Here is a 288,358-nt window from a genome sequence, read left to right on the forward strand (position 1 = left end):
GAAATCTCTACGTTTGTCCCTTTCCCAACTAGAGAATTAACTCTTGCAGGGCACAAAACAGCCTCTATTTCTTTGCGTCCCCGGCGCCTGTTTGTTGAAGACTGAGTTGAAGGAGTAGCAGGTGGTGTTAACTCGTCAAAAAGATGGTGGCCAGGGGGAACACCCCCACAGCTCTCCCCCGACAGCAGGGCAGGTGTGCCTGGGGGCCTCGGCGGGTGCCGGGGCGCGGGGCGGATGGTGCCCCCCGTGCGCAGGCCAGGGAGGCCCAAGCGCCTTCCCCACGCCCCGCTCGCCCGCGCGTGTGAGGGGAGGGCTGCCCGGCCGTTCCGCGCCGGGAGGTAGGTGGTGCTGTTGCCGTGACTGTCTTCCTCATTGGCGCCGGGCAGAGAGGCGGAATGTTCAACTCCTGACTCCGGCGGAAGCGTGGGAGCCGCGCGGGCCGCTGTCGTCCCAACCCCCGCCGCCCTCGTCGCGCGCGGGGCCTCCGCGCCCCCGGCTGCTGCTCGCGCCCGGCCTGGGAGCCAGGTAGGGTCCAGGCTGGAGCCCGCGGAGGGCGGGGAGGGAGGGGGCGAGGCCCGCCGCGCTCGCGAGTCGTCCTCGCGTCTTGGGGCCGAGGTTCCGCCGGGGCCCGGGAGTCCAGGCGGCCTCGGGATGCTACTTGGGGCTCCTCTCCCTGACCCAGGACCCGCGCGGCGGCGGCGGCGGCCGGAGCGAGCATTCGCCGCGCCGGAGGAGTCCTCGCGGGACCTTGGCCGCGGCGCCGCCAAGTGCGGTTCGGGAAAGTTCGGGCCAGTCCCACGGAGAAGTTGGTGCCTGGAGGCGCGGGGCGCAGGCCGGAGCGGCTCGGGATTCCGCGGCCCTGGGCGTGCGGCACGGGCAGGGGCTCTGCAAACAGGAGAGCCGGCCAAGCAGCGGGTGGTTGGGGCACTGTCGGGAGGGGAACCGCGAGGCCCCCAAATCAGGGCAGGATGCAGGCCACTTCCCAGCACTCGCTGTGCGTGCGAGGAGGGACGACGAACTTCTGCTTTTCTAAGAACTCGGCCGCTAGCGGTGTTGCTTTCCATCCATTTTCTTTCATTCTGTTTTCCTCACGTAATTAGGCCATGCGAATAACCAGCAGGAACAATGAACACTAAAGATTAGTTTTACAAACATGCGTAAATGTATCCAGAGCCACCCAGAGCCGCCGCTCCCCGCCCTTCCTTCCCCGGGCTTGGGCAGCGTGGAGCGCCCGCCCTCTCGGGCTTCCCCCTTTCCTCCCACCGGAGCCCGGGTTGTCCCCTTTGGCGACCCTCAGGCAGCCGTCTTTTTGTGGGCTCCCAGACCTGCACCAGGCCCAGAAGTACTTACCCAGGCCGCCGCCTCGCCTGGCCTCGCTTGCCCATGACAGCTTTCAGAAAACTTTAATTCAGGACTGGCTAGATGACATCCGATTGCCTAAAAAAAATTTTTAAAAAGGTTATCTCTGTTAGATCACCGAAAATGTTATGTTTCTGATGCGCTTTGAGATCGCGCATAAGCACTGTTTATGGGGAACTTAATTACTATTTTTGTTAGTTTCTGTAATAATGAAAGCAACACAATTTAGGGGCCCATTCCAAGTATAGTACAGTAAGCAGCTCTCATTAATAATGGTGTGTGAGAATCGTCTTACAGAGTGAATTTGAGGATATTTGAATTAAGATTGTTGAAAACAGTACTTACTTTAACCCCAAAGCTGTTTTAGGAGAGACTTCTTGTTTCCCTGACCTTCCTTGAAATTAACAGCTAGGATTTAGTGGATCCAAACCTCCAAACACGTTTAAAGACAAAAATAAACAAGTGATTCAAGGCTAGTTAATGTCCTCCTTGTAGTAGGCCTATCTCCACAGTGAAATTTCACTTGTTTTTCAATTTTCAAAAAAAAAAAAAAAAAAGTGATGGCTGCATTTTAATTATGTTTATGGTCATTTGTAGAGTATTTGTTTTAAATTCCTGCTACTATAGTGAGAGATTTAGGAGACTGTAAATGAATACGAATTTAGTTTGGGAATAGAGAATTAAGATAAAAATAGTCTTTTGGACCCCTGCAATGTTTATTTTAATCTTTCACAATTTAATTCCTATAACTTTTTGAGATTATTTGGGGAGTTTTTTAACTGCAAAATATTGTTGTTTAAATAAAAAAATTTAGTGATAATAATTCCAGAGTAAATGACCATGATGCAATTGCAAGGACTTTCTTGTCTAAAAAGGCAAATAAATGATCTGTTTTTCTTATTCTTTTAGGGAATATATAAGGACACAGTAAAGAGAGGGAAAGAGAGAAAAATATCCAAATATTAAACACGCGGACTTGGATCTAAAAATGGATGGTCAAAGATCTTGGGAACTAAGGGGCCTTCTTGCCAAATAAGGAAACTTGGCAAGTTGCACTGTGTATTTTAACTTAGCACAAGAGTGAGTGTTATTGGCAATATATTGGCTCAGAGCCTATCAGGAATGAGCAGTGAAACTGACTTCGATAGGGCTACAAAATTATAAATAGGAGGTATGAGGGGTGTGGAGTGAATAATCCAGTCATCAGAGAAAACACTGAAGAAATTACAATGATGTTTCATGAAAAGAAGTCAGATGTAAGGTGAAGCTATTGGTGTGGAGTGAAAGAGCAAAATGGACAGTTTATTTTAGAAATTGGTAGATTCAGAAGAGATGAATCAATGTTTTTTGTTTGTTTGTTTTTTGTTTTTGTTTTTTTTTTTCCTTAAACTGGAAAAAGGTGTTGTAGGGATATAGTGCTTCTTGGAATAAGATAGCCCTATGTCTGTATCCTGAGACGTTGGAAATAAAAATGAATTTAGATCACTTGTTTTCCATTTTATTCTACCCAGGACAGATTGACAGGGTGAGTGTCTTGTCTATCTAAATGTAATATGAACAGTTAAGGCCCCTTTTGGTCTTACTGCAAGGAAGATTTAGGCTAGTCTTTTGGCAGCTATTAACTTTGCCTCAGTAGACACAAATAAGCAGAGTTCCAGCTGTGACCAGAAAATTGTACCTGGTAAGGTAAGAGGACTATGAATGCTAGAGCTTAGCTTTATTTGATGGATACATGGGTGCTCTTATGTCAGACCCTCCTACGGAAAGCTGAAGCATCGATTACACCCTAATAGCTGTTAGGTAATCCCAGCACAGTAGAATCTGTGAGAACAAAGCAGCCACACATTTGACACCTTAACCCCAGTGTCTTCAATTGTAATAGGAAATTAAAGCCTCAAATTGAACTTTAGGTGGATGGTAAGCAATCCAGTAATTACTGTAATAAGAAAAGAGTTAGTTTAAATAGGGAAAACAAAAGGCAAATTAGGAGGAGGAGGCAGAATGTTATTAACAAAAAGTCACGATATGGTAGAAAACAATGATAGGACTTTGGAGTTAGGCCTGAATTTGACACAAGTTGTGTCACCTGTAAGGTAGTTGGCTTGAGCTACTTTCATACCCTTGATCCTCAGTTTTCTCACTCAATATAAGTTAGAGACAGTAGTACCTGCTTCTAAGGATAAGTACAGTCATGTGTCCATTAATGATGAGTATACGTTCTGAGAGAACTGCATTGTTAGGTGATGTAGTTGTGTAAACACTGCAGAGTGCACTTACTGTTGCTGCTAGGCTACAGACCTATGCAGCATGCTACTGTACTGAATAGGCAATTGTAACACAATAATAAGTATTTCTATCGAAAAATAGAAAAGGCACAGTAAAAATACAGTATAAAATATACGGTATCAAAGATAAAAAGTGGTACACCTGTATAGGGCACTTACCATGATTGGAGCTTGCAGGACTGGAAGTTGTTCTGGGCAAGTCAGTGAGTGAGTGGTGAGGGAATGTGAAGGCCCAGGACATCACTGTACACTACTGTAGACTTTATAAACACTATACACTTAGGCTCTACTAGATTTATTTAAACATTTTTCTTCAATAATAAATTAACCTTAGCTTGCTGTAACTTTTTTGCTTTATAAACTTTAAACTTTTTTTTTTTAACTTTTTGAATCTTTTGAAATAACACTTAGCTTAAAACACAAACACATTGTACAGCTATACAAAAATTCTTTATATCCTTAGTCTGTCAGATTTTTTTTCTATTTTTAAATTTAAAAAATTGTTTTGCTCCTTAACCTTTGTTAAAAACTAAGAGACACACACATCAGCCTAGCCCCACACAGGGTTAGGATCGTCAATATCACTGCTTTCTACCTCCACATCTTGTCTCACTGGAAGGTCTTCAGGGGCAGTAATGTGTATGGAACTGCCATCTCCTATGATAACAATGCCTTCTTCTGGACACCTCCTGAAGGACCTACCTCAGTTAACTTTTTTTTTTTTTTAAGTGGAAAGAGTATAATCTAAAATGAGGATTTAAAAGTATAGTAAATACATAAATGAGTAACACTCATTTATTGTCCTTATCAAGCATTGTGCACTGTACATAATTGTATGTACCATACCTTTATACGGCTGGCAGCGTAATAAGTTTGTTTACACCAGTGTCACCACAAACACATGAGTAATGCATTGTGCTATGATGTTAGGAAACTGTGCCATCACTCAGCAATAGGAATTTTTCAGCTTTATTATAATCGTATGGGATTGCTGTTATATATGCAGTCCATTGTTGACTAAAACATAGTTATGTGGTGCATGACTTTATGAGAAAGCACATAGAAATGCTCGTGACAGTGCATGAAAATTCAGCCACTGTATCAGTGTGGTAAAGAAGGATGTTTTACCACATTTTTCAAGTTATACACAGAGCTGCTTGCCCACTGCCCTAGTCTGTTTTCTGCTGCCAGACCAGTCTATCACAGCCTGGGTAATTTACAAGGAACAAGGGTAATTTATTTGGTTTATGGTTCTGGAGCCTGGAAAGTCCAGGAACATGGCCGTGGCATCTGGCGAGAATCACCCATTGTGGAAGGGTGGAAGGCGAAAGCAAGCCATGAAAGACAAAGAGAAAAAGTGAACTCCTGAGGTATTTAACCTACTCCCAGGCTAACAGCGAGAATCCATTTTTGACCTAATCACCTCTTAAAGGTTCTGCTTCCCAGTACTGTTACATTAGCAACGAAGTAATTAAATTTCAACATGAATTTTGGTGGGTGCATTCCTACCATAACACTCAGCTCTTCCAGCTAAGGCTTGCCTTTGGTACCCTGTCCCGTTCCCAAGTCATACTTATGTAGTGGGTAGGTAGGTTTTCATAACTCCTCTCCTGCTTAGGGTTTCTAAAGTATGCTTTAGAACCACTTGGAACCATTCTTATAGCTGATTTTGAGCAAGGCCCAACACCGTTCTTTCTGGATTCATCTCCGGGCTTCCATTTAAGAAAACCAAAAAGAAAAGGAAAGAACTTCTGTCCGCACATCATGTAGTAAATCTTTACTTATTAAACTTTTCTACCAAAGTACTCTGTTGTGGGGAAAAATGAATGTTTTCCTTCAAGAATTTGTCCATATAGCCACAGATAACCCAATGCAAGCAAGTACTTGCTTTAAAATTTTGTATTTTAATCTTAAAAATTTATGTGGATTTTGCATTCTCTTCTGTCCTTCTCTGTTTTACTTAAATTGAACAAATTGATACAAACAGATACATATTTATTCCCCCAGATCTTTTTTTCTTTAGAAACAGAGTCTTGCTATGTTGTCCAGGCTGGCCTTGAACTCCTGTGCTCTAGCAATCCTCCCACCTGAACTTTCCCAGTAGCTGGGGTTGAGGGTATGTGCCACCTTGCCTGGCTTATTCCCCATAGTGTTAAAGTGAAATTGATGCTGTAGGACAGCTGTTTATTCATACCACCACCTGCACAATACTGTGTAATACCACATATGGGAATAAGCACACGAGGAACATGGGATTGGTCCTAATAAAGAGTCCTGCACCATTAAACTGTGCAGCCCAATACTGCATGGGGTGGTGCAATTCCATTTTGCTGATAAAAGAATAGGGTAGATCATCATCCAAAGAGTTTTGATGTTAGGTGATTATACACTGGCTTTCAAGACAAAGAAACCTCTTTGCTCTGGGAATGCGGGGGAAGGAAGAGGAAAGTTTTAGGATAGAAACCTGGAATGTGGCTCTTAGCTTCCCACCCAGTTTGGGAGGAGAAATTGAAGAAGATGGCCAAATCATTTCCATTATTTCCATCACTGATGTGGTTCACTGTGCTTCTCCATGATGTTTGGTGTCGGGTTCATAACTGCCTCCCTCGGAAAAGGAAGGAGACCGTCTATACTTTATAGTAGATTAGTCATCAACTCACAGGGTTGGAGTGGGTCTTAAAGTGGATTCATTCTGCTTTCCTAGCTGATGCGAGTCTCCCACTCCCACTCCACACCCCACGTCTCATTGAACTCTCTTGGTGGTGGGTCACTCGCTACTAAAGAGGGTGGCAGATTTTCTTGTTGGCCAACTCTAAACCAGGAATCCTCTTTTTTTTTTTTTTTGAGACAGGGTCTCACTTTGTGCAGTGGCACAATCATAGCTTATGGCAACCTTGAACTCCTGGGCCCAAACTATCCTCCCACCTCAGACTCTCAAGTAGCAGGGACTACAGGCATGAACCACCACACCTGGCTAAGTTTTATTTATTTATTTTTTGTAGAGATGGAATCTCACTATGCTGCCCAAGTTGGTCTTAAATGCCTGACCTCAAGCGATACTCCCACTTTGGCCTCCCAAAGAACAAGGAATTCTTTCTGTAACTTTCATCCACAGATAGCCTTGCCTCTTGATCATCAAAACATAATATAAGGTCTTAGTCTTCCCTAGTTTTACCATCCCCTTTCCTTTCACCCTCCATCTTACGTTGGGGTTACCATGTTTTAACCCTTGCATTCACCCTTCTCAGGGAGTGTTCATTCCAGGTACTCAGTCCAAAGCTGTACCTGTCTGTCAGCAGCCAGGATGGTCTGATATACTTTCTATTTGACAGAAAACAGTTTGGGGTACAAACGAGCTGAGTAGCAGCAAGACCTAGGGTGGGAGCAGGATAGGTGGTAGGTGGCGAATTTAAGTGAGCCTTGTGTACTCATGGGCTATGACTTTCTCCCCATCCTCAGTCCTGACACCTGTGAATTCCTCTTCTAGCCAAGCCCTAGAAATCCCTGCTCTCCGTGCACCCTCACTTTATTCAACTCTGGCCCCATTCTCCTCATGCCACAAGAAGCTCCCAGTTACTCAACACAGCAAGCCCACGCAGCGGCCCATGCTGTGGCCGTAGGTTGTATCCAATTCGTTTCCTAGTTGGGCTTCTATTTGAGCACAGACATGTTTCCACGCAGCATTTCTGTGGCATAAGTGCTCCAACCAACTACATTCCTGTGCCTCCCATCTTTTACTTCTGGTAACAATGTTTTTGGTAAGGAAGTGTGTTGTGGAAGTTGATTTTTATTAATTGAAATATTAAATTACTTTATTTCAATAAGAATGTTTAGCTTATTTTTATTCTTACCATTGCTCTAACTAGAGAGTTACATTACTCTTATGGTAAAGATAGAGGAGGGGGAAAACATGAAACAATGGCTATTCTATTTTTTAGATTCTTATTTAAAGTTGAGTTCTCTCAGATATCCATACCTAAAGTCTTATTTACTGAACCCAACCTACTCTGTATAAGATACACTATATTTTGAACTAGAAATTCCATTTGACCCAGCCATCCCATTACTGGATATATACCCAAAGGATTATAAATCATGCTGCTATAAAGACACATGCACACATATGTTTATTGCTGCACTATTCACAATAGCAAAGACTTGAAATCAACCCAAATGTCCATCAATGATAGACTGGATTAAGAAAATGTGGCACATATACACCATGGAATACTATGCAGCCATAAAAAAAGATGAGTTCATGTCCTTTGTAGGGACATGGATGCAGCTGGAAACCATCATTCTCAGCAAACTATCACAAGAACAGAAAACCAAACACTGCATGTTCTCACTCATAGGTGGGAATTGAGCAATGAGAAGACTTGGACACAGGATGGGGAACATCACACACTGGGGTCTGTCGTGGGGTGGTGGGAGGGGGAAGGAATAGCATTAGGAGATATACCTAATGTAAATGACAAGTTAATGGGTGCAGCACACCAGCATGGCACATGTATACATATGTAACAAACCTGCACGTTATGCATATGTAACCCTAGAACTTAAAGTATATATATATATTTTTTTAAAAAGATAAACTATTTTTCTAGGAGCAGTCTTGGAGGAAGAAGGGAAATATCTATGGTAGACACAGTACTGGTTGATTCTATTCATATACCTAGTCTTCAACTTTTATTTTTTTATTTTTATTTTTTTTGAGACAGAGTCTCACTGTCACCCAGGCTGGAGTCATAGCTCACTGCAGCCTCGACCTCCTGGGCTCAAGCGATCCTCCTGCCTCAGCCTTCCAGAGTGCTGGGATTACAAGTGTGAGCCACTGTACCCAGTCAGCTTTTATCTTTTTTAGTTATTAAAAAAAAAAAATAGTAGAACAGCAGTCCTGTTGAGGAATAGAATCTTTGACTCTTTGACCTTGGTGTTACGGATAAATACACTAAACCAGAGCTTTCCTCAGTTTTTTGAAGATAAGACTCAGGGGAACAAAAATTGCAGAACAGTGATTCCAAGTGGTGTTCTTTTAATACACATGATGACAAAGCACATTTTATTAATTTATTCACTGATCTATGTTAAAGAGGCTGAAATAATATTAGCATAAATATCAAGGCAGCAAGTTTGGCAAAATAATTTGCTGAATATTGAAAGCTCTTTTCAAAGAGTATCTTTTTTGTCATATCCAGGTCATGATAAAACAAGTTAAGTTTTTCTTCCTATATTGTATAAAAAGTAAACTGGCAACCTTACTTTTTGAAGAAGGGGGAAAGGGAAGTATGAATTAGGGACAGGAAAAAGAGGAAGGATCTAAATTAAGAAATACAGGCCCATATAAAACCACAAGATAGAAACATCCAGAGAAAGTTCAAAGACCTTTTTTCTAGTAAAGTTAATCCTTTCATAAAGCAGATTTTTATTTTTATTTTTACTTTTAGAAATGAGATCTCCCTGTGTTGCCCGGCTGGGCTCAAGTGATCCTCCAGCCTCGGCCTCCCAAAATGCTGGGATTGCAGGTGTGAGCCACTGTGCCCAGCCAAAGTAGATTTAATTTCTTAAAAAAATCGTCACTTGCAGGTATTGGATAAGCAGGTTATATAGCTTTCCTGGGTTAGATGGCCATTGACTATGCAGCCGATAAGGTCTGAAAGAAGCTAGTGGTCACCAGGGAAGGAGAGGACGCTCCAGCACCCTACCAAAGTGAGTGCTATCATTGAATAAATAGATCTTAGCAATGCTGATATCCAAAAAGTGCAAAAAAGAAAATATTGTGTTTTAGCAATTTAAATATTCACATTGTGAAAAAAGTTTAAAATAAATTTTAATTACTTAACTAATAAGATCTTTCAGAAATCACCAAAAGCAAAAATGGCAGTTAAACAGAGGAGTGAGAAAGAATTAGAACATATGCAGAGAGGAAAAGGATTTAGGGATCAATAGCACATTTATTTATTAATAATTGCTTTGCAAAACTAAGAGCTATAATATAAAACAATTCTGAAGATGGGGAGAGGAAAGCTATTGAGGAGAGCATACCTGACCATAAAAGCTGAAAGAATAGATGGCTAAATATGACATCAAGGGTTATTAAAATAATGAGAAAACCATAATTTCCATTAATTGCATGTATACCGTATGCTGGGCACTGTGCTCATGTGTGCACTTTCACAGCACTGGTATTATTGCCAGTGAGAAGAGTGAGGTCAGAGGGGCATGGTGCCTTGCCCAAGTAGCTACTAACAGATCTGCTGGTAGATCTCTCTAGTAGGGGACTTTCGCCTGAATCATGCTACTTCCCTGTTGAAATATCTCTTATTTGGAAGTGAGATGTATCAATGAAGTCAAATACTGTGCAAACTTGCTAACTTTGGGGCTGTCAGTTTTGTGACATTGAATGGAAAAGATCTGAAATGTTTTATTTATGCATCTGGAAAAGCCACAGTCTGAGAGAAAGTGATTTGTTAAAGTTACCTTACTGAGAGGTGGAGGGAGAGTTCAAACTCATGTCAATCTAATTCTAAAACCTTGCTTTTTAACGTTAGAACTATAATAGGGTCATTTTTGCTTTTAACTGGGCAAAAGTAACAGTGAAAAGATAAATGACTTATTTGAGGTCAACATGGATCTAAAAAATCAAGCAAAATAGGTCTGTGAATAGAGAAACTTAAGTCTACTTTTTTGGACTAGAAGATTGAAAACTTTAAAAAGTAAAATAATTCTTTAAGATTTCCTATTTTCATATAGTTCCACTTTTGATAATTAGCTGATGCTGCTATATATGCTTTCAGCCATTTAATAGTTAAATTTTTTTGAAATTTAAGCAAAATTTTAAATTAAAATTTTTTTGACATTCTACTCAAATAGTGAAATGATTGGATTCAACCACCAAATGATTGATTTTCAACGTTTACAGAGTTATGATGCCTTATTTTACTTTGATTTTTGTGACATGTCTGCTCTAACCCTTCAGTGTTGTGTGGTAGATACTTAACATTTAAAACAGCTTTGAAAGTTTATAAAACAACAGTTAGAATGCTACAAAATTGCCTTTTTTGTAAAAGCAATTCTGTTTTTTTTTTTTTTTTTTGGAGACAGAGCCTTGCTCTGTTGTCCAGGCTGGAGTGCAGTGGCGCGATCTTAGCTCACTGTAACCTCTGCCTCCTGGGTTCAAGTGATTCTCCTGCCTCAGTCTCCTGAGTAGCTGGGATTACAGGCACATACCACCATGCCTGGCTAATTTTTGCATTTTTAATAGAGACAGGGTTTCGCCATGTTGGCCAGGCTGGTCTTGAACTCCTGACCTCAAGTGATCCACCTGTCTCGGCCTCCCAAAGTGCTGGGATTACAGGCGTGAGCCACTGTGCCCGGCAAAAACAATTATTTTAATACAGTGAGATGAAAATGTTGGATTTGACTTGATATACCTTGTAAATAAATTTATATAGATGACTTTTTATTAAATTCTGGTATATTCATTCAGTGCAGAATACATTTGAAAAATTAGAACATAATTTTATCAAGTAGCAGTCTTCCCCAACATGCTCTACGTATAAATAACTAGCCACTCAGATTTTTCATTCTTCTGGTCATAAATTGATCCCTTTGGAAAAATGATTCTTAAAGGAGAGAAAACTCAAGGGGAAAAATATGTATATATGGTCTAACTTTCACGTATATGGGAGTGGAAATCTCAACCAAGTTTTTCAGCTACATCCATGATGCTTTGCCAAGCTCACTGGAGTTAAACCTGTACTTATACACCCTAGATTACTAGTTTCTTTGGTATTCAGTTGGAACTTAATTTTTTATGGTTTCAATAAAACATTCAAGTAATTGGATAGTTCCATTCACAAATAGCCAGTTCCCACATGGCACGGTGTATCACAGAGTAGCAGTGATTCTGTGAAGAATGTGGCTAGTTGCCTCCTGTCAAGTGGTGACATCCTGGAGAAGTGTGCTTCTCAGAGGTCAGCCTTTTTCTGTGACCCTTAGGTCAGTGTCAGTTGTGACTGATCCTACCTCAGTTCATCTGTATTCCCTGGGTTTGTTCCGCAGCATAAGGCTTAGATGGATTCATATTGATCTTATCCTGCTTCAGACCTCTACCTTTGTTTTGGAAAGAATTTCTCTCCTCCTCCTTCTTCCCTGACCCTGGGATTCAGAGGGACCCAGTACTGGAGGTCCCAAATACACTCTCCTCAGTCTTCCAAGAAGCCTAGGCAGCATTTCCAAATCAGGATTTGCTTCAGAACCCGCTGGGGTACTTGTAAAAATTACACACCTTACGTCTTACATGACTTGGTTGAAATCTTTCCAGCTACAAAAGGTATAATGGAAGAATAACCAGAAACTATTTACTCACTTATTCAACAAATGCGTTTTTAATGGAGAAGCTGCATAACTGTGTACCTGGCTGTGTAGTAGGTGCTAGGGTCCAGATGTAAACAGAACTGAGTTTTGACTTTAGGGAATTTATAGTCTGGTGGGAATTAAGTGGGAAAGATCAATGGGTGAAGAAAGGTGCTGTGGCATAGAAGAGGGAGCATTTAACTGTGCTCGGGAGACTCAAAGAGGTGGTCAGGGATAGAAGTTCACTGGGCAGAGAAGAGTGTTTGAAGCAGAGACACTAGTCTGTGTAGAAGTGTGGAGATGTGAGAGGTCAGTGTATATTGGGAAATGCAGGCAGTTCTTCGTGTGTATGGGAAATGAGATGACATCAAGTCAAAGTGGCTATAAGTGGTAAATGAATAACACAAGAAACTTTCCTGGAATTAGAACACTTGAATTACAGATTGAAAGAGTTCACTGAGTGTCCTACCAATGAATGAAAAAGACTCATTCCTAAACATATCCTATTAAAATTCAGGATTCCTGGGATCAATAGAGGATCCTAAAAGCTTTCAGAGAGGAAAAAATAATGTAAAAATGGTTAATAATCAGTAACATCCGACTGCTCAGTAGCCACATTAGAAACTAGGAGAAAATGAAGTAATACTTTCAAAATTATATGGAAAATTGTTTCCTACCTAGAATTGTATGCCCAACCAGGCTGCCAATCAAGACATTTTAAGATACACAGATTCTCACAAAATTCTATTCTGTGTGCTCTATTCAGGTAGCTAATGGGAGATATGTGTTGTCAAAACAAGGGAACAAAACAAGAAAGGGAAGACAGGAAATCCAAAGACAAGGTTCTCACAGACGAAAAAGGTGAAGGAAATTCTTAGGATGGTAGCCAACAGGAGTCCCAGTCCAAGTCAGGCCTAGAGAGCAACCATTCCAGCCAGACTGAATCAGGATGAAGGGTCAAGAAGGAGTGTCTCTAAAAAATATATAGAACCAAAGAGTAAAAAAAAAAGAGAGAAATTACTTGTCTTAATTTTACTGAGAGAAGTTTTGCAGCTTCTGGGAGAGATTAATGAGGTGGATGTGTTAGGAGTGTAAAAAGCTAAGCAAACAACAGTAAAAAAGCAAAAACAGGGCAACTAATAATTCTAAGAGAATCAAAAAGTTATACAAGAAAGGCAATGTAATTATTGAATCCTCCATGGCACTGCTGGGAATAATGTTTACTTTGTTGGGTTACTGTAAACACTATTAACCAAATGTTACAGTGTGGTTGGAAGCTGGGAGGTTTGGGCAAGTGTGCCATGTTTGTATGCATGGAGGTAGAGGGTGATATATGAGAACTAAATTCTTGTCTTCCACAGGAGAGGTTAATAGATAATATCTAAAATGGAAAATCAAGAAATAGTAATGTAAGCACATTCTTTAGAAATACAGAGTTCAGTGCCAGAAGAAAATGCTAAAGGAGTTGAAATTAGTTGTGTCTAGAGAGTGGGAATTGGGTATGGGGAATGGGGAAGCAAGAAGCTTCTATTTCTTATGATAAGTTTTGTAGTTCAATTTCATTGTAATGCTTTTATAAAAATAATTAACAAAAATGTAAACCTAGTGTCTGTAATGCTTGCAAATGGTGTTTGACATTTGGTTGAACAAACTTTTTAGCTTGCATACTCTATATACCTACCTTGGCAACATCCCCAAATTTTATCCAAATTTTGTTCTTTTCCATGTTTAAATAGGAATTACAAAATGTTGGTAATGTAAACTATTGATTCATATATGTTTATAGACTATATTTGGATACTGTGATCTTTCCTTCACTCATATTTTTATGTGGGGTGTATCTTCTAAACTTAGAGGATGAACAAATAACCTTTCCTCTTTCTCGCCTTCTCCCCAAAGTAGAGTAGCGTTTGACTTCGTGTGAGAAATGAGCATTCTTCAGTGACCTGATTTTCCTGAAATGGGATGGCTAGCCAGCTGCGTGCTAAGATCTTTGAGCTGCCTGTGCACTTTACTCAGCAGAGTCCCAGGCTTTTTATGGAGAAATGTTGCCAGTTTATATGGATACAAACCAACCCCTTCTACCTTTTTATTTTGAAAAAAAAAAAAAAAAAAAACCCTCAACAGAAGAATGGAAAGAGTAGTAAAATGCCCAGATACTTGTCACCTAGATGGGCTAGTTCTTAATATTTTGGCACACTTGCTTTCTCTCTCCCTCTCTCTATTCCCATGTACTTTTTTGGGTGTGTGTGTCGGAGAACAGGGATGAGGACTGAACCATTTTAAAGTAAATTATAGACATCATACTTTAAAATGTCTACATGCATTTCCCAAGCAATACATCCAAGGACATCCATCTATAAAACAAAAATACCATTATTTGCCATGGATGAATTAATATCATCTAATGTATAGTTAATATTTAGATTTCCCTAATATCCTAATAATATTTTCTATAGTTTTTTAAATCCAGAATCCAGTGATCATAAATTATATTTAGTCATTGTGTTTCTTTCTTTCTTTTTTTTTTTTTTTTTGGAAATGGAGTTTTGCTCTTTGCCTAGGCTGGAGTGCAGTGGCACCATCTCAGCTCACTGCAACCTCCGCCTCCTGGGTTCAGGCAATTCTTGTGTCTCAGCCTCCCAAGTAGCTGGAATTACAGGTGCCTGCCACCACACCCGGCTAAGAGACAGGGATTTGCCATGTTGGCCAGGCTGGTCTCGAACTCCTGACCTCAACTGATCCACCTGCCTTGGCCTCCCAAAGTACTGGGATTACAGATATGAGCCACCACACCCAGCCTAGTCATTGTGTTTCTTTAAGTTTTCCTTATGCTAGAAGTTTCTCTGCAAAACAAAACAAAACAGAAAACAAAAAAACCTTTCATGACATTCACAATTATGAGGAGCCTAGACCAGATGTTTTGTAGAATGTCCTAGAAATATAGATTTGTCTTTTTGCTCCCTCATAAGGTTCTGGTGTATGCTTTTTGCAAGAATACGTGCACCAACTTTTTTATCCACCATTTTTAAAGTTTTTATGTAGGTTCAAAATTTTAGCCCAATTTTAGTTCAGTTTTTGTGTTTGTAAGTCTCATTAATCTATGGTTTGGCATAGGGTGTTAAGAATGGCCACTTACCTGGAGAATAGTAAAACTCTGTAGACCGTAGGAAAGATCTCTAGAATAATCTCTGGGAGGGGTAATACGTTTCTCTGGAAACAAGCATAATATTTTTTAACGTCCTTGGCAGTATTCTTTGGATGACTTAATATATTGTAATCAAGGGCAAATTTTTCTACTCTTTAAGTTTTGTTACAATATACAGTCCAGGGAGCCACTTCTGGCAAACACTTGACCAGCTTTTCTGTTATCCCTAAGTTGAAAGTTTGTTTTTGGAGTCTAAACATTGATTGTGTGTTCGGTTTGCAACCCTTTGGCTGTCCGTGTACCAGGATGCTCAGCGGCTTAGGCTGTGTATATTTTGTGTGAAGTGAGCGCAGCGTGGAGAGGTGGCATGCCTTAGATGCCAGGGGAGCTATGCAAGCTTGCTGTGGAAAGCATGCTTCCCGCCTGTCAGGGCTTCCTGATAGGAGACCTGGTGACACAGTAGCCTTTCGGCAGAGCTCCTCGGGATGGGTAGGAAGTGCTGCTGCAGGTTTTGTCAGGGGGAAATCTGAGCCATTTCTCTGTGGACAGCTGTGTTTCAAAGTCTGGGCAGGTTGTTGTTGAATTTTGCGTGGGCTGCCAGGGTGAGTGTTTTCATTTCGATTTGTTTATAATCTTGCTTTTCTTCTTCCTAAGTCACCATGACTTTCTGGAAGTTTCACAGGACTCGTTCGTGATATATTATCTAAAGTAGGATTCAGAGGATTTAGCCTAATATATTTGTAATTCAGCTTTTCTTTTTCTCTCTTTCTGCAGATTTTGTGGAAGTATAATACTTTGTCATTATGAGATGTCGTCTCTCGGTGCCTCCTTTGTGCAAATTAAATTTGATGACTTGCAGTTTTTTGAAAACTGCGGTGGAGGAAGTTTCGGGAGTGTTTATCGAGCCAAATGGATATCACAGGACAAGGAGGTGGCTGTAAAGAAGCTCCTCAAAATAGAGAAAGAGGTAAGGTCTTTTCCAGCTGACAGAAACAGTCACGATACCACTTATGTAAACTTTTTCAACCTCGAGTTAGAGGGTCACAGGGTTGCAACAGATCTTGCAAGGCCTTTGGGGCTGATCCATGAGGCCGTTCCCAATTTCCATTCTGGGAGCCCCATAAATAGAAATTATTGCAGCGTGTGCTTTAGGGTTGAGTTCTACTAGGGGTCAGCTGAAGTAAGAGGATTTCTTTCCAGGGCGTGAAAGACCGAATGTTCTGTGAGCTCTCCTGGAGGCAGAGGTGAGATTTCAGACCTTCCCAGGGTTCAAACGTTTCTCTTCCCTAGGGCAGCCAAGAGGGGTCGGTAAAGAGTAATGTGTAAAGTTTTTATACCCTTTCCATTTTCTCTGCTTGAACTTCTGGTCATCAGCAATTGTCTTTTAAAAGATAAAAGGCATATTTTTTTTTTAACTGAAATATGCAGTACCTGTTTCTTGGATTTCACCTCTACTTAAGGCTAACAGTGATGGGCTTTGTATTATATAGAAGTAATGGGTGCCAGACAGAGAGCTGCCCTGCTAGTAAAATCAGAAAAGGGTCTTGGCTTTCGGAGCCTGGGATTTATGCTGGTCCTAGATGAGCTCAGAGCTCTTAGAACTTTCATCCTTATCAGGAATGAGATACAACATGGTTATCACATTCAGTTTGGTACCATGAGAATAAAACTAATTGCAGAGCTGACCTGCAGGGACTCAGCAGCATTGATAACTTCAGTAGCGACCCTCTGGAGCTGGTTTTGGTCATTTCTATTTATGTCCTGTTTTGGCTAATTATTGTTCAATATCTTTTTAAAGTGAACTTTCCCATAAATATCCTTTAATCTCCCTGAATGATTTCATTTTTTTCGTTAACTGCTGCCAGTGAACCATAGCAATTGATTAGAGAAGGAAACCCAAATGGTAGCACTTTGTGGGTTTCCTCCCAGCAGTGCTATGTAATTGTGTGATCACCAGCTGTGTTTCCAATTGTTGAAGTCAGGTTAGAAGGACTGAGATATCTCTACCTTGGTGTATCTATAGGTTTTTGGAAGGTATTAAGAAATGAGAGCTTTTAAAGCCCATCCGTACACAAAACAGAAGGGTACTGGATATAAGAAAGTCACTTTCCCTTGCCCCCATTTCTCAATCAGCAAAAATTTTTTATAGTAGCCAAGTACGAAATCCATGTCTTACCTTTCACTGAATCTAGCCCTTTTAGCTGATCAATTCATTAAGTCCTTTATAGGAAGCATTATTGTCCCCGTTTTATAGATTGGGAAATAGAGCTTTATAGATTGCGTTTTATAGATTGTGAAATGTATTAAGCTGCCCCAGGAGGGGCAAATGAAATCCAGGAGGCTAAAACCCTGTTCTTTAGTTTCTAACTTTGAAACCTCTAATTGACCAGGTACGAAGAGAAAACTAAACCTGCTCCATCCATTTATAGTCAGTTATTTATATATATGCTAATATTTTAAGCTTTAGATTATACAACTTTAGTAAAAGGAACATGTTCTTATATGATTGTTCGGTGTGAGAAAGATTTTATGAGACATGAAACAGATTTTGATAGGAAAATATTAATTGTAACCCATTTACTCCACTCCCCCCTACCCAAGTATACCTACATAATACCTTTTCTTCTATTCTTGGAAGAGCCAGGAAAATGACATAGGAAAGTACAGGAGTGAAAGCAGGAATTGGAAACTGGCAAATCCTGCTTTTGTGCAGGTATTTAACATGAATGTAGATAATTCAGAAATTCAGTTGATTCCAGTAAACTGTAAGAGCATAACTCATAAACCTTTAAGTAGGAAAAACAAAACCTCCACTTTTGCTTTGGGGCTTAGTCAGTGATTATGAGTGATAAAGAGACACAGTAAATTATGGCAAAGGATCCCCATTTGTACTAAAACAACATGAGTTTAAGACGTAAAAAGTTATGGCGAGGAGTTGACAGTTACTAACAAGGAAATATACATTTCTTATGTAAATAATTGTTATACTTTATGAAATGTGTGTTGGCTTCTGGCTAGGTGTTTTCTAAGTGATAAGATAAAGGTAATAAGCCCTGGATTTTTTCCAAATTTATAGATCCAGTTCCACGTCACTTGGTTGTTTTTTGCCAATGAGTTTTAGAGACAATGGAACACTTAATAAAATGTTTGCTGCTCATTTCATGTGACTCTTTAAGAATTACTTAATATTAGACTAAATATATGTTCTATAAACTTAGCAAAATGTGGAGAAAATATATACCAAACTCTAACTTTGTTTATGTGAGTGGAGAAAGGAAGACTATTTACTTTCACTTTATTTGCAGACCTCTAGTGTGATGAGTATGTACTACTTTTCTCTGTTTTAGTGGTTATAATATTACTTTATTTAAAAACAAAAAAGAAAGACTGTATTTACTTAAAATCTCTGTCACTCTTTAAAACTTTTTTAAAAAAAATTTTTAAACCTAGAGAACAATTAAAAGAATACTACCATGAACTCTAGTACATTATATTCTTCCCCTAGACTCACCATTTAGTAACGTTTTACATTTGCTTTTTCTCTATTTATTATTGATTTACATGTATTCATATATAGTATGATTTTTGCTGAACCATGAGAGTACATTATAGATGCCATGTACCTTTATCCCTAAATACTTCAGCATCTCCCAAAACACAACCACAGTACAATTAACAAATTCAAAAAATTTAACAATGATAACAGTAATGTTATTTGTTATACAGTCTATATTCACATTTTGCCAACTTTTGCAATGCGAGCTTTTGATGGCAATTTTTCCAACCCAGGATCCAATCCAGGATCATATATTGCATGTCATCAACATGTCTGTTTAGCCTGGCTTAATCCAGAACCGTTTCTCTGCCTTTCTCTGTCTTTTAAGATGTAGACATTTTGGAAGAGTATAGGACAATTGTTTTGTAGAATGTCTCTCATTTGGGGGGGTGATTTCCTCCTCCAGCCCCCAGCCTAGTCAGAGTTTATGTAGTTTTGGGAGGAAAACTACATAGGTCATGTGTCCTTGGTGTGTCTTAATGGGTGTCTTGTGATGTTGGTTAGTCTCATTATTGGTGATGTTAGTTTTGAATCCTTAGTTAAGAGGGGTTTACGCAATTTCTCTACAGTAAAAGAAAATACCTATTTTTCCTTTGTAATTAATAATTAAGCTATTGGTAGATACTTTGAAGCTAAGTAAACATCTTTCCTCAGCAAACATTTACTAATGATTTTAGCAGCCATTGATGATTCTTGTTTGGATCAAATAGTATTATGATGGTTTACTGTGCAGAAAGTAAAAAGTTCTAGTATAAGTGAGTTTGCCCTTCTTTTTTCCTTTCATCCTTTATTCATCCATCCATTTGTGTAGTTATTGTTTGATTGTATACTTAAAGACTTTTTGGAATTCAGAATGTTATAATCCATTAGTGTTATTCATTTTCATGCTTAACTTATCCCAAATTTCGCAAATAAGAGCTCTTTCCAGCTGACTCTTGTGTCCTTTTGACATGTCACCAACATTTTTTGATGATTTTCTTACTTCAGGCACAAAAAGATGTACTAGGCTCATTTACTTCCTGTCTCATTCCTGGAGTCAGCCATGTTTTCAAGAAGCCCTGAGTCAATAGACCTGATTTTGGAGTATATTATTTAGGAGCCAAGATTTGGGTACTAGGATTGTTTACTTTAGACTTTTTTAAAAAGAACATTGTCTTTTTGGCAGAAATTATAGAGAAATTTTATTTATGAAAGCATTTAATTTGAAATGTAAACTCATGGGTCTGGTTAGCTAGCATCTGTGATACACTGCTATTAGGAATGTAAATTGGTAAACCTTTCTGGAGAAGAGTTTAGCAAAATGTATCAAGAATCTTAAAATGTTTACTTCTTTGGGCCAGGAATCTTACTCTGGGACTTTATCCTAAGGAAATAATCAGAGATGTGCAGAAAGATGGATATAATTATAGGATTCTTCTCAGATGTATAACAAGGAAGAATTGGAAGTTACAAACTATGTTGCAGCATGTAATTGATTTCTCTTCCATTTGGAAGAACATTTAGAAAGCAAGGAAAATGCTCATTGTATAGTGCTAAGTGGTGAAAGGAAGTTACAAAACATTATATACAATATGATCCCAGGTGTAGGTTTTATGTCTGTATAGTGCTTTTATTTTTCCTATACTGTACTTTGTTTTTCATATTTTCCTATGATGATTTTACATTTCTTTTCCCCGCAGCATTTTATCGTGAAAAATTTCAAACATAAAGGTGAAAAAGTTTTGTAAATATTTGCATACCTACCATCTAGTGCCTATCATTAATATAAATACTTGCTTTATAAGATGTGTATGCAGCTGTCTAACCTTCCATTTATTAATTCATTTTTGATATATTTCAAATAAGTTGCAGGCATCAATGTGCTCCTTCTTAAACACTTCATTGTGTATATTTTTACTAGAGTTCAGTATGTGTTTGCAGTTTTGTTTTCTTCTGGGGTAAAATTTACCTCAAGTTTTGAGAAATGTAAATACCACATGACCCACTTATTTACTTTTATAATCAGAAAAATTCAATTTAAAGACGTATAACTGTGACAATCTATATCACTTTCTTTCTTTTTTTTTTATTTTTTTTGACATGGGGTCTTGCTCTGTTGCCCAGGCTGGAGTACAGTGGTACGATCTCTGCTCACTGCAGCCTTTGCCTCCCGGGTTCAAGCGATTCTCCTGCCTCAGCCTCCCGAGTAGCTGGGACTACAGGCACTTGCTACCATGCCTCGGTAATTTTTTGTAGTTTTAGTAGAAACGGGATTTCATCGTATTAGCCAGGATGGTCTCGATCTCCTGACCTCGTGATCCGCCCACCTCGGCCTCCCAAAGTGCTGGGATTACAGGCGTGAGCCACCACGCCTGGCCAATCTAGTGAACTGAGTTTTGTAAACCTCTTTAGCATATCACACAACACTAATTTTCCACTCTCAATATGCAGCTGTAAAGTGTTTAATGTTTACTTTCATATTGCTTTTCCATAGCAGTGCAAGACCTCAGTTTAGCTTGTTTACATTATTTGCAGATTTACTTACAGTGTACTATTTATTTCTGTTTTTAAAAGTGTTTGCAATAGGAGAAAATCATATGATCTTAAGCATATATACCAAAGGTAAGAAAGGAAGCCACTGTTGTATCTTTTTGATGAATTCCAGATGAGCTGGGATCAAATTGAACTGCTTAGGCAGAAATTTGAGGGACGAGTAGAAGTGGCACTGAAAGACATTGTGACCGCAATGTCCTATTTACATCTACTGCCCAGAGGAGAACACTCCCAACATGACAGAGTTCATCAGCTTGAATGTTAACTTTTGAAAACAATTAATTGGCCTGGCGCAGTGGCTCATGCCTGTAATCCCAACAGTTTGGGAGGCCGAGGCGGGCGGATCACGAGGTCAAGAGATTGAAACCCTGTCTCTACTGAAAATACAAAAATTAGCCAGGCCTGGTGGTGGGCGCCTGTAGTCCCAGCTACTCAGGAGGCTAGGCAGGAGAATTTCTTAAACCCAGGAAGCGGAGGTTGTAGTGAGCTGAGATGGCGCCGGTGCACTCCAGCCTGGGTGACAGAGCGAGACTCCGTTTCAAAAACAAAACAAAAACAAAAACAAAACATAATTTATCACAGCAACTTAATTGTGCTCTTGTGGTATATTTGATAATACATTGAACAAGATATGTCTGTACATAGTATTTTTTTTTCTGTCTGGAAAAGATGGGAACCTGACAGCCTTTATGTTAACTTGCAATCTGTTGATTGTCAATTGATATTAGGAAACCACATTTAAGTATGAGATACGAAAGAAACACAATTCCTTTTTATTTTCTCAAAAGAATCAAAGGGAAATAGAATCCTTAAGAGGTAATATACAAGGCCTTTTCTTCATCTGTCTTGGCTTTTGTAAGACACCATTACCCTTATTTTAAAAGTAAAAGCATCCTACCAAATTTCACTGCTTTAGAAATGTTGGAAGCCAGATAAATTCAAGTTTCAAATGTATTCCACATTATAAATATTTATAGATAAGGAGAGAAGATCAGTGTGTCAAACTGGTTATAATAACAGGAACTATCAATAATTTTTATATAAAGGGGAAAATATCTGTTTGAAATAGGAAATGTAATGTTGAAATTGACAGAGAACCAAGAGCAAAAAATAAAAAGCTTTTATTATACTCAGTTAATATGGTATTGTTTAGTGATTTATGGAAGGCTAAATGTTATCACTTTATTAGCTCATGGGAAGGAGATGCTTCTTTTCTATGCAGTTCTATTGCTTTTTATTAATAAATTCTTTACATTTGTTTTAATTGTAAGTGCTATTTTAAATATTTCCCCCTGCCCCAAACACAATAACAAGAATAATGCCACATTTACTTTCCTTGTAAATCCTCTCAATATTTAAGTGTATTGATGGGACCAATACAAATAAAAATTAAGTATCTTAGATATTTGACAACTGCTATTGAGTTCTAGCATAGTTTCTGTAATAACTTGTCCAAAGTGGTGCTCAAGAGTGGCCACTGGTATTTTTAAGCATGGAGAGAGCTTTCTTAACTATACCAGAGCTAACGTTTTAAGTTGGTACAAGTTGAGCATCCCTAATCTGAAAATCTGAAATTCAAAAGGCTCCAAAATCTCAAACTTTTTGAGAGTAGATGTGACACCACAAGTGGAAAATTTCACACCTGACCTCACGTGACAGGTCGCAGTCAAAACTTTGTTTCATGCCCAGCATTATTTAAAGTATTGTATAAAATTACCTCCAGGTATAAGACATAGATGAAACATAAATGATTTCATGTTTAGCCTTGGGTCCCATCCCCAAGATATCTCATTGTATATATGCAAATATTCCAAAATCTGATAAAATCCAAATACTTCTGGTCCCAGGCATTTTGGGAAAGAGATACTCAACCTGTACTTTCAAATGTACCCATTTATGGCTGAAGAATATTTGTTATAGCATCTCCACATGCCTAGTCTCTTCCCCTTCACTCAGGAGTCCCTTTGTGAGTTATTAAAATAAATAATCTCATATAAAATTTTTCTCTCCACAGTTAGAATTTACTCATTCTGGATTTTATCCTTTTAGGTCAGTGGTTCTCCAAGTGTGGTCCCTGGACCAGCAGCATTAAGCATCACCTGGGAATTTGTTAGAAATACAAATTCTTGGGCCTCACCCCATGCCAAATGAGTCAGAAACTGGGAGGTAGCGCCCAGCAATCTGTGTTTTAACCAGCTTTCTAGTTGTTTCTGATGTCCACTAGAGTTTGAGAACCACTACTTATATTGTACCTAGTCAATCATATTCTAAATATAGACAGCATAACTTTAGTTTGGAATTTTGGGTACCTTGTCAAAAGGTGGCGGAGAGGTTTTCGCTCTTAGAGGCCTTTAGGCTCTTAACTTCACCCATGTAGATGACCACCTATGCACATAATGAACCAAAGGCTGACTTAGGAATGGCAAATGTACATGAAACCTCAGGCAAATACTGTCAAATTCCAGCCCCTTCTCACACTGGTACTAATCTGACTTTCCAGCCTTTTTTTCCTTCCCTCCCTCCCTCCCTCCTTCCTTCTGTTGTTTTTTGTTTGTTTGTTTGTTTTCGTTTTTTGTTTTTTGTTTTTTTTTGAGACAGGGTCTCCCTCTGTCCCCCAGGCTGGAGTATAGTGAGCTCACTCTAGCCTCAAACTCCTGGGCTCAAGCCATCCTCCCAGCTCAGTCTCCCAAGTGGCTGAGATTACAGGTGCAAGCCCTCTCACTCAGCTGTTTTATTTTGTCTTTTTAAATTTTCTGACACAATCTCTCCACTCCTGTCCAACTGTTCTTCTGTATTACTTTTTAAATTTCTGTAACCTTGTTCACATTCTTTCCTTCACTTGTAATACCTTTGTCTTCCCTGTCTGGGCAGATCCTACCCATTCTTCAGCTATAATTATTTCCTTCTCTGTGAAGCATTCTCAGTCATACAAGCATATTTTCTTTTTCTCTTCTGAATTTATACCATGTAATACCCATAGTACTAATTTGACCGATGGTTAAAACTGCCTGTGACTCTGCATTCCAGTGAGAAATTGTCACTGAATTTTTCATGTGAACATGCTATGTCTTCTCATCTGAAAAGCAGGGCTAATAATAGTACCCACATCATAGACTTATTGAGAGGACTGAGTGAGATCGTGCATGTGAAATGTATGTAGAAGAGTGCTTGACTCATAGGAAGACTTGGATAACTGTTAACTATCACTCGCATCTTCACAACTGTACCCCACAGTCAGAAGAGCAGCTAGATGTCATCTTTTGTGAAAATGTTAATTAGTTGATATCTAGGCCTCATGCTGAGAAGGGATCAGATGCCACAAATACAGTTAGCAGCAAAGACAACCTGGCAAGGCTCGGTGTGAATACCACGGGCAAGTACATGTGTGGTGTGTTTGATGTCCTGTCGTGAGCTCTCTGAGGGCAGGACTGTCTTTGTAGCTGACGCTGTCACCAAACAGGTCATGATCACTCTACCACGTACGGCTACCGCTGTGAGCCTGAATTTGGTGAAGGGCTTTATACCATTGCCCTCTTCTTCTTCACAGTCACTTTATACGATTATAATCTGCATTCGATGGAAACTAAGGCTCAGGGAAATTAAGCAGCCTGCCTAATATAAACAGCATCGTTCACGTGGGTCTTCCTTGCCAGCCACACAACACCTGCCATTGTGCTTTGCTCCTAGTGAACATTGAAGTATTTGTTCCTTGTTACCTGGTATTGTGTCGCAGTGGACATCCCTCTCATTCTTGTTCATCTAGGAAAGGTATCTCATATTGACATACCTACATTTTCATTTACTCTGCTTTGAGCTGTGAAGAGGGTAGAACTGGTGTGTCTTTACCGTGTCACTGTAAGTACAGTAACATACTTGCATTCACCTACATAGTAACAAACTCTTAGGTATTGCCCTTGCTCTAGGGTTCCTGATGTCTGGTTTTTATAAATGCCCTTGCTTTTGTGCCTTTTAGACAGGCATGCTATTTCTGCTTAAGGAATTTTAAACATGTCACTGTGCAGTGCTTTAACATTGTGCTATGTATATAAATCATCATTTTGAATTAGAGAGTAAGCAATTTAAAATAATGGATCGTTTTATTTGATAATTAACATAGTCATCATCCAGAAGTGTATATTGAACAGCCATCCATCACTCTGCTCTTTTCTACCAGACATTTCTGTTACTGGGAGCTTGTAATCTAAGACACTCCAAGGTGAACTGCTATAAAGGCAGCAGAGGAAATTGCACACATGTTGAACAAATAAATGTATTAAATGAGTAACATGTTTTACTGATATGTCTGAAGATAACTCAAACCTTAGGAGAGAGGTCAGTGAGGAAGAGCCACCAGAAAGGCTTCTCCTGGGACCAAGAGGAGTTTAGAAAATTACCTGAATTATAACTAATGTTCTTACTATGTTATGTGAAATGTAGTTACACTAAGAAAACACAACTGATTTTTTTTAGATGATTAGTATGACCATAAAAATGTTTTATTTGCAAGCCAAAGCCCCTAATCTTTCTCATTTTTGCTTCTTAGTCTTTTAAAATTTAAAAAATCCTTTCAAAGCTTTGTTAGATTACATATTTAACTGTATGTGGAGGTTATTTTCGGTTTGCCTTATGAGAAACATTGCAACTGTTATTTCACCTTTTCATTAAAGTCTTATTGATCTCAGCATATTGAGCAATAAACATTTCAGTTAGTTAATATTTGTTCTATAGCCATGCTCAAAATGTTATGCTGAAGTAAAACCAATTAATGTATTTCAGTAAAAATGTTATAGCCTGAGTAGCTGATGTTATACAAAGCTCGGCTCTTGCTGTTAGAAGAAAAATAGTATACAGCATGAATTCAGTTCCTGAGAAACTCAAAGCCTAATATAGAGAATTGAGAAATGGAAAAATTGGAGGCGGGAAAAAGCAGCCCATAAGTATTTCAGATAGTTTCAAAATTGGTATGACTGTCTCTTAGTCTTCAAAAATAGAATTATCTCACTTGAATATTTTAAAAGTACCTAGAATTTTCTTCTCTGTTCTGTAGTGGAGACAGGAAGTCACTGACATGAAATTACCCAAAAATAGAGGCCATGTTATCAATTTTTTTTCACCGATGCTTGACTCGTACTCCCGATTAGGACGTCCAGTTTCTGTTTGAACACTGCCACTGATGACATATGAGATGCAGGCTGCTCTAGTTTGGAACAGTTTCTTAGAAAGTCCTTTATAATGTAACTTCCAGCCATTGATCCTGGTCCCTGCCTCCGGGGCTGTATACAACAAATCTTACCTTCTTCCATGTATCAGCTTCTAGAGGATGGCATCTGTACCTTACTGATCTTTGCACTTTCTGGACTCTACACAGTACCTGGTCCACAATAAGCAATCAATAATGGATAGGATATAAGTGAACAGAATAATAAACATAATGATCACATCTCAACTTTCTCTTCTTTGTAAGATTTACAGAAAGGTTTCACTACTGCTGAATCTTCAGAAAAGAATAAAGCTTGCCATTCCTAGCCTACTTTATAGCCTTTTCTTCTCCGTGTTTGGCTGATTTTTTGAGTTCTTAGTAAATTACTTTGTCTTTGAATGAAGGGTTCTGTTCTATAGCAGCTAGAAAGGATATTTTCCTGGCCATGGTTCTTATCTGGTTTGTTTTTGAACATATTTCCCAAAAGGAATCTAAGATGCTTTTTCTTAGCCCTGCTAATATCAGATGTTCACTGATTCATGACCTGAGAAAAATTAAGGTGTCCTAAATGAAATGAGACTGCCAGAATTTTAATGACTTGAAAATATTACTCTTATCCCTGATACTGTTCTTCAGGAAAATAATGCTTGGCAGAATTCGTTGCATTAGAGAAGCAGCACTGGTAAGTATGAAAATGTTTGTTAAAGAGGGAGGAGACTGTATGGCAGCCCTGCTTTCCAGAGATCGTATTCAGCAAGTAATGTACAAAATCAGCTGATCTCACGGCATTTTAAAAACATGCCGAGCAGTGCTTCCTTTAGTGGGAAACTGAATTGCTTCCATTATTGGAACATAGAATCTACCTTAAGAAACATATACTCATAGGCGGGCAGATCACCTGAGGTCAGGAGTTTGAGACCAGCCTGGCCAACATGTTGAAATCCCATCTCTACTAAAAATACAAAAATTAGCTGGTGCCTGTAATCCCAGATACTCGGGAGGCTGAGGGAGGAGAATCGCTTGAAACCAGGAATTAGAGGTTGCAGTGAGCCGAGATCGCACCGTTGCAATCTAGCCTGGACAGCAAGAGCAAAACTCCATCTCATTAAAAGAAAAAAAAAAGGAAAGAAAAAGAAATATATACTCATTTTTATTTCAATCACTTGGTGGGTATTTTAAAATATAATGCAAAGTTTAGTGAGCATCCGCTGCTGAACAAATCTTTAAAGTTGTGAAAGTGAGGGACTTTTTCTCCCTAAAACCTCAGGATGTCTTTTTAACTACACAGTAAAGCCTAGGCCTCTAAGTGTGGCTTGCATTCTTCCATGGGAAAAACCTTCTGTGCAAAGAAGCCTGGGGATTGTAGTAAGGCCAGGACACCTCTCTCAGACCAGTGAGGCTCTGTGGGAAATCCTGATTCTGGATATACTGACCTCAAGTGTTGACCAGACCAAGAGCAGATTTTAAGAAGAGATCAAATTAATTAATATTAAATGGACTTGGGAGTATAGAGTGTTAAAAAGTTATACTCTGGACTTGTTTCAGAAAGGATTTAAGATTATTAGCAGATAAAATAAGCATGTTTTGAAGTTCCAGGAAGGCCCTCTGTATCTCCGAAATTGCTCTCACCTAAATGTAAGGTGAGGAAATAGAAGAAAATTAATGTTTCTTTAGTTGCTGTTATTTACAGCTACTATTCTAAGCACTTTTCATAAATTCAAGCCTACTGCTAACACCTCAAATCTTATCTTGTAACTTTATTCTTTAAGGCTGTTTCCCAATAAAACTGCAGATACCACTGAAAGAGGTATCTGTACATGTGGATGATACCTTGAAGTACAAAACATACCTGATTTGCTTCCTGAACACATATTTTTCTAGGTGGGGAGGTGCATACTTGACCCTAGGAAACTGTGACCTGAACAGATTCTGAAGTAACTTTCTTTTCTGTAATTCAGCCATCCAACAAATATTGAGTATTTATTACATGCTAGGTACTACTCTAGATACTGGAACTACATTGGTAAATAAAAGATACAAGGATTCATGTTTTTTAGAGTTTACCTTGAAATGTGGGGAATAAGAAAATAAATGGTATGTCAACACATAAGAAAATATAAGACCTATACCTGCCAGGGCTAATTTAGTGATTCATTTCCAAAGATTCAAGTATAGAACAGGAATACTTAGTAACTTTACAGTAGGCTAACCTGACAGACGCCTCCTTAACCAAGTGATGAGGGCTAACACCACTAGTGATTAGTCAGGTTGATAACGTGTATCCCACATATGATATGGTGAGAAAAGCATTTTACCCCGGAGGTTTTCTTCCCCTAAACTCATAACCCCAGTCTAGTCATGAGGAAAATATCAGGCAAACCAAAGCTGATAGACAGTCTACAAAATACCTGGCCCCAGTGCTCCTCAAGTCTTTGAGGTTTTGGGAAACAAGGAAAGGCTGAGAAACTGTCACAGACCATGAGAGATAAGGAGATGTGATGATTGTACACAATGTGGTATCCCGAATTGGATTCTAGAACAGAAAAAAAAAGATGTTGGTGGAAAAAATAGTGAAATGTCAATAAAGCCTGGAGTTGAGTTCATAGTCACGTAGCAGTGTTGGCTTCTTAGCTTTGACAAGTATACCCTGGTGATGCAGCATGTTAACATGAGGGGAAACAAGGCGAGAGGAACTGTCTGTACCATCTTTGCAACCTTTCTGTGAACCTAGAATTATTCCAGAATTAAAAGTTTATTTTAATTAATATAAGGGGAAAATAGGGCAGAGTAAGGGAGATCTGGAGTGCCAGAGGGGCTAGGGTTCAAATTTCAATGAGTTGGTCAGGGTAGGCCTCACTGAGAAGGTGACATTGAGTAAAAACTTGAATTAAGGGAGGGAACCATGCATGTGGGATAAAACATTCCAGAGACAGGCCCATGGCAGGTGGGAGCATGCGTGATGTGTTGGAGAAATAGTAAGGCGGCCATGGTAGCTGCAGTGGAGTGCGTGAGGGAGGAGAAACAGGAGGTTAGGCCAGAGAGGCAATGAGGCCAAATGGTCTTGGACCATGCAGGCAATTATAAGAGCTTCCGACCTAAATTGGAAGGAAATGGTGAGCAGTTGAATGCTTTTGAGTAATGATACGAAATGATTTGATTTACATTTTCACATGGCCACTCTGGAAACTCTGTTGAAAAGAGACTACATAGGACAGAGACAGGGGACCAGTTATAGCTGTATTGCAGTAATCTCAGTGAGAGATGCTTGTGTCTCGGGCCAGGAAGGTTGCAGTGGAGGCAGTGAGAAGTGGTTGAATTTGGGGTCGAGTTAACCAGATTTGCTCACTGATTGGACATAGGCTGTGAAAATAATCAAGGACGTCTCAGAGGTTTTGCACTGAGGAGATAGAAGGGTGTGCGTAGGGTAAGGGAAATCAAGAGAGGAACAGGTTTGTGAGCAGGTCGAGTTCTTTTTTGATACAAACAGCGAACAATTAGAATCTGCCATCTAAATACCATTTACAGTGCAATAAAAATATGAAATACTTGGAAGCAACCTAAATGTCCATCAACAGATGAACAGATAAACAATATTTATTATTCAACCTTAAGAAGGAATACAGTTCTGATCTATGTTACAACATTGATGAATCTTGAAAATGTATGCTAAGTAAAAATAGGCCTAACACAAAAGGACCAATATTGTACAATACCACTTATATGAGGTACCTAGAATAGGCAATATTCAGAGACAAAAAGTAGAATAGAGATTACCAGGGGCTGGGAGAGGGAGAGTGGGGAATTATTGTTTGATAGGTATAGAATTTTTATTTGAGATGATGGAAACATTCTGGTAATAAATAATGATGAGAGTTGCACAACATTGTGAATGTGATTAACGCCCCTGAATTATGTGCTTAAAATGGTTTAATTGGTAAGTTTTATGTTATGTACTATAATTTTTAAAACAGAGTTCTATTTATAGAAAAATGAAATGCTGAAGGATAAATTTAACAAAAGTCTGTGTAAGATCTTTACACTGAAAACTATAAGACATTGACATTGCTGTGAGAAATTAGTGAATACATTTAAAAAGGAAATATATCCTACATTTATGGGTTGGAATATTTTTATTCAGATATCAGTTCCCCCAAAATTGATTTGAAGATTCAATATAATCCCAAATCATAACACAGCCAGTTTTTAAAATTTTTTTGTAGAAATTGATAAGCAGATTGTAAACATATGGCAGTGAAGAGGACCTGGAGTAATGAAAAATGAAAACGGAGAGTAATGATGGAGAACTTGTACTACAAACTTATTTAATTCCTTACCATAAAGCTACAGTAGTCAAGATAGTGTGGTATTTGTGTATAGACAGACTAGTGGAACAGAACAGAGAGTCCAGAATTAGAAATAGGGGAGTGAACTAGGGATTTGTACATGATGGCAACAATGAAGGTTCATGAATGATGCAATCTCATGACAGAAGATTGAACTCTTGGGAGGTGGTAGGAAAGAGTACTGTCTGGAGGTGCTAATGAGGGGCTCCTCACCAGGCTCTGCAGAGAAAGGGCCAAGAGACAGAACAGCAGCTATTGCAAGGGCTGCCGGGGAGGGCCAGGCTCCAGACAGAGGAGGCAAGGGAAGGTTTAGAGAAGAGGTTCAGGATAGAGGGGCTTTGTGCAAGCGTTTCAGGAGTTGAGGAGAGATGGGAGGAGGGTCCAGCTAGAATACATGCAGTCCTGTAGGAACTGGCATGAGAGGTGAGGGGGCAGCAGGAGCCGGTTGTCCTGTGCTGACCTGTACAGGGATAAGGGCACTCAGAGCCTAGTCCTGGAGTATTCAGGGCGGGTGGTCATGACCTGGCTGCCAGGGGAGGAAGGGTAGCCTTAGGCCTCCTCTGGCCTCAGGAGTTGGACCTGGAGAGGAGCATATTTCCTGTGAAAATCTGTTTAATGACAGAAGGGATTTTCCACAGACTCACCTTAACTTCTGGTAGGGCGATTTGTGTAATCTGGAATTAGTCAGTGACTCTGTGCAGATAAATGTCTGAGGACAAGATAATTATTGAGAAACTGGGAAACCTAAAACCAGTAAAAACTTCTTGCCAGCATGTCCTTAATGGGAAATCAATCTATTGACAAAGATGGCAGTGAAAATATTCATGAAAACTGTAGAATGGGTTTTCATGTATATGTTTTTTGTTTGGTTGGTTGGTTTTTTTGTTTGTTTGTGTTTGCTTTTGTTTTTGTTTTTGTTTGAGACAGGGTCTGGCTCTGTCACCCAGGCTGGAGTACAGATCTTGGTACACTGCAGCCTCTGCCTCCCAGGCTCAAACCATCCTTGTTCCTCAGCCTCCTGAGTAGCTGCAACTACAGGCAAGGACCACCAAGCCTGGCTAATTTTTGTATTTTTGTAGAGACAGGGTTTCCCTATGTTGACCAGGTTGTTCTCGAACTGACCTCAGGTGAAATGCCCGCCTTGGGCTCCCAATGTGCTGGTATTACAGGTGTGAGCCACCATGCCTGGCCTGTTTACATGTTTTAAAATAAAATGTGTGTTTTAAATAACGTCTTCTGCCTTGGGCTGCAAATGGAGGCATAAATTCCTAGGAAGCAATATGGCTTCGTGTTTAAGAGCCTGGGCTTTAGCGTGAGACAGGTGTAGATTTGGATGCTGTCTCCACTGCTTATTAGATTTATGGGAAAGTGACTGCACCAAGCCTTCGTCTCCTCTTTTATAAAACACAGATAATAATAGAGTTCACTTCATAAGGCTATTGTGAGGACCACATGAGGTAATCTGGGTAAGTACACCCAGCACCGTGCCTGGCTGCTACTCAGCTCTCAGTGCGTGTACCTGTGGCAGTTAGTGCTGTGATTTCAGCAGCAGACAGTCAGAACATATTTGAGATTTCTCCACTCCCCTGTGGCTTGTTCGTACTATTTCAGCATAACTTGCTTTTTAAGACTTATAGATAACTAGCTATTTACATCATCCTAGAGTGTAATGTTTCCCAAACTTTTAAAATGTTTGTTCTCTATGGTGGTTTCTCATCCTTTTTAAAAAATTTTTCTCACCAGACAACAATGTTTTGTCATTTACTTACTTTATTTTGTGTTATAAACTGGGATTTTTAAAAATATCTTTTTAACTACACACATTCTTGTCCTCTGGAAATTGAAATCTCTCACTTAGGAATCATTGTTATATTAGATCATTGTGATTGCATCATAGAACAATTTGGAGGTCTTTTTCCATGTATAAGATTGGTAGAAATGAGAAGGACTGAAACACTTATAGCTGGTGAGGGAATGGGATGATGGGCATAACACTTTCTTGGTGGAAGTCTAAAATGGTAAGCCTTCCAGAAGACAGTTTGAAAGATTGACAAGTTTTGAAATGAAATGCCTTTGACCTATCATCCTCACTTTTAGGAATTTGTTGTAAGCAAATAATTGGAAAAGTGTATGTGCATATGTATTAAGAGTTGTGTATGGCAATGCAAATCAGCAACAGTGAGCACATTCTATTCTTATAATCAGAACAAAACAACAAAACTAACCAAAGGCATGGAATCTTACTTGTGGGACAGAGACAGTAAAAACATCTTTATAATTGGTCTGTTTTGTACAGATTGGCAATTCACCCCTCTGTTGAGTTTTCAATCATGCAAAGTACCTTGAAAGTACACTCATATGCTTTTGATATTTTCTGCTTCAACTCTCCTAGAATGTCATTGATGGCCCAGAATTTTAATCTCCTTACTTACGTTTTTCTTTCTCCCAATTTATTTGCTATCATGAAGCTCAGCAGATATGTGGTATAAGTAAACATGAATTCTACTTCAGAGTTTCTCCAGGTCATAATTGGTGGCTGAAGAATTACTGCAGACATTTTAAGTTAAATGTAACTTGAATTTATCTGGGCACTAGGCACCTTCCTTTAGTATTCTTTAAGAATACAAATAAAACTTTTGGTTACTAAGCAATAATGCTTTAGGGTTTTGCCTTTGTTTATAGCTCTCTCCACATCTGGTAATTATAAAGGGGAGAAAACTGTATTTGCTCTGTAGGTGAAAACCAGTACTTGTCACCAGTACATGAAACCAATACTTGGGTGGTATTTGAAATATGTCTTTCCTTTTATTTTTATTATGGTAGGGTTTTTTTTCTGTTTGTTTTAGTAAACCCATAAAGGCTCTGGAATGTCTACCCACAGACATTTGTCAAGTTGAGTAAGAAGAAATTTTCCTTTTTAAGAACTGTGTATAAAGAGAGAAGTATTTCACACCTGTTTATCTTAGCAGGGTCTGCAGAGAGAGGGAGATAGATTCCCCATTAACTCTTTCATTCAGAGAGTTTAGAAAAGAGAGTGTATGGTGACCTTCTCTGCTCTGTGGAAGGGCACTGGAGCCAAGTAGAAGGGCGCGCTATTTTTGTCTACAAACAAAAACTTTTCCTAAATTTCTCCTTTTCTTGTTGAGCCCATTTGTACAATTCTTTCAGTTCACATAGCTGAATTGTCTACAGTCATAAAATGCTAATATGATATGTTTCCAGAAACGTACTTTAGGGCTTGTAATTTTTTTAAAAATGAAAACCTTCTTTCAGTGTGGGTTCCCATTTACTGCAGTAAATGTCTTTCTCATCCTTCCTAGTAGATTAGGCAACCTAGTTGGGGGATGGGACGTGATGTATTTGTCTCCCCCAAAGGAATGTTTAATGATCTTCTTCCTTTTAAGATATTATTAAGTCAAGTTAGTAATAAGTAGGAAATAAGTAAAATTATATTTTTAACTTTAAAAAGAAACAGTTGTTTTAATACAACTTTTAATATATACATAATAGATAAAATATATATAATACATGTTATACATATAAATATACATATATATATATATATTTTTTTTTTTTTTTTTTTTTGAGGCAGGGTCTCGCTTTGTCACCCAGGCTGGAGTGCAGTGGTGCGATCATGGCTCACTGCAGCCCCAACCTCCTGGGCTCAGATGTTCCTTCCACCTTAGCTTCCTGAGCAGCTGGGACTACAGGCACATGCCACCACACCCAGCTAAATTTTTTTAAAAATTTTATTTTTTATATTTTTATTTTTATTTTTTCCATAAGTTATTGGGGTACAGGTGGTATTTGGTTATAAGAGCAAGTTCTTTAGTGGTGATTTGTGAGATTTTGGTGCAGCTGTCACCAGAGCAGTATAGACTGCATCGTATTTGTAGTCTTCTATCCCTTGCCCCCTCCCACTCTTTCCCCCAAGTCCCCAAAGTCCATTGTATCATTCTTATGCCTTTGCATCCTCATAACTTAGCTCCCACATATCAGTGAGAATATATGATGTTTGGTTTTCCATTCCTGAGTTACTTCACTTAGAATAATAGTCTCTATTCTCATCGAGGTCACTGCAAATGCTGTTAATTCATTCCTTTTTATGGCTGTGTAGTATTCCATCATATATATACACCACAGTTTCTTTATCCACTCATTGATTGATGGGCATTTGGGTTAGTTCCATGATTTTGCAATTGTTTTTGACCCAATGCTGCTATAAACATGCATGCGTAGGTATCTTTTTCAAATAATGACTTATTTTCCTTTGGGTAGATACCCAGTAATGGGATTGATGGATCAAATGGTAGTTCTACTTTTAGTTCTTTAAGGAGTTTCCACACTGGTTTCCACAGTGGCTGTACTAGTTTACATTCCTATCAGCAGTGTAGAAGTGTTCCCTGATCACTGCATCCACGCCAACATCTACTGTTTTTTTATTTTTTGATTATGGCCATTCTTGCAGGAGTGAGGCGGTATCACACGGTGGTTTTGATTTGCATTTCCCTGGTCATTAGTGATGTTGAGCATTTTTTCATATGTTTGTTGGCCATTTGTATATCTTCTTTTGATAATTGTCTATTCATGTCCTTAGCCCACTTTTTGATAGGGTTATTTTTTCTTATTGATTTGAGTTTGTTGTAGACTCTGGATATTAGTCCTTTGTCAGATGTATAGATTGTGAAGATTTTCTCCCATTCTGTGGGTTGTCTGTTTACTCTGCTGACTGTTCCTTTTGCCTTACAAAAGTTCTTTAGTTTAATTAAGTCCCAACTATTTATCTTTGTTTTTATTGCATTTGCTTTTGGATTCTTGGTCATGAAATCCTTGCCTAAGCCAATGTCTAGAAGCGTTTTTCCAGTGTTACTGTCTAGAATTTTTATAGTTTCAGGTCTTAGGTTTAAGTCCTTAATCCATCTTGAGTTGATTTTTGTATAAGGTGAGAGATGAGGATCCAGTTTCATTCTCCTACATGTGGCTAGCCAATTATCCCATCTCCATTTGTTGAAAAAGGTGTCCTTTCCCCACTTTATGTTTTTGTTTGCTTTGTCGAAGATCAGTTGGCTGTAAGTATTTAGATTTATTTCTGGGTCCTCTATTCTGTTCCATTGGTCTATGTGCCTATTTTTGGACCAGTATCATGCTGTTTTGGTGACTATAGCTTTATAGTATAGTTTGAAATCAGGTAGTGTGATGCCTCCAGATTTATTCTTTCTGCTTAGTCTTGCTTTGGCTATGCATGCTCTTTTTTGGTTTCATGTGAATTTTAGAATTGTTTTTTCTAATTCTGTGAAGAATAATGGTTGTATTTTGATGGAGATTGCATTGAATTTGTAGATTGCTTTTGGCATTATGGTCATTTTCACAATACTGATTCTACCCATCCGTGAGCATGAGATGCGTTTCCATTTGTTTGTGTCATCGATGATTTCTTTTGGCAGTGTTTTGTAGTTTTCCTTGTAGAGGTCTTTTGACTTCTTCGTTAGGTATATTCCTAAGTATTTTATTCTATTTGCAGCTATTGTAAAAGAGGTTGAGTTCTTGATTTGATTCTCTGCTTGGTCGCTGTTGGTGTATAGAAGAGCTACTGATTTGTGTATATTAATCTTGTATCCGGAAACTTTGCTGAATCTTTTGTCAGTTCTAGGAGCTTTCTGGAGGAGTCCTTAGGGTTTTCAAGGTAGTAAACAGTCATATAGTCAGCAGTGACAGTTTGACTTCCTCTTCACCGATTTGGATGCCCTTTATTTCTTTCTCTTGTCTGATTGATCTGGCTAGGACTTCCAGTACTATTTTGAAGAGGAGTGGCAAGAGTGGATATTCTTGTCTTGTTCCAGTTCTCAGAGGGAATGCTTTCAGCTTTTCCCCATTCAGTATTATGTTGGCTGTGGTTTTGTCATAGATGGCTTTTATTACATTAAGATATGTCCCTTGTGTGCTGATTTTGCTGAGAGTTTTAATCATAAAGGGATGCTGAATTTTGTTGAATGCTTTTTCTGCATCTATTGAAATGATCATGTGACTTTTTTCTTTAATTTTGTTTATATGGTGTATCACATTTATTGACTTGTGTATGTTAAACCATTCCTACATCCCTGTTGTGAAACTCACTTGATCATGGTGGATTATCTTTTTGATACGTTGTTGGATTTGGTTAGCAATTATTTCGTTAAGGAGTTTAGCATCTGTGTTCATCAAGGATATCAGTCTGTAGTTTTCTTATTTGGTTATATTTTTTCCTGGTTTTGGTATTAGGGTGATGCTGGCTTCATAGAATGAATTAAGGAGGGTTCCTTCTTTCTCTGTCTTGTGGAATAGTGGTCAAAAGGATTGGTACCAGTTCTTCTTTGAATGTCTGGTACAATTCTGCTGTGAATCCATCTGGTCCTGGATGTTTTTTTGTTGGTAATTTTTAAATTACCATTTCAGTCTCTCTGCTAGTTATTGGTCTGTTCAGGGTATCTAATTATTCCTGATTTAAGCTAGGAGGGTTGTATTTTTCCAGGAATTTATCCATCTCTTTCTAGTTTATGTGCATAAAGTTGTTCATAGTAGCCTTGAATGATCTTTTGTATTTCAGTGGTGTCAGTTGTAGTATCTCCTGTTTTGTTTCTTAGTGGGGTTATTTGGATTTTTTTCTCTTCTTTGCTTGGTTAATCTTGCCAATGGTCTATCAATTTTATTTACCTTTTCAAAGGACCAGCTTTTTGTTTCATTTATCTTTTGTATTTTTTTGTTTGTTTGTTTCAATTTCATGTAGTTCTGCTCTGATCTTGGTTATTTCCTTTCTTCTGCTAGGTTTGGGTTTGGTTTGTTCTTGCTTCTCTAGTTCCTTAAGGTGTGACCTTAGAATGTCAGTTTGTGCTCTTTCAGTCTTTTTGATGTAGGCATTTAGGGCTATGAACTTTCCTCTTAGCACTGCCTTTGCTGTATTCCAAAGGTTTTGGTAGGTTATGTCATTATTGTCATTCAGTTTGAAAAACTTTTAAATTTCCATCTTGATTTCATTTTTGACCCAGTGCTCATTCAGGAGCAGCTTATTTAATTTCCATGTATTTGCATGGTTTTGAAAGTCCTTTTTGGAATTGATTTCTAGTTTTATTCTGCTGTGGTCTGAGAGAGTGCTTGATATAATTTCAGTTTTCTTAAATTTATTGAGGTTGGTTTTATGACCTATCATATGGTCTATTTTGGAGAAAGTTCCATGCACTGTTGAATAGAATGTGTATTTTGGAGGGCTGTTGGATGAAATATTCTGTATATATCTGTTAATTCCATTTTTTCTGAGTTATAGTGTAAATCCATTGTTTCTTTGTTGACTTTCTGTCTTGATGACCTCTCTAGTGCTGTCAGTGGAGTATTGAAGTCCCCCATTATTATTGTGTTTCTGTCTGTCTCATTTCTTTGGTCTATTAGTATTTGCTTTATAAATTTGGGTGCTCCAGTGTTAGGTGCATATATGTTTAGAATTGTGATATTTTCCTGTTGGACAAGGCCTTTTACCATTATCTAATGTCCCTCTTTGTCTGTTTTAACTGCTGTTGCTTTAAAGTTTGTTCTGTCTGATACAAGAATAGCTACCCCTGCTTGCTTTTGGTGTCCATTTACATGAAATGCCTTTTTCCACACCTTTACTTTCTGTGAGTCCTTATGGGCTAGGTGAGTCTTCTGAAGACAGCAGATGGTTGGCTGGTGAGTTCTTAGCCATTCTGTGTTCTTTATCTTTTAAGTGGAGCATTTAGGCCATTTACATTCATTCAATGTTAGTATTGAAGTGTGAGGTACTATTGCATTCATCATGCCCTTTGTTGCCTGTGTACTTTGGTTTTTTTGTTTTTGCTTTTTAATTTGTATTTTTGTTTTATAGGTCCTGTGTGATTTATGCTTTAAAGAGGTTCTGTCTTGATGTGTTTCTAGGATTTGTTTCAAGATTTAGAGCTCCTTTTAGCAGTTCTTGTAGTGGTGGCTTGGTAATGGCGAATTCTCTTAGAATTTGTTTGTCTGAAAAAGATTGTATCTTTCCTTCATATATGATGCTTAGCTTCACTGGAGACAAAATTCTTGGCTGGTAATTGTTTTGTTTGAGAAGGCTGAAGATAGGGGGCTCCAGTCTCTTCTTCTAGGTTGTAGGGTTTCTCCTGAGAAATCTTCTGTTAATCTGATAGGTATTCCTTTATAGGTTACGTAGTGCTTCTGTCTCACAGTTCTTAAGATTCTTTCCTTCGTCTTAACTTTGGATAACCTGATGACAGTGCGCCTAGGCAAAGATCTTCTTGCAGTGAGTTTCCCATATGTTCTTTGTGCTTCCTGTATTTGGATGTCTAGGTCTCTAGCAAGGTGAAGGAAGTTTTCCTCGATTATTCTCCCAAATATGTTTTCCAAGCTTTTAGAATTCTCTTCTTCCTCAGGAACACCGATTATTCTAAGGTTTGGTCATTCAACATAATCCCAGACTTCTTGGAGGGTTTGTTCATATTTTCTTATTCTTTTGTCTTTGCCTTTGTTGGATTGGGTTAATTGGAAGACCTTGTCTTCGAGCTCTGAATTTCTGTCTTCTACTTGTTTGATTCTATCGCTGAGACTTTCTAGAGCATTTGACATTTCTAAAAGTGTGTCCAAAATTTCCTGAATTTTTAATTATTTTTTTTCTTTAAGTTATCGATTTCCTTAAATATTTATCCCTTCACTTCTTGTATCATATTTTGGATTTCCTTGCATTGGGCATCGCCTTTCTCTGGTTCCTCCCTGATTAGCTTAATAACTAACGTCCTTAATTCTTTTTCAGGTAAATAACGGATTTCTTTTTTGGTTTGGGTGTATTGCTGGTGAACTAGTGTGATTTTTTGAGGGGGTATTGAAGAGCCTTGTTTTGTCATATTACCAGAGTTGGGTTTCTGGTTCCTTGTCACTTGGGTAGGCTCTGTCAGAGGGAAGGTCTTGGGCTGAAGGCTGTTGTTCAGATTATTTTGTCCCATGGGGTGTTCTCTTGATCTAGTACTCTCCCCCTTTTCCTATGGATGTGGCTTCCTGGGAGCCGAACTGCAGTGATTGTTGTGTCTCTTCTGGGTCTAGCCACCCAGCATGTCTACCAGGCTCCAGGACACACAGAGTCCTGTGATGTGAACTGCCTGTAGGTCTCTCAGCTGTGGATACCAGCACCTGCTCTGGTGGAGGTGGTGGGGGGTGCAGTGGACTCTGTGAGGATTCTTAGCTTTGGTCTGTGCTTTGCCTTTTATTAGTATTAATTTTGGCCCAGTTCCACAGGCTTAACCGGAAGCATGGCTGGGAGGCTTCAGGAAACTTGCAGTCATGGCACAAGGTGAAGGCGAAGCAAGCATGTCTTACCAGGGCAGAGCAGGAGAGAGAGTCTAATTAAAAAAAAAAAAAATTTGTAGGGAAAGGGTTTTGCCATGTTTCCCAGGCCAGTCTCAAACTCCTGAGCTCAAGCAATCCTCCCATCTCAGCATCCCAAAGAGCTGGAATTACAGGTGTGAGCCACTGTGCCTGGCCTATTATATATTTTGAATTGACAAGTAAAATGGTATACATTCATGCCGTACAACATGATGTTTGGAATGACTAAATCAAGCAATTTAACATATGCATTATCTGACATACTTATGATAGATCTGTTGGTGAGAACACTTACAATGTACTCTCTTAGCAATTTTCAAGTATACAATATATTGTTACAAACTGTATCACCATGACATACAATAGATCTCTTGAACTTACTCCTCCTAACCAAAATCTTGTGTCCTTTGGCCAGCATTTCCCTGTGCTCCCTAAAGCTGAGTTTATACAACTTCAACATCGAAATGAGTATGTCATCTTTGACTGAATCAGTTCATTAGCCACAGAAACGTTAGTTTCATTTTTTCATTTGCTGCCGCCCCTCATCACTGTCTTTGTTTTTCCACAGGACTACTTAAATTGCTTTGGCTGCAGGCTCATTTCTTCATCTGGCAAACAATCCCACCTTGCCTGTCTTTATCACCTGCCTTGGTTACCGTCTGCATCCTGTCTCTGACCATCATCAAATGAATTTGCTATCCACCCTAATAACCTCTAAGCCAACTGCAGACTTCTTTCAACCGTTACCTCCTTGATGACCTTCAGCTGCACTTCCCTTCAGCTACTTATTGCTAGAAGCTTAGAACCTTCAAAATGGCATGCCTGCACTTCCCTTCTTTGCCTATAATCTATCTTACCCAGTAAATATTGTGAATTCATTTGAGCATTTAAAAATCATATGATTTTACATAAAAAATCCAGATTCCTAGCTCCCTTGAAAAAGAAGCAAACTGGATCATTGTTCTTGAATAGTGGCAGCAGTAGGGATTTCATTGATGGGGACTTCAATGGTGAAGGCAAGGCTTATCTGGAGGTATCAGTTCTAAAATAGTAAAGATCAGTTCTATTATTTTATGATTTTATGTCATGTAGTATATAATTTTAATTAGCATTTAACAATGCAATCAATAAAATAAATACAAGAATTGGTATTCTTAAATTTTATCCGTGAAGCAAATCTGAAAGAATGAGGAGTGTTTAAGGTGAGTCTCTTAAGAATGCCAGAAGTTTCTTTTTTGAAGTGGGGATATGTAGTTTTAAACTTCCTCATTTATTTATTATTATTTTTGAGACACCATCTCACTCCGTTGCCTAGGCTGGAGTGCAGTGGCACAGTCACGGCTCAATGCAGCCTCAACCTTCTGGGTTCATGAGCTCTTGCTACCTTAGCATCCTGAATAGCTGGGACCACAAATGTGCACCATCACACCTGGCTAATTTTACTTATTTTTTATTTGTAGAGATGGAGTCTCCTTATGTTGCCCAGGCTGGTCTCGAACTCCTGGGCCCAAGTGATCTTCCTGCCTTGACCTCCCAAATTGTTGGAATTACAGGCATGAGCCACCACGCCTGGCCTACATTTTTCTAATAAAATTATACTGCATTTTATTGTTAATTGCACAAAAAGAATTGATTAGAAATTTTCAAGATTACACAGTATAGAATAGAACAAATGTGAGGATACTCTAAAGGAGCACTAATCTAGAAAATACATCTGAATAAGGCAAGCATAAAAATCATTTTTGGCTACAGAAAGTTTTGTTAATCACTTCTGGCACTTAGCACAGAGACACTCTCCTTTTTCCTCCTAAGTTATATATAGGCCTTCCCTGTGTCAGATGATGTGATTCACTCGTGATGAATTCATGATGTCATTCTTTCCTGCCTATCATTCATCAAAGTTAGGAAGATGGGAAGGGGTGATAGATGCTTGAGGGGGATGGCAAATGGAAAGATGTGAGTACGGTGTCTAAATCTCTGATATGGCAGGAGATTTACCCCCAAGGGGTTTTCTGGTCTTTATACAGTTGTATTAGAAAATTCTGGACCTGAAAGCATACTACCTGAGCCAGCTGCTATTGCTCCCATCATTTTACAAAAAGAGAAATTCAGTCATTTGGTAGACCTTAAGGTTAATTACGTTTCATCTCTTTTCTCTTTGTAATTCCATTTTCTTCCAGTCAAGTCAGGTTATTTTCTTAGTTTGTTGTATTGTTTATATTTAAGAAGATAAAAGTCCTACTGTAAATAGATGTGTCAGAAAGAATGAGATGTGAATTTAGTCACTAACATTAATGGATCTAGTTCAGGGAGCAAGACCTAACCTACGGAGTTTATGGACCTGTTAATTTTTTGAAATTGTTTCTAGATTTTTGTCTGTGTGTTGTAAGTTTGTGGTAGAGGAACAATTTAGAAAGGCAGCAGGTAAAAACTGTAACATATAAATATTTTACGTTTTGGTTTCTTAGGGTGACTGTGCATCTAATTTTGATGCCTGAGAACATGAGCACTTGGAGTCACAAGCCTGTGTGTAGATACACAAGCACACCCATACATTCTCCTTTGGTGTTCACCACAAGGCCATGTTCTGAGTACCATGATCTTACAGCATAAAGTAAAGCATGGATTAGAGAATGTATTTGGGAAGGAGATTTCCTGAATTCTTTGAAGGTGAGAGATTCCTTAATGGCCAGGTTTAACTTGGAAGTTAGTAATAGTCATGATAGTTAACCATCATTTTTTGTATTTACATCATCTTGTATGTTGAACTTGATTTATGACTGTCTTCTTTCATTCAAGGAATTACAACTTTATCTTGTCATTTTCTTAAAATGTTATCAAATTAATGGGTCTAGGAGTAGCTGTAATTAAGTTTAGAAGTGTACAGTTTGTCAATTGTATATTCTGTCAAATGGATAATACCATGATATAGTAGATGCTTCAGTATGAAAACAGTAGATTGTATCAATCAGAGTCAGAAACCACACCAGTAATTTGAATAGGGAAACTTCAATATTAAAATTATTAACTAGTAAAAGATAGTTAATGTTTAAAAGACTGTAAAGAATATAGGACTAGCAAACGTAGGGAACAGCTGCTACCTCTAGCACTGAGGGAGATCACTTAAGGGAGGAACAGACTTGGAGGAGGGCCCCACTCAGGCTGGAAGTTAGCCCTTATTGGAGAAGGTGTATTTGCAGCTGACTGGGTGGTATCACAGGCTGGAACTGGTTTACAAGAAGCCATCTGCTGGGGGTCCAGTGACAATCTCGGGTGTGCCATGGGGCAGAGCTGGTGTGCAGGAAGCCACTTGCTGGGGTGCTGGGAGGCTGAAGCTGGCCCACAAGAGTCTTCTGGCTGGTGACCAGTGAAACCCACTTGAGTGTCAGTACCACTGCGCTTTCGCATGCTGCTGGCCACCATGGCCACTGGAGGAAGGAAAAGCACATAGGAAACAGGTCTCTTCCTCCATTGTGCCTTGCAGCGGTCCCTCCAGTGCCCTGTATTGACACAGGTTAACACTGTGCCAGCTGGCAGAGGAAAAGTATTTACAGGGCATAGCCCCAGAATCACGAGGCAGCGCAAAACACGATGGATTTGGTGCTGAGAGGCAATAAATTGTTAACTGGCACAGTTCATCTGTTTGGTTACTCAGCTTCTATATACACCATCTACACACACTTGAACTTCCATGTAATAATGAAACAGTTCTCTTTTTTCACCTATGATGAAGGTCAGCTGCCCTTTATACAAATGAACAAGTTCTCACCCTTTGCCCAAAATGAGATGCAGTCCCTACAGTCACTGTGTCCATTGCCTGCTTTATTAATTTTTCCTCAGATTTCATTACAGTACACTGAATGTTCTGTTACCTAAAGACTAAATCATAAAGTTAGCCTCTAACAATTTGTATATAAAATAACAAGGGGAATAAGGAGAGAACAGAGAGAAATGATTAATATACACAAGTGTCAGTTCTGGATATTAGCCCTTTGTCAGATGAGTAGATTGCAAAAATTTTCTCCCATTCTGTAGGTTGCCTGTTCACTCTGATGGTAGTTTCTTTTGCTGTGCAGAAGCTCTTTAGTTTAATTAGATCCCATTTGTCAATTTTGGCTTTTGTTGCCATTGCTTTTGGTGTTTTAGACATGAAGTCCTTGCCCATGCCTATGTCCTGAATGGTATTGCCTAGGTTTTCTTCTAGGGTTTTTATGGTTTTAGGTCTAACATTTAAGTCTCTAATCCGTCTTGAATTAATTTTTGTATAAGGAGTAAGGAAGGGATCCAGTTTCAGCTTTCTACTTATGGCTAGCCAGTTTTCCCAGCACCATTTATTAAATAGGGAATTCTTTCCCCATTTCTTGTTTTTGTCAGGTTTGTCAAAGATCAGATAGTTGTAGATGTGTGGTATTATTTCTGAGGGCTCTGTTCTGTTCCATTGGTCTATATCTCTGTTTTGGTACCAGTACCATGCTGTTTTGGTTACTGTAGCCTTGTAGTATAGTTTGAAGTCAGGTAGTGTGATACCTCCAGCTTTGTTCTTTTGACTTACAAGAAAAAAACAACCCCATCAAAAAGTGGGCAAAGGAAATGAACAGACACTTCTCAAAAGAAGACATGCATACAGCCAACAGACACATGAAAAAATGCTCATCATCACTAGCCATCAGAGAAATGCAAATCAAAACCACAATGAGATACCATCTCACACCAGTTAGAATGGCAATCATTAAAAAGTCAGGAAACAACAGGTGCTGGAGAGGATGTGGAGAAATAGGAACACTTTTACACTGTTGGTGGGACTGTAAACGAGTTCAACCATTGTGGAAGACAGTGTGGCGATTCCTCAAGGATCTAGAACTAGAAATACCATTTGACCCAGCCATCCCATTACTGGGTATATACCTAAAGGATTATAAATCATGCTGCTATAAAGACACATGCACACGTATGTTTATTGCGGCACTATTCACAAGAGCAAAGACTTGGAACCCACCCAGATGTCCATCAGTGACAGACTGGATTAAGAAAATGTGGCACATATACACCATGGAATACTATGCAGCCATAAAAAAGGATGAGTTCATGTCCTTTGTAGGGACATGGATGCAGCTGGAAACCATGATTCTCAGCAAACTATCTCAAGAACAGAAAACCAAACACCGCGTGTTCTCACTCATAGGTGGGAACTGAACAATGAGATCACCTGGACACAGGAAAGGGAACATCACACACCAGGGCCTGTTGTGGGGTGGGGGAGGGGGGAGGGATAGCATTAGGAGATATACCTAATGTAAATGACTAGTTAAATGGGTGCAGCACACCAACATGGCACATGTATACATATGTAACCTGCACGTTGTGCACATGTACCCTAGAACATAAAGTATAATAAAAGTAAATAAAAAAGAGAGAAAGACAATCAAGAGGGAGGAAAACTTAACTCTCTGAATATTTGATGGTATGAAGAAAACATATTTTAAAATACATTATATAGTTTCAAATAGCTAGAAAGGGATACTGAATGTTCCCAACACAAGAAAACAATAAATGTTTGAGATGATGGATATGCTAATACCTGGTCTGATTACTATACACTACGTGTATTGAAATGTCAATAGGTACCCCATAAATAAGTACAATTATTATTTGTCAATTTTTTAAAATAAAACTTAAAAGTACAAAAAAGGAAAATATATTTTAAATATCAAAAATATATATATATACACACACACGTGTCTACACATATACCCAAAGAACAAGCAAAGCCCCCTCACTCCCTGCCTTCCTGCCTTCTCTCCTCTTCCTTTCTTTTTTGAAAGAAAATGGTTTCAATGTAATATAATTATCTTTTAAAAAAAGAACAAAGGGAAAATCCCCAAAGCTGCTGTAGTCCGCATTTCTGTAACTAGTGATGATCTCTGACATCCTTCTCCACGTGTCATTCTGTATTTTTTTCACTTAGCCAAAACCTTAGCTGGCTGGGCAGCTTTACCTGATGGGGTGACCTGAACTTTCATTCCTGAAGGTTCTGAGTCCTCAGCAGTCCTGCCTTTAATTGATTGTCATATTGTTTCATGAAACTCTATTCTTGGGCATAGAAGTACTAGGAGTCACCCCATGAACCCCCTGGGTTTCAGACATAGACTTCCTTGCCCCCATTATTTAACAACAACCCAGTATTCCCTTGGTAATTGGGATTAATCACTCCAGTCAGTAGAGTATCCTCTTTTTCTGCTGGTTGGTTCAGAACCTAAAATAGCCAGTGGCAGTCTCGTATCCCAATTAAATGGAATAATTATTATGTCCCCACATGCAATAAGGTGAAAGCATTCCATCCTTGGGGACTAAGATATCCAAACTAGCAGAGCTCGGGGGTACTGGGATGGGGATCATTAATTCTGTGAGTTATTAGGTATAACAGTGATAGGAGTCACTCTCACTGTTTTTTTTTTTTTTTTTTTTTTTGAGACGGACTCTTGCTCTGTTGCCTAGGCTGGAGTGCAGTGGCATGATCTCGGCTCATGCCTCCCGGGTTCAAGCAATTCCCCTGCCTCAGCCTCCTGAGTAGCTGGGATTACAGGTGCGTGCCACCATGGCCGACTAATTATTTTTATATTTTAGTAGAGACAGGTTTCACCGTGTTGGCCAGGATGGTCTCGATCTCCTGACCTCGTAATCCGCCCGCCTCAGCCTCCCAAAGTGCTGGGATTACAGGCATGAGCCACTGCACCCAGCCAGGAGTCACTCTCACTTCTCTTCCTTGATTACCAAATCCGTGTATTCTGTTACAGGGTTGCCAGTGGTCCCTGATTCAAAGCATATACTTACTTCATCCTGTAAATCAGAAATGCTTTCAGGGTGTTATCTCTCGTTTGATGCCATAACTGAATCTTCCAGTGAGTCATTACACATTTCTTTTAGGTGAGCTGATTCTGATTGGAGGAATATGGAGTGAGACTACTTAATTCCATGAGTATGAGTCCATTGCTTTATTCCCTTGCTGTGAAGTGGTTTCCTTTGTCAGAAGCAATGCAGTATGGAAAACTATAATGGTGAATAAGGCATTCCGTGAGGCAACTAATGAAGATATTGTCAGAAACATTACAGGCAGGGAAAGCAAAATCTTTTTTTTTTTTTTTTTTTTGAGACGGAGTCTTGCTCTGTCACCTGGGCTGGAGTGCAGCAGGCAATCTCGGCTCACTGCAAGCTCCACCTCCCGGGTTCACGCCATTCTCCTGCCTCAGCCTCCCAAGTAGCTGCGACTACAGGTGCCCACCACCACGCCTGGCTAATTTTTTTGTATTTTTCGGTAGAGACGGGGTTTCACCGTGTTAGCCAGGATGGTCTCCATCTCCTGACCTCATGACCCGTCCGCCCTGGCCTCCCAAAGTGCTGGGATTACAGGTGTGAGCCAGCACGCCCGGCCAGAGAGCAAATTCTTATCTAGGATACATGTCTATTCCAGTGAGGATGGATGCTCCCCACCCATCATCTCCTGGGAATGGGGGACTGTCAGGGGCTCAGTGTCTATCTCCGTGTTGGCAGATTCGATACTCAGCAGTGGCAACAGACAGTTCAGCCTTGATAAGGGGAAGTCCATGTTACTAAGCCCACATTTAGTCTCCATCCTTGCCCTCATGGCCACTTTGTTCATGGCCCCATTGGGCAAGCCTTGGGGTGGTTGGGAAGGAGGCTGAATGACATCCACAGAGCATATAATTGTATTCATTTGATTATTGAGGTCTGTGCCCAATGTGAGAGGTCCATCACATCCTCTTCCTTCAAGTTCTTCGTCACCAATCTTATAATCTTCTATTCAAGTCCCTGATCATTCAGATAAACTATAAGCAATCACCCATCTAGACTCATGTAATAGTGTAGACTCTTATTTCTGGCCATTTCTGATTACAGACAAAGTAAATCACCAAATGTACTGCCAAAGTTCTTCCCTCTGAGAGGATTTTCCTTAAAAGCTGTTCTTTGGGGGTCACCCCTAACTGCGAATGTAAGCTGTGGACATAGACTTTCATTCAGCTGGTACCAATGTATCATGCAGAACCATTTATAAATTGAGCTCGTGTTTTTTCTTTCTTAGTCAACTTGTGGGGAAACTTGGTGTTGGTTCAGAGCTAGTGTTTAGTAATCCCTGAAATATCTGAGTATGTCCTTTCCCCCTGTGCACTGCCCATCTAGTAATGGTAGCAGGCCTCTTTGGTGAAGGCTTGGAGGAGGGTTTACGGCATATGCCTGTGGCAGCACTGCAGGGTTATTTTTTAAGGAAATCGGGCCTTCCCTTCAATCAAAGAGTTATGGGTCAATAAACTGTTTTAGGCCTAGAACTGGGTGTGATTCTGTGACTCTCCATTGTGGTGATGTAACGGCCACCGGACCTACAGTTTTGTTGTTGTTGTTGTTGTTATATAGATTATACAGTATTGTAGTAAGCTGCACACTGATTTCATTCCTAGGGACTGCAGGATAAATTAGCTACTACCAGAGATTCCTTTGGGCCAAAGCACTTTAATTAATATGCCCCTGATCCTTTTAATAGTAAATGCACCGATCTTGTCTTTGGCACTCAATGCTGCTACTTTTTCTGCTCCTCCTGTATCCCACCATCTCCAAAGAAACCAGGAAGCTCATCTCAGTCATGACATCTCCTGTGGTCTCACTGGTCTGCAAAGGAAAATAACCACAAAGTTTTATCAGAGATGCAGCGCTCCCCTCACTTATGTAGTTTTCAATGTCTTAGTGCAAGGAGTGTCTCTGGTTCTTTTCAGATGTAGTTGAGGGGGTTGGGTATGTAGTTCACACATGATAAATCCACTACATTCCTATCCCCTTAAGCCTTTGGATTCCATCCTCCATATCATGCCAGGGAAGTTCTGGCATTTCAACCTCATTACAGGTTTCAGTCAACCAACCAAGTAAGCTGTCAGAGACTTCTAGCTTCATGAGCTAACCCATTGACATTCAGTCCAGAAACTCTAGTAGGTGCATCTCTATCCATGAAAGCAGCCAGATGTGCTGTATATTTCCCAGCGTTCTTTAGCTCACACCATGGGTACCTACCCGCACACATATTCCCAGGGTTCTGCCACTAGATATTAACAAGGGTCTTGCAGGTTTCCGAGTCTATAAGCCCTTTCCTTCTGGGTGATGCTGTGTACTGTGAAGCATATTGAGATTTAGGAACTGAGTGGTTATGAGAGATCTTGAGGAGAATGAGCATCCCCTTATAAAGACATCTACTCCAGGGGAGGCTACTCAGCAAAAGTTTTCCAGGAAAAGAAAGCTAGACTCTTTATTTTTTTTTTTTTTTTGAGATGGAGTCTCGCTCTGCCGCCCAGGCTGGAGTGCAGTGGCCGGATCTCAGCTCACTACAAGCTCCGCCTCCCGGGTTTACGCCATTCTCCCACCTCAGCCTCCCGAGTAGCTGGGACTACAGGCGCCCGCCACCTCGCCCGGCTAGTTTTTTTGTATTTTTTAGTAGAGACGGGGTTTCACCGTGTTAGCCAGGATGGTCTCGATCTCCTGACCTCGTGATCCGCCCGTCTTGGCCTCCCAAAGTGCTGGGATTACAGGCTTGAGCCACCGCGCCCGGCCGAAAGCTAGACTCTTGAGACATAAGAGGGCAAGCAAATTCCATGGTCAAGGGAACCTCAGAGTTTCTTTGGGGTTTGAAATTGTTTGTTTCATCTTGAATTCAACCAGATGTTCCTGTTTCCAGGTTTCAGGTCCCATTCTTTCTTAATCAGTACACTAACTTTCATGTGAGAAACTGTGGTTGTAAATTCAACTGATGTTGTAATTCAGCAACACACCCAATGCATTTTTTTTTTTTTTAATTTCTGGAAATAGTAGCTCTGTGGCTACAGGAAATAAAGGATTTTTTTAGAGCTAGTGTGGAAGCTGTCTGGTTCTTAAACTTGGGCTGGGGGTTAAAAACACCTAAACTTACTTTCTTTTGGTAGATGCTTCATTGCACTCAAAAGAATTCATTGTACCCTGCAATCTTTATATTCATCATTACTGCCATAGCAGTCAAGGACAGCAGCCTCTTTGACTCCCAGACCTTGTTTCCGTTGGCACTTCATTGCAGTTGATCACAGGTGTTAGCTTAATTTTGATGTGACTTTATCCCATGGATTACCAGCATCCCATATCCCATTGACAAGGATTGGTATTGTCTTCCAGTCAGAGGACATGACCATACTAATCCCAAAGTTCTATTAATATTTTTGAGGGTCTGTAACCAGGAACCACACTTGGTGCCAACTCTGTATTAGAGTTCAGTTAGGAAAATTAGTATAGAGAACTGTTGCCTAGTAAAAGGTGGTTGACTACTGAACGGGGTAAAAGAGACTCTAAAGAATATGGGGATAGCAAAGGCAGAGAACAGCTACAAGCTCCAGGCCCGATGAAGTGCATCCAAGGAAGGAGCAGGTTGGAAGAGGGCCCACTCCCCAGGCTGTGACTGAGACCTCATTGAAAAGGCTGCAGCTGCGAATGGATGATGGGGCAGTGGGGGTTGGTTGGGGTTCCATGGGTGGGAGCTGGTTCACAAGAAGCCACCTGCTAGGGTGCTGGTGAGGTTTGACGTAGTGCCTCAGGTTGGAATTGTTCCATGAGAAGTTCTGGGTTGCCTGTGGCCAGAGCTGGTGAGCAGGAAACTGCCCATTAGGGTGTGACATGCCGGAACTTGTTCATGGGAATCCAGCTGCTGGAGTGTCCGGGAAACTTGCTGAAGGGTGAGCTCAACTGAATCTCCTGCACACTGCTGGCAGCCAGACTGTCAAGAGGAAGAGAAAGCAGCAACACACAAGAAAGATGCTCCTTCCTCTGCTGCAACCCTCCCGTGCCTCTATTAAAAAAGCTTAAAGTTGCAACAACTGGTTGGGCATGGTGGCTCAAACTTGTAATTCCAGCACTTTGGGAGTCTGAGGCAGGAGGATCACTTGAGCCCAGCAGTTCCAGGCTATAGTGAGCTATGATTGCACCACTGCACTCCAGCCTGGGGGACAGTGAGACCCTGTCTCTAAAGAAAATAAAGAAAAGGAAAAGAAAAATTTTACCAACTGACAAAAGAGAGATGTTTTTATAGGGTCCAGCTGAAGTACCACATAGGAGGGTAAGGTGTGGATGTGGAACTGAGAGGCAGTTAATCCACAACTTGCAGATTTTATAAAGTACTAGTCATTCTGAGAAGGAATGGGTGTACCATTTTGTCTCCCGTATTTTAAAGAAGACAGGTATGTTGAATCCACCATTAAATATATCCCTTATAGAATCTCTTATCTTCTAAAAGAAAGCACTTTATCTATGTAATATGTTCTTGTGTACGTGTTTCAGTCTTCAGAGCATTACTGTATATCAATGAATCCTGGACTACACCTAAAGAATGTCTATTATTTTACAGCTTTTTAGCTTGGTGAGCACTCTCATCACAGCAAAATAAGGATCTCAGATTATCCTTAGAGCAACCTCACTTACTTGTGTTTTTCTGCTTAGCAGTCTCCACCTCACAGTTTGAAAATTGGAAGTGAAGTTAAATTTTAGATGTGTTTTTTTAAAATAAATCTTTATTGAATGTACTAGCATTTCTTGTCAAACACTAAAAATGTCAGTACCCTGGGGATTGAAAGAGAAGATAAATTTTATTCCTGAGAGGAGTTTTCTCAGTAGGCTTTCTTTTCTTTATTTCCTTTTAAATTTTTTTTTTTTTTTTTTTTTTTTTTGAGATGGAGTCTTGCTCTGTCACCCAGGCTGGAGTGCAGTGGCACGACTCGGCTCACTGCAAGCTCTGCCTCCCAGGTTCACACCATTCTCCTGTCTCAGCCTCCCGAGTAGCTGGGACTGCAGGCGCCCACCACCACGCCCGGCTAATTTTTTATATTTTTAGTAAAGGTGGGATTTCACTGTGTTAGCCAGGATGGTCTCAATCTCCTGACCTCATGATTTGCCTGCCTTGGCCTCCCAAAGTGCTGGGATTATGGCGTGAGCCACCGTGCCTGGCATCCTTTTAATTTTTTAATTGAAGGATATATACTCTTGAATTCTGTTTTGCAGTAATCTGTACATTATAAGTGAGCAGAAAAATTATACCACTAGAATGATTAAAAACAAATGCTTTCGAGCAATATAATTAAATTTCTTTATGGGACTATAACATGTTTAATCCAAAAGATAAGGCATTGTCTCTAAATGTATATATTTTAAAAATACTTTGTGTAATGTTTTTGCCTGTGGCACTTACATAGGATTTATATAAAGTAGAGAGAGTAGAGAATTTTAGAGTTTCATATTATATAGTTGCGGCGGAAAAAAGAATGACATTGGGCAAGAAAGAGATGATTCTATGGTATTCTAGTGGTGATATTGGGGTAAGGGTGGTGTCAAGGTAACAAAGTAATGATGAATGTTTCTTTTTTTTCTTTTCTTTTCTTTTTTTTTTTTTTTGAGGCAGAGTCTCACTCTGTCACCCAGGCTGGAATGCAGTGGCGTGATCTCGGCTCACTGCGACCTCCGCCTCCCAGGTTCAAGCGATTCTCGTGCCTCAGCCTTCCAAGTAGCTGGGACTACAGGGGTGCACCATCACACCTGACTAATTTTTGTATTTTTAGTAGAGATGGGGTTTCACCATGTTGGCCAGGCTGGTCTCAAACTCCTGACCTCAGGTAATCCACCCACCTCGGCCTCCCAAAGTGCTGGGATTACAGGCGTGAGCCACCATGCCTGACCAATGAATGTTTCTTTACAAAGAGAATATGCATTTCTTATTTTTATTATCAGTCTAGAGGGAAGGGGAGTGAGAACTGCTTGGATTGCAGCATGCTCTTACAGACTATTCTAGGCAATAAAGCTTGCTTCGAAAAGCAAGCCAAACATTCTGTAGGCAGCATCCACACGTTTCACTCTGACACTGGTTTCTGCAACATCAAGAAGGTGTGTGTTCCCTGGATTTTAGAAACTGAAATAGAGCCTGTGAATGTTGTTAACTTCTGTGCTGGCCATGTGGTTTTAGAATGGACATTTAAGTTCCCCACCAAACCACAATCCTATCTGAGTTGGTATTGTGGTTTTCTTCAAACATATAACAGGAAGTAGGGACTAGCATTATGACCACTCAATAAACATTAGGATTCTGATCACAAAATAAATAAAACAAGGAACAAGAAAGCAAATTTCCATTGAAGGAGACCACCCAGTGACCATTTCTAATTACGGCGAATCTAAGAAAGAATAAAAAGATGGATGTGTAGATACTGACTGCAAAGTCTGAGGAGGTTGGGTTCCCATTGGCCCGCTCCATTTCCTCTTTATTTAAGAATTCTGTGAATATTTAAATAATGTAATTAAGGATTTACCACTCTCTCCTTCTCTTAAGATTTGCTCTGCTATTCATAATGAGGGAAAGATTGAAAATAACTTGATAAATAATTTATTCAGAAACAGAAATTTTGTTTTTTGAGGATTCTGTTAAAAAGGTGATCTTTAGAATCAGCAGCATCTTTCAAATATAGGATCCCAGCTTACAACAAGCACGTTTTCATTTTGAAGAGTTTCTGGCAGAAAATAAAGATATGGGAAACAACTGGTGTAAGATATGAGAAAAAGTTAAAATGTATTACATTTACAGTAAACAAACCCAACCTTTCTTCTTTCTTGGAGAAGCCTTTTTAAAAATTGCCTAATTCTCAAGTGAGATGGGTGTGGGAATTAGAAAGAAGGTACTCCAAAAATGCGTATATTGGTTGGGAATACATCAGTAAAATTTATCCTACGTTAGGACAAAAAAAAAAAAAGGTAAGATATAAAGTCTGAAGCCCCGTAATTCACGCATTCCAATATTAAGAATACCTGCAATCCCTTATTGAACTTTTCCCATTTGTCAGGCATTGGGCTGAGTGCCCTGTGTGCATAGGTAACACCCCGGTGGGTTAGGAATTATTGCCAGGACGCAGGTGAAGAGATGGAGAAAAGTGAACATATATGTCCAAAGTCATATAGTTAGTAAGTGGTAGAATCTAGACCTTCGTAACTCCCATGCACACACACATTCTTTGAACTGTCCCTCTGTCAAATGAAGCATACCTATTTTTTTCTTATATCTCATACCAGTTGAAGCCTTCCCTCACTGAGTACAATTTCATGTTGATGCAAAAGATTATGAAAATTCTTGAAATGATTTCAATAATTTATTTACCTCTGACACAAGGTTCATCTCACACTCCTCCTTCATGCCTTCTCCAGTATTTCCAGTGATAGTTTTCTAATTGCAGTTTCCAAGAAATGACATTGATTTGAGTTTATGCATCTGTAAAAGATCCAATCACAGCAGCATATGGGAAAATATTATGGTTAAGTTGACTTATTTATTTATTTATTTATTTATGTATTTGAGATAGAGTCCACTCTGTTGCTCAGGCTGGAATTCAGTGGCATGATCTCGGCTCACTACAACCTCTGCCTGCTGGGTTCAAGTGATTCTAATGCCTCAGCCTCCTGAATAGCTGGGACTACAGGTGTGCACCACCACCCCCAGCTAATTTTTGTATTTTTAGTAGAGAGGAGGGTTCATCATGTTGGCCAGGTGGTCTCAAACTCCTGACCTCAAGTAATCCACTTATCTCAGCCTCCCAAAGTGCTGGGATTACAGGTTTGAGCCACTGAGTCCAGCCTAAATTGACTTGAATGAAAAGTTTCCATGCTGTTCTTTGCATTAATTCTCCATTAGCTGTTTGGAGACTTTGCTTAATCTCATGGTTTTAGTACATTGTTGAGCTGATTCTTTCCTGAAAGTACAAAATAATAGATCACTTCCTGTTCAAACTAGATTCCCTTTAAATTACATTAAATAAGAACCTATTTTTGCTGTGGTAATTTTAAAATTAAAATATTTCAACTATTTTGTATGAAATATGCTCCTTCAAGGAACCAAAAACATTTTTCAGATCAATTTTAGAAATCTTTTTTTTTTTTAAGGCAGAGTTTTACTCTTGTTGCCCAGGCTGGAGTGCAATGGCGCAATCTAGGCTCACTGCAGCCACCGCCTCCTGGGTTCAAGCAATTCTCCTGCCTCAGCCTCCCGAATAGCTGAGATTACAGGCACCTGCCACCATGCCTAGCTAATTTATTTTTGTATTTTTAGTAGAGACAGGGTTTCATCATGTTGGCCAGGATGGTCTCGATCTCCTGACTTCATGATCCGCCCTCCTCGGCCTCCCAAAGTGCTGGGATTACAGGCATGAGCCACCGCGCCTAGCCAATTTTAGAAATCTTAAACATTTAAATCAAAGTTGTAGAAATATGTAACACTGTATGAATGCTTACTAACAGTTTTTTTGGAATATTTACTATGCTAAGCTCTTGCATGCATTATTTCATTTCATTTTTACCACAATGCTGTGAGGTAAGTACTGTCATATCTCATCAAATCTAAGATGCCTTTGGTTTAAAATATTATGCACCACTAAGAAAAAATGCTGCCAATGGAAACTGTAAGATGCCACCAATTGTAATACAACCTCAGTGTCAATGATACCAAAAGAAACATGCATCTTACATGCAGCATTTTTTCTTAGTGGTGCATAGTATTTTAAACCAAAGGCATCTTAGATTTGATGAGATACGATAGTGCTTACCTCACAGGATTGTGGTAAGAATGAAATGAAATAATGCATGCAAGAGCTTAGCATAGTAAATAATACAACAGCATTATCACTATTTTACATCTGAAGAAACTGAGACAGAGAGAATTCAATAACTTGCCAAAGATCATGCAGCAAATAGGAGCAGAGCTGGGATCTGAGTCCTGGTCTGACTAGGTAAGTCTTGTGTTTGTAACTGTTGCATTTGTGCTTTCATAAGTGCTTTCATTAAGGGATGTGGTATTTAGAAATGAAACTCTACTGGATGTTTTATCTATACTTGACCTATTAAAATCAAGTTGGAATTGCCTTTTCTAAAATTACACATAATCAGAAATTATAATTGAAGCTCACTTAACTAAAGTGGAGTCAAGAACTTAGGGCCAAACATACTATTATAAAAATAGAAAAAGGACATGAAGAGATATTTCACAAAAGGGTAGACTATTTACTGTTGATAAAGATAAAAATGAATGCAGATACTCACTATTAGTGAGGGCTTGGAAAACTGACACTCTCTAAATTTGTTTAAGGAACCTCTAAAATTGAGGCAGCATAAGTTGATATACTTCCAAAGTGCGGAATTGCACTATGCGTCAAAATGTGCTTACTTTTGACCTCAGCATTTCACAACTCAGAATATATCCTAAGGTTATGATCAAACAAGTGCGTCTGATGAATGTGCAGAGATGTTCACTTAAATGTTTTTATTGTCATGAAACATTTGAAACAACCTAAATTTTCAACAATAAAAAAGTGGGTAAATAAATGTTGGTATTCTCATTCAATGAAAATTAAGCTAGTATGGAAAACAATTGTCTAGACCCATATTTACAGACATGGAAAAATGTCCATTTTTTAAATAAAGCAGCTTTATAGACAATACAGATTTGCTTAATGAAGAACCGCCCTGAGATAATATCCATTAATGTTTGTTATTCTCAAAAACCAGAAACAAAAAGGGTAATAAGAATGTGTCAGTATTTTTATGCTGTCAAGGAGACAGGGATACTCACATTTTTATCCTAGACTCTGGAATTGGTTGCTTCCCTCTCTGATGTCTTCATCTGTAAAATGAGAGAGTTAAAAAATAGAAAGATTAAAATCTTTCCAGCTTTAGATTTTAAATGCACATTCACTAAAGTACAGAATTAAATATGATACGAGAATGTGTTGGATCCCGTCCGAAGTGTGCTGGTTAACAGAGAACCAACATGTTAGGGTGTGATCAGTCTGGGACAGTGCTGAGCACTAAGCTCTGAAAGTGTTCTGTATGGAACAGACTTTGCGATTCTGTTCTCAGGACATTGTCTGGTAGATAAAATGAGACCAGCAGTGAGACAGTGGGAAATTCTTGCTGATGATTGATCTATACCATGTAAGTGCAAAACAAAAACTTCAACTGCACCAGGATTCATAATGTAACAAGGTTTTAGGATCTACCAAAATTCTACTGAAACATGTGACTATGACTAAAACAAATAAGATGCTTCTAAAAACAGACTGTGACTTGTTTATCAGCCCCTATGAAAACAATGTGCATGCGATTTCTTAGGGATTGTAAGTACCTCATGGAGTAATGGCATTTGCACAGTTTTTGTCTGCCTGGATAAAAACCCTTGGCTGTGTCTTCTAACATGGTGAAAAATCACTGCAACAGAGGCAGTCCAAGGATCTTAAATCATCCTGTGCATACTCTCATTTTGTTTTTCTGCTGTGGCTTTTACCCACTAGAGGGGATAATGCATTGTCTCCAGGGAATTAGAGACTGTCATATATGCCTTATAGAATACAAAGGAGATTAAGTAATATAGACACATATAAAGTTGTATTTACAGTAATTGACATTAAGTGCTCCATTAAACAATGAAATGCCACAGTATACCAGTTCCTCAGGACATGTTGCCATGGATACCCAGTGTGATGGAGATGGGGAAAGAGTTGCTTAGGAATTCAACGATTTCATTTTTGAGGTGGAGTGAAAAATCAACTGCCCGGAGATAGGAACCATGAAACCAGTCATATATACAAGTAGTTGTTTTCAAAATTGTCAAATAAAAGGAAAACGTTTGAAAATGAGTACCAATTAATAACAGTTATTTTATGTTGTCTGTTTCATAAGCCAAAGGGCTGGGCAGGGTTCTTTATTTCAGCTAGGAAATTATGTGGTAAATTAGATATTTGTAGAAGAAAGTATTTTAATCAAAGCTGAATAAAATTCAGAAAATCATGTGTAGAAATATAGAAATATGGCAGTGGAATGGTAGGAGGCAAGTTCTCTGAGGGTCTACTCAGGTACACTCAGTATTCTGAACTTTAGGTTGCCTTGGGGTTGATGACAAAGCAGAGATTTCGGAAGGGAGCACGTTTTAAGAACAAATGTGATGTGATAGAAGCAGAGGCAAGGTTGGCAGCTAACTGGTTTGATGTGATTTCGTGGTTTGCAACCAGGACTGAATGTCTGATTCTTTGATTTTCTAGAGACATTCCTGATTTCATCCCTAACTCTCCCCAGAGAAATTCTCATCTCTTACCAAAAACAAGGTCCCTGGAATGGAAGGTCAGGGAACTCCCTGAGGAAATGAGTGTTTATCTAGCTGTATTCTCAGCCTTGAAGGTTTTGTTGATCATAGATGTTTTTGAATTGATGCTTTCTTGTCCCCATCTCTCCTTCCCTTAATTCAAGTCGTACTTATCACTCCTTTCAGCCTCTGGTTATTCCCCCTTTCTGATTCATCTGTCATATGGACCTCAAATTAAAAAAGAAGAAAAAACATATCAGATCATGTCATTTCTGCACTGGAAACTTTTCCTGCTTCTCCATTACCTATAGAAAAATTCTAATCCTTAATATGGCATTAAGGCCCTTTACAAAAGTCACCCCCAACAAAGCTTTCGTCTTCTCCTCCAGCTGCCTCCCCACCCCTTGCACCCCATGCAGGCTGCATATCAGCTTCAAGAGAGGGCAGAATCCTCTCCGAATGAGCAGTGTGCTTTTTGGACTCCAGCTGAAATGCATTTCTACCCTTTCCCTGCCCCTGAGACACTTACTGTCATTAAAATACCCCTCCTTCAAAGCCATAGCCCCTCCTTGCCTCCACCCAGGAGAGTTCAAGTTTTTCTCTGTTTTCTACCTCTGCCAAGCATTTGTCTTTGGTTGCTTTTTGTAAGCGTTTCCCCTCCCCTGTCAGATATGTAGTGTGGTGTTAAAGGGACAGGTTCAGTATTGTGTAGTAACTAGGAGTGCATGCTCAGAAGTGGTTGTTGAATTTGAATCCATCTCAGCTGTACCACTTGTTAGCTTTGTGACCCAGGGCCCGTTACATAACCACTTTCTTTCTTCATCTGCAAAATGAAGTTAACCTTGGTAGCTTGTTAAGGGAATTAAAAGGGAACACACAAGAAGTTTTAGCACAGTGCCTAGCACATAGTATTAACTAAATGTTAGAAATATATACTGAGCGTTTCTTTGTCTCTCTTCCACTTCCATGCCCTCAACAGTACTTTACATACAGTAGGTACTCAAAAATATTTATTGATTTTAAAATGTGGCTCACTCCTTCACAGTCCTTCAATGATGCTCTACTTAAGTTGGTGATAGATGTAAAATTTAGGGAGTAATCTTTCTAAATAGTTTCCTAAATTTTACATATTTTAAAATGGGAAGTATGGTGAAGAATGTGTATTTTTATTTAATTCCAAAATTTTAGAAGATAGTTTAGTAGCAAAGCAATGTAAACATCTGAGTCCTTTACCTAAAGAAGCTTGTATCAGTGTTTTTATCCATGGTGATAAAAAGTGTATAAGATCTGAAAGCAGATTGGGTGACATGTAGAGATGATGCACAGTTTGGAAACTACAGTTTCCAAATTAACACTAAGTTCTTGGAAGAAGCTTTCTCACAATAACTGTAACTGAAAGGAGACAGTGAAATGAGAGTAGATGCCAGAGTTTGATTTAGAGAGTGAGAGTCATTCGGGGACTGTGGCATCTGTCATACATTAGAACTTTAAATACAATGATAAATTAAGAGATAGTTGAGAGCATACCTTCAGAGAGTTACAGAGCATACCTTCAGAGAGGTATGAAGGTATGCTGTATAACACTATAGTATGTTTAAGTTGAACAGGAACTCACAAGACCAACATTTCTAATTTTGGCTATGCTTCAAAATGACCTGGTGGGCTTGTTAAAACACGCATAGCCCACTACAGGCACTCTGATTCAGTAGTTCCAGGGTAGAGCCTAGGCTCCTGTGTGTGTGTGTGCATTTAAAATTTTTTTCTTTTAAACATTCATGCGGGTGGATCATGAGGTCAGGAGATCGAGACCATCCTGGCTAACACGGTGAAACCCCATCTCTACTAAAAAAAATACAAAAAATTAGCGGGGTGAGCTGGCGGGCGCCTGTAGTCCCAGCTACTCGGGAGGCTGAGGCAGGAGAATGGCGTGAACCCGGGAGGCGGAGCTTGCAGTGAGCCGAGATCACGCCACAGCACTCCAGCCTGGGCAGAGTGAGACTCCATCTCAAAAAAACAAATAAACAAAAAAAAAATTCATGCCTGATGTAGCAGATCAGTGGACTGGGATTTGAGAACCACTGATTTACCCTAACCAGAGATTCTCAGTATGGGATTATTTTCTACATCATCTGGTAATCTGCATATTTTAAATACCGCTGGTGGTAGGAATCTTATATTAAGACATCCTTCTTGTTTTCAATAGCTGTCTTTTGTTTTGTTTGGTTTTTTTTTTTGAGACAGAATCTCTCTCTGTCCTCCATACTGGAATGCAGTAGCGTGATCTTGGCTCACCGCAACCTCCACCTCCCAGGTTCAAGCAGTTCTCCAGCTTAGCCTCTCTAGTAGCTAGAACCACAGGCGCATGCCACCACTCCTGGCTAAACTGTGTGTGTGTGCGTGTGCATAGATATGTATGTATGTATATGTGTGTGTGTGTGTGTGTGTGTGTATATATATATATATTTTTTTTTTTTTTTTTTGCAGAGACGGGGTTTCGCTATGTTGGCCAGGCTGGTCTTGAACTCCTGACCTCAAGTGATCCACCCGTCTCATCCTCCTCCCAAAGCGCTGGGATTACAGGCGTGAGCCACTGCCCCCAGCCCATTACTGCTGACTTAGTTGGTCTTAGTTAGAAGTTGCTTTACTTTAATGCTGCCCGTTGGTTTTAGTACTATCCTCTGCAGCTGCATACATTGGAACTGATACTTCCCTCTATGTGGCAGCCTTCAGATATTTGCAGGCAGCTATGATGCTCTTTTTACTTTTATTTAGGCTACAGAGCCCTTTCCATCCTTATTGTGCTGTAGTTTCAACTTAATGCTAATATATTAAGTACTTACTGTATGCCAGAACTGTGCTGGAAGCTGGAGACCCACAGGGATCTTACAGTCAAACTGGGAGAAAGAAACCTGTAAATATCTTCAGAACAGAGGCAGTGGTTTAAAGTGTGGGTTCTGGCGTCAGACCCATGTTGAAATCCCTAGCTCAGCCACGTGACTAGCTTAGTCCTCAGGCAAGTTCTTTAACATCTTTGTGCCTTGGTCTCCTCATTTCTAAAGTGAGGATAACAGGACCTGCCTCAGGACAATGCTTGGCATATAGTAAGTGTTCAATACATTTTGGCTAAAAAATATACTAGGGGTTATAATTCTGATAGAAGCAAAGAGGATGTATTACTATTTGGATGGCAAAGTTTATCTGGTCCTGAAATAAAAATATTAAGTAAAATTTCCATATACAAATTAGGTGATTTGTAAACACTTTTACAGGTACATAAAGAGCATTTAATTCTTGTAGCGTTAAATTAAATAATTTTATTCAATGTCCTATTCAACACTTCCATTAATAATTTAGGTAGCATGTGATTGACTCTGAGTTCCTATGACAGTCGGAAGAGTAATTGACATGTTAAAAGGTGCAATAAGAATAAGAACCTGAAAAGATTTCAACAGATTAGAGCAGTGCATTAACAGATGGAAATGAAAGTCCTGCATGGAGACCCTGGAAAGCTGAGGATTGATAGAGGATGAGGAAGATGTGGCTTAACAGAAGGACATTTTATATTTGGGGCTTATTATGAGTTAAAATGTGATATATTTGCCAGAAAAGTTAATGTGATTTTCATACTGTGATGGGAAGATTTTAGAATCCTGAATGAAGGCGATCATACCCTATTCGTCTCTGTTTAAAGTTTTAGATCTTTTCCTCCTTTGCTGTTTGGGAAATCAGCCAGCCTCTCTGGGACTGGGTTTCTCAAAATGGGGATAATTTCTGCCCAGTTATGTTTCTCTGAATTGTAAATGCCAAATATAATGAATGCAGGAGATATCATTATCACTCTAGACAATTTTATCACATCTTTTCATATGCTTCAAAACCCTTTTCCTTGATATGAGTGACAACTTAGTATCGCCAGTTTTTATTAACCATCTATAATTTTAATTAACTGAATTTAAATTAACTAAAATCTTAGAGATTGTAGCATATAGATTATTATTAGACTTGCTTTAAACCCTCAGTAGAAATGTGAACATCAAAGTGGTTGGGCAATAGTGAATTATTTTTCACTGCTTTTTAGTTTAGATATTCATTGACAAACTTGTGTGCTACCTTGACCAAGGTGTTGTAGAATAAGTTGTACTGAATACCTTAACAACATCAGTGCTAAAATTAGCTGTAACAAAAGCAGCATGGGCCACCTTGTTGAATAGCCTGTATTCCACTTTAGGGAAAAAGGATACCCCAGGAATATAGGGAAAGAACAGGGTGATTTTTGGGGTGTGGGGCTCCTTTTTCCTGTTCATTCATGTTTCTTTCTGTCTTTCTGACTTATTCACTGTCATAACAACAGAAAATGCATAATATGGAGATCAAGAGCCTACAGATTACAGCTCTAATTATGTTTTAAACCCAAACATGAAAATTAGAATTCTTTTACACACAATCTGACAGTTTTCCATCAGCTTTAAATTGGCATTTTGGATTGTGTTCTCTGTAGTGCCTGAAGAGCCTCGATAGAGAAGGAAAGAAGCAGAGGGTGAGAACGAAAGGAAGATTCTAAATGACAGTCTTTTGAATAGTGCAAGTTCAATCCCTAAAACAAAAAGCAAGATCTTTTTTTCCCTAAATAATGTGCTCTCCGGCTTCACCTCTCATCCTGAGGAACATGAAAGAGAAAGTAAAAGAGGTGACCCAAATCACAGAGTGCCTTTGATAGGAGAAATTCAGCTGTTTTGAACACTTACAATCAAAGGAAGTGGTTTCCCTAATTACATGAACTATGTGAAATCTCTCAGAATAGCTCTTCCACCCCAGGATTCCTTGCACTTTAGAAGTTTGCATAAAAGCTCACATAGAGAATCAGATGCAAAGTGTTTGATTCAGATTTTATTAGGCAGAAGAGTGCCCACATCCGTCCTGCAGTTTGCCAGCTGCTTAGGTTAGGACCACTATACCTGGTTTTGATGTGGTTGTCTTTCAAACCTGCAACATTAAGATCTTTGTTCTATCCTTTTCTTGCAAGAAGCACCACTTTTTAGGGAGAGTAGCAATGAAAATTTCTGGAACATTGGTGTTCTCAATTTCTCTCCCGACCTGAAAAGGATCGATGGCTGTGTTTGTGAACTTTACGTGGGAAAACATGCTTTCCTGTGTTTGTAGCTGGCGAGTGTTAAACCATTAGATTCGATTAAGCTCTTTAATCTGTTTAAAAATTGTTAAATGTCACAATGACTTACCTTAAAATTTATATATGTAAAATTCCCCATTTACTGTCAGGATCTAGACTAGGAATCTGCCAAAACACCTTGACTAAAGAATAATAGTGATTATGGCTTATTAGATCTTTTTTACCTTGGTAGTCACCTTGTTATTGAGAGATACGGTGTAGTGTAGATGTGTACAGAAGAGAATTATAAATACCCTATGCTCTCTGTTTGGGAAGGCAAGCATAAATATGAATGCAGAAGACAAAAGCATCTCAAGCTGACATCTGTAATGTCAGCTTGAGAAGATTGTTTTTTTTCTGGTCGAGTAATTTTATGAGTAAGAGAAATTGTCTAGTATGTAATCATATATGAGTAAAAAGTGTGCATGTTTTATTTTGTCTCTTTTCTCCCTCTCTCTCTTTTTCCTTTTTTCTGTGAATAGATATGTTGCTCTTAATGTATTTTATAAAATATTCTTTTGAGAATCTGTGCGTCCGAAAAAAGAAATGGGAATCTATGAGCAGAAATGGAAGGAAATTTTATTTTACAGTTTTTAAAGTACTGGCTCTAATTGTAACTCACATAAAATTTCTTGATGCTAGTGCTGTTGACACATGGGCAGCAAGATTTTAAGTAACAGAAAGTAAAAGTGTTCTTCAACCAACCAAGCTACAAAAATCTGTTTGAACAATTACCTAGTAATTTCTTTCTATTTTAACCATCCTCATTTATTCCAGGTAAGTAGCTTATTTGAAAAGATACATAGATTAATAAATGTTTGTGATTTTTTTTTTTTCCTTTTTTGAGACAGAATCTCGCTGTGTCACCCAGGCTGGAGTATGCAGTGGCGTGATCTCGGCTCACTGCAACCTCCGCCTCCCAGGTTTAAGCAATTCTCCTGCCTCAGCCTCCCAAGTAGCTGGGACTACAGGCGCCTGCCACCACGCCCAGCTATTTTTTTTTTTTTTTTGTATTTTTAGTAGAGACGGGGTTTCATTATGTTAGCCAAGGTGATCTTGAATTCCTGACCTCATGTTTCGCCTGCCTTGGCCTCCTAAAGTGCTGGGATTACAGGCGTGAGCTACCGTGCCTGGCAAATATTTGTGATTTTAAAGGGATATTTAAAATCTGAAAGCGTCCATGATTATGAAATATGCACTTTTTCTATTTTGTGTGTTTTGAACTCCTAATTATGGATGTGTCAAGGTTTGGATGTTTTATACACAGTCATGCATTATAATATGGGGAAGATTTGAAAGATGGTGAAGGATCAACAGTGTGGTACAGGTTTTTTGCTTAACAGGTAGGTTTTCACATAAAACTACTGTTCTCTTAGAAATTGAATACAATACACAAACTGAAATTTTAATAGCTATTTTAGTCCAACAGCTCCAAGCCCTCATTTTAACAATCAGTAATTTGAAGTTCAGAAAGGTGACGTTGGGTAGCAATAGATTCAGTTCAAGGGCCCAGGTCTTTGGTTTGCTGGTTTGGAGCTCTTACACCCTGTTAGGTTCCCTCTGTGTCTGTTGCTTTTTAAATGATACTCAACTGCCTACTGGATGCTTGTGACGAGAGAGGTCTGATATTCCTGAATGAGAGCCATTTATTTGATAACACTTTAACATTAGCACCAAAAGGTAATTTTGTTTGCCTTCTTCATCTAGTGCTTCTATCAACTAGGGCCATAGTACCACATGAATCACTGTTCTAGATCAAGATTGTAGCTAAGTCATTTCAGACACTGCAAATTCTATATCTGTTGTTAAAAGTCCACAGGCTGTCTGGAAGTGGGCTGAATTATCCTCACCATTCAGAAGTTCTGCTTAATGGCTGGCTTAAGAAACTTTTGTTAAGGTTTGAACTCGGTATCCTCAAATGACAGTAAATAATGTTACTCGGTGCTTTGCCATTTATAAAGCCTGTTACTTACATTATTGCCTTGCAAATGATGAAGCAAGTGCATATGATTCCCAGAAGCACACTGGAGAAGTACAGCACTTAATCTTAGGTTTTTCTGGCTTTGGACCCAGTGTGTGTTCTATCCACAATAGAATCTCAGCTTTGGAAAGGACCTTAATTGACCATATTTCTGATGCCTTAATGTCCTCTGAAACATTACTGCCACAAATGGGCATTTACCTCCTGTTTGAATTCTGATTGCTTATAAAGGAGAACTCAATAGCCTCCTGGGCCAGTCCCTTTTACCTTTGGGAGACTGACTATTAGAAAGTTCTTCTCTGAGTTATTCTGAATCTATACCATATGCTATCTAACAGTGCTTGTTTGGACCAAGGATAAAAGGATCAATGTAATGCTGTAATATGATTTAAAAACAACATTAAAATTATACTCTTCAGAAAACTCTTACAAAATGACATTTATTAAGTGCCTACTTTCCCCCTAATTATTAACTTACTTATAAGTAAAATAACTTCGTTTATTTTAGCTTTTTAGTTTTCTATGAATTTTTAAGTTCTTTTTCTTGCTTGGTGGAATCTCTTCCAAAAATAAAAACTGACCAGTGCTTATGTAAGTAAAGGAACCAATGTGGATATAGTTAGTAAACTAATAAAAGAAAAGTAGATTCCTAAATATTTTATTTTACACACTCAGTATCACGTTTCTTTTTAAAGTTTCTATTCTTAGCCATTTGTTTACTGTGGCCCTACTATACTTATACCCACATATTTCCATGTTATATTTACTTCCCAGATTTTAAATTTTTATGTTAAAAAGGTAATACATGTTCAGTGTAAAACAAGAAATTTCAGCAGTATAGAAAGTAAAAAAGCAGTTTTCCTTCCCTGCAATCCTATACTTTATTTATTTATTTATTTATTAGATGGAGTTTCACTCTTGTTGCCCAGGCAGGAGTGCAGTGGCGCAAACTCAGCTCACTGCAACCTCCATCTCCTGAGTTCAAGCGATTTCCCTGCTTCAGCCTCCCGAGTAGCTGAGATTACAGGCTCATGCCACCACGCTCAGCGAATTTTTGTATTTTTAGTAGAGATGGGATTTTGCCATGTTGGCCGGGCTGGTCTCGAACTCCTGACCTTGTGATCCACCCACCTCAGCCTCCCAAAGTGCTGGGATTGCAGGTATGAGCCACCACACCCAGCCACAATCCTATAATTTAAAATCATTAGTTTAGTTTGTGAGTAACTTTCCAGATTTTTTTTTTTTTTTGAGACGGAATTTCACTCTTTTTGCCCAGGCTGGTATGCAGGGGCACAATCTCAGCTCACCACAGCCTCTCTGCTTCCTGGGTTCAAGCGATTCTCCTGCCTCAGCCTCCCAAGTAGCTGGGATTACAGGCATGTGCCACCACACCCGGCTCATTTTGTATTTTTAGTAGAGACGGGATTTCTTCATTTTGGTCTGGCTGTTCTCGAACTCCTGACCTCAGGTGATCCACCCACCTCAGCCTCCCAAAGTGCTGGGATTACAGGTGTGAGCCACTGCATCCAGCCCAGATGTATTTTTTTTCTCTGTATTTATAACTATTGCTAATACTATTCCCCCCATAAAAATGGATCATATGAAGAGGGTGGCATGAGGGAACCTTGTGACGGAATTGTCCTGTATCTTGACTATGGTAGGAATCACTTGAATGTACGTGTATGATAAAATTATGTAGAGCTAACACACACACTCACACACACAAGTGCATATAAAACTGGTGAAATCTGAATAAAGTTGGTGGGTTCTGTAAATGTCTGTTTCTACTGGGGGAAACTGGTTGAAAAATATATAGGTTCTCTCTGTATTAATTCTTATAATTGCATGTGTATAATTATCTCAAAGTAAAAACTTTAAAAAACTAGATTATGATATTTTATACATATGTATCATAAAAAGGTGTCTCAATGTATAAGTTGTAAATCACGTCGCAACTTAGTTTTTTAACTTAGTATACTGAGGCACTTTTTTATGTGAATACATGTAGAGCTACCACTTTCCTTTTAATAACATTTGTATTTTGTGTTTAAGTAATGTTTGTTTACTTCACGTTTACTTTTATACTAAATTATATTCTTGTGTAGTATTATTAGAAAAACTAGACATGTGAAGTAAAAACTTATTAGACATGTGAAGTTGTAATTAGCAGACAAAAGACTACAAAGCAGCTTTTATAAACATGTTCAAGAACTTAAAGGAAACCATGGTTAGAATGAGAGAGCAGAATCAGTAATTCAGCAGGAAGATGGAAACTGAAAATTCTAGAACTGTAAAGCTACAGTCTCTTTAAATGTAAATTGTACTGGATGGGGCTTAACAGCAGATTGAGCAAAAGGAAGGTCTGTATATGTGAAGACAGATTAATATAACTTACCAAATCTGAAGACCACACAAAAAAATTTTTTAATTGAACACTCAGTTACACATGAGGCAATATCAATCTAATGTACATTAAATGAATCACAGAAAGAAAGGAGAGAGTAGGGGGATGGATAGAAAAATATGTGAAGAAATGATGACTTCAAGTTCCCCAACTTTGATGAAAACCATACACTTATAGTTCCAACAAGCTCAGAAAATCCCAAGCAGGATAAATTAAAAATGAAAACCAAAAACACCACACTCAGTCACATCATAGTTAAACTGCTAAAAATCAATGATGAAAAGAGAAATGTCAAAAAGAGCCAGAAAAAAAAAAAAAAAAAAAAAAAGGCACATTACATAAAGGAAGCAATACCGGTTACTTCTCACCAGAAACAAGGGAGGCCAAATGGCAGTGGAATGACACCTGTAAAATGCCAAAAGAAAAAAGATAACTGCCAATTTAGAGATCAATACCCGCTTAAAATACTCTTCAAAACTGAAGATGAAATAGAGACATTTTTAGGTAAATGAAGGCTGAGATAATTTATTGCCAGCAGATATTCACTACAAGAAATGATAAAGTTACGTTAATATGAGGGTAAATACAAATGATCATTTAAAACATTCTGTTCATTTCTTCAAACGACAACCAACAGCTAAAATGAAAGTTGCAATGTTATATTATGGGTTGTATAATGTATGTACATTAAAATATATAACACAATGACACAAAGGATGGGGAAGTAAGCAAACATCTTACTTTTTATGTGTAGCACAACATTAAATCTAAGTAGACTGTGACAAAGATATATGTTGAATTCTTAGAGCAACCACTAACTACCTCCACAAAAAAACAAAACAAAACAAAAGAGGTATAGCTACAAAGCCAATGAATGAATGAAAATGATATACTAAGAAAAAAATTGTTAAAACAAAGACAGGAAAGGAGAAACAGAGGAACAAAAAACAGAGGGAATGAATTTTTAAAAATCAAGATAGTAAACTTAAGCCCAATAATATACATAACTACATTAAATATAAATGAATTAAGCACTCCAATTAAATGGCAGAGATTGCTAGGCTGGATGAAAAAGCAAGATCCAGCCAGGCACATTGGCTCACATCTATAATCCCAGCAATTTGGGAGCAGGGCAGGAGGATCACTTGAGCCCAGGAGTTCGAGGTGGCAGTGAGCTGTGATCACACCATTGCACTCCAGCCTGGACAACAGAGCCAGAACCTGTCTCAAAAGCAAACAAACAAAAAACAAAAAAATAAAACAAGACCCAACTATATGCTATCTACAAGAGGTATATTTTAAATATAAGACACAGATCTGTTGAAAGTAAAAACATGAAATGGAAAAAGAGGTATGCAAATAGCATAATAAAGGTGTAATGGCTCTATTAATATCAGACAAAGTATGTACTTCAGGAACCGAAAGTATTACCAAAGATAAAGAAAATTATTTAATAATGATGATTTTTAAAAAGTCAATTTCTTAAAAGATATAACAATCATAAATAAATATTTATCCTAATAACAGAGCTTCAAAATACATGAAGCAAAACTGATAGAACTAGAAAAAGAAATAGACAAATTCACAATTACATTTGTAAATTTTAAATATCCCCCCCTAAGCAACTGAGACATTATACTTAATAACTACAAAATATACGTTATCTTCAGGTGCACATGGAGTGTTCTCCAAGATAGATCATAAAATAGGTTTTTATAATTGTCAGTCTTTTAAAGGGATCTGCCAAAAAACCTACACCTAACATTTTAACTCAATGGTGAAATATTGAATGCTTTTCTCCCTAAGATTAGGAGTAAGACAAGGATATCTGCTCTCATGATTTCTGTTCACTGTTTTGTAGAGATCCTGGTCAGTGCAGCAAGACAAGAGAAAGAAACAAAAGGCATTGAGATTGGAGAGGAAGAAGTAAAACTGTCTTTATTTGCAGAGTAAATGATTGTTTACATTAAAAATCTTTAAAAATCTACAAAACAAATACTAGGACTGATCAATTTATTTAACAAAGTTACAGGAAACAAGTTTATTATATTTCTATATACTAGCAGCAAAAATTTTAAAGACAAAATGTAAAAAAAAATTTTATTTACATTAGCATTAAGCACAAAAAATACATTGAAATAAATTCAACAAAAGACATACAAAACCTCTATGCTGAAAACTACAAGACATTTCTGAGAGAAACCCTGAAAGACCTAAACGATAGGCGTGTATAATCAAATGATAGGCATGTATAATCAAAATGGATTCCACCATTTTGGGAGGCCAAGGCAGGCAGATCACATGAGCCCAGGTATTCAAGACCAGCCTGTGCAACATGCTGAAACCCTGTCTCTACAAAAAAAAAAAAAAAAAAAAAAAGGAAAAAAGAAAAGAAAGAAAAGAAATACAAAAATTAGCTGGGGGTGGGTACATGTACCTGTAATCACAGCTACTGGGGAGGCTGAGGTGGGAGGAGTCATTGAACCTGGGAGTTCAAAGCTACAGTGAGCCCTGATCTTGCCACTGCACTCTGGCCTGGGTGACAGAGCAAGACCCTATCTCAAGCAAAAAAGATCTAAATAAATGGAGAGACATGCGTTTTCCATAAGTCCAATTGTAAGACTCAGTGTTAAAATGTTACTCTCCTCCAAAAATTGATTTGTAGAAAAACCAGGTTGGAGGATTCACATTACCTGATTTCAAGACTTAATCCAAAGCTCTAGCAATCAAAACAGTATAGTATTGATATAAAGACACAAATATAGATGCAACAGAATTTCAGGTTTAGACCCAGACATATTATAATCCATTGAGTTTTAACAAACATGCCAATGTAATTAAATGCAGAAAAGAAAAATCTTATTAATAAATAGTTCTGGAGCAGTAGGATATGCATATGAAAAAAAGTGAACCTTGACTTCTTTATATGAGGTGCAAAAATTAATTCAAGATCCAGGGTAAACCTAAATGTAAAAGCTAAAACTATAGTGCTTCTATAAGAAAGCAAAGGTAATCTCTTATGACCTTTGATTGCCAGATATTCCTTAGACAAACCATAACAGGTGCTAAAAATAAAACTCCAGCCTGGGTAACAGAGCAAGACTCTGTCTCAAAAAAAAGAAACCAAAAAATGGTGACCAGAGCTTCATCAAATCCAAATTTTGTGCTTATGCAAAGAAATTGTTGGAAAAATAAAGATGCAATCCACTGACTGTGAGAATATATTTATAATCAGATTTATCTGTCAAAGCACTTGCTTCCAGAATATTTAAAGAACTCCTGCAAGTCAATATTACAAATATGACAATTTTCAAAAATAGATAGAGGATTAGAATAGTCATCTCACAAAATGTTATGTGAATAATCAATAAGCATGTGTGAAAGTGTTCAATGACAGTGGTTAAGGATGTCAAGTGAAAACCACAGTGAGACCCATTACACCCAGACTAGAATGGCTAAAATTTTTAAAATCCAAAACACCCAGTGTTGCTGAGAATGTGAGTCAGCACATTCTCATATGTCTTTGGGAGGAGTGTGAAATGGTATCACCTCTTTGGGATGCTCTTTGCTGTTTCTTCAAAAATTAAACACCTACCCTATGAGTCAGCAATTCAACTTATAGGTGTTTACCCAAGTGGAATGAAAACATATATCCAAAAAAGACTAGTGTAAGAATATTTGTAGCAACTGTTTATAATAGCCAACAATTGAGAACAACTCAAATATTAACAGGAAAATAGATAAAGACTATTGATAAAATGGAATACTAATTAGCAATAAAAAGAGTGAACTACTGATATATATAACCCCAGAGATGAATCTCAGAAACAAAATGTTGAGCACAAAAGGCAAAAAAGACTACATCATGATTCCACTTATGTGAAGTTCAATAAAAGGCAGAATTATCTATGATGGTGAAAGCAGAACAGAGCCCATGAGGATTGGGTACTGAAGGGTAGATACATGGAAAGATGGAAATATTCTGTACCTTGATCAAGGTCGTACATAGGTGCATATGTTTTCAAGACTCTACTTTATTCAGTTAAGGTCTGTGTATTTTATTATACATAAATTTTACCTCAGAAGAAACAAAGTTTCAGAGTTTTTTGTTGTTGTTGTTGTTGTTGTTGTTTTATTTATTTTTTTTGAGACGGAGTCTCACTCTGTCGCCCAGGCTGGAGTGCAGTGGCCAGATCTCAGCTCACTGCAAGCTCCGCCTCCTGGGTTTATGCCATTCTCCTGCCTCAGCCTCCCAAGTAGTTGGGACTACAGGCGCCCGCCACCTCGCCCGGCTAGTTTTTTGTATTTTTTTAGTAGAGACAGGGTTTCACCGCGTTAGCCAGGATGGTCTCAATCTTCTGACCTTGTGATCTGCCCGTCTTGACCTCCCAAAGTGCTGGGATTACAGGCTTGAGCCACCGCACCCGGCCTTTGTTGTTGTTTTTTAAGGCAAAGGAACAAGCCAGTCAAGTCTGTTGCCTTTTAGAGGGATTCTCCAGAAGCACCAATCATGCATACATGCATACATGCACATATATAGTGTATATGCAAGCTATTTTATTCATATATGTAATACTGAATGTGAATTGAAGTATAATTCACTTACCATATAATTCATCCATGTAACATACACAGTTAAGTGTTTTATAATATATTCACGGTTATGAAATCATCACCACAATCAATTTTAGAATATTTTTATCACCTCCAAAAGAAAAATTCATTAAGCATCATTTCCCAGTTCCCCTCAAGTCCCCAACCCAAGACACCCACTAGTCTACTTTCCGTCTCCAGAGATTTGCCTATTCTGGGCATTTCATATAAATAGAATTTAAAACCATGTGGCCTTTGTATACAAGTTTTTTGCAGATGTGTATTCTCAATTCGCTTGAGTATATATACCTAAGAGTAGAATTGATGAGTCACATGGTAACTCTTTAATTCTTTGAGTAACTGTCAGAGGGTTTTCCAAGCTGTTTCATTTTGCATTCACCCCAGAAGGGTAAGTGGGTTCTAACTTCTCTACACCCTTGCCAACACTTGTTATTCTCTATCTTTTTAATTATGACCATCCTAGTGGGTGTGAAATGGTTTCTAGTTCTAGTTTTGATTTGCATTTCCCTAATGAATAGTGATGGTCAGCATCTTTTCTTATACTTATTAGCCATTTGTATATATCTTCTTTGGATACCTATTTGGATTCTTGGCCTGTTTCTAATTCAGTTATTTATCTTTTTATTATTAAGTTGTAAGAATTTGTGTATATTCCACATACCAGTCCCTTATCAGGTATACGATTTATGAATATTTATTGCCCTATTCTGTGGGTTGTTTTTTCACTTTCTTGATGGTATCTATTGAAGTACAAATGTTCGTCATTTTGGTGACATTCAGTTTAACTTTTGTTGCTTGTGCTTTTGTTGTCATATCTAAGAAGGCTTTGCCTAAGGTCATGAAGATTTACTTCTAAATTTCTTTGAAGAGTTTTATAGTTTTAGCTCATACATTCATGTGTGTGATTCATTTTAATTTTTGTCTGTTTCGAAGAAGGGATCTAACTTTATTTTTTTTTTATGTAGATAATAACTTCTTACATCTTATTAGCCAGAATATGTCATATGGCCACATTTAGCTTCAAGTGGGGTTGGGAAATGAAATTTTGGGGGGGGCATATTGCTATTCTAAACAAAATGGAATGCAACCAGCAGCATCTGCCACAGTGTATACTGTTTTTAATTTTGACTCAAAATAGTATACCAACAAACTCCAGCCTTTTTTTTTTTTTTTTGAGACGGAGTCTCACTCTTTTGCCAGGCTGGAGTGCAGCAGCACGATCTCAGCTCACTGCAACCTCTGACTCCCAGGTTCAAGTGATTCTCCTGCCTTAGCCTCCCGAGTATCTGGGACTACAGGCATGTGCCACCACACCCAGCTAATTTTTCTATTTTTAGTAGAGACGGCGTTTCACCATGTTGGCCAAGATGGTCTCGATCTCCTGACCTCGTGATCTACCCACCTCAGCCTCCCAAAGTGCTGGGATTACAGGTGTGAGCCACTGCGCCTAGCCACTCCAGCCTTTTTAAAATATGAATTTGGCCAAGAAGCATTGTCAAAAAGTTATCTGATTTTATTTGTTAATATGCTTGTATCCTGACCTCTCTGAAAATCTGACTTTGACCAAGAAGCATTATCCATAAATGGCCTCACAAAAAGACTCAAAAATAAATTTTCTTGATTTTTGTTAGTATGGTTTTTGTGAAGCTAATCCTGCAAGCTGGAAGGGATTCACTGTTTCTTATGCCTCTACCCAGCTCTCTGCCCCCTTATCCTCCCCTATTCCCCCTCACACAGGTTCTTGTCTGTCTTTGTTAGCTAACATTACATAATTTTAACGGGTTTAACAAACATACCCTTAAGTGGACATGTTTTTGGCCTCTCTACTGAAATCTCTTAGCATTCTCCCTTGCTCTTGGGCTAGAAAACCTTCTTCTTACCACTTTCTGGTAAAATTTTGTGCTATGAGAGGTAGGCTGTTTCATGGCTTTCAGTCTAGGTTAAGTGCCAGAACATGTTCTTTATTTTACTATTCTAAAGGGACTTGGAATTTATTCCACTATCTCCTGATATCCTTAGGATGAGTGGTGTGAGTAGAATGGGTCCTGGTCACGCTTTGTAGAATTGGCCCTTGAGCAGACCTTCATAAACACCTTGCTCAGTCTAGGACAGCAGGAAAGACCAGAAGGGGCAGAATTAACCAGCCAGTCCACTGCAGGATAAAGAAAAGCATCCCTTCCCTGCCTCCTTCCACCCCAGGTCGCTCCAGCCTCCTGACAGTGCCTGGAAGTGGTGTGCAGATTGTTTAACAGGAAACGTGTGGGTATTTGTTACTTTGCTGATCTCTGTGGAATGTCCCTTCTTGAATTTCGCGGTTTGCCAAATTTGGCAGAGTTCTTCTCTTCTTTGACTGTGTGAGATTGATGTTCGATGATGAAGGGAAACCTAAGTGGGTCCTGAGGTTCCGTTAATACCTCTGCCTTCACTCTGCCTCTTCTTCTGTTTCCTGCTCTCCCAGACTAAGCCAGGTGTTTACGAAAATCTGGTCAAAGGCTAATTCTATAAAGCTGACTTCTTACACTGAAAATAAAATCTGTGGTCATAGAAGGAATTTTGAACCCCAGACATCTGTTGTAGACATATAGGATTGATCACAGTGTAGGATAGGTAGAAATATTTATAATGATAGTGCTGAAATCAATATTTGGAGCTTAATATGTGACAGGATGTTTTCCTGGTGCTTTACATGCATGTACTCATTTAATGCATAAGAATAGTAAAGTGTATTCTCGTGGTACTTTTCACTGTACAAAGTGTTCTTATATTTATTTGATTCTTGTAAAAACTCTGTGAATATGAGACCAGAGGAGACTAAAGAAACATGACAACTAAATGCAGTGTGGCACCTTGGATTGGATCCTGAAATGCAGAGAGGACATTAGTAGAGAAACTGGTGAAGTCCAAAGTCTGGAGCTTAGTTAATAGTAATGTACTATATATGGTAACATAAGATGTTAACAATGGGTGAGAGGTATACAGGAACACTACTATATTTTTCTCTGAATCTAAAATTGCTCCAAAATAAAAAAGTTTATTTAAAAAAAAAACTCTTATGATCTAGCCAATGCAAGTCTCATTATCGTCATTCCCCAATTGGTACTGTTTAGAAAGGCTAAGAACCTTGCTCAGTAGCACACGTGGAAGGTGGTAAAAGACCAGGACCTAAACTCGAGTCCTTGCATTCCTACCTGAGTGCTGAGAACTGAGGAGTACTGCCTTAGGAAGAACCCACTGCTTTCTGCCTCCATCATCTCCGCGCATCCTCCCAACAGCCTTTTGAGGGTTGAGAGATGATACTTTCATTTTACAGTTCAGAGATCACTGTCATCCATGTTCACTACTGGAAAAATAACTCAAAAATATGCTTCCTGTTGACTTCAAGTGACTATTGACTTCCATATTTGAATGGAGAATACAGTACATATTTTGGGGCCCATTTGATTAAACCAGTACAACAGAAATATCATTTAGGGAGTATATAGAGAAGATATGATGAATGATGGCTAATGCCCACAGGCAGTAGTTTTGAAAAAGAAGAGTAGTGTAGTGGTGTCTTCTGTGATCTCTGACACAGAAATCTGTGAATGGACAGAAAATAGAAACACAAGAATTGCCCCCATCAAATTCAGATTTGTTCTGCAAATGCGGTAATTGTGAATCTAAAGATGGTATGCCAGATTCCATATCCTGTAAGTGGAAAAGAGAAGAGATGTTCAATTTCTGTCAACATGGCAATTTATTTTTAAAAATAGCAGGGTGACTTAAGAGATTTATTTGGAAGCTTGCAGAACAAGGCTTACTAACAGCTTGTGGTCATCTCAGTATATTTTGGTCTTTGAATTTAGATTCTTTCACCAGTTGTGGCCTGACGTGACTATGCAGGATGACATGTGTTCTAACACTTTTCCAATGCTCTATTCTCTAGATTCTCTTTGGTTTGTGGTCAGTATCCTACACAGAGTCGTTTCGGCCTCTCATAAAATAGAGAGTGCTATTGCTGTCAGTCTGTGGATCTGTTTTCCAGCAATTGATTGTTCTGACTGATGTTCTGTGTATCCGAGTTCAGTTCTGCATACCCTTAAGAAAAATTTTTTTTTCTTTGAGACAAAATCTTGCTCTGTCACCCAGGCTGGAGTGCAATGGGTGATCTTGGCTCACTGCAACCTCTGCCTCCCAGGTTCAAGTAATTCTCCTGCTTCAGCCTCCTGGGTAGCTGGGATTACAGGCACATACCACCACACCTGGCTAATTTTCATATTTTTAGCAGAGACGGGATTTCACCGTGTTGGTCAGGCTGGTCTTGAACTCCTGACCTTGTGATCCGCCCGCCTTGGCCTCCCAAAGTGCTGGGATTACAGGCGTGAGCCACCACACCTAGCCAAAAATATTGTTTTAATGTAGGTACAATTTCTAGCAGCTAACATTTATTGAGGAAAACCATGTGCCTAGCATGTAGTTTACATGGGAGTTTGGTCCTTGTAACTGTGTTAAGTGGATACTGGTTTTGTTTTACACATAAAGAACACACTTAGTTGAGAGACTTGGGGGACCACACAACTCATACATGATAGAGCTGAAATTTAGCTCCAGGGTTTTCAGACTCCAAGGCAACTAGACTACAGTTTCGCTTGCCACAGAACTACTCTCTAGGCTGTAGGCCTAAATCCTGGCTACATATTAGACTCACCTTGGAAGCTGGAAAGCTTCTAAAAAGCACCCATACCTGAACCCCACCCTATACCAGTTAAATTAGATTTAAGTCAGAATGTTAGACTTGAAGAGACTAGATCATTCCATCTGTCCCTTTTACTTCCACATTTTGACATTTTATCAGTAGATAAGCTGACGCCTCAAGTCACACAGCCGTTCAGTATCAGAAGCAAGCCTAGGATGTAGGTGTCTTTTTTTTTTTTTTTTTTTTTTTGATGGAGTCTTGCTCTGTCGCCCAGGCTGGAGTGCAGTGGCCGGATCTCAGCTCACTGCAAGCTCCGCCTGCCAGGTTTACGCCATTCTCCTGCCTCAGCCTTCCGAAGAGCTGGGACTACAGGCATCCGCCACCTCGCCCGGCTAGATTTTTGTATTTTTTAGTAGAGACGGGGTTTCACCGTGTTAGCCAGGATGGTCTTGATCTCCTGACCTCGTGATCCGCCCGTCTCGGCCTCCCAAAGTGCTGGGATTACAGGCTTGAGCCACTGCGCCTGGCCATGGATGTAGGTGTCTTGATTATGATCTTAGAGTTGCTTCCATACTCAGATCAACTATTACTAAATATGTTAGAACATTTACTGTATACAAAGGCCTAGAAATATGTCTAGTAATAGGAGAATTTGTCTATTTATATGTAATATTATAGAAATGTGCAGGCATGTACATCTATGTGATTCTGAGAATTTATATTCATATGTCATGATTCAATTCATAGGCTTTGCAGCCAGACTGCCTAGTCTGAATTTTGGCTTCACTGCTTCTCAGCTATCTGACCAAGTTACTTAACTTCTCTATTCCTTACTTTCTTAGTGACGAACTGGAATAATAGTGGTATACCTCCTATGGACTAAATGAGTTAATGTATGTAAAGTGATGAGCCAGTGTTGATACACAGGAAGTGCTCCATAGGTGTTAGCTATTGTAATGTATGAGTCAGAGTGTACTCACAACTTCTGAAACTCCATAGTTATTGCATTCATTCATTGCAAAAGGATTATAATAAACTATGTGGTCTGCCTCATCTGTCTCAAATTTTATATACCTTTCTATAGGCTCTTAACAGGGTCTATACTCTCATGCTTCATAGCCCATGATTTTTTATCTCCTGGAAAACATGTTGATGTTCTAATTTATTTTCTTCATCTCTGGGCTCACTTTTGGACCATGACATCTCAGCTCAATTCAGCAGTGGCCTTCTGTGTATTTTGTTAATAAATGTCTCAGGCTGCCAGAATGTTGCTCTGATGTAGATTGGTATATTGCATCAGTCATCACCAGGTTTATATTTGTTTACATGCAGAACGATTCTTGTCTCTTGAAGGTCATGTGTAGTTGGTAAGCAGTATTATGCAGAAAATCTTGAATTATTTTGTCTGGGACTTTTAGTGATGATTACAGGCTGTTACATGGGAAGAGTTCTACCCAGAGAACTCAAAATACAGATTGAAGCCTGTTGTCTCTGATCTCCCTTAGGTCCTAAGCTTTGTTGTATGAAATAAATGGTATCTGTTACACAAACACTGCTTCATTCAACAGGCATGGAAGAATGGACCAGTTACAGCGTTGTTAAGTACCACTTATCAAATGCTCTTAAAGGGGTTCTTTGAAAGAAATCTTTCTGCTCAAAGATAGTAAGGTGTTAAGTAGAGTGACAGATTAAGGACACCCCGCTGAATCTTCAAGCAAAGAGAAAAATAAGAATTTGGGGTGAGATGCTATTTAGAAATAAGGAGATAAAAATTGGAGCTGAAATAGATATAGCAAGCAAGATCAAGACTCGCACCACAAGTTCCATAGGTCATCTCTAGTAATTTGACATAGTAGAAGTAGAATAGGCCATCTTGAAAAATAGTTTTCTACTGTAGGAGACCTGAGGCTCCCAAGAATATAGTGAAGGCACACTCTAGGGAATGCTGGTAGCTGCCCAAGTAGGTCCCTGTTGAAGTGGCTTCTGATTTATGCATTTGGAAATTTAATCTTAAGAGTTCAGAGTTGAATGGACTCTCAAGGATGCTAAATCACACATAATTTGATTGAGACTAATTAAACCATCTTGCTAATCTCTAAATTTTCTATTTTTAGATAAGGTGTATGGGAAACAAACTTATAAAAGATTGCTTTATGAATGTGAATTCAGAGCAAGAGCATTGGTAATAGGATTTGAATATGTTCTGATACCACACTCAGCTGATAATCAATTTACCTACCCTTCAACAGGAGGCCCGCCTTACTGGAGAAGTTGTTACGCCTCCCATTTTCACCCCTCCCCCGTTAGGGCTTATTATCTCTTTAACTTTTCTCTAAGTCTTTGTAACTGACCGTCTGTGACTACCTCTGAATACTCACACAATTTTGTTAAATACGTGTGTATCAAGTTATTCTCCATCCTCCTGGCCTGGAAGGGTCTTTCAGTTTAGGATGACTTGACATATCTCTGCTGACACTGCTTTAGGTTGATCATTTCCAAATTTCCAACAATGCATCACTGTTTCCCTGGTGTTCATCTGTTACTGGAAATGTTCAGTCAGTAGGATGCCTGTTTCTTAGAATATTACTAAGAAGGTTACTTCATTAGACAATTGGAGCAGATGACCTTTAGGTTCTAACTTATGGGAAAGTAGTGATTCTTTTAGCTCTGTAGGCCTTGCTGATCCTGGAAGATTTCTTTGAAGTAAACCTGAGAATTAGTCGTTTCATGGTATCTGCAGAAGATTTGTCCTAGGACTTCATATAGATACCAAAATCTGTGGATGCCTAAGTCCTTTGTATAAAATGATGTAGTATTTGCACATAACCTACATTTATCCTCCTGTATAAATCATCTCTAGATTACTCATAATACCTATTACAATGTAAATGCTCTGTAAATAATTCTTATCACGTATTTTTACTTGTGTTATTTTTTATTGTTGTATTGTTATTTTTAATTTTTTTCTAATATTTTAGATCTGTGGTCGGTTGAATCCACAGATATGGAACCCACAGATACAGAGAGTCGACTGTTGGTTTTCTGGCTTTTTAGGAGTCACTCTCACTAAAATTTGACATAAAAATCAGCTTGGCATAAGTTAGCAGTCACACTGCTGTGTATTAACAATTCCATTACCTGCCTGTTACCCTATCGCTACACCACATTCCAGCCAAACTAAAGTGCTGCTGCTTCTCAGGCATGCAGCCTGTCCCAGCTATGAACCCAAATGGAATCCATTCTCTTTTTTTTTTGAAACGGAGTCTTTTTCTCTTGCCCAGGCTGAAGTGCAGTGGTGTGATCTCCGCTCACTGCAACCTCCACCTCCCAGATTCAAGCAATTCTCCTGCCTCAGCCTCCCGAGTAGCTTGGACTATAGGCGTGCGCCACCATGTCTGGCTAATTTTTGTATTTTTATTAGAGAGAGGGTTTCACCATGTTGGCCAGGCTGGTCTCTAACTCCTGACCTCAGGTGATCCGTCTGCCTCAGCCTCCCAAAGTGCTGGGATTACAGGTGTGAGCCACAGCACCCAGCCTAATCCATTCTTCATGGTCTAGTTCATACTGTCCATTATCTCCCAACTTCCCTAATTTTTATACCGATCCTTCACGTGTTTTGTATTTCTTTTTTTTTTTTTTTTTTGAAACGGAGTCTCGCTCTGTCGCCCAGGCTGGAGTGCAGTGGCCGGATCTCAGCTCACTGCAAGCCCCGCCTCCCGGGTTCACGCCATTCTCCTGCCTCAGCCTCCCGAGTAGCTGGGACTACAGGCGCCCGCCACCTCGCCCGGCTAGTTTTTTTGTAGTTTTTAGTAGAGACGGGGTTTCACCGGGTTAGCCAGGATGGTCTCGATCTCCTGACCTTGTGATCCGCCCGTCTCGGCCTCCCAAAGTGCTGGGATTACAGGCTTGAGCCACCGCGCCCGGCCGTGTTTTGTATTTCTGATGGTTATGTGGCATCTTGTTAATATGTACTTTTATTTTTCCCATGATGGTGGGTAAGCCCTTGAGAGTAGGAGTTTATTTCTTTTTATTTGACTTCCAGCACTCTGGATGTACTCTGCCATCCTTGTTTTAATTCGTATCAGTATATAAAATAATGTAGATACTAATGACAATATCAGAATGTTAAAGAGAGGCATGGTTACGTTTAATTTTAAAACTCAAACTATAACCTATATAGGATATTTGAAAGAAAAGATCAGAATTCCAAGTTACGTAGGGAAACTTTAGCAATAGTGTAAAAATCCAACCAAATATAACAGGATTAGGGTGCCAATAGAAAGTAAAGAAATGGAACTTGGTGTAAAGTATTATTTCAAGAAGTTTTGGTGTTTAGGAAAGTAGTTTGAGAAGCAGGGGTCAATAAAAGTTGGTTTTTTGGGGAGATGAAAAACATTTTCTTAGTCCTAGAGGATGGAACTAGAAAGAGATGGGAGATTTCAGAAAGAACGTTGATGGAGAGCGATGTCCTGAGAGAAGACGGGGAGGTATGAAGAAGACCTGTCAGAGTAAAATCTAGGGAAGAGAAGGGGTATGTTTTTCTCTGAGACAGAGAGAAAGGCGTAGGTGTAAGGTAGGAGTGCTGAGGGAAGTTCTACCTGTTTCCCTAATGTGAGAGTATTCATAGTAATCTGTTGAGGATGCAAACAAGAGGACTAGAAGACATGAGAAGAGGTAAGGTGTGATGTAGCTTACTCATGAAAATTATCTTGTGTATTTCTTGACATCATTATTGTCCGTCTTCTCCAACTAGATAGTAGGCTCCATGAGGACAAAGGTTTTGCTATCTTGTTCACCACTGTCCTTAGTGCCAGAAAATAGTGCCTGGCACATCATATATACTTCATAAATATTTGTTGGGTGAATGTTGAATGGAGAATCAAAGAGGAAACTAACTGGAGAAACTCAAAATTGCTTTCATCCTTTAGCTTTCAATACATGTACAGATTATAACTATACCATGTTAATTATCTCAGTACAGATCTGTCAGAAAAGCTTACCTGAAAGTACTGAGGGGCATAGAAAGGTAATTATTGGATTTTTTTCCATACTTAGAGATTGGTAGGATGGGGACTGGAACTTTAGAATTTTGGCAAGAATGTTTTGGGAATATTTGACCAAGGAGTGCAAAATGTTTTGTGTTACCCTAATGACTCTTCCATTAAACGGAACCTTGATCTCTGATAGCTTGATAGATATGGCATTAATTATTAGCTGCCTACCCAATAATATTCTCCTGGTCTTCCTTAGGATTCCTGTATTGTTAGATGTGCCACTATACCCAGCTTAAAACTACATTTCCCAGCCCTTCCTGAAAATATAACTCATTTATGAGATATAGGCAGAACTTTCTGAATGAGATTGCTGAGAAAGCTCTCTAAAAGAAGCCGACCTAAGAGGACACCCTGTTGTACTTTCCTCGTTGCTGCCTGGGATGTAAATTTAACGGTTTGGAACTTCAGGGGTTACACTGGGCCCACCACACAACCTCGAGGATGTAAGCCAGTGCTAAGGATGGTAGAATAATAAATTGTTGAGCTGCCATATTGGGATTCTTGCAGCCTTTGTATTTTGAGACATTTTGTTATTTCAAGACTGATTTGTTGTAAAACTGTCTTGTTTAAAGTACTGTTATTTTGGATCTCTGTTTCTTTTAGTAGAACCCCATTTATTAGAAAGGAATTGAGGGACTAGAAGCCTCAACCTGGTCAGCCGAAGAGCTGGTTTCATGGGCGTAAGCATAAGAGATCGAGGTCAGAGAAGGGTTTCTAAGTGAGGTGGCTGGGTAATGAAAGGGTCTAAGACAGCAGTCCTCAACCTTTTTGGCATCAGGGACTGGTTTTGTGGAAGACAATTTTTCCACAGATGGGGCAGGTGGTGGGGGATGGTTTCAGGATAAAACTGTTTCACCTCAGATCATCAGGCATTAGTTTCTCATAAAGACCGTGCAACCTAGATCACTTGCATGTGCAGTTTACAATAGGGTTTGTGCTCCTCTGAGAATCTCATGCTGCCTCTGATCTGACAGGAGGCGGAGCTCAGGCGGCAGTGCTCGCTTGCCAGCTGCTCACCTCCTGCTGTGCGACCTGGTTCCTAACAGGCCACTGTTGGTACCAATACCTAAGAGATGGTCATAAGGAGCTAAAGTAGAATGCTGGTGAAAGTTCCTGGAGTAGACAAAGTCAAGGAAATAGTATTTGTATGTACAGATGGGAAACCAAGAGGTAACCCTTCGATTAGGCCAGTGTTTCTTTGAGTTTTTATTTCATGGGCCATCAAGGATCTATGAATCTGTGGACCCCTGGAATCTTCTGTTAAAAAATGCAATTTGAGATATACTATAAAAATACACTCAACCGTTGAACAATGCAGGGGTTAGGGGCACCAACCCCTGTGCAGTTGAAAATTTGGGTGTCCCTTTTGACTCCTTTGTTAGTGAAAGGAAAGATGATGGCTGGAGTGATGGTTATTAAGTATGAGATAGTTCATTCAAATGGAGGCGATCTGTTCATCAAGCCATTAGGGGAGAAGTGATCTTTTGCCTTTAAGAGTGGAGCTGCCTTAAAGTAGGATTGTAGTTAGGACTAGAAAGGAAAAGACTGGAAGACTTCAAATCTCTTCCATTCTTAATATTCTATCATTCCAGATTATCTTTACTATGTATTAGTTGGTGTTTGGTTGGTACCTTTTTCTTTTTCTTTTTTTTTTTTTTTTGCAATTAATAAAACTAAAAATGTCTGCCAGCTATCACACATATGCCTTTAGTTATTGTTTATGCTGACAGAACCCCAAAATAGTAAAACATTAATGTAGCTGAAGAATCCAAGTGTTCAAGACACGGTCTAATTGGAGTCTAAAAGATGTTAAAGGACTTTCAGACTATTTTAAAATTAAATTTGCTAAATTCTTTTAAATGATTTTGTAGATTTCCATAATAAATGTGGCAAACATTTCTCTTATGGGATGTAAATAATCAAACTCTGTTTCACTGGAGAGTATAAAGCACTTATCTAATCAGATTGTGAGAGTCGCTCAAAATTTCTAACCGTGTAATTTTTGCATAGAGAGAGAGAGTGCCTCCTGCTGTGCAATTAACTGGTTTTATTAGCTATAAATTTGGTTGATGTTGGTTCTTGACCTGATCCTGCACAGTTGAGTGTCAGGAAGGCTTGGAAATCTTAGAGTGGGGACAGCAGCTGAGGCCCTAAGAGAAGCTGATGAGTTGTTTCTCACGCTTCTGTAAGTAAAGAGAGCTTTGGAATTTTCTAGACCTGTTAATTTTTCCTTGTTCATTTTATTCTGTATTCAAATTAGGTTTGTGAAGTGGAGTGGTATGGTTTACTGATTATAAGCAGGGCTTTGAGATCATACTACCTGTATTGAAAACCTGGCTTTGCCATTTCTTGTACCCTTGGGCAAGTTTTAAAGTTTCTCCTTACCTAGGTTTCTTCCCCCGTGAAAGGGTGATTAATAGTAAGCCCTAACTCATGATTTCCTGTGAGAATTTAAGGGTTCAATCTACATGAAGTTTTTGTCCTAGCTCATAGTAGATACTCAATACACGTTAGCTAGTATTATAGAGGGGTCTTCAAGTTGAAGTCTCTTTCAGCAGGGGAAAGTGTTAATAAAAAATGTTTAGAAGGACCTATGATTTTACTGGACTTTTTTTGAAGGGAGAAAGGGGGAAGAAAACATACAAAAAGAGGCAGAGTTAGGCGACCTGGCATCAGACTTTATTACTGACATTTACTAGACAAGTAAGCTTGAGAAAATCAAATCAAAGACCCAATTTTCTCAACACTTAAATACAACATAATATCTCATTTGTGAGAGTCAGGTAAGATAAATACTTTGGAAATGTCAAAGTGCTATATATTTTACCTAAAATATATGTTTTTAGGTAAAAACGTAAGTAAACAAGGACAGTCATATAATAAATACATGAGGCTAATTAAAACAAGCAAAATATGTAAATGAAATCCATTGACGGAAGACATAGGAATTTACGTATAAGCTTGACTTGCCTCTGAATGATCATTGATTATAAAGGAAGGGGAAAGATGTCAGAGAAAGGACTTAGCATTGGTGGAGCAACCTGGTATTTGCTGGGCACTGGAGTAGGATTACTGTCTGCCTTTCACAGATGAGAAAACTGAGGCTCAGGTTAAATTACTTCCTCAAAGTCACCTCACTGATAAGTGGCAGAGCCAACATTATAACGAAGCCTGCGTGACTCCAGAGGATGTCCTAATACAACATGGTTAATTACCTCCAATCTATTTGTCACATATTTATTGAGCACCTACTCTGTGTAGTGTTAATAATACATTAATTTTTTCACAAAAATGGATAGAAATGTAAAGCATGAAGGGATCTGAATGATAATTTTGTGCAACCAAGTCATTTTGTAGGAAGGAAAAAAGGCCCAGAGTGACCAGGTCGCTTTAGGGTCATCCATTTTGGAACAGAATTAAATTTTTACTCACCTAGTCCAATATTTGATTAAGTTATATTGCTGTTCAATTCCTTAGATGCCTAATCCTTCATTAGTTCCAATTTGAAGCCTCATTTGGGGATTTTCTTTCTGGATAATTTCTGTGTAATTGCTTTGACCAAGTTACATAAGTTGTTTGATGGAAAGCCAACTGAATTCTTGTTTGTGCTTTTGTCACCCAAACTGAGTACAAGTTGTTTCAATATATTTTACTTTTTCTTTCTTCCTTTCTTTCTTTGTTTTAATTGAGACTGGACCTTTGTTGCCCAGGCTGGAGTGCAGTGGCACGGTCTCAGCTCACTGTAGCCTTGACCTCCTAGGTGCAAGTGATCCTCCCACCTCAGTCTCCTGAGTAGCTGGGACTACAGGCGCATGCCACTACGCCTGGCTAATTTCTGCATTTTTTGTAGAGATAGGGTCTCACTATGTTGCCCAGACTAGTCTCGAACTCTTGAGCTCAAGTTATCTGCCTGCCTTGGCCTCCCAAAGTGCTGGAACTACAGGGGTGAGCCACCACACCTGGCCTTACTTTTTCACGTTATCAGTGACATTCTGGTGTGAGCACAAAGAATGTGAAATCTCTTTGCCTTTTTGTGATTTGGAAATAGCTCTTGAATCCCTGGTCTTAAATCTTCACTCTGTTTCATTCAGTTTTTGCCACCCTCCTATCCTGCCAGGTGAGTCTGCCCTTAGTTGGGTATGTACTTAACTAGAGAGCAGCTCTAGATCCCTGGAGGGAAGCCCAGGCTCCTCCCAAGTGACTGCACGCGTGAGTTGGCTGCATCACACCAGGAAAACCATTGAGCAATAGGAGACTTCCCAGCACTGGTGATGTTTGTAATAAATATCTCCCATGACTCCATCTCAGTTGTTTAAGAAGAGTGGGGAAATGACTGGTGTATTTTTTTTTCATAGCATTTTTAACTGTTTCTCTTCCAAAGAAAAGTCTTCATGATGTCAAACATCATTCAGAATATAGGTATTCTATTATGGATCTGAATTCAGTCCATTTATCCTTCTTTGTTGCCCTGAATACCTGAAGAGCATCATTTGAAAAAGAACCTATGGAATTGTGAAGTTTGCTGCTTTTTATGTGACTGTGACTGAATGGGTCTTGTTAAGCCCAAACTGACTCGAAGGGCATGACCTGTGTATGACTCTCTGGTGATTATATACAGGATTGAAAATCCTCCAAGCCTGCTTTTAAAGTTGTTCTTGTAGCACAGCAGTTTTGGATGTAGAAAGGCTGGTTTTCCATCTTGTCATACATGTAAGAATGAAGTTTTTTCTTTTTATTAAAAAAAAGCCCCTGGTTATGATACTCTTGGGGTAAACATGCACTGAATTAAGCAGCATTTTGTTTTGTTTTGTTTTTGACTCAGTCAAGATCCTGGGATCCTGAAACTGTTATACTTTTGATAACTGAGATTGAAAACTTTCCTTTGTTTTCTTTATAATCAGAACCTGAAACAATTAGCAGGCAAGAGAAGTTCTCCCTACATCTTTCCTGAAATAGCTAGCTGTTTTGACCTTATAGATTTGTAAATACTGTTTTAGGAGTTTCTAAATCAGTAATTTCTCCTTGCGTTCACCTTCTGCTGCATAGTTCTGGACTCTGTAGTGATAAAGATAAGAGGTATGCTTCACGGAGGGGACCCTGGTTCATCTGTTGTGGATATTTATGATACTGGCCCTGGCCTAGGAATGGAGCTTGTGTGCAATGTGGCCCCACTACTGAGAACCAGGGGTCCATCTATCAGCACACAGCAAAGGAGCACCTACCATAGCTTTCAGGCTGAATAATGGGTATGGAATGTGGACTTGGCAAAAGGCTGGCTCATCTCTAGAGGTGATTTTGGAAATACATGGCAAAATGTATTGGGTAGAAAATTGGAAATAGAGGGTTTAATGTTAAGCAAGCTTTTCATCCTTGCTTAATCTTAAATCCTACATTTAAGTACAAGGCAAAGAAAAAGTACAATGCAAAAGCAAGGGCATGCTTGAAGAATGCAAAGCAGCAAAGGATTCTCAAGAAATCGTGCTCATGTAATTGTCTTGGACAACAGAGCCTACAAAGAGGCAAAGTGCAGCTGTCTAAATCCTCATTCTTGAAGTTTAAATCCACAATGAACTAGTGAACATAAGTCTCAACTGTGCCTCCTACTGCAATTATATAATTGATTGACTGTTGTTCTTATGAAATGTACCCTAAGTAAACCCTTAAACATGTAAAAGAATAGAATGAATACTGAAGCAAATTCATACCTTCCGGCATTTTACTCTTCTCACTGTATGGTTCAGGGTTAACATTTGCTGACATAGGCTCTCCATAATTATTTAAACACACTGAATATCAGTATCATCAAATACTGCTCATTCATCCTTTAAATGTTACTGAGTGCTTCCTGTATATAAGGTATCTGACTTTTCTCATTCATGTGGTATTATACTAGCATTTTACAAGAGGAGCAAAGTAGAAAAGACTCTTCTAAAGGGTAGCAGACCATAGGCGCAGACACGAGAAGGGAGAGGAGCATTATGTAATAAAATGCTGAACCACATGCATACTGAGTAGATTGAAGTTCATCTGTAGCCCATGCGATTTCCAGTATCCACGTCTTTGGTCTCATGGCCTCTCAGAACCTGTGGCCTTCTGTAAGAGTAACCCGAGTGAACCCTAGTTTGTTCCAGAGCCGTATCAGGAGAAAATCACAGGTCAGTGGTTAACTAAACAAGTTTTTATATGCCTACCATAGTCCTGGGAAGGTAAGGAAAGAGCTTCACTTCTTCCTGACCCGATCCTAGGGAGAATCTTTCCATGCAAATAAATATTTTAAATTTCATATTCATATGGTCTTATATATATTACATATAACATGCCTGTACTGCTTTTTCTGATTATAAAAATTACATAGACTTATTGTAAAGAATTTGGGAAATAGACAAAAAAGTATGATCCCTCTTCTTTCTGCCACTTACAAATAGATGACCACAGTAATGTTTTCTTTCTTCCTTGCCTTTTTTCTATACACATAATTTTTATTTTTAAAAAATGTAGGATCATCTCCTATATTCTTGAACTTTGGGGACATATAGTGACCCTGGATCATATTGGTATTTTGGAGATACAGTTTTTGGAGAGAGCCTTGGACCTTGGATGTAGAGTGCAGTGAAGAGATGGCTTCAGCTGAGTGATTAGATGAACTACTTTTCTTTCTGTTACTACCACACTCTGATAAAATGATAGACTCTTACAATTGGTGAGGACCGGCCAGGCATGGTGGCTCACACCTGTAATCCCAGCGCTTTGAGAGGCCGAGGCAGGCAGCTCACCTGAGGTCAGGAGTTTGAGACTAGCCTGACCAACATGGCAAAACACCGTCTCTACTAAAAATACAAAACTTAGCCAGGCATGGTGGTGGGCGCCTGTAATCCCAGCTACTCAGGAGGCTGAGGTAGGAGAATCACTTGAACCCAGGAGGCGGAGGTTGCAGTGAGCCGAGATTGTGCCATTGCACTCCAGCCTGGGCAACAAGAATGAAACTCCATCTCCAGACAAAAAAAAAAAAAAAGATGAGGACCTAGAGATCAAGGTCTGTGGAGTTATGTGCTTAAATACCACACACCCACTAGAGGACTTGAAGGAGTAGTTAACATTCGTGGGCAAAAGAAGTGTATACCTTGTGTCAGTGCCACATCACATGCAGAGGCATGGACCCCACTGATACACAATCCTGCTGCTAGGTGGAGGGAAGTAGCTGTTGACAATCAGAGAGAAAAGCCTGTTCTGAGTATAAGATGTAAATGGAGCCTGCCGGCCTTATGATGTGGGGCTTCATAAACGATTGCTTTCATTCTATACCCATCAACAGGTTGTTGTTGGTATCTTTGCTTTCTTTCACAAAAAGTGAACTGAGTTTTATTTTTACAATATTTATCAAATAAATACATATAGAGTATATTAATGAAATACAAAAGGTATAAAACAAGTTTTTTAACTTTTAGGTTTAGGGGTACACGTGCAGGTGTGTTACATGGGTACATTGTCTGTCATGGGCGGACTGGTGTACAGATTATTTTATCACCCAGGTAATAAACATAGTACCCTATAGGTAGTTTTTCAGTCCTCACCCTCCTCCCACCCTCCACCTTCAAGTAGACCCCTGTGTCTATTGTTTCCTACTTTGTGTCCATGTGTACTCAGTGTTTAGCTCCTACTCTTAAGTGAGAACATGTTGTATTTATTTGGTTTTCTATTTCCTGCCTTTGCTCACTTAGGATAATGGCCTCCAGCTCCATCCATGTTTCTGCAAAGGACATGATCTTGTTCTTTTTTATGACTGCATAGTATTCCTAGCTCCATCCATGTCACTGCAAAGGACACAATCTTGTTCTTTTTTATGGCTGCATAGTATTCCTAGCTGTATCCATGTTTCTGCAAAGGACATGATATTGTTCTTTTTTATGGCTGCATAGTATTCCATGGTATATATGTACCGCATTTTGTTTATCCGGTCTTCCTTTGATGGGCATTTAGGTTGATTCCATGTCTTTGCTATTGTGAATAGTGCTGTGACGAACATGTGTCCTTATGGTAAAATGATTTATATTCCCTTGGGTTCCCCCATTGTATTCCATTACCCAGTAATGGAATGTAAGTAATGGAATTGCTAGATTGAATGGTAGTTCTGTTTTAAGTTCTTTGAGAAGTCACCAAACTGCCTTTCATAATGGCTAAACTAATTTGCATTCCCACCAGCAGTGTATGAGCATTCCTTTTTCTGTACAGCTTTACCAGCATCTGTTATTTCTTGACTTTTTTTTTTTTTCTGAGGCGGAGTCTAGCTCTGTCGCAAGGCTGGAGTGCAGTGGCGCAATCTCGGCTCACTGCAACCTCCGCCTCCCGGGTTTAAACGGTTCTCCTGCCTCAGCCTCTGGAGTAGCTGGGATTACAGGTGCCCACCACCATGTCCAGCTAATTTTTGTATTTTTAGTAGAGACAGGCTTTCACCATGTTGTCCAGGCTGGTCTCGAACTCCTGCCCTCATAATCTGCCCACCTCGGCCTCCCAAAGTGCTGGGATTTTTTAGTAATAGCCATTCTAACTGGTGTGAGATGGTATCTCATTGTGGTTTTGATTTGCATTTCTCTAATGATTAGAGATGTTGGGCATTTTTCCATATGCTTGTTGGCTGCATGTATGTCTTCTTTTGAAAAGTGTGCATGTCCTTTGCCTACTTTTTAACGGGGTGGTTTTTTGCTTGTAAACTTTTTAAAGTTCCTTATAGATTCTGGACATTAGACCTGTGTGATTGTGAGATGCATAGTTTGCAAATATTTTCTCCCATTCGGTAGACTGTCTGTTTACTCTGTTGATAGTTTCTTTTGCTGTGCACAAGCTCTTCAGTTTAATTAGTCCCATTTGTCGATGTTTGCAAAACAAGCTTTAAAGACACAGAATCTTTAAGGAGTCTATGGCAGCTCTCCAAAATTAAATAAACAAAATAAAAATTGGGATTAGGTTGAAAAAAAGTTTTGAATCGGAGGAAAAGAGTCCTTCTGAAGATGGAGATATTTTTAAACTGTTGGAAATACTTTAAAGAAGATAATTAAAACTATGATATTTAACTTCTTTTAATATCTCTGAATCAGTCGTTTGGAACCTGTGTGTTAGTCGATGTCTGGAAACATGGCAAACTGACCTAATAGCTCGTTTTCCCCTGTAAACTTATAGAAATGCTGATAAAACTAACAACAAAATACTCACGACCTCCCAGGTTAATTAACAAACTAAAACTTCTGTAATTTTTCCAATAAAGGAAAGAGGAAGGGAGAAAGGAACTGGCCCCAGCTGGAAACAGTAAGAGCAGGCAAACAATAATCTGTAGAGACATTTTGGTACCCTAATAAGGACATGACTATTAGACATTTTTATGAATAGACCTTGATTCCTCCGTTTATGTGTCAGATTGGGGCCCTTTATTTTATGGAGAATCTTAGAGCCTGAGTTAAAATTGGCACTTTGGGAGGCCGAGGCAGGCGGATCATTTGAGGTCAGGAGTTTGAGACCAGCCTGGCCAACGTGGTGAAACCCTGTATTTACTAAAAAAAAAAAAAAGTACAAAAATTAGCTGGGCATGGTGGTACGTGCCTGTAATTCCAGGTACTCAGGAGGCTGAGGCAGGAGAATCACTTGAACCTGGGATGCAGATGTTGCAGTGAACGGAGATTGTGCCACTACACTCCAGCTTGGGCGACAGAGTGAGACTCTGTCTAAATATAAATATATATTGTTGCAGTCTGTCCCAGTCTTTTCTTAGATCCTCCAAGTCCTAGTTTGGAAAATTATATATTTATCTTAAGAATATTTAGACCATAGTTTGTATAACTTTAAGGTGATTATTGAATATGTAGACTCTGATCATTCATTTCTGCAAAAGTTTAGAATACCATTTTTAAAACTTTTTTATTGTGGTAAAATATACATAGCATAAAATTTGCCATTTCAACCTATTTAAGTGTATAATTCACTGGCATTTATTTGTTTATTTAGACAGGGTCTTGCTCTGTTGCCCAGGCTGGATTGCAGTGGCACAGTCACAGCTCACTGCAGCTTTGACCTCCTGGGCTCAAGCCATCCTACTGCCTCAGCTTCCTGAGTAGCTGGGACCACAGGCATGTGCCACCACACCTGGCTAATTTTTTATTTTTAGTAGAGACAAGGGCTCACTATGTTGCCCAAACTGATCTCAAACCCCTGAGTTCAAGTGCTTCTGTTCTCCTGCCTCAGCCTCCCAAAATGCTGGGATTATAGGCATGAGCCCCTGTGCCTGGCCAGTGGCATTTATTGTAGTCACAGTGTTGTGCACCATCACCACTATTTACAAAAATTTTCATCACCCCAAACAGAAACGCTGTACCCGTTAAGCAATAACCCCTCATTTTCTCCTCCCATCAGCCCCTGGTTACAACCTCTAATCTGCTTTCTTTATTGCTGAATGTGTTCATTCAAGATAGTTCATATAAGTAGAATCATACAGTATCTGCCCTTTTGTGCCTGGTGTATTTTACTTAGCATGATATTTTCAAGGCCCATTCATGTTGCAGCGCATATCCAAACTTAATTCGTGTTTACAACTGAAATAGTGTTTCATTGTGTTTATATACAACCTCACATTTTATTTATCAGTTGATAAACACTTTGGTTGTTTTTACCTTTTGTTTATTTTGAATAATGCTGCTTTGGACATTGGGTCCGAATATCTGTTTGACTCCTTAGAATAGCATTTTGCACACTGAGAAATGTGTAGATCTTTTATATAGAAAATTTTAGTCTTCCAGATTTCGCATGTTGACTGAAATTATTTCTGTGTAACTTAAATAAACACAAACATAAAACTAAGAATTAATAACTCCTTATAACTCTCATATACAGGTAAATTCAAAGTCAATTTTTCAATTAAACAAAAATAAAATCAGTACAGCTTTAACAATTGTTATCCAATTATATTTACTGAAAATAAATGGCTTATGTTGGTTTTAATAGTGTAAAAAGATATACTTTTGTATGATGGGCCATTATTTTAGCTTTCATCATTATCATGTTTTCTTTTTAACAGTGAATGCATTTTTAAACCAATAATCCATTATTTTGATGTGCAGCTCATTTGCTAGATTATCCTAGAATATAAATCTGGAAAACAAAGGAAAAACAGCAATTCAGTGAGAAATTATTTACTGCCCATTTATTGCAACAGTTTTTTTTCCATGAACTCTTGCGAGCAGGTGCCTATAAAGGCAAAATCCAGAGAGTATATCTGCTTGCTGTCAGAGGGTGATTGCAACAAACAGGTTTTAATAATTTGGTTAACCTCACACTTGTTTTTATTGGAGCTTATTTGAACTGCTAACATCATGATGTCATTTGACCTTCATTTATTACAAACATATCACTTACTTATTCAGTCTGCCTCTGTTTACTGTTGGCCCATTTCCATTAAATCAGTACAGCACTCTAAAGGAACATGTTGTTTTTATGATGTTAAATCAGATTCTTAGTTTATTATATAAGAACCTAAAATCTTATTTCATGAAAATATGATTTACTTGGAAATTATACTGCAAATTTTTTTTGCAAAAAATATGAGCACAACAAGGGGATATAGGATAATGATTGTTATTTTGACATTAGCATTTGCCAGCCTAACAGCTGTTAGACATGCTTACTGGAACCTGAAATGATCAATCCTATTTCTTCAAGATATCACTTGGCAATATCTTAAATATAAACATGGAAACCAGCTGGAACACTGAAAATCCCATCATGCTGCATTGTGAAGTAGTCATCCAAGGATTCAGAATATTCTTGTATTTATTCTTTATTGATACAAAAATTTTTAATGATGACACAATTCAGGTGCCCCAAAGAATATTCCAAAGGATAACACTGCCTCAGTTTGACAAATACTGGTTCAAACATTAACTCTATTGCTTTACTCACATTGAACTCTAATGCTTTATTCACAAACAGTTGGTCTACCACTTAAAGATGGGGCTTTGTGATTTCCAAACTGCACATACATTCTATTTTTACAATAAACCTTATTTATTATTTCTTCATAAGAAGTAGAGTTGCCATGTGGATGAATAGTTGTGTTGCACAAATAATATATCTTCTTCCTACTTGAGAAACCAAACTATGAGAAGAAGGTTGCTTGATGAACACAGACCCCTCTATACACACTAGGCGCTCAATAAGTGTTAAGGAATTGTTTGATTAAGCAGTAATAGCCCCCTTCCACACACGTATTACTAAAACACTGTCAAATCAAGCCTGATAAGTGTCTCTCACAATCAGTGATATTCTTTATCTCAATTTCATATTGACTCTATGCCAACCCTCAAACTTCTGTTTTCCACCTAGTTACACCATCTTCAAAACCAGTTTCACGGCTGTTTTTAATGAAACCCCAACTCTTATCCTATGAAAAAAATTCATAGCAAATAACACTACTCATAGTTTATACATTCCCAGAGGGGAGTCCCTTTCTGACCAAAGTGTCTCCATTTTCATTAACTGCTGACATTCTTCTTGATGATCCTCTTTCTGGGGTGGGGACTTATAAATCTCCTGTCTACTTATTGCCAATAATATACCTTTCATTGAAAAATACTAAATATTTTCTATATTTAACTTATGTAATTTTATACCTCATTATATTTCTAATTCTTGATTAGCCATATTTTATCTCCACAAAAGTCATAAAATGTTGATGAATATATGATTTATGTAGTGATCATCTTTCTATTGACATTAGCGGATATACACTATAGTATCTGGTTTTTTTGTTTTAAAAATTAAGTTTAATAAATACAACTTATTTTTACCATGTCATTCTTCAGTACCGCTTTGTAGTATTTAACATGTTTCAAAATGTATAAATATGGCCTCCTATCAAATCACCACTGAAAGTCAAGAATCTACCTATAAGTTTGTAGTGCCTTGCATACAGAAGGAGAACAATAATATATTTTGAATAAATGATTAGATAAATAAGTGGGTATTACCTAAATCGATTCCATTAACATTTTAAAATCCCTACCTTAATTTTGACTCATCTAACCAACAGAAGGTCAGTCTGGCTGTAGCCTCTCAGAACAGACATTTTGCAAAATATATATAGTTGACTATTAGGAAGAGGACCTTCACTGTAAATAAATGGGGTATCTCTTCAGTCATTCTCCTCCATTATCAGTCAGGTGGGCTTGGAGTAAACACCTCTCTTATCGCTTCTTCAACCCCATTTTCTTTCTAAATTTTCAGAAAGCTTCAGTAGAAATGTTTAAACTTCCAAGAAAGACAACTTTAGCAGAATTACATACTGGTTGGGCACATATACATCTTTGTAAATGTACGTAAAAGAAAACTAAGACCAGGCGTGGTAGCTCACACCTGTAATCCCAGCACTTTGGCAGGCCAAGGTGGGAGGATTGCTTGAGCCCAAGAGTTCGAGATCAGCCTGGACAACATAGACCCCATCTCTAAAAAAAAATAAATAATAAATTTAATTAGCTGAGTGTAGTGGTATGTGCCTGTAGTCCCAGCTACTTGGGAGACTGAGGCAGGAGAATTACTTGAGCCCAGGAGGCCAAGGCTGCAGTGAGCCAAGATCACACCACTGCACTCTAGCCTGGGCAACAGAGCAAGATCCTAGCTCAAAAAAAAAAAAAAAAAAAAAATGAGTAGGAAGCCTGTTTTATTCTACTATTATAAATGTGAAATTTTATGCAACTTTGCATTTTATTTTTCGTACAGGCAGAAATACTCAGTGTCCTCAGTCACAGAAACATCATCCAGTTTTATGGAGTAATTCTTGAACCTCCCAACTATGGCATTGTCACAGGTAAGAACTCAGTATTTGACTTCTTTCTTTTTCCAATTACCTAGCTTTAGATTCCTTAATATGCTAAAATGCTTAATATTAGGTTCAATCATGAATTGTGTGTTACTGTCAGATGTCACTTTTGTTGCTATAAAGCATTAATAAAACTGATTATATCAATATAATTAAGAATAGTGTTTCCACTTCTACCCATGTTTAATTGTGCTAATTATATCTGCGTAAATGCTATTTAAATGCACTTGCAGCTGCAATACCAATATTTCAAGGTGCCGTTTAACTAAAATTTCATTTAATTAGCTGAAATGAGAGATGTTTTTTGTAACTCTGTGACCTTTTATAAATTAAGATTTCTTGAGCTATTCATGTTGTAATTCTTTGCAAGGCATTTTAATCCCATTAGAGCATTCTTTCTTCAAGGTCTCTGACATGAGAACAATATTTTTCAGGTTTGGTCAACTAAGTTGGTAATGACCTTGATCTAAATTATCATATAATTTGGAGCAGCAGTTTATAACTGACAGACATACCCTTTCTAAAAAGGAGCACATAGAAAGTTTTGCCACATGAAAATACAGAGAGACACATATCTTTAATACTTTATGCTCATATTTGTATAATCCACTGAATAGCTTGTAGGTCTACAATAACTCGGTTTTACAACAAATAACTTTGATCTCTATCTTGGCAATTCTTTGATTAAAACAAAGTCAAACAAGAAAACCTTAAAATATTAGCCATATCTTCTCCCACGATAGAGGTGAGAACCTGGATTGTCTTTACAGAAAATAACAACAAAACACCCCTAAACAAAAAGGATTGTATTAAGTACTTTCTATAAATTATCTCATCTAATACTTACAGTAATCCTATGACATAGATAAAATAATTTCTGTTTTACTAGTAAGAAACTACATCTCTAACTTAAGCAGCTTTCCCATGGTCACCTAGCTAGTGGTAGAACCAAAGCGCTATAAATTCCTCAAGCTGATTCTCCACAGAAGCTCCTCTTCTGTGCAAGCTAGGTTCTGGAAAGCTGTGAGCTGACTGGTTCTTAAACTCAGAGAAACATGGTTGCTGTTATTCCATCTTCTAGCAGCAGGTAGTTTAACATGCTTTTACTCTTAGTAGCATTTTAACCTAAGTTCTTAAGTGGAGGGACTTTTTTCCCCAATTCACTGCCTTTAGATCTGTGACTGAAATGGGGCATGTAGCAATTTTTATCTTGAGTCTATATTTCCTATAAACGTAAATACCCAAGAATGGAGTATATTGTTGGTTAGGGGGGAGGTAACCATACCTCACGTTTTAAGTCAGATTTCTGATTTAAAGTTAAACCTTTCTTTGTCAACCCATATACCATGTGGCTCCTTTTTTCTGTGTCTATTGTATCTACTATTTTTTAACTAGTTATATTTACTTTTTAAATCTGAATCCAGTGTTCTGATCCTCGTTTGTGGCTGATATTATTCCTCCCTAAGAAAGTGTGATACTCCCAAGAGATTAGAAATTCTGTTTCTTGTTATATACTCTTGATGTTTAATGCTTTTTGAAAATATTTTTGGCCAACTAATGAGCTATTCATGAAGTGTTCTAGTTTCTTGAGGTGAGGGTGAATGCAAAAAAGGGGACTTGAGTGGTGATATGAAATTATTTTTCCAAATGTTTACTCTGAGTAGGAAGATATGAAACATTCTTAGCCAGCATATTTCCCCTAGGTCACCTCATCTAAAAGAGGGAGAAATAATCCAAGAAGTTCGCTTTCATTCAGTATTTGTATCACACTAACCAGTCCTTTATTTTATTCATCCCTTTAGCATTCTCTACTCATACTTGCAACTACCAAATTATTTAGTTAAATTGATTGTTTTTTTGTGGATCCATATCTCTTTCTCTGTAGAGCCAGTAAGAAAGCAACTGTTAACATTAAACATAAGAATTAAAACAACACAATTTCAGATTATGAGGTAGTAGTAGATTGTGAATTTATAGCTCTTATGAGACTGATTATTAAAGAGACCTGTTAGATGAGTTTTAGTGTTTTGAATGTATTGATTTGATATGTTTATCTTTGTTCCTAGAGATATTAGTTTTAATTAACTAAGTGCTATTTATGTGAGCCTTTCAACCTACCATCTACAGCTATGCTCTGTGCGTGGGTAGTAGAAAATATGACAACTGAGCCCAGTTTGGGAGTGAAGAGATCACATGGATTAGTGATGATGACACTTACTGTGCCACTGGAAATGAGCACAAATAAGTCTTAGTATGAGGCGGTTAACAGAGAAGCAAAGATAGGCAGGAAAACTGACCTTGATCACCCAGCCCCAGCCAGATACCCCTCTGTGAACCTCATCGTATTTATCAAATGGTGGAGGCTCTGAAGGAGGAAGCTTGGATGGCTTGAATCCATTCAATTTGAGGTCGTTTTTTTTGTTTTTTGTTTTTTGTTTTTTAATAGAAAAGGTTGTTGCAGCAGGCAGCTGTTGTCATTCATGCTGAGGGCTTGAAAGAATTATTTATCAGAGTGGTGGAATGGAATGAGCAATGGAATGGGAATTGTGAGATGTGAGATCTTGTCTTGATTCTGCCAGAGCTTCATAGATGGGTCACTGATGATCTCTCTCTGTCTGTTTTCTCATGTGAATGAAGGGACTAGAATACATGATCTCTGGGTGAGAGTATGTATGTATGTGTATAGTTGTGCATGTGTGTTTGCTGAAACTTTTTATCACAGACATATAAAACCTGCTAATCAGGGGACCTGGGGAAGAGACTAAGAGGCAGCTGCCAATTTATTTCCCATCGAAGGGAAATGAACATCTTTCTCCCAGATCTACAAAGAAATGGGGTGACAAGAAACTCAGACTCCAAAGCCAAAAGAAACAATAATGGATCATCTTTTCTTTTTTTCTTTTTCTTTTCTTTTTTTTTTTTTTTTTGAGACGGAGTCTTGCTCTGTTGCCAGGCAGCAGTGGTACGAGCTGGGCTCACTGCAACCTCCACCTCCTGGGTTCAAGCAATTCTCCTGCCTCAGCCTCCTGAGTAGTTGGGACTACAGGTGTGCGCCACCACGCCCAGCTAATTTTTGTGTTTTTAGTAGAGACGGGGCTTCACCATGTTGGCCAGGATGGTCTCGATCTCTTGACCTCATGATCTGCCTACCTCAGCCTCCCAAAGTGCTGGGATTACAGGTGTGAGCCACCACGCCCGGCCTGGATCATCTTTTCTTTGATCTTTGGAAACCTCTTCATTCTGTACTACTCCCATTATTTTATTTCTCTGTGTGTGTGTGTGTGTGTAAAACATAAATACATGAGGGCAGGGGGAGTTCCTGGGAGATGAAGGAAGGAGTTGTTAGGTACCAGACCATGTAGCTCTTTTGCAGCAAGCCAGATTGGAGAGGAACCCACACCCAAAGTATCTGGTAATCTAAGAATAAAAAAAGGGTGGCAGACTGGGTCCCAGGGTTCCAGAGAGAAGTGATTTAGGATCCCAGATGCCTGGAAATTGCTCTTTGTTGTCAGGGGCTGATCTCACCTCTTAAGTTACCTGTTCTGCGTTAGCCTCTATTACTTCTCTAAGAGAGGAGACTAGTTCTGCATCATTTCTCAGCAGGCCCAAATTCTCATTCAACCCAGCCAAGGAAAACATACTAATTTTTAAGTGCCCAATCTCATTTCCCTTAACTTGATCTTGATTTATTTTAAGCACAAATACATCTAATTTGCATGTTTTGATATTGTGCTGGTCTTTTTTTATTAGTCAATTAGAGACAAGTGTCACATTTTGTTGTAACACATTTCAGACATTTGCGTAAATTTATTTATTCTATTAGTTATAATCTAAATTAAGCTTGGTCTTGGTGACATTACAAAGAGATTTCATGGTAATGGTTTTGTTCCAACAAAACTGGTATTATGTTTACATTTTTCGAAGCCAGCTATTGTCACCGTAAAACTCAAAGGGAAGAATCATCTTATAAATGAAAAGGAAATGTTTGCTTAATGTGGTTCTTAATGACTTAAAAAAAAAAAAAGAAACAAATGCTTTATACTAAAATCCAGTAAACTACTTTCTTCAGAGAAGTGGTTTGAAAAGCATGTGACCATATGTGTATATAGTGAGTCCACAATTTCCAATGGGAAAACCAAAAGGATGAAAGAATTGAATGCTTATTTAAAATAGTTAATATGTTAGTTTAGCTATCCACATACCTAAAGATGATATTTTATATGAAATAAAGGTAATAATATTGCCTTTCTTGCAACTTCAGTCATGAAACCATTTTATTTAATGATGTATCTTTTTTATTATACTTTAAATTCTGGGATACGTGTGCAGAACGTGCAGGTTTGTTACATAGGTGTACACGTGCCATGGTGGTTTGCTGCACCCATCAACCCATTATCTACATTAGGTATTTTTCCTAATGCTATCCCTTCCCTAGCATTAAATAAAACCCCCCCACAAGCCCCGGTGTGTGATATTCCCCTCTCTGTGTCCATGTATTCTCATTGTTCAACTCCCACTTATGAGTGAGAACATGTGGTGTTTGATTTTCTGTTCCTGTGTTAGTTTGCTGAGAATGATGGTTTCCAATCTCATCCATGTCCCTGCAAAGGACATTAACTCATCCTTTTTGTGACTGCATAGTATTCCATGGTGTGTATGTGCCACATTTTCTTTATCCAGTCTGTCATTGATGGGCATTGACAGATCAATGGGTTGATTCCAAGTCATTGTTATTGTGAATAGTGCTGCAATAAACATACGTGTGTGTATGTCTTTATAGTAGAATGATTTATACTCCTTTGGGTATATACCCAGTAATGGGATTGCTGGGTCAAATGGTATTCCATGTCTTCATCATCATTAGAATGACTTTTTAAAGTTAACGTGGTTTTTGGAGTAGTGTCTTAACTATAGTATAAGATGTTTGAAGTATCATGGTTTGGGGAATCTCTGTATAATACTATCTCTGGATATTTATCTCAAGCTACAAGTACCCAATGGCATAACATTAGGATTGTTGAATATTTTAGTCCCATATGGTATATTTATAATCATAACTGACTGCTTTTCAAAGTGATCTTTAGAAGGCTCGTTTTCAGTGACATCCCGCAGTTGGAATTGAGAGCTTACAGTTCCAGGAATAATTGGCTCTGTGTTAAATTTTGTTACCCTTCCCTTATTTCCTCCCTCCCTTTTGTCTTATTCTTATAGGTGACCTTTATAAGCTTTGAAAAACTGGCTTTGATTGAGATCATCTCAGACTTATATATTTTTCCCTAAACAGTGTTTTGTTGTTCAAATAAAGTAATGGAGAGAGCATCTTAAAATATGAGGGATTTTAGAAGTTCCTGAATATAAGTTGACTCGTTCTTTTCTTAGGTATAATTTTACAGGACTACAGTTGCCATCTTTGTAATATGCACATGACTGTTTCAAGTGTAAACATATTTATCTTAAGAACTGTGTCGTGCCTAAGAGCCATTCATAGGGTGCCGCTTGTCTGTAAACTGGCCTACTTGTCCTTATGAATAATGAGGGCTGACTAAACTTGATTGAAACGTGAGGAACTTTGTGTTTGTAAAAGTTAGCAGTGTTTCTTATTTCAAGGGTTTTATGGCATTCTCTTGCTTATTCTATTAAACCTTTTATTCTTTAAACCTTACAGTGGGCCATATGTATGAAGTTTATAAAGTATTAATGATCTTAACCAAAACAAGAAAAAAAATTCCAAATGGTTCCCACTTCTGTACTGTTTTATCATCTCAAAAGTTTAAATAAGATGTTCTGCTGCCATTGTTTTTTTACTGTTCACTGTATTAGCACTTTCTCTGATGTGCTTTGGAGGCTGATCGATGAATTTCTTAGACATTTTGCTGGAATCAGTTTAAGGGTGTCTGACTAGATGGTGAACAGTAGACTGAGAGAATCTTCAAGTGACCACGTCATTGTTTTCTTGCTGTCTTTACTTGGTGATTAAGATACAATTCTTTTTAAAACCAAATGGCACTGGTTATCATATTTCCCAAATCAGAAATCTATTTTAGTTAATATTTTAAAGAAATACAAAGCCATAGCAAAAACCAAGGTTATTTTTACTACAGAGTGTTAATGGATATAAAGAGGTTAGCGAGACATAGCGTTTAATTAATGATGTTTATTTTCACTATATTTAATGAGTAGTACTTTTATCTCCTTTAAAGAAAAATAATGTTTATTGGTTAAAGGTAAGAAATGATAGACACCAATTTAATTTCAACATCTTTGACTATATTATAGACATTTACATATTTATGGTTTGGAAGATTTGATGTTGTCAAGAGGGCACTTCTCCCCATAATGATCTATAAATTCCACGCAATTCCTATCCAAATCCCAGCAGACTTTTTTTTAGAAATTAATAAGCCAATCCTAAAATGTATGTGGTAATGCAAAATAGTCAAACCAATTTTGAGAAAGAACTAACTTTGAGGACTTAGATTGCCTCATTTCAAAACTTACAAATCTGTAGTAATCAACCTAATACAATATTGGCATAATATCTACAGGGATGTAGACCAAAGGAACACAGTTAAAAGTCTAGGGAAAAAGCCTTACATTGATTGGCAATTGATTTTCATCAAAGATGCCAAGACAGTTAAGTAGGTAAAAGACAGTCTTTGATCGTTGAGACAATTAGAAATTCTTATGCCAGGGCCAGGTGCAGTGGCTCACGCCTGTAATTCCAGCACTGGGGAAGGCTGAGGCGAGAGGATCACTAGAGCCCAGGAGTTCAAGACCAGCCTGAGCAACATGGCAAAATCCCGTCTGTACAAAAAAAATTAGCTAGCGTGGTGATGTGCACCTGTAGTCCCAGCTACTAGAGAAGCTGAGGTGGGAGGATTGCTTGAGCCCAGAAGGTTGAGGCTTGCGGTGAGCCAAGAGTGTGCCACTGCACTCAAGCCTAGGCAACAGAGTGAGACCTTGTCTCAAAAATAAATTCATATGCCAAAGAAAAATTAGAGCCACACCTCAGACCATACATAAAAATGAACTCAAAATGGATAATAAGCCTAAGTATAAGGGTTAAACTATAAACTCTTAAAAGAAAAATAGGAGAAAATCTTCATGCTTTGGGGTTAGGCAGAGAGTTCTTACAAATGATACCAAAAGCACAGCCATAAAAGAAAGTTGATAAATTGGAATTTATAAAAATTAACAATTTCTGCTCTTTGAAAGATGATCTTAAGTGAATGAAAAGACAAATGACAAACTGGGAAAAAATATTTGCAAATCATATATATGACAGAGGACTTGTATCTAAAACTAAAAAAAAATTATTAGAACTCAATAAAACAACCCAACGTAAAAATGGACAAAAGATTTTAATAGTCATTTTGCTTAAAAATATATAAAAGGGGCTAATAGGCACATAAAAAGATGCCCAACTTCGTCAGTCACTAGGGAAATGCAAATTAAAAGCTCTGTGAGATACCACTAGTGTTATACCCACTACAATGGCCATAATCAAAACAACAGACAGTACTTCTGGGCACAGTCACATGCACCTGTAATCCCAGCTACTTGTGAGGCAGAGGGTGGCAGGGAAGGACCGCTTGACAACAGGAGTTTGAAGTTTGAGGTTAGCCTGGGCACCATAGCAAGACCCTTTTCTCAAAAAAAAAAAAAAAAAGACAATATCAAATGTTGGTGAGGATGTGGAGAAACTGAAACCCTCATACATTGCTGGCAGGAATATAAAAATAGTACAGCCTCTTTGGAAAACAGATTGATAGTTTCTTTAAAAGTTAGACATAAACTTACCATATGGCCCTGCAATATCAGTCCTGAAATCTACCCAAGAAAAATTAACATATTTACATACATAGACATGTACACAAATGTTCATAGGAGTATTATTCGTAATAGCCAAAAACTGGGAACAATCCAAATATCTATCAACTGGGGACTGAATAAATCAAATGTAGTATATCTGTACAACAGAATAGTATTCAGCAATAAAACTGAATGAAGTCTTCTTGTACACTTACCATTTGAGTGAACTTAGAAAACATTATGCGGCCAGGCGCAGTGGCTTAAGCCTATGATCCCAGCACTTTGGGAGGCTGAGACAGGTAGGATTGCTTGAGCTCAGGAGTTTGAGATTAGCCTAGACTCCATAGCAAGACCTCATCTCTACTGAAAAAAAAAAAAAAAAATCAGCCTCAGCATGGTGGTGTGTGCCTGTAGTCCCAGCTACTTGGGAGGCTGAGGTGGGAGGATTGCTTGAGCCTGGGAGGTGGAGGCCACAGTGAGCCAAGGTCAAGGCTGCAATAAGCTGTGATCACACCACTGCAGTCCAACCTGGGCAACAGAACGAGACCCTGACTCCAAAAAAATAGAAAGAAAAAAGACATTATGCTGAGGGAATGATGTCAGACACCAGGAACAATTTGTATGATTCTGTTTATATGAACTATCCAGAAAAGACACATTGCTAGAGAGAAGAAGCAGATTGTAGGGCTGGGGTGAGAGTGATGATTAACTGCAAACCGGCACAAGAGAACTGTTTGTAATGATGGAAAGGTTCTAAGACTGGATTGTGGTGGTGGTTGCCCAACTTTATGAATTTGCTAAAAATCATCCAATAATATACTTATTGCGGGTGAGTTTATGGTATGTAATTTATACTTCATTTTTAAAGGATTTTTCTCACTTTTTTGACCTTTTGTGCTTAAATTTTGAGAACTCTTCCAAGTCCTTATGTGGCAATGATTGATTTGTTTGCATTGTCATATAAGCTCTCTGATTTATGCATTTAATATCTATCTCAGAAGAATAACAATTTTTAAAGAAATATCTATTTACATACATACCTTTGTTTCAAATTTATTCTTCCAACACCTCTTCGTGTTTCTCAGTTCCAGCTAAATGGCTTTTGATTCTCAACTGAAGTTTACTATTCATTGTATGTTACTGGTCTTGTGTTTGACAGATATTTTTCAGGATGACATTAACTTTTAGAAACCATAGCATGGAATAATTTTGTATATACTTTTGATATCTTTTGGTAAATTCTTTAATGTATTTTCTCAATGAAAATATAAAGTCTTATTTCTGAAATGTACCTTGATTTTAATTATATGCTTATCTTTCCTTTTAAAATAGAATATGCTTCTCTGGGATCACTCTATGATTACATTAACAGTAATAGAAGTGAGGAGATGGATATGGATCACATTATGACCTGGGCCACTGATGTAGCCAAAGGTAATAATATTTGGTATATTCTTACAGAATTGGTGGGGTGCATTTTCCCCTCCTGAAATGGGGACTTACCATCAGAAAATGTTTTATTCTGTCTTTAGATGTTCTTTTTTCAGACCAAAAGTAGTAAGAATTCCAAAGCTGATTGTACGGATAACATTTTGGGTCATTGCCTTTCCACTCCTGAATTCCTTTTCTCTTTCTCTTTTCTCTACTTTATTTCTATCCATGAAATCTAGTTGTAGCTTCAGGGCAGACATGTTTGTCATGTTTTGTGATATTATAATTGACTAGCGTGCTTGACACATTAAATGGAAAAATCATAATTCTGTTGTTCTGAAAGTCTCTACTTAGACTCAGTATCCAGAAAACATTTATTGTAGAATTAGTTCTACTCATTTTGTGTATATAATATGCTAAAAATAGAAACCACTTGCAAAAAATAATTTTTATTTGTCCTGCCATCTAAAAGCAATTCAGATTTTATTTTACATTTAATGTAAACTTACTTAGGCATCGCTGTTGGAAATTAAATATTTTTAATACACCAAACCCCTAAACAAGGTCTTTTTTCTCATACATTCCTGCATAGATGAATGCTTTCTAAAGCAATTCAAACTTCATTTATTTTTATCTTTTTTTTTTCCATTTTCCTGACTGAACATTTCTGGGCTTTATTTATAACTGTCAGAGTTGCTTTGGAAACAACTTCATCTAAATAATGAACACTGATAGTTATATTTGTATTCTAGCAACCCCTTCAAAGTATGTCTGAATTTTCCTGGGGCAATTAACTCCTTTACATTTTACTACTCCATTCTCTACAAGCATCTCTTTACAAAGCAAATAGAACGTGATTTAGCACTCAGTAAGGGAAGCAACTCATGCGTTGATTTCACTGTGTGACTTCCAAAAGTAGTAGTGTTTCCTTTGGGGAATTGTCTATTTTAAGTTTCATCAACACCTACCAAATTCTTCAAATAGGGAAAGTGAAAAAAAATTTGAGTTTCATGCTGGATGCTGCTGCTGAATGATGCCTCATTACATTATAAAAATAATAAGCTCTGTGTTTAGGGTAGTGTACCTGAGACTTTAGCTATGTTAATTTGCTTAATTGTGTATTGATGCATCGGGCATCTCAAATCATGCGGAAACCTTCATATTCTTAAAGATATTTTCATGTAACATCGTAGAGACTTCTCTTCTTGTCAGTAGAACACAAGGACCAGCTCTCTGTAAGCAAGGTGATGTGCCTTGATTAGGAACTGCCTGCAACATTCTGGAAATACCCTTCAATAATGTAAATGCATATGTAGGTAGTCCTTAACTTACAGCATATCACCTTACATACATTTGCATTTAGGGTGCTCAGCCAGTTACAACCATGCCACTACTTATTGGCACTTAGAATAGATAGACAGCAAACAAATCAGCTAACATCAGTCACTCTGCTTCCTGCTGTGCTCTACTTAAGCATCCCTGGTTCCCAGTCTGGGAACCTCTTCTCCCTGCACCCCCTTAAGCACATGCCACATCATCCCGAGTGAGGGGTAAGTCTCTTGGCTCCACATCAGCTGAGTCATTCTTGGTGTTTTCTCGAGAGTGCTAGTGCTCTGCATCAGAAGGCAAGGAAGAGAAGGAATAGAATTAGGTAGCAAACTGGACCTGGTGCAGTGGCTCACGCCTATAATCCCAGCACTTTGGGAGGCCAAGGTGGGTGGGTCTCTTGAGGCCAGGAGTTTGAGGTCAGCCTGGCCAACAAGGCGAAACTCTGTCTCTACTAAAAATACAAAAAATTAGCTGGGCGTGGTGATGCACTACTCCCCTGTAGTCAACAACTTGGGAGGCTGAGGCACGAGAATCGCTCAAGCCCCAGAGGTTTGCAGTGAGCCAACATCAAGCCACTGCACTCCAGCCAGAGTGAGATTCAGTCTAGGAAAAAAAAAAAAAAGAATTAGATAGCAAACTGGCACCAGAGTTAAAAATAAGGAAGGAGAGGCCAGGCGCGGTGGCTCACGCCTGTAATCTCAGCACTTTGGGAAGCCAGGGAAGGCAGATCACCTAAGGTCAGGAGTTTGAGACCAGCCTGACTATCATGGAGAAACCCCATTTCTACTAAAAATACAAAATTAGCTGGGCATGGTGGTGGCACATGCCTGTAATCCCAGCTACTCGGGAGGCTAAGACAGAACAATCACTTGAACCCGGGAGGCAGAGGTTGTGGTGAGCCAAGATTGGGCCATTGCACTCCAGCCTGGGTGGCAGAGCGAGACTCCTCAAAAAAAAAAAAAAAAATAGGGAAGGAGAGAATGGGATTGGGTCCCCGATGGTGTCCAAAACTGCAGATTAATAAAATCCCTTTTGCCTGTCTGGCTAATGTGTTTCACCTCAGGTGAGAAGAGTGAGGCAGAGAAGAGGCTTGTATGTTTATGGACACAAGTAATACTTAACATTTTAAAAATCCTTTAAAGATGGCCCAAAAAAAAAACAAATCAGGGCTTTAGGAATGACTTCAGCTTTCTCTGATAAAGCTGTGTGTAGAACTTAAGAATTTAAGAGATTAAGTAGGAAGGCTTGATTTTTGTAGATTCTGTTTCAAATTCAGCTATGTACCTTTTGGGTTGACCTATGGTTGAATCCACTGGAGCAATGATATGTTGAGAAATCAAAAAATGAATAGTTTATTTTAAGTAAAGGTTGATTCATGTATTTTGAAATAGGCATTGCTCAGCATCATTGCTGTTGAGACAATATCTCCTCAAAGCAAAAAAGATTCTCTTCTTTCTGGATGTGAGGATAAATGGAGGGTGGACCAGCAAGTATATCTGAAATCGCTGCAAGTCAATCAGCAATGCTTAAAAGGAACAAAAGCAGATAAACTCCAATCCAGTCTCAAAATGGTCACTACTCATTCCAGTTCTCCCCAAAAGTCTCCTCAGTTATACCTGCCAACTCTTTTTCTTTTTCTTTTTCTTTTTTTTTTTTTGAGACGGAGTCTCGCTCTGTCACCCAGGCTGGAGTGCAGCGTCCGGATATCAGCTCACCGCAAGCTCCGCCTCCCGGGTTTACACCATTCTCCTGCCTCAGCCTCCAGAGTAGCTGGGACTACAGGCGCCCGCAACCTCGCCCGGCTAGTTTTTTGTATTTTTAGTAGAGACGGAGTTTCACCGTGTTAGCCAGGATGGTCTCGATCTCCTGACCTCGTGATCCGCCCATCTCGGCCTCCCAAAGTGCTGGGATTACAGGCTTGAGCCACCGCGCCCGGCCATATACCTGCCAACTCTTTTTCTAGGAAACCCTGAATGTACACCTGATGAAAGTATTTTTCAGCCTTCTTAATTGTTTGCAATAAAAATAAGGCAGAATTATAGATGGATCTACAAAAACATTAAATATAATTTTATGTGAGTGTGATGACTATTGTTTATATGAAATATTATTTAAATGTGTACTATGCACTGTACACAAAAACTTTATGGTACTTTTTGCTTATGATAATCTGCCATGAGGAAGAAAAGTGCCTATATTTAAAGCTTTTGTATTTGAGTCTTGTTTTTTGAAATCCTTACTTGTCAGCAAGTGTAGAAACTATCTCTACCAGTAATAGTAATTATACAGTTCCTACCTGAAAAATTATTAAGGAATTTGATTCTAAAGCAAGACAGAGGTAACTGTGAAATCCAGTCATATAGATTATTAAATGCTACCCAAGTTGTAGCTATTGAATTTTTGCGGTTTGAGGGATGTAGAACTTCGTATCAGAAGAGAAATTTCCTTTATCCCAGTTACATCTTATCTAAGATCACATAATTACTAATACTTGTGTTAACTTGACTCTTTTCAGTAATATCATTCGGTGATATCATTAAAAGGCAAGAGTTTAAATTTTTTTATTTTCTTTGTCCTTTCACGATTCTTCAATATACAATAATTAAAATAGTAGAAGAAGAAGAGATTTTAAAATTAACCTCTATAAAATTAAAATGTTCTATACACTTTAAAAAGCCAAAGCCTCTTATTAAATTAATTTCAATGTATTGTTCATTTTAAAAAGAAACCTGTTTGATTTGGAGGTGAGGGGGAGGCTGTTTCTGCCATTATTTAGAAAAGACAACTTGAGAAATAAAGAAGATATATTTTAGTAGAAAATCATCCTTTTTTTATTCTAAAGGGGTAGACAGTACATAAATACAGAAAGGGTCAAAAACTGCTAAGGTGGTAACCATAAAATATGTCTTTAAAGTATAATTTTTGACTCAAAATAATAAAACTCTGAAAAGCTTATATATACCCAATATACTGAAGTAATTGGATTTACATCCTAAATATGATGGAAAGAATTTTGGAGTATGTTGAAATACAGATTATCTCAAAGATTTATCCTTGTGAAAGGAATGAAATATTTTGTAACTACTATATACTTTTTTATCTGAAGATCATAAAATTATTTACTAACCATAACTAATCCTCCCAGTTCTCCCCACTGCTACTCCACATCCACTCCCAGGTCTTGTTGGAATGGGTACTGAGAAAATAAGCCAAGCTGCAGCTGGGTAACCATAGACATCCGGAACTTTGGTAACTGGACATCAGAATCTGCAGCTGGGTAACCGCAGACAACCAGATGAAAACCGCAAATTTTACTCAGAACTCTGGCAGATTTAGAAGGTAGTTGGTAGTGGAATACCTTAGTCATGGAGCACTCCTTTCAGTGGTTACTGTACTATTTTCACGCAGACTGCAGAAAATTAAGGTGTCCTTGTTAGGTATTTTAAGAAGTTAGCTTTACCCGCAGTCAAATTCCTAATCTCTAAGAGATTAAAGTTTATAAATTTGACTTCACATATACATGTTACTAATGTAGATATATTCTCTTCTCATTTTATCAGTCATGGAAGAATAAGACATGTGAATTAGTTTCTGCTCTTGAGTTCTTTGAAAAACTATGAAAGGTAATACTGATGTAATGTTGAAAAATATTAATAGGCCTTTCTTTCTTCTTGTGTGAAAAGGAATGCACTATTTACATATGGAGGCTCCTGTCAAGGTGATTCACAGAGACCTCAAGTCAAGAAACGGTAATGTAGTTATGTTTTTATTTTACCTATTTTATTACAAATTATATACACTTGCATGTAGAAATGAGCATCATGCTTTTACATATCTTTTGTAACCTACTATTGGACTCACTGCTGATACCATGGAAGCCTTTCTACTGTCAATAAATAACAAAATCCTTGATATTATTTGAGGAAGCTGCACAGCATTTCACTGTATAAATATAGCCCAGAATGTGGACATTTGAATTGTTTACATTTTTTCTCTGATAAGAAATGTTGGGCTTACTATTTCAGCCAAATTTTTCAAGACATCCCTAATTATTTCCCTAGAATCATTTTCTAAAAGAGATACTGCTGTGTCAAAGTGTGCAGTCATATATTTTTAGTCTTCTATTTTTAGGTGGCTTTGTGCACTATCAATTTTGAATTTTGTTCTTGTTGTGTCTGAATTGCATGGTGTAAATTGTTTGTCCCAGTCCTGCCTGTATTACCTGGAGTAGGGTGCAAAATGAGCCACATGTTTGGAAGTTTGGAAAGTAAAGGCTCTCTTTTTCTTCTTTCTCTTCTTCTCTACTTTCTAAAGTTTATTTATGGCCCTGTATTTTATAATTTGGAGGGTGAGCATTTTAAAATAACTTGCAGGATTAGACATTACCTTCAAGTAGGAGTGGTAACAGAATGCTTCTTCCGTTATGTCACTTCAGAGTTATCTGAGAAAGGCAGTAGGGTTATAGAACTAGCTAAAGTAAACACCAGAGTTTGCTACTATTTTGAATACCCTCGTATCAATTAATTATTTACATGCTTTCTAAATGCTCCCTCTCAGCAAGGAGGAAGAGAACTCTCTATTTTTAGGAGATCTTTAATTAAAATGAGTATATGCTAATAGTGTGATCCTTAGAACAGGTAGTGGTGATGACAAGTAGTGGAAGAGGACCAGGGAATGAATCGATCAGGTACCCTTGCACATGCCCCAGGACTGTGACGTTTGTGTGTGTGAGTGTGTGTGTGTTTAGCAGGGGGTGAAGAGATAGGGGCGGGGAGGGAAGTTATCGGGACCTGCCACTCATCAGTAGTCCAGGTTGGCCCACCAATTTAACCCTGTCTGATTGTCCTTTCCTCTTCTAGGCTATCACACATTCTTTGGTTCTTCTTAGACATAAGCTTCCTGGAACTAAGCACTTTTGATATATGGTCAGCTAACAGGAAGTCATTAGGAAATAATCTAGACTGTAGTAGAAAATACCAGTTTTATGAATTTGTAAATTTTCAGTTCATGATCAGAATTTCAATTTAACTATATTGTTGGACTTCAGTATATCTTAAATCTTCTACAAAAGAGGAATGACTAACTAAATTATGGATTTATCCATGCTATCATTATGAAGACTATATAACAATGGAGAATGTCCCCATTTTAAAAAGTTACAGTTATATGTGTTATAGTTACTAAATAGAAAAACACATACACTCATATTGAAAGAATACAGAACTAACTTATGGCAATTCTTTTTCCCTTGGAAAGGTAACCAGAGTTTCGCTTTCTGTGTTATGTTTTTTTTTTTTTTTTTTTGAGACGGAGTCTCGCTCTGTCGCCCAGGCTGGAGTGCAGTGGCCGGATCTTGGCTCACTGCAAGCTCCGCCTCCCAGGTTTACGCCATTCTCCTGCCTCAGCCTCCCGAGTAGCTGGGACTACAGGCGCCCGCCACCTCACCCGGCTAATTTTTTGTATTTTTTAGTAGAGACGGGGTTTCACCATGTTAGCCAGGATGGTCTCGATCTCCTGACCTCGTGATCCACCCGTCTTGGCCTCCCAAAGTGGTGTTATATATTTTTATAGTGGCAGTTTTTCTAATGAGCACTTGTTAATCTTATAATGAGAAAGCTGAATATAAAATTAATAATATTTACATTTCTATTTATAAAAGTTTATAGCTTAATACTTATAGTATCAGGTTTACCCTGAGGCAATTTTCAAATGTTATATCATACAAAGCTCATTTTCCCTCCTTGGTAAAATCATCAGTAACTCGTAAGTATTGATCATCTATCATGTTCAAGGCACTGCACGGTTTACAAAAGAAACATCTGAAACAGTTCTTCAGAACTTTATCCTTGGACTCATCTCCTCTTATGCTCTGATCTCTGCACTCCCATAAAAGCCCTATTTACATGTTAACACTCGAAAACAGATCTCAACTTCAAAACTATATATCTATCTGCTGATTAGACACATCCACATAGATATTTGTTAAGACCCTAAAATATATTATGTCCAAATTAATCTTTTCATTTTCTCACTACCCCCAAAAAATCATCCCTGCATTTCCTTTACCAAGTGGCAGTACTGTTTGCCCAAGCCAGAAATGAGATAAATAGTAGTTACTGTTTAAATCCAGAGCTCCTATTCTAACCATTAATCTGTATTGGTTCTTTATCTGATTTTATCCTTGAGTTCTCTTCCTTCTCCCCCAATAACCAGCCATTCATCAAGCCTAGGTGATCCTACATCGTAAATATTTTTTGACTCGGTCAACTTTTCTCCTGTCCTTTGCCACTGCCTTAGTACAGGCGTCCTCATCTGTCTCCTGGACCACAAAACCTTGAGTGCAAAGTGATCCCCTTGCCTCCAGGTCTATTCTTCTCTGACATAGTCTCCCCTCTGCAACTTTGCTCATTTCATTCCTCCACATAAAATTGTTCATTGGCTTTCTCTTTCTCACAAGGGCTTTTCTTGACCTGGCCCCTACCTTCCAAAATTGCCATGCCTTTTTTGTCTGCTCCTGAGTTTTTGCATAGACTCTCTCTTCGGCCTAGGAAACTGCTTTCCTCCCTCAGCTCTCCTCTTTCTGGTTAGCTCCTGTGTTTTTCAGGTTTTAGCATAAGCATCATTTCTTACAGGAAACTTCATCTGACCTCCCTTGACATAGATATCATTGTTCTTTGGCTCTATAGTTTGTTTGTTTCTCTCATCATGGAATCTATCCCACTTTGTTGTAGATGTTTATTTAATTGTCTCTCTAATAAGAATATAAACCCCCTGAGAGCAAAGACAGTGCCAGACTTGCTCACAGTCCTGTTCCACAGCATAGTACGTGGCCTTACCCACAGTAGCCTCAGCAAATATTTATTAAATGAATGAATGTATGAGCAAGTGAATGAATGAATATTCTCTCCACCTTTAACAAAAATCACTCAGTTGGGAGGAAACCCTACATATAATACGAAGTAGTAAAGCTAATGACTACCTCAGTGTCACATTGGCGGTATACGGGCAGAACCCAGGTAAAAATTTGGTTCTCCTAACTACTACTAATTTGTGCCTTTCTTATTGGACAGTACTGCATTTAGATAAAATAAATGTCTCAGAAGCCTTTTTAATCAGTACCTGATGGAATGAAGTTTTTGTTTTAATGTCAGCCCCCTTTTGCAGAATCCTCAATGCTGTAAATACATTGATTTCACCTTTCGTAATCCCATATTGAAGACAGAAATAGAAGTTTATGGTTTTTCCAGTAGAAAACAGCTCAAACCAATTAGATGATTGTCATAATTTATCCTTTTTTCTTTTTCTTTTTTAGTTGTTATAGCTGCTGATGGAGTATTGAAGGTAAGACTACTTCTTTCACTTTAAAAATTGTTAATTTCAGATGTAGATTTTTGTAACTAATAATTCCTTAATTAGCCAATAAGTAGAAAGTTGATACTGATTCCTGTCTCCTCAGATTTGTGACTTTGGTGCCTCTCGGTTCCATAACCATACAACACACATGTCCTTGGTTGGAACTTTCCCATGGATGGCTCCAGAAGTTATCCAAAGTCTCCCTGTGTCAGAAACTTGTGACACATATTCCTACGGTGTGGTGAGTTCATTTCTCATTTCTTGTTTACTAAAGGAAATACAAAAAGCAAACACTCTAGAGAAGAGGAGAGATACAGTTTAACATGGTTTTATTTTTATTTGAGACTGTACTGCTGGTGGAATGCCTGAAGCAGCACCACTGGAGAACGCTTCCTAGTTGCCAAAATGTTTAATCATTTTTAATCATCGGAGTTATTTTGTCCTGTGTTGAGAAGAAACCAACACCACTTACAAGCAACAAATTAAATGGAACCCGAGATAGTGTTGGGCTCCACTTTGCCTGAGAATTATTTTTTGCAGGGTGGTAATGTGACTGTAGACTATCTCTGTAATTTCAATGGAAATGTGGATCATTTGGAACAGGACTTCGTTGTAATGGATTACTTAAACAGTATAAAATCACCAATAGATCTGCCAAGCGAGTTAATTACCAGGAAACTTTTGAGTCTCAACTATTAAACTGATTCATCAATTTCTGAAAGTCCAGAAGAAAATGCACTTAGCACTTACCAGATGACTTTGTCCATGTCTGCTGCCAGTCTTAGAGTAGCAGTGACTATCTGAAGCATGACTCTAAGACATTACATAAGAATCACAGCAGAACCACATAGAGAATTGACTAATGTGGGGGTGGAGTGCTCAAGGAATGGAGACCACAGGAATGAATCAGTTAAGGAGCAGAAGCTCCTGGAGGAGGAATTTGGAGATGGGCCATTTCCTGAGGAACAGGTTATACCTGCATTATCAGAGAGAAGGAAGTGAGGAGTGGGAGAGTTCTTTGCTGGAGGAAGGAATTCATTTGTTGCCTTTTGTTGAGGATAAACTTTTCCCTAAAATGTTATGTATTCTTTAAAAAGTCCAGAATAGTTTTGGAATTCCCTATCTTTACATCTCATACTGCCCTGCTATTTATACTATTATACTGCCCTGCTATTTATACTATTACTTCCTAAAAGGGCATTTTCATAGTACTGGGTAAAGAAGCAGTCTGTTTTGGGTCCAAATCAGCATGCCTCTTCGTCCTGAACTTTGTGTTTTCTTACCGCAGGTGGTAGCCAATGACACAAGAAGAGATTCACGTTGTCAGACCTGGTTTTTTTTCTTTATTCAGTCTCTAGGTATTTAATGCTGGCTTCACAGGTTTTGAACTTGTTTCAGTGACTAGCTCTTTCTAAATCATAACACATCCTACGTATACCAAGTTAATAAAGATTAATTTTGTTAGCTATTGACAAAAATCACTTCAAGAATGAAATATATGTTTTTGGCTGAAGGCTAGAATTTTAAAGGTCAGAAGGCAACAATAATATCAGGCTTAATACCTGATACCCAAAAAAAGAAAAAACATCAATACCTGATATCCTTTGATTCTGGATATTTCTTAAGAATGAAGACTATAAGCTATTACAGACAGTGATCAAATATTTCTCATTGAAAAAAAGAAAAAACAAAATATAAGTTTCAGGGGAGACTAGCTTCTAAAACTAGTCTCCTATGTCAAATGTTACTACATTCTAACCACCATACATTCATCTGTGGGATATTCTGAAAATGGGGTATTTGTAGCAATTGAAGACTCTGTAAGATTGTTTTCTCTTGTGAAAGTACCTTCCTTCATTTATAACCAAACATTTATTTGAGTCACACACCATCTGAGGGTAATTTAAATTTTTCTTATCCTGCTTGTTGGGAATGGCGTCTCATTTTGTCCTGTAGAAATAGGAAAAAGCAAAGTTTTTCTAGAAAGGACTGGATAATATATTTTTTTGGCTTTGCGGGCCACTTACAGTCTCTGTTGCATAGTCTTCATAGATGCCATAGTTGGTTTTTTGTTTCTTACAACCCATCAAACATGAAAAAGCCACTCTGTATTCTGCAGCAGGCCATCGTTGCAGGCACCTCTACGGAGCAAGACGGCTTGGGAAGATGAGCAGCATGGCTTAGGAACATGGCTTGTTTAGTTACTGTTCCAGCTGACGGTACAGAGTGGCTCAGTAGGAGCCTAGCACTCCCACTCCTTTCATGTGCATGTGTGTATAAATGTATATAAACATGTATGTTGGTGTTCTATATATAGGTATGTTATATATATTTGTTATAGTTACTGTAGATGGTTATAGCTTTTAAATTGTTTGGCACATTTATATGAACTAGAAGACTTTTGAGGTTCATTTTTGCACTTATGAGTCCACACACATACAGTGCTTTTACTTTTAAAATTCTCCCCTAAGTCTTTGAATTTCCTTATCTCAAAAATTTTTGACCTTAAGACACAACTATACATAGAGTGAACTTTTGGTCTCAATATTATTTCATGTATGAAAACAAACTTTATGCTGCCTTCTTTCAGAGCCTTACAGTTGCCAGGGCTTTGGTGTGAAATGCACCCCTCTGCTTTTCCTGAGATGAAGTACAATCTTAGTACCAGTAGCCAAGCACAAATTCCTTTTCACACACAAACTGTAAAAGATGTTAAGAGGTGACTTCTGTTTGCAGAGCTTAGGATTTTTTTCCTGTATCATTTTAAAATCTCTTCATACATTCCACATTGACCCCATTTCTTAAACATAGTTTGAGTCAACCTTTCTGGAGCTACACATTTTCAGTGTTTTTTATTAAAAATCTCTTCACTTAAGAAACTATGCACCACATTTCAGTAGAAGGGCTTGAACACGTCTCTTTGTGGATTAGCTTTTCTCTCTGCTTGTGTGCTGACCCTACCTTTGCTTGGTTTGGTTTGGTTTGGTTTTGGAGGGATTTAACAAACGCTTAACAAACCATCCTATCGAGTAATTTCACTTACTGAAATAAACTCAACCACCAGCCACTGAGCATTTCCAGTGTTGCTCTGTATTTACACACTGGATGTTGCTCTGCAGAACCTGTCCGCCCCATCATGTGACGTGGAATATCAATTCTGCATTCAGACTACAGCCTTCCCTTACCTGGTGGAAACAGAAATGCTACTTCAGCAAGTCTGTTTTAAAACAGCTTCTGCTGTGTGACTATCTTGAAGAGAAAGGTTTGCTTGGAATGCTGGTTTGCCTCTCAGATAGTTGTGTCAGTAAATCCATTCAGAAAAGTATACAGATGCTAATTTAATTATAAACAAGAACTCAGGACTGTATATGTTGGTGCAAAAGCAATTGAAGTTTTGCCATTTAAAAGTAATGGCAAAAACTGCAATTACTTTTGCACCAACCTAGTATTTAATTCTGACCTCTTCTCATTCTGTTTGTTCTAAATAAACACCGTTAGTGAAAGAAAAAATACAAGGTATACTTTCCAGCGACTTTTTATTTAAACAATCACAGATTTTTTTTTTTTTTTTAATGAAGAAAGCATTATGTGTTCAAAGTAAATGTTATAGAAAAGAGCAGGTGAGGATAGTTGTTAAGGTTGGGACCATTTTAGTTTTAGAAGTTTGTGGTCCATAAACTTGGAAAATGATACCTATTTTAATTCAAAATGTGGTTATTTTGAATTTTTTATGTCTTTTCAAAAATAGGTGAGTAGCCAAGACTCCTTTGTCAGTAGGAGCATTTGTTTGCATTAAATATCCTATTGTTCACTGGGAGTCTTTTCTGTTCATTGAAACCCCCTCTGCACACGGCAGTCACACACAGATGAATAAGACCATTTTAAAAAAAGTTGTTTTTTTGAAATCCACCCAAAAAACTGCAATACATTTTTGGTTTTTGTTTTTCTAATTTTTTAGACTGCTGTAAGAATTTAGCCCCTACTACTTCTAAAACTACCAGCCCTCCCCAGGTTGATAAACCTTTGTTGCTTCTTAACAAATGGCAAGACTCACTAACCTTGTACTGCCTTAAAATAAATGTGCTGTGAATGCCAGAAGTGGATTTTATGATCCTTGCTCTTACGCTGGTAAACTTTGCTAGGCAGGCAATGGTTTCCCTCCATTTTATAAGAAATGAGATTTTTCTACCCTCTTATGAGAACTTCTCTTGGAGGACTGAACCAGGAAGAGTGTTTAGTACGTTATCCACAAAAAAGGAAAAGCAAAAATCACTGAAAGAATAAGCCTTCTGAGAACACAAGGCCTAGATATTCTTAAAAAAAAAAAAAAAAAAAAAAAGCTATTCTAATGACAATGCAGAAAGGATTACCTTCTCAGAAGCCTCTCAGCCAAAACCAGCCTTGAAAACAGAGTGGCTGAAGAGACAGCATGGCCGCCTGGCTTGTCTGTGAGCACTGTTCCAGAACAAGCTGGGCTCAGGTAATGGCTTTCTATTGTTTGGAAAAGAAAGGGCAGAAAAAGTACGCAGTCTTTTCCAAGTTTCTATTCTGTAAACTGAAAATAGAAATTTTCCTTGTGAGCATAGTTTAAATGTGAGGACGTCTCAATATAAAATGAGTCGGAAAATATTTTTAAGGTGAAAGATCACAATAATATTTGGCCTGAATCCCCATAACTGGTATTTTTAGGCATCATTTAATATATTTTTAAACCTTCAAGTGACTTCCTCAATAAAGTTACCTTTGTATGCCAAATGTCATTTTGTTTAGTGTAAAAAAAAAAAAGCTGGTGTCTTATACCACCTACTTTTTGATACATTCCCGAATCCAGGGAATTAATAAAAGGAAATCATGAGATGTGCTGATACTGGAATAAAACTAAAGACCTCATTTGGGCTTCAGGACATAGCGGCTAATGACGCCACCTCAGACACTTTTACTAACTCCCTCAGCTGTCGTAGCTCTTCAGAGACACAGAGGGAGTCAAATGAAACTGGCTTATTTTTTTCTTTATTTTTCACAGTTAGAACTCTCAGAGAAATATAACTTAAATTTTATTAGATTTTGGACATTTTCCAGCAGAATATTTTGGAATCAAGAATGACGTAAATGTTTTTCTGGTGTTATCCCCCAAAACTCTTGGTTTTGCAATTTACTTCACAAAATTCAGTGTGTGCATGTGTGCACACGTGCATCATACCTGCAGGCCAAACTCAGAAGGAAAGAGGCACCGCTCATCTGCGTGTTTCGGGGTCTGGAGCATTTGATTTATTGGAGGCTAACTCCCTGTTCCCATTCTCCTCAGGAATGCCACATCCATTAATTTACTTGCCCTTCATATCCTTTCCCCTCCCCAGCCCTAGCCCCCTGTGGAGTGGTAATTGCAGCCAATTGAGGGGCTCCATTTCCTGCTCAGCCCTCTTGCTGCCCGGCCTCCCTCCCTGTGTAGGTCAGGGTGATTGCATACCTGTTCTGGCTCTCACCCTTCCTTTACGTGTGGTGTTCACTAGAATTGTCCCCTTAAGGGATGCCCCTTACCTTTTCCTAATCACTTATGTGACTCAAATAGAATTATTCAGTAGCTCCTCTAAAGGAGTACCTTACACACTTGATTAAAAGCCCAAAGAGGCTTCAGTGAATTTTTTTCTCCTGCTTGAGCAGCATCTGCCAATTTCCCTGATTTTCCTGCTAATTATCTTCGTATTAGCCAGAATTCATTTACTATGTTATGGTTCGAATGAGACTGAGCCCTGGCTGAGGAAACAGTGGATATGGAGTGAAAGGTTTCTATGATTTGCTTGACTAGAGTATGTGTGCTCCATCTACATTCCTATTAGAAATGAGCTTTTGTTTTTAGAACAAGGGAAATCTGAGTCGAAGCCACTGGTTCTCTTCCTGCTTCTGCCAGGGCGCCATACCTAAGACAGGGCCTGTCGCATTCTCTCTAGTACTGCCACTTGCCCTTCACTCAAATTAAAAGGGGTCAAGAGCCTGACCTTCAGGGCGAGCCAGCAGGTTCATATTCTGGCTCTGTCACTGGATAACTGAGTGTCTTTGGGTAAGGTTTTTTTTTAACTTTTTAAATAGTTTCCTCACCTATAAAATGAAGGTAATATGTATCCAATAGGATTGCTATTAATCATGGTAATATGTGAAAAGGGTATCTGGAATATAATAAGTACTCAATAACTTGTAGTGGTTTTTATTATTAGGACTATTACTGATAAAATTAGAATTGTTTTTGCACTTTACAGAGTATTGGTAGACTCACATTTTTGAACTCCATTTGTATAAATAGGGAAAAGTAATGTAGTATACAAATCTCCATTACTCAGTGTTTCAAGAGAACCCAGTTCAGCAGTATTCCTAGCATCGTTTGCTTTCTTTGGGCATTCCACTCAGATTTAATAATCATACTGATCTCAAGAACTGCACAAAGATGAACACACACATCAGCTCACATTCACAGTCAGCTTATGTGTATAGAAAGTGTTTATTACATCTTAGAGTACGGTATAATAGATTATATTGTAGGTAGATGAAAATAGATCCCTTAGACCGATTCATTTTGAGGGAGATTTCTCCAAAAGCTAAAAGGTAACATGTAAAATCTAAATATGACAATTTTGCAAGTGTCTACCAATGTGGGGTGGGTAGGTTAGCCAGTGATTTGGATTTGGGGCTCAGTTATTTTTGATGAGACCATTATTGATCCTTTTAAAATACTGTTGAATTCCCAGTTATTATTTCCTAGACAAATATATCAGAAATTGAAGGTAGAAAGAGTTTTAACTAACAAAATACAAAATCTAATTTGTGAGAACATAAAAATTCTAATAATTTATGAGATGACATTAAATCAGTCAGGCCCATTGGTTTCATAAAATTTTAAGGCTGGCTCTAGATGTCCTAATTTCTAAACCAGGTTTTTTCTTTATAAAAAAGAACTTAAAAAGTATTTAATATATGGAAGAAGTTGTGTGCATGAGCATAATTGTTTTGCCCAAGTTTCTACAGATGGGGTTGGTTGTGTCTGGTAATTAGATACAATTACATGTTAGATAAAGTTTCAGTAATATGTACCAAAAAATATAAAGTACAAGAATAAAAATTCCATTTTCTTTTTGTTCCAGGTTCTCTGGGAGATGCTAACAAGGGAGGTCCCCTTTAAAGGTTTGGAAGGATTACAAGTAGCTTGGCTTGTAGTGGAAAAAAACGAGGTAAGACTACGTTTCTCCATTCAGGTACATAGATCAGAAAACAGTATTGGGGTTTTGCAAAAGACTTTTTCATCTTCTTCAAATTGAAAGTAAGTTCACGCTTATGGAAAGATTAGCAGTAGGAGCTAACACAAAGGGTCAAAGTGATGTTATTCCTCATGAATGGACCCTTTACATCTAATTGTTGCAGCTTCACGTCGTGATGCTGTAGATCAAAAATTGTACAAGTACTGTACTAGTTTCTCAGTCTCAATTGTAAAACCTAGGGGTTTGTTCTTAGTGATGAAAGAAGCCATTGCGTCCAAGGTAGGGGAACAGTTTAACTCCATCTCCTGCGTTTAGGACATCTTTTTTACTGGCCGGGAGTTGATATATCTGTAAGAGACCTTCAGCTACTTCAACTTACCTCTCCCAGCAGGAGTCACTATAGTACAAGAAACTGTCGCTTAGATGAGAATTTCAAAAATAAAAGAAGAAAAAATAGTTTCAAAAAAGGGAAAAATTACAGTTTTGCCACCTACGTTGAACACTACATTGAAGATGAGCTCCTCACTGGAATTGGCGAGGCAGTGGCATAACTGCTCGCTTCTTCATGCAGAGCCTTTCCATTTCAAAAGAACTTCAGTGGCGTAAACACCGTTTGTGCTGTGTCCCCAGCCTCGCTTCTCTTCTTCCCACAAATTGAGGCTTTCAGTTAGTTGGACCTATGAGCCTACATCAGAGAACATGGTACATTCATATCAAAGAGAGCAACTACATTTTGAAAGGTTTAAAATTGTGACTGAAACGCACAGCCATGGAAATTCTCAGCATAAGGATGAAGCCTCCAATATCAAGGTATTATGAGAACTTAGATCATGTAATGGAAGCAAGCAGTTGTCTTTGCAATGCAAAACTACTTTATTTCACAAAACTTCTTCATTTCCAAATCTTATCTGTGCTCTCCACAAAGGGTAAGACTGCAACCTTAAAATAAAATAATTTGCAAAAAGGTGAATATATAAAAATATTCCCTTTTTAATGCTCTAAAAGAGTTAGATTGATCTGCTTCCCAGGTGAGTGCAGGAATAAACTAGATTAATCAAAAAGCTGCTATTGACTAGGAGAAACCAAGTTTCCATCTTTTAGATCACATAATCCAAAGTTACCATATAATTTTTCCTCCTGATTCATTGGGAGTGGATGAGATGTTGATGATAGCTGAAACTGATGGGAAAGAGCTGCCAATTTAAGAAATGAAAAGGAGTTATATGCAAGAATATGCCTTACTCATTGTTTCACAGGAGCTGTTCTGTTTTAATTAAAAGTGATAGTAATTACTCATGTGCTATTAAATAAGATCTTACACACAGGATAACTTATATTGTCATAATATGAGGACACACATGTTTCTGTTCTATTTCTTTTGCCAGTGAGATGATTAGAGATCTGGTTCTGGGTTTACAAATGAAAGCAAAGAAAATTACTGACCTTGTGTAGACTCTGGAACCAAAACATCCAGTGTAATCTTTTCCCTCTGCACTATTCCAAGATAAACTAGGAGAAAGGTGTTTTTTTTTTGTTTTTTTTTTTTTAAGCTAACTGGACCCTCCAAATATGTATAAGACAGAATAATTAATATTTTTAAATAATAATATATCTAAAGGGTGGCAGAATAGATAAAAATTTTAAAGTACTCTTTAAAACATTGGAGTATCTGTGAAGGATTTTTAAAGCTGAAGAAAAAAATGAATTTAGAAGCTGCCTGGAGAGTTGACTTGAGGATTGGAATCACCCATGAATAACCTTCAGAACCTCTTCAACACTGTACATGCAGAAGCAATCTTTTTTCTCCCCGGAGATCCCAGAAAGTAGACTTTACTATTTTATTCATGGTGTGTTCTGATGATCAGCTAATAACTGATGAAGACTACTCAAATACTTCCCACACTGTATTCATTAACTATTATGGTAAGTTGAAAAAAGCCTACATGGTGAAATACATTTTCTCAACTTTCTAATGAATTTCAGTAAAATTGGGTATTACAAGGATATTTATCTGCTATTCTCATTCTGTACAATATTTATTTGTCAAAAATACGGAAATTAAGTTTCAATGTAATTTTCAATATCATCATTCAAGAAGGTATCTTCATTTCACCTCACAAATGGAGGTAACCATTTCCAAAATAAATTCTGTTGACATAGCATTAAGATAATTCACAAGGGTTTATTTCATTTCATTACAAAATTGAGGCTTTGACTTAAAGAAATATAATGTACCAAATCCCTTCAACTTCTAATTATTTTACTTTATTTTTACTATTGAATATTTTGGGTTATGGGTTGAAAAGAGAAAGTCGTATTTTTAACAGGCCTCATTTAAATAAAGAATGACATGTTCAAGTGTTCAGGAAGACATTTTAAGTGTTATCTAGTCATCTATAATACCTATATCCAAGTATTAGAGTTGTCTTCTTTTAACTTTTTATTTTGAAATAATTATAGATTCACACGAGTTTTCAAAAATATTACAAAGAATCAAAAAATTACCTGGGTGTGGTTGTGCATACCTGTAGTCCCACCTACTGGGGAGACTGAGGTAGGAGGATCCCTTGAGTCCAGGAGGTCAAGGCTGCCACCATTATCACACCACTGCACTCCAGCCTGAGTGACAGAGTGACACCTTGACTCAAAAAAGTTTTTTTTATTTTTAGTAGAAACGGGGTTTCACCATATTGGCCAGGCTGGTCTTGAACTCCTGACCTCAAGTGATCCACCTGCCTCAGCCTCCCAAAGTGCTGGGATTTATAGGCATGAGCCACCATGTCCAGCCAAAAAAGTTTTTTAAATTAACAAAAACTAAAGAAATTTGTGTACTCTTCACCCAGCTTCTCTCACTGGTGAAATCTTACATGTCTGTAGTATACTGTCAAGACCAGGGAATTGAGATTGGTGCATTGCTCTTACTCAGACAATAGACCTTACTCATTTTCACCATTTAAGATTACTTTTTGCATCTATAGAAAAATCAATACTTTCTAAAAATTATATCTGAAGATCTTTGCTTCTAATCCCTTAATAATAAAATGAGATGTTTAAGCAATCATTTTTCTAATATTAAATCCTATTAAAACTAGATTCATAAAGCACTGCTAAACTTTACAAAGTAAACAATGAACCTTTATAGATGGCATGAAATTAAGAGGGCATTACTCATACATTTTTTAAATGAAACAGATAGGTATATTTGCTTTTGTCATTTCCATGGAACTCAATCAGTGATCATTCAGAATGTTCTGGTAGCATAATTTCTATTTTTATAAATACTTAAATTCTTACATATAAGGTGTTCTAACTAACAAAACTATTTGACTAACATAGAAATGTTCATAAAAATCCACTGTTTTTGATTATACTTTAGAAAAAAATAAAAACTTGAGTTAAAAAAAATTTTACGTCTTATGTAGAAAATGGTGCAAAAATGAATATGGTCCTTAAAAAATGTCATGCCTAGTTTAGTGATTGGGAAATATTTTAATTTGAAACTTTTATTTAAAAATATTGAAGTTTTAAGTAGTATTGCAAACCTGGTGCTAAGATCTGGTTATTTCAGAATGTTTTCATGTTTTAGGAATGCCCCCAGTTAGGTAATCAGGACCTAAATACTTTGAATTCTATTTTGAAGTACTTTTTAATGCACCAAAATAATCCATTGCATGAAGTGTCTGAGTCTAGATTTAACTGATATTTGACCACGTCAGATTATTTAAAATAATTGTGTCTCCTTGTGTAATGACTTCGATGTGGTATCTAAACAGTTTTTCAGTAAGAAAAGATCACAGAAATGATCATCCTCCGTATTCAGCCAGCTCACATTCAGTTCTCAGGAAAATGCTGAGACAAAGTTGTATTGAAAAATGTTACCATTGACGAAAACTCATTATTTTTAGTTACAGAGTACATTCAAGTGCATAATTGGAATTATAGTCTATTTTTGTTAGTTCCCACCTCCCAACCATTTTATATTTAAAAAAGTAAACACCTGAATTTTTTTTTTTACCTTCATCAAAAGGTCTGCAGTTTACATTACAGTAAAATAATAGTACAGTTTAATACATCTTGTTCTATTCTGTGAAATCACAAGACTAGAAGTTTCAAAGTGCTTAGCACGGCCTTTAGTTCCGAGAGAGTTGTTTTGTTTTTCAACTTTGCTTTGCTTTGATGTTAGGATTATCTGTAATTCAAAATACAGTTTGTCAGTTTTCTTGTCAGGGCAACTATGTTTCTAGTTTCTCATAGCCTCCCCCAAATCCAGCTAAATTCAGTTTCAAGTTTTTATTTGCAAAACTTCTTTGGCAAACAAAACTGTGGAATAAGTCTTAACACTTCTTAGTACAGCAGTTCTCAACTCCATCACACCCAATGCTCATTTTGTACTAACTATGTTAACAACCCCTTACACTCCCTTGCGGTGAAATTCAAAGGTAATACAACTACCTACAGACATCATATTGTAAGTTAACATAATGCTTTAACTGTAATATAAAAGAGAAATAAATGAAAGATGTTTTCCAGTGTACAAATGCTCAAGCATGACCACACCAGAGGAGATGATGGAACAGTTTTAGGGGATAAATAGAACTCAGCAGCTACAAATGCATCCAGATGGAGTTGGGTTGTATTAACGACTCCAGTGCTGGGAATAGCACTGTTGTTGTTGATATTTGTCAGAAATCTTGATAAAGTTATGAATCATGCAAGAATTAATAAGCCTTTGATTTATTTCATTTGGTAGATGCATTCTGCAAAGTTCAGTGTATCTTAAAACTGTTCAAAAAAATACTTTGTGTTTATTTGTAAGTTAGAGTTAGATTCCAGGCCCAGAAAATTATAAACCTCATTGTTTGCTTGTTTTACTTACATGAATGTAAATGGGGCATTTGAAATTTTGTGGGATACAAGGGAGTTCTTGGTTATGCAGGATTTTATGGTATATTGAATTGTCTAGCATTCCTGACCTGTTATACTTAGAAGTCGGTTGCAACCTACCAGTCTCTAAAACAAACACAAATGCTTCTGTGGAATAGAGGCACCACGAGTTCTGTGAGAAGCACCACTGTAGGATGTTAGAACAGGACCATCCTCACGTTATAAGTTTTGTTATATCGGGTCCTTAAAGTATATGGGTTTGACCAAAACAAAGCCATAATCAGTCACACATTCAGAATGTCTTGTTTACCACTGAGAAATGAACAGTTTTTAAAATTATCTCTGTGATCTGTGCTCAGATATTTTCAGAGTTGTATACCTGCTGCCAAAGCTAAACTAGTTTCTAGTTACCTGGCCTATTTACATATATCGTAAGTTGTCTATAAAAGCACAGTGATGTGTGGTTTTATATTTAGTATTTAAGTTCCGACTTGCCCCCTCCTACTAGAGTTCTGTTTAGATATTTTATGTTTTGTTGCATTAGTTGTACTGAACCTGACTTCTCCGTTCACTACAGTTCCCTTTCAAGAATAAGTATGAGTCTTTAGAGATTACAAATCTAAACATAAATTGTCACCTGTCACATATTAATCAATGGAAGCTTTAAACTTCATGCCTTGATTATGTTCTTAAATTAACTGTATTATGACCCTTCAAATAGTGTTTGCTGACATGAATGAATAAATCCCTGTGCTTTATTTTGTTTTCTTTCCCTGTCTCTATTGTAGAGATTAACCATTCCAAGCAGTTGCCCCAGAAGTTTTGCTGAACTGTTACATCAGTGTTGGGAAGCTGATGCCAAGGTATACATATGTATTTTTGTTATTGTTTAGAATTCTGAAATTTCTCTTGCTTGGCTTTCAGTTTTTAAAACTTAAGGTAATAAAATTCATTACAAAGCAAAGCTGGATTGATGCCTCTGTGAGCCCCAGATTAACTGTTAAGGTTTTCTGTTGACATCTGCTTAATCTTGATCTCTAGAGACTTATTATTAACTCATTCTTATAGCACACTTTGACATTCTGGATTCAGTAAAAATAATTTTATTATTTTGTTTTTAATTTTTAGTAATAACTATTGCACCTGTATGCTATTGAGATGGCTGAGACACAGTACTTATAATATGCCAGGCACTGTTTCAAACACTTTATGTATGTTAACTCATTTGTTCCTCAGAATGTCTCTATGAAATACATGCCTCAATTATCCTCATTTAACAGATGAAGAACCAAGACATACAGAGGTTACATCATGAGCTCAAGGCCACACAGCTAGTAGGCAGTAGAGCTGGACATGAACCCAGGTAGTAGGGCTGGACATGAACTAGGTCTGGCACAGTCCCTGCTCTTAACCAGTGCACTGTTTTGCTTTTCTAGCCAAAGAGCAGACAAAAGTAGCACTTCTAGAGCATCTTGATATGTACTCCCTGTCCAGCTTCAGTGATGTGTTTGAGCTCCACATTAGAGTTGGAGAAATTCCAAGGCTTAGGCTTTCATGCGCTTATCACATTTGAGCATGAAGGGCTCATATCCTTTCCCTGCAAAGATGATTTTAAAAGACTCTCACATACATATGGAAATATTTACAGATGAAATGATAGGCTAGTCTTGGATTTGCTTCAAAATAAAGTGAAGGGAAATGGATGATGGTGTAGATTAAACAGGATTGGCCATGATAATTTTTGAAGCTGGGTGATAATATATAGAGGTTCATGATATTGTTATCTCTACTTTTGTGTATTTTGGAATTTTCCATAATGAGTTAAAAATAAAAAAATATTCTCACAGATTAAACATTAGAATAAGAAAGCAGTTACACTCAAAGGAACAAAAATTTTATGGTTTAAATTTGTCCAGTTTTTTGTGGAAACAGAAGTATTACAACTGATCTTTTAAACAGAGACTAAAAAGAAAGACTAAAGAATCAAATTTCTTACTGAATTTAAACCCTGTTCCAATCTGACCCCCAAGAAGAATGGCCATAAAATATTGTCTGTTCTTCTACAATATGTTTCTTTAGTGGGAATAACTCAGAAGCAGTTGGTGACAGTGAAGACTGGGGACTATGTTAGTATAACACAGAATTCATGTTGATTGTTCATAATGTTTCCCAACACATTGTTCCGCACTGAGCACAAAGTGTAATAATGCAGCCAACAAGGCAGCAAAGTGACCAGTGCTATGAAACCTATTCACTCCACATGCTCCTTCTTGACTTGGCTTAGCTTAACTTGGAAGAATTTGTTGCTGGTTCTCCCAGCAACAAACTGTGCTGTGTACATGTTGCAAAATCTTTGCTTTCACTCCTATTCTTTAGACTTCCCTTACCCTTTTTTTAAGTAGAGTCCTAGATATTCCTAGTATTATTTTTACTAAAGAATCGTGTTTTTAAACTGTGTTAGTATTTTATTTAGGATTGTTGTTCTTTTTATTAGTATTTGATGACACAGTTGCATGGTTTTTAAATGGTCTGCCCTACTCCGATTTAGGCCCTATAATTTTTAGTACATGATTTTGCAGAATACGGATTTTTAAGCATTAAGAGAAATGCCTATACTTTGCAACTAACTCAGTAGAAACTATAAGCAGGTATTTTCAAGCTTGCTTTAAAACATTTATTTTATACTGTTAAAATGGTATCATACTACCCCTTCCCTGTCCTTCTTACTAGTTATATGTCCATTGTGATGTGTAAGTCATTTTGGACATATGTTTCTCTGTGATGCATAAATAGAAATTTTGCCTGAAATTATTTGCATTGAATTTGATTATTGCTACTAGATCTCTATAATTGTGATTATATTTCAGTATGCAAAGCAAGTTTTGAATTTCTTAATTGGGTGCTCAATACCACATTAATTAAAATTCTAAGAATGTACATTTATGGTACATTGATTAAGTTATACTATAAGCGCCTTACACAACAAGAACATTAGGCCCAGTGTTGAAACCATGCAGGTATGTCTTTTATATGTGGTAAGCTAACCCTTCTTTAGGACCAAAGAAATCTTGCGTTCCAGCCACATGAAGTATAAAGGAAGTTTAAGATTGATTTTTAGTTTCTAAATCCGTGACATTTTATTCTGATTAAACAATGACATGTCCCCTGTATTTGATTTGGTTAAATACCTGGCCACAGCCCACATTTCCAACTCTCTCATTGCTGATCTCCTCTAGACACACTTACATACTTTCATTCCCAAACCTGTTGTCTTCGTTCTTTTCTTTCTCCTCTGAATATTTCATCATCAAGTCTTCCTTGATTATTCTATTTATGCCACCTCAGGCTTAGCACTTCTTTTCCTAAACCACAGTCTGGGCCTTACCTGGTACAGCTGTATTTTTAAAGACATATTTTCTTCCTAGATGTACTGAAGCTTTATAAGGGTGTAGAGGTAATTGTTACATGTGTTTCCCTATTGCACATTACATCAGTTTGGAAAGTGGATGCCCAATTTGTTGTTGCCTGAAGTAGCCAGACCACAGTACATTTCCTGAGAGGTACATCATTTTCTGGCTAGAAATATGTAGCAGTTCAACCAGAAGTTAGTGCCAGTCCTATGCACATATGTACAGCAATAGTTAATTAAAATACTTTCTTTTTTTTTAAGTCCTTAGATTTTTAGAGTATTGACATCTAGATTAAAATATTCAGCCCACCTGTAGAACTGGTGTTCTTTTGCAATGAGGGTCGGGGCGGAGGTGGTGATGTATGCAAGAGGAAGCTGATATTACGTAAATGTCAAGTCCTTCTAGTGGGTTACAACAGGTGCTCAAAATATTTTATTGAAGAGAAGGAGAAAGAAAGGAAAGGTGGGTATTGGTTCAGGTCCTAAAATGACATTTCTAAATAGGGAGAAAAATAAGTTGGCCTGGTGCGGTGGCTCACGTCTGTAATTCTAGCACTTTGGGAGGTCGAGGCAGGTGGATTGCCTGAGCTCAGGGGTTCGACACTAGCCAGGCAACACAGTGAAACCCCGTCTCTACTAAAATACAAAAAATTACCTGGGCGTGGTAGCACGCACCTGTAATCCCAGCTACTTGGGAGGCTGAGGCAGGAGAATCACTTGAATCCAGGAGCCGGAGGTTGCACTGAACCGAGATCGCACCACTGCACTCCTGCCTGGGTGCCAGAGCAAGACTCCTTCTCCAAAAATAATAATAATAATAAGTTGAAGTCATAAATTCAATAGGAAGTAGTGTCTTACCCTTACGTGATAAATGATGTTGAAGAGTTTAGGAACAGAGCCCTTGGTTCTGTAACTTCCTGTGTGATGCTGGGCACTTCCTGCTCTTCTGAGACCTGTCCTTACCTATAAAATGAAGATAACAAATAGAGAAATAATGTATGTAGATGCTTCATAAATGGTCCCAGTTTTTATTTTAATTTTTTTGAATAAGCAAAATAATGACTAAAAGGAACGTAATCCCCTTCAGAGGAATTTATATGAGATCCTAGACCAAATATGTATTCTGTAACCAAAATATTCATAGAATAGTATTACCACAAAAAATCTATATTGTTATCACCTCTTAAATGTTCACTTTGATAACCTCTATCCAAGAGTAGGTTCTCACTATAAAATTAAATTTTTTCTAGGGATGCTGGTCGTCCAATTACAGAAGAGTTTCTACCTTATTTTAAGAATGATTAAATGTAGGGAAATTATTCTTTAAAAATTCATTAGCTCCTCCTACTGCTTTTCCTTGCAAAATGAAAATCCTTTATTATATAATTAGCTCTTATGCAAATGATTTAAAACATTTTTCTGGCCAGGCACAATGGCTCATGCCTATAATCCCATCACTTTGGAGGCTGAGGCAGGAAGATCACTTGGGACAAGGACTTTGAGACCAGCTTGGGCAAGAATGCGGGACCCCTCTGAACAAAAAACTAAAAAATTAGCCAGCCATGGTGGCAAACACCTTTAGTCCCCGCTACTTGGGAGGCTGAGACAGGAGGATTGGTTGGTTGAGCCCTGGTGGTTGAGGCTGCAGTGACCTATGATCACACCACTGCATTCCAGCCTGGGCAACAGAGCAAGACTCTGTCTTAAAAAAAAAAAAAAAAAAAAAAAGGCCGGGTGTGGTGGCTCATGCCGTAATCCCAGCACTTTGGGAGGCCGAGGCGGGCAGATCACGAGGTCAGGAGATCAAGACCATCCTGGCTAACACAGTGAAACCCCGTCTCTACTAAAAATACAAAAAAAAAAAAAAAAAATTAGCCGGGCATGGTGGTGGTTGCCTGTAGTCCCAGCTACTCGGGAGGCTGAGGCAGGAGAATGGCTTGAACCCGGGAGGCAGAGCTTGCAGTGAGCCAAGATCATGCCACTGCACTCCAGCCTGGGCCACAGAGTGAGACTCCGTCTCAAAAAAACAAACAAACAAACAAAAAAATCATTTTAAAACCCGATACGTGCTGGGAGAAATTAAGAGGAGGACAAAGTTAAAGAAGATAAATAGAACACTTTTCAAGCTTCCTACTTAAGGCATTTTCCTCTTTGCTTATTAGAAGCCTTAATATATATCAGTAACATTTATCTATGTATGCCCTTTTCAAGGAAAGACACAGACACACACATGCACACAAGTGCCCTTGAAAGAGAATAATAATGGCAGAACTCAATATATATCCTAGGTTTTTATATTTCTGAGAAATGGAAAAATTGCTTTTCTTAGTAATGTAGGAAGCACTTAAATCCTGAGAGCAAGCCACGACAACATTGTTTCTTCTTGTTTTTGTGCTCTTAAATTAAAATGCATGTTTTAATTGCTGCAACTATAATTTGTTCAGTAATGGTGTAATTATGAGGCATGATGAAGAGAGAATGTGCATCATCCTTTTTATTATCTTTCTCTATTTTTGTTTTAACCTTTTGTCTCAACCTTGGCTAGAGTCTAAAGAGACAGACTAGAATAGTTCTAGTTACTGCTAGCTGAAGAAACACACTTAATGCTCATTTCTAGTGAGCAATACCTTACAGTGTCTTAGCACTAAAGCCAATTATAACAGAAAATAAATATTGAGAACAGTGAAGTTATGACAGCTTTAAAATTGGGGGATTTTTTTTTTTAACTTTACTTTTAGGGTCAGGGGCACATGGCCAGGTTTGTTATGTAGGTAAATTGTGTGTCATGGAGGTTTGGTGTACAGATTATTTCCTCACCCAGGTGATCAGCATAGTACCTGAATTTTTTTTTCTGACAAACCAATTTGGAAAATTCTATTAGTTCCAATAGATTGATAGGTAGAGTTCCCCCCAACACTTTATCATAAAAATTTTCAAACAAAGAAAAGTGGAAAGAATTTTACAGTGAACACTAACATACCCACCACACACAGTCTACCGTTAACTTTTTACCAGCTTTATCACGTAGGTTTTTAAAGGACTTCACTGTTTCCTTTTAGGAGTTCTTAATCATAACTAAAAGAGAGAATTAGTGTTCTCCCTTTCTGGAGAAAAACATGAATTATCCCAACCTTAGGCCACATGATAGAAAAACAGCATCTGAATCTCTCCATGTGAATAGTTCACTGAGAATAAAGAATACAGTTCCCTAAACCTGAGTGACCTGATGAGTGTAAAATAACTACATCAGGACATTGCATCATGTTTTATTTTGTTATGATGGGTTGAGTTTATTACTATGCTTGTAGTATCTACGTTTTCTCTTAAATATCTCCTTTCTTAAGTCCCAACGAATGATTACTGATTTTCTCTTCTTCAGAAACGGCCATCATTCAAGCAAATCATTTCAATCCTGGAGTCCATGTCAAATGACACAAGCCTTCCTGACAAGTGTAACTCATTCCTGCACAACAAGGCAGAGTGGAGGTGGGTAGCCCCGACACCAGGCCACAGCGTCTGGCTTTGAAAGACCATCACTCGTCTCAATGAAGAAGAGAACCAGAGATCTGAATGACAGTCCTGATTTCTGAGCATAGTTTAGAGGAGAAATAAAAAAGGTTTTTTTATGATTTTGGAAATCTTATAAGTCCTGAATTTCATAAGTAAGCAAGAAATAGTGTTTCTCCAAGCTTGTTGCCTTATTGAGGCCGGGCACAGTGGCTCACGCCTGTAATCCCAGCTCTTTGGGAGGCCGAGGTGGGTGGATCTCCTGAGGTCAGGAGTTCGAGACCACCCTGATCAACATGGAGAAACCCCCGTCTCTACTAAAAATACAAAAAATTAGCCGGGTGTGGTAGCACATGCCTGTAATCCCAGCTACTCAGGAGGCTGAGGCAGGAGAATCACTTGAACCTGGAGGCAGAGGTTGCAGTGAGCCGAGATCTCGCCATTGCGCTCCAGCCTGAGCAACAAGAGTGAAACTCTGTCTCAAAAAAAAAAAAAAACAAAAAAACATTGAAATCATATCTTCTGAGACAAAAGATGGTTACCAGACATTTCTCTGTGTTTATGCTTTGTTAGGAAGCTTTGTTCTCTGTTCCGTAAGAAACAGGAACACTGTTTACCTTGAAATTTGCAGAGCACTGTATCTACTAGTGGAGGGGGACAGGGAGACTATAAAAAATACTCTTAAAAGAAAACTTTGGATGTCATAAATACTTTCAAAGCTTGTTGAATAAACTTAATAATGAGAAAATTGTATTGTGTGAGTGGAAGAGTAAACCCAGGATGAAACATTTGAGCCAGGTCACATGATGCATGAATATAAATAGCATGTTTGGAAGCTAACATTATTCCCCGCCTGACTCAGCAGAGATTTAGGTAACTTCATCTCTGCTCCTGATAGCTGTGGGCAGTAACATGACGCCTTACGCCATCTGCTGATGCCAAATGAATACTGCATGCACTTTGAAAATTACTGCGTTGTTTACTCCTGTTGCTAGATACTTCTTTGGGCTGTTTGTTGTTTTACAATAACCTTATTTGTTTTTATTCCTTTGAAATATCTATCTAGGGCCAGTGAGGTAAATGAATTTTTATTTAGGGATACAAAAATTATACAGTGAGCTCAAGTCTAGGTATAACAGACTTTTTTCCTGGGCTGAGATAATCAACAAAACAAAACATGTAAGTAATATTTGTTTTTTGCAGTTAGAGATGAGTATACATGTCATCAGATCACTCTCCTCTCCTTTAAAATCCATATATGAGTTCCCATTGCTCTTAAGACAAAGACCAGAATACTTGGCACAGTGGCTCACGCCTGTAATCCCAGCATTTTGGGAGGCCAAGGCGGGTGGATCACTTGAGCCCAAAAGACCAGCCTGGGTGACAGAGCAAGACCCGGTCTCAAAAAAAAAAAAAAAAAAAAAAAAGGACCAGAATACTTACCAAGACTCACAAGACCCTCAGTACTCTGGCCTCACCAGCGTCAGCTTAGGATCATTCTTCCCTTAATTTCTGGCTTTCAGTCCCTCAACCAATGCATATTTCTCCCCATTCAGGGTCTTTACAAGCACAGTTTCCTCTCTTCAAAACTTATCCCATTTCAGCTGTGAACCACGCCTGCCGTCACACCCCACCTTAACTCCTGTTCATCATTCACATAGCAGTTGAATAATACATCTGCAGGGAAAGGCTTCCTGACCCCAGGCCAGATCAGGTTCCACTTTATGTGCTCTGACAGCATCTCCTTCATAGGCTTTACCGCTATTGGAATTAAGAAGTAATTTGGCAGTTAGTTGTTTAATGTGTGTCTCACGGGCTGAAATGTGAGAGAGGCAGACAATCACGTTTGCTCATCACTCACAGCATCAAAATGTGCCTTGAACACAGCATTTGCTTAGTAAATATTTGGGGAAGCAAGAGAGAAAATTACCATGGTGGTAATAATATAAAAAGAGATTGTGATATTATACAAGAGAATATAAATATGTAAGTTAATTTGTTTGCCATGACAAAAGTACTACTTATATTCATTCATTCATTCATTCATTCATTCATTATCCATTCATTGAACTTCTGCTGGTGTGAGAACAACTGGTGCCATTCTGGTACTGGGCTGTAGCAATGAGCACAAGAGTCCCAGGGCACATGGAGCTCTCCAGCCCAAGTGTCCAATGTTAAACTATTAAATATATTCAAAACGATCTCATTTCTATTTTGACAAGTATCATAACAGAGAAGTATACTAGAGAGCAGATAACCATGAAATCTGATCTAGTCCAAGGACATGGTAAAAGGATTCTGGAGAAAATGCTATTTGATCTATTATCGAAGGGATTAGTAAGATTTTAATACCAAGATAGGGAGTCTTTTAAAGTATGTCAACAAGGCCAGGCGTGGTGGCTCACACGTGTAATCCCAACACTTTGAGAGGCGGAGGTGACAGATTGCTTGAGCCCAGAAATTTGAGACTAGCCTGGGCAACATAGAGAGACCTCATCTCTACTCACAATAAAAAAAATTAGCTGGGCATTGTTACTCTAACCTGTGGTCCCAGCTACTCGGAAGGCTGAGGTGGCAGGATCACTTGAGCTGGGGAGGTCGAGGCTGCATTGAGCTGAGATCAGGCTGCTACACTCCAGCCTGGGCTACAGAGTGAGATCCTATTCAAAAAAAAAAAAAAGAAAAGAAAAGAAAAGAAATGAGAAAGCTGTGCAAAAATGTAGGGACACTTCTTCAGCAAAGCATCATTGAGAAGGGTAAACCAGAAATGGTATAAAGTACAATAGAGAATAAAAATAAATTAAAAATGATTATATCTCCATACACAGAGTAATAAGGTCATTCCTAAAATCACAGGTCTGATAAATGATTTCAAAGTAGAGCCTACAGTCTAGTTTGTTTAGAATGATTCTGTTTTTTATAAAATATATTATTGTGTATATGTACACAGAGAAAAGTATCAAAAAGTCAGTGTTATCAGTGGGTAATGGAATTATAGAGAGTGTTTTTTATTTGTATATCTTTATTTCCTACTTCTTCCACATTAAACATGGACTAGTTGCATGATAAATTCAATTTTTAAAATGCTTGAAGGTGAAAGTGAGGGAAATGAAACTGATGATTGACAATGGGGGAAAAAGGAGGTAAAATACAGTGACGTATTTTAGTAAAAGGAATACAGTTGCCTAGGGGGCCTCCTCATCTTTCAGGAACTGTTAATCCTGTTCTGAGAGCTGGAGAGAGAATATATATCCTGACCCGAACCAGTAAACCACAGTTTGAGAAGCAGCAGAGCTGTTTTCACTGAAGTAGGCAATTGGTTAAAAACAGAGAGGACTGTAATAGTAATTTTAATAATAATAAACACAGTTGTCACTTATTAGGTTTTTACCAGATGCTTGTACTTCATTTAGATTTTCTTTTTTAATCCCCATAGCAACCCTAAATTGTATCACAGATGCAAAGGTAAATTGAGTAACTTGCTCAAAATCATACAGTACTGAGAACAGAACCCAGTACAGAATACAGTAACAGAACCTGGGTGGTCTGGTAACACAGCCTGCCCTTGCACCCATGCTGTACAGTGCAGTTACTAGACTTGTGGCCATTGTCATGCTGTCTTCTCATTAGTATGCAATATTCACTTGACTGAATTCCTTTTTAGCTAAGAGAAATATTACAGGGCATGATCATTTTAGGTTATTAAGGTGTCTAACTCAATATGTAAACTCCTGAAAAGAATTATGTTTTTATCAGATAATCTCAACATTTCAAAAGACAACACATTCGAACTACTTCCTCTTTCCCCCCAACTTTTATCTAGTGTCTGAAACCACATGACTAGTGTCCAAAGAGTGTTTTAGTAAATTAGAGTCACAGTGATCACAGTGAAGCCTGATTCCAATCCTGCTGTGGTGTTTCTGGCAAATGATTATTTTCTGGTAGAGCTTCCTCCACACATAGACCAGATGCAACTTGTATTTTTAGAAAACTGAATGGTTATTCTGAAAACTCTTTTTAAAACTACATTATTAAAAACCACATAAACTGTGTTCTTTCCTTTGACCTAATAAATGATAGGAACAAAATCTAGTGTCAGACTTTTCCTTATTCATCAGACCTTCAGCTTGTTTCTCCTCCCATTGACTTACTAGCAATAATGGCAATAAGCATTAAGAACAGAAAATGTGTCATCCTGTGGGTCCTGTTTTGGATTTTCATTAACCATGTAATTGTCTGTAGATCTGTGGCAACCTGCACTGAACGAGGCATGCAGTGTTGTGATGAGCGTTCAGATCTGTGTCTCTTGGCAAAACACTTGGTTGGTTGTGTTTCCCGTGGTGACCAAAGTACTCTCACCATGACATGCCTTCTTAAAAACAAAAACCCAGAGATCAAAACATGTAACCTTTGCAATTTGTGCAATGTTAGCACAAATCATGTAATATATAACACTACATTTAATAAACAGATTATACATTTATCATGTAATATATACGCTATAGCACTCTTTTTACAAATTGACCTTTTATTTCAAAGTAAGTTTCTGTCTGATGAAAGAAGATAATTACAGTTCATTGCCTGTTTTTGGCATATGGAAAATTGATACTAGTTGACATTGACCTTGATTGGATTTGGCTTACGAGAAGACCATAATTTTCATCAACTAAGACATTTAAACTATATTTTTAGAACAAGAAGGTTATATAAATATATCAACACATGCATTTGATACAAAACAATGCACAAAAAAAACCAAGGGAGCAGCTGTTTTTATGTCGTCCCCGGGTTGGGGTCACGTCTCTAATGGCATATAACCTCCCACACGATTTCAGACTCGGCAGTGTCGGGAGTGCGGTTGGAAAGCTGGGCCTGAGGAGACAGATTGAAGACGGAGATTTTACTCGGTGTTAGTTTCTGTGTCACAGCTTCCCGTCCATTTAACTCTTGATCCGTTTTCCAGAAGTGCTGACAATCGCAGTAGGCTCCCAGAGCTGGAACTTGAGATGCATCTTTGGCTTAAATTACAAGTGAAATAGAATGTAGTGACCATTTACCCTGGTCTAAAAGAATATCAGTGAGATTAGTCTCACTGGCAGGGGCGCGGGGACGGGGTTGGCAGAAGCGCCGTGTAGACGCCGGCCCAGGCCTCTGCCATCGCACACTGAGCCCGACCAGCTCCCACCACCCCCTTGCCGCCTACTGACCGCTTCACCAACTGAAGATGGCTCACTCTTCTTTTTTTATGACAAAAATTTACCCTAAGGTTTTTCACGCTGATTTTTTCCCCTCAGTCTTCCATTGAAAAATAAAAACTTCGTTTATGTGCATAGTCATAATATTTTTATCCAAAATATCAGGGATAAAATTTGGATTTTATGGTACAGTCATAATTCTGAAAGATGGCTGATTCACTGCCTTCTTTAGGGACTGTAATATGACTTACAGCCTTTTATGATTTTTCAAATGGCACCAGTAAAAGGGATGGGTGTTGATATTTGTGGGCGTTGCAGCAGAGGCTTCTTACACCTGATTGCTGCCTCCCTTGCTCTGAGGTGCATTTCGGACAAGTAGGGAAGTAAAGTGTTGAGCCAAATCCAGAGCCACCTCCATACCTGTGCAGAGTTGGATTTTGCCAGTGAATGTCCAGAACTTTTTGTTTTCATTCATTTGGTTAGTATCTGTAAGAGCATTGGAATGTTCCAATAAGAGTAAGCTGTTTACTTACTGTTATTCTCCCTAGAAAGAAAAAGGCAGACTTTGGTTACATATATTCATTAACTTAGATGTGGGGGCTTCTACCTTCCATAGTCAACATCTCAATCATGATTATGCCGTCGCAACACAGGACTGCCTCAGCGGCACCTGGAAGCAGCAGCTGGCAGCACCCAGCAGCTATTCTGCAATAGTCACCCAGTTCCCATCTTCTGCATCCTCCTCTCCAGTGTCTTCTCTAGCCTTGACTTCCCTCTCCCTCTCCCTCATTCTCTCAGTATTGTTGCTTACTTACAGGCTTTTCAGAAACTCAAGGGAAAGAACTTCCAGTTCTGAAAACATAAATTGAGACTTAAACATTGCGACAGCCCTAAAGGAGAAAACCGTTTGTGCTGAGCCATGGTACCAGTTCCACTTTCTGTGAAGGACAAATTTCTGTAACATAGCATGTGGTTCCAAGTGGTGAGGTTGGTTGGCCTATAGACACTAAGGGAGATAACTTCCTTTAAAAATTATGAGAATTAAAGGGAACCTTAGAGTTCATCTGGCCCAGGGTTTTCTACATTTGCCTGATTGTAAAAATTATTCGGGTCTTTTATAAAATAATGAAAATTCCAGGGTCCCACCCAGGCCTACTGACTCATGAGCTCTAAGGAAAGGTCCTAGAAATCCATGTTTTGTTGGGTTCTGGTGTGTGGTTTTTTAAAAAACAAGTTGCCTATGTAAGTCTAAGGATCAGGCAGGTAGGGGAACCCTAATGTTCTATAACCACCACCCCTTACAACCAAGGAAACTGAGTCAGGTTAGTCAATTGATTGCTTGGGTTACTCAGCCAATGAGTAGCCTAAAGTGTCATCTCAACCACTTACTGATGGTGTGTTAACACCTAACTTGAATATCATTTTCCCACCTATACTATGAGATTAATACCTGTTTCTTGGGACTGTTATGGGAATAAGATGAGATCATGGATAACAGCACTTACAAACTGTAAAGAGCTAGATAAATGTAAGCATTTACTAAATGGTTGTACCAGGACACCCGCTCCATAGCTTATGCTGCACCCCAGTGGCTCTTCAACGCTTTGTTGAAATATTTTGAGCTTATATTTTCAAGCTAGAAACTACCTCTTGATATTTAAGGACATGAAAGATTCCTTCTCCTCCGGCAGCTTCCTGGTTGATTTTAAAGCACCGGCATTTGTCTTTTACTTTGATTAGCATTCTGATGGACCCACTAAGCGCTTCATGTCTCTTAAGTAAAGTTGAGACTTACACCAGCTATCCCTGTGCAGGTGCGAAATTGAGGCAACTCTTGAAAGGCTAAAGAAACTAGAGCGTGATCTCAGCTTTAAGGAGCAGGAGCTTAAAGAACGAGAAAGACGTTTAAAGATGTGGGAGCAAAAGCTGACAGAGCAGTCCAACACCCCGGTGAGTACCCTCCCCCTTCGCCGTCTTTCCACATGCTGCTTGTAGGCTGCGCGGCTGAGCATGGCAGCATGGCACCTCTTCCCCTGCCTCCCGCTGCCCCTCCTCATTTCCTGCCTCGCGCCTGTGTATCAAAGGGCCGGCATGTGGACTCAAGCGGCGTTCATACCTAATTTCAATTAATAAAATGCCAGAGATTTAAAAGAAAAGCTTATCCTATTTCTGGCTCCTTCCTTAAGAACTGTTATTCTGTCAGTGTGTTTGTATATTAGAATTACAATAATAAAATCCGATGTATTTTCACACCATCTGCTCAATCTCAGAACATGCACCTCGGTGCTGATTAACTCCTTCTAGTCGCTCAGTCATTAATAACTGTAACTCCAGCAGCTCACTGACTAACAGAGTCTTTGATGTGTCAGAACTTAACCATGTTTTCCTTCTAAAATGGAGCTAACCATGATGACATGCAAATGAGAAGCATTAATATTTCGTACTCAATTTAGTGTTATGATCAGGGGCAGCAAAATATTGGAAAAAGATTCTCTCTGGACAAGCTTTCAGTATTTATTACACCTAGGCAGTATCTTGTTTTCTCCCAAGTCTTGTATTTAGAGGAATATAAAAATTCTTTTTAAGCATTTCACTGGTTATACAGTAACCTTGAGCTTACATGCTGATATGATATTATTAAAGTCTAATCAAATTTCAGCATTCTTTTCTATTTTAAATGGCATAACATTTTCAGGAATTAAGTATACATTTATAATTGTTTTTTCCCAGGGTTTTTAATGGGCAATATTTGTTCACTTAAAATTACCCAAGTAATAGTAGATTAAAAGTAAACATATATTTTAAATTCATTTTTGATAGTTGCTATGGTGATTATGCCAAAAAATACTGGAATGCCGTTCATTTTGTGGTCTTCAAAAAGCTTTCCTATCTTTAAAAGTCTTAATCTTCATTAAGCAGCCAGTGCCCAATTGGAAAGTATTTTCCAATGTCTAAGGAATAAAATAGTTTGTCTCCTTCCCAACTTGTGTGGAGAAGCAACGTGATATCCAAACAAGGAAAATACAATGAAGCTAAATGTTTACTATCAGATTCAATTTGGAAAAAAAGGACTTTGGTTCTCCAGGGAATTCCAAAATGAACCAAATTGCTATCCATAACACTACCATGGAATATTTTTAAAGTGCCACTTTTATCTGTGAATTTGACTTGGCTGGTGAGAAAACGATGAGGGAAGTTTCCTGTTCTGGCTGACGTGGTGTCAGCAGGCAGCCTCTGAGAGCCTCACTCTAGGGATCTGCACCGGAGCAGTGCTTCTCCCAGAGCTCATGAGGGACAGGAGCAAAAATGTGACCTTGTCCCTAGAGCACAGCTTCTGAAGTCTGCAAGGTTTTGTTTTGTTTTAAAATGTATTGAAATCTAAAGCTGTAAAAGCGTTGCATGGCTTGACTCTTTCTAAATGTAGTATTGTAAGAAAAACTTTAGCCATTCACATATGCTTCAGAACCTTTCTTTAGTTTATTGGCATCAGTTTTGCTAAGAAACAGGCTGCCTTGCACATAATTATTGCTCTTAGTAACACAGTTTCATAATAAATAATAAAACGCTCTGCAGTAAAGCTCTGTGTGCTCGGTAGGTTGCCTGCTTGAGTTTTTAACCCCACGAAACTTTCTGTGAAGGAACTGCTCTGAGGACCACCATCTAACAATGGACAGCCTGTAGCACAATCTCAATGAGATTTTCTTCTTTTTTTCCTTATGGGAGATAAGTTTTCTTTCTTTACAGTACTTGCTTTTAATGTCTCTTCTGCTTAGAGCTGGTATTTCTGAAGGAAAGAAAGTTTATGTTCAGATATTTTGTAAGTAGGTATTTTCTTTTGTCCTCACATCAGTTTCTGTTTAGCTTTAACTGAGATTTCTTAGAGAAAGATGAAATAAACCTTTTAAAAAGGAAGTGGCTGGAGGTTTAGACTTCCTGTATGTGGCCTTATCTTAATTATGTAAGTTTAACATTTATATAACTTCATAAAAAATTGTATCATTCGATTAATTTCAAGGGCACTATTTTCTTTCCTAAAACTAAAACATTAGTTAAGGATATTTGGGGAGATTAATCCTTTATGCATAAATATGGATAATGTTTATTTTCTAATTATAGTTGAAGCTTGATGTAAACATTTTATTTATTTTAAGAATACAGGCTTATCTGAGGAACATTCATAGAGATCTTTAGAGTCAAACCTAATATGAGGAATGACCCTCAAAATAATACAATGAGCCACAAAGAGTTCCTGAGAATATCTTACAATTGAAAACAAATTTCAGAAGCTGAGAAGTTTGACTGCCAGGGAAATAACATCCTGTTTCCAGTGTTTAAGGATCTAAATCAATTATTTTCTTCCATATAATGGATACTTTTCAGTTGAATGATATGAAATTAAAGTTATTGAACTAACGACTCCAGGAGGGTTTTTCCCAAAAGAGCGAGCTACTTTTTAAAAACTCAGCTCCAACTTCAGTTTAAAAATTAGGAAATTGAGGCCAGGCACGGAGGCTCATGCCTGTAATCCCAGCACTTTGGGAGGCTGAGGCGGGTGGATCACAAGGTCACACGTTCGAGACCAACCTGGACAACATAGTGAAACCCTGTCTCCACTAAAAATACAAAAAATTAGCTGGGTGTGGTGGCGGGCGCCTGTAATCCCAGCAACTCGGAGGCTGAGGCAGGAGAATTGCTTGAACCTGGAAGGCGGAGCTTGCAGTGAGCCAGGATAGTGCCACTGCACTCCAGCCCGGGAAACAGTGCGAGACTCTGTCTCAAAAAAAAAAAAAAAAAATTAGGAAATTGATCCTGAATATTAGGTACCAGAATATAGAGGTCATCCCAGTATATTATTTGTACATTATTTATCATAAATGTATCCATATTGAAGCTATGCCAAAAACATAAGCCTTGATTTGCTTGTTTCTCAAAAGAAGAGGCAGTAACATTTTTCATATCCTAACAGTTTTACCCCTGAAATGGGTATGCCCAAACATTTATGGGAATAAGATGGCTGTTCAAAATAATTACATAAAGTAGAAGATAAATGTCTGTGACCACTGTGAGCGGTGACATCTTAAGAAAAAAGTTCTGTCGAAAGAGGAAAACTTGAATATTACAGCATATTAGAACAATCTAAATTAACACTGTTTTCCTCCTTTCTTCCCAGTTTTCATGTGTTTACATACTTACGTCTAACTTAAATGTGAGAGACAGCATCTAGAATTTGTTCACAAGTGAATTATTTGATAATTTGAATCAATAGTATTACAGCAGTTCTGGCTACAATAAATAAATAAGTGGAAGCAAGTGAATTCTAGACTAAATTTTAGTGTATATTCAGAGCACTAATCCAGATAAAAAGGTAGTCAACAACCCACATTTCCCTAGAACTGTATTGACTGCTGAACTGTTTTTTGTGCTTCCTCTGAGCTTATCTTTTGGGTATAAAGTTTCTTAATTTTTCATTTGAGAATGAATCTCTGCTTAATTTCTTTTGTAAAAAATATAATGGTTAACTAAATGTTTTCTTGTGAAAGTGAAATTGGGAAAAGTTAAGATAAATCCTAAAAACTATTTGGTTTTAAGCAAAATGAGGGCTTAAAACTTGCAACTTCTTTTCCATTTGAAATTTGGCTTGCTGTGGTGCTTTGCAAACTTTTGGTTGTGATTTATCCTGTCAGTCATTATGGCAAATATGCTGGAGCCAAATCTGCCATTAAATACATTCTCACATAATTCCCTACATTCATTTATTTCACTAATCATTTACCTCCTGTGTAGTGCCAACTAATTTTGTGGTATCTATTTTCCTGATTTAAATTGGTCCTAATTTCTCTTTTTACTTCTGTCCTTTCTTCCCTTTTGATAGCTTCTCTTGCCTCTTGCTGCAAGAATGTCTGAGGAGTCTTACTTTGAATCTAAAACAGAGGAGTCAAACAGTGCAGAGATGTCATGTCAGATCACAGCAACAAGTAACGGGGAGGGCCATGGCATGAACCCAAGTCTGCAGGCCATGATGCTGATGGGCTTTGGGGATATCTTCTCAATGAACAAAGCAGGAGCTGTGATGCATTCTGGGATGCAGATAAACATGCAAGCCAAGCAGAATTCTTCCAAAACCACATCTAAGAGAAGGGGGAAGAAAGTCAACATGGCTCTGGGGTTCAGTGATTTTGACTTGTCAGAAGGTGACGATGATGATGATGATGACGGTGAGGAGGAGGATAATGACATGGATAATAGTGAATGAAAGCAGAAAGCAAAGTAATAAAATTAAAAACGTTTGGAAAACACAAAAGTAATTTGTTTATCTCAGTCTGTACAAAAACAAGTAAGGAGGCAGAAAACCAAGCACTGCATTTTAGGCCAATCACATTTACATGACCGTAATTTCTTATCAATTCTACTTTTGATTTATTTTTGCTTACAGAAAAATGGGGGGAGAATTAAGCCAAAGGAGTATATTTATGAATCAGCAAATGTGGTGCCTGATTATAGAAATTTGTGATTCTATATACAATATAGGACTTTTAAAGTAATGACATTCTGGCTTTTTCTTTTTTAATGAGTACCTTTTAGTTTGTATTTTACTTTATTTCCTTTATTCAAATCGTTTTTAAAAACGTACATTTTGAACAAGCACTCTTAACTCCTAATTGTTCTTTGACACATAGTATTCTGTGACTTACTTTTTTTTTCTTATAGCAGTACACTATAATATCAGAAATGGTTGGCCTGAGCAACATAGTAAGACCTCGTCTCTACTAATAATTAAAAAATTAGCTGGCATGGTAACACACACCTGTAGTCCCAGATACTTGGGAGGACAAGGCAGGAAGATTGCTTGAGACCTAGCCATCAGTCAGGGCTGCAGTGAGTCCTAGCCATCAGTCAGGGCTGCAGTGAGTCATGATGGCACCTAGCCTGGGCAAGAGAACAAGACCCTGTCTCAAAAACCAAAAGAAAGAAAGAAGGAATTGATAGTACAAAATCCAACAACAAAAATAGTGAGATGAAAGAAGGTTATAACAAAATGCTCTTCAGAAATACCTAAATGCTGAGAATTTTTAGTACTAAATAGCACAGCTGCTCAAAGTAAAGCCTGAGCAGTGTTCTCAGTAGTGTATTTGAAGGAAAAATACTCTGATTTGAAACCAACAGCAGATGTTGCAAACTTTCATACCACTGCTGGCCATGGAAGTTTCTTAACAACACACTGTCATTTAAGGCTGTGCTTGTGCTTTATACAAAGAGAAAGACGTGGTCTTAAGGGGATGCTTCCAGGGGGTTCATTCATGCCTCTCCTGGATTTTCCAGCAAGTGGTGTATGCGTGGTCGTTTGTTTTTTAGAGGGGCATAATAATCCTGGATTCTAAACATATGCTCAGCTATTTTAAAGAAGAAATTAAATATTACGAAAGAAATAGTAAAGATAAGTTATCCTCACTTAGGCAAAAGCACAAGTCCTTTTCATATCAAGTTTAGCCTACCAGAGTTGTTTTTTGTTTTAACCCTGCTTAATAATGTTGGTGTTTTAGAAGCAGATACGGGCAGTGCTCTGAAAACCTGGCTAGCCAGGGATATTCTCAGAATTTTATCACCTATTTGTCAAAGCTGGTTTAAATTATAAAACACTTTTAATTATATATATTAAGAGGCAAAAGAACTAAGATTTGTTTCAATCTAAATTAGAAAGGAGTGTCATTATTTGACTATTAAACCAAAACATTTTTGGTTGTTCTTTTTATGGAAGTTTTAAGAAACGACATCATCATAGATATGATCTAATAGTATTTCTAACTACATTTGATCATTAAAAGCCTCAGAATTTGAAGCGTGACATGTTTCTAATACCCCTTGAGAGCTGAAAAATACCGCATAATGATCAGTATGCTGTGCCAGCTTCATTTGGGGAGAAATAACTAATAGAATGTTCTGGGTGTGAGGTGTACAGCAGCCTAGGTGGCATAGTGATGAAGAAAGGGATCAGAGTCAGACTGTCACTCAGAATCCTGGGCCCAGTTGCTTGACAACCTTGGGCAAATTATTTAATCTCTGTGTGTCTGTTTGCTGATCTTCCACATGGGAATAGTAATAGTACCTACTTGAAAGGATCATTGTGCGGATGAAAAGAAATAATATATGTAAAGCACTTAACACAGCACCAGGCTCATGGAAAGTGGCTAGTTAATGTTAGCTACTATGAATGGTGCCAGTGAAGACACTGAAAAATAAGTGATTTCAGTAACCTTCCGGAAAACTATCAGTTTCAAATAATATTTTCTCTGTAGTATGAGATGAAATTAAAAGTGGATAGCTTTCAGGAAAGATAAAGAGAACATTCTTAGAATGTAAGCTAAATAGATTTCTTCTGTTGCTCTTTGAAAACTATGAGCCCTGGCCAGGTTAACCTGGTCTGAGGTGAGACTAAACGCAGAAAGAGCAGACAAAGCTTTCCCTAAAAGATGGATTCCCCCACATACCCATGCTACTAGTTTCTCTGTCTATTCACACACGTATACAAATACAGGAACACAGCCTGTCTGTGCTCAGACATAGAGAAGTACTACCTGACTTGAGTCAATGCACCCAAGCAGAAAAGCTTGGAGTAGAGTAGAAGGGAGGGCTTGGGACTCCTGTCTTTCCGGCATGCCCTGGGCTGCAGTGGTCAGCCACCTGAGGAGAGAGCCAATAGCATGGGGTTTACAAGGCAAAGATATAGTCATTCATTCAACACATATTCATTGAGCTCCTTCTCTGTGCCAGACACTGTTCTGGATGATAGCTAGGTGAAAATCTTTGCACTCACAGAGCTTACATGCCAGTGAGTAAAGATTGATGATAAATAAAGCAAATGCATCATATGTTCACATTTGATAAGTATACGCCAAAAAATGAAGCCGGGAAGGAGGATAAGGCCCATGGGTGAATGTTGAGGTTTTTAAAGTATGATCAGGAAAGGTGCCACTGATAATGTAACATTTGAGCAAGGCTGAAAAAGGCAAGGGGATCTCTGGGGCTAACTTCGGGATCTCTGCACTTTATGTAAGAATGTAAACCTCGCTTCTCATTTAAAAATGAGCAGCAATACATTTAGAACATATGAACTGAATGAAATGGATTTTTTTCTTAATAAATCCATATGATTATACATAAAGTTCTGTTGCATTAATAAAAGCAGCCAAATAGGGCCAAAGAGAAAAATAACAGGACTCCATACTGGACCTAACTTTATCATTAATTAGGTAATACTTTCCTCATTTCCTTACTGCTGCTATTTTCCTCACCAGTATTCCAGAGATGGTTACAGGTCAATACTCTACCACCAAGAACCTGCAAGGATTTCGAATACAGCAGAATTGGCCTCGGTGAAGAGCTTAAAATTGTTCTCCTCGTAGAACCGGACTATTGATCATTACCACGTGACATTGGCTCTATTACTTTCTGTTCCAAATCAATGTCCTTCTAGTGGTTTGAACATGTTAAAACATCCCTGAAATCTCAATCATATAATCAGAATTTTATAGTGTTCTCACTCTATCTGTAAAGATCATTTGGAAGACTTTAGACTCTATTAATTTTAAAAAGGAATGTTTATTAGCCATATGCAGAATTTCTAATGATGATATTAATTATACAGCTTCTAATTCACTTTTCAGACCAGTTTTTGAAATGGCCATTATCAGTATTGGATTTAGTTCTAATTACTTGATTTACAAAAATGTACATTTAGAAAGAAAAGGGTTAAAAGAAACAGAAACGTAAAAATTCAAAATGAGAATTAAATCTCTCAATTGTTGTAGTAATTATCAGGGACATGCAACTGAAAATGTCTCACCTTTCATCTTTTTTTCTTAATTCATAAAGTTATCTTGTAGAATTTGATGAGACCCTCCTAGTCATTCTCAACTGGGGTACTGCTGTCACCTAATGGTGTTTGAGAGTGTTGGGGCTAGGGCACATTTTTGGTTGTCACAGCAACTGGGATGGCATTTGGTGCCCAGTGCCAGGAATAGTAACATTGTGAATGCCAGGGACAGTTTGCTTCGTAAAGTCTTCCATCCAAAAGGGGCTGGGCGCCGTGGCTCACACTTATAATCCCAGCACTTTGGGAGGCCGAGGTGGGCAGATCACCTGAGGTCAGGGGTTCAAGACAAGCCTGGCCAACATGGTAAAACCCTGTTGCGACTAAAAATACAAAAATTAGCTGGGTGTGGTGGCACATGCCTGTAACCCCAGCTACTAGGGAGGCTGAGGCAGGAGAATCACTTGAACCGGGAGGCAGAGGTTGCAGTGAGCTGAGATCGCACCACTGTACTCCAGCCTGGATGACAGAGTGAGACTTCATCTCAAAATAAATAAATAAATAAATAAAACCCAGTAGCATTGTCCCTTCCCCACTGACAAACTTATCAAATCCAGAAGCTTTAGAGTTTCGTGTCTAATTATTTTTCTCCTAAACGAAATCACCCAAGTAAAAAAAAAAAATGTATTTTTAGAATTACAGCAACATACAACCTGAATTTTGTGAGTTTCGTGGCTTTACCTTAAAGCAGCATTTCCCTACGGGGAAATGGTTTCTTTCTCCTTAGGAATGCTGTGGCAACTTGATGAAACAGCCAAATCCACCGGGGCAGGTCACTCTCCCATTACACTGATTCCACAATAAATAGAAAAAAAAAAAAAAAAATCTCATTGAGGTAGCTGCAATTCTGCAGGCTAACTTAAAGCCTCCTTTTTCTACCCATCATTTTTGAAAGCAAAATTACATTTTACTATTTTACATAACCAGTGAAAAGGAGTTGAAAGCATATAGCTCACTGTTTTTGATGCTCTGGAAATGTTGAGGGTGGGTTTTTAACCAGTGATTTTTAACATACAGTGAATTTGTTAGACTTTTAAACGCTAGCTAAGGTAGTCAAACTTGATCCCCATTAAAAATCAAGGAATTGGGGGTGGGGGAGTGTTTAGGAGTGATCCAGAATGACTTCTCCCAGAATTACTGTGCATATAACTTTATTTTTCAGTTTTCATTTGAATGGTAAGAGTTTTATGAAAGACGGTTTTAAAACTTATTCTGAGTTAAATATTAATACTTAAAAAATTTTATTGTACTAGACTTATTGCAGCCTTTTGAAAGTAGCAGAGTTTCATCATACCACATATCTAATAGAGCATACATTTTCTATAATCAGGCACCTTTTGCTGCTTTTGAGTAAGACTGTTTTCCTGTTTAGGTGTTAAGCATTGCCAGACATACAAATCTATTCTCTTCTCTCGATTGTAGCGTAGCCTGACAGCTCTAGATACAGCATTTCTCTGATGAAAAATGAGTGTCTATCAGGACATCTAGAAGACTAGCCATGTTTTCTCAGACTCCACCTTTGTTTGCACTCTGTTGCCTGTGAGGAGCTTCCTGGCATGTGATTATTTACTCCAAACTAGAGTTCCAAGCACCTACATTAACTATTTTATATTGTGTGCAGAATAGTATATCTATTAATGTCAGAAATGATACACTGCACATACTGCTTTTGCACTCTTAAAATTTTTGTACTAAATAATAGAAAATATTTATATTCTTTGAGTGTGAGCTTTGAATAGATGGCATTATCACTTTATTGTTTTTTTAACAAAAACTTTTTCTCAATTATTCTATTGCAATGTTATTCTGAGCAAGTCCTATGCCAAATATCTTGTATAATGTTTGTATGGAAGATTAAATTTTACTCTTGTGTGGTAAGACTATTCAGTTACTGATTTTATAGTTGGAATTTGATATTCCAGCACAAAGTCCACAGTGTATTCAGAAATCCAAGTTGGTGTCATACATTTCATTTTGATGTGAACTTTTCTTTGCTTTCCTTTGTTCTAAGACTCCATTTTGCAATAAACGTTTTGACAGTAAATCCCTTTGTTATGTGTTGCTGTGTATATAAGATCCCCGTTAGATTGGATTCCCAACGTCCTTTGAAGGAATTGTTGTCACACGCATGGACTCAAGTGTTAGCTTTTCTCTCCTAAAGTCAGTGGGAGTGTAAATAATAAATTTGTAAAGTGATGAGACAGTCATGGGGTGGATTTTTTTTATTCCCCAAAAAAAGAAAGGCTTAGAACTCATCTTACAGCAGATACACTGATATGTTAACAAGGTACAGAAAACATAAAGGAAATGGTAAGCCACTCTGTGGCTGGAGATCATTAACTCTTATCCCCTGTCTTGCCAAATTCAAACCGTCATGAAGCTATGCCTGGCTCCAGCCTTCCTCTCACTGATCTTTGCAAGCATTGTGCAAAGAATCCTGCTGGAGTGAGCATCCAGCTGAATGAAGCCAGCGCCTTTCCCTAGGCATCGTATTGGAGAACCATCCTCAGTGTGCAACCAACCCCCTCTCCTTTTGACATTAAAACCAAAGATTCTGGTTGTGATTAGTTATTTCATTTACAACTTCTATTCTATTCAAAAAATACTTATTTCTCAATTTTGTTTAGCACAACATTTGGGAATTTTATAAAAATAACACTACACATCCCCTCCCCCCATCCCAGTTTCTATAAAAGTGAGCCATGATGCAGGAAAATATTTCTGTAACTCAGACTGTTGTTTCTTGAACGAACCAAAAAAGTTCCATATTTCATGTTTGCTTCTGTGATGGGAGAAGGGAATGGCATGATTCTGCAGCTGTGTCCAGCTGCCCTGTGAAGAGGCAAAATTGTCATATATTTTCTTTGATCCAGTTCAGCTTTAGATTCTGTTCCTCAAGTCTTTCTCCTTTCCCCATTATGAAAGCAGGTGACTGTGTGTGATGATTCCTACCCACCTCAAGTGTTTCCGAGGGGGCAGAGGCAACCCTGGAGGGAAGGGAAGCACATGCAGGTAGCAGAGTATACTCAGAACAGGATTGATTTCAGTGTATACTTTATGTCCTGGCAACTTGTCTATAAATACTGAAACCCTGCACATTCATGTCCATTTCAGTAGTGGGTTTTTCCGCTTGCCTCCCCACTCTGTCTGCCTCATTTCCCTTTTTTCCTCCAACATGAACTCATTGCCTTCCATTCCCATCCTTCCCTCCTGTACCTCCCTCTCCCGCCATGCCAGGTTTTGCCTTGTTGCTTCTCTTTACCCGGAATCACCTCTCTTCTTGCGTTGCAGGACCCAGCTCAAGCCGTGCTGCCCTCCATTCTCCCATCTTCTTTTACGAACCCCTTTGTGAATACATCTGTCTATGGTATACCCATAGACATTGAAGTCTATACTAGAGAACTTAGCATTGCAGTAAATGCACCCTTTAATTTTATTCATTCTTTAAAATGACTCAACAAAAATTCACCAGATATTGTATGCCAGGCCCTATGTTAGGCATTAAGTAAACCAAGATTCACATGGCCTTGGAGTCCCCCAGGTATAATTTATACCTGTATTAGCCCCAGTTAAATTAAAAGCTCCTTGAAAGCAGGGGCTGTGCCTTTTCTAGCAGAATTTTGAGCATGTGGGTACAAAATACCTATAAGTTAGAAAGGTTAACTCACTTACCCTCTGATTTTTATACTAACAGTAAAAGCAACCAAACTCAACTTCTTTTTTTGAAACTCACAAGAAAATATTATTTGTAACAGAAGATGAGTGATGCTTTGCCATATTATCTCATGAGCAATTCATTTTGGGGGGTCAAGTTAGGCTAGTTAAAGCTAATAGCTGTACCAAACTCTAATTCGACCTATAGGACACACAGACTTCTAAAAATTATATAAGCATTTATTATTTAGATGGCCATGGGGCATATATTGAAGACAGTAAGTAGCTCTTTGGCTCTGAAAATGGTGCAGGCTGAAGTCCTCTGGAGATATCTTCGTTTGCACTTGTGAACCTCACAGGGCGGTATTTTAATCTGTTTTAGTTAGAGCAACTCTACAGCCTGGGTTTCTTAGGACCGTACCAATTTCCCATGTCCTTCTTCATCCGTGGGTGCTAACATCTGGTTTTTAAAATATTGTGCAAATGAGATCTTTAAACACTTAGAAATTCCTCTTGAGAATAGGCATAATACATCATCTGGTTACTAAGTGGTTGCTTTGGAATTTTCATTGTTAATCCAATAGTCCTCATGTTGGCTGAGAACTCTGAGGAAGACTCTGGGTCTCTGAGAAAATGTCAGAAATGTCTTGACTGCTGAGGCCTTATTGTGGGATGTAAAAACCATGTACCAACAGAGGAATATGAAACAGCTACCAAAGTACATGAATTGTTACTGAGAGATTGGTGAACATTACTGGAGCACTGAGAACTGCCTCTTAAGGTCAGGAAAACTGTTTTCCATTCAACCCAACCTGCAGGAGGAACCAAGCCAGAGCAGCAGCTAAGAGCTAAAACAGTGAGACAAGAGGATGAACCAAAAAGACAATGATAATATTACCTTTTTTTCGTTTCATGCATATTTCCCATGCAGCTGCTGCCTTCCTTTGAGATTGGTGCATGGACAGAAGACGATGTGGTAAGCTCTTTGTATTCATGCCTTATTTGACTTGGGCAGGTATTTCATAAATTTATCCCTAAGTTTTTAGGTACAGAGATTGGGCCTTAGGAAAGTCTAACTAGGAGAAGTTGACAAATTCTTTTTTTTTTTTGAGACAGAGTCTTGCTCTGTCGCCCGGGCTGGAGTGCAGTGGTACAGTCTCAGCTCACTGCAACCTCCACCTCCTGAGGTTCAAGCGATTCTCCTGCCTCAGCCTCCTGAGTAGCTAAGACTATAGGTGCCCACTAGCACGCCTGGCTAATTTTTGTATTTTTAGTAGAGATGGGGTTTCACCATGTTGGTCAGGCTGGTCTCAAACTCCTGACCTCAAGTGATCTGCCCGCCTCGCCACCCAAAGTGCTGGGATTACAGGTGTGAGTCACTGCACCTGGCCTTTTTTCTGTTTTTAATGCAATAATGATTGAAAATAAGGCCTCAAGAGTAAAGCAAGTATCTGCAACTCTTCTAAGTGGGTTCTACCTTCCTATTTGCTCTGAAAGTATTCCAGAATACAATAACAAATACCAATGAGGAAATTAAAGTGGCAGCTCGGGAAAACAAATGAACATACTTGAGAAAAAAGTGATCTTAAATCTTTTTAAAAGAACAGGGATGGCCTTGAGCCGTGGTAGAGGAGGATCGGTCAAGGCAGTGCTGGACTGAACTGAACTGGGACACCACTGAACTGGCTTTCCTTCTACCTCAGGCCTGTTTGAAAATGAGGCATCATATTTGCCAGCCTCACTCTGGCCTCCCAAGCGGGAATAGACACAAGCACGCCCAGACATTCCCGATAGCTTTAGCCAGATAAGCTCTATGTTTTTGAGAGGCTGCACTCAGGCTATTGAAATCCAAAGGAAGTCCTGCACTCTGCATTCTTGATAGAAACCCTGAGAAACAATCCAACTTAGTCTGTTACATCACCATATCTATTTTCTTAGGGACAAAACAGGTAAGAAAATTCCTGATAAGAAAACTCGGGGACTAGGCTGGGCGAGGTAGCCTGTAATCCCAGCACTTTGGGAGGCTGAGGCAGAAGGATCACTTGAGGTCAGGAGTTCAAGACCAGCCTGGCCAACATGGTGAAACCCCATCTCTTCTAAAAATACAAAAATGAGCCAGGTGTGGTGGCGCATGCCTATAATCCCAGCTACTTGGGAAGCCGAGGCAAGACAATCGCTTGAACACGGAAGGTGGAGGTTGCAGTGAGCCAAGATCGCACCACTACACTCCAGCCTGGGCAACAGAGCAAGGCTCCATCTCAAAAAAAAAAAAAATTTGTTTTAAGTTCTATAAAACTCAGGGACTTATGCCTATCCAGGTCTATTTAACAAGCTCAGGGTATTGCTAAATTAAAATGAAAAAAACAAAAGATGTAATGTGAGCCTTAGTGGGTTTGGGCTCCAGCCCAGGGAACAGACCAGGTGCCACGAAGTGCAGACTAGCTACTGGAAACTCCTCAAAAGATCTGTTTACCTAGCTCAACCTGGTTTTGGGCCCAGGCATTTCCCTCTCTGCCCTTTGTATTCTTTTGAAGTGCACCTGCTTTCAACATTAGCTAACCTCTTTGGCTTCCATAGGGTAAGGAAACTTGGCACCAGTTGCCACTATTTCTTCCCATTCACTGAGCCCCAGTGAGCCTCACTTTCCTGCCAGCCTTGCTTAACAAGGAAAGAGGACTCAGGGTCTCCTTTATTCACAAGCCTGGATGTAATCTCTTTATCCCTTGCTGCAAAGTTTCCCTCTCATTTGAAAAGAAATTTTTTAAAAAGCACTGAGTTCTAACAGCTATTTTTAGTCTTTGCTCAGGTTGAGTGGTTTCCAGGCCACTTAAATAAAATTCCAGAGTTGAGGACTCCCCCAGAGAATCAGAGGGACTGAGTCTGCCCTCCCATCCTTCTCCCCTCACCAAGGTACTGTGAGAGGCCACCAATAAACCCAGGCCGTGTGATATACAGGGACTAAGGGTCACTGGGTCCAGTCTCCTCATTCTACATAGGAAGCTCCATACTTTGACTTGGCCGGGGCCACGTGGCTACTTCACAACCTGGCCTAGAACAGAAGATTCTTTCCGTCCACTGCTGTGTGGTCCCTAGAACTCATAGAATTCCTGAGTAAACCGGTGCCCCTCAGCAATCCAGGGGGCCACTGGCACATAAATGGAAAAATCACTATAAGTAAGAACCCTCTTGAAAGGATTTAAAAATATCTCCCAAAGAAGGAGGAAAACTAATGGTCTTTTAACTGTCCAAGACCCCCGAAGAGAGGGATATCTCCCATTTGAAAGCTCGAGGTTTTAAAACTACAAAGAGAAAGTCTTCTATTTTACCTCTGTGGTTGAGCCAGGAATTAAAGCTATTTTGATCTATTGAAAACTCTATGTTTACTGTGAAGACCGGCCACTGACCATGTGTGAATCTTCAAAACCATATGTGTCCTCTCTTTCACAGTATTGTTGGGTTCAGCAGCTCGTCAGAAAAGGCAAGTGGAATAAGTTACCTTCTTAATTCATGGAGTTAACTTTGTTTTGGATGTGATTTCGTCTAATTTTATACTGCTTTCTAATCACTTCCTTCAGGTGACTCTTCAGCAGAGATGAGCATATATGCAAGCTTGTTCAAAGAAAACAACATTACAGGGAAGCGGCTACTGCTGCTGGAGGAAGAAGACCTGAAAGACATGGGCATTGTCTCCAAGGGGCATATCATTCACTTCAAGGTACCTCAGAAAGGGAGAACATTCCATCAGCAAATCATTTTTTTTTTTTTTTTTTTTTTTTGAGACAGAGTCTTGCTCTGTTGTCCAGGCTGGAGTGCAAAGGCGTGATCTCGGCTCACTGCACCCTCCACCTCCTGGGTTCAAGTGATTCTCCTGCCTCAGCCTCCCAAGTGGCTGGGATTATGGAAGCGTGCCACCACACCCAGCTAATTTTTGTATTTTTAGTAGAGACGGGGTTTCACCATGTTTTCCAGGCTAGTCTCGAGCTCCTGACTTCAAATGATCCATCCACCTCAGCCTCCCAAAGTGCTGGGATTACAGGCGTGAGCCACCATGCCTGACCTCCATCAACAGATCTTTACTGAGCACCTACTATGCAGCAGATCAAACATTAGGGGCTGCAGATGGAAACGGTGCTATGCTGGTCATTACTGTGCTGAAATGCTTACATCAGTTGATAATCAGTGGCCGCCCCCAAGCACCCCTATTCCTTCCTCATAATCCAACAGCATAAAGATGCATACGTGGTATAGTAGGAGTCACAGGGAGATACCTGAATATCACCTCCCGTCCTCAGGAAGTCTCTAATCTGGTGGAGAAAACAGATACTGCTTATGAGATAATGGTAAATGACAGCTGTAAAAAATACCACAAAGGCATTGTGGTGCCTGGAAAACAGCCATCCACCCAGAACAGCAGGAGGTGACTCAGTTTAATTCTAGAGACAAAAGTCCATCAGGAATCCCTAAGGACCCCGGAATTTCTGCATGGCCAGAGGGAAACGTAAGCCAATGCAGTAACCTAAAGGCATTTGTAATTTTTGTCATTATGACCTGGAACAGACGCCACCTCGTATGTGTTTTAATCCCCACTTACTCAGGAAATTCTACCATTTCCCCCAAAACTTAAGTGTTGAGTAGTTTCAAAGCTAAACCTCTGTGTTCGCTGTGGTGGTCGTGGTCATGGTTTTTTGTTTTTTTGTTTTTGTTTTTTCAACTTAGCAACTTAAACTGAATAACAATTGCTGGCATTGTGTGGTCATTGTGATTAATCTTATTTCAAGAGACATCTTAGAATAAAATCAAGTTTGCTCCTCAAACCCGCACCCCCATTCCAGTGTGGGTAGATGGACGAGTATGTATAGGTTAGAAAGAAGAGACACAGAATAAAGGAGAAAATTTAGAAAAAGCAGCCTCCTGTCCAAATCCACACCTTCACAAAGGCTCTACCAGCATGCCAACTAATCCCTCTCAGAGCTACTCACACTGACCTTTCTAGAGAAATCCCCATTAAGACCCAAAGAGAGCCCATTCATTTCATTCTGTGGACCCTAGGTCCAGGAAGAAACATCCTTACAGACTCTCAGCACCCTTTGCATAACAGCTTAGCACTCACCCACCAGAGAACATCTCCACAACAGAAAGAGGACCTTGCTGTCTTCTCCCTCCTAGAGGAAGGGCAGGAAAACCCATGCATAGCGTATTTCTCAAAGACTGGCAAAGAATGTAATCCCAGCCTTGGGGTGTGGGCAAGTCCATCCTAAAAGCTATGCTGGCTTAGGTGGGCCACAGTAGGAAAAAGTATTTTCTGCAGTACAGAGATGTTTCAGAGCGTCAAAAAAGAAATTTTGTAAATCTTGTCCTATTTGGCAGATACCAAATAAGATGCTCCCACCTCCCCTTCCCACCTGCCATCTTTGAAAAGGACCAGTATTTCTTTTTTGTTTGTTTGTTTGTTTGTTTGTTTGTTTGTTTGTTTTGAGATGGAGTCTCGCTCTGTCCCCCAGGCTGGAGTGCAGTGGCACGATCTCCGCTCACTGCAAGCTCCGCCTCCCGGGTTCACGCCATTCTCCTGCCTCAGCCTCCTGAGTAGCTGGGACTACAGGCGCCCGCCACCGCGCCCGGCTAATTTTTTGTATTTTTTAATAGAGACGGGGTTTCACCGTGGTCTCGATCCCCTGACCTTGTGATCCGCCCGCCTCGGCCTCCCAAAGTGCTGGGATTACAGGCGTGAGCCACCGCACCCAGCTAAGGACCAGTATTTCTTAAGGATCAGTTCAGAAGATGGGGTGGTGAGCTGGGATACCTCACCAGATGCCCTCAGTGATATACATCTTTCCAAGGGTGGCCCTGGATAACCTAAGTACCCCTTTCATGCTGAGAGGTATCATTTAGGCAAGCAAAGTCCAGACTTACTGTTTATTGTTCAGCAAATTCAGTGAATGGCTACTAATTGTGAGACTGGGCCTATGAAGAGTCAAAGAAACCTGTGGTTAAGGAATGCATACAGCATCTCCTTGGCAATTGGGAGGAAAGGACCGATTCATTACCGAGACTTGGGAGAGGCCATGGTGGGAGATGGAAAGGGAAAACTTCACAGAGTGGGTAGCCCTTGAGCCGGATCTTGGAGGAATGACAGATTTTGGAATGTAGACCAGGAAAGGAAAGAACATTAATCTAGACAGAGAGAACAAAGAGTTAAGAGAAATGGAAGAGAATGTGGAGGAACAGAAAAGATGAGTCCCGATCTGAGTAGCTTAAACAGCTGTCTACAGAACACGAGTGATGAGTAGAATGCATGGAACCTGAAGTGGAAAGAAGGTGGGGCCATATCCTGGACAGCTTACAACTTCAGGCTGGGGGGAAAAGCTGGAATATGACCAGCTGTCAGGAGTATTGAGAATGGACATGTTTGCACTTTGCTTCTGGAAGTTTTAAAATGGATTAAAAAGGCAAGGCTGGGTTTTGAAAAATCAGGAGGGTATAAATGTAGACAATAATAAGCACTGCAGTGTAACAAAAATGCGCATGGAGAGAAGAGGAAGATGCCACAGGTAAGAGGGCTGTTCTCAGGCTCAAGAAGGAAAGTACAATGAAGTACTGATTGATGTGGGCAGACTGGCTGGGGCCGCTGTCGCAGGCAGTAATATAATTTACCAAGACAGTCATAGGTAAAGAAAGGCAGATTTATTACACAAAGTATGAAGATGTGTTGCAAGGGTGCAATGGGCATCTCAGCAGAGAAGGGGCTGTCTGCCAAGAGGCAGGGGCTTGAGGGAAGTTTTATGAGATCATACTGGAGGGGCTACATGCAGATAGGGTGTGCAGACAAGGTCATGCTGCTGGGGTTACTTGCAGAATGAGGTATTTGGGAACAGGTGTTGTGATTGTCTGTGATTAGCCGTCTCTCAGAACAATTGTTATCCCCCACCTGGGACCCCCTCCTTGTTGTAGCTTACTTAACTTATTAGGACTCCACACTGATATGTGCCACAGCATAGATGAGCCTTGAACATGATGCTAAATGAAAGAAGCCAGACACAAAAGTCACATATTGTATGAGACATCTTGAATAGGTGAATCCATAGACAGAAAGCGATCAGTGATTGCCAGCTGCTGGGGGGAGGAGGCAATGGTTATTGACTGCCTAATGGGAGTAGAGTCCCCTTTGGGGATGATGAAAATGTTTTGGAACTAGATAGAGGTACTGGTTAATTTTATGGCATGTGAATTTCACCTCATTAAAAAGTAATAATAAAACAAAGGACAGCATAGCCACCTCTACACCCTGCTCAAGAGTAGTCTTCTTCCAGCTAGGAAGCTTTCTGTCTTTGGCAGAAAGGATGTATTTGGCCAGGGAGGTGAAGAGGAAGGCAGGAATGTGTGTCCACAAAGTAGGAATGAGGAGATAATGCTGTTACAAAAGCCAAAGGTTGGAAAAGCTTTAAGATAGAATCAGTGGTCAAAAGGGTCTAAGGGCCAGGCACTGTGGCTCATGCCTGTAATCCCAGCACTTTGGGGGATCAAGGTGGGCAACTCACTTGAGCCCAGAAGTTCAAGACCAGACTGGGCAACATGGCAAAACCTTGCCTCTGCAAAAAATGCAAAAATTAGCCAGGCATGTGGTGCACGCCTGTGGTGGTCCCAGTTACTTGGGAGGTTGAGGTGGGAGGATTGCTTGAGTCCAAGAGGTTGAGGCTGCCATGAACCGTGATTACACCACTACACTACAGCCTGGGCAATAGAGTGAGACCCTATCTCAAAAAAAAAGGTAGGGACAGGGGTCAGAGCCTGCAGAGAAGCCAAGGAACATGCAGAGAGAAAAAGCCCTATTGGAAGCAGCCACTTAAAAGTAAAAACAAAAACTATTTGACCCACTAAGAGTGGGGTCAGTGTGATGTCCTCTTTTTATGACATCTGCAGAGGGTCTGCCCAGAGCTCCAAATGAAGGAGTAGCCTGCATCTGTTGGGGGACCTAACACTGCCCTCAAACTCCTGAGTGCGTCTGCATGAGCTTCCAAAGACAATCATTCACAGAAGGGCAGTCTCCAAAGTGTGGAATGCGGACCCTCCCGCTTACTGCCAAGGCTGGAGCTGTATGTAAGAATGGCTACCCAGTAGGGGCTCAGCCAACAGCACTAAACTCAGCCAGAGCGTGAGGATTTCCGACAAGTTTATATGAGAGGGAAAGATAAAGGGAAAGGGTTGTGTGCACTTACTCTAGGAGGGCCCTGCATAGACCCTCGGGGCAATCAAGATAAGTAATGCTCCAAGCTGGGCCTTTGGGGATGAGTATATCCACACTGGAGGAGTCCTCCGGGTCCCTGTCTCAAGTGTTTCTCACACACAGCCTGATGGTAAGAATGTATCCTTTATTCTTTGCGCTTTCACTGAGGAAGGCACAATTGTTGTGTACTTTCTCCAAGAGTCTCTCAGTCCTTAAATGGAATGGTAGGTGATCAAACTGGACAGTGGAGCAGTATATCCATCCATTCTTTTTTTTTTTTTTTTTTTTTTGAGCTGGAGTCTTACTCTGCTGTGCAGGCTGAAGTGCAATGGTGCAATCTTGGCTCACTGCAACCTCCACCTCCCGGTTTCAAGCGATTCTCCTGCCTCAGCCTCCTGAGTAGCTGGAATTATAGGCGCGGACTACCACACCTGGCTAATTTTTGTATTTTTAGTAGAGATGGGGCTTCATCATGTTGGTCAGGCTGGTCTCGAACCTCTGACCTCATGATCCGCCCACCTCAGCGTCCCAAAGTGCTGGGATTACAGATGTGAGCCACCGCACCCAGCCCCGACCCATTCTTTTGCTGTGTGTTTGTCCCTCCCTTTAAGCCTAACCATGGCTCCCTTCTTCTCTGAGCCTGCAAGCCCTCGTGTGAAGGAGCTGAGTGTAAGAAGTAGGACTGAACACCCAATAAGTGTTCATTACATTGTCAGCTGTCAACAGTTTTTATTTTGCTTTAAAATAAAATGCATCTAATTTTCTCAGGTTGGTACTTTTTTACTCTCTCCGCAATCAGTTCTTAGAAAATCTAAACTGTGCCTGCTGAGTATCCAAAACATCATCATAAATTGTCTTCCTTTCCTTTCAGATTTCTTTGTGTTTCATTGGCAGAGGTGATGTTGGACACATATCCATAGAAATGTTCTTATAATGCAATCAACCTTTTAGTGAGATTCTAGCCTTCCTGAAAGTCTGGTGTTATACTCATGTGCTATGTTGCTTTTCTCACCGTTACTCAGAGTGGCACCTGCATTCTGTACCCTAGAACATCCACTTCTCAGTACTATACTCTGCCGGTGTTTGAAAAATGGTTTTATTTATTGCTTAGTCTGAGGTTCAACATCTTTAAAATGTCTTCCTTTTCTTGGCCTCATCCCTGTAATCCCAGTACTTTGAGAGGTCAAGGCAGGAGGCCGGGATTTCAAGACCAGCCTGGGCAACAGAGCAAGACCCCATCTCTACAAAAAATAAAATAAAATAAATTAGCTGGTGTGGTGCTGTATGCCTGAGTCCCAGCCACTTGGGAGGCCGAGATGGAAGAATCTCTTGAGCTCAGGGGTTCAAGGCTGCAGTGAGTTATGATAGTGTTACTGCACTCCAGCCTGCATGGTAGAATGAGACCCGGTCTCCAAAAGAAAAAATAATTTTTAAAAATTTCTGGTCCTTTAAATAATTACAAACCACCTACACTGCTTTGGACAATGAGATTTATTCTCAATAGACGTTGGATATTAATGCCCCCAAGATATTTTATGAACTAGGTAAATAAGGAATGTTTTTGTTTGTACCCAATGATTTTAATCTTCTCTTGGTATTGTTGGATCATTAATAAAGTCATATGATTTTTTTTTAACAGTCAGCCATTGAGAAATTAACCCATGATTACATAAACTTGTTTCACTTCCCCCCGCTAATTAAGGTAAGTAAGGTTTTTCTTACGGACACTAATGCTACCTTTATTGACACATGCACCTGCTGCATCCACACCTAAATTTGCCAATGTCGGAAATGGTTGTTTGAAGTGAAATTTCATCACATCTGTCTAACAAAAGGCCCTTTGAAGCAAGGGATGTGTATAAATTGAACACCCTTGTTCCCCACAAGTTGAAATATTAACAATTCGTTCATGATAAGAACAACACACCTCACTTTAGTGGCTAGGAGTTCTAAGTGCCAACATTGTAGGGGAGGTCCTGTGGCCTCCCACCTGGGCCTGGATACTTTTCAACATGTGAGTCACCGAGAGAATTCATACCCTGGAGCGCTCAAGCATCACTTTCATAGGGGATGGGAGGTTTACTGTTTGAATAACATATTAGTATACTTAACATTTTGAATCTACTCTAAAGGAATATGGCATAATTTGTTTAAAATCAGCAAATACTTGCAATTCATATACAGAACTTTACTTATTCACTAACAGCTATAGTTTTTCATCTCTAAGCCCTCAAAGATTCGTTTTGTTCCTCTGCTTCATCCTCCATCCACATTTGCATCCTCCATCCACTGCGTAATTCCTCTTCAGGAATAGCTTGTAAATGCCCTATGTGTTGTGAACCTCTCAAGCTGAAATCTCACAATGCATCTCGAGGTGCTAAGTGCATTTCTAAGGTAAAATTGCACAATGCAAGATGCATTGTGATAAATGTGAGACAGTGACATTCAATTTGAACTGCATGAAATAAATCATTTGGCAAAGTTCTAAAAGGCATAATACGTCATTTCTCTTGCTTGATGTAATTATCATTTGTAGCTTAATCCAAAATAACCAAAAGTTAATGGATTAGAAAAAAAAAAAAAAAAACTAGTGCTAAGCTATCATCTTCTTTACATGAGAAGTAAAGACAACATCTAGGATAACTGGTGCTTGGTTTCCTGTTTTAGGACTCAGGAGGTGAACCGGAAGAAAATGAGGAAAAAATAGTGAACCTGGAACTGGTTTTTGGTTTTCACTTGAAACCAGGAACTGGCCCACAGGTAAATCACATTTTAAATCCTTTGGATAAATCTCAATCGAATTACTCTTTTTTCTCTTCTGTAACTCCATGGTTTTATACACCCCCTACCAGCTGGTAACTGGATTCTGAGTAAATTTATAGACTTTATAAAATAGAATTTAGCTGAAAGGCTGCCAGCTGCCTCTGTAATCCAGTCTAGGAATCTTACTTTCTCAGTCAGCTGAAGACGCCCATGTGAGGCCACCCAAACATCAGGATAATTCACAGTAAAGCATGGACAGGGAAGGGGGGCCGTGGATACCAGACTGTGTATACCGCTCATGCCGCAGCTTCCTGATTCCTGTTTCGTAAGAGAAAGCAGCCTTATAATACCGAGAATAAAAACTAAGAATGAAACTGTAGGCCATGTGGAGACACAAATTATCTGCTCTAAATAGGGTGGCAGGGCATTTGACACTTCTTCAATCAGCCTTTCAGTTTATGTCATTTTGAAAGTCTGGAAAAATTATTTGGCCTAGGTAGCCTACGAATTAGAATTACAGTAGGTTTCTGTTACTTTCAATGATCATAAATAGCTAATGATAATAATGATAACTTCTGTTAGCTGACCACTTATTGTGTACCAGGCATACAGTACTGAAGTGTGAAAACTACTTTCCCTTATTTTGTGAATGAGGAAACTGAGGCTCGGACAGGTTAAATAATTTACATGGCTAGCAAATAGCAGAATAAAGATTTGAATGCAGGTTGCTCTGGTCCCAGAACCCAAGCTCTTAACTACTGCATAATATGGAAGCCTTCCCTTCAGGGAAGCCAAGGGACCTTATAAATGCACCTCACAAGCTGTGTGAGCCTACCGATTGCTATGGTAGGCTCAGCTGGCCCTGGCGTTTCCTCAGTGAAACCGTGCTTGCTCCAGGCCATTCCTGGGAACCAGTGCCTGGGAATGATTGGAAATTGTTGTGAGGGGTTGAGTTTTTCCTGGGCCTTCAAAAGATGCTGTTTCTAATAATCCAGTTAAAAATGGGCAAAAGATCTTCATAGGGATTTCTCAAAAGAAGACATACAAATGGCCAACAGGTATATGGAAAATGGCTCAATGTCAGTAATTATCAGGGAAATGCAAATCAAAACCACAGTGAGATGTCATCTCACCCCACTTAGAATGGCTTATATCCAAAAGACAGGCAATAATGAATGCTGGTGAGGATGTGGAGAAAGGAGAACCTTCGTACAAGGTGGGAATGTAAATGATCCAGCAATCCCACTGCTAGGTATATAACCAAAAGAGCGGAAATCAATATATTGAAGAGATATCTGTACTCCTGTTTACTGCAGCACTGTGCACAATATCCAACATTTGGAAGCAAACCTAAGCACTTATCAACAGATGAATAAAGAAAATAGGGTACATATACACAATGGCATACTGTTCAGCCATAAAATAGAATGAAATCTTATCATTTGCAACAACATGGGTGGAACCGGAGGATATTATGTTAAGTGAAATAAGCCAGTCACAGAAAGACGGGAGCTAAAAATTAAAACACTTGAACTCATGGAGATAGTAGAATGATGATTACTAGAGGCTTGGAAGCATCGCAGGGGAGGGCAGGAGGATGCTGGGATGGTTAATGGGTGAAAACATAGACAGAATGAATAAGATCTGTTATTTGATAGAACAACAGGGTTACTACAGTAAGCAATAATTTAATATGTATTTTAAAATAACTGAAAGAGTATAATTGGGATGTCCCTAACACAAAGAAATGAGGTCAAGGATGCCCTCAGTTATCCTGATGTGATTGTTACCTATCGTATGCTTGTATCAAAGCATCATATGAACTGGGCGCAGTGGATCACACCTGTAGTCCCAGCACTTTGGGAGGCTGAGGCTGGTGGATCGCTTGAGCCTAGGAGTTCGAGACCAGCCTGGGCAAGATGGTGGAACCCCATCTCTATAAAAAATATGAAAAGTAGCTGGGTGTAGTAGTGTATGCCTGTAGTCCTAGCTATTTGGAAGGGCTAAAGTGGGAAGGATCACTTGAGCTCAGGAGGTCAAGGCTGCAGAAAGCCAAAATTGTGCCACTGCACTCTAGCCTGGGCAGCAGAGTGAGACATCATCTCAAGAAAGAAAAAAAAAATCACATATACACCAAAAATATATACACCTAGTATATACACATAAACATTAATTGTTTTTTAAAGATGCCCTTTCTAGACACCTAGGCAAGAGTGTGTCTTGCCTGCATCACTGCAGGTGTTTCTTTACCTGCTGAATGAAAATCTTTACCTCGCTTGTTTTGGCCACAGAATTTGGTTGAGTGAGAGCTGCTCTGGACCCAGGTTTCTTACATATGAATACTTTTCCCTCTGTGAATGGATCACTGTCAATTCATTCCTGTTGTTAGAAGGAGCCTAGAAAGGGGACAGGAAAGTAAGTCCTTCTGTCTCCAACAACATCAGAAGTCCTTCTAACCCTGAGATTCTGCAGCTGTGGGCACCCCTAAGTTCATCTGATGGTAAACAAATTGCACATCTCAATTTGCCTATTCTGGTTTTCTTGATTCCGTGACAATGAATTTATGAGTTATCTTTAAGCTTTGTTATAGCTTGTAGGTGGTAAGAGAGAAAAATTTTCCTTGGAAAAGACTTGTGAAGAGACATCTCAACCAAGAAAAAAAAAATTTTTTTTTTTTTTGGAGACGGAGTTTTGCTCTTGTTGCCCAGGCTGGAGTGCAATGGTGCAATCTTGGCTCACCACAACTTCTGACTCCCTTGTTCAAATGATTCTCCTGCCTCACCCTCCTGAGTAGCTTGGATTACAGGCATGCACCACCACACCCAGCTAATTTTGTATTTTTTTTTTTAATCTTTTTTTTTTTGAGATAGAGTCTCGCTCTGCCGCCCAGGCTGGAGTGCAGTGGCGCGATCTCAGCTCACTGCAAGCTCCACCTCCCAGGTTCACGCCATTCTCCTGCCTCAGCCTCCCGAGTAGCTGGGACTACAGGCACCCGCCACTACGCCCGGCTAATTTTTTTGTATTTTTAGTAGAGACGGGGTTTCACTGTGTTAGCCAGGATGGTCTCAATCTCCTGACCTCGTGATCTGCCCACCTCGGCCTCCCAAAGTGCTGGGATTACAGGCGTGAGCCACCGCGCCCGGCCTAATTTTGTATTTTTAGTAGAGAAGGGGTTTCTCTTGTTGGCCAGGCTGGTCACAAACTCCCGACCTCAGGTGATCCACCACCTCGGCCTCCTGAAGTGCTGGAATTACAGGTGTAAGCAACTGTGCATGGCCCAGAAAATATTTTCAATTAAAAAAGAAATAATTTATTAATATGGAAAACTGAAAAATCTATGTTTTAGTAAAAATAAGGAGCTTTGGATAATATTTGAGACTGAATACAATGGTCTGTTTTTGGCCATAATGATGTAGACTTCTTGAGTCATAGATTATCTATAAGCCCTAAAGTTGCTGTAGCTTTTGATCCTCTGCTGTTCCTTGGTCACCCATCCAGAGTAATCCTTTTTTTTAGACAGAGCCTCACTCTGTTGCCTAGACTGGAGTGCAGTGGTACAATCTTGGCTCACTGCAACCTCTGCCTTCCAGGTTCAAGCAATTCTCCTGCCTCAGCCTCCTGAGTAGCTGGGATTATAGGGGCATGCCACCACACCTGGCTAATTTTTGTATTTTCAGTAGAGACAGGGTTTCACCATGTTGGTCAGGCTGGTCTTGAGCTCCTGACCTCGTGATCTGCCCGACTCGGCCTGCCAAAGTGCTAGGATTACAGTTGGGAGCCACTGCATCCAGCCCAGAGTAATAATTTTATCTATTCATTTGGCAGGCATTTACTGAGGACCTGCTTTGTGCCTGGCTCTAAGGTAGATGCTAGATTTTGATATAAAATAAAAAGTACAATCCCAGCCTTTATGGAATCTACAGCTTATCATGAGCAGTAGACAAAATTCATGAATGGCTATGGTACAGAATGATGAGTTTTTACAAAGCCATTTACATAGTTCTGTGGGAGTTCACTGGATGAGGATCTACAACAGATGGGAAAGGGGTGAGGGAGGGTCCTTGAAGTCTTCTTGGTAGACGTGTTGCTTAAGCTAAATGTTAAAGCCACTAAGAATGACTAGGTAAGGAGAGGACATTGAAGGCAGAAGAAACCATGTGTGCAAAAGCTCAAAAGCACGAAGCCAGGAAAACACAGGGAGCTCTTCTTGGAATAATTTTGAGGGGACTTCATGACTCAACTCAAGCATCCTCCCTCTGGAAAGACTTACCATGGAACAGGGGGATGCCAAAGGGAGTGCCCAGAAAGGGAGCTAGCAACCAGAAAAAGCACTGTCTTATGTGCTAAGCCAAGGAGTTTTAAGGATTTTAAGAAAAGAGCAGATAGGATCAGATGTATGTTTTTAACAGATCTTTCAGAAGCACAGAGAAGGATGAATTGGAAAGGGGCCAGGCTACAGTGACAAAGATCTGTGAGTGGGCAGTGGAGACAACCAGGTGAAAAATGTCAAAGCGCTGAGCCTGTGCCAGTGCCATGGGTCCCAGGACACACTGAAACGGATTAGATTCTGTCACTAGCTAGAGACATAGCAAGTGGGAGGGAGGGGCCAGGAGGGTGCCGAGGTTTCTAGTGTGGGCAACTAGAGAGATGATGTTATAAAGTGGTGGATCAAAAGTGAAATGTACAATGTGAATATGATGCTAAGGTGCTAAAAGTATAAAGAAGTGACTGGAATGGGTGAGGTTCAACAGGAAAAGCTTTTTTTTTTTTTGGGACGGAGTCTCACTTTGTCGCCCAGGCTAGAGTGCAGTGGCCGGATCTCAGCTCACTGCAAGCTCCGCCTCCCGGGTTTACACCATTCTCCTGCCTCAGCCTCCCGAGTAGCTGGGACTACAGGCACCCGCCACCTCGCCCGGCTAGTTTTTTTGTATTTTTTAGTAGAGACGGGGTTTCACCATGTTAGCCAGGATGGTCTCGATCTCCTGACCTCGTGATCCGCCTGTCTCGGCCTCCCAAAGTGCTGGGATTACAGGCTTGAGCCACCGCGCCCAGCCAGGAAAAGCTATTTTGGAAGGATGAGTATTTTATTGGGGCTTGAAGAGGTTGGTGGGCAGTTGCAGAATAATTTCCAGAATATAATGCTTAAGGCTTTTGCTTAGAGAATACATTCTAAAGAGCTCAGGTATTCTATAAATGTCATCTCCTTTATCCTGTTGGCATTTGGGTGGGATGCATAACTCATAGTATCATCACTGCTGATTCAGAAAGAGATAACAAGAGGAAGTGTATGACTTGCCTGGGGTGAGGCAAAGACAGAGCTAAGACCAGAAATTACATCTTTATTATTGTCTTGTAGTAAATATGTGCTAGATCTCACACCTGAGCCACAACATTTAAGCCATCTGTAAACCTATATAAAGCAATCCTAGAATAAATTACTGTCCTGTTCTAAAGTATACCAGCTATGCCAGCCTATGTCTTAGCATTATGAAATATTTTCTGATTAATGTGCTTTGAATTGAAATTTCAGTTCCCCACACAAAAACCTTGTTGCCTTGGGCCTTAAAGATAGAACCCAGAAAAAAAGGCTTCCTTCAAGTCCCAATTAATCAAGTTCTCATAAAGCCATCTTCACGGGAAAGGTGAAAACTTTAAGTCCATCCCCACCTCCATGACCAGAATAAGCTTTCCAAGAGAAAACTGGAGCTTTGCAAATTCTCTCCAAACCTAAGAGTTTGCATAGCAGAGGCATTTGCTGGATTTCACCTTTTCTTTTACAAGCAAAATGAAAAATGTGTTGTAATGGCAGCCACTGAGAATAAGGTATGACAGTGACTTTATCATGAAAATAGTGGCTACATTTTCCCTTTGCATTTGAGAAGGACCACCCACTGACTACCCCTTAAAATTATGTCATTTCCACAACTTTAAGCCTACTAAGAGCAAGCCAGGAAAATATTACCTTATACACAAATAGGTAAAGGAAAAACCCCGTCCACCTTTGTCCTAAGAATTCAGATTAAGTTATTTTTCTTAGCTTCATTTTACAACCAGATGGATGATGGCACAAAATGAGGTTGATTTGCAGAACCCTGAAAGGTGATCCGCGTTTGGGTGCCTGTGCCTGCTATCGTAGTCAGGAGTGGCTGCAGGGCCATCTTGCCCATGCGCTTAGTCTTCACAACCACATCCCTCCAAAGAGCCAGGACCTGACCAGGCTCCAGCCCCACTGACGCTTACAAGAATTCTCCCACAAGTGAAATGTGCTTTTTCTGAAACAACCTAGCAGGGAAAACATCATGATGAGACCAAAGGCTTCACTGGCAATTTAAATTAATAAGCGAAACAAGTTTTACCCCCATTTACTTGACCTGCTCCTAAAGAGTAAAGTTAATTATTAATTTAAATGACATAGACCAGGCACAGTGGCTCATGCCTGTAATCCCAACACTTTGGGAGGCCAAGGCGAGCAGATCACTTGAGGTTAGGAGATCGAGACCAGCCTGGCCAACATGGTGAAACCCCATCTCTACTAAAAGTATAAAAATTAGCTGGGCGTGGTGGCCTGCGCCTGTAGTCCCAGCTACTAGGGAGGCTGGGGCAGCAGAATCGCTTAAACCCAGGAGGCAGAGGTTGCAGTGAGCCAGGATCACACCACTGCACTCCAGCCTGGCTGGGCAACAGAGAAAGACTCATCTCAAATAATAATAATAATAATAACAATTTAGATGACGTCGTATGTGGAGACAACCTGGAAGTTACGACAATCAAACTGGCAGAAATGGTGTCTTTCTCTGCTTGAATGTTTCCCATGCTAGGGATAATTATTATCACTTCATACTTCTGGTGAGCACTTTGCAAAGGGCATTTTTGTGTAATTGTTACAACTCAACATGACAGGGAACATTATCTCCGTATCATCCTCTTCATGAGGAAACTGAGGCACGTAGGTGAAGCTCCTCACCAGAGGCTCCAACTTAGTAAGGCGCAGATTCAGTCTGAGGGTCTAACTACTGCACTGCCTCATTTTGGAAGATACCATTGTCCCCCAAAATAAGTATACTGGTAATGAAAAGGCATTTGGGGGTCAGTTAATTCTACATTACCACTATTTCTGTTTTTGCAATCAAAGTGCCCCGTGTTTTACAATCTAAGGCCTTTGACTTGGCACAAAAGGAAAGTGGCTTCCAGAATCTCGGGCGACTTCATGCACTCCCCAGGGTGGCAACCACCCCTTTTTATTAAAATATTCAGCTGCCTAGATTTTATCATTATATCTCTTACCAGCTCACCACGCAGGAATATTGATTCTCAAATTGCCAAGAGATAAACTATCAAATCACCCAGCAGTTTTCTCACCAAGATCTTTTTGAGACTTCGTGTGTCATAAGCAGAGTTAGGAAGCAGCTCTTTGGGGAGTCGTCCATTCCTTACGAATGCTCAACCGCTCAACCGTCATAGACTTTGTTCCTTGCGTCCTTATTTCCTCCTCTCCCCAATGAGGCAAAGGAAACCTGATTGAAGCTCGGTTCCCGTGGGTCTAAATTGATTACCTGACATAGATAGGAGACTGAGGTTAGGGGAAAAGTAACGGAAACAACACGCTGCCCCTCCCAAGTCTCCGAACACACCAGCACCTACTCCTTAAAGAAAGACCGGGCTTCCGGACTAGAGCCACTCCTTCCCAGATGACCATCGCTTTCAATTTCCTATTTCAAAGAGGCAAGAAAAGTAGGAAGAGAAATGAGAGGAATCTTTGGAAGAGGTAGAAGCAGAATTACTGATACCCACAAAGTGGTAGCTTATCAATAGAGCACTTTCCTGCCCAGCTGACTCCCTCAGCCGCCTTCCACCCTTGTCATTGTTAACACCTGGCCTCTTCCGCCACTCCCCAGCGGAAGAAATTCGATGAATAGTTCTGCTTTTCCAGCCATGTCATCTGTAGGTTAAAAATTCTGCCTTTTACAAATGCTTCCCACTTGTATTGTGCTTTTAAGTCCTTATTACATTGCTTATAAAATGTTGCATTTAATAAACTTATTGAATCTCCAGGCCCTTTCTCAGAGCACCATAGATATCAAAAACTGTCAAATAGGGCTTTTTTTCCCTATTGTGCAATTTTTATAAATGGACAGATAAACATGAATAAAATAACAGGGCACAAAGAAAAGGATTTTCTAAGTACAGCCAACACTTTTTGGAAATTTCAGGACAGCTAAAAGCAGCGCTTTACTTTGATATATCTTACGTTTATTAAAAATTAAGTATAGGGAAGTTTATTTCCATGATCATCTATTTGTTGAGAGAAAAAAATACATGTATGCACACATGTATTTGTGTGCCTAAGTATCTAAGATGAATAAGTTCTAGAGATCTACTGTACAGCATAGTATCTATAAGTAACAGCAGGTTGTTACATACTTAAAATTTGCAAATTTGATCTCATGTTAAGCATTCTTGTAAAAATAATAAGTAATAAATAAGAGGGCAGGAGGAAACTTTTGGAGGTGATAGATAACTGTTTATGGCATAGGTTGTGGTGATGGTCTCATAGGTGCATACATTACCTACCTGTTCTTGAGTTCTCATGCAACAGAAATTAACATGAGAGTGAGAAAGTTTCCCAGACAGGGCTTTATTGGGGCCTATGCTGGAGCCCAAGGAGATAGCATGGGAGCAAGGGTTCTCCGACTGGCTCTCTGAGGGCAGGTCTTGCAGTGTTTTAGGAAGGGTGACATGAATAAGCATGAGGTATACGAACGTCATTACATGTGCAGGACAGAGCATGGGGTGTGCAGGCAAAGTGAGAAATCATGTTAATACATGCATCGCATGGTCAAAAAATGGCAGATAAGCTCCTGGGGCGGGGATTTGAGTAATATAATGAGGCAAGGGGTCAGGATGGGTCATTTTCTTGGTTCTGTGTGCATGCGGGTGATAGGGTTAACTCCCTTGAGTGAGATTGACGTGGAATGCTGCTTCTCAGTTTCCTCACAGTTTACAAGGTCTCACGGTCAGTGAGGATGTATGGGAAAAAATACACTGGTGGAGGTGGGGTGGGGCTGAGCCCCGTCCCTACTCTGTCTTGTAGATGTATCTCCAAACTCATCAAGTTATATACATTAAATAGGTAGAGCTTTTCATATGTCAATCATATCTCAATAAAGTGTTTTTTTTTAAATGAGAAAGAAACACAAGTTTTAATTGAGCGAAGAAGCAAATGCAGCTCAGAATTTTACAACTGCATAACTCGCTGCTGATTTCTAATTCCAGAGAGTGGCAATGTACTCTGTCAAACGGGTTGGCCAGCCACCTAGAGAGCTCGAGAGCTAGAGCAGAGCTGGGCGAAGTGCTCAGTGCATACCTGCTGAATGGACTGACAGTCCTGCATACACGCTAGCATGCCAGGAAGTGTCTCACAATGGGAGGAAGCCCTGGTTTGGAGCATGTGTAGATCTCCATGGTGTGAAGATGGCCGATTTCAAGTTACCAATCTGGCATCGCTGGCTTTGAAACTGGGAATGGCTGTAAGCAATCAGCTCATGAGAGCTGGCTCCAGCACACTGTAGGGTCCCTCTTAGTCTTCTTAATCAAGACTACAAATTCCTTTTAAAATAGCGATGCACATGATAAAACACAGGTTTGAGTAAATTACAAGCACATTATTGCTAGTTACCAACCATCATAAGAAGTGTCTTTAACTCAGAGAGAGCTCCAGTCTCCTAATGAATCCGTTGTTAGTTGGCTTAGGTCTCTGGGTCACCGTTGTCTCATTTTGTCATATTGTCTCATACTGACTATCATGCATGAATCAAAAATTGGGATTCAGTTTTGTAAAAAGTAAGAATATAGTCTGGAAACAGAAAAACAAAATGTAAATTTGTGACTGTCTTTAAAAAACATGGAAACAGTCATAGTTGTGACTCCATGATGACAGGCACAGTTGTCTGTAGGAGAGAGATCTTTGCTTTTAGAAGCAAGTTTTCAAAAGCTTCTGAGGATCACTGTAAGTTCTGCAGCAAGAGATCTCAGTACTCACAGTGGCTTCTGTTTTCTAAACCAAAAATTAGGTGCTGAGAATAATCAACTATAAAAGGGACAGACTATTTGAAGTAAAATGAAGAAGCACTATGTTGGAAAATCAAGGATGTAGGACAACCATATCAATCCTGGACATTAGGATTTGAATTGGTAATAGCTTAACTGGTAAACAATGCCTATTGACTAGGTTACTGTTGGTTTGAAAATCATATTTCTTCCAGTCACCCCTAAAGTCATGGGGTGGCAGGAGAAGAACTTATCAGGTAGAACAGATGTTTTTATATTTTGAGTATCCTGGATAAAAGTTTATTTGCATAGATTTCCCAGCATTTAAAAATGTTAAAGCAGTGCTTAGATGAGTGAGATCAACTTCTATATTCCTTAAGAAACCCAGTCTGACATGGAATAGATTCTTAATTATTCAAAAATCAATAGCAAGACTTACTATTCTTTTTTTCCATCATGAAGACCTAGTACTTTCCAATTTCAAATACAGTTAAGGAAAAAAAGCCCTTTCCAAACATGTCAACTAACATCTGAACCATTTTAGATCGTCAAGTGTGTAATGCATCATATGAAAGTATGTCTCACTTGATTTGTTTCACTTTATTTTAACATCATCCTTAAAGCCCCTTTTTCATACATAACTCAGATAACAACTCCCAAAAAGGCAATATAACAACCTTATCTCCACTGGTGTCTACTTGGCACCAATCTGCCCTGACCTTAGACACAAGCCATTGTTAAGGGTATAACGCATTTACATATTTTGCAATAAAACATCAGTTATTTGCATTACTGTGTCAAGTTTTATTTGATTCTTTCACCTAAAAATGACTCATTTTCCTTTCTTGTATTTTAAAAACCAACTACTCTAAGCTTGTTTGAGAATAATCAAAAATTGCCCATTTAGCTAGAAGTCATTTTCTTTTCAAAAGGCAAATGTTATTTAATCTTTCAGCTGTTCATTGTGCCATCATAAATACTTTCTTTTCAGCACAGTTGTGGGGACTGAAATGAGCCCACTAATTGCCTCCCATTTCGACTGACATGTGGTGGTTTAGTGGAAAGAGAACACAGCAGGGAGAAGGAAATAGGAGGCTGAGAAAATGAGAGCTAATTATTTTCACTGCCTCATGTCAGGCTCTGTGTCAGCCTTGTTTTTACAAACTGGAAGGTTTAGCACTAAATAAAACAAACTGGCGTCATGTTTTTATATACTGGCAGTGTCATGGAAGCAGCTGCACATCTCAAAGACAATATAATGCCTGCGTTCGCATGGACACCATCTGACAGACACTGTGAGCCACGGCTAATGAGGATATCACAGTGGTGCCAAGTGAAAGGTGCTGAATTATGTATGATTCTTCATCAGTACAGCAATAGTCCTGTACATCATTATGAGACATTGTTTTGCTGAAGAGATTAAAACATTCTTAGTTCCAGACCCTGCAACCTATACGCGCTGAAAGAGGTTATTAATGGAATTTTTAGGGAGAGTTTCTTGTGGATTTCTTTTTGGTTAAAAAAACAAATCTCATGGGACAAAGCCATGGTGGGTCATGACACTGTACAGATAAAGAAGAGAAGCAAATTAACCATACTTGTATTATCTTTTTTAAAGTCAGCATAATAAAATATAGTGTAGCAGGGTTATACTTAATGATAAATAACCCAGGTGCTATCACAGGATGTTCCACTCTCCTGCCTTTAAAACTGCAGGTTTCAGCAGCTGAGCTAGATAATAGCAACTCCTATAAAGGAGCCTTCAGAGACCTAAATCGTCAACATCTTACTACTTTTAATACCAGCATGAACAAAATTTTTATCGTATTCTTATTTCATCTTGCATTACTTCTTAGATTTCACAACAGTCAGTTGCCTGCTATGAGACTGGCTCTTCCAGTCTTCCCTTGAATCTTAAAAAGTTTATTCCGACCTCTGTATTTTATATTTTAAATTGCTTCCTCGAGACAGGCCTTTTTGGCTGAAACCCTGAGCATTCTTGGTTGATTTTACTTTTTCTCCATTCATGGTTTTAGGGGGTGGGGGTGAATTTTGAAAATTAACCTCTCAGCTTAGACTTGGCATGTCTGGACTGGAATTCCCATCCTACGAAGCCAAATGACCTGGCTACAAATCTCTCCATTTTCTGAGCCTCAGTCTCCTTATCTGTAAAATGGGGGCAGTGCTCTCTATAACAGGGTAAGGCTGTGAGGATTAATTAACATAGACAAATCTCAAAAACATTATGCCAGACATATACAAGTACCTGCTGTAAAATTCTAATTTTGTGATATTCCAGAACAGTCAACTTTAATCTATGGTGATAGAAGCAGGAACAGTGTCCCAGTTATGTAGGCAGCTTATCTGGGAATAGGCATGAGGGAAGGTTCTGGGGTACCAGAAATAACTTGCTTATTCTGGTGGTTACACAGATATATACATTTGTCAAAATGTATTGAACCGTACACTTAAAAATCTGTGCATTTTATTATATGCAAATTATACCTCAATAAGAAAATATATTTAAAATTTTTTAAATGTCTGTAACATCAGGTAAAGGTGATCTATAAAAGCCTGAAAGGCAAATTTTGGGAGTCTGTTTCTTTCTGAAATATCCTGAATGATCTTGGTCTTTAACAGTTTATCTATAATGTTGATGAATGCAATTACATTTTGATAGGGAAAAATAGAGAGAGAGAGATTGAGATTATTGTCTCTGAATTGCCCAGAACTTTAAACTCTAGTTTTTTGTGCTACCTTTTAATCTCTTTTCCTATTTGGAAAATTTACCTCTATCTTATTTCTTTTTATTCCCTCACCTCTTCCCCCCTTTTCTTCATTCCTTCATTCCCTTTTTTCTTCCTTGTGGGAGATGACTTGTCTGTGATGTTTGGCATGACTTGTACTAGCTTGGAACTCTAAAAAATTTTAAACAGCTTGCAGAGAGTGGAATAGTGATTTCTCACAAAGAGATACTTAATTTAGCATTAACCAAGTGTTTAGGATTTTATCTTCACAGTGTAAGAGTTTCTGTTTTAGTTGGCCAGTAGTCTTAATTCAGAAAATTTTTTCACATAATTGGCGATCCTGAAGCAGTTCAGATGGAATGCTTTCTCATCCTCCATTAGCCACACACTTGCTCCTAAAATTACCCAGGTATTTCAGCAGATAAACATGCGTATTCTGGGCACCCACTAGACTTGTTGTATTTTTCATTCATGTCAAATGCAAACATTCCCCTCTCCCCAACAAAATTCCATTTGTTTCTTGTAGATTTGCATTTAGAGGCAGATTTTCTAGCTAGTGCAAAGTTCCGGGTAACTACTTTTTGCTACTGGAAGCCCTAGCAAAAGCACTTCCCAGTGCCCAGCTCTGCTCCTGGGCTAGTCCCCTTTTCCTGCTGAAGAGTAATTAGCACTCCCTGCAAATGCACATCAAGCACTTGTGCCTCACCACTTGCTACCTGTGTGACCTCAGTCAAATTACCTCATCTCTCTGTGCTTTGGTTTCCTCATCCAAGATAAGGCTCTCTGGCTGCCAGTCATATGTAATGCCTCCAGACATCTGGTGCTGCTTCTTAGTAGTGCTGAATCAGAATATGTGAAAGCAGGGAAGGTCAGAATTGGTGTTATATGATCCATCTATGTAAGAAGATATGAATTTATTCCTTCTTTGATTCATTTCATGAAACTGGCCATTGTTAAGCTGCCGCTTGGGCTGCATCTTCTCTTTTTCATCTCTGATCACTCCCTGGTATCCGAGTGATTCCCAGCCCCCTGCATGCCCAGACTCCTGCCCAAGTGAGATGCGCTGACCCAGCCTGCCCACTCCAGCAGGGTCCCTCTCCTAGCCCACTCTTTACACCTTCCGTCCATCAAAGCTACCTTGTTCTCTGTCCCATTCCCTTTTATGGCTGCTAGATGACAAACCAGCTAATCTAGTAAACTAATTGGAGCTGTGTTGGTGACCATATTGGTAATAATGATAATTATTCCTTTTTGAGCTCCTAATTCGGTTCTGGCACAATGCTGGGAACTGCATTTACATTATCTTATGTAATCTTCACACGACACAACAATCCACTTCTGAGTAAAGACGCTGAGGTTCAGAAAGGTTACATAAGTTGGCTATGGTTGGGGGTAAAAGGGACAAAACCGGGATTCAGGCCCAGGTAGTCAAACTTTAAACTTGTGATCTTGCCCCACCTTGCCCCACAATGTTCCGCTGGTAATGACTTAATGTATGGCCTTTTCCCATGCCGTTTCCATTTTAATAGGAATCATTAACACCTTAGTAAGAGGAGTGAGTAACAGGTGCATCTCAGACTACCAGGGTGAGATGGTTTTGAAAAAAGAGTATTTTGCAGTTCCCATAGGACCTCAGAATAGAGAGCTGTTTGCTTTTGAGAGTTGTTCACAGACATTCAAAGTGATCCTTGAATATTTCTAATTCAAAAATCAGTACCCACATTTCTAACACTCACCCCAAGCCAAAATCAATAGTTTACCTGGGCCAGGTGCAGCTGCTCATGCCTGTAATCCCAGCAATTTGTGAGGCTGAGGCAGGAGGACCACTTGAGCCCAGGAGTTCCAGACCAGCCTGGACAACATAGTGAAACTTCATCTCTACAAAGAATGAAGGCAAAATTAGCCAGGCATGGAGACGCATGCCTGTGGTCCCAGCTACTTGGCAGGCTGATGTGGGAAGATCGCTTGAGCCCGGGAGATTGATGCTGCAGTGAGCTGAGATTGCACCACTGCTCTCCAGCCTAGGTGACAGAGTAAGAACCTGTCTCCAAAAAAAAAAAAAAAAATGGTGAATGGTTTTAAAATCAGAGTCCACTGGGCCAGGCACGGTGGCTCACGCCTGTAATCCCAGCAGCAGGTGAAGTGGGGTGGATCCTGAGTGGTGAGACCATCCTGTAAGTAACAGGTGGGAAACCCTATTCTCCTGCTAAAGTACAGAATTGGTGCTTGGTGGCGGGCATGCAGTCCCAGCTACTGGGCTGGGAGGCAGGAGAGTCGTGTGGGGCTTGGGAGGCCACAGTGAGCAGGAGTGCACCACCGCTCTGGCTGGGGCAACAAGTGAGACACTGTCACCAAAGAGCCAAAAATAAAAAACATCAAGTCTACTGTGCCCAATACCTGGTGCCTGTCACAGCCAAGGTACTGAAAAGGTTGCAAATATGTAAGTAAAACCCTATATTAGGCTCATAAACTTGTGGAATTGTTATTTTTAGTGATGTTATTGATGACTTAATTCATTTTATTTGTAATGATAGCCTTTTCCGTGGTTGATCAGTTAAGAACTGGTTACATGGCATCTCAATGTCTGCAGCGTGTCCAGTCCAATTCGATAACCATTTGAATCCCAGAGTTGTGGACAATCGTCATTGACAATTTATGACTCACAAAATGGCAAAAACATTAAGGATACCTTAGGCTAATTTGAAACTGAGCAGAATATAAGGAATTCCATTACTTTATTTGTGGATTACTTTTGTTAACTAGGCAACGATGACATCATAGATGCCCTGAAGATACCTGGAGTTAGGTCAGGCCATTGTCAAATTAACTTTATGATTTACATGGGCCCTGCGTGTTGGAGCATATTCTCTTTCTCTCTTACCCAGCTTTGTAACAAGCAGAACCTACTTTTTAGTGAAATGCATGATGGCCTCCTTGTCTTATGACTTCCTTGATTATAGTTTTATTCCTTCTGTAGCTACTTTCTTTTATGGTTCCGGTAAAAGTCTTTCTTTAGTAGAAGAGAAAAAGAGAATTTAAAAATAAAAGGTCTCTAACCCTATTATTTGCATCAGTGTTTCTCCAAGTTGGACTTTGGGGAGCAGGGAAGCAGTTGCTGCAGGGAGAATGATGACCACTAGCTTTCTGGGTTGTATCAGCGAAATCTTCTCTGGTCCTTCTTCCGCCTGCCTGTTGTCCATGGCTGGACCCATTTATGGAGCTGGACAAAACCATCCAGCAGGTTCACCTGTTACCTCTCCTGCTTGTCTGTCCCCATTAGTATCTCCTCCGGCTTTGGAGTCATGCAGCCTTGTGCTGATGTCAACCACATATTGGTCATGAAACCCTAGGAAATTTATTTAATCTGTCTGAGCCTCATTTTTCTCATTCATCTAAAGGGAAAATAGGCCTGACTTTCAGGGTTCTGATGGATATCCAATAAAATAGCATGGTGTAAGTGCCCAGCGACATGCCTAGAGCATAGTAAGCGCTCCACAAATGTGAGTTCCCCTCCTGTCAGCTGCTTCTTCACACAGAGCTGTTCTGAGAGTGTGCAAAGGAGGGTCTGATTTATGACTTGAAGTCATGGGGGAGCTCTCTGGTTAGGAGATGAGAGTGAAGCAGGCGAAGTTCAGGCATTTTCATGCCATTCAAGGTCTTTTGACTGTGCTTTTGACTAACTTAATTCCCAAACTTGACAGGCAAAAGAAACTGAACTAAGTAAACTCATCTCTTCTAAGGCTTTTTATCCCAGCTGCTGCCTTGAGAAGGTTCTTGCTATTTCAGAGAAGAGCAATCATGACACCAAACAGTCATTATCCTGCCCAGTTATCTCAGAACCCACGTTGCCTGGGTAGCAGTGGCTCCAAAACAAAGAAATACTGAGAGATTTGTCAATTCTGAGAAACTAATTTGACTTACGTTAGCCAAGAGCCAGGTTTTCATTTTATTGAATAGACCTTTTCCTTCACTAATTGGCTCTCCATTTTGTGAATATGGCTGGGCAAAGAGGGTCAGACGTGGGCCCTGCTTGGTTTGCAATTCATCTAGAGGCTTTCCTAAAACATCAGGCACCCCCAGCTTCCTGTTGAAGCCAACAGGCTTTCAACAGCCTCTTTGTTGATGCCTTTCCATAAGAATTATGTCTGAGCTTGCTCTAGGAAACATTCCAGGTCCACTCTTATTTATGAGGGCATTTTCCAGTTTCAGCATGTAAGGTGCTTGGTACATTAGCCTTAATCCTCAGGATTCTTCATTCTTCAATAAACACAGAGCCAGGAGCAATGGCTCATGCCTCTATCCCAGCTACTTGGGAGGCTGAGGTGGGAGGATTGCTTGAGACCAAGTGTTCAAGACCATCTTGGGCAACACAGCAACATACTATCTCTAAAAAGGAAATTTAAAAAAATAGGTAGATAGGCAACCAGACAGACAGAATGTGCCTTTATGGTCCAGGGGTCAAATTTGGTACAAAGACATGAGTTTATTTTCCTTTGTTTATCCCCATTTTTATTATTAAATTATTTATACCGCAAAGTTGAAAGAATTTTACAGTGAACCCTCATAGCCCCTATTCAACCATTAACATTTTACTATACTTGGCTTATCACATACACTTGGTTTATCCATCTACCCCTCCCTCTAGCCATCCATCAATCTTTATTTTTTGATACATTTCAAATTAATTTCCAGACATCAGTATACTTCCTCCTAAATATTTCAGTGTGCTAGAATAATAAATGCAGTTCAGGTGTAGTGGCTTATACCTGTAATCCCAGCACTTTGGGAGGCTGAAGTGGGAGGATCACTTGAGCCCAGGAATTTGAGACGAGCTTGAGCAACAACATAGTGAAACCCCACCTCTACAGAAAATTAAAAATAAGAAAATGTTAGCTGAGCATGATGGCACGTGCTTGTGGTCCCAGCTACTTAGGAGACTGAAGTGGGAAAATCGCTTGAGCTTGGGAGGTCAAGACTGCAGTGAGTGGAGATCATGCTACCTGGGTAACAGAGCAAGACCCCTTCTCAAAAAAACTGTTTTAATAATCACTATAAAATTAATTAAAAAGAGAAATACACAGATGTAAAATGTACATTCATTGAGTTTTGACCAATGCATGCACCTGTGTAACCCAAACCTCTATCAATAGAGCACTGCTACCCCCAGAAAGTTTCCTCATACCCCTTGTAAGTCCCCATCTGCAGAAGCAAGCACCCTTCTGAATTTTTCTACCATTAATTAGTTTTGTCTGTTCTAGAATATCATATAAATGGAATCATTAGGTTGTTCTTTTTTTCTATATACTTCTTTCACTCACTATAATGTTTTTGAGATTTATCCAAGTTGTTGCATGTATCAGTAATGTCTTCCTTTGTATTGCTAAGTAGTATTCCATTCTATGAATATATCACAGTTTATCCATTCTCATTTTGATGGATGCTTGGCTTGTTTCAAGTTTCCTAGTTAACATGATAAAGCTGCTAAGAACATACCTAGGCAAGTCTTTTTTCATTTCTCTTGGGTAAATACCTAGGAGTAGAATTTCTGGGTCATAGGATAGGCATATATTTGGTTTTATAATAAATTATCAAAATTTTTCTGAAGCAATTGTACCATTTCCCACCAACAATGTATTAATATTAATATGAGAGTTCCAGTAACTCTAAATCTTAGCCAACATTTGATGTTATCAGTCAGCCATTCTGATGGGTGTATAGTGGTACCTCATTGTGGTTTTAATTTGCATTTTCCTGTTAATGAATGATATAAAGCACTTTTCCATTATATGGTGATTTTATTAAAAATTTAATTAACATACCATTGTTTAAAAATCAAGAGTTTTACATAAGGATCCTAATTCTCAGCTGTTCATGAAATATTAAAGGACCTAGCAAAACTGGGCTCATATTTCCACATGGGAACAATCAACAGAAGTCACGAAGTAGCTGTGCCTTTAGGGGAACTGTTCTTTGGTTTCCCAGAGTCCCTCACCCACCCCATAACTCCCTAGTTGTCCATTATCATTTATCAACACATTTGCACTGTTGTTTTCCTTCTTAAGAGGCAAGTGAGAGTTTCTTGAACCCACATCATTATCAATCTAGGAAGATTAAAGGTGGATCAAGAGGGCCTTATATTTCAAGAAAAGTAGAAAACCACATTTCTTTGTGGTAATGAAAAAATGTTCCTACAATGTTTAATATGTAAATTAAATGAGTCTATTTTAAAAGGTTGCCACTTAAAGCTTTATAAGGAAACTGCCTGGCTTTACTCCTTTTTATTATCTGCCCGGTCCCTTCAGGATTTTGAGTTTGTAAGTCCTATAATAGAACACTTAAAACTGACACATTATGTCTCTAGGCTGCACTAACTGGGGCTTATTTAGATATACATAGGAATCTAATTTCATGTCCTTTTACTGAAAAAGGAAAAAAAAAAGCCACTCCAATAATACTTCATTTAGAATATTTTATGTGTTATGAAACATTGACACTAAAAAAAAATTGTTTCACTTTCTCAAATTATATAATTTTGTTTTTAATTCCAGGATTGTAAGTGGAAAATGTATATGGAGATGGATGGGGATGAAATTGCAATAACCTACATAAAAGATGTGACATTCAACACTAACTTACCTGATGCGGAGATTTTAAAGATGACAAAGGTAGGGTTCTATTTACGGCTTAAAAGCTCTTTTGAATTCAGAGATATCAAACAAAGACATTAAAATACCCCAGCAGTGTGCTTTTGTGCTTGTCCATGCTCACATCAGCTCAGCCTCGAGCTGGCTGTTGAAAGGCACATTTTATTTAGCAGATTGAGATCATAATAGGTTTTTGTTAAAATTCCACTTATGCTGTGTGAACTAAAAAGCACTGCAAAAAGGTATCATTTAATTTTTTTAAAATTTTTTTCTTCTATATTTCTTTATGCTTACTCTGTCATTTATTAAAGGAAGGAAAATGTGAACGATGAAAATATTTACTTCAAATTTTGAGTACTTTTAAACTTTGGAAAACTTAGACTTTCTTGGTTGAGAAAGACTTTCTTGGTTGAGGTCAATTCCCTGAAGGACTGAGATGAGGTTCATTATGAGGCACACATTGAAGTCTTAATGGCTTCCTTAAGTCCACACTATGAATTCCTGGAGTGACTAGAAAGCATGCTACTACTCCAGGGCCAATGGGAAGCATGCTGAGGAAAACACTGAAGAAAGACTTGCGGAAATGCTTAGCTCGCTCCTCAAAATGGAAAAAAAATTCAATTCTGTCCCAATCATACTGGAAAAATACATATGAGACTTCAATTGTAGAAGGTCAACAACTTCAGGTGAATAACCATGAAGTCAACAGGACAGTCACCCTGGCCTCACATAATCCGTTAACTGTGATACACTATTAACCAGGTCTTTGGTTTCAGTGAAGAAAGTGGGGCTTGTAGCAAAGAACCCAGGTACAAACATCAGTAGGGAACTAAAATGGTTCTTCAAAGACATGCATTAGAGAGAACACATTGCATTAGAGAGAAGACATTGTAAATGTGTTCTCTTCCTAGGCATCAGAATGCTAAACAACCAAGTCATTTTAATTTACAAGTGGACATCAAGCAGATTGATTTGATATTCATTGTTGGATTCCACTGTGTATCTAGGAGTTATTTCCATGGCATTATTTATCTATAAGGGTTATGACTTGGTTTTACCTTTTTCTTATTTTGCTGGGACATAATATGTTGTCTTGAAGACTGGAAATATATTTTCTTTCTTCCCCACCCATGTCGTGGAGTTGTAAAACTGAATATAAGTGTTTCTGCTATCATGCCATACATATGAAATCACACAGCAACATTAACAGGCTTATAGGAAAACTAGAACTGGAACAGACCAATCAAAAGTTATAGAATTTTTAAACATCAACAGAAACAACAACAATCCTAATTTAAAACAGACAAACAACAACAACAACAAACTAGCCCAGGTTGGGTGCGGTGGCTCATACCTGTAATCCCTGCACTTTGGGAGGCTGAGGGGAGCAGATCACTTGAGACCAGGAGTTGGAGAACAGCCTGGACAACATGGTGAAACCCAGTCTCTACTAAAAATACAAAAAATGAGCCAGGTGTGGTGGCATGCTCCTGTAATCCCAGCTACTTGAGAGGCCGAGGCTTGAGAATCACTTGAACCCGGGAGGAAGAGTTTGCAGTGAGCCAAGATTGCGCCACTACACTCCAGCCTGGGCAACAGAGTGAGACTCAGTCTCGAAGAAAACCTGGCCCAGCTAAATCTCTATCACATTTTCTTTGAACCCAGCTCACGGTCAGTCATTCCTTTGCAGCCTTAAACCTGAAGTGAAAGGGGGATGGGGGGAGAGTGCAGCTTATTTCTGAGGCCGTTTTCATCATAATTAAAATAGGATCAAAGGCACAGGCTTCCTCACTAATCCTTTGTTTTAATATAGTGGGAAAACATAACCACGGTTTCTTCACGTGTATGTGCAGCTTGGCTGGATAGTGTGATGTTATGGAAAGCAGAGGGATTGTTGAAGCCACTGAACCAGCCACGGCTTTACTCAAGGAAAGCACTTCTGGGTCTTCTCATATTGCTATGGATTTCTCTTAATTGTGGGAAAGTTTTCCAACGGATGCTTCAAACTTTAGCATGAATCAATGACATAATGATAGGACTGAGTGATAGCAAATGTTATATCGGAAAAGAAGATTGTGGGAGGCCGTGACTAGCTGTTTACAAATATACAAAAGGATGTCTTATGAAAAGCAAAACTCCAAACATTAGCATGTTGTGAGTGATCACATGAGAACTGACAAGGCTTTCATGATAATCTGATGTTATGCCCCTATTTGCTAATTGTGTATGACACAACTGGCCTCAAAGAAACATACTATAGTAGAGCTGACTGTGTTATGGTACTACACCATCCTAACTTTTGTTTTTCAGCCACCATTTGTAATGGAGAAGTGGATTGTAGGAATAGCAAAAAATCAGACTGTGGAGTGCACTGTCACATATGAGGTAAGCTCTGGGGGCAAGAGGCTGGTGGCCCCACCAACAGTGAATGAATATAAATTTATCTGTTACCTCAGAGCATATAATTTATTGGAATGTACTGGGAGATAAACCAACCATCATGACCATGGGATCAATATAATTTATCTAACAACATGTTGGGAAGAAAAGAGAACAGGATAAACTTACCCAGATAGAGACTGAGGTAGTGCTTCATTCATTCATTAGTTATGGACTGAACACCTTCTGTATACCATGTCAGATGTTTGGTATTGGGGATACTAATACTTAATACTAATTTTTTAAAAATCAACAAGATCTTTGTGGCTGGTGGGACATACACCTTACAAGGTACATAAACCTAGTGGGAGTGGGTGGAAGGCAACAGTTATAGTACAGTCTTGGCACTCCTGGAGATATTAGTGTGCACCCACCACCAAAGGGACATGCATTTCATTCATTCATCCAATTCATTCATTCAAGAAACATTTATTAAGGATCTACCATGAACCAGGCACTGTTAGAGGTGCTTATACCAGTTTGATCACACTAACTTCATGTAAATCAATACTGAAAAATATCGGCCCGGCACAGTGGCTCACACCTGTAATCTCAGCACTTTGGGAGGCTGAGGTGGGCAGATCACTTGAACCCAAGAGTTTGAGACCAGCCTGGGCAACATTATGAAACCCTATCTCTACGAAAACTACAAAAAGCAGCTGGGTGTGGTGGCACATGTCTGTGGCCCCGGCTACTCGGGAGGTTGAGGTGGGGGGATTGCTTGAGCCCAGGAGGTTGAGGCTGCAGTGAGCCGAGATCACACCACTGTACTCTAGCCTGGGTGGCACAGTGAGACCCCGTCTCCAGGATTTAAAAAAAAAAAAAAAAAACTGAAAGATATTATTATCCTCATTTTGCAGATAGGAAAAACAGGCTCAGAGAGATGAAAGGAAGGCCTGAGGTATGAGGTACTCACTGACAGAATTGTTGAAGTCACTTCCATGTTTTCTGACTATAAAAAAACACTTTCTGCTCTTCCCTGGCTACCCTGTTAGCTCCCAGTGGCTGCAGTAAGATGAAGTCCACCTCAAAGAGGACTTTGTGAGTGTGGCATTTTGATGGTTTCCTGGGCTGCCAGGATTTGGCTTTTCAGTATTAGAAATACAAACTCTGGGCCAGGCATGGTGGCTCATGTCTGTAATCCCAGCACTTTGGGAGGCTGAGGCAGGGGGATCACCTGAGGTCAGGAGTTCGAGACTAGCCTGGTCAACATGGTAAAACCTCATCTCTACTAATAATACAAAAATTAGCTGGGCATGGTGGTGCATGCCTATAATCCCAGCTACTCAGGAGACTGAGGCAGGAGAATCGCTTGAACCCAAGAGGTGGAGGTTGCGGTGAGCCAAGATTGCGCCATTGCACTCCAACGTGGGAGACAAGAGCAAAACTCTGTCTCAAAAAAAAAAAAAAAAACCTCTGGCCAGGCTGGAAGCCAAAAAGTTTTACAGCAGTTATTTATCCTTACCTGCTGGGGTGCACAGGTTGTCAGGCATCTGAGAAGAAGTTACATTATTTGTCAAAGCATTGCTTGTAAGGTACAAAACCCAAACAAAAGAGGCTGGTTGGTCTTGAGGAAGTTGGAATCCAGACTATTCTAAAGTCTGTTAACTGGTCCTCACTACTCAGGAAAAGCCCTCTTGTTAGTAATCGGACAATTAGAACAACCAGATTCTATCTCTGCCTGCCTTAGACAGTTTTGGAGACAGCACACCCAGTTCTTTTTCTTCTTCTCTCTCCCTCCTCCTCCTTTTTTAGACCCCATGATGATATGCCACTTTTGTCTGGGTTTTTCACTTCAGAGTTTTTAAAAACAGATTTCCCTAACCGTATTGAACCTGGAGACTCTTTAATGGACACTGATTGGTGACAGCTAGTGAGGAGGGAGATTTCAGGACAAGAAAGTGATGTGTCTTGACCTAGTGTCCTCTTCCTGGTCCCCATTTCTTACTTTTTGATCCTGTCTCACTTTTGCATCTGAGACCGTTCCCCCTCCATGTAGGTGATTCACCCCACCGCATTCACTCAGTTCCCTTGATGATCCAAATTCACTCTGAGGCAAACATGGTAGTCACATTTTCATTTATTCAACAAAATATCTGCCTTCAAGTACTATAAATAGAAGAGGTAAATTTTTATTTCTTATTAAACAAAGAAGTAAGTTGAGATTTGTCAAATATAATAAATTCTGGGAGAAGACAACCATATTTTTAGCTACTATAGTTTACTAAGAAATATATGTTATAATTCATTAAGGAATAAGTGCTATAACCCACTAAGAAATAAAGTGGTTAAACATTTTCTTTTCATCAAATGAGCATATTTGGGCCAACCGTTCAGAATATTTTCCTAGTGCATTATGATAGTGTTCTAAGAAGTGAAATTGAAGTGATATAATAACCTGGATGTCTTTCTTTCCTATTTTATATGTGTTTGTCTATTTGGTTATATGTGTCTTTTTTTTTTTTTTTTTTTTTTTTTTTTACCAGAGTGATGTTAGAACTCCAAAAAGCACTAAACATGTCCATTCGATTCAGTGGAGTAGAACAAAACCTCAGGATGAAGTGAAAGCAGTCCAACTTGCCATTCAGACATTATTCACCAATTCAGACGGCAACCCCGGAAGTAGGTCTGACTCAAGTAAGTTAGTGTTCCCGTATTAGATGTGTGCTAGATTCCAGAAACTTAATTATGACATTTTCAGATGATCTGAAGACTCAGAGGATACCACCTCAATCAGTTAAGATCTATCTTTGAGCTTCAAGTAGCAGAAAACCCAGTTTCAACTGCCTTACTCCAGTAGTTTCCCAAGTGTGGCCCCAGGACCAGCAGCATCGGGATCACCTGTGAACTTACTAGAAATCCAGATCCTCAGGCCCAAACCTAGACTTACTGAACCAGAACTCTGGGGGTAGGACCTGCAATCTGCATTTTAAGGAGCCTTCCCGGTGATTAAGAACAACTCTAAAGTCCTTAAACCACTGATTTAAACTGTAATAAAATTTATTATCTTCCATAACAAGAAGTTCAGAGGCAGGGCAGGCTCCAGGTGCAGTAAGATAAGCCGGCTCAACCATATTCAGATAGTGGAATGAACCTTCCTTTCTTTCCGCCCTGCCATGCTCAATAGGCTGCCTTTGCCCTCGGCTCCTCTCCTGTTTACAGTCATCACACAAAGATATGGCAATCGCCAGAGGAAATAACGGGTTAGGTCCCTACCTGTTCTTATATATAGGAGTAAGGAAAACTTTTCTAGAACCCCCCAACAGACTATCCCTCACCAATTCTGCTTTGGCCAGAATAGAGCAACTTGTCCGTCCCTAAACTAATTAAAGTCGATCCCTGGAGCCAGAATGCGGTCAACTCTCCCGATCACATGGCTACATGGAGGGGGTTGGAGACTGAGCAAAATCAGGGTTCTATTGGAAGCCAAAATTCCAGAGAAGTCAATGGGAGGGAAAGAAGGCACTGTGATTCTGTATGATACTGCTCATGTGAAGTATCTACTGTAGTCAAAGTCATAGAAACAGGAAGGAGAAGATAGTTAACAAGTGGGAGTCGGGGGCAGGGGAGAAGGGAAGGGAAAAGGGCAAAGAGGAAAGTAGAGATTAGTGGGTCTAGAGTTTCGGTGTTGCAAGATGAAACAATTATAGAGATCTGTTGCACAACAATGTGAATATACTAACAGTGAACTATAGGCTTAAAAATGGCTAGGATGGGCCGGGCGCGGTGGCTCACGCCTGTAATCCTAGCACTTTGGGAGGCCGAGGCGGGCGGATCAGAAGGTCAGGAAATCGAGACCATCCTGACTAACACGGTGAAACCCCGTCTCTACTAAAAATACAAAAAACTAGCCGGGCGAGGTGCCGGGCGCCTGTAGTCCCAGCTACTCAGGAGGCTGAGGCAGGAGAATGGCGTAAACTCGGGAGGCGGAGCTTGCAGTGAGCCGAGATCCGGCCACTGCACTCCAGCCTGGGCGACAGAGTGAGACTCTGTCTCAAAAAAAAAAAGCTAGGATGGAAAAATGTGGTTGTTACCACAATAAAATACACACATACATACAATAACAACAACAAAAGAAGGCGTTGTGATGCACTGAAGCCTGGGAGGAGTCTCTGGAATTGTCTGGGCAAGTCACTCACCTCAGAGGCATGGGTCACCTGTGCGCAGGCAGTGAGGGAGACGGAGACACGCATGCTCCGATACCCTCCACACGCGTCATCTGCGCGAGCAAAGGGTGGAGTAGCCGAGGAAGCTGAGGCTGGGAGGACCACCCAGGAACTCCAGCAACATTGTTCAGGCTCGGGGGAGCAGAAAAGATCTCAGGTGTGAGGAACTTGCTTATTCACTGAAATATAGCTTACTAAATGGTCCTTGTCAATTCACCATTTTCTTTTATCTTAACTTCTTCCTACTTGCCAACGCAGCTTCATTTTTTTGTGCTGAAAATACTTCTTATTCCCGAGCCTCAGGATCTCTCCTCTGGACACATGAACGGTCTTTCTTTCAAACAATCTCTAGCTGTCTCAACTTTCGGAACCTCATTTATTTTATCTGCATTTAGGGTCCTTGAGGTTTTAAAAGTGCAGGTTGCAAAAAAAACCTTTTGTTACTAAACTTGCCCCTGCCACCTGGACATACTTTCTAGAAGTGAGAACACAACTATGTAGGAAGAAGATGGGATTTAGATGCAGAAGGACTTGGTATTATTGACTGAGTGATCTTGGGCAAGTTATTTGACCTCCCAAGCTTCCTCATTTATAGAATAAGACTATTAGTGTTTACCTAAGAAGATTATCGAGAGGATTAAATCAGATAGTGTAAGGAAAGCCCATGGAACAATGCCAAGCACATAGCATAGATTGACTAAGTGTAAATGTCCTTATTTTTTAAAGTATTTGTAATAAAGGAAATGTCCTTATACGTAGCCTAGAATTTCTATGAATGGTAAAGCTTAGAGCATCCCAAACAGCCTTGAATTATCCTAAGACAGGCGTATGAATTAGGCATGCAGCTTTACTGTGGCTTCAAAGATGCTCATTTCCATTTCTCCCGCAGGTGCTGATTGCCAGTGGTTAGATACTCTGAGGATGCGGCAGATTGCATCCAACACTTCTTTACAGCGTTCCCAGAGCAATCCTATTCTGGGGTCACCATTCTTCTCATACCTTGATGGCCAGGATTCCTATGCTGCTGCTGTGAGACGGACCCAGGTGCCCATTAAGTATCAACAGATTACACCTGTGAACCAGTCCAGAAGCTCCTCTCCTACTCAGTATGGACTGACCAAAAACTTCTCTTCCCTGCATCTCAGCTCTAGGGACAGTGGCTTTTCCAGTGGCAACACTGACACCTCTTCAGAGAGGGGTCGATACTCAGACAGAAGCAGGAACAAATATGGACGTGGTAGTATATCACTCAATTCTTCTCCTAGAGGAAGATACAGTGGAAAAAGTCAGCATTCCACTCCTTCAAGAGGAAGATATCCTGGAAAGTTCTACAGGGTTTCTCAGTCACCACTCAATCCTCACCAGTCGCCTGACTTCAAGAGAAGCCCTAGGGACCTCCACCAACCCAACACCATACCAGGGATGCCTTTGCACCCTGAGACTGACTCAAGAGCCAGTGAAGAGGAGAGCAAAGTCAGCGAAGGGGGCTGGACAAAAGTGGAATACCGGAAAAAGCCCCACAGGCCCTCCCCCGCCAAAACCAATAAAGAGAGAGCCAGAGGGGACCACCGTGGATGGAGAAACTTTTGATGAATTGAACTACATGAGTTTTTCTAAGCCGGTTAAAAAAAAAAAAAGAAAGAAAGAAATGTAATGGTTTTTGGTAATATGATCCCTTCATATTGAATTAACAAAAAGACAACACTTCCATTTTTGGGATTGGGAAATACCTTCTAATTGAGACTATAGCCAAACCAGGGTCAAAATTATGGATATTGGTTACCCAGTGATCATAACTAGGCTTGAAAATCACTACATGTATTTTCTCCCTTGAGTGAACATTCTTAGAGGAAAGGTTATGCCATCTTTTTACCCTAACTACTGATATTCTGGTTAGCAGGGCCAGGACGAGGGTAAGGCAAATAAGGTCAACAAAAAAAATCAAATTTTTAGGTAATGACAGAATGAGTGTTACTGATTTTTCCTTTTGACTGAGGATGCAATATGGCCTGGCAAGGCACTGTTACTGGTCTTGTCTTTAACATTTATATTTTGTTCATCATAATTTTTTTTCATTTGTTTTATTTTTTAAAATATTGCATTAAAATATCATTTAGCCTGATTATCGAGTTTTTTGGTTTGGGGTTTTTTGTTGTTTCTTTTTGGTTTTTTTCTTTCTCCCCCTTTTTTTTTTGATGTCCCCTTAAATTTTGTGCCCAAGACAGGTACCTCACTCATCTCACCCTTTGGCTCAGCCCTGCTGGTTAGTATTTAGTATTTATTTTAGTAAGATACTTGTGTTTTTATGATGGTCAGAGTTGAACTGATCTGGCTTGTCATTTTTCAGTAATAAAAAAAGTTACTGAATTTAATGTTGATTATGATGCATATCTCATTCATATACAATTTATCAGAAACCAAAGATTTAAATTGCCTGGATTTGTGGTTCTTTCTCTCCCTAAGTTCCCAGGGACTGCTTTCAAATATTATTTTCTAAATTTCAACAAAGAAGGAGCAAAGAGGATAAAACAACACTCCATAAAGGCCTCTTGGGATGTCAGAAATCTAAAATCTAAAAGAAAACAGACACAGAGCAAGATAATAACGTCACAAGCTAAAAGCCAGAAAAATTTAAAATTACCAACATCCTTGTTGGAGTCAGACAGTAAATATCAGCCTTGCAGCAAGACAGCTCTGAGCAGCTGCGGGCAAAGAGGTAAACCGGTGGGAGTGCCAGGAGACTGTCTGCAGCTTAGGGCAGAAATGGTGGGATCCAACTTGTGAAATGCTTCATGTTTTACAAACCAAAAAGTCAGGTAACAACAAACTTATTATATGTCAAATCAATAAATGTTACTTTCAATATTCTGAGATTCTGTGCAACATTCAGTAACCCTGTTTAGCGTTCACTAAACCCTACATAGGATTCTCAGTGCTCTGTAGAAATCCAAAGGACACTCTTCTAATTTTGTGGGTTTGAATTCTTTTTTAAAAGAAGCTGGTCATCTGAGTACATGCATATGTTCTCAGGGTAGCTGCCCTGCTGTGTGTGATACATTACTTGAGGCCTGGTGGGGAAAACTGTATTTCGGTAGCATTAAAGTCAAGGTGGGCGGGGCATGGTGGCTCACACCTGTAATCCCAACACTTTGGAAGACTAAGCCAGGAGGATTGCTTGAGCCCAGGAGTTCAAGGCCAGCCTGGGTCACCAGCCTATCTGGCTGAGATAGGGAGACACCATCTCTACAAAAAAATACAAAAATTAGTTGAGCATGGTGGCATATGCTTGTAGTCCCAGCCACTCAGGAGACTGAGGCAGGAAGATCACTTGAGCCTGGCAGGTCAAGGCTGTAGTAAGACGTGACTGCACTGCAACCTGGGCAACAGACCAAGACCCTGTCTCAATCAATCAATCAATACTAAAGTCAAAGTTATAGGAAGTGACCTTTATTTACAAGGGAAGTTGTCATCACCTAAACATAGATTCAACAACTTGATTTTCTAAAAGTTTTATTGTGTGCCAAATGCATTTACAAGCAAAGCAATGGGAATGGTGTAATCAGTTCGTGAGGGCCTCTTTTCCATCATGTGTAACCAACTTCTAAGGTTTTCAGCTCCACCATGATCCTTTCTCATGAAGCTATCAAGCATAGCCTGTTTTCAATTACTTTTCCATTTTGTCCTTCATTTAAATTTAAAGAAAAGTAGACTAATGCAAAACATGCTATCTTAGTATCATGCTGTTTCTAAATAAGCAATAAATATTTTCTGTGATTAGAATTTTTGGATAAATAGATGAACAGTCTTGACTGAGTCACTCTGAAAGGAGTGGAAAGTATGGCCTTAATTGTGAAACAAAATTTGCATTCTGGGGAATTATTGAAGAGTCTGGTTTAAAAGGCGCTATAAAAATCATTGCTAGTTTCATGCTACTTTCTTCCATCTTGCTTTCGGTTATGGGGTAGGGAATCCAAGCTGATAATAAAGTAACTCAATGATCTCGGCCCTATTTAGTGCAGTCAGTGACTGCAAAGACGTTATTCCACCAGCCCACAAAACTGACCACTTCGTAATATCTCACGGAAAAATACTTGTCAGCATCAATGCTCCCAGTCAAAATCAAAGTAAGAACATCTGCAGTCTGCTTCTTGACTGTAAAGAAATAATAAGTTGGATGTTCTCTTTTTTTTTTTCCTAATGATGTTTATTCACCAAAAGTCACTTGCCAGGTTGAAAGATGAACGTAAGTCAAGAGCAAAGCAGGGATTAACAGGACTTTTTTTTTCCCCATAAAAATAAATCAGTAGCCAATAATGAGAAACTGTATTAGTTGCAAGGGGTGAGGTTAAGACCAAAAAAAAAAAAAAGAAGAAGAAAGGAAAAAGGAAAGAAAGGGATATTAGAATTAGGAGAAAAAAAATACAGTAGAAACAAATCGAAGGAGTATATCTTGGACAGGGCACCTCTAAATGTGGAGATTTTCCCTAAATAGGCTTCAGAGCTAGTTTGGAAGCACCAAGTCTATATTGGTTGCTACCATAGAGGCGGTCTTTATTCCAGGCAAAGCCCAGAGAAAGCAGGATGGTTAGATCTTTGCACAGTCACCGCATTAGCAATACAATGGACCTAGGCTGAATTAATTCAATAATTCCAAAACTGTATAGGAGAACTGGGGATTTTTTTTTTTAATCAAGGACTACTTTAGAAAGAAATATAATTATCCATTGTTTTCAGCCAATTTATAATGAACATAGCTCATAAAAATAATAAAAATTAAAATGTAATATTTAAAGCTATTTACAGTAAAATTCAGAACAGTAAAATCTGACCTGGGAAAATGAGGTTCTTACCTAATTTATAGTAACTATAAAGGGAAACTCACAGTGGCAGAAGCTATAATTGGTAACATGCAGTATGAATAACAACAAAAAATTGATATGCAACATCTTCATTGTAAAATTTAAATCGAAAAGAATTGATCCCATGGGAAAAAAACAGTACAATAAAAAATATGGCCAGGTGTAGTGGCTCACACCTGTTATCCCAGCACATTGGGAGACTGAGACAGGAGGATCCCATAAGCCCAGGAGTTTAAAACATGGGCAACATAATGAGACCTGGTGTCTACGAAATGTACAAAAATTAGCTACATGTTTGTAGTCCCAGCTACTGGGGAGGCTGAGGTGGGAGGATCCCTTAAGCCCAGGAGGCTGAGGCTGCAGTGAGCCAAGATCATGGTACTGCACTCCAGCCTGGGTGACAGAGTGGGACCTTGTCTCAAAACAATAATAATATACAAATGGGAAACAGCATTATGTTGGACAGGAAACTAATCGGGAAATTAAATTGACATAATGACATTCAATCCATGAAATGCTTTCTTGACAAAAACATTTCTCAATATTTATATAATTCAGATCAAAATGTTTTATGTATAAGTAGAGTCAAAATGTCTCCAGGATCAAAACAGTAGGGTCAGAATCCCCAGTAGTTCAAAATGGCAGGGTCAAAACATCCTGGATACACCTCAAGGCATTCTTACTTAACTGCAACTTTTCCAATTCAGTTGTACCAAAATATTTTATATTTCATAAGCTTTTTAAGTACCTTCTCTACAATTTATCTTTACACTTCAACAAGTTCGTACAGATGTGGTATGTTTCTACAACTCTGGTTCTCAGAAACTACTCGGTTTTAAGATGTCATGATGTAGCTGTGCCACCTTGTTCAGGATGTAACCTCCCTGAAATTTTAAATTACAGAGACTGCACTTAGGAGGCGTATCAACTCTCTTGCCATCATTGGATCTGAGAAACTACAGTGAAGCTGGGGTGCCCTGGGGAAATCAGAGCGAAAGACCTGGACTCAGCTTCTTACTATCTGCTGTTACTGGAACTGGTTTATGAGATGCTAAAGTGGAAAAAGTGCCAAATGTATGGTCAAAACTGTCAAGGCTTTAGTGTACCAGCTGACCAAATATTACATGACCGAACCCACAGACTTACATGAAGAATGAAGACTTATAACCTCATAGTTCATTCCACACTAAAATGAGGATTAAGTTTCTATAATCTATGTCCCATTACTCAAGTCTACCAGAGAAACTCCTTGCCTACCACCCTGACGAAACTTACTCAGCTTTCGGGGTCCTGCTGAAGTCCTGCCTCCCTGGAGACCTCCCCCGACAGCTCCAGCCACTTCTCCATTCTGCTCCTCTCGGAGGCCCTTTATCACACACTCTCTGGCACTGTTACTTCACCCTGACAAACCCACTCCCTTGCAGGTGCTCTGTGAGTACAGTGCAGCGCTGCCCAAGACCTTGACAATAAGGGAAGTAAGACTAAGCTCTGAGAGTTCATTGACGAAATGGCTACAATACCTCCCAGGCATGAAAACATGCTGCAGGTACGAAGCAATCCAAAGAGAGCATGAGTCTTTTACAGGCTGTGGTGAGTTGGAACAGCCAAAGCTGGTCATCAGTGGAAGCCTAGAAGAAGGCGACCCATAAAGGAAAAGGTTAGCCATGCTGGGCAAGCGAGACCTTCAGGCAGGGTACGACCTGCCCAGTCTCAGGTGGTGGCCCTGTAAACTAGATAATATTATCCAGTATAATCCCTCCCAAAGTGATGTGAGAATCCATTCAGCCTGAGAAATATGTACCTGGTGTCGAGATGGTCCTATAACCCCGCTCCTGTGAACCTCTTTTGCATCACCCCAACAGTGAAGCAACCACAGATCACACTGCAGCCACACTGAATTAGCTGCCAAACCCTCCTTTGTCTTCAAAACTTTGTGCTCCTTCTCTCCCCCGACCCCCGAACCAGCTGCCCCTGTATTGTCTGCTTAAGTCACCTTTCAGCTCTCTACTGAGACATTACCACCTCCAGGAAACCTTTCCAGATCCCCATGTCTGAGTTAGGCCCACCCTTGTAGCTCACATAGAAACTTTCGGTTACTCAACCTTATTTATCCCCCTCTATTGTAATAAATCTCTCAAGATTTGCTCATCTGTATGCCTCACTGGACTATTGGCTTCATGAAAGCAGGATTGTGCCTATCTCGATCCCCTGTGTGTCTCCAATATATAGTTGATAATCTGTCTCCAATACATAGTTGATACTCAATCTATTTGCTGAATGGATTGATTACCTTATTAATCAGGCTAACACACATCAAATCATCTAAATTATTGTTCTAATTTCATGTTCATTAAGTGACCTTAACAGAAGTCTCCAATCCAGCTAGGAGTTAGGTCTAATGTTGGCATAATTACCATTCTAATTTTATACATCAGTCTCCTGTGAGCTTTGCTAATGTGAGTTGGCCTCTAAGTACAACTCTGAGACGCTGATTAAGTTTTGGGGTGTATTACTGAGAGCAGATTCTGGGTATGCCAAGGACACCAAGGGAAAGGCCAGTCTATTTTTCCTAAGAAGCCCCTTGTATCATAGTGAACTGTGCTCATTTTCCATTTTGAATTTTGACACCTAGCATAGCACTATAAATACAAGTTCTCATTAAACACCTATCACACGAATAAAAAAGAATAGAAATACTATGTATGTTCACACAGTCGTGTGTGACTCTACTTATAGATAAAATATTTTGATCCAAATTATATAAATATTGAGAGATGTTTTTGTCAAGAAAGCATTTCATGCAATGAATGTCATTATGTCAATTTAATTTCCCGATTACTGTGAAATTCGCACACAGATATGTGTGAAATTCACACATAGACATGTGAATGTCCTTTTGGACATTCATAGAATCTCACTATTTGGCTTTCCTTTTCAGAGGCCCAAAGTTCTGTCTCTTTAATGAATATAAATTGTTCCTGATCCGAGTGCCCTCTACGGTCCTGCTGTGTCTACTTCTAAAAGTACACAAAGCTTTACTGAAAGTCTGACCTGGCAGTTTTCCTTTCCTTTCTCTTACCCAAAGACACCAGCACCCTCATTAGTTGCCAGATGATGCCTCTTCTGACTGAGCCTAGGGGAGGCTTTGTGTTGGTGCGGGGACAATTCAAGATTTGTCAGCTGGTAGTGGCTGATTATCAAGATGTCCAAACTGGCTTCTTTGCTATGTGTAAGCAATTTAATTTTGTGCCTAATTTTAATCTGCAGTGTACTGTATGTCTGCATCTGCTGTGTTAAAGCATTCATTAGCATTTAAAGGGGGAGCTGATGGTATTGATCACTCTTATTAAAACTAAAAACAATCATGTGGCAGTAACTGATGAGCATCTCTTCAGCCACTGAAGTCCCAGCCAAAGTTTATGTACTCAAAACACTGGCAGAAACAGAAAAAGCGATGTTAAAGCAATAATACGAGTGGCATCTGTTATAGGTGTTTATAGTTGACTACCACCCACCCAACCCCTAGCTTCCCAGATTATAAGCTTCTTGAAGGTAGGAAACTTTATTACTGAATTTCTATCACCTGGCTCAGAGTAAGTCCTCAATAAATTTTCGAATGAATGACTAAATTGAAGAATGAAGGTGAGGCCGGGCGCAGTGGCTCACACTTGTAATCCCAGCACTTTGGGAGGCTGAGGCAGGTGGATCACCTGAGGTCAGGAGTTTGAGACCAGCCTGGCCAACATGGTAAAACCCCATCTCTACTAAAAATACAAAAATTAGTCATGGTGGCGGGCACCTGTTATCCCAGCTATTCAAGAGGCTGAGGCAGGAAAATCACTTGAACCCGGGAGGCAGAGGTTGCAGTGAGCCGAGATCGCATCATTGCTCTTCAGCCTGGGCAACAAGAGCAAAACTCCATCTCAAAAAAAATAAAATAATAAATAAAAAATAAAAAGAAGGAAGGTGAAATACCCAATGCACGTTATATAAACACTCAACAAGAGCAACTGTATTTTTCTTACAAACATCACAATAGCTGTGTAATACTATGTAACAAATCACCCCAGAACTTAGTGGTTTAAAATAAGAACAAGCATTTACTGTCTTACAGAGTTCCTGTAGGTCAGGAATTCGGGAGTGGCTTAGCTGGCTGGTTCTGGCTTGGGATTTTAATGAAGTGACTGTCAATCAAGACATTGACTGGAGCCTCATTCATCTGAAGGCTTGACTGGGGCTGGAGAATCTGCTTCTAAAATGGTCCTCTCAGAGGGTGCTGGTGTTTCTAGGAGGCCTCAGCTCCTCACTATGTGGACCTTTCTGTATCTTTAAGGATCCTCATGACATGATGGCTGGATTCCCACAGAAAGAGTGATCAGGAAGATAAGGTAAAAGCCACAATATTTATCATTACCTAGCCCCAGAAGTCACACCCAGCCATTTCCATAAGATCCTAGTGTATAGACAGGTATACACAGGTCAACCTACTCAATGTGGGAGGACTGCACAAGGGTACAAACATCAGGAAGTGAGAATTATTGAGGGTGGGGGCTGTCATCTCACAGGCTTGCAACCACAGGCACCACTTAAATATCTGGCCTCCCCATTGTAATTTGGTGTCTTCTTTTCTAAGCTTTGCTGTTTCTGCTTGTTTCACATTTTCCCAATCTAAAATCTGGACGTGAGCATAGTTCAACTGAGTGTTAGAGCAGGAAGGCTTCTTGAAGACCATTTACAGAAGTTCAGGGTGCTCATTTTGCAGATAAAGAAACCAAAGCCTGTGGGGTTCTGAAGCACCTGCCCCATCACTCAGTCAGCTATGGGCCAAGGCAGAGCTCAAGGCCACCCAGCTCTGGCTCTTCTCTTCTCTGTTCTCATTGAAGCTTATGCTTTGTGAAGTGTTTGATCTCCAGTAAAAATAGTGTTCATGAGGTCTATCAGCTGTAAGTTAACGCTTTTGTTATGGTACAGTTGAATGTTCTTGAGTTTCCATAAACAGTGGAAGAGTCTTCATGAATTAGTAGATGAGTAAATGCTTCTAAAAGCAAGACATTAAGGCAATTACATTTCTTCTTTCCTTCACCAGGCCTGTGTTGGTTTCCTCTAGATTTCATGGTGCTATAGAGAGGTTGCATGCTTTATGGAATAAACATTTCTAACAAAGTTGTCTTTAAAATAAGTTTTAATGTTCAATTCAGTCAAGCAAATATTAGCTGACACCCACTGGGTGTTAGGTATCGGCCCTGCATTCTCTCTAGTTTCCATTGCTAATTCAGAAACAAGCCTCAGAGGTAAAGAGAATTATTTCCCTATCGACCAAATTGGAAACTTGGAAAGAAAGAGATTGAAACATAAAATGGCAAAAGAAAAATCATTTATTTTGTGGGACAGGAGTCATTCGTTCCCCACTCCTTTGCTGTTCTTTGGTTCTTTCTGCATTCCTCTCCATTTTCCACTCCCCCTTCCCCTTTGCACTTCATCCTTGCCTGAGGGACCTGAGGCTCTGAACTTGAAGATCTCGGGACTTAGCCTACTCTATTATTCTTTGTCTTTGTCTTAAAAATGTCTAACAATCACTAGCTCCTGCATTTAATATAACATACTCAATGATTATCTTTCCTTAAATTTGAGCCATTATGCAAATCACTTATCTTATTTTATCAAAGGCTCAAAATAAGTTTACCAAAAATAAGAGCTCTATTAATCCAATGCTAGCTGGTTGTTACAAACTGGATGTTTGTCCTCCGGCAAATTCATATGTTAAAACCCTAATCTCCAATGTGACAACATTTGAAGATGGGGCCTGTATTAGTCCATTCTCACACTGCTATAAAGCACTACCTGAGACTGGGTAATTATAAAGCAAAAGAGGTTTAATTGGCTCAGAGTTCTGCAGGCTTAACAGGAAGCATGGCTAAGAGGTCTCAGGAAACTTACAATCATGGCGGAAGGCAATGGGGAAGCAGGCACCTTCTTCACAAAGCAGCAGGAGGGAATGTAAGCAAGAACGAGGAAGTGCCACACTTTAAAACCATCAGCTCTCGTGAGAACTCACTCACTATCATGAGAACAGCATGGGAGAACCGTCCCCATGGTCCAATCACCTCCCACCCAGTCCCTCCCCTGACATGTAAGGATAACAAATCCAGATGAGATTTGGGTGGGGACACAGAGCCAAATCATATCAGGAGCTTTTGGAGTAATTAGCTTATGAGGGTGGAGCCCTCATGATGGAATTAGTACCCCATAAGGAGAGTCATGAGAGATGAGAGAGCTTGGTTCCTCTCCCCTCCCCTCCTCTCCCCTCCCCTCCCCTCCCCTCCTCGCCTCTCCTCTTCTACATGAGGATACAGCAAGAAGATGGCAGCCTGCCGCCCGGAAGAGGGCCCTAATCAGAACCCAACCATGTCTGATCTGACTTCCCAGCCTCCAGAACTGTGAGAAACAAATTTGTTTTAAGACAAGTCACCCAGTATATGGTAATTTGTTAAAACAGCTCAAACTGACTAAGACATTAGGCAATTTTCAGAAGTCCCATTGTTCTTTACTAATATAGATGAAGTTCCAAGGAAACTCAAAAGGAAATCAACAACATCTGCTTGGTTATGTTGGTTTTTTGAGACAGGGTCTCTGTTACCCAGGCTGAGTGCAGTGGCACAATCAGAATTGACTACAGCCTTGACTGCCCAGATTCAAGCAATCCCCCCTCCTCAGCCTCCTGTGGAGCTGAGACTACAGGTACACACCACTACACCTGGATATTTTATTTTATTTTATTTTATTTTATTTTATTTTTTTGAGGCGGAGTCTCACTCTGCCGCCCAGGCTGGAGTGCAGTGGCCAGATCTCGGCTCACTGCAAGCTCCGCCTCCCGGGTTTACGCCATTCTCCTGCCTCAGCCTCCCGAGTAGCGGGGACTACAGGCGCCCGCCACCTCGCCCGGCTAGTTTTTTGTATTTTTTAGTAGAGACGGGGTTTCACCGTGTCAGCCAGGATGGTCTCGATCTCCTGACCTCGTGATCCGCCCGTCTCGGCCTCCCAAAGTGCTGGGATTACAGGCTTGAGCCACCGCGCCCGGCTTCTCCTGCCTGTTTTACTGAAGTTTTTCTATAAGAAAGAGTCTCATTCTATCTAGTTCAAACACAACAGAATTTTCTGTAGCGTAATATAAAACACATCATGGAAGTAATTATTATGATTAGAGTTAACAGGTATTGAGTGAGTATTCATTATGTATGTGCCAAGCCTGGTTCTAAACCCTTTCCTTATTTAATCTTCACACCAACCCTATGAGGTAGAGTCTATTATCATCTCCATGTTACAGTTGAGGAAACTGAGACATAGAGAAGTTAGCTATTTGCCCAAGGCAGTCCAAGAAATGGAACTGTAATAGGGGAGAACCCCATAAAGACTGGAGCTGGAGATGGTTCAGAATGTGAGGGGGCTCTAGGGGCAGATCCTTGCGCTTGTGCTCTGCCATTAATGTGACTCCGCTACCCCCACAGAGCTGCTGCTTTCCAGCCACCACCGTCTGATCTTCACTGCTCTCCCTCCTTCAGCTTGCAGCCACAGGCTTCCCATCCTAGCTGCTACTTCCTGAACTTTTAGCTGCAGCTCCCACCTTTAACCAGTAAAACCTTCAAGCCTTCCATATTTCTTGTTTCAAAGTGCCAAGAGAGTCTATTTGGCCCAGCTCATATTTTTTAAACAGACTGCAGAGGTTGCGGGTTGCTCAGCAGACCCTATGTTGGGTAGGTGTCCATTCCTGGTCTTGTCAGCTGTGGCCCATAAAGAGACGAGTACGAGAATAGCAAATGATATAAAGCATGGCTATTTAGGCGGCAAGGGCCTGCAGGTGCAATAATTCTCTTAGAACAGAGTAAAGGCATAACCTTTCCAGCACATTGTTATTCTCTAGTGATTAGTCTACACTGTTTGCTACAAGGACATATTTCAACAAATTTGCTGAATTTAATAAGTCTATTTTTATGTGGCACTTATAAGAACTATACCAGGAAAATTATGCAGATAAAAATCTCCGCTTTTTAAGAAAGATTGGATCGGATAATTTTATATACCAAAGTGTAATCAATTTAAACCAGTATTAAACTGAGTACCTACTATGTGTAAGTTATCATCAAGGACAGACTTTTTCCTTTTTTTTTTTCCACACAGGATCTCACTCTGTCACCCAGGCTGGAGTGCAGTGGCGCCATAATGGCTCACTGCAGCCTCCACCTCCCAGACTCAAGTGATCCTCCCACCTCAGTCTCCCCAGTAGCTAGGACTCTGAGCACTTACCACCAAACCTGGCTAATTTTTGTGTTTTTTGTAGAGATGGGGTTTCACCATTGTCCAGGCTGGTCTTGAACTCCTGGGCTGAAGTAATCCACATGCTTTGGCCTCCCAAAGTGCTGGGATTACAGGCATGAGCCACCGTGCCTGGCCAACAGACTTTTTTTTTTTTTTTTTTTAATTTAAGATGGAGTTTTGTTCTGTCATCCAGGCTGGAGTGCTGCAGCACAATCTTGACTCACTGCAACCTCCAACTCCTGGGTTTCAGCAATTATCCTGCTTCAGCCTCCTGAGTAGCTGGGATTACAGATGTGTGTTACCATGCCTGGCTAAGACTTTTTAAGAGTAAGAATTAGGCCAAGGACGGTAGCTCATGTCTGTAATCCCAGCACTTTGGCAGGCCAAGGTGGGTGGATTGCTTGAGGCAAGAATTCGAGACGGGCCTGGCCAACATGGCAAAACTACAACTCTACTAAAAATACAAAATTAGTCATGCATGGTGGCACATGCCTGAAACACCAGCTTCTTGGGAGGCTGACGTATGAGAATTGCTTGAACCCAGGAGGCAGAGATTGCAGTGAGTCAAGATCACGCCTCTGCACTGCAGCCTGGATAACAAAGCAAGACTCTGTTTCAAAGGAAAAAAAAAAAAGAGAGGGTAAGAAATAGAGTTTGTAGAATTTTAAGGATCACTTGGTTCAGTGTTCTTCAGACGTGTTTTAAAGGTCACACATTCTTTAAGAAATGTTTTAAGTTTTGTGTTCATATTTCCAGAACAATCTAAAAAATTAGTATGAATGTATTCTGGAGCATCCGTGTGGCCACCTCAAAACTATACACTGCCATGCAAGTTAAGTGTTTGAGTCTGGGTTTTTCTTAATGACAAATAGTACCAATATTAATCTTGGTGGGCTAAAAATACAAGGGGAAATTTTAAATACACATGAAATGCATTTATGCCAAAGTTCACTGCATGTAGTAGTTTGGTTTCCTGGTAATTGGAACAGAGAAAAATGATGACAGAACTGTGTAGGTGAAGGCACTGTATTCATGATGGGAACAACACTTTTGCTCTAAAAATCATCATACTTCATATCCAATTAATGCTATTCAGTTTGATTTTGTTTATATTCAGTTTGGAAATTTGTGAGAGATGTATAGCTGAATGACAACTCTCAGGTAAGGGGTTTCTGCTTTTTGGAGTGGCGGTTTTCTTTTAAGTAACATCACAACCAAAGTCATTGAGTAATACTAGGAGAATCTCATAATTCTTTTCCCTTAAAAGGATGCCATACATTACTCAAGTTTGAGAAATGCTGATTTAGGTCAACCCTACTGATTTTTAGACAGTACCCACAGGGCCTAAAATAAGCTACAATTAAATCATAGTTACAATTATTACTGCTACTGAAAATGGGAGAGAAGAAAAAAACAGGAAAAAGACATCAGAAAGTGACCAGTAAGATGATCAAGATAGGCACGGTAAACAACCCTGTGAACTAATACTTAAGACAGGGACGGGACGGGCGCGGTGGCTCAAGCCTGTAATCCCAGCACTTTGGGAGGCCGAGGCGGGCGGATCACGAGGTCAGGAGATCGAGACCATCCTGGCTAACACAGTGAAACCCCGTCTCTACTAAAAAATACAAAAAACTTGCCGGGCGAGGTGGCACATGCTACTCGGGAGGCTGAGGCAGGAGAATGGTGTAAACCCGGGAGGCAGAGCTTGCAGTGAGCTGAGATCTGGCCATTGCACTCCAGCCTGGGCAGCAGAGCGAGACTCCATCTCAAAAAAAAAAAAAAAAAAAAAAAGACAGGGACTGTAACTAATTCACCCCAAGTGCCCAGAATGTTAGATCCTCTATTAAGTGGTAGTAAACTCAAGTGTCCAAGACCACACAAGAGGGAGACAGAGCCAGGACTGGAGTTTTAGACCTGTATTCTCTCCTCAACTCCACTCCCAGAGCCTTTAAACACCTACCTGCCCGGGTTACCTAACTGTCATCACTTTCTGACATCTTTTTCCTGCCTTTTTTCTTTCCTCAGTTCTCAGTAATAGTAATACATTTAACTATACTTTATAGCTATCTCTGTGCCAAGTGCTTTAAAAACATGATCTTGTGCGATGTTTAATTAGACTCCCCAAATCCTTGATTGTCTTTATCTTTGTTTTATTTGCCATTTTGTTTTTCCCATGTCTTCGTCTTGAAGTTTCTTGAGCTAGGCAGCTTTTCAAGCTGAATGGCTGCCCGTGATCCTGAAGGGTGTGCACTTTCGACCTGAATTAGGCCATTGTGCCTATTATTGGGATCACGAATTAATGATACTTGTCAGTCATTATCTTGAGAGCTTTTTGTTGTCCTTAAAGACAGTTCATTTTGCTTGCTATTGTGACTGTGGCAATTTGGTTCTCAGTAAAAGACAGTTTACGTAAATGCGAGTGGAAACCTTTGTGTTTTATAGTGTTCTGCCATGAGTTATGTTTTCCTCAGCCAAGTTCCCTGAAAGAAAACACACTTCCTGTTCTCCCCTCAATCCATTATTTCTACCGTGACAGGTTTCTCAAGCAAACAGGAAAACCATCAAATGTAACAAACCTTTTCTTTACTTAGCGCTTCACAGCCGGGCACAGAGGCTGGCCCCCATAACAGGCAACATTACACCTTAGTTAAACACCGTTCTCTCTGTTCTACAGAGGTGAAAAGATTTCCCTGGTGGTATCAGAAAAATCTAGAGTGCTGTCCAAATTTTAATGCAGAAGAACCAAAGTTTAGTCTTTTATCCAGATCATTGTGGTCCCATTTACATCATCCTTGCAAGACTGATTCCATTTATAGCTACAGAAAGATAACAATGAGCATCCTATTCAACCTGTGGGGCCGTAATCAGACTGTGCTAGGTCCTGCTGCCACAAAAAGATAGCACTTTTTGTGGAAATTAGCATGAACTCCATTAGTTTGTGTTTTATAAAGACAGGAACATTTCCCCTTTTGATTTTATACATATCTTAAAAGAGAATTTCTCAAAAGATAGCTATTTCCCCCAGCCCTGCTACCAATCACTCTGTTATAGTGGGATGGATATCTCAAGTTTTATTAACAAGTTATTTTATTGAATAAAGCTTAGTTAAAATATAAACTTGTTCTGAGCTCCCTAAAGTTGATGTCATATCAAGGTTGGAAAGAGTGACTGACTAAACACTGATTCTAGTTTTTTGTTTTGTTTTGTTTTGAGACTGAGTCTCGCTCTGTCACCCAGGCTAGAGTACAGTGATGTGATCTCAGCTCACTGCAGCCTCCACCTTCCTGGTTCAAGCGATTCTCATCTCTCAGCCTTCCGAGTAGCTGGGACTACAGGCACATGCCACCATGCCTGGCTAATTTTTGTATTTTTAGTAGAATCGGGGTTTTGCCATGTTGGCCAGGCTGGTCTGGAACTCCTGACCTCAAATGATCCGCCCACCTTGGCCTGCCAAAGTGCTGGGATTACAGGTGTGAACCACTGTGCCCAACCTGATTCTAGTTTAAAAACAAATGATTAAGAACAAAAACAACGAAGAAAAGCAATCATGACTGACACACACTCTCTTCTTAAAATTGCCATTCCTGAGTTTGCTGCAGCATGTGGAAACAAAAACATTACCATTAATAGACAAGGGAAGGAAAATAATCCCAATCCTTTCTGCACTTCCAGAGTTTGACGTTTAACAGAGTCAGAGCTGGGTTGAAGGGAAGGAGAAGCCAACATTAGCTCAGCTGGTTGTCAGACCCACCACTGAAGGTACTGGCTCCTTTACCATAGTGAACAGTTTCTCTGACAAAATGGGGGTCTTTGGCAGGGGCGGGGCATTATTTTTTATTTTTATTGATTTATTTATTTTTGAGACAGGGTTTCACTCTGTCACCCAGGCTGGAGTGTAGTGGTGCCTTCACAGCTCACTGCAGCCTTAACCTCCTGGGCTCAAGCCTCAACCTCCTGGGCTCAAGCAATCCTCTTACCTCAGCCTCCCAAGTAGCTGGGGCTACAGATGGGCACCACTACGCTCAGCTAATTTTTATATTTTTTATAGAGACACGGTTTCACCATGTTGCCCAGGCTTGTCGCAAATTCCTGAACTCAAGCAATTTGGCCGCTTTGGTCTGCCAAAGTGCTGGGATCACAGGCATGAGCCACCATGCCAAGCTTTTTTTTTTTTCTTTAAGTTTGTTCTGATGATATTTTATCTTCTTACCTGAGAAAGAAGAATGCTCAGTAATTATTTCACTATGCTTAGTAATTATTTCACTAATAATTCACTTAGTAATTATTTTGGATTTGCTCCAAAATAAAAGTAAGATAAGTATCTTTAAAAGAATAAAGTGTATGTATGTAAAGTGCTCCATTCACCTGGCTCCTGTCATAATAATGTAGCTGTTATTATGGTATTTACTGTTGTTACTAGTATATTATTATATCTTAAAATTAAAAATAAAATGGTCAGGCCTGAGACAGAAATAGTAAGGCTCTAAACCAGCTTTCACTAGAAAATAAGCATTTTTGCTTTACTCTTTTTGTTAATCTTCTTTGTTTAAACCATTCTCCCCAACCCTTTTCTTCGTTTGGTTTTTAAATTGCCTTATGCAGAGGTTGCAGTGAGCCAAGATCATGCCGCTGCACTCCAGCCTGGGCGACAGAGCTGGACTCCGACTCAAAAAGAAAAAAAAATTGCCTTATGGGTAGTAACTGCATTTGTAGTGGATCAATATTAAAATTCCTTAAAATATTATAATCTAGTAAGCTTACTCCCAAAATAAATATACCTATTGTCTTCAGGCTTTGGCTACTGTAAAAGGATTGTATATCAAGGACTTTGTTGTACAAGTTTACATGTTCCTAAACATTAAACACTATAGTGGCTTGGTAAATTGAATAAAATTCTGTAAATTTTTAATGGATCCCCAAGATTCCAATCTGGTATTATTACATTATTAATTTTTAGTCAAGTTAAAAAAAAAAAAAGTGTGTGTGTGTGTGAAAGAGAGAGAAAACAAAAGTCTGGAAGGATACACAATAAAATATTAATTTTGTTTATCTCTGTGTAGTGAGAGAGCAGCTGTGTATTTTTTCTTGTTTTGCCTATTTGTCTAATATGTCAAAAATGAGCATGAATCGCTTGTCTTTTTTTAGTTAAAAAATGTATTTCTGGCTGAATGTTGTGGCTCACACCTGTAATCTCAACACTTTGGGAGGCTGAGACAGGAGGATTGCTTTAGGCCAAGAGTTCCAGACCAGCCTAGGCAACAAAATGAGACTCCATCTCTACATAAAAAAAAAAAAAAAAGGAAAGAAAAAAAAAAAAACTGTATTTCTGTTAATATTATAATCTAATATCTTTAGATAAACCTACGAAAGAGAGCTTTCTACCTCCTTGGCCCAGTGGATTCTTTTGGTATCTCCCTACCCTCTGAAGAAATCACAACAGTTATCTATGAGAGTCTTTGTTGTCAGCACCCCTAATTCTAGCCAGGCATTTTCAAGGGGGTATCCAATAAGCCCTAGCACGAATCTGTACCACTGCTAGTAAAAAAAATCTCTGAGTTTTTGTCCTATCAGATGTGAGCTGACAATTTCATCTTTGGGATTAAGGCAACCCTGCATTTTAACACATCACTTAGGAGCTATGTGGAGTAGGACACACTTTCCCAATCTGTGAAATGGGGACAAGGATATTTACTTCACAGGAGTTATGAGTGTCAGGGACAATGAGTGTAAAACTCTGAACAAAGTGTCTCACCAGTGTGAGCTTTCAACCCACAGAAGCCACTCTAATAATTCTTCTCTGTGGGTCAAACAACAAGAGATTCTTACCCATTCTCCCACCTGAGAACGTTAAGTGTTAACCTCTCAAAAAAAAGGGCCAGGTATGGTGGCTTATGCCTGTAATCCCAACACTTTGGGAGGTTGAGGTGGGAGGATTGCTTGAGCCCAGGAGTTTGAGACCAGCCTGAGCAACATAGTGAGACCTTGTCCCAATAAAAAAGAAAGAAAAAAAAAAAACTCAGGGAGGCAGACTTTCCTTTCACACAGCCTTGCCAGAGAAAAGGAACAGCCTGCACTCATTTGCTGTTGAAATGATTAAGATGTCTGTATTGGCCAGGCGTGGTGGCTCACGCCTGTAATCCCAGCACTTCAGGAGACCAAGGCAGTTCAGGAGGCTGAGGCAGGAGAATCGCTTGAACCTGGGAAGCGGAGGTTGCAATGAGCCAAGATCTCACCATTGCACTCCAGCCTGGGCAACAAGACAAAAATCCATTTCAAAAAAAAAAAAAGATGTGTATATCTCTTAAGACAATACCCTTTCAATTTTAAATAACTAAAACCTGTATTTAGTTCAGCTGCTTTTAGTCATTTAGCAGCTGATTAAACGACTACCAAATCACAAATATTACTGCTAATTCCTGAATAATTTAGCTTTTGTCCTGCTTACACTTCTAATTTATAAACCACCCATATTCTTAAAGATATTTTCCCTTAATTAAGTCAATAAAATACTTCTTGGGCAGTGTTCATTTTGAGACTCTTCAAGACATCTGTCTTTCTTTTTCTTTTTCTTTCTCTCCCTTTTTTTTTCCTAATGATTGTCTTCTAAGTCCATATCTAAAACTCTTTGGGCTAGAGCCCAGGGTCTCTCAAATCAGCCTGATCCAACTCACCACTTTAACCCTACTGAGTTTCAGTTTCCTCAACAGTATAAGATAATAATAGTACCTATCCTATCTCATGAGATACATTTCTTAGACCAGTGAAAGCTCATCATATAGTAAGTAACTATTATTATTATTATAAAAGTGAAATATACTCCACTTAACATTTGCAACTCCATCAGTCCATCAGAATCGCAAACTGCCTACATGCATGATTCCATTTCATGATACCCATTGTTAGAAAATCACTAAGTATGCATGCCAATGTCATAGGCAAGAGAACAGGCCATACATAGACAATCTCCAAGGTGATTTCTGCATGACGGTCATTACTGGAAGTTGAGTGGCAGAACATTATTCTGTCTCACAGAGAAACTTAGTTTGGGGGTTTCCCATAGAGTAATAACTAGTTGATTGCATACCCAATCGAGTTTCAGTCCTCTCAGATGTGTTTGAATGTAGAGTCTCTTATTGTTTTTTAATCTTGGGTTTCTTCTTCTTTATTCCAGCCTCCCCCAGTAGATGTCCCCACGTATACGGAAGTACTTGAGGAAGATCAACAGAAGCCAACTCCACAGGGGACACATCAAAATGATTCCCTGTCCATTAGCTAGAAACTTGCTGAGCTGATTGAACCTGGCAAAGTTTTCAGCTCATTGTTCCTCCCCTTCCTCCTGTGCGCAGTCACTCAAAACAAGGACCTCTGTGTGCACCGGCATTCAGTGACAGTTTCGTTATCAGGTTCAAGCAGCACTGCTGAGGATCAAATCTTTACCTTAATTTAAGCTCTTGTTTTCCACAAACCCAACTCCAAAGTATCCTGGTAACATGCTTCAAAGATACTCCTTCGAATTTTTACTTCCACAGCGATATGCCTTATGACCTAATTACCATTATTATTCTGAGCCGAAATAAGACAAATTGCTTTATTTGGTAATAGAGAGGGAAAAAAAATCTGAGCTAGAAAGACCTCCTGACATGTCATAGCAATAAATTGAAAGAAAATAGCCATGCTCCCCTGAAGAAGATAGGGATCAGCAGAAATCTTTTGTAATGGGCAACATATGATGTGGAAAAATTCTCTTTAATTGTTTTTCCATTTTGTTTGTTTGTTTTGGAGACAGTCTCTTGCTCTATTGCCCAGGCTGGAGTGCGGTGGTGCAATATCAGCTCACTGCAACCTCAAACTCCTAGGCTCAAGTGATCCTCTCCACTCAGCATCCCGAGTAGCTAGGACTACAGGCATAGATCACCATGCCCAGCTAAGTTTTAAATTTTTTGTAGAGATGGGGTCTCCTTATGTTGCCCAAGCTGGTCTCAGGCTCCCAGCCTCAAGCAATGCCCCCACCTCAGTCTCCCAAAGTGCTGGGATTACAGGTGTGAGCTCTAATTTTTGATTATAATAAACTTCCAGAGCTCCAGGAATCACACCCTTGCTTGTGACAGGTTGGAGGTTATGTAGGAGGCGTTTTATATGTCTAAAGTTAATAACAGTCTGCAGAGATTATATTTAACCATGTGTAAACATCTTGTGCAGAAAAACAGAATTGGCCTGATGTTAGACCCAGCTGGAAAGGACCAGAATGTTCTAACTGAAAACTGCAGGGACAGCCAAATGTCCATCTGCCTCTTCTTTAGTTTACCGATGTAGGCAACACCACCCGAATGACTTTCTGGGCTTTTCTGAGTATCCAGGCTTACAGAGAGTTTGATTTGTTTTTCTCAAAACTTCTCTAAAACTCATGGTCCAGCGTTTATATCTTAACATTTTATTTTAATACAGAATACGTAATCAAGTGTTAAAATAGTCTGCTTCTGTAGATTGGTCTTTTCTTACTACACAGTAGCTCTCTCTTCAGCAGAGTCACTGATAATATCATTTGAATATCCAATAACTCCACAAAAATCATAGGTACTAACAGACTCAATGTTTGTGGCACCCCCAAAACTCATATGTTGAAATCCTAACCTCCAATGTGATGGTATTAGGAGGTGGGGCCTTTGGGAACTAATTAGGTCATGAGGGTGGCTACCTTATAAATGGGATTGGTGCCAGGCCTGTAATCCCAGCACTTAGCACAAGTGGATTGCCTGAGCTCGGGAGTTCGAGACCAGCCTGGGCAACATGGTGAAATCCCGTCTCTACTAAAATATAAAAAATTAGCTGAATATGGTGGTGTGCACCTGCAATCCTAGCTACTCAGGAGGCTGAGGCAGGAGAATTGCTTGAACCCGGGAGGCGGAGGTTGCAGTGAGCCGAGATCATACCACTGCACACTGCACTTCAGCCTGGGCAACAGAACAAGACTCCATCTCAGAAAAAAAAAAAAAAAAAAAAAAGGAACCCCAGAGGGCTCTCTTGCCCTGTTACTTCCATGAGAGGATATAATACTGAAGAGGGTACTACCAGAACCCAACCATGCTGGCACCTAACCTTGGACTTCCAGCCTCCCGGATTCCAAGAAACAAGTTTCTGTTGTTTATAGGCCACTGACTAAGACAGGCACAGAGCCCCTGACACTATCGACATGACTGAAGTGATGATGATTCAGGATAAAACCATGAATGCCACACTCAGTTCAGCCCACTCTTTTCTCACTACCACATATCAAAACGCAAACAAAACATGTGCTTAATCATGTAAAATACATTTAAATATTGTGATACACTGATTGCATTATTCTAGGGTGTTAGAGACATTTCTTAGCCAGGTGATCTGGGTTCCATTCCTAGCTCTGCAAATTATCTATGTGACCTTGGGCAAATAACTTACCCTCTCTGTGTTATGGTTATTAGTCTATTTAGTCATTTAACAAATCTTTCATTATGGTTTCATTTGTACAGTGTGGTGCTAGAAATGGATACTGAAGTGATCAAAATTTCCCTACATCTGTCTTCCAACTCTTCCATTGCAGTTTTCATTTCCACAATTCTATTTTTTATTTTGAAAAGCTTTTCTTTTGTTGTTTTCTGAATATTCCTTCTTTAATATTCTTGTTTAATATCATCTTATCTCTCTGAGCATATGGATGCAGTCTTTTTAAAAAAAAAAAAATAGAGATGGGGTCTCGCCATGTGGTCCAGGCTGGTCTCGAGCTCCTGGGCTCAAGCAATCCTCCTGCCTCAGTCTCCTAAAGTACTGGAATTACAGGCATAAGCCACCACGCCCAGCTGCAGTCTCTTTTCTTTTTTGAATTTTTTTTTTGAGATGGAGTTTTGCTCTCGTCGCCCAGGCTGGAGTGCAATGGCGCCATCTCAGCTCACTGCAACCTCCACCTCCTCGGTTCAAGTGATTCTCCTGCCTCAGCCTCCTGAGTAGCTGAGATTACAGGTGCCCACCACCACGCCCAGCTAATTTTTGTATTTTTAGTAGAGACTGGGTTTCACCATGTTGGCCAGGCTGGTCTCAAACTCCTGACATCAGGTGATCCACCCCCCTCAGCCTCCAAAAGTCCTGGCATTACAGGTGTGAACCATTGAGCCCTGCCTTTTTTTAATGTTTATTTTTTTTCCCTCTGGAGTCTCTGTTTTCTCCAAGTTGCTTTTTCTCCATTTTTTCGTGGCGTTTTTTTTCTGTTTCTGTTTTTTATATTCCATGCAATCCTCCAATGTCATCTTTTAGACTGAGGAAGAGAAGCTGATGGAAGCTCTCAACACATGAGTGTGGCTTATCAATTTTTATCTCACCACAGAGCAGTGGCTTTCAAAATGTTTTGATCAAGTCAACAGTAAGAAATGTATTTTACATGATAACCCTGTGTATGTGAATGTGTGTGGGTGCATCTTAGAAAAGCTTCACCACACTTTTCACAATAGTTCACCAATACTTCCCTTTATTATTGTGATACAATCTGATACATTTTTTTTCTATCGTATGGACACAATATACTACATTTATTTCATGACCCAGTAGTGTGTGGTCACCTCTTGAGAGAGGGCCTATTTTCCTGAGGAATCCCAGATCAGATCTCTTTCTTGGAATTATCAGAGAAGTACCCAAAAGATACTTTTCCTTTTTTCCTGCCCGGAAAATACTTGTCTGGTGGCTAGAAGTCTGGAAGCCAAACTGGGTAGAAGCTGGAGCTTTGATATTTGAAAATGAACTGTCATTAATCACCTCTTTTCAAGTGTGGAGTGCCTTACTTCAGAGACCCTTTATCTTATCTTGTAAAGATGACAGACCTCTAGTCTTGTGAATGAGGGGCAGCCAATCAGCAGCAGCAGAGTAGGAGGGACTTGGGGCTCCATTTTCTCCTTAAAAGTAATTCCAGGGCCAGGCGCGGTGGCTCACGCCTGTAATCCCAGCACTTTAGGAGAGGGAGGCGGGCGGATCACGAGGTCAGGAGATCGAGACCATCCTGGCTAATATGGTGAAACTCCGTCTCTACTAAAAATACAAAAAATTAGCCAGGTGTGGTGGCGGGCGCCTGTAGTCCCAGCTGGGAGGCTGAGGCAGGAGAATGGTGTGAACTCGGGAGACAGAGCTTGCAGTGAGCCAAGATCATGCCACTGCACTCTGGCCTGGGTGACAGAGTGAGACTCCATCTCAGAAAAAAAAAAAAAGAAAAAACTAATTTCAGGCCAAACATGGTGGTTCACACCTGTAATCCTAGCACATTAGAAGGCCAAGGCAGGTAGATCACTTGAGTGCAGTAGTTCAAGACAAGTTTTACAGTTTTACCAATGCACCACAACGTAGTAGTCTCTTGTTGTGAGGTATCACTCAGAGTTTTTTCTCTCATGACCAAGAAATTTAAGAAGCGTGGTCACAAAGGATGAGGTTGGAGTGAACGTTTAATAAGTGAAAAAAGAAAGCTCTCTGCCATGGAGAGGGGGTGCATAAGAGGGTAGCCATTTTAACAGTTGAATGCAAAGGCTTTTATAAGAAACTGATGAGGGCTTGCCATCTCATTGGCATAAGGCACAAACTTCTGCTAGCTCCACCCTGTCCTCCTAGTGTGCATGTAGGTCCTTAGCTTGAGTCACTCCATATTGCTTTGTTCCCCTCACTGCGCATGTGTCAGGGGACAGAATTTTCCATATCAGGCATGTCCGGGCAAGTCACCTGTGTAGGCTTTCTTATCTGTATGACTGTGGGCATATCTTAGGCAAACCCTCCTATGCAAGTTCCCTTATCTGTGCTTGCAGGCTGTTCTATTGTTTGAAATAATTCAACTGAGGACCCCCATCTAACTGCCTGCCTAATTGTTTTCTTTCTTTCTACTCTTTCATTTCCCCCTCAGGAGTGGAGACCCTAAGTGCTGTTAGGGAGATGGGGCGACAATCCTTCTGGCTACTTCCTGCTGCAGAGCAATTTTGTGTGGGGAACAGCAGCTACGATTCCTCCTAGGGCTGGTCTGAGAGTCCTTGGAAGAAAGGCGTGTCCATATGTGATTTCATTTGCATTACCATTTGGAGCTTGATAGCCTTTAGGTAAGAAGAAACAATTTGGGTTATTAGAGGACATGTATTAAAATGAAACAAGGTGTGGGCGAGGTAAGAACAGCTTAAAAATCCCAAAGCTGCCAACACGCCCAGATAAGTAGTGGCTATAGTTATGCTTGCTAAGATTTAGGTGCATGGGGTTTGGCTTTGGTTAACTTCGTTAGTTTTATTTTCCCAAACAAAGAAACCTCTGAGTAAGGGACACCCTATTTACTCCCATCACCTTGCAGGATTTGCAGGATAATTACCCAGAACTAAAATATTGATCCAGATTTTTTTTTTTTTTTTTTTTTGAGATGGAGTCTCGCTCTGTTGCCCAGGCTGGAGTGCAGTGGCACGCTCTCAGCTCATTGCACGCTCTGCCTCCTGGGTTCACGCCATTCTCCTGCCTCAGCCTCCCGAATAGCTGGGACTACAGGCGCCCGCCACCACAGCTGGCTAATTTTTTGTATTTTTAGTAGAGACAGGGTTTCACCATGTTAGCCAGGATGGCCTCAATCTCCTGACCTCGTGATCTGCCCGCCTTGGCCTCCCAAAGTGCTGGGATTACAGACATGAGCCACTGCGCCCGGCCCATATTGATCCAGATTTTTACATTAACCATCCCTTTTTGTTTCTTCTGAGATGCTGGTTGGTTTACATGAATAAGCAAGTTAGTCTAAAATGTAGGCAAGAACATTAAACCAACTAATGAAATTAGAATTTAATGACAAACTTATAAGAAGTTTTGAAAGATAATTTTTCTCTTTCCAGTCCTAATTTTTGTTAAAAACAAATCATGATAGAAACTTTAGTTTTATACTTGGTCTGATTATTTACATAAAGTGCAATAAGAATAATTATTTTTACACAGGTTTTTTAAATTGGCTTTGATGGGACTTGTGGAATTTCAGATAGGAGTTTTTAACACCAAGCCCAGCCATGGGTTTGTGCCCTCAAATACCTGAGTTGGGTGAATTCTTCCCTTCTTAAGGTCCCAAAAATATGGGGTTCCTGGGCCTGTTAGAAAGTGACACTCTTTACTCACCACAGGTTAGGAACCCTGTACAGAGGCTGTATAGACAAGGTATGAGGCCAGTTTCCCCAAGGGGCTTTTATTGGCTCTGTAAGTCAAGCTTCATTCCTTAAAGGGAAGCATAGCCTTCCAGTCAAAGCCTTGGTAAAACAACTAGTTTCTGCAATTGTGTCCTGTTGTAAAAGAAAATGGATTCTTATTGCACTGATGCAAACAACTTTATTGCCATAAGTTAAGAATACTCACAGTTTCCAAATTCTGGAGAAGTCAGGCAGAAAGAAGCAAGCATGCTCCAAATTTTGTTTACAGGAGTAAGCTTTATGTAATTATGAAACACTGTAAATAGCCTAAGATAAGTTTCCTTGACTCTGAAAAACAAAACAAGGATCAGCAACATTTTGAGCAAAAACTTTAAAAAGCCCTTTTTTAACTATTGTTTTGCTTGATGTTCATGAACATTTCAGCTCTTCATGAGTCCTGAGCACTTTTCCTTTATTCCAGTGTCATAATCTACAAACTGATTAGAAACTTGCATTTGAGAACACCTGTCAAAGTCCTATAGCTGATTATGAACCAATCTTTGAAAAGGATTAAAACAAGATAACAATTATCTATGAATGATGAAATGTCCAGGGTAGTTACAGTCAAGAACACAATTGACAAAGAAATTTGGTTATTTCTATGGTTTACAATAACTTAACATAAAAACTTAACATAAAAACGTTAATTATGATTGATGGTATACACTCAGACATTAGAATTTTTGAAATCCTTTACAATTTTTGAATGTATATTAATATTCACTAAAATATAACCTGAAGAAGATTAAACATCATTTTGGCAACCCCACGTACTAAACATGTTAGATAACCCTGTTTACCTCTCTTCTGGATGCTTCAGGGGGCCTCTGTAGCATCTAAAAGCTAGGGGTCAGGAAAGACAATTTTGAAACTGAAATTCAAAATTGACAAAATTCCCAAAACTGATTTTGAGAAGCCTCTTAAATAGGTTAGAGATTTAAAACACTTGATGTTATGAAATAGAATTCCAGATTATTATAAGTTATTTATTTGCCAAAATAATGGCTCAAAAATTTTAAAAGGCAAAAACCTTTCATAAGCCTTTGCTATTACATGAAAATCGTGTTCAAACCCTAATTTCACCCTTGCTTACAGGAGTATGCCTTATGTAATTATCAAAAACTGTAAATAGCTTAAGATAAGTTTCCCTGACTCTGAAAAACAAAACAAGGATCAGAAACATTTTGAGCAAAAACTTTGAAAAGCCCTTTTTTAACTATTGTTTTGCTTGATATTCATGAACATTTCAGCTCTTCATGAGTCCTGAGTATTTTTCCTTTATTCCAATGTCAAAATCTACAAACTGATTAGAAACTTGCATTTGAGAGCACATTTATTAATGTTAACCCATTTTGTAAGTGAGAACTTACAATTTCATCTAATCTTAATCAGTTTAACCATGAGGTGAGACTCTTATAAACTTTTTAATTACCCTTTACAAACTTTGCTAAAGATGAGATTAGTTTCTTTTTTTTCTTTTTTTTTTGAGACGGAGTCTCGCTCTGTCACCCAGGCTGGAGTGCAGTGGTAAGATCTCGGCTCACTGCAAGCTCCGCCTCCTGGGCTCACCCATTTTCCTGCCTCAGCCTACCGAGTAGCTGGGACTACAGGCGCCGCCACCACGCCCAGCTAATTTTTTGTATTTTTAGCAGACACAGGGTTTCACCATGTTAGCCAGGATGGTCTCAATCTCCTGACCTGGTGATCCACCTGCCTCGGCCTCCCAAAATGCTGGGATTACAGGCATGAGCCACCGCACCCAGCCCAGAGCAGATTAGCTTCTTAAGAAAACTTTGGCCTGGCATGGTGGCTCACGCCTGTAATCCCAGCACTTTAGGAGGCTGAGGCATGTGGATCATGAGGTCAAGAGACTGAGACCATCCTGGCCAACATGCTGAAACCCCGTCTCTACTAAAAATACAAAAAAATAACTGAACCTGGTGGTGGGCACCTGTAGTCCTAGCTGCTCAGGAGGCTGAGGCAAGAGAATCGCTTGAACCTGGGAGGCAGAGGTTCCAGTGAGCCGAGATTGTGCCACTGCACTCCAGCCTGGGCAACAGAGCAAGACTCTGTCTCAAAAAAAAAAAAAAAAAAGAAAGAAAGAAAACCTTGTTGGGCTTTTATTTCAATGCTTAATTTACAGAAAAATTTAATAATACCTTTTTAACTTAGCCAATGTCCACACAGAATTTCTACTGTATCCCCACAACCTGTTTAAACCTTCAGCTTTATCTTATCTGATTCAAAACAATCCCTTAACCCTAGGCAAAAATATATTTCCATGACTTCTTATAATCTTTTACTAAAAACACATTTTACTATTTTTACACACCTTGCATGTAAATCTATTTTCAGCAGTCTCAATTACATATTATAATAGTAACTCTTAGCAATTTTAAATTTTAATGTGAAACCTGGTAAATTATTTTAATGATGTACTAGGCACAGATAAAATCTGAACCTAATATCTGACCTGCATAACTTAGACCATCTATTTACATTTTGAACACATTTGTATTTTACCAATAATCCTTAAGACTGTTTTTATTTCTCAAAGATTAAAGTTACGTGAATGAAGAAGCATTATAGCTTTCACTTTTTCTTTAAAAAAAATTTGATCTAAGCACTTATTTTTCTTTAAGCCAATTAATTATGGCTATTTTTGTAGACATCACATGCAACACATATATAACTACACCAAGAAACAGAAGCAGATCTAGCAGTTATAAGATATTCCTTCACCAATTTTTAAATTGGATTATTGGCCTCCAGGTGGGCCCCTGTAAGAGCAGGGCTAGGAAACTTGCAGTTTTTAAGGCCTAATAAACAGGCATAGCTGGAGGACAGAAACAGATTTTGAGAGGGATTATTTGCCTCTAATTCCTGGGGCTCCAGGAGGAAAACAGAGGTTTCTCCCAAAATGGAATCTATGGGACCTTTTCTGTTTTTCTGTTTTTCCCATGGAGTCCCAGGACACCAGAAGTTATCTTGGGGCCTCTCGTGTGTGCATTAAGAGTGGCAAGAAGCTGGTTGCAGTGGCTCATGCCTGTAATAGCAGCACCTTGGGAGGCCAAGGTGGGCAGATCACCTGAGGTCAGGAGTTCAAGACCAGCCGGGCCAACATAATAAAACCTCATCTCTACTAAAACTACAAAAATCGGCTGGGTGTGGTGGTGAGTGCCTGTAATCCCAGCTACTCGGGAGGCTGAGGCAGGAGAATTGCTTGAACCAAAGAAGTGGAGGTTGCAGTGAGCTGAGATCATGCTTCTGCACTGCAGCCTAGGTGACAGAGTGAGACTTTATCTCAAAAAAAAAAAAAAAAAAAAAAAAAGGATGGCAGACAAAATGGAGAAAAAGAATTCAGGTGACTGAAAAAAACTCTTTTTCAGAAAAACAAGATCCAAGAAGAGAAAAACAAAGGCCTTTTAAATATACCTGTAACTTAGATATCCACTTTTAATTCAGCTGAGTGCTCTTTAAGAAAATCCTGTTAAATCCCTTGTTACCCAACTTTAGCCACACCAAGTGGTTAATATTTCTGCCTTTTGAGTTTTACCAAAAGTAACCTCACAGGCGAAAACAACAAGCCTCAATTAAGATTATGATTTAACCACAAGTGTATGCAGTATTTTCAAAGTGGGATAAGCAGTTCTTACAAAATATAGAACCTTTAAAGGTAACTGAGGGAAAGGAAGATTTAAGGAAAAAGGTACATGTTGTTCATAGAGGAGAAGAGAATCAGGAAATGGCGAAAGTCACACAGATATTAACCCAAAAGTACTCATTCCTCAAGCCAGGATTGAACTCAGGCCACCATTGTAAAATGGCAGAGACTAAAACAAAGTACTGCCACGTGGTTACAGGTCACAGTCCGAAGGATGTAAAACAAGATGGAGTCCTGCAGCGAAATTTGTTACTGACCAGCTTACCAGGCTGGCTGGAACAACAGACTTATGGAGTCCCAGGCCTGCATTCCATTCCAAGGTATCCCTCTCTCTGCCTTTTTCTTGTGTTTCCTCTCCTTTTCCTGGGCCTCCTCCTGGTCCCTATTATAAAAGACCAAGGCAGGTACCCTTGGGAGGTTTTCTGTGGTGCCATGTGATCCAATAGCCTGTTTCTGCAGTTTCCTTCTGATATCTGGGGCTGCCTGAGTAAATCTGTCTTTCAAGATTTGCTGTCCCTCAATTGAATTAGGAGATAGGTGTGTTTTACCAAGGCTTCTCTCAGCCTTTCTAAAAAGGCTGAAGGATTTTCATCTAGTTTTTGATTTATCATGGATAGCTTAGAGTAGTTAAAAGGTTTGGCTCTGGTCCTCTGTAAGCCCTCTCATATACACATCTGAAAGTATTTTCTCCATCCTGGCTAACACGGTGAAACCCCGTCTCTACTAAAAAGTACAAAAAACTAGCCGGGCGAGGTGGCGAGCGCCTGTAGTCCCAGCTACTCGGGAGGCTGAGCCAGGAGAATGGCGTAAACCCGGGAGGCGGAGCTTGCAGTGAGCAGAGATCTGGCCACTGCACTCCAGCCTGGGTGACAGAGCGAGACTCCGTCTCAAAAAAAAAAAAAAAAAGAAAAAAAAAAAGAAAGTATTTTCTTTTCCACTCATCTATGGGATCACTAGCGTTCCAATTAGAGGTTTCAAGGGGCACTGCCTCTCTTCCTACTGAGAATGGGGATTTTGTCTCTTTCTCACTCTCTTTCCCCTTTTGACTGGCTTTCTTTTTTGAATGACTAGAGGAAATATGCTATTCATCTCCAAATTTCTCTGCTACCTGTAGGGCTGCCTGTTTCTCAGAAGCGGTGTAGGATTTAAGAGTAACATAACATCCTTCCAGGAGAGTTTAAATAGTTGGGTTAAATAGTTGGAAGATCTCTATATATGTGTGAAGTTGGGGCTTGCCCAAAGCAAACTTCAGGATCTGAGGTTACACCGGGTTACATCCAGGCTACGCTCAAGGCGAGTGCAGGCTTGAAGATGGGTTGTTGCCCATCTAGAAAAGAGGGGAGAGACTTCTCCAAGAAAACACCAAATGGCAGATGATGCCGGCGCAAGAGGGGTGGAGGCCGGAGGCCCCAGGGGCCCTGGGATGGGGAATCATGGTGGCTTCCGCAGAGGTTTTGGCAGTGGCATCCGGGGCCAGGGTTGTGGCCATGGACAGGGCCAGGCCCAACACCATGGAGGTTGCGGAGGCAAGGCAGAGTATAAGGAGTGGATGACCATCACCAAGCTGGGCCACCTAGTCAAGGACATGAAGATCAAGTCCCTGGAGGAGATCTATCTCTTCTCCCTGCCCATCAAGGAATCTGAGATCATTGACTTTTTCCTGGGGGCCACTCTCAAGGACAAGGTTTTGAAAATTAGGCTGGTGCAGAAGAAGACCCATGCCAACCAGCACACCAGGTTCACGGCATTTGTTGCCACTGGGGACTACAATGGCCACGTCAGTCTCAGTGTTAAGTGCTCCAAGGAGGTGGCCACTGCCATCCATGGGGCTATCATCCTGACCAAGCTCTCCATTGTCCCTGCATGCAGAGACTACTGGGGGAACAAGATCAGCAAACCCCACACCCTCCCTTGCAAGGTGACAGGCTGCTGTGGCTCTGTGCTGGTGTTCCTCATCCCTGTGCCCAGGGGCACTGGCATTGTCTTGGCCCCTAGAAGCTACTCATGATGACTGGTATCGATGACTGCTACATCTCAGCCAGGGGCTGCACTGCCACCCTGGGCAATTTTGCCAAGGCCACCTTTGATGCCATCTCTAAGACCTACAGCTACCTGACCCCCGACCCCTGGAAGGAGACTATATTCACCAAGTCTCCCTATCAGGAATACACTGACCACTTCGTCAAGACCCACACCAGAGTCTCTGTGCAGAGGACCCAGGCTCCAGCTATGGCTACAACATAGGGTTTCTATACAAGAAAAATAAAGTGAATTGAGCCTGAAAGAAAAAAAAAAGAAAAGAGGAGAGGAGGAGTCCTTTAGTCTTACTCCTCCTTTCAGAGTGACCCATAGTTGAGACAAAGATAGAAAGGATCCCCCACTTCTCTTTCATCCCATCTCCTCAGGGTACCGGCAACCATGTAGATACCACCCATGGATGCAAGCATGACCTTCACCCATGGATCTAGAGGAGCTAGTCGGCAAGAGTAGTCACGTTTACCTGTATGAGGCCCTAGCTCTCCACCCTGTTGGTTTCCCAGACCCACATGGCCCATAAGGCTCCCAGGGTACCCCAGGGGCCCAGGAGAAATTGCACAGTAGATGAATTTGGGCGAGATCCTTTAATGGAGGGAGTGTCTTAACTGTATCCATACATCCTCTTACTACTGCCCAGGCAAAGTTATGAATTCCTAGAGAATGGGACCAATTGACTTCTAAACATAAGATCCATTTCTCACTTAGATGCCAATGTAGCTGGATGCAGAAAAGATGTCTCAAAAGAATGTAAGAATCGAATGGCTGTCCTCCCTCTGATAGGGATAGCACTGAGGCTAAAATCTATCTTCCCAAGATGGCTCCCTCCCAGCTGCTGAAAGGGGAGATTTTCTGCTTACAAATAGGGCATGGGGTCTGATCACTGAGAGAGGGATGTAAGAGGGAAAGGAATCAGGGAACTAGAGGTTCTGGGCAAAGGGCTGACAAGGCTCCCCATGGAGAAGAATCCCACCCCAGTAGGTGGCACTGGAGTGCTTAAAATGTCAGAAAAAAACTGACTCCAAATTCTTTCCAAGCAGATGTTAGAAAGAAAAGTTTGGGGCTTAACAGGATGTCCCCAGAACATGCCTACTAGCAGGAAAAAATTAACTTGTCCTACAGAGGAGCTGCTTAAATTCACTGGGGAGTGCTGAGCTCTTACATGGGGAAAAAAAAAAGGAACAGAGGGTATTCACTTGGGGTGAAATATCCTCACATACAGTGCCAGGAATGCCTATCACTGGGGGACAAAAAGGCCCTTATTAGGTGAAAGTTTAGACTGAAATCTTGAAATCTTCCCATCTCAAGGAAATCACAGAAGCAGCAATTTGTTAAAATTTACATTCTTGGTTACTAAGGCACTTGCTAACTCTACCCAACAAGATTAACTCCCCAGGCTGTAAAAATTCCCTCAACGTAGCATATAAAGAAGGAATAGGAGATATGAGAGCTGTGAAAAGAAAATAAAGAAATTCAATAGAGAATTTCTTTATGTAGAATTTCTCAATAGAGAAGTCTGGAAGTACTGGTGCTGACACCCTGATGGGCTGTCGGGGGCCAGAGGTTGTCCAGGGGCCTATAGCCTTGGCTAGATGCCTTCAGTTGCCCCATGACCTCCTTCCAAAGGAAACTGGATTGGAACAGAGCCAATAGTCCCACCATGTGAGGGCAATAGGGGACTGAGAAAGTCCTCTCCAGCAAGCCTGTCCCCTGAGTCTTGTAAGGATGGCAGCCACTCTAAAAGCTTTTAACTGGCTGACGGGCCCAGTGTTTTGTTTAGTTAAAAAAACTGAGGGCAAGAAGCCCCCAAACAAAAGTAAAGATTTGGAGGTCCATTCTACTCACCCTTTCAATGTTTCCTTTCCCTGCCAATGCACTAAAATGTTACAGTTTTGCCAGTGCACCACAATGTTACTGTTTTGCCAATGCACCTCAATGTAGCAGTTTCTCATTGCCAGGTATCACCTGCATTTCTTTGTTTCACAACTAAGAAAAGTAAGGAGCCTGGACTCAAAGGGTGAAGTTGGAGCGAAAGTTTAATAAGTGAAAGAAGAAAGCTCTCTGCTGTGGAGAGGGAGCCTGGAAGAGGGTTGCTGTTTTTACAGTTAAATGCAAAGGCTTTTATAAGAAACTGAAGAGGACTAGATGTCTCATTTGCATAAGATGCAAATTTCTGCTAGCTCCACCCCATCCTCCTAGTGTGCATGTGGGCTCTTAGCTTGAGCTATTCCATATTGCTTTGTTCCCCTTACTGTGCATGTGTCAGGGGATGGAATTTTCCATTGCAGGCATGACTGGGAAAGTCACCTGTGTAGCCTTTCTTATCTGTTCAGCTGTGGGCATGTCTTAGGCAAGCCCCTCTTTGCAAGTTCCCTTATCTGTACCTGCAGGCTGTTCTTTTGTTTAAAGAATTCAACCGAGGACCCACCCTAACTGCTTGACCAGTTTCTTCCTTTCTACTCTCTCACTAGTCTGAACAATGTGGTGAAATTCCCTCTCTATAAAATATACAATAAATGGGCCAGGCATGGTGGCACGCATCTCAGGAGGCTGAGATGGGAGGATCGCTTGAGCCCAGGAGGCAGAGGCTGCAGTGAGCCAAGATCGCACCACTGCACTCCAGCCTGGGCGACAGAGCAAGACCCTGTCTCAAAAAAAAAACCTAATTTCAATCATTCCCTCTGTTTGTAACTCACCTATGCCACTACTCAGAAAGTTATACGATGTTGCAAATTCCTGCGGATGGAGGGGGGATTCTGCTCTGTAAGCCAGTGTTTCCTCACTGCTGGCTAGGGAATTCATCTCAAGGTGTTCACCATTCCACCATTTTCCAGCTTCTAAAATGCTGGTGTTATTGCGTCCGGAATCTAATGTTGGTGAGTTCTTGGTCTCGCTGACTTCAAGAATGAAGCTGCAGACCTTTACGGTGAGTGTTACAGCTCTTAAAGATGGTGTGTCGGGCCGGGCGCGGTGGCTCAAGCCTGTGATCCCAGCACTTTGGGAGGCCGAGACGGGTGGATCACAAGGTCAGGAGATCGAGACCATCCTAACACGGGCTAACATGGTGAAACCCCGTCTCCACTGAAAAATGCAAAAAACTAGCCGGGCGAGGTGGCGGGCCCCTGTTGTCCCAGCTACTCGGGAGGCTGAGGCAGGAGAATGGCGTAAACCCGGGAGGCGGAGCTTGCAGTGAGCTGAGATCCGGCCACTGCACTCAGCCTGGGTGACACAGCGAGACTCCGTCTCAAAAAAAAAAAAAAAAGATGGTGTGTCTGGAGTTTGTTCCTTCAGATGTTCAGATGTGTCTGGAGTTTCTTCCTTCCAGTAGGTTCGTGGTCTCACTGACTTCAGGAGTGAAACCACAGACCTTCGCAGTGTTACAGCTCTTAAAGTTGGTGCATCTGGAGTTGTTTCTCCTGGTGGGTTTGTGATCTCGCTGACTTCAGGAATGAAGCCACGGACCCTCGTGGTGAGTGTTACAGTTCATAAAGGCAGTGTGGACCCAGAGTGAGCAGCAGCAAGATTTACTGTGAAGAGCAAAAGAACAAAGCTTCCACAGAGTGGAAGGCAATCCAAGCGGGTTGCCGCTGCTGACCCTGGTGGCCAGCTTTTATTCCCTTATTTGGCCCCGCCCACATCCTGCTGATTGGTCCGTTTTACAGAGAGCTGATTGGTCCATTTTACAGAGTGCTGATTGGTGCGTTTACAATCCTTTAGCTAGATACAGAGTGTTGAGTGGTGCATTTATAATCCTTTAGCTAGACACAGAGTGCTAATTGGTCCTTTTTTACAGAGTGCTGATTGGTGCATTTACAATCCTTTAGCTAGACAGAAAAGTTCTCCAAGTCCCCACTCATCCCAGGAAGTCCAGCTGGCTTCACCTCTCATAATTGTCTCCTCTCCTACCCTCATTGCTCTTGTGATTTTCTACTTTAGAAACAAATGGGCTGGATGCAGTGGTTCCTGCCTGTAATCCCAGTACTTTGGGAGGCCAAGGCTGGAGAATTACTTGAGGCCTGGAGTTTGGTACCAGCCTGTAAAACATAGCAACACACCCATGGCTACCAAAAATTCAAAAATAACAAAGGAAACCCCTGTTATTGTGGTTTTAGAGGGGTTTGAGATGGAACATAGCTAACTGCTGGTATTAAAACCAACATTTTAAACCAGCCTCTTTCTTTGAGATGGAGTCTCACTCTGTCACCAGGCTGAACTGCAGTGGTGCAATCTCGGCTCATTGCAACCTCCACCTCCCAGATTCAAGTGATTCTCCTGCCTCAGCCTCCCAAGTAACTGGGACTACAGGCATGTGCCACCACACCCAGCTAATTTTTGTATTTTTAGCAGAGACAAGGTTTCACCATGTCTGCCAGGATAGTCTCGATCTCTTGACCTTGTGATCTGCCTGCCTTGGCCTCCCAAAGTTCTGGGATTACAAGTGTGAGCCACTGCGCCCAGCCTTAAACCAGCCTTTATGTACAATTTTATATTTCCTTTAAAAATTTTTTATTTAGTATAGTAGTATAATCATTTCCCTGTGTGATTAAATACGTAATGTTGACCAAACGAGTCAAACTCTGTAAAATATTTGAAGAGATTTATTCTGAGTCAAATATGAGTGACCATGGCCTCAGGAGGGCCTGAGAACATGTGCCCAAGGTCAGGGTACAGCTTGGTTTTATACATTTTAGGGAGGCATGAGACATCAATCAAATACATTCAAGAAATACATTGGTTTGGTTCAGAAAGGTGGGACAATTCGAAGCAGGGTGGAGGGCTTCCAGGCTATAGGTAAATTTAAACATTTTCTGGTTGACAATTGATTGAGTTTGTCTAAAGACCTGGAATCAATAGAAAGGAATGTCTGGGTTGTGATAAGATGTGGCGGCTGGGCACAGTGGCTCATGCCTATAATCCCAGCATTTTGGGAGGCTGAGGCGGGCAGATCACCTGAGGTCAGGAGTTCGAGACCAGGCTGGCCAACATGGTGAAAACCTGTCTCTACTAAAAGTATAAAAATTAGCCAGGCGTGGTGGGTGCATGCCTGTAATCCCAACTACTCGGGTGACTGAGACAGGAGAATTGCTTGAGCCCGGGAGGCAGAGGATGCAGTGAGCTGAGATCACACCACTGTACTCCAGCCTGGGCGACACAGTGACACTCTGTCTCAAAAAAAAAAAAAAAAAAAGTTGTGGAGACCAAAGTTTTATCATGCAGATGAAGCTTTTAGCTAGCAGGCTTCAGAGAATAGGTTGCAAAGTGTTTCTTTTCAGACTTAAAGTCTGTGTTGAGTTAATGCTGGAGAGGTATAATGAGGCATGTTTGATCCCCCACTTCACATCATAGCCTGAAACAGTCTCTGAGGTTACATTTCAAGAGCCCTGGTTGAGGAGGAAGTCCATTCAGATGGTTGGGGGGCCTTCTAATTTTATTTTTGGTTTACATTAATAAGCATCATTTCAGTTGCTACTTATAGTCCATTGTCCTTTTTTTCTTTTGAGGGGCACAGTGTCTGACTTGTTGCCCAGGCAGAGTACAGTGGTGTGATCACAGCTCACTGCATCCTTAAATTCCTGAGCTCAAGCTTGGCCTCCCAAGTAGCTGGGACTACAGGTGCATGCCCAGCCTTCATTGTCCTTTCTTAATAATTTCATGGACATTGGGCTTCTTTCTAGTTTTTCCCAGTTATAAATAATACTGTAATAAACATCTATGTGTAAGTATAAAACTGTCCTCATTTTAGGTTATGTGAACCCTGAATATCTGAGACAGGTCTCAGTTAATTTAGAAAGCTTATTTTGCCAAGGTTGAGAGGGTGCACCTGTGACACAGCCTCAGGAGGACCTGATGACATGTGCCCAATGTGCTCAGGCCACAGCTTGGTTTTATACATTTTAGGGACACATGAGACATCAATCAATATATGTAAGATGTACATTGGTTCCATCCACAAATGCAGGACAAATTGAAGCAAGGAGGGAGGCTTCCAGGTCACAGGTAGGTGAGAGAAAAATGGTTGCAGTCTTTTGAGTTTCTGATTAGCCTTTCCAAAGAAGGCAATCAGATATGCATCTATCTCAATGAGCAGAGGGATGACTTTGAATAGAATGGGAGGCAGGTTTGCCCTAAGCAGTTCCCACCTTGACTTTTTACCTGTACCTTAGTGATTCTGGGGCCCCAAGATTTATTTTTCCTTCAGTTATTTCTTTAGGATAAATTTTCCAGAAGGGGAAATATTATGTGAAACAAGAGAGAAAATGAAGACAGATGAAAGAAGAACAAGGAAGTCCTCAGAGGAGGAGGTCTACACCAGTCTCAAACAGCTGCCCCAGCATCATCTGGAGGGCCTCTTAGAACAGTCTGCAGGTCCATCCCCAGAGCAAGTCTAGGGTGAGTCCAATGATAATTTACATTATTGACAAATACCAAGACCTTTGCTGAAGCTATAGTTCCCAGAACCAGGCATGGGAACAGGTTGGAGTTAAGAATACATGAAATTGCAGAGGTGTTTGTAGGTGGAACCTAGATGAGAAATTGTACCTTTATTTCCTATCAAAGTAGAAGGTGGGATCTTTGGCCAAAAGAGAAGCAGCAGGAGGGGGCAAATGGTTTCAAATGATTAAAGGAGTGAATGGTTTGGATAAGCCTCAGCCGGATTTAAGGAAGGAACTGGCACACAAAAATTAGGAGAACCCATTGTTTTGGACTAGGTTCCTGCACTAGGCCTCAACAGACCAGACCATACCAAAATGGAGTCACTCATGCTAAATGTCACATAATCAAACTGAAACCAAGGTAGCAGGTAGATTCAAAAACAGATTTTTCTCTGGAAGCAGGACATTCCAGCCTATCTGAATCAGCATATTCAGGAGGTCCTCTTTGCCTTAATCTTTACAAAAAAGTAACCTGAAGTTAACCAATCAACTTTTTTTTTAAAAAATTGTTCTGTTTCCTTCCTTGTTCCCACCTTACAAAACCGACTGTTCTGCCATTGCCCCGTGGGAGCTCTCATTCTGTTTTATAGAATGGAACCTGCCTTGATTCACGAATCACAAACAAAAGCCAATTAGATCTTCAACTAAACCTGTTGTAATTTTGTCTTTGGACAGAACTGATCTGAAATCCTATAAAGCACTGAACAGAAGTATTGAGAATTCAGCCTAAATTAGACATCATAAATTGAGTGTAATATTAGCCTCCAATGTCATGTAATTTTTTTCCAACAGCTCTCAGCTGCCAGAGAAGGCTTGGGTAGAGGTTGTGGGGGAATGGCACAGCAGCACAGAGAGTAAAGGGCTAGTGGTTGGAGAGAGATTGAAGCCTTGTATCCCAAGGTCCAGGCCAGAGATGAGAGTTTAAAGCTCTATGGACTCTCCTGTACTTACTGGGAAACAAGACACAGAGGTCAAAGGACAGCAGGTTTTCTTTAACTATAAAGCAGCCCTAGAGGAAGTGAAGCGGAGGGCCAGGAGACTGAGGTTGAGTGGTGTCATTAGAGTTGACCATTATGCAAATGGAACTGTTCTCAGGTGTGATAGGAATTTGGCCATCTTTAGAATCTTTAGAATCACATTAAGGAAGTCTGAAGGCAAGCTGTTGGGTGGGTCATTTGCATGGGATCTAAAATTCTTGAGGATAATTACAAATCCCTGGTAACCTGCTGGTTGATGAATGAGATCAATGCAAAGGGATGTGGAATTGAAGGCAGAGGCAGTGGGAGCTTCAGAAGGCGTTTGCCTGAAAGTGGGAGACTGATGAACCGAACTCAGCCATAAAGCACTAGGAGAATTCATCTGTCTTCTCATTCATGGTGGGTGAGGTGTGGGGAGCTGATGGGTGTCATCTAGAAACCCTGGAGTTCCCCAGGCCATCTCGATTAGGCGCTGGGCCTCACAGAGGTACAGGTGCTGAAAGCTGCAGTGAGGACCATTTTGCTAGAGTCCTGGGGGATAACAAGAGTTCTTGCAGGAAAGCCTAAAGTCTACAGAGTTGTTATGGTACACAAGAAACCTAAATGGTTCTCGGTGAGGATGAAGGCACAGCAGGACAAGGCAAATGCACATTTGTGACCATAAGTAATCCTTATCAAGCAGAAGCTGCTAGGTGGCTGCTGTGCTCTTCCACCTTCCAGGATCACAGCCATTCTCAGTGCCCCATGCAGCCACCTCAGGTCAGAGTTTGTGCTCAGAATCAACACTCCATTCCCATTCTTGTGCTAGGCATCGGAATACTTGGTCCCTGTTTTCAAGAGTCTTAGTGACTGGAGTCAGAACAGTCTAGGAGACAAAATACTCTTTAAGGGAGCTCAGGAAAGGATCCCCTAAGTCTAAAATGAGTGATTTAAAAAATCACTCAATGCTCAGGCTTTTGAGTGCTCTCACCACAAAGAAATGTGAATGCATGAGGCGATAGATAATGATTTGATCATTAGACAACAGATATATGTGTCAAAACATCAAATGTTACCCCATGAATAAGTACAATTACACTTTTTTTTTTTTTTTTTTTTTTGAGACAAAGTCTGGCTCTGTCGCCCAGGCTGGAGTGCAGTGGCACGATCTTGGCTCACTGCAACCACCACCTCCCAGATTCAAGCAATTCTCATGCCTCAGCCTCCCGAGAGCTGGGACTATAGGCATGCGCCACCACGCCTGGCTAATTTTATTTTTAGTAGAGATGGGGCTTCGCTATGTGGGCCAGGCTTCAATTTGTCAATTAAAACAAATAAGCCTTCTCAGAGGACGTTTCTTTTTTGAAGCAAAAGCTTTTTGAGGTAAGCATTTCCTTGGAAGGAAGTTGTCAAAATGCAATCACCCACTCAAGACAAAAAGTACCTATTGTTTCTCTTTGGCTGCTGTTTCTAGCCTACTTTGTGTGAAGTTAGCCAGGGGCTGAGTGTGTGGCAGCCAAGCAAATAAGCCATACCCCTGTCAGAAGTCCTGTGAGGGGAGACTGATTTGGGTAATAATAAAACTATGGTCTTCCACACAGCCAGCTGTGCATGAATTACTCTTTCTCTATTGCAATTTCCATGTCTTGAGAAATTGTCTCTGTCTAGGCAGCAGGAAGGTGAACCCACTGGGTGGTTACAGAAGTACCAAGACAAAGGAAAAGGACTTGGAGTTTCCAGGCGTGACACATTGTGAGAAGGCAAATACATGGAGGAAACTGATGGGGCAAGGTTTGTTTGTGCAGATCCATTTTAACATCAACTCTCTGTGGTCTTCATGGCCATAAAACTGAATAATGTTAAACAAGACAGCAATTGTCTGTGAGTGGCACAATGTCTTAAAACCTCCCTGGGAGAGGGGATTTATGGAAATCCTCATTTTTCAGAAGTGTCTGCTTTTGCTTGGATAAGTAAAGTTCCAAAAGGCTTCTTTCAGCCTCTGTAACTGATATGGACGGGAGGCAGGGAAATACTGAGTAGAAGAGGGTGGTTCCCCAACAAAGGCCCCACCCTCAAGCCTGGAAACCCACGGCCCTAAAAGGGGAACAGACATTCCTGTTTTCAGTTCAAATGTTGCCTTTTCCAAGACCACTCTGGCTCACCACGCCCCTATCCTGTGCCTATATAAATCCCAAGTTCCACGAGCAGGTACAGAAGACCAGAAGAGTGACAGAGCAGTGTGACAGAGAAGGGAAGAAGAGAAAGAGCATCTGAATGTCAAGAGGAGTTTGGCTGGGGACAGTTGGAGAGGATATTGGTGGGGGGACATCTGAACTCCAGGGGAAGACCATCTTCCCACTCCATCCCCTTTCCAGATCCCCATCCACCCCACTGAGAGCCACCTCCATCACTCGATAAAATCCTTGCATTCACCAACCTTCAAGTCCGAGTGACCTGATTTTTCCTGGACACTGGACAAGGCCCCAGCTACCAAGATGGCAGGATGTAAAAGGCTGTCACTCTGACTCTCCATTGAGCTGGTTTAACAGTCATCTGTGGATAGCAACTGCTAAAAAAGCATTAACTGTAACAAAGCTCTAGATGCTACCATGGGGCCGGAGCCCAAAAATGCTTGCCCCGGCTCCTGCACCTGCCTGTCTGCATGCTCCCCATCCCGTAAGGGGTTTGAGTGTGTGGCAGCCAAGCAAAGAAGCCACACCCCTGTCACAAGTCCTGTGAGGGGATCAGGGAACTCTCCCATTTCATAACTGCCCAGTGGGTTCACCTTGCCTGCTGCCTAGACAGAGCTGATTTCTCAAGATGGGGGAATTGCAATAGAGAAAGAGTAATTCATGCAGAGCTGGCTGTTCAGGAGACCTGAGTTTTATTATTACTCAAATCAGACTCCCCAGCATTTGGGGATCAGAGGTGTTTGTTTGTTTATTTTGAGACAGAGTCTTGCTCTGTCACCCAGGCTAGAGTGCAGTGGCATAATGTTGGCTCACTGCAACCTTCACCTCCCGTGTTCAAGCAATTCTCCTGCCTCAGCCTCCTGAGTAGCTGAGATTACAGGCATGCACCACCACACCCAGCTGATTTTTTTGTATTTTTAGTAGAGATGGGGTTTCACCATGTTGGCCAGGCTGATCTCCAACTCCTGACCTCAAGTGATCTACCTGCCTCAGCCTCCCAAAGTGTTAGGATTATAGGCATGAGCCACTGCGCCCAGCTGGGGATCAGAGTTTTTAAGGACAATTTGGTGGGTGGGGTTGGGGGGAGACAGTGAGCCAGGAGTGCTGATTGGTTAGATAGGTAGGAGATAAAATCGTAGGTTCTCTTGAAGCTGTTCTCTTGTGCTGAGTCAGTCCTGGGTGGGGAACACAAGATCAGATGAACCAGTTAATTGATCTCGGTGGTGCCAGCTGACCCATCAAGTGCAGGGTCTGCAAAATATCTCAAGGACTGATCTTAGGAGCAGTTTAGGGAGGAATGGAATCTTGTAGCCTTCATCTGCATGAATCCTAAACCATAATTTCTAATCTTGCAGCTAATTTGTTAGTCCTACAAAGGCAGTCTAGTCCCCAGGCAAGAAAGAGATTTGTTTTGGAAAAGGGCTTTTATCGTCTTTGTTTTAAACCATAGACTAATTTATTCTCAAAGTTAGTTCAGTTTATACCCAGGAATGAACAAGGACAGCTTGGAGGTTAGAAGGCAGATGAGTTGGTTAGGTCAGACCTCTTTCATTGCCTCAGCTACAATTTTGCAAATGGCAGTTTCACATCTGTTGATTCTCATTTGTTTCCAGCTCAAAATAATCTTTATGTCAAAGTGACACATTTTGGGGTAGCATTTTTCGATCCTCTACATCTACCCTACATGGGTTGCTAGGGAAATGTGACCCATTCCATAGCCAGCCTTGGGAAAGGAAAAAAAGAAATTGAAGCAATGGAGGATTATGGATGGTGGAATTTTAAGAAGAAAAGAAAAGCAGGCTGAGTCACTGACAAGAACAAAGAACTAAAGATTAATAAATGGCCTGGGCTGAAATTCTTGAGTTTGTATTCAATATTTGATGAAAAGTCATTGAGGAATTGCAAACAAGGGAACTATACAGTCACATGTGTGTAATCAAGGCTAGGGAAAGTCTGGGCTGGGTAGGTGGGTTGTGGTGGTGGGAGTGAGACAAGAGGTAGGGAGATAATTCAGCTTCTTAGTCCATCTCCGTTCTTTGTCCATCTTTGTTTCTCTGTCTGTCTGAAAGAGCCTTGAGAGGCCTAGTACAGAAGTTTATTTTTCCTCCCAGATTGTGTGAGATTGTGTGGATTAATTTCTCCTTTTTATAGCTGTCAAAAATGAGAGTAACAAACCCAGCATTTTTTTTAACCAAAACAAAAGAACAGTTAGTAGGTTTTAACAAAAAGAAGACTGTTACATATAGTACAACCAGGAAACTCTCAGTTGACTGTCTTGGCATCCCCTGGTATTCCTTAACTGAATTCATTCAACATTCAAGATACACAGGCCACCACACCGATATGAAAGCTATGAATTAGACAGGGTCTTTGCTTTCCTGAGTTTACATTCTAGGTAGGGGTGTGTGTGTGTGTGTGTGTGTGTGTTGGGTATTGTAGGCGAGATGTTATAAACACATAACTATAAAAATTTCAGATTCTGAGAGGAACTGTGGTGAAAATAAATAGAATGCCGAGTGTCTCAGTCTATTATGGTTTTGTTTGGATTTTTTCAGAGACAGGGTCTCACTATGTTGCCCAGGCTGGTCTTGAACTCCTGGGCTCAAGCGATTCTCTCAACTTGGCCTCCCAAAGGGCTGGAATTAAAGGCATGAGCCACCACACCTGGCCCACTTAGTTTTGTTATAACAGAATACCTGAGACTGAGTAATTTATAATGAACATAAATTTATTTGGCTCACAGTCCTGGAGGCTGGGAAGTCCAAGATCAAGGGGCCATATCTGGTGGGAGCCTTCCTGTTGCATAACATGGTAAAAGGCATCACAGAGTAAAAGAGAGTGAGAGAGAGCAAGAGATAAAAGGAGACCAAACTCATCCTTTTATCCAGAGCCCATTCCCACAGTAACTAACCCACTCCTGCAACATCACCGTTAATCCATGTGTGAGGGCAGAGCTCTGAGGACCTAATCACTTCTTAAAGCTCCCACCTCTCAACACTGCTGCATTGGGGATTAAGTTTCCAACACGTGAACTTTGGAGAACACATTCGATCCACAGCACTGATAGAGAATATAATATGATTTAGGGGAGACCACTCTGAAAATAATATAGGACCTAAGGGAGGTAACATTTAAACTTAGAAAGACTTAAGGCTGAGAAAAAATCAGAGCACAAAGATCATTTCACACAGACAGAATAGCATGCACAAAGGCCTCAAGGTGGTTTTGAGATGTTCCTGTGCTGATCACATTAATCAGGTGGGGCATTGGTATGAGATGGGGGAGGTGGGCAGAGGCCGGATCACATAGTACCTGGGGCACTGGAAACCTGATAAAGGACTTTTTGAACAGGAACGCAACACAAACCAAGTTACTTTTCTAAAAATCTGCTCTGGCTTATGAAGTCGCTGGAGCACTCAGAGTGATAATGGTTTACACTAGAATGATAGTAGCAGAGAAAAGATGTAGATGGATTTGCCATATTCATAGTCCTTCCTCATCCTCAGGGGATACATTCCAAGTTCCTCTGTGGATACCTGCAAATGCAGATAGTATCAAACTCTATATATGCTTTTTTTAAGACATGCCTATAATAAAGTTTAATTATAAATTAGGCATAGTAAGTGATTAACAATAATAAACAAATAATAAAATAGAACTATTATATAATATGCCAGCACCAGTACTCTTGCACTTTGGAGCCATTATTAAGTAAATAAGGGTTACTTGAACACAAGCACTACAATACGTCCAGTTGACCTGATGATTGAGCTGATAACTGAGATGGCTACTAAGTGGCTCACGGGTGGGTAGCATACATAGTGTGGATATATATGCACCAAAGGATGATTCATGTGCTAGGTGGGATGGAATAAGACAGCACAAGATTTCCTCATGCTACTCAGAATGGCACACAATTTAGACTGATTCTCACTCACTGTCCCTGCAGTCCAGGGGGACAGGGCTCCGGAGCCATGACCTGGTATCTTCTGCCTACCCTGGTCCCAGGTAAATGTGAATGGAGACAGGTATGAGAGCCTGTCCTCCTTTTTGATTCCCCCCAGCCCCACCCCAGGCCTCACCACGGTGCTACCTAAAAAAGCCTTCGTCCCCACCCCCCACTAGCCTAGTCAGTGGTCAGTGAATTGGAAGAGGATCTGATGGGAGTGTAAATGTGAGATACAATGTCTTGATCGTACCTGTTTGTAGTTTAACTTTGTATTTAAACAAACAAACAAGCAAGAAAATGAACTTGAAAATTATTTGTCATCATAAAAATGAAACAAAAATTAAGATATTTATTGCCGGCCGGGCGCGGTGGCTCACGCCTGTAATCCCAGCACTTCGGGTGGCCAAGGCGGGCAGATCATGAGGTCAGGAGATCGAGACCATCCTGGCTAACATGGTGAAACCCTCTCTCTACTAAAAATACAAAAAAATTACCCCGGTGTGGTGGCGGGCACCTGTAGTCCCAGCTACTCGGGAGGCTGAGGCAGGAGAATGGCGTGATCCCGGGAGGCGGAGCTTGCAGTGAGCCGAGATCCGGCCACTGCACTCCAGCCTGGGCGACAGAACTGGATTCCATCTCAAAAAAAAAAAAAAATTAATTGCCAGGCCCCCCAAAATGTATAAATTATTTCTTTCTGGAATTTTTCTATTTAATATTTTCAAATTGAGGTGAACTGCATGTCACTAAGACTATGGAAAGCAAAACTGAGGATAAAGAGAAACTACTGTACCTTAGAAGCAGAATCAACAGTATTTGGTGACAGATTAGATGTGAAACATAAGAAACAGAGAGAAATTGGCCAGGGGCGAGGGCTCACGCCTGTAACCCTAGCACTTTGGGAGGCTGAGGCAGGTGGATCACGAGGTCAAGAAATCAAGACCATCGTGGCTAACACAGTGAAACCCCGTCTCTACTAAAAACACAAAAAATTAGCCAGGGGTGGTGGTGGGCGCCTGTAGTCCCACCTACTCAGGAGGCTGAGGCAGGAGAATGGTGTGAACCCGGGAGGTAGAGTTTGCAGTGAGCCGAGATTGTGCCACTGCACTCCAGCCTGGGTGACAGAGCGAGACTCTGCTTAGGTCTTTGGCTTAAGCAACTGGGTAAATGATAATGCCATTTATTGCAGTGGAAAAGATTTGGAGACAAGTCTGTAAGGAGGGAATCACGAGTCCCATTATTGATACATTACATTCAAAGTGACATCAAGTTGCTTATTAAACATATGAATTTGGCATTCAGAGGAAAAGTCTTGGCTGGAGACATAATAATGGCAGTAATAGGCTGGGCACGGTGGCTCACGCTTGTAATCCCAGCACTTTGGGAGGCCGAGGTGGGCAGATCACCTGAGGTCAGGAGTTCAAGACCAGCCTGGCCAGCAAGGTGAAACACTGTCTCTATTAAAAATACAAAAATTAGCCAGGTGTGGTGGCAGGCACCTGTAATCCCAGCTACTCGGGAGGCTGAGGCAGGAGAATAGCTTGAACCCGGGAGGCGGAGGTTGCAGTGAGCTGAGATCACGCCTTTTGCCATTGCACTCCAGCCTGGGAGACAAGAGCGAGATTTCGTCAGTGGCATCATTGCCTATTGGTTCAGACAATCTGTCCTCAAAAACAGTTAAAGTCACACCTTTGCTAATTCAAGAACGTCATCCCTCGTGCCATCTTTGACTTAATCCCCATATTCCATTGGCAATCACTATTCTGATTTTTATCACCATAGTTTCATTTTGCCTTTTCCAATGTACTGTTTTTCTTTTTCTTTCTTTTTTTTTTTTTTGAGACAGAGTCTCACTCTGTCGCCCAGGCTGGAGTGCAATGGCACAATCTCGGCTCACTGCAACCTCCACCTCCCCAGTTCAAGTGATTCTCCTTGAATTACAGGCACCCGCCACAACACCTGGCTAAATTTTGTATTTTTAGTAGAGATGGGTTTTGCCATGTTAGCCAGGCTGGTCTCGAATTCCTGACCTCAGGTGATCCTCCCACCTCAGCCTCCCAAAGTGCTGGGATTACAGGTGTGAGCCACCGCACCAGGTCCTCTAATGTACTTTTATCATCATTCAGAAAATATTTTTTCCCTTATAATTTATGACTCATGGATTATTTAATTGTGTGCTGTTTAATTTCCAAATATTTGAGCCTTTTCTAGATATCTTAATGGTATTGATTTCTAATTTAATTCCCTGTGGTTAAGAAATATATTATGCACAATTAGAATTTCTTTTGAAATTTATTAAGATTTATTTCTGACCTAACACATGGTATGGTATATCTAGATGAATGTTCCATTTGCACTTGAAAATAATGTATATTTTGCTATTCTATAGTTACTGGGTGAAATGTGTTATAAATATCAATTGAGTAATTAAAGTTTCTTGATTGTGATTTTCAAATTCTTCAAATTCTGTTGGTTTGTTTACTTTTTATTGAGACAGGGTCTCACTCTCTTGCCCAGGCTGGAGTGCAGTGGCATCATCATGGCTCAGTGCAGCCTTGAATTCTGGGTTCATATAATCCTCCTACCTCAGCCTCCCGAGCAGCTGCAACTATAGGTGTGCACCACTATACTTGGTTAATTTTAAAATTTTTTGTATAGACAGGGCTTCTCTATGTTGCCATTTAGGACTGATAGATCCTCCTGGGACTTAACCCTTTTATCATTATAAAATGTGTCTGTTTGTTTCTGATAATACTTTCTGGTTTTGAAGCCTAATTTGTCTGGCATTAACATAGCCTCTCTTACTTTTTTATACTTACTGTCTACCTGGTATATCTTTCCTTATCCTTTTATTTTCAACCTATGCCTTTCCATTTAAAGTGAGCCTCTTTTAGGCAGCACACAGTGGGTCTTCCTTTTTTTCTGAGATGGAGTCTGACTCTGTCACCCAGGCTGGAGTGCAGTGGTGCAATCTCGGCTCACTGTGACCTCCACCTCCCAGGTTCAAGCGATTCTCCTGACTCAGCCTCCTGAGAAGCTGGGGCTACAGGCACATACCACCACGCCTGGCTAATTTTTGTATTTTTAGTAGAAACAGGGTTTTACCATGTTGACCAGGCTGGTCTCAAACTTCTGACCTCAGGCGATCCACCCTCCTTGGCCTCTGAAAGTGCTGGGATTACAGGCATGAGCCACTGTGCCTGGCCTGGGTCTTCCTTTTTCATTCAGTCTACAGTCACAGCCTTTTAATGGATGTGTTTAATACATTTACATCTGATATAATTATCAGTATGTTGAATTAAATTCTACTGTTTTGTAGAAGTTCCAATAGTCTCAAATATTTTTTGTTCCTTTGTTTCTCCTTCTCATCCTTATTTTTGGTAAATCACATATTTTTAGTACTCAATCTTAGTTGTTCTACTGGCTTTTTAACTATACCTCTTGTATTATTTTCATACTTGCTTTAGGGATTACAATATGGATTCTTAATTTATTAGTACATTCTGAGTTAATATTGCACCACTTCACATAAAATTGAGAACCTGGTAATAGTATAATTTTGTTTACTTTCCTCATTATTTTGTTATTGTTGTCATATATGCTTTTTATATATGTTAAAATCCCATAATACAATATTATTTGCTTTCAGCAATCAGTTGCTTTCTAAAAGAAATTAAGAAAGAAAAAAAAGTCAGGGTATGGTGGCTCATGCCTATAATCCCAGCACTTTGGTAGGCTGAGAAAAGAGGATCACTTGAGGCCAGTAGTTTGAGACCAGCCTGGGCAACATAGCCAGATCCTCTCTCTACAAAATAAAAAAAAATTAGCCAGGGCTGGTGGTGTGTGCCAGTAGTTCCAGCTATTTGGGAGGCAGAGGCAGGAGAATCACTTGATCTAAGAAGTTCAAGGCTGCAGTGAGCTATAATGGCACCACTGTACTCCAGCCTGGGTGACAGAGTGAGACTTTGTCTCTAAAGAAAGAAAGAATGAAAGAAAAGAGTTAGCCTTTTCTATTTATTTGCACATTTATCATTTCTTATGCTCTTTCTTCCGCTCAGTAGATCCAAATTTCATATAATGTCTTTTCTTTCAGCCAAACTCTTTATTTTTTTGTACTATATGTCTACTGTTGATGAGTTTTATCACCCTGATATTTCAAAACGTCTTACCTTATGCCCCATTTTTGATGATACCTTCACTCCATATTGAGTTTTTGGCAGAAATTTTTTTCCCCTAGCATTTTAAAGATGTTGTTTCATCACCTTCTGGCCTCCATTGCTTCAGGTGAGAAGCTGGCAGTCCTTCTTAACGTCATTCCCCTGTATGTAATGTGTTTTTCTTTTCCTCTGGCTGCTTTCAAGAAATTCTTTTTCTCAGCCACGTGCAGTGGCTCACACCTGTAATCCCAGCACTTTGGGAGGCCGAGGTGGGCAGATCACCTGAGATCGGGAGTTTAAGACTAACCTGGCCAATGTGGTGAAACCCCGTCTCTACTAAAAATACAAAAATTAGCTGGGCGTGGTGGTGTGAACCTGTAATCCCAGCTACTTGGGAGGCTGAGGCAGGAGAATTGCTTGACTCTGGGAGGCGGAGGTTGCAGTGAGCTGAGATCAAGTCACTGCACTCCAGCCTGAGCGACAGAGCGAGGCTCCGTCTCAAAAACAAAAACAAAAACAAAAAACCAAAAAAAAAAAGAAAGAAATTATTTTTCTCCTTGATTTCAGTAGTTTGACTATACTGTGATTAAGTGTGGTTTTCTTTGTGTCTATTCTGCTTGGGTTTGCTGAGCTTTATATATCTGTAAAGTGATATGTCTCACTAAATCTGGCAAAATTTCAGCCATTACCATTGTCCCTTCTCCTCTGCAGTTCCACTTTCCACAGTTTCAGCTACCTGCAGTCAACTAAGATTGGAAATATTAAATGGGAAATTTCAGAAATAAACAATAGAAGTTTTAAATTGCATGCCATTCTCAAAGGCATGATGAAATTTTGCACCATCTCACTCCATTCTGCCTGGGAAATGAATCATCCTTTTGTCCAGCATATCCACACTGTATATACTACCTACTACTAGCAGTCTTGGTTATCAGATCTATTGTCATGGTAGTGCCGTGCTTATATTCAAGTAGTCCTTATTTTACTTAATAATGAGCCTAAAGCACAAGAGCAATGTGTTTAATTTATAAATTCAACTTTATCATAGGTATTTATATATAGGAAAAAGAGTGTATATATAACATTAAGTATTGTCTTAGTTCATTTTCTGCTGCTATCACAGAATACCACAGACTGGGTAATTTATAAGGAACAGAAGTTTATTTGGCTCACGGTTCTGGAGGCTGGAATGTCCAAGAGCATGGCACTGGCATCTGACAAGAGTCATTCCAAGGTGGAAGGCATCACATGGTGAGCAAGCAAGTGAAACAGAAAATCAGGCCAAACTTACTCTTTCTATCAGGATCCCACTCCCATTCCTGCACTATTTATTCACGAGAGCAGAGCTCTCACAACCTAATTACTTCCTTAATGACCCACCTCTCAAGACTGCTGCACAGGGGATTAAGGTTCTAACATATGAACTTCGGGTAACATATTCAAACCATAGCAAGTACTATTCATGGTTTTAGGTACTACTGTGGGTCTGGGAACATATCCTTCAAGGATAAGGAGGGGGACTATTTTATTTATTCAAATTCCTTTCTGACTCATTTGTTCTCTTTTTTTCTCCTTGAATGTCAATTACATGTATTTTAATCTGTTTGATATTATCTCATATGTCACTGAGTATTTGTTTTCTTTTTAAAATTGATTTTTCTCTTTTCCTCAGATTGGATAATTTATACTGATCTGTCTTAAGGTTCACTGACTCCTTCTTTGTGTCAACAAAAAGGGTCAAACTCTGTAAAATATTTGAAGATTTATTCTGAGCCAAACACAAGTGACCATGGCCTGTGACAACGCCCTCAGGAGGTCCTGAGAACATGTGCCCAAAGTGGTTGGGGTGTAGCTTGGTTTTATACATTTTAGGCAGATATGAGACATCAATCAAATACATTTAAGAAATACATTGGTTTGGTCCAGAAAGGTGGGACAACTCAAATCAGGGGGGCTTCCAGGCTACAGGTGAATTTAAACATTTTCTGGTTGATAATTGGTTGTGTTTGTCTAAAGACCTGGGATTTACAGAAAGGGAATGTTCAGGTTAAGATAAAGATTGTAAAGATGAAAGTCCTTTTAAAGTCTTATAGTGGCTGCCTTTAGGGACAATAGATGACAAATGTTTCCTATTCAGATCTTAGTTAATCTCTTTAGGATTGGGAGGGCCTGAAAGTAAAAGATCTAATTATGTTAATAGAGATGCATTACAGATGCACATTTTCCCCCATGAAGAACAGTTTTGCAGGGCCATTTCAAAATATGACAAAGAAACATGTTTTGGGGTAAAATATTTGGATTTTATTCCTTATCTCATATTTTTTTTTTTTTTTTTTTTGAGACGGAGTCTTACTCTGTTGTCTAGGCTGGAGTGCAGTGGTGCAATCTTGGCTCCCTGTGCAACATCCACCTCCTGGGTTCAAATGATTCTCCTGCCTCAGCCTCCGGAGTAGCTGGGACTACAGGCATGCACCACCAGGCCCGGCTAATTTTAGTATTTTTAGTAGAGATAGGGTTTCGTCATGTTGACCAGGCTGGTCTCAAACTCCTGACCTCAGGTGATCCACCCACCTGGGCCTCCCAAAGTGCTGGGATTACAGGTGTGAGCCACTGCACCCGGCCTCCTTGTCTCGTAATGCTATGCCAGAGTCAGGTTGGAAAATAAATAATGATATATAGGGTTAAATAAAACCCGTCTGATGAGAATTTATGGTTTGTAGGGCATGACTCTCCTGATCCCTTAGACAGGAATTTGGGCAAGATAAAAATCAGAGTGTAGCCCTCATATGTAATCTCTTTGTCAGCTCACCCTGTACATTGTTTATTACAGCAATTGTACCTTTTGTTTTAGAATTTCCAATTTACTTTTTCTTATAGTTTTCATTTCTTTGTTGATACTCCCCATCTGTCTACTCACTACGACTATCTTTTTAAGTTCTTGAAACTACATATAATAGCTGCTTTAAAATCCTTGTCTACTAATTACATCTTAGTCATCTTAGGGTATATTTTTATGTCACAATTTTTTTTCTTGAGTCTGGGTCAAATTTTCCTGTTTTTCCACATGTCTAGTAATTTCATATTTATAATGGACATCTTGGATGATATTTTGTAGACTCTGATTTCTATTAGATTTCTCTGAAGAGTGTTGATATTTGTTCTGCAGACAATTAAGTTACTGGCAGATCACCTTAACCTTGTGAAGTCTTGATTTTATGATTTTTCAGTGTGAGCCTATTCAAAGACCAAGGTGTTTACTGAGTCTCTTAATTATGCAGCGCTCAAACTCTTTCTCTCCTGCAGTAGATAGTAGCTGGCGTATCTACTCAGTTCTCTCATCCTTTCAACTATTGCTTTCCAGTGGGCCCCTTGAAATGATCTCTGTACATGCACAGGTTGGGGGTCAGCCAACTAGTTGACAGGAGTTTATATGCAGATTTGGGGACTCCCTCTTTCATGGCTTTTTTCTCAGATTTCACTTTAGATTTCTAGCCACTCTTGCAGCCCTGAAATCCCAGTCTTTGACACCTCCAGCAAATAACACTGCATACTTCTGCTTGAGTTCTAACTGCCCCAGGCTGCAAAGACATAGAAAAATATGGATAAATGTAGATCCCATCAAATTAGTATGGTTCCCCTCATTTAACTTTGAAATCCCTTCTAATTTCTGCCTGCTTTCGGTCCCTCTCCAGTGTCTTCAAATAGTTGGTCACATTTTGTCCAGAATTTATCATTATTTTCTGTGGGAGAGTTATCATAGTACTAGCTACTCTGACATTATCAACACCAGAACCCTCAGTTCGCGCTCTCTCTCTTTTTATAATGAGATAATAACAGTATATTTTAATTGGGATTTCATATTAAAATAACATTATACTAGAACAATACAATAATAATTTCAGATTTTAAAACAATTACAATTCTCCATTTCACCCTGTATGCCACAGTAAACTTTTGGAAATAACTTGTTTTATGTTTTCTCTCTCTCTCTCCCTCTCCCTCTCCCTCCCTCTTGGCAGATTGTATTTAATAAAATAAAATCTTAGGCTGGGTGCGGTGGCTCATGCCTGTAGTCCCAGCACTTTGGGAGGCTGAGGCAGGTGGACCAAGAGGCCAGAAGATCAAGACCATCCTGGCTAACACAGTGAAACCCCGTCTCTACTAAAAATACAAAAAATTAGCCAGGCGTGGTGGGGGGTGCCTGTGGTCCCAGCTATTCGGGTGGCTGAGGCAGAAGAATGGTGTGAACCCAGGAGGCAGAGCTTGCAGTGAGCCCAGATCGCGCCATTGCACTCCAGCCTGGGCGACAAGTGAGACTCCATCTCAAAAAAAGAGAAAGAAAAATAAAAAATAAAATAAAATAAAATCTTGATAGATTTCATTTAATTCTCTTGTTGAATAACCTTTATAAAATGACTTTTAAATTATTTATGTAGAATAAAGATCAATCTGAAGTCAATTGATTGTTTAAATTTTGCCAACAGTTGTTAGTTTAACCTTATTAAGTCTGCAATGGTTATATACCTTATTCAAAATGTAAAAGGAAGTATTAAACTTATCTGAAAGCACAGTAAATATAGTTAATTCCACTTTGAGAAAATTAGATTCTGTACATTGTCAGACAAACAAAAAAATCAAACTTATCCAGAAGAATTCCTACCAAATATAAGCGCCTTTTATTGCATTTTGCAGAATTTTATAAGTGCCACTGTTTTTATTATTTTAATTTACTTCCTTTCATTGCAAATATGATATTCTCTATTCAAAGAATAATCAAAGGGAACATGGAGGTGAAGACAGAGCATGACTGAAGGAATATGTATATATATTTTTAACTGTTCAATTCTAGTCATGCCTCCATTCTCGTTAATACTACATTAGAATTTTTTTTCTGTTGATACTTGAGTGCAACTTTGGACCATGCTCATTTTTCTCTTCTCCCTCTCTTCTTTTTTACGTTTTCAGTTTTCATTTAATCCTGTAAAAATCTTTCTAATTGTATCAAGCAGAAAGGCTCAGTCTGATGTTAATGTTATTTAACATTGGATACTTTTTGTTTTATCTAAGACAGAACAGGTGTCAGACTTTGGAAGACAACGACATCTAATTAGAACATAATTATGTTTTATATTATATTTATTTCTCTATAATTTTATTGATGGCTAATTGCACTGCTTTTCTCATTGCAGCTATGGTTTTCAATTACAAGTAAAAAACGTGAGTCAACTTAAAGAAAACTAATAAATAACAGTACAAGGATTGTACACTTATGGCAAAACATAAGACAACAGTACTGGAATGACTGAAGTTAGGAAAATACTGTTCAGTAACATACTTCCTCTGACCAGGAGACAGTGGTGAATGTCAATCTAGAGTCAGGAAGAAAAGACAGAATAAGAAATACAGATTTGAGAATTCAAAAGCTTAACACCTTCAGTCCAGTGCCATTGTTAGAATCAGGTTTTACAACTTTAATGTGAAAGGTTGTTGAGAATACAGCCATTCTAAGAGGTTCTATCTTTGGTCCCCTGAGATGTTTTTATCCTTATAGGTTGTTAAATTTTGTAAGATTCACTATAACATGCTCAATTCCACTTCTGATTTATGTTTTATATTTGATTTTTTGCTTTCTATTTCTAACCATTGTGAAGATAGCTTTAAAATAGCTCTATAAGTTCATTTGTTTGAATGTCTCTGATGAAAACTTCAATTTCAGAAATCTCTATTGTTACTTTTCTTTTTTTTTTTTTTAATCATTGATCTTGATCCTGAAGAGACTTATACAATTTTCTTTTAAGTCATCTGACTCTAGTCCTGGATCAGGTCAATATTACCTGAAAACTAACACTTCTGTTATCCAAAGAATATAAAGAAAATAAGCCCCCAGGGAGACAGCACTGGCTAAAGATTAGAAGAAGGGGATGCCAGGATGATAATCCAATTTAATCAGCTATCTTTTTTCTAAACTCTGCTACCAATCCTTTCTACCCTGGCTTTTCAAGAGCTGATATGACAACCTGGTGCTAATACTTATTTATATGCTGAAGGCACAGTTTTATTTTCTTAAGCAACTAGGTTTTTGTCAGTCTACTGTGAAATAATTTGCTCTTTGATCTATTTTGAAGGATGTGACCAAATAATAAATTCCCAATAATTATATCAAGGGCTTGGCATCATGGACACATGTCCAACTGTTTTTTGTTTGTTTGTTTGGCTGGTAGTATGCTAAAATTGAATTACACCTAAGACACTGACTTTGAAACACTTAAAAAACAAATACTTTTGATGAGAAGTCAGTGGTCATTTGTATTGTAATCCCTTGTTTATAATGTATTGATTTTTAAAAATTGTTTTTAAGATTTTTCTCTCATCCTTGCTTTTTAGAAAATTTACAAAGACACTATAGATGTGGTTTACTTTGTATTTGTTCTGCTTGGGGTTCACTGAGCTTCTTGAATCTACAAACTTGAAAGTTTTTCAGCTGTTATTTCCACAAATATTTTTTCTATTCCATTCTTTCCTCCCAGGACTGTAATTACTCATATGTTAGAAATGTTTATATTGTCCCATAGGTCACTAAGCCCCAATTCTATTGTCTTTCTTTTTCACTCCCCTATCTTTTTTCTCTCTGTTCCTGAAATTTCATAATTTCTAATGATCTGTCTTTATGTTGACTGATTCTTATATCCTCTCTAGTCTTCTATCTAAGACTCATCTCATTACATATGTTCTGCATATGTGGTTTAGAGATCAGCCAGAGATTTGAGCAGAGTTTATATGCAGAATTCTTTTTTCTTTCTTTTTTTTTTTTTTCCCAAATGTATCCACTTTTTAATGGGTGCCTGTATGCCCAGCACCTTGGCTATAAGCCAGAACTGCCAGGGCTCTGTCCACCCTCACAAAGCTGTGATCTGTGATTCTGGCTCCAACACACCCTAAACCCAGACCCAGATCTTTACTGTCCTGAGGCCACACATGCAGCTAGAGACACCAGAGCCATCAGAAGAGACTGGCTGCCCAAAACACAGCAAACAGCAAAAGTATGCTTTCAAACAGGAAGTCATTGCAAAAAAAAAAAGGCTTAAGAGAAAAACATTATGAAGGGAGGAATAAAACCAAAGTGTCATAGTGTCATATATGCTTAAAGTATTAAGTAAAAATATTGCATTTGTGAAAACTTTAGAAAATTTAGAGTAAAAACCATCAAGATTCTTTCACATCATAAGCTATGTCTTCCTGCTTGGCCTGTAATGCTGTAACTGTGGCAGAGGGGTGAGCATCCACTGTGCCCACCCACCTTGCTGCCCAGCTGAAATGTAAAAGGTGGCACCCTGTGCCTCTGGGGCTTTTCACTGTCTCCAGGGGAGCTACTGTTGTGTGCAGAATTCTTATATGCAGGGTTTTTTGCAGAATTCTTACATGCAGGGTTTTTTGTAGAATTGGAGGCCACTCCTCTGTGACTGTCTCCTTTCTGAGGTTTTTCCCTCAGTTTCCAATTGCTGTGGCCACTTTGAACTCTGTCATCTGTTTCTTCAAGCCAGTAAGACTGCAAATTTCTTTTCTTTTCCTTTTTTTTTTTTTTTTTTTGAGACGAAGTCTTGCTCTTGTCCCCCAGGCTGCAGTGCAATGGTGAGATCTTGGCTCACTGCAACCTCCACCTCCAAGGTTCAAGTAATTCTTCTGCCTCAGCCTCATGAGTAGCTGGGATTACAGGATTACAGGAATCTGCTACCATGCCCGGCTAATTTTTTTTTTTTTTTTTTTTGAGACAGAGTTTCGCTCTTGTTGCCCAGGCTGTAGCGCAATGGTGCGATCTTGGCTCACTGCAACCTCCGCCTCCTGGGTTCAAGCGATTCTCCTGCCTCAGCTTCCGAGTAGCTGGGATTACAGGTGCGCGCCACTATGCCTGGCTAATTTTTTGTGTTTTTAGTGCAGATGGGGTTTCACCATGGCCAGGCTGGTCTCGAACTCCTGACCTCAGGTGATCCGCCAGTCTCAGCCTCCCAAAATGCTGGGATTACAGGCGTGAGCCACCGCATGTGGCCAAGACTGTAAATTTCTACTGAAGTTTTAGCCAATCTGTCTGGTATGGACTAAGGACTGCCTTCAAGTGAAAAGGCATTCCCTTCTTCCAACTACAACCTTCTCTGCAGTTTCCGCCTACTTTTAGTCAAGTGCCTTCAGGTAATTGTTTTTTAGAGCTTGTCCAGGAGTGTGGCCCCACAGAAGTTTCTACATCATTTCTGAAGCAGAATCTCACAAGTTTTTTTTCTTCTTATGATATTGATTTAATTTGTCTTTGCAAAAATAAAATTGGGCTGCTTTATGGACAGAATCTTTAGGCTTTAATAGACAACTGTTCAGTGTTTTTATGCTTAGCCTCATTTTTAAATTAAACTTTTTATGTTGAGGAAATTATAGATCTATGTGCAATTGTAAAAAGTAATAGAGGTCCCATGTACCCTTTACCCAGTTTTCCCCAGTGGTAACATTTTGCAAAACTATTCATGACCAGGATATTGACATTGACATAGTGAAGACACAGAATATTTCCAACACCACAAGGATCTGTCATGTTGCCTTTTTATAACCACGTCCACTTTCCTCCTGCCTCTATGCCTTCCTTAACTCCTGGCAACCACTAGTCTCATTTCAATTTCTATAACATTTCCATTTTGAGAATATTATAGGGCCAGGCATGGTGGCCTAACCAGTAATCCGAGCACTTTGGGAGTCTGAGGTGGGAGGATTGTTGACACCAGAAGTTCAAGACCAGCCTAGGCAACATAGTGAGACCTTATACAAATAAGGTGTGAAAAGTGGGTTGAGGTTCATTTTTTTGCCTATGGATGCACAATTCTCCAGCACTGCTTGTTGAAAAGGCTGTCTTTCCTGCCGGGCGCGGTGGCTCAAGCCTGTAATCCCAGCACTTTGGGAGGCCGAGACGGGCGGATCACGAGGTCAGGAGATCAAGACCATCCTGGCTAACACGGTGAAACCCCGTCTCTACTAAAAATACAAGAAAATTAGCCGGGCGAGGTGGCGGGCGCCTGTAGTCCCAGCTACTCGGGAGGCTGAGGCAGGAGAATGGCGTGAACCCAGGGGGGCGGAGCTTGCAGTGAGCCGAGATCGCGCCACTGCACTCCAGCCTGGGGCACAGAGCAAGACTCCGTCTCCAAAAAAAAAAAAAAAAAAAAAAGGCTGTCTTTCCTTTATTGAATTGCTTTTGCAGCTTTGTCAAATATCAATTAGGTGTATTTGTGGTTGTCTATTTCTGGGTTCTCAACAGAAATTCCATTGATGTATATGTCTATCCCTTCATCATACCACACTCTGATTCTGATTACTATAGCTATATGTTAAGTTTAAAATTGGATAGACCAATTTCTCTCCATTTATTCTTTTTGTTTGTTTGTTTTTGAGACGGAGTCTTGCTGTTTCTCTCAGGCTGGAGTGCAGTGGCCATGATCTCAGTTACTGCCACCTCTACCTCCCGGGTTGCAGCGATTCACCCAACTCAGCCTCCAAACACGCTGGGATTACAGATGCGCCACTGTACACCCGGCTAATTTTTTGTATTTTTAGTAGAGGTGGGGGTTTCATCATTTTGGCCGGGCTGGTCTCGAACTCCTGTCCTCAAGTGATCCACCTGCCTCAGCTTCCCAAGGTGCTGGGTTTATAGGCTTGAACCACCAGGCCCAGCCCCATTTACTCTTTTTAAAAATTGTTTTAGCTATTCTACTTTCCTTCCTTCCTTCCTCCCTTTCCCCCTTCCCTCCCTCCCTCCCTCCTTCCTTCCTTCCTTTTTTTTTTTTTGGATACAGAGTCTCCCTCTGTCACCCAGGCTGGATTGCAGTGGTATGATCTTGGCTTACTGCAACCTCTGCCTCCCGGGTTCAAGCGATTCTCCTGCCTCAGTCTACTGAGTAGCTGGGACTACAGGCCCGTGCCAGCTTGCCGGGCTAATTTTGTATTTTTAATAGAGGCAGGATTTCACTATGTTGCCCAGGCTGGTCTTGGCACCTGACCTCATGTGATCTACCTGCCTTGGCCTCCCAAAGTGCTGGGATTACTGGCTTGAGTGACCGCACCTAGCCTGCTTTTTATTTTCTATACCTACAAATCTTTGCTGGTATTTGGCTAGGAATTGTATTAAACTGTATATCAATTTGAGAACCGATATCTTTAGTATATTGGATCTCTAACCCAATAACACAGTATTTCTTTTCATTTGTTTATATATTTTTAAATTTCTCTCAACAACGTTGTGTAGTTTTCAACATGTAAGTCCTGTACATGTTTTGTTAGATTTACACCTATTTCTTTTTTATTGGTACTATTGTAAATGATAATGTATTTTTATTTATTTATTATTTATTTATTTGTTTTTTGTTTTTTTTGTTTTTTTTTTTGTTTTTGAGACGGAGTCTCGCGCTGTGTCACCCAGGCTGGAGTGCAGTGGCGCTATCTCGGCTCACTGCAAGCTCCGCCTCCCAGGTTCAGGCCATTCTCCTGCCTCAGCCTCCGAGTAGCTGGGACTACAGGCGCCCGCCACCACGCCCGGCTAGTTTTTTGTATTTTTTTAGTAGAGACGGGGTTTCACCATGTTAGCCAGGATGGTCTCGATCTCCTGACCTCGTGATCCGCCCGCCTCGGCCTCCCAAAGTGCTGGGATTACAGGCTTGAGCCACCGCGCCCGGCCTTATTTATTATTTATTTATTTGTTTATTTATTTTTAGGAGTCAGGGTCTCATTCTTTCGCCCAAGCTGGAGAGTGATGGTGTGATTATAGCTCACTGCAGCCTTGAACTCAGGTGATCCTGCCACCTCAGCCTTCCAATGTGCTGGGATTACAGGTATGAGCCACCACACCTGGCCAGTAATGTATTTTTAATTTCAATGTCCACGTACTAATTGTTAATATATAGAAATACAATTGATTTTTTATATTAACTTGTTTCCTGCAATCTTGCTGTAAATATTCATTCTAGAAAGGTTTTGGGGCTTTTTTTGTAGATTTCTTGAGACTTTATACATAAATAATCATGTCATCTGCAAATAGAAACAATTTTATTTCTTCCTTTTTGACCTGTATGCCTTTTATTTCTTTTTCTTGCCTTATTGCACTGGCTAGACTTCTAGTACTATATTAAATAGAAGTAATTAGTATGAAGAACGGACAACCTTGCCTTTTCCCAATTGTACAGAGTAGGATTCAGTCTTACCATTAGGTGAAATGCTAGCTCTGGGTTTTCTGTAGATGGTCTTTATCAAGTTAGAAAGTTTCCCTCTTTGAATACTGATCTGTAGTTTGCTGGGTTTTGTATTGTCTTTTTCTGCTTTTGGCATTATAGTAATACTGGCCTTACCAAATAAGTTGGGAGGTGTCCCTTCCTTTTCTATTTTCTGTAAGTGATTGTATAGAATTGGTGTTAATTCTTCTTTAATTTTTTGGTAGAATTTCTCTAAACTGTCCAGGCCTGGTTATGACTTTTAGGGAAAATTTTAAAATTACATCTTTAATTTTATTAATAGTTATATAACTATTCAAACTATTGATTTCATATTTGGTGAGCTGTGGCAATTTGTGTTTTTTGAAAAATTGGTCCACTTTATGTAAGTTGCCAAAGTTTTGTGTGTCAGGTTGTTAATAGTATTTCCTTATTTTCCTTGTGTAGTCTGCAGAGTCTGTAGTAATATCCCCTGCTTCACTCATAATATTGGCAATTGTGTATTCTCTTTTTTCTTTGTCAGTCTAAAAAGAGATTTGTCAATTTTATTGATCTTTTTGAAGACCCAGATCTTCCTTTCATTGATTTCCTTTATTGGTTTCCTGTTTAAAATTTCACTGATTTATACTTGAATCATTATTCTTTTCTTCTGGATACGTTTGGTTTTGTTTGCACTTATTTCTCAGATTTCTCGAGTTGGGAGCTTTAATTACTAATTTGACACTTATCCTCTTTCCTAATATATGCATTTAGGTTATGAATTTCCCTACCAACAGGGAGTGTCTGACACATTTTAATATGTTGTATTTTTATTTTCATTAAGTATTGTATATTTTCTAATTTCCCTTGGTACTTCCTTTTTAAGGATTTGGAAGTGTGTTGTTTAGTTTCCAAGTGTTGGAAGATTTTCCTCTTAGTTTTATGTTATTCATTTTTAGTTTGATTTCATCACAGTAAGAGAACACATTCTGTGTGATGTACATTCTTTTAACTTTCTTAGGGATTGTTGCTCTGACCTATGATATGATGTATCTGCTTATGTTTGCTGAGCACTTGAGAAGAGAGTGTATAATGCTGTTATTCAGCGAGGTATTCTATAAAAGTTACTTAGCTCTTATTGGTTGATGATGTTGAGTTCTTCCATATCTTTGTTTTCTGTCTACTTGTTTTATTACTTGTTGAGAGGAGTGTTGAAGTCTCCAACTATAATTATGGATGTATTTATTTCTCCTTTAAGTTCTATCAGTTTTTGTTTCTCACATTTTGCAGCTCTATTCTTAGCCATATACATATTTAAGATTACTATATTTTGCTGGGCATGGTGGCTCACATGGGTAATCTCAGCAATTTGGAGGCCAAGGTAGGTGAATCACTTGAGCTCAGGAGTTCAAGACCAGCCTGGGCAATATGGCAAAACTCCGTTTCTACACAAAATACAAAAATTAGCTGGGTATGGTGGCACACGCCTGTGGTCCCAGCTACTTGGGAGGCTGAGGTGGGAAGATCACTTGAGCCTAGAAGGTGAAGGTTGTAGTGAGTTGAGATCATGCCACTGAACTCCAGCCTGGACGACAGAGTGAGACCTTGTCTAAACAAAAAAGATTACTGTGTTTTATTGGTAGAGTGACTGATTTGCCATTATAAAATGTCCCTCTCTGTCTTTGTTAATTTTCTTTACTCTGAGTTCTGCTTTATTTGATACTGATATAGCACTCTTAGATTTTAAAATTAATGCTTGTATAATATCTTTTTCATCTAACATTGTTATATATGAAATACACTTTTTATAGATGCCATATACTTGGGTCATATTTTTTAAAAATCCACTTTGCAATCTCTGTCCTTTAGTTGATATATTTAGACCATTTATATTAATGTAATTCTTAATATGCTAAAGATTAACTCTGGCCAGGTGCAGTGGCTCACACCTGTAATCCCAGCACTTTGGGAGGCTGAGGCAGGAGGATTGCTTGAGCCTAGGAGTTCCAGACCATCCTGGGCAACACAGTGAGACCCCATCTCTACAAAAAATAAAAAATTAGCTGGATATGGGGGTGCACACCTGTGGTCCAGCTACTTTGGAGGCTGAGGTGGAAGGATTGCTTGAGCCCAGAAAGTTGAGTCTGCAGTGAGCTGTGATCGCACCACTGCACTCCAGTCTGGGCAACAGAGAGAGAGAGATGCTGTCTCAAAAAATTAATTAATTAATTAAACATAATGGATTAAGTCTGCCACTTTATACTTGATGTAGCCAAAAGGCTGAGAAACAATGTGTCAGCCATTTCATTATTTCATTTTCTGTTTTTCTCTTTTCTTTTTGTTCATTTCTCTATTTATGTGCCTTCCTGTGGGTTGCTTGAACATTTTTTAGACTTCCATGTGTTTTTTAGACTTCTAATGTGTTTTTGAGTGTATCTCTTTGTGTAGCTTTTTAAGTATTTGCTTTAGATATTACATTATGAATACATAACTTATCACAATCTACTAGTGTTTTCATTTTACTAGTTCAAGGACAGTATAAAACCTTACATCTTTATATCCCTTTGCCCTCCCCGGCTTGTAATATAATTGTCTTAAGTATATCCTTTGCATACATTTGGAACTACATCAGCCATTGTTGTAAATTTTGCTTCGATCATCAAACATAATTTACAAAACTTAAGAGAAGAAAAGCCATATTTATCCATACCTTTCCTTAATATGTTATTTCTTCCTTCTTGATGTCTCAAAGTTTCCTCTTTCGTCATTTCCTTTCTGTTCAGAGAACGTTTTTTAGCCATTCTTTTGAGAATAGGTCTGTTGACCACAAATTTTGGGGGTTTTTTTTGTTTGTTTGTTTGTTTGTTTTTTAATCAGAGAATGTTTTGGTTTCTTCTTCATTTCTGAAAGATATGGTTTCGCTGGGTATAAAGTTCTGAGTTGACAGTTGTATTAGTCCATTTTCACACTGCTGATAAAGATATACCTGACACTGGCGATTTATAAAATAATGAAGTTTAACTGGACTTACAGTTCCACGTGGCTGGGGAAGCCTCACAATGATGGCAGAAGGCAAGGAGAAGCAAGTCACGTCTTACATGGATGGCAGCAGGCAAAGAGAGAAAGCTTGTGCAGGGGAGTTCCTCTTTTTAAAACCATCAGGTCTTGTGAGACTTATTCACTATCGTGAGAACAGCACGGGAAAGACTTGCCCCCATGATTCAATTACCTCCCATCAGGTCCCTCCCACAACATGTGGGAATTCAAGATGCTATGGTTCAGCTGTGTCCCCACCCAAACCATATCAACAGTTTTCTTTTTTAGCACTGAAAAAATATTGTGCCACTTCCTTCTGGCCTCCATGCTTTCTGATAAGAAGTACACTATCATTTTAATTGTTTCCCTTATTGATAAGGTATTATTTTACTTTGACTGCTTTCAAGATTTTTCTTTGCCTTTAGTTTAATTATTATATATCTCAGTATGGTTTGTTTGTTTGTTTTTTACAGACAGAGTCTCTTTATGTTGCCCAGGCTGGTCTCAAACTCCTGAGATCAAGTGATTTTCCTGCCTCAGCCTCCAAAAGTGCTGGGATTATGAGCATGAGCCACCATGCCTATCCTTGGTATGGTTTTTTGAGTTTATCCTTTTTGGGGTTTGTTAAGCTTTTTAAAAAATATATTTAATTTTTTAAGTCTAATTTTGTCTTACCTTATTTTATTTTTTTTTGGAGATAGGTTCTCGTGTTTTGCCCAGGTTGGAGTGCAATGGTGCAATCATAGTTCACTGTAGCCTCAAACTCCTGGGCTTAAGTGATCCTTCTGCCTCAGTTTCCCAAGTAACTGGGACTACAGGCATGTGCCATAATGCCGTTTTTTGATTTTTTGAGAATGGGCCTCACTATGTTGCCCAGGCTGGTCTTGAACTCCTGGCCTCAAGTGCTCCTCCTGCCTTGACCTCCCAAAGCACTGGAATTACAGGTATGGGCCAAGATGCCCAGCCATGCCCAGCTTCTGAAATCTATGAATTTATGCCCCTTGACAAATTTGGAAAGCTTTTAGCCATTATTTTGTTGAGTACTTTCTCAATCATCTTTTGCTTGTGCTTATAGGATTCTAATGATACTAATATTAGATACTTTATTATAATCCACAGGTCCCTTTTTGACTTACTTTCTTTTTTTTAGGCTATGTTCTCTCTGCTATTCATATTAATTTCTATTGCGTTATCTTCCAGTTCACTCCTTTCTGCTGTTAATTTCAGTTACCTTTTAATTTCAGTTATTGTATTTTTAAATTTTAAATTTTAATATTTCAGTTGGGTCATCGTCCTCCTCCTCCTCCTCCTTCTCCTTCTTCTTCCTCTTCTTCGAGATGAGGTCTTTCTCTGTTGTCTAGGATGGATTGCAGTGGCATCATAGCTCACCACAGCCTCAAATGCCCAGGCTGAAGCAATCCTCCCACATCAGCCTCCCCAGTAGCTATGACCATAGGCATGCACTACTCTACCCAGCTAATTTTTTAATTGTTTATAGAGACAAGGTCTTTCTATGTTGCCTAAACTAGTCTTGAACTGCTGGGCTCAAGCAGTCCTCCCACCTTGGCCTCCTCCAGTGCTGGGATTACAGGCATGAGCCACTGCACCTGGCCAACTGTTTTGTTTTTTGAGAGGGGGTCTGACTGTGTTGCCCAGGCTGGTCTTGAACTCTTGGGCTCAAGCAGTTCTACCTCAGCCTCCCAAGTAGTTGGGACTTCAGGTGCATGCCACCATGTCTGGCTGAAACATTTTTTATCATGGCTGCTTTAAAATTTTGTGAAATAATGCTAATGTCTCTCTCATTTTGGTGCTGGCATATACTGATTGTCTTTTTTCACTGGTTTGAGGTTGCTATGGACCAAACTGTGTTCCCGACAAATTTATATGTTGAAGTCCTAAGCCCCAGTGTGATAATGCTTGGGAGATGGGGACTTTGGGGGGTCATAAGTGTGGAATTCTTATTATGGGGCTGACACTCTTAAAAGAAGAGATATTAGACAGCTTGCTTCCTCTCTCCCGCTCTCCACCCTTGTGCACCAAAGAAAGGCCGTGTGAGGACACAGGAATCCAAGGAGAGGACCCTCACTAGACCCTGCTGGCACCCTGATCTTGGACTTCCAGTCTCCAGAATTGTGAGAAATAAATTACTGTTATTTAACCTACCCAGTCTATGGTAGTTTGTTATGGCAGCCTAAGCTAAGACAGAGATCTTTCTAGTTTTTGGCATGATGAGTAATTTTCCATTGGAACCTAGACATTTTGTATTATGTTCTGAGACTCTCGATTTTATCTAAACTTTTTGTTTTAGATGGCTTTTTCTGACACTACTGTGGTAGGGGAGATATGTGTGATGATGATGCCTCTTTACGACAGGTAGAGGTACACGTCCATGTTCTCTACCTGGCCACCATTGAGACCTGAAGGGAGCAGGCTCCTTCTGCCTCAGTTCCCCATGTGGTCTCCACTGACACCTTGGTGGGAGTGACCTAATTACTGCTAGACAGTGGTCAAAGTTCTGACTCTTCACTAGACCCTCTGATACCACCCTGGCAGGAATGGCAAAGGGTGCCTCATTAGTGCTGGAAGGGGCTGGAAGTCCAGGCTCCCTACATGGTCTCCACTGACACCATGGAGAGGGGAAGGTCCCTCTTACTGGCCAGCAGAGATGAAACTCTCAGCTATCTGCTTGTCCCTCTCTGACAACAACCCTTTGGGGTTGGGTGTTGGGATACCTTGTTACGGTATCTCTTGAGTGGAAGTTTAGGCTTCTTGACTTTTGCTGATGGGGGTAGGGATGGTGCCACAATTGTTCTCTATTGTATTTGGATGGAAACCTCAGGGAGGTTTCTAAGTCCACTAGATCAGTAGCTTTCCCTGGTCAAATGGCAGGATTTCAGCTTTTTTTCTTATTATTTTATCTTTCTGGGAGTCCCCAAAATTAACCCTGGCAAGAGTTAATCAAATTGTTTGTAAAGGCTTTCCCCATGCTTCAGACATAAAACATGCAGAATATTGTGGGCGGATACTTTCTCTAGCAATCCTTCCAGAATTTCATGGGCCCCAACCCATAGAGTTCATTACACAAAAGAAACACTGACAGAAACCTGAAAGTGTATCACTCTCCTTTGTCTTTCCTTAGGCTTTTAGAAAAACAATGGCACCACACCACACCCAGGACCTGGAATAGGTGGAATAGCAGCCCCTGAAAATATATATGTCCATGTCTTAATGCTAAGCTGCTGTGAATGTGGCCTTATTTGGAGGAGTTTTTACAGATTAATTAAATTAAGGACCCTGAGATGAGATCATCCTGTATTACTAAGGTGGGCCCCAAATCCAATGACATATGTCCTTATAAGAGACACAGGAGGAGAAGACACAGACACAGAGGAGAAGGCTCTGTGAATACAGAGGCAGAAACTGGAGTAAGCAGCCACCAGTCAAGGCATGTGATCAGCCACAGAAGCTGGAAAAGGAAAGGGGTGGAATCTCTTCTAGAGCCCGTGGAGGGAGCACAGCCCTGCCAACACCTTGACTTCAGATTTCCGGTTTCCAGAACTCTGAGAGAATAAATTGCTATTGTTTAAGCCACTAAGTTGACAGGAATTTGCTATGGCAGCCCTAGGATACTCATGTAACACCATAGCCAGGCTTCCAGTCTCTCACCTAAAAAAGAGACGTCCAAACAGAAACAGCGTGGCAGGGAATGCTAGAGATGCCCTCATAACACTGGTGACAAACTGGACGAGATCTTTCAGACCCTCACTCTGAAAGACAATCACTAGAACAGCTAGGCCTTACCAGTTTCCAACTAGGATTCATGACTGATGGAAACAGTTGTTACAGCTCCTAATTTTCCCAGGTTTTGAGTAGTTCTTAATGCTGTCCTAAGCAGCCCAGCCTCTTTGCTGGCCACTGTGTCTTTTCTGCTTCCTCATAAGTTGGCTCACAGCAGGCTTTGGTCTGCCATAAAACCAGGGCATGGTTTTACCTTTAATCTTACCATTGACCAGCATTATCTCTTGGTATTAGAAGAGATTAATGAAGCCAAGAGAAGGAAAATGACTGGCTTAGTTCACGTTATGCATGTGTGTGTGTGTTTCTGAATCAGCAGTGCCTATGTCATCAGGCATCCAATCTTTGGTGACTGGAAGTAGGGGAGCAGTACCACATGGTGTCAAATGCAGTGCTTAAGCTGCCAGGGATGGGTATTCAGATGCTGTCCCGCTCAGTACGATGGTAAAGAATGTAGACTCTGCCTGAGCTAGAAAAGTAGCTCTGCCACTTACCACATGTTTTACTAACTTGGACAAGTTAATCTCGCTGTGTCTCAGTGTACTTATTCCTAAGTAATAATCCAAGGCTACCTCACAAATTGGCATTAGGATAAAATGAGTACATCTCTGGCATGAATGCAGTGCTCAATATATTTTAGCTATTATTATCAAGTCTGATAAACACATGTTTTCTCATTCTATAGTTCCAAAGTAGCCCTAGGCCAATATAATTCAAATATACTTTTCTAATTATAAGCTCACGCTCCTGTTCCAAAAGAAAAAAGGCACCTAGGCCGGGTGTGGTCACTCATGCTTGTAATCCCAGCACTATGGGAGGCCGAGGTGGGCAGATCACTTGAGGTTAGGAGTTCGAGACCAGCCTGGGCAACATGGCAAAACTTAGTCTCTAGTAAAAATACAAAAATTAACTGGGCATGGTGGCACATGCCTGCAGTCCCAGCTACTTGGGAGACTGAGGCAGAAGAATTGCTTGAACCTGGGAGGCAGAGGTTGCAGTGAGCCGAGATTATGCCACTGCACTCCAGCCTGGGCAACAGAGTGAAACTGTGTCTCCAAAAAAAAAAAAAAAAAGTAAGAAAGAAAAAAGTCTCCTAAAATCAAAGCCAGGTACTGTATCGAGAGATGATATCATGGGGCAATAATAAAGTATGCTTTTCAGTCTCAGAGTACATAACCTCTTGACAACATCCAAGTTCTGCTCCAATTCCTTCTTGCCATACAACCTATGGACTAAATGGTACTTATGTCAACACTGTTGACATATTATTTAAGTATTTATTATTTAAATATGTATTGAAGTATGTTAATTAAAGAGTAAAGTAGTCGGACGTGGTGGCTTGCACCTGTAATCCCAGCACTTTGGGAGGCCAAGGTGGGTGGATCACCTGAGGTCAGGAGTTCGAGACCAGCCTGACCAACATGGTGAACCCCAGTCTCTGTTAAAAATACAAAAATTAGCTGGGTGTGGTGGTGGATGCCTGTAATCCCAGCTACTCGGGAGGCTGATGCAGGAGGATTGCTTGAACCCAGGAGATGGAGGTTGCAGTGAGGCGAGATTGTGCCATTGTACTCCAGCCTGGGAGACAGACTGAGACTCCATCTCAAAAAAAAAAAAAAAAAAAAAAAAAAAAGGTAAAGTATATCAAGTACCTATTAAATGAATGAGGAAATTAAAAGATAAATTACTAGGCCGAGCGCAGTGGCTCACGCCTGTAATCCCAGCACTTTAGGAGGCCAAGGTAGGCGGATCATCTGAGGTCAGGAGTTTGAGACCAGCCTGGCCAACATGGAGAAATTCTGTCTCTACTAAAAATACAAAAAAATCAGCTGGGCATGGTGATGCATGCCTGTAATCCCAGCTACTTGGGAGGCTGAGGCAGGAGAATCACTTGAACCTGGGAAGCCAAGGTTGTGGTGAGCCGAGATCGTGCCACTGCACTCCAGCCTGAGCAACAAGAGCGAAACTCCATCTCAAAAAATAAATAAATAAATAACAATAAATAAATTTCTAAGAATTAAAGTACTGTAGGGATGAGCTCAGCTCACTGAGTCTTGCCCCTAGAAAACTAGATCCTGTTTTCTCCTGCCTTAAGTGAATTTATGTTAGCAAAGCACTGGGCGTGGAGCGAACAGTACAGACAGAGTAAATCCACTAACATGGGGTCTTCCTTATACTTGATCACCCTAGTAATTATATCATTCCAGTTGAAGACCAATGTTGTCCTTTTACTTCTAACTTTGATTTGATTATTGGAATCATATACATGGTTTTCAGTTTTTCACACATTTAAAAAAATATATCTCCAAACTCATGTGGCATTAGGAATGTAGTTCATTGGCTTGTTTCTCGAGGACATGAGTGAGATTCTTTTTCTTTTATGACACCACTCTAAATCTCTGTTAATTGTGCCATTTTGTACTCTTCTCCCACTGGTTATATTCTCATTCCCTCTGACTTTCTTAATATCTCTTATGTCCAGTTTCATGTTCTGCCGCCCCTTTAATCCCATCCAAAGAAGGTTAATTTAGGCCCTCATCATTTCTTGTCTGGATTGCTGGAATCGCTTTCTGTTTTCCCAGCCTCCATCTTTGCCCTCTTACAGGACAGTCTTCTCTGGCTGCCAAAGTTATTTTTCTAAAATGCAAATTGTATTATATTGTTCCTTTGCTCATAACCCTATTGCCTTCAGCATGAAACCCAAACTCCTTAAGCCTTTCAAATTCTAGCTCAAGAGACGCCTGTGATCTCCTTGCTTGCCATTAGATTGTCCTTGTGAAACCTGTTAGTGCCTCTTTTCTGCTCCACTGCCTGGTGGTCGTCATGGGCAAAGTGCCTTGCTGTTATTACTCATGTCACCTCATCACGCCCTCAGTCATCAATGAGGGTCTGTTTGATGACACTTGTAATTGCAGTTTCTAGTCTTGCTGAGACAGAAAAAACCTTCCCCCCATTTTTATAATTCTTTCATTTAATCCCCAAGGGAGCAGCCCATTCTTAGTTACAACCCCAGGAGGGATAAGTTCCACCCAGCCCATTGGGAGACCATTTGAGTAGATCATTGTGTGCCACTTCAAAACCTTTCTGGCCAGGCGCGGTGGCCCATGCCTGTAATCCCAGCACTTTAGGAGGCCGAAGCTGGTGGATCACTTGAGGTCAGGAGTTCAAGACCAGTCTGGCCAACATGGCGAAGCCCCGTATCTACTAAAAATACAAAAAATTAGCCAGGTGTGGTGGCAGGCACCTGTAATCATATCTACTTGGGAGGATGAGGCAGGAGAATCACTTGAACCCAGGAGGCAGAGGTTACAGTGAGCCAAGATCATGTCACTGTAATCCCAGCTACCTGGGCGATTGAGGCAGAATTGCTTGAACCCAGGAGGCGGAGGTTGCAGTGAGCTGAGATCTTGCCACTGCACTCCAGCCTGGGCGAAAGAACGGGACTCTGAAACAAACAAACCAACCATCTTTCTTTGGGCCAGATATTCCTAGGTGTTCCAGGAGGAACCTAACTCAGCCTGAGTATCCTATAGCTTATTTCCCTCATGCTAGGTGACACCCACCAAGGGACAGGGATGCTAGTTCTCCCAGGGTTGGATCTCTGTGCATGTGGGCCAGTTGACAATTCTGAATGTTTTCATCACGTTTCTTCCTGATGGCCCAAGAAGTGAATACATCTTTATGGGTATAGAGATTATGTGTCATAATAGTGAAACATTTTTATCGCTATTTTAAAAAACTGCAATGTTGGCCAGGTGCAGTGGTTCACGCCTGTAATCCCAGCACTTTGGGAGGCCGACCTTGTGCAGATCACAAGGTCAAGCGATCGGGACCATCCTGGCTAACATGGTGAAACCCCGTCTCTACTAAAAACACAAAAAAGTAACCGGGTGTGGTGGCACATGCCTGTAGTCCCAGCTACTCAGGAGGCTGAGGCAGGAGAATAACTTGAACCCAGGAGGTGGAGGTTGCAGTGAGCCAAGATCGTGCCACTGCACTCCAGCCTGGGTGACAAAGCAAGACTCTGTCTCAATAAAAAAAAAAAAAAAAAAAAAATTGCAATCTTTACACACTATTAAAGCAAAAAGGAGCTGGGAACTATGATTTCTTTATAAGTTGTTAATAATTCTATCACATTTCCAACAGTAATCTCTTCTCCTCTCTGGAAAGCTGGGAGTGGCTGGCATGAGAATGTGATTCTCCTCTTTGTTCTCAATACCTTTAACCTGACCCCATGAAACCTCATGGAATCTGTAAGGTGTGGGAGGCCGAGGTAGGTGGAGTGCTTGAGCCTAGGAATTAGAGACCAGCCTGGGCAACATGGTGAAATCCCATCTCTACCAAAAAGATGAAAATAAGCCAGGTGTGGTGGCACATGCTTGTAGTCCTTGCTACTCAGGAGGCTGAGGCAGGAGAATCACTTGAACCCGGGAGGTGGAGGTTGCAGTGAGCCAAGATTGCACCAGTGCACTCTAGCCTGGGTGACAGAACCAGAACCTGTCTCGAAAAGAAAAAAAAAAAAAAAAAAAAAGAACGGGCATGGTGGCTCACGCCTGTAATCCCAGCACTTTGGGACGCTGAGGCGGGTGGATCGCCTGACGTCAGGAGTTCAAGTCAAGCCTGGCCAACATAATGAAACCCCATCTCTACTAAAAATACAAAAAATTAGCTGGGCTTGTTGGCAGGCGCCTATAATCCCAGCTACGCAGGTGGCTGAGGCAGGATAATCGCTTGAACCTGGGAGGTGGAGGTTGCAGTGAGCCAAGATTGTACCACTGTACTTCATTCAGCCTGGGCAACAAGAATGAAACTCCATGTCAAAAAAAAAAAGAAAAAAAGAAAAAGGAAAGAAAAAAAAGAAACCTCATGGAATCAAGACTTCTGGTAGGTTTTTATTAAAAAAAAAAATGTGATAAAACATACAAAACAGAACAGACTGAGCACGGTGGCTCATGCCTGTAATCCCAGCACTTTGGGAGGCTGAGATGGGTGGATCACTTGAGGTCAGGAGTTTGAGACAAGGCTGGCCAACATGGTGAAACCTCATCTCTACTGAAAAAGCAAAAATTAGCAGGGTGTGGTGGTGCGAGCCTGTAATCCCAGCTACTCGGGAGGTTAAGGTAGGAGAATTGCTTGAACCCAGGAGGCAGAGGTTGCAGTGAGCCGAGATCCCACCACTGCACTCCAGCCTGGGCAACAGAGTGAGACTCTGTCTCAAAAAACAAAAAACAAAAACAAAAAATACCTCACAGAACATATAACTTACCATTTTAACCATTCTTATTAAACACTTTTTACTTTTTAATTTTTTAATTTTTATGGGTACATAGTAGATGTTAACCATTCTAAAGTGTACAATTCAGGCCAGGCATGCTGGCTTATGCCTATAATCCCAGCACTTTGGGAGGCCGAGGTGGGTGGATCAGGTCAGGAGTTCGAGACCAGACTGACCAACATGGTGAAACCCTGTCTCTACTAAAAATACAAAAATTAGTCAGGTGTGGTGGTGCACACCTGTAATCCCAGCTACTTGAGAGGCTAAAGCAGGAGAATTGCTTGAACCTGGGAGATGGAGGTTGTAGTGAGCTGAGATTGTGCCACTGCACTCCAGCCTGGGTGAGAGAGCAAGACTCTGTCTTGAGAAAAAAAAAAATTAAATTAAATTAAAGTGTACAATTCAGTGACATTAAGTACATTCACAGAGTTGTGCAACCATACCACCATCTATTTGCAGAACTTTTTCATCATCTCAAGCAGAAACTTTGTATCCATTAAGTAATAATTTCCCATTCACTTTCCACCCAGTCCCAGGTAACAGGTATTCCACTTTCTGTTTCTACGATTTTTTTTTTTTTTTTTTGAGACAGTCTTGCTCTGTCACCTGGGCTGGAGTACAGTGGTGTGATCTCGGCTCACTACAACCTCCACCTCCTGGGTCCAAGCAGTTCTCATGCCTCAGCCTCTGGAGTAGCTGGAACTATAGGTGTGCACCACCATGCCCAGCTAATTTTTTTGTATTTTTAGTAGAGACAGAGTTTCACCATGTTGGCCAGGCTGGTCTCAAACTCCTGATGTTAGATACAGCTATGTTCCTCTTCAAACTGTTTGCCAAATTCCCCCATTCTTTATTCTCTAAATTCCAAGTACCACGCCCCCCCCACCACCCCTGCTTTTGCTGGGCATTGACCTGTCTAAATATGCCTAGATATGATAAGCCCCAGTCCACATTCCTTTCCTTATGTGGGAATAGGTTAGCTTTTTAGTCCCCCGGAGGTGACCCCTTCCTCCTCTCTCTCTCCTCTATCACGCGCCTCCCTTATCTAAGAAAGTTTGAATATTTAACCAATCAGGACTAGTTTAGACTGTGCAGTCCAACCCCAGCCAATGGGGGAAAGACACAGAGCTAGAATCTGCATTAGGAATAAAAACCCCTACTCTTCTTTGTTCTGTGCACTCTTGTGATCATGACTGATGCAGGCAGCACCCTTTTGCCAAAGTAAATTTGCCTTGCTGAGAAATCCTTTGTCTCAGTGCCAGTTCTTTTTTACGGCACCTGACTTCAAGTAATCCACCCACCTCAGCCTCCCAAAGTGCCAGGATTACAGGTGTGAGTCACCCTGCCTGGCCTGTTTCTATGAATTTGCCTATTCCAATTACCTCATATGAGTGAAATAATGTAATATTTATCCTTTTGTGCTTGGCTTATTTCACCCAGTGTAATATTTTTAAGTTTTATCCATGTTCAAAGGATCAATATTTTATTAATTTTTTTTTTTTCTTTAGACAGGGTCTCACTCTGTCTCCAAGGTTGAAGTTGGAGTGTAGTGGTGTTATCTCAGCTCACTGCAACCTCTACCTCCTGGATTCAAGTGGTTCTTCTGCCTCAGCCTCCTGAGTAGCTGGGATTACAGGTGCGTGCCACCACGCCCAGCTAATTTTTCGTATTTTTAGTAGAGATGGGGTTTCACCATGTTGGCCAGGCTGGTCTCGAACTCTTGACCTCAGGTGATCCACCCACCTAGCCTACCGAAGTGTTGGGATTACAGGCATGAGCCACTTGGCCTGGCCCTATGTTTAACTTTTGAGGCCTGCTGGGGGACTAGTTTTGAATTCTAGGTTGATAGGACAATGTACAGATTAGTCTCTTCCCTGGGACCCCCTACCAATATCTTGCATTGGTTTACTTCAGAAATTAAACAACCTACAAATGAGCCCTAAGTCTCCTTTTAGTTAATGAAGTTCTTCTCTCTGCAGCAATTCTCTTTCCAAAGAGTTGCTTAAAAGGAACAGATCTGAAGAAGAAATAAATGATTTATATAATTCACAACTAGGACAATTTAGAATAAGTTGCCTATGCAATGAACAGAGACTTTTAACACCTTTTTTTGGGTGTTTCCAGAGAGAAAAATGATCAAACTAAAAACAAATGAAAAATTATTGCATAAAAACAGACAAAAACTTTGCCAAATGGAAAAAAGAAATTATGGAAAGGTGAACAAGTGACAGGGAAATTGTGTAAGAAGTAAGCCGAATTAGGTTTTGGCTGTAATTCAGCTTCCATAGTGTTGGAACTGACTGATTCAGTAATCAAAGCTTGACTTTCTCTTGTGCAAAGTGTTCAATGATGTTTTAACACTAGCAGTTAATATATTTCACAATAGACAATGTTCATCCACAGAAAAACAAATATTTCTTCTTGCCAAAAATGGTCAGATTTGCATTCATTTTTCCATATTCCTTTTTCTAATCAGGTGTCAGATGTCAGCAAACTGATCTACTTAAAACAATGTTGATGTACAATGAAAAACAAACATATCAATATGGCTTGGAGAGCGAGCATTTGTGAACCAAACAGCCAGGGTGATAATGGGCTGGGCCCTCCAACAGCGCGGCTTTCATCAATTGAAGCCTAACTTTAGGCCTTTTAGCTATATTGCCTTTATGCATCCTGAAAGCAGGCACTGGAGAGGTAAATCTGTAATTAGGGGTTATTTAAAACAGAGATTTGTGACCTGACAGACTGCAACCTGTCTATATCCACAAACACAGTGAAATTGCTCCAGCCCTTTGTCTCCAGGGGTATCCGGTCTATTGAAGGTCTCTGGTTTACAGGGGTGTTTGGGTTCATGTTATACTGCCTGAGAGATGGGTGTGTGGGACTGAGAGCAGCACATGAAACATAAGCATTGTTTTGAAATCTCATCTAAAAATGATACATGCTATTAGCGGTTGCATTCTTTGTCTGAAAACCAATCATTCTGAGTTAAAGTTTGACTTAACTTACCTCATTATACAAGTGCTCTGAACCTCACGGTCAAGTTTCAAACTTAATGATAGGAAACGGAATTCTTTGTGCAAGGGGAATAAAAGGTATAGGGAAACACAGAATTCTTAAAGTTTGTAGTAGCCCAGGGAATTCAAAGCTCTTTAACAGGAGATTGATATTTTAGAATATTTTGAAGATTTAAAATTCCAGGGCTGGGGACGGTGGCTCATGCTTGAAATCCCAGCACTTTGAGGGGCCAGGGCAGGCAAATTGTTTGAGCCCAGGAGTTCGAGACCAGTCTGAGCAACATGACGAAATCCCCAACTCTACAAAAAATAGAAAAATTAGCCAGAGGTGGTGGCCTACATCTGTGGTCCCAGCTACTTGGGAGGCTGATGTAGGTGGACTGTCTGAGCCCAGGAAGTTGAGGCTGCAGTGAGCCATGATCATGCCACTGCACTCCAGCCTAAGTGAAAGTGAGACCCTGTCTCAAAAAAGAAAAAATGTAAAAATAAAATTCCACCTACAACCACTTTAGTTGGAAAAATAGCTAATGCATGCTGGGCTTAATGCTTAGGTGATGGGTTGCCAGGTGCAGCAAACCACCCATGGCACAGATTTTCCTATGTAACAAACCTGCACATTATATCCTGCACATTTACCCTGGAACTTAAACAATAATTAAATTAACTCATACAAATAATACTTATAAATATAATAAGTATTTACTGAGTACCTGTTGTATTAACAACCCTCATATCAAATACTGTCTGTATAAGTATATGCTTATAAAATGTCATTTCCTTTTACCTTTTGCTGTGGCCTGTGCCATCATCTTTCCCTGAACACTGATTTTCCATGCTTATTCATTTTGTGTCTTTCATTTAAAATGAAAATATTTACCAGTGTGTGATTAATACAATGACTTAAAACCTTTATGAGGCATCTAAAATTGCAAGACAAACTTGCATTCCTATTTATAGGAACTGCATATTTAATACAACAAATATATTGATATTGATTGGCAGAACAAACTCTCCAAAACTTAAAACATTTTTAAATTATTAAATGTTTCAGTTGCAAAAAAAAAAAAGAAAAGAAAAAAAAAGCACAGGAAGTAAACGTGTAAAAGACACCCATGTACTAATCACTGGCATTTGCCACATTTAACAATTTGCCATATTTGCTTCTCATGGTTTTTATTTTTCAAGAAACCACTATTAAAGCACTGACCTTAGACAAATTAAATTTAGCAGTTTAATGGAGCAAAGAATTGCAAATCGGGGATCCCCTGAACCAGAGTAGGTTCAGAGAGGCTCTAGAGCAGCTTCATGGTGGAAAAAGATTTATGAACAGAAAAAGAAAAGTGAGGTACAGAAAACAGAAGTGAATTACACAAACAGCTGGATTGGTTACAGCTCAGGGTTTGCCTTATTTGAGTACAACTTGAACAGTTGGTCACCCTTGATTGGCCAAAACTTGGTGGTTGGTACAAGAGTGGGTTAGTCCGTTTATACATCCAGTTGGGTTACAGTTCATTATGTATGGAGAAGCCTTTAGGCTGAACTTAAAATATGTAAGGAGGCGGCTTTAGGCTAAACTTAATTTAACAGCATTAGTGATAGCTGGGTGGTGGTGCGCAACCCATAGTCCCAGCTATGTGGGAGGCTGAAGTGGGAAGATCACTTGAGGCCAGGAGTTGGAGGCTGTAATGTGCTATGATCACACCACTGCACTCCAGCCTGGGCAACATAGCAAGACCTAGCCTTTAAAAAAAAAGAAAAAGAAAAGAAGCATTAATAATAGAATCAAAGGCCCCACCCTTGCCTCTTTCCTCCATCTTTTCCACCTTAAGTTAACTTCTGTCCTCTTCTGCTTGTCTAGGTTTTCATACTCTCACAACTTAGGTATGTTTTGTGTTTCTAAAATTTGCATAAAGGGTACACTTTACAGATACTTTTGCTATTTGCTTTTTCATTGAACACTGTTAAGATTTCTCTACAATGATGCCAGTAAGCTATGCCATTCATTTGAACTACTGTTCAGATTCCATTGTACAAATACACCACTGTTCATGTATCCATTTCCCTTCTGAGGGGCATGTTGACTGCAGTATTTTACTATGGTACATAATGCTAATATGAATGAACCATCCATCTCTCAAGTCCAATTAACTCTAACTTTTATAATAGTAGTATATCTTAAATCTGACTTCATCTGACCCCACAGCTATCCCAGTCCAAGCCATCATTTTCTTCTACAGGAGCCCATCGGTATCCCCCAGCTTTCACTCTTGGCTCTCCTTCAGTTTACGACCCACACAGTCCATGGGGTCGGATTGGGTCTTTCTTTTTCTCAGAATCCTTCAATGACTTCCCATTATATCTGGAATAAATTCAAAGTTCTTCCTATAGCCAAGAAGGTCGCACGTGATCTGGGCTCTCTCCCTCTTTGCCTGGCTTTCTGTAGTGTGCCTTGCTGTGCACTGCCTTACAGCCTTTGGGCCAGCTGTGCACTGTGCCTGAAACCAGCACTTTCCTCTTCTTCCTGTAGCTTCCTTCCTGACTTTGTTCATGTTCCTCATCAGGTGTCACCTTCTCAGAGAAGCCTTTCCTGTTTCTCTTATTTAAATTTGTACCTCTTTCATTTTCTATCCCCTTGTCCTGTCTTTAGCTTTCACCTTGCTTTTTTCTTTGCAGAAGTTAGCACACCTGAAACTATTTTTTGTTGTTGTTGTTTACTTCTGCTCTCCTACTAGAATGTAAACTTCTTGAATCACAAGTTTCTTAACAGCATCTAGAATGATGAATCCTTTTCAGAAGGTCTTCAATGGACTCTGTTCAGATCCATCAGAGGAATCACTATCTACAGCAGCTATAGACTTATGAAATGTATTTCTTTTTTTTTTTTTTTTTTTTGAGACGGAATCTGGCTCTGTCGCCCAGGCTGGAGTGCAGTGCCGCGATCTCGCCTCACTGCAAGCTCTGCCTTCTGGGTTCACGCCATTCTCCTGCCTCAGCCTCCCAAGTAGCTGGGACTACAGGTGCCCGCCACCACACCCGGCTAATTTTTTGTATTTTTAGTGGAGACAGGTTTCACCCAGTTAGCCAGGATGCCCGTGTCCTCAGGCATTATTTACTTGCTCGATCTCCTGACCTTGTGATCCTCCTGTCTTGGCCTCCTAAAGTGTTGGGATTACAGGTGTGAGCCACTGCACCTGGCCATGAAATGTATTTCTTAAATAATAAGACTTCAAAGTTAAAATTACTGCCTGATCCACGAACTGCAGAGTGGATGCTGTGTTACCAGGCAAGAAAACATTCATCAGTCTCCGTTAGAGCTCTTGGGTGAATAGGGGCACTGTCAATGAGCAGTAATATTTTGAAAAGAATCTTTTCTTCTGAGCAGGTCTCAACAGTGGGCTTAAAATATTCAGCAAACTACGCTGTAAACAGATGTGCTGTCATTCAGGCTTTGTTGTTCTGTTTATAGAACACAGGCAGAGTAGATGTCGCATAATTCTTAAGGAATTAAGAATTTGGAATGGTAAATGATCAATGGCTTCAATTTAAGGTTACCAGCTGCATTCATTCCTAACAAGAGGGTCCGCCTGTCCTTTGAAGCTTTAAGGTCAGACATTGACTTCTCTTTAGCTATGAAAGCCTGGATGGCATCTTCTTCCAACAGAAAGCTGTTTTGTCTACTTCGAATATCTTTTGTTTAGTGTAGCCACCTTCATCAATTATCTTAGCCAGGTCTTCTGAATAATTTGCTACTTCACCTTGTACTTTTCTGTTATAGAGATGGCTTTTTCCCTTAAACCTTGTGAATCGACCTCTGCTAGCTTTCAACTTTTCTTCTGCAGTTTCCTCACCTCTCTCAGTCTTCACAGAGTTTGAAGAGAGTTAGGGCTTTACTGTGGATTAGGTTTTAGCTTAAGGGAATGTTGTGGCTGGTTTGATCTCTCCAGACCACTTAAATGTTCTCCATATCGGCAACAAGGCTGTTTTGCTTTCTTATCGTTGGTGTGTTCACTGGAGGAGCACTTTTAATTTCCTTCAGGAACTTTTCTTTTGCATTCACAACTTGGCTGTTTGGCACAAGAGGTCTAGCTTTCTTCTTATCTCTGCTTTCAACATGCCTTCCTCACTAAGCGTAATCGTTTCTAGCTTTTGATTTAAAGTGAGAGATATGTGACTCTTCTTTTCATTTCAATACTTAGAGACCATTGTAGAGTTATTAACTGGCCTAATTTCAATATTGTCCTATCTCAGTGACTGGGGGGACATAAGGAGAGATAGAGAGACAGGATGGTTGGTCAGTGGAGCAGTCAGAACACATACAACATTTATTGATGAAGTCTGTCATCTTACCTGGGTACAATTTGTGACTCCTCAAAATTATGACAACAGTAATAGCAAAGATCACTGATTATAGATCACCACTATGGATATAAAAATAATGAAAAAGGTGAAATATTGCAAGAATTACCAAATGACACTAAATGAGCATGCGCTTTTGGAAACATGGCACTGATAGGCTTGCTATACGTAGGGTTGCCACAAACCTTTAATTTTAAGCATAGTGCAATAAAATGAGGTATGCCTCTATTCCCAAATTGCTCTGAAAAGTTAAACATTTACATTACTAACATCATTGTGGGAGTTTCTCATATTCTTAACAGTATCTGGTCTTATCAGGCTCTTTAAGTTTTGCCAGTCTGAGTGAAATTGTATCTCCTGTGTTACAGGCATTTGAACCAGAGCAACTCCATCTTGAATAGGAGCTGGGTAAAATAAGCCTTGAGACCTGCTGGGCTGCATTCCCAGGAGGTTAAGGCATTCTATGTTATCTATGTTACAGGATGAGGTAGGAAGTCAGCAGACAGGTCATAAAGACCTTGCTGATAAAACAGGCTGCAGTAAAGAAGCCAGCCAAAACCAAGATGGTGAGGAGAGTGACCTCTGGTCGTCTTCACTGCTACACTCTCACCAGCATCATGACAGTTTACAAATGCCATGGCAACATCAGGAAGTTACCCTATATGGTCTAAAAAGGGGAGGCATGAATCCACCCCTTGTTTAGCATATAATCAAGAAATAACCATAAAAATGGGCAACCAGCATCCCTCAGGTGGCTCTGTCTATGGTGTAGCCATTCTTTTATTCCTTTACTTTCTTAATAAACTTGCTTTTTCGCTTTACGGACTTGTCCTGAATTCTTTCTTGCGCAAGATCCAAGAACCCTCTCTTGGGGTCTAGATCGAGACTCCTTTCCAGTAACACTTGTTTTAATTTGCATTTTCCTGATTACTAAAAAGACGAATAGACCAGAGATCTTATCCTTAAAAAACACATACACCAAATTATTTTCTTGTGCCCCCAGGAAGAAGACTAAAAATTTCCCTATCAGAGCCTTTCACAAAGTGACTTAATCTTCCCCTGCTTCATGGGTCTAGTAATTCCAAATTCTCATATATTTAGTTTTAGTGGCACAAAATTACATTCCCAAATGTTTATTCATTCAACAAATACTTACTGAGGGCTCTGTAATTCTGTAATTTCACCACCCACCAATAGCCTCTCCTCCTGGCACTCACCTTCTAGACCTTGAGCTATTTGTCCCTCGCACAGTGGCAGAGTAATCACTAGATACGTGTATTTAAGAAAGGCAGGAAGACTCCTTCCAATCCATTGTCCTCGGGCATTATTTACTTGCTCAGTTTTTGTATTCAGTATACCCAGAGAGGAACACAGTATGTCCATGCACACTCCTACTGCGAAGGAATTAATTATTCCCCAGAGAAAAGTTTTTTGTTTTTTTTTTTTTTTTTGAGACGGAGTCTCGCTCTGTCACCCAGGCTGGAGTGCAGTGGCCGGATCTCAGCTCACTGCAAGCTCCTCCTCTCGGGTTCACGCCATTCTCCTGCCTCAGCCTCCCGAGTAGCTGGGACTACAGGCAACCGCCACTTCGCCCGGCTAGTTTTTTGTATTTTTTAGTAGAGACCGAGACCATCCTGGCTAACAGAGAAAAGTTTTGAAATGAGGTGGGAAATGCGAATGTTTTTATTTCAAGCGCTTGTTTTAAATGTTGAGAGTATAATTAGTGTCTTCTAAAGAAACTAAATTTACTTTTTCTTCTAGAAGCAAGTTTTTTGCTCTTCACACACACAAAAAGCCTCACTTTATTTCATTATTTCGTTGTAATGCTAAGTTTGGTTAAAAGGGCAATGAAAAGTGTTTCCCGTTCGCACTGACTCAGGGTAGTTCTCAATTCTGAAGACAGAAAAGGTCATCAAGCCACAATTGTTAAATCTTTAGTTTCTATCCCCAACAGATAATCGTTAAAGGTTAACTATATTATAGATGTCTTCATCAAGCGGCTGCGGCTTTTCTTCTACTTTGAAAACCACAAGTCTAATATAAAACAAGTCGGCTTCCTGTGCTTTTTGGAAAGAAAGATCAGGATTTAACTATTTTTATTGCTTCAGATAATGGTGTGGTTCCCAGATAAGAGGTTACATCCAGGGGCGGTGAATTGGATTATGAAGAGTGGAGTTCGTGCTGGATTCTATGAGTTTTTAAATCTTGTAAACCGCATGCAGCAATGAAAGTGCTAAATGCCATGGTGCGTGACCCGCGCCACCCTCGCACTGCTCTCCTTTACCCCCGAGACTCCACTTTTCCTCCGCCACCACGAGAATTCATGCAAATCAGCCAGAAAACCCCGGGGCAATACGAACCATTTTCGCGCCACTCGCTCAGGACCGTACAGCTGCGTAAGGAGAGTGGTCTTTGTAGCCCCTAAAGCGCCCCTTTCTCAAAGGGATTTTAGGAGTAGCCAAGGCTATCCTTTTAGGTCAGAATATATAGGGAGGTCGTGTTTTTTCCAGGGGATCATCTAGTCTTGCGCCGAGTCTGGCCGTTACCACAGCTTTCAGGACCTGTGTCCCAACGCGGGAAAGACAGCCCGAACCCCGCCCCTCCGGGCCCGGGTCGGCGTGCCCCGCCTGCAGGCCGCGCTGCTGCTGCTCCTCCTGCTGTGGGACCGCTGACCGTGCTGCTGCTCCGCTCTCCCCGCTCCAAGCGCCGACCTGGGCACCCGCCACCAGCATGGACGCTCGCCGCGTGCCGGTGAGGGCTGGGCGGGCTAACCCGAGGGGCGGGCGCGGTGGGTGCTGGACGCAGGCGGGCGCGGGCCGACCCTCTCCAACTCCGCAGCCTAGCGCTGCCTTTCAACTGGTGGCCTGCCTAGGCGTTGCCCGCTTGGGCAAGCCCCCGATTTAGTGCACCTAGAATAACTGAGGGCCATGGGGACGTTCCTGCGCGGCGTGCGCATCCGAAGTGCGGGCGGCGTGGAGACTTGAGTCGTTTGCAGGACGGCTGGCAGCGCTGGAAAGCCCTAGGCACGTGCGCCCGCCAAAGGCCGGACACCGGCCGGGAGGGCTGGCCGGTCCCGATTGTGCCTGCCGGGCAGAGCCGGCCGGCTTGCCCCCTAGGAGTTTGTCCTGCGGCGGCCCATCCTTTTTCCGCACACAACTCGGAGCCAGTGCGTGGCTCGCCGCGTCTATACCCACGCTAAGTGGGTGGCCCTTGGGCGCGCACCCCTCCCGGCAAAAGCCGCGTCCGTTTCTAACCGCTGAGGGCCAGTGCGTTGGATCGTTAAGGTCTTTCGAACCGGTCTCCTAGAACTTGGCTTGCGCACGCAGTGGGAAGCGACGGTAGTACCGGGCGGTGGTTAAGTGCATTTAAAGGGCTTGGTGGGCCAAACTGTTCGCCGACCATTTGCTCGTTTCCCACTTCCTCCACCCCCACCCCCAACCCCAACCCCCAACCCCCTAGCCTTACTCTTAGCTGCAGGACGTTGCTCTGAATGGAACGTTACTTTTTGCTCTAACGGAAGCCAGAAGGTAGGGTCGGGCTCCTGGAGAGGGTAGAAGAGTGGGGGTTGGGTGAAACGGAAGACAATGACACGTTTAAAATAAGTATCAGGGGTTTGGGACCCACGCGGGGGAGGACAGGTTCGCGGGGGTGGGTGCGATGAGGCGTGGTTTCAGGGCTGAGTCGCCGCCCCGGTGGAGCTGGGCATTGGCTTTCTGGATGTAGAAAACCATGTGTAGCTGGTCTTGGAACCTGACGTGCCTGGGTTCAAATTTGAGCCGCCATGGGACTTCAGTAATCCATTTCGCCTTCCTGAGCCTCAGTTTCCTCATTGGCTAAGTGAGAATAACGATAGCACCTATGTTGCAAAGAATTAAACCTGACCTGAAAGCGTACTTAACATAGTGCCTGGCACGAAAAACTACTATAAATGGTATTAGTTATTACTTGCCTGCCAAAGAAGTTCATCTCCGTCTTGACTGTTTGCCTTGCTGCTTTTTTGTGGCTTTTCCTCCAAAGATACATTTGCCTGGTAAATAACTCTTGGCTTGTGCTGACTTGTTAAAACTCAGCATGTATTTCTCGGACAGCACCCAACAGAATGCCGCCTTTGAGGCTGTCTGGGGCCTCTGACTGCTTGCAGGTAGATTGATGAATAAAAGATGGTAATTCCTGCAGTAATGCGAGGAGTACTGCTGTTCCTGCCTCTGTGATCTTGCAGTCTATTACACCTTCCTGGGGCCTTCAATTTCCTTATCTGGAAAATGGGATCTGAGATCCTTTTCAGTTCCCAACATTCATTGTGTCCCAGGCTGGAGTGCAGTGGCACAATCACGGCTCACTGCAGCCTACCGGCCTCAAGCAGTCTTCCCACCTCAGCCTCCCAAGTAACTGGGACTACATGTGCGCACCGCCACACTCGGCTGATTTTTGTATTTTTAGTAGAAACGGAGATTCACCATGTTCCCCAGGCTGGTCTCAAACTCGTGGGCTCCAGTGATCCTCCCACCTTGGCTTCCCAAAGCGCTGGGATTACAGGTGTGCGCCACCCTCCTACACACACACCTAACCTTTATATTTAGTAGCTCTACCTTTTACACATTGTCCTGCCTTGTTAAAAAGGCAAAAGACAAAAACTTCCTAAGATGATTGAACGGAGTTTACTTAGGGGTATAGGGAGGTTGGGAGTGCCCTCATGTATTTTCAAGAGACTGAAATGCGTAATGTTAGGCAAAGAAGGAGGGCAACAGCGTTCTGGTCACCTGACATCTTACATCTTAGCATATTTTGTAGAATCTGTAGCAGAGCTTGCCCTTTCAAAGTTTTCAGTATAAGGAATCACTTCTGCTATTCCATGGCCCCATTTAAGAGAATAAAAATACAGGACCTAAAGCAACACTTAAGAAATCTCGTTAAATGTTAAGAAATGACAAACCGCTATCCTTTTTTACACAAGATAGATGCCAATTGCATTTTCTGAGAGCCGTGCCAGGCTGTTCAGTATTTATGAATGAATGAAGCATTTCTATATAAGTAATTTGCACTTTATAAAAGGACTTTTAAAAACTTAAGTCTTGTATAGCAAAGGGACAGCAGAAAGAGCTGAATGACAGCCTCAAGTAATAGAGTGCTAAAATGGAATCAGGTATCCCACCTGCATTTGGAGTGCTGTTTGACCTTTAACTTGGCTCCTTGTACCATCTGTTGAAGGGTTTGATGTATTTGCTTTGTAAAGACTTGTGTGGAAATCAGGATAGCCCTCTTGATTGGAATGGGGCCTGCTTGGAAGCCTGCCATCTTGAAGTAGAGGTCCTGCCCAGTTTTTGTAGTTTGTGAAATTAGCATCACAGTACATAGCCCAAAGCTTACAAAAAATACCTCATTAGCTTGATTTTGGCTGAGGGAGAAAATCTTTCTGCCATTTTGTACTTTTGAAATTTCCTTTTAGAAGTATAGTTTAATTAAAAAAAAAAAACAGGTTGGATTTTAGGAGTTTAGCATTAAAAACTCCTGTGGAGCTCAGTATAATGCTAAGAGCTGAAGATTAGGGGCTTATAAAGGTGGGTTGAGAGGTAGCTCTACAGATGTTGGAAAAAATTGATAAATGTCTTTATAATTTTCCTGCCAAGGGATCCCTTCTTAGAATTTGACCTGGTTTTGGCCGGGCGCGGTGGCTCACGCCGGTAATCCCAGCACTTTGGGAGGCTGAGGCGGGCGGATCTCTAGGTCAGGAGATTGAGACCATCCTGGCTAACATGGTGAAACTCCGTTTCTACTAAAAATACAAAAAATTAGCTGGGCGTGGTGGCGGACGCCTGTAGTCCCAGCTACTCGCCTGTAGTCCCAGCTACTCGGAGGGCTGAGGCAGGAGAATGGCATGAATCCGGGAGGCGGAGCTTGCAGTGAGCCAAGATCGCGCCACTGCACCCCAGCCTGGGCAACAGAGCGAGCCTCTGTCTCAAAAAAAAAAAAAAAAAGAATTTGACCTGGTTTTAAAGATTTTTGGGTCCAGGTACAGTGGCTAATGCCTGTAATCCAAGCACTTTGGGAGGCTCAGGTGAGAGGATCGCTTGAGTCCAGGAGTTTGAGGCCAACCTGGGCAACATAGCAAGACCCCATCTCTAAAAAAATAAAATAAGTTAGCTGGGCATGGTGGCACATGCCTGTAGTCCTGTCTACTCAGGAGGCTGAGACAGGAGGCTTGCTTGAGCTCAGGAGTTCCAGGTTGCAGTAAGCCATGATCTCACCACTGCGCTTTAGCCTGGATGTCAGAGCGAGATCCTGCTTCTTACAAAAAGAAGAAAGAAAAAGTTTTTTGTAGCAGTTGACAAACTTCCTTTTCTGTGTAGGGTATGATAAATGGACATATCTACTCTGTGCTGTTTGAACCTACTAAACCAAAAAAATGATGTCTTTAGTTAAATAAAGTAAGCATCATGCTTAATAGGGTTGCTATTTCCATTTGCAGCAGAAAGATCTCAGAGTAAAGAAGAACTTAAAGAAATTCAGATATGTGAAGTTGATTTCCATGGAAACCTCGTCATCCTCTGATGACAGTTGTGACAGCTTTGCTTCTGATAATTTTGCAAACACGGTAAGTGCTGCCTGAGAATAAACAGAATTGAGTCTGCAGTGCTCAAAATGCCCCAGATGCTTTGTGCGTGATTAAAACTGCTTGCTTTTTGCCTACATTTCTATACAGCCGTTATGAAAATACAGTATGCACTATAATTTCATTTCACTTTTTGCTGTGGTTCTAGGTAGTAATTGTTGGAGGTAGATTAGCTACTTATTCTATCCTTTTGAAATGTCGCCTAACCTAACATGCATGATGATTTGCCATAACAACTCAGAAATCATTTGTAAACCTCTGAACCATTTTTCTTTGTAACAAAAGCTGTTCTCTTGTAGTGCACTTGTAAATGTGATTTGCTCTCTGCACGGTTTATGGAAAATTGGTTCTTGAAAAAGAAAAAAAATGCACAACCACATTTATTTATTTATTTTACAGAAACCTAAATTCAGGTCAGATATCAGTGAAGAACTGGCAAATGTTTTTTATGAGGACTCTGATAATGAATCTTTCTGCGGCTTTTCAGAAAGTGAGGTGCAAGATGTATTAGACCATTGTGGATTTTTACAGAAACCAAGGCCAGATGTCACTAACGAACTGGCCAGTATTTTTCATGCCGACTCTGACGATGAATCCTTTTGCGGTTTCTCAGAGAGTGAGATACAAGATGGAATGGTGAGTTTGAGAATTTCACCAGTTTCAAGAAGTAAGATACATTTAGAGGCATGACATATTTTTTAAAAATTTTTTCTTACGATTTTGATTTTAGTCATGCCAACAGCCTTTGTTGACCTTTTTAAAATTTTGAGTATTTTCTTCATGTCTTAGAGCAGTGTTTACTAATGTAGCTGGACTTATAAATCATGAACATTTTGTAGGCTCTGAAAATTTGGAAACTGGTAAGATAAAATTGGCCAATCTCCAGATTTTCATTACCACAAAAATCCGGCCTAATCAGAAAGCACACTAGTCCTAAATATTATCTACATTTGCATTTAAGTTCAAGTGCCCAGCCCTAGTGCCTGTCATAGAGCAGACCTTTGATAAATGTTGGTCTCATAGTAGATCTGTGGCTGCATCTTGAAAACCTGTGATAACTTATGTGCAGGAGCGCCATTGCAGATAATGACATTGAGGGCCCTGCCTGCTGCTACTTTTGCTCCTTGGTTGGCTTTTCCTATGCACGCTACCTTCCTTTAACTGCTGCTGCCACTGTTGTGCTGTGCCTTGGTCCCACTCTTTCTGAGCGTACTGTTTAATTCTATACACATTCTCTCATTCCAAAGACTTTCTCGACAAAGGAAGCAGTGCATTCACTGATAATCAGGTGCATGCTCTTCAACTCACTGGTCTGACATGGATCCACTGCCTGAGGATCACGGTTTGAGTAACATTGATACAAGTGGCAGTCCACCTGGCCAAGGAGTGTTTTGGTCCAAATCAGTGCTTACTGGAGTTTGTTGCAGAGGGGCCAGTCTGCAGATCTGCGTGTGACACAAACATTGTCAATAGCCTGAATAATTTCTGGGCAGTGTTTCAGTTCTTTGAAGATACTGTCATGATTAATAAAATGCCAATTCATTATAATTGGTAGGAACTCATGAAAGGTTTTTGTTGTTTTGTACTCTCTAAATCCGTGGACACTAAAAGTACAAAAAGCTGTTTGTGGGCATGTAAGACTTTTTTGAGACAGGGTCTTGCACTGTCAATCAGGCTGGAGTAAGTGGTGCGATCATGGCTCACTGCAGCCTCCACCTCCTGGGCTTAAGTGATTCTCCCTCCTCAGCCTACCCAGTAACTGAGATTACAGGCATGTGCCACCCTGCCTGGGAACTTTTAAAAATTTTTTGTAGAGATGTGGGCTCACTTTGTTGCTCAGGCTATTCTCGAACTCTTGGGCCCAAGCAATCCTTCCATCTTGGCCTCCAAAAGTGCTGGGATTACAGCCATGAGCCACTTTGCTGGCCTTAATAAATATTTTAGTGTTAAAACTGGGTCTTTATAGGTGAAATTCAGGGACTTTATGGGTGATATTTTTTCTTCTCTCTTTTTTTTTTACCTGCAACCATTACCACAGTCAATTTTGGAGTACCATTATGACCCCGAAAAATGACTCTGTACCCATTAACAGTCACTCCTTATTCTTTCCCAACACCCCTAGCTCCTGGCAACCATCAGTCTGCTTTCTGCTGTCATAGATTAGCCTGTTGTGGATATTTCATATAAATTGAATCATGATATGTGTGGTCTTTTGCGACTGGCTTCTTTCACTTAGGATAATGATTTCAAGGTTTATTATGTTGTGGCATGTGTTAGTTCATTTTATTGCAGAATATTCTGTTGTGTAAATCAACCACATTTGATTTACCCATTCATCAGTTGATGGTTAAGTGGGTTGTTTGCACTTTTTTGGCTATTATGAATAATGCTACTGTGAACATTCGTGTACAAGTTTTTGTGTAGATATATACTCTTAGGTATGTACATAGGAGTAGAATTGTGGTTCATGTAGTAACTGTTTAACCTTTTGAGAAATAGACAAAGTGGCTATACCAGTTTACATTCCTACCAGCAGTGTGTGAGGGTTACAATTTCTCCAAATTTTTGCTAATAGTTTTTTTTATTTTCCTTTTGCTTTTTTTTTTTTTTTTGAGACAGAGTCTCACTCTGTCACCCAGGCTGGAGTACAGTGGCACAATTTTGGCTCACCACAATCTCCGCCTCCTGGGTTCAAGCGATTCTTGTGTCTCAGCCTCCGAGTAGCTGGGACTACAGGCGCGTGCCACCACACCCGACTAATTTTTTATATTTTTAGTAGAGACGGGGTTTCGCCGTCTTGGCCAGGCTGGTCTCGAACTTCTGACCTCAGGTGATCTGCCCATCTCAGCCTCCCAAAGTGCTGGGATTACAGATGTGAGCCACCATACCCGGCCTTCTTTTGCTTTTTAGCTCTACTATGAAGTGGTTGGTGTCTCATTATGTTTTGTGTGTGGGTTTTTTTGTTGTTGTTGTTTTGTTATTGTTTTTGTTTTTGTTTTTTTTGGAGACGGAGTCTTGCCCTGTAGCCCAGACTGGAGTGCAGTGGCATGATCTCAGGTCACCGCAACCTCCGCCTCCTGGGTTCAAGCGATTTTCTTGCCTCAGCCTCCCAAGTAACTGGGATTACAGGCGTGTGTCACTGTGCCTGGCTAATTTTTGTATTTTTAGTAGAGATGGGGTTTCACCATGCTGGCCAGGCTGGTGTCCAACTCCTGATGTCAGGTGATCCGCCTGCCCCGGCCTCCCAAAGCACTGGGATTACAGGCGTGAGCCACTGCGCCTGGCCTCTCATTGTGATTTTGATTTATATTACCCTATGGCTAATTTGGATAAATTTTTAATGATGAAAACCTATATTACTTTTGGAATCTGGAAATATTTTTATTTTGAGCTTCTGAAATTAGATTAGGGAAGTACCTAGAGAAGTCAAATTTATAGACAGAAAATAGGATGATGGTTGCCAGGGGCGGAGGGAAAGAGGGAATGGGGAATTACTGTTTAATGGGTATGAGGGAGTTTTAGTTGGAGAAGATGATAACATTCTGGAGATGGATGGTGGTGATGGCTGCACAACAATGTGCATGTATTTAATGCCATTGACCTGTGCACTTAGAAATGGTTAACATGATAAATCTTATGTATATTTTATTATATGATTTTGTAAAGTAGAAAATTGAGATATGTTAATATAATTTAATATTGCCATCAACATTGAGGCCATATTTATAGGGGAACACATTTTTTTCCCTTTTTTTTTTTTTTCCCCTCAAGACAGGGTCTAGCTCTGTCACCCAGGCCTGGCGTACAGTAGCACGAACACGGCTCACTGAGCCTCTGCCACCTGGGTTCAAGCCATTCTCCCACCTCAGCCTTCCAAGTAGCTGGGACCACAGGCGTGCGCCACCATGCCCAGCTAATTTTTGTATTTTTTTTGGCAGAGATGGGGTTTCACCATGTTGCCCAGGCTGGTCTCGAACTCCTGGGCTCAAGTGTTTCACCCGCCTTGGCCTCCCAAAGTGCTGGGATTACAGACGTGAGCCACTGCACCCAGCCAGGAGAACACATTTGTTCTTGTCAGAATTCTTTTAAAATACATAAAGATCTGTTTTTAAAGAAATGAAAAGTACGTGGTAGGAATTTTAACATTTAAAAAAAAGGCTCAGACCCACAGGCCTAGGGACTGTGAAAATAGCTTATAGCAGTGTGGTCCAGATAGGCTGCATGGAATTAAACTGCATTCTGTTGATTGTTGTACTCTTTGTAGTTCCTGATTTTGTTACCCAGAGGTATCAATGTTCAGTTAAAATTCATTTCAGACAAGTGTCTCGTTCAGAAGGGACTTTGTAGTCATACTGATGAAGCTTGTCTGCTGATCAAGTCCTAATGACTCCATTGTTGTGATTAGAGGCTGCAGTCAGTTCGGGAAGGCTGTAGGACCCGCAGCCAGTGCAGGCACTCTGGACCTCTCAGGGTGGCGATGAAGTTTCCAGCACGAAGTACTAGGGGAGCAACCAACAAAAAAGCAGAGTCCCCCCAGCCCTCAGAGAATTCTGTGACTGATTCCAACTCTGATTCGGAAGATGAAAGTGGCATGAATTTTTTGGAGAAAAGGGCTTTAAACATAAAGCAAAACAAAGCAATGGTAGGTATCTGACTTTGTGTTAGAATTATTTTTTCCTCTCTAAGCGACTCATTGCTTAAATCTGTTCCATCACACAAAAAAGTTATTTTTTTCTGTTACATGAATAAAAAGTTACTTTTGTTTACCTGTGAAGTCTTCAGTGTGTGCCTCAAAATGTGTTTCCTTCCCTGAACTCCTTTTTTGTAATCTGTTAAAGGCCTGGTTAAGTGTATAGGGGAAATCAGAAACTTTGAATGTGTCAACTTACTTTCAAATTTCAAACCAGGAGATTTGTACTTCAGTATTTTCAAGAAGTTAGTTGCTCATTTTCAGCAGTTATTCTAAGCCAATGATATCAGTTTAATTTTCTCCCTTTTTAGCTTGCAAAACTCATGTCTGAATTAGAAAGCTTCCCTGGCTCGTTCCCTGGAAGACATCCCCTCCCAGGCTCCGACTCAGTAAGTACCAGTCCTTGTTTATATACAGTAGCGTTTTGGGCACACGTAAGGTAGATCTGTGTTGTATTTAAAAATCTAATTTCTTTATTTGTGTGGCCTTCTAGACAAACGAAGGGGACCTAGAGGAAACCCCCTGACAGATCTCTGGATGATCCTCCATGAATCCTGGGTAGTTTGGTCTCTCCTTGCTGTGCTCCTGTGGCACTAAACCCCTTTTGATTGGTTATTTCTTTCCTTCCCAACTAGACTAAGCCCCTCACTAGGTAATTAGTCAACTAGACTAATTACCTGCCCTCATGGGCAGGTAATGGAGATCAAAAATTTTTTTCTCTTCTCCAGTGTGAGCACATTCCTCCTACATGGTAGATGTGCAATAGATGTTTTTAAAATTGGAGAATGAAAATAGAATAAGAAAATCACAATTTCTTATCAAGTCATAGCTGGGTATCATACAATTGCATTCTGAAGAATTAAGCTGGTACAACTCAGGGAGATTTGGTGTGTCTGCTGTGATAGAAAAGATTTCTTTTTCCTGCCTTCCCCTGAGGAAAGGAAAGATGGAAAGAGGGAAACCATACAGATATCCCTCTATTGTGCAATGTAGAAACTGAATGTGTTTCTACAGGGTCAAGAGACATCAGAGAAAAAATTTTTTTTTAGAAGAGAAGATCATTTCTTACATCTTCATTAAGTAAAAGAATAAATAGCTCATCTCTCAAGTTGAAAGAAACTGGGCTTGGTGTTACAAAAGCAAAATAAAGATAGCCATATAGGTTTTAGGCTCATTTTGCCATGCATTATGTAAATGACAAAGAAAATGAAAAAATAGAGCTCTCTTTACTTAAAACATCCTTAAGGAGAAGGTATGAATTCCCCAAAGTACTACTTCTCTTTATTGTGGAATAAATGGATTCCCTTATGCGTGCTTTGTTTAGCAATCAAGGAGACCGCGAAGGCGTACATTCCCGGGTGTTGCTTCCAGGAGAAACCCTGAACGGAGAGCTCGTCCTCTTACCAGGTCAAGGTCCCGGATCCTCGGGTCCCTTGACGCTCTACCCATGGAGGAGGAGGAGGAAGAGGATAAGTACATGTTGGTGAGAAAGAGGAAGACCATGGATGGCTACATGAACGTGAGTTCTTTGCATTGGTACTTGCTCTTCTGATTCTCATCTTCAGTAGGCCTGGCATCGTACACAGCGGAGGTACACACACATCCTCAACACCAGGAGTTCCATAGTAAATGTTTTTCTCTAACCATTCACAATTGTAAACGTCACATAAGCTTACTTGGTAATTTTATTAGCAGGTGAGAATTGGGTTTTCTTCATCTCTTCTTAATTGCAGGCATTGTTTCCAAAATGTCCAGTTATGGCTACAGTAAGCATATGGCCAGTTTTTCTACCATTAGCTCTAGGAGAGATTTCCAGGTTGAAGTTCGTGAGAAGAAATTACAAGTCAAGTATCTGAGATTCAGAGCTGGGGAGAGCCAGTTTTGAATCTCTGTTTCATATTTGAATCTCCAGTTCTCAGTTTTGAATCTCTTTCAATCAGTTTTTCAGTTTTTAAGCTCTGTGTTTTGTATTCCTTGTGATGCAGGAAGATGACCTGCCCAGAAGTCGTCGCTCCAGATCATCCATGACCCTTCCGCATATAATTCGCCCAGTGGAAGAAATTACAGAGGAAGAGTTGGAGAACATCTGCAGCAACTCTCGAGAGAAGATATATAACCGTTCACTGGTGAGAGCCTCTCAATTACACCTGAGAATGTAAACATCTGTGAGAGGAAGAGACCTTCTGTCCCTAAGTGTTGCCCAGGGTCTAAAGGGCTTAGCATGTGAAATCTTGCCTATATGTTTTTTTCACACAAGGAAGGAAAAGTTTTAAGTATCCCTGGGATTTAGCCCTCTTTCACAGTGGAATTATCTGCTTAGTAAGTCTGTAGTCGTGGTAAATCTTTTCTCCTAATTTAGAAATCAATTCATTCAACATATATTTATTGCATATCTATTATGTGTGTATACATAGCTAGGTGCTGGGGTGTGGTGGTGCACCGAAGATAAAAATGGATTTGGGTAGGTTATTTTTTAATAAGACCTTTTCTTAAAGGAAAGTGGTTTTATCACACCAGGCCAAGTTTTATGTTTTTAGTGGAGATGGGGTTTTGCCATGTTACCCAGGCTGGTCTCGAACTCCTTGGCTCAAGCGATCCACTCTCCTCAGCCTCCCAGAATGCTGGGATTACAGGGGTGAGCCACTGCACCTGGTTGAGTTATTTTTCATACCCTGGCATGTACATGTGTATACAGAGATTGACAGACAAAATGTAAGACTATACTACGAAGAGGGACATTCTGTAAATATGCCATTTTCTCTGTTAAAAAGCAGTGGCTTTTTGTTTTTTGTTTTTTCTTAATTGCTTATTTGTAGGGCTCTACTTGTCATCAATGCCGTCAGAAGACTATTGATACCAAAACAAACTGCAGAAACCCAGACTGCTGGGGCGTTCGAGGCCAGTTCTGCGGCCCCTGCCTTCGAAACCGTTACGGTGAAGAGGTCAGGGATGCTCTACTGGATCCGGTAGGTGCCTTGCCAGGGGTTGGTCCTGTGGGCTTGAAGGTCAATCACAAACTGTGATGAGGCCAGAAAAAGGCATTGGTGAAGAGGTGGAGCCCTTTCTGTTATGGGGTGCCCTTTTTTTTTTTTTTTAAGATGGAGTCGCATTCTGTTGCCAGGCTGGAGTGCAGTGTCGTGATCTCAGCTCACTGCAACCTCTGCCTCCTGGGTTCAAGCGATTATCCTGCCTCAGCCTCCCAAGTAGCTGGGACTATAGGTGCATGCCACCACACCCAGCTAATTTTTGTATTTTTAGTAGAGACGGGGTTTCACCACGTTGGCCAGGATGGTCTTGATCTCTTGACCTCGTGATCCACCTGCCTCAGCCTCCTAAAGTGCCGGGATTACAGGTTTGAGGCCCCACACCCATTCCAGGGTGCTCTTAATTCAGAACACAAATGAATTCAGAGTGATGGTGCTGCATAGGCATGAGCCGCTTCCACCATACTCAGGTCTGAACTGTCCCTGGGAAGTTGCTGCTCCATTTATTCCTGGTAGCTGCTTGTAACTTCCACTGCTGGAAGGAAGCATCAGGCATGACTAATGCATATTAATCATATAAATTTTTAACCGTAAAGAAGGGGTTAAATGTAATGTAGATAAGTTGGTGGGGAGGTAAGGTTTAACTGAATTGTGCCGTTTGACAATCCTCCTTCAGAACTGGCGTTGCCCGCCTTGTCGAGGAATCTGCAACTGCAGTTTCTGCCGGCAGCGAGATGGACGGTGTGCGACTGGGGTCCTTGTGTATTTAGCCAAATACCATGGCTTTGGGAATGTGCATGCCTACTTGAAAAGGTAGTGGGTGTTTTTTTTCTCTTCCACATCCGAATCTTATATTCATTTATATCTTAATGAAAAGATGACAGATGTCAGAAGAGTGGTTATGTCTGGCGGGGTGGAGACTGACTGGAAAGGGGCACGCAGGAACGGATGAGAACGTTTTCTGTCTTCACTTAGGTGGTGGTAACCCAGGTGGGTGGGTGTGTATGAAAAAGTCAGATTATATACTTGAAGATGCGTACACTTGACCATAGTCATGGTACAACACAACAAAAATGTTTTTAAAAATGAATTAGGCTTTCAAAAGAGAATTCTTTGGCTGAAAACTATGTCCTGACACGTTTCCTTTTGTCTTTCTCAGCCTGAAACAGGAATTTGAAATGCAGGCATAATATCTGGAAAATTTGCTGCCTGCCTTCTACTTCTCAAATCTGTCTTATAAAAGTTTCCAATTTTTTCACTGAAACCTGAGTTAAGAATCTTGATGATCAGCCTGTTTCATAAGAAACTCCAATCAAGTTAATCTTAGTAGACATGTGTTTCTGGAGCATCACGGAAGGTATATTACTAGTTACACTTTGCCCTCCTGCAGTTTCTTCTCTGTTCCCAACCCCCATCTCATAGCATCCCCCTCTATTTCCAATGCCCCTCTCCAACCGCTTAGTTTTTGAATTTCTTTTAAATTACAGTTTTATGAAAGCATATTTTATTTACTTGGTGTTGAAATAGCCCTCATAAAACCTAAGCACTTGGAAACACAATAAAAGTATTAACTAACTAGATCTATTGAATTTCAGAGAAGAACCTTCTAACTTGTTTACACAAAAACAAGTATGATTTAGCATTCATACTAGTTGAAATTTTTAATATAATCAAGGCACAAAAGTCTTAAAACCATGTGGAAAAATTAGGTAATTATTGCAGATTGATGCCTCTCAATCCCATGTATTGCGCTTATGTTACAAGTTGTTAACACAGTTGAGACTTAATTTCTCCTAATTTCTTCTGCCTGAAGGGTAAGTGGTGCGTCCAGCTTACACAATCATGATTCAAAGGTTGGTGGGCATGTAATACTTTAAAAGTATGATGGAAGAGCTATCTGGAAATTATGAGTAGGCTGAATTTTCGGTACAAAACTTTAGTATAATTGTAGTTTGCAAAGTTTATTTCAGTTCACATGTAAGGTATTGCAAATAAATTCTTGGACAATTTTGCATGGAAACTTGATATTAAAAACTAGTCAGTGGTTCTTTGCAGTTTCTTGAAAATTTATAAACCAGGCACAAGGTTCAATTTAGATTTTAAGCACTTTTATAACAATGAGAAGTGCCTTTTTGGAGATGTAACTTTCCGCAGTTTGTTAATCTGACATCTCTGCCAGTCGAGTTTCTGGGCAGATTTCCTGTGTCAGTGTTCCCACTCCTTGTTGCATTAATCAAGTTATTTGGTAAAGGCGGAATCTAAGTGTTTGTATGTCCCGATTTACTTGCATGTGTAAACCATTGCTGTGCCATTCAATGTTTGATGTGTAATTGGACCTTGAATCGATAAGTGTAAATACAGCTTTTGATTTGTGATGCTTTTATACAAAAGTTTATTTTAATAATAAAATGTTTGTTCTAACTTGTCTGCTTTTTAAAAATAATCTTACTGTACTTCTAATTTTTTTCTCATATTTAAATAAAAGGCCATTTCTACCTTTTCTAAAAATGTCTGCCTTTTGACTGAAGTTTCTGAAGTTCTAAGGTCAGCTTATTTGGAAGGACCTCACTAGGTGACAGGACTGGTACCTATGATCAGAAAATGGGCTGAGATCACCACAGTGCCTGATAGAAAACAATACGTGCCCATGAGGTTTTGTAGTGTTTTCCTTTGTGTTGTGCTTTGCAATCCCTGGCTTACTTTTATCAACCATTCAAACATTAAATGCATGCTGTACATTGAGGCTTGTTCCAGGACTGTGAGAATCAAAACAAAGGCATGGTCTAAAAGCTCTCATAGCCCAGTGCTTTTTTTATTATTTTTTGTAGAGACAGGTCTTCCTGTGTTGCTCAGGCTGGTTTCAAACTCCTGGACTCAAGTGATCCTCCTGTCTCGGCCTCCCAAAGTGCTAAGATTACAGGCAAGAGCCACCACCACACTGGCTGTCCAATTCTTTAGACCAGGGGTTGGCAAACTACAGCCTGTGGGCTACATGCTGCTGCAGCCTTTATTCATATGGCATATGAACTAAGTATTTTTTTTTTCATTTGTAAAGGGTTGTTAGATAAGCAGAGACAGTATGGTTCACAAAACCTAAGATATTTACAACCTGGCACTTTACAGAAAAAGTTTACTGTGTCTGCTCTAGAGTTATCTGAGAAGCCATGTTTACCTCATACACATTTGGGGAGAAGAGCAAGCTAAATGAAGTTGTACAACTGGTATTCTATGTAGATCTAAAAGAAATCAGTAACTTTGTTTTTGTAAACTTTTTGGGTCTTAACCCACATTATAATCCAACCTTATTGGATATGTAATTGGGAAGCTTAAATGTTTAGAGTTTATGTAAATTGACGCTTTTTTGGAAAAGTTTAGGTGTTACCATGTTTTAGTAGAAAGTAGAGCTAATGTGGTTTTCATTAAAAATTAACTAACAGTTGATCTGGATGCCTTATCCTTAAAGGATTTACAATCTAATGGAACTAAGACGAAAACCCAAAAATAATGTTCTCAGCAGGAATGAAGGGAAAAAAACTAACTGGCATTTTCCCATCACCAGACATTTTAAAACATGGGTCAGCTCCTGGGTTTTGTGATGATCCCATTTTATAATAAGGAGCCTTAGGTCAGTTGCCCAGCCTCAGCCTCGACTGTGGGAGCCCATGGGGCCCACTGCAGAGCGCCACAGGCCATCCTGAGTGGAGAGAACTCCAGTTTTCACAGCTAGCTGTGAAAAGTGGTGTTGGGGTGGCTGTGCCGCAGGAACTGCTTTCATACTTGTTTCTTCAACCTGAGGTAGAGTTTTCTGAGGTAGAGATGGTATCTACATTTTGATTCTTACTTAGGAGTTAAGAACTGAAATACGAACTAAAAAGGCTTTCACAGTGAAGGGCAAAGGCGGCAGTTAGAGGGTTCTGCTGGAGGCTTTTGTTTTTGTTTCGTTTTGCTTTTAGAAGAAAGTGAGAGGGGACTTCCTATTGCCCCAGCAAGGAAATGGGGTCACTGGGAGAATGGAACTAGAGGTCTCAGTGCTTTAGGAGGAGATGGGAGTATGGGGACAGTGTTAGGTACTCAGTCCTGAGGGGAATAGGAGGTTTTATGTTAATGCTAACCTCACAGGTGTCTGAAAGGATGGGGCGGTAAATCCAGGTAAGTTGAGAAAAATGCCCAGTATCACAGAACTCCAAAGAGGCAAAGCTAGGCCAAACACCAGGGAGAGGACTTGATTCTTTTTTTTCCCCTCTTTAAGCTGACTTTGCCTTAGGAGTCAAAGAAGGAGAAGAGCGGGTTGATCGGGTTCTGGCAAGGAGAACAAGGACATCTTGGGTGCTAGGTGCAGCCTGGCTGATGTGGCTTACTGCAGAAACCCTGCTGAACGAGGAGGCTGGCAGGGCTGGAAGGGGTCTGAGCGCTTGTGTGGATCAGGGGGTTGCACTGGAGGTGAAGATGGGTGGAGAGCAGGTTCAGAAGGAATGAGGCGGTGGGACAGTAGGAAACCAGGACCTTTGATGATCCTGCATGGATAGAAACCCCTGAGGTTTTAACTGAAGGGCATGGGAATCCTGTGGGTGAAGAGGACTCATTAGATAACTACAAGGTTGGGGAAGGAGGAGGAAAAGCAGAGGGCAAGAAAACTTCCTAGGAGCTGTTGCTGTGAGACAACGAAGAGGGACTAGAGCTTGGGGTGGCAGTAAAGAGCCAGGAATCTGACTGGTACTGTAAGGGATGGACTCTTGATTGCAGAGGAGCTGGCACATTCCAGAGAAAGTCCTTTATCCATTATAACATCCAGGTGATGAAAGCATTTGAAGGAAGGAGCATGCAAAAAAGATACCACTCAAAGCTG

The 288,358-nt window shown here is 40.1% G+C and overlaps 2 protein-coding genes, 2 long non-coding RNA genes and 1 pseudogene across 14 annotated transcripts; 3 read left to right on the forward strand and 2 right to left on the reverse strand.

Moving 5' to 3' along the window:
• Positions 1-355: 355 nt before the first annotated feature.
• Positions 356-191,644, forward strand: MAP3K20 (mitogen-activated protein kinase kinase kinase 20). Of its 5 annotated transcripts, none has more exons than XM_003907619.5 (20): positions 356-525; positions 15,925-16,117; positions 95,964-96,051; positions 105,208-105,309; positions 110,319-110,384; positions 113,948-113,976; positions 114,092-114,229; positions 121,122-121,208; positions 126,908-126,982; positions 132,908-133,014; positions 140,045-140,180; positions 152,684-152,728; positions 155,200-155,230; positions 155,328-155,467; positions 161,613-161,675; positions 162,641-162,733; positions 182,079-182,195; positions 184,485-184,559; positions 187,100-187,250; positions 189,669-191,644. In XM_003907619.5, the coding sequence occupies exons 2-20, from the start codon at positions 15,959-15,961 to the stop codon at positions 190,367-190,369; spliced, it is 2,403 nt and encodes an 800-aa protein (XP_003907668.1). In that variant the 5' UTR covers positions 356-525; positions 15,925-15,958; the 3' UTR covers positions 190,370-191,644. The 5 variants fall into 5 exon arrangements, with proteins under 5 accessions (XP_003907668.1, XP_009180723.1, XP_009180719.1 ...); XM_009182455.4 differs by lacking the exon at positions 356-525 and adding an exon at positions 14,777-15,752; XM_009182456.4 differs by lacking the exons at positions 356-525; positions 15,925-16,117 and adding an exon at positions 16,143-16,394.
• Positions 48,689-56,885, reverse strand: LOC108581335. Its single transcript, XR_001893393.3, has 3 exons — positions 56,808-56,885; positions 54,348-54,458; positions 48,689-48,817 (listed from the first exon to the last, which is right to left on the reverse strand). It is a non-coding gene; the product is annotated as an uncharacterized LOC108581335 (long non-coding RNA).
• LOC108581334 lies at positions 137,913-170,158 on the reverse strand. The gene is made up of 3 exons (XR_001893392.2): positions 170,096-170,158; positions 138,651-138,774; positions 137,913-138,053 (listed from the first exon to the last, which is right to left on the reverse strand). It is a non-coding gene; the product is annotated as an uncharacterized LOC108581334 (long non-coding RNA).
• A 28,127-nt stretch (positions 191,645-219,771) lies between the features above and the next one.
• Positions 219,772-220,934, forward strand: LOC110740894 (annotated as a pseudogene).
• A 47,441-nt stretch (positions 220,935-268,375) lies between these two features.
• On the forward strand, positions 268,376-286,020 carry CDCA7 (cell division cycle associated 7). 7 transcript variants are annotated; one of them, XM_009182463.4, is made up of 10 exons: positions 268,376-268,476; positions 275,695-275,820; positions 276,238-276,474; positions 280,244-280,480; positions 280,840-280,917; positions 281,853-282,047; positions 282,514-282,654; positions 283,345-283,494; positions 284,189-284,325; positions 284,672-285,933. In XM_009182463.4, exons 2-10 carry the CDS (start codon positions 275,755-275,757, stop codon positions 284,700-284,702), a joined length of 1,272 nt encoding a protein of 423 aa, XP_009180727.2. In that variant the 5' UTR covers positions 268,376-268,476; positions 275,695-275,754; the 3' UTR covers positions 284,703-285,933. The 7 variants fall into 7 exon arrangements, with proteins under 7 accessions (XP_009180727.2, XP_003907671.2, XP_003907670.2 ...); XM_003907622.5 differs by lacking the exon at positions 268,376-268,476 and adding an exon at positions 271,610-271,979; XM_009182462.4 differs by lacking the exon at positions 268,376-268,476 and adding an exon at positions 272,669-272,755.
• The last annotated feature ends 2,338 nt before the right edge of the window (positions 286,021-288,358 follow it).

The sequence above is a fragment of the Papio anubis genome, chromosome 10 (assembly GCF_008728515.1).
Source record: "Papio anubis isolate 15944 chromosome 10, Panubis1.0, whole genome shotgun sequence".
Lineage (NCBI taxonomy): Eukaryota > Metazoa > Chordata > Mammalia > Primates > Cercopithecidae > Papio > Papio anubis.

Bases quoted from the DNA above. Each gene is read 5' to 3' on its own strand.
- MAP3K20 (XM_003907619.5), top strand. From the start codon at position 15,959: ATGTCGTCTCTCGGTGCCTCCTTTGTGCAAATTAAATTTGATGACTTG. The intron at 110,385-113,947 runs GTAATGTAGTTA...TTTCTTTTTTAG, and splicing joins AGACCTCAAGTCAAGAAACG to TTGTTATAGCTGCTGATGGA. The intron at 140,181-152,683 runs GTGAGTACCCTC...TTTCCCATGCAG, and splicing joins CAGAGCAGTCCAACACCCCG to CTGCTGCCTTCCTTTGAGAT.
- CDCA7 (XM_009182460.4), top strand. From the start codon at position 273,157: ATGGTATTAGTTATTACTTGCCTGCCAAAGAAGTTCATCTCCGTCTTG. The intron at 273,259-275,694 runs GTAAATAACTCT...TTCCATTTGCAG, and splicing joins TCCAAAGATACATTTGCCTG to CAGAAAGATCTCAGAGTAAA. The intron at 280,918-281,852 runs GTAAGTACCAGT...TGCTTTGTTTAG, and splicing joins CCCTCCCAGGCTCCGACTCA to CAATCAAGGAGACCGCGAAG.